Source organism: Misgurnus anguillicaudatus, chromosome 10 (genome assembly GCF_027580225.2).
Source record: "Misgurnus anguillicaudatus chromosome 10, ASM2758022v2, whole genome shotgun sequence".
In the NCBI taxonomy this organism is placed as follows: domain Eukaryota; kingdom Metazoa; phylum Chordata; class Actinopteri; order Cypriniformes; family Cobitidae; genus Misgurnus; species Misgurnus anguillicaudatus.
The window spans coordinates 17561317-17783454 of record NC_073346.2 but is presented as its reverse complement, the minus strand read 5'-3'; the positions used below and the strand labels follow the sequence as shown (position 1 = coordinate 17783454).

General features: G+C 38.8%; 8 protein-coding genes across 15 annotated transcripts; 2 read left to right on the top strand and 6 right to left on the bottom strand.

Annotated features, from left to right (window-relative positions):
* Positions 1-13013: 13013 nt before the first annotated feature.
* Positions 13014-128117, bottom strand: grin2db (glutamate receptor, ionotropic, N-methyl D-aspartate 2D, b). Of its 3 annotated transcripts, none has more exons than XM_073872006.1 (15): positions 127874-128117; positions 66983-67319; positions 66643-66849; positions 65031-65297; positions 62728-63056; positions 58496-58610; positions 46097-46302; positions 42478-42646; positions 37729-37882; positions 35359-35484; positions 33199-33428; positions 31901-32061; positions 29402-29589; positions 20411-20652; positions 13014-20190 (listed from the first exon to the last, which is right to left on the bottom strand). In XM_073872006.1, exons 2-15 carry the CDS (start codon positions 67271-67273, stop codon positions 17014-17016), a joined length of 5862 nt encoding a protein of 1953 aa, XP_073728107.1. In that variant the 5' UTR covers positions 67274-67319; positions 127874-128117; the 3' UTR covers positions 13014-17013. The 3 variants fall into 3 exon arrangements, with proteins under 3 accessions (XP_073728107.1, XP_055065747.2, XP_055065746.2); XM_055209772.2 differs by lacking the exon at positions 127874-128117 and adding an exon at positions 97004-97828; XM_055209771.2 differs by lacking the exon at positions 127874-128117 and adding an exon at positions 69055-69104.
* On the top strand, positions 104697-121899 carry pitpnc1b (phosphatidylinositol transfer protein cytoplasmic 1b). The gene is made up of 10 exons (XM_073872005.1): positions 104697-105277; positions 107031-107179; positions 111059-111147; positions 111320-111327; positions 111454-111525; positions 114919-115011; positions 117450-117605; positions 117887-117950; positions 118094-118180; positions 118845-121899. The coding sequence occupies exons 1-10, from the start codon at positions 105230-105232 to the stop codon at positions 118997-118999; spliced, it is 921 nt and encodes a 306-aa protein (XP_073728106.1). The 5' UTR covers positions 104697-105229; the 3' UTR covers positions 119000-121899.
* Positions 128118-134414: 6297 nt separating the features above from the next.
* On the top strand, positions 134415-136268 carry LOC141367376 (uncharacterized). The gene is made up of 2 exons (XM_073872716.1): positions 134415-136123; positions 136225-136268. The coding sequence occupies exons 1-2, from the start codon at positions 135118-135120 to the stop codon at positions 136266-136268; spliced, it is 1050 nt and encodes a 349-aa protein (XP_073728817.1). The 5' UTR covers positions 134415-135117.
* An 836-nt stretch (positions 136269-137104) lies between these two features.
* LOC129447853 (myocardin) lies at positions 137105-156459 on the bottom strand. 3 transcript variants are annotated; one of them, XM_073872002.1, is made up of 15 exons: positions 156128-156459; positions 154018-154173; positions 146972-147028; positions 146659-146714; positions 146089-146155; positions 145522-145647; positions 143656-143834; positions 143182-143322; positions 142756-143060; positions 141757-141895; positions 141229-141660; positions 140770-140886; positions 140484-140621; positions 140151-140205; positions 137105-139059 (listed from the first exon to the last, which is right to left on the bottom strand). In XM_073872002.1, exons 2-15 carry the CDS (start codon positions 154070-154072, stop codon positions 138635-138637), a joined length of 2292 nt encoding a protein of 763 aa, XP_073728103.1. In that variant the 5' UTR covers positions 154073-154173; positions 156128-156459; the 3' UTR covers positions 137105-138634. The 3 variants fall into 3 exon arrangements, with proteins under 3 accessions (XP_073728103.1, XP_073728102.1, XP_073728101.1); XM_073872001.1 differs by having other exon boundaries at positions 140770-140880; positions 141223-141660; positions 143182-143325; positions 156128-156458; XM_073872000.1 differs by having other exon boundaries at positions 143182-143325; positions 156128-156458.
* A 6636-nt stretch (positions 156460-163095) lies between these two features.
* LOC129447848 (uncharacterized) lies at positions 163096-198745 on the bottom strand. Its single transcript, XM_073872715.1, has 5 exons — positions 198377-198745; positions 194463-197320; positions 191967-194342; positions 178974-179070; positions 163096-165992 (listed from the first exon to the last, which is right to left on the bottom strand). Exons 2-5 carry the CDS (start codon positions 196468-196470, stop codon positions 163190-163192), a joined length of 7284 nt encoding a protein of 2427 aa, XP_073728816.1. The 5' UTR covers positions 196471-197320; positions 198377-198745; the 3' UTR covers positions 163096-163189.
* ntd5 (ntl-dependent gene 5) lies at positions 168401-177553 on the bottom strand. 3 transcript variants are annotated; one of them, XM_055211798.2, is made up of 8 exons: positions 177397-177553; positions 174635-174781; positions 174240-174431; positions 171026-171167; positions 170852-170928; positions 169546-169725; positions 169189-169386; positions 168401-169080 (listed from the first exon to the last, which is right to left on the bottom strand). In XM_055211798.2, exons 1-8 carry the CDS (start codon positions 177464-177466, stop codon positions 168998-169000), a joined length of 1089 nt encoding a protein of 362 aa, XP_055067773.2. In that variant the 5' UTR covers positions 177467-177553; the 3' UTR covers positions 168401-168997. The 3 variants fall into 3 exon arrangements, with proteins under 3 accessions (XP_055067773.2, XP_073728104.1, XP_055067774.2); XM_073872003.1 differs by having other exon boundaries at positions 171026-171164; XM_055211799.2 differs by having other exon boundaries at positions 174635-174778; positions 177397-177516.
* dbpb (D site albumin promoter binding protein b) lies at positions 179169-188804 on the bottom strand. Of its 2 annotated transcripts, XM_073872004.1 has the most exons (5): positions 187731-188786; positions 187331-187572; positions 184984-185436; positions 182913-183153; positions 179169-181130 (listed from the first exon to the last, which is right to left on the bottom strand). In XM_073872004.1, the coding sequence occupies exons 2-5, from the start codon at positions 187521-187523 to the stop codon at positions 180908-180910; spliced, it is 1110 nt and encodes a 369-aa protein (XP_073728105.1). In that variant the 5' UTR covers positions 187524-187572; positions 187731-188786; the 3' UTR covers positions 179169-180907. The 2 variants fall into 2 exon arrangements, with proteins under 2 accessions (XP_073728105.1, XP_055066463.2); XM_055210488.2 differs by lacking the exon at positions 179169-181130 and having other exon boundaries at positions 182747-183153; positions 187331-187575; positions 187731-188804.
* Positions 198746-199922: 1177 nt separating the features above from the next.
* Positions 199923-221652, bottom strand: shisa7a (shisa family member 7a). Its single transcript, XM_055209767.2, has 6 exons — positions 220964-221652; positions 211325-213318; positions 210660-210811; positions 208184-208249; positions 207899-208087; positions 199923-204359 (listed from the first exon to the last, which is right to left on the bottom strand). Exons 2-6 carry the CDS (start codon positions 212053-212055, stop codon positions 203446-203448), a joined length of 2052 nt encoding a protein of 683 aa, XP_055065742.1. The 5' UTR covers positions 212056-213318; positions 220964-221652; the 3' UTR covers positions 199923-203445.
* Positions 221653-222138: the final 486 nt, after the last annotated feature.

The window sequence follows — 222138 nt, the reverse complement described above, 5'->3', positions numbered from 1 at the left end:
ATTTTGGTTACACTTTATTTTAAGGCATCACTGTTACATTGTAATTATATATTTAAGTACCAAGTATTAATCATCAACAACATGTACTTACTGTAGGGTTGGGGTTAGGAATAAGGTTTGGTTTAGGATTAGTTGCATGTAATTATGCATAATTAACTGTTATTACTATAATAATTACATGTAACATGTGTAACAAACAAAGACACTGTAAAATAAAGTGTTAAGATATTTTTTATGAAATTCGAGAGCCTTCTAAGCCGCTAGACGGCTTCAAGACCCAGAAAGTCAGTACAGACATGGTTAAAATAGTTTGTGTGACTACAGTGGTTCTGGTTTTTCATTTCAGTCTCTACGCGTATTAACGAAAGCAGCACATGTAGACAAGGCATCTATAGTACTTTGCACCAGCTTTGTTGTTTTAGCAAAGTTTTAATGTTCATCCATATCCATTTCTCACTCTTTATCCAGATACAAACTGAAAATACAGGAAATACTGTATGTACACAAAATTAAAAACAAAACAGTAGTAAATGTCTTCTTCAGGCATCAGTCAGTATTTAGTGCGACCTCTCTTGGCACGAAACACATCTTGAGCTTTTTAGAGGAGACCGAAGTCCTGAAGTCACTCGACAAGAACCAGAAATCAGGATTTAACCTCATCCAGGTCCAAGAGACCCTGCAGCTACCCCCTACCGCTCACGTGGAAGGTTAGAACTGGGGTGAAAGTAAGTAACGTAGAACGAAAGTAACAAATCGATTTTCTCAGAGCCGTGATAACATTTGCATTCCAAAATATGACAGCATCTTAAGCACGCAACACTTGACAGAGCTGACAAATATCGCGATATTTCGTCACCGTTTTGCACGTGTAGGTCCTGAAAAGTGTTTTCAACCATGATAAGTAAATTCCTACACTGTCAAAAGTAAAGGTACAAAGCTGTCACTGGGACAGTACCCTTTAAAAAGGTCCTAATATGTACCATTTAGGTACAAGTATGAATCTTTGAACTGCCATTATGTCCATTCAAGTACTAATATGCACTCTTTGGGTACAAAGGTGTATCTTTTTGAAAGGGTACTGTCCCAACTTTTTTACCTTTATTTCTGAGAGCGTAAAGCGGTCATTTTTTCATAATGTGTTGTTTTTCTGGTTTCATGTGTTAAAGTACTGATCAATCTACAGGTTATTTAGTGCTCTAACACATCCTGAATTTGATTTCTATGAGTTTTTCTAAATAAAATTAAATCAGGCTTAAATGTCAGGAGTTCCAGTCACTTGTTACTTTTGTACCGCTGCCAATACTGTTGCAATTATGTTGCTAATAATGTTGAAAATGTATATTATTCTAATATTTAATTTTATAGTGTTCATACTGTTGATTTTTTTTTAATCTCAACAATTTAAGTTTGCACTGTCGGTTGCTTTTGAAACATTTGATGAAACCGAAATTTTAAATGTAGTTTCATTATTTTTTGCAAAGATAAACAACAAAATATGTTCGCAGTTCTATTAACAATGTCATTGTAATGTATATTTTCTATAAACAAGTGTAACACAAAAATCTATCTTGATCTGTTGTGTTACTTTTGACGCTCATCCCAGCTGACAGGGTCAAAAGTAACAATGCGCTACTTATGTTCAAAGTGAAACTATACTGAAGTGGTTTTACATTTGTTCAAAATTCCAACTGGTATTGATTAAGCACACTTGTGAGTTATTGACCACAGCAAAAATATATCTCTGTCTAAAACATTAACTTTTAAAATTACGTTTTTCTAAAAAATTGTACTTTCGCCCCTGCTCTCCCCTACCCTAAATACTTGACACTTCAGCTTATACTTTTATACTGTTCTTAATACTACATACACATTTCCTATATTTTCTGTTTGTATTCTAATGAAAAGACTGATAAATAATTATATATGATCACCATTGCAAAAACAACAAATCTAATAGTTGCAAGGTGAAAACACATTAGGCTACTGCAGTGGTTCCCAAACTTTTTCAGCGTGCGGCCCCCCTTGTGTACAGTGCATTTTTTAAGCTGCCCCCGAAAGAAAATTTATGACAAAAACAGTTTTAAAATGTAATATTTTAATTAAACAAAACAAAACATATAAAATTATACCTAGTAGTGCTGTGTTTTTAGGTTTAATTAGACAGAATTTATGATAAATGAATGTATTTTATAAAATGTCATAAAACTGGGGCCCCCCTGGCACCATCTCATGGCCCCCAGTTTGAAAACCACTGGGCTACTGTACTGTATGTATACATGAATGCATATGGCTGGCACACAATGCCAGTGTTAAATGCATACATGAAACAGGAAACACCTGGACTATTTTAACGATGTCTTTACTATCTTTCTGGGCCTTGAAATTTGTGAGTTGCTGTCTATGGGGGCTCAGAAAGCTTTCAGATTTTACAAAAAATATCTTTGTGTTCCAAACACGTCTAACTGGTCTTAATGACGGTTAGTAATTACTGATAAATTTTTCATTCTTGGGTAAACCAACCCTTTTGTAGCACATTGTAATCATGAAATTACCTGCTTATACCCCTGCATTTATCATCATGTAAACAAGATCATAAATAAACATGCCGTAAACATATTTTTCCCAAAATGATTCATTTTCACTGTAGGTGTAAAGTAATTTAGTGAAGGAATAGTATCACAGAGGGGTACTTGAGCCTGTTTGATGGGGCTGTGGGGGTCCATTAAACCAAAAAAGCTTGGAAACACTAAGAAAGCATCTTGGAGTGCCTAACGGTGGCAACACTCACACAGGTAGAGCTCACAGCTGCATCTGAAACCAGGTCACAGCGTATATGTGAGAGAGAAGAAGTGCACAAGATGTCCGTCTTACACTGACATTAAAAGAGGGAAGAAAACAGCCACGGTCAATTTTAGACCCAGTGCACGGGACATAACACTAACCCACTAACATCCAGAAAGCACGAGAGTCCAGGAGGTGATGTAAAGGGAGGGAAGATGAGAAGAGAAAGAGGGAGGAAACAAGAGAGGGAGTAAAAGGTTGAAGGTCTAATTATGTAAAATGTAGGTTATTAGTCTCCTGATGAGGACACTGCGAGAAAATTAATTAACAATTATAATTAGCAAGATTGTTAGAGAGCAAAACGGTGTCATTGGACAGGTATGTGCAATGCTTAGGTGTGTGCGTCGTTGTCATTGAAGATGAGGGTGTGTAGGTCAGCATGTTTTATATCTTAATTTTAGACAGAGACACATGCTGCCGCAATGATTTGAGAGCTTTCCAGTCTAACGACTGCATCATTAAATCTACGCCTATGTTTATAACTCCGGTCATGCCTTTATAGCATCATAACACAGAACATAGATGGACTTAGTGTTCAGTATAAAGTCGGGGGTCTGTGCATTTTTCTGCAGTCATCTACTGTAATACAGGCAGGAGAAATCCACACACTTAATAACACAAGGTGCAATGCGGAAGCGAGTTTCTGCGCTGTAATGAGACGCCTGTGGAAACGAAAAATAAAAGGAAAAGCTATAGTGAAAAAAAAAATGATTTGTGCACAGGCAGAATGAAAGTGCGACGGAAAAAGGGCAAAATCATTTTCTTCTCTAAACACGTAAACAGCATGTTTGTCTGTCAAGGCGACAGTATTCAGCATCATGTTACGAAAGTGGCCGTGAGACAAATCACAGACATGCATCACGTTTAGCCTTTTCACACCTGTCATTTTTTAAAAAGGAAACATTTCATCATGGCTTCGCTGGAATAAACATCTAAAAAATGATGTGTGATCATAAAGAAATGGATTTTTCACATCATTCTTTAGAGGTGCAAAGTATAGATTACAACTAGGCACATTTTCAGGGAAGATATTGTGTCTGTGATGAAACTCCCATGAATGCTGTATCTCTATGACAGTGTGGGACTCAATAGACTGCACCTATCTCCATTTTCTAATAAGAGACGTTATGATATGCGACTGTTCTAGGTAGTTGTTAGGGTGTTGTTAGCCTGCTGGGGGTTGTTAAGCCATTTTTAGTGGTTTGACAAGGTAAAACATCTTAAAAAGGTTTATAATATGCATATTTGCTTCAAAGGGACACTCCACTTCCCCGAAAATATGCTCACCTTCCAGCTCCTCTGTCAAACATTTGATTTTTACCGTTTTGAAATCCATTCAGCTGATCTCCGAGTCTGGCGCTAGCACTTTTAGCATAGCTTAGCACAATCCATTGAATCTGATTAGACCATTAGCATTGCGCTAAAAATAACCAAATTGTTTCGATATTATTCCTATTTAAAACTTGACTCTTCTGTAGTTACATCGCGCAGAAAATCAAAAGTTGTGATTTGGTTAGGAACCACACTCTCATTCTGGCGCAACAATCAATGACTTTGCTGATGTAACATGGCTACAGCAGGCGTAGACACTGCCCGAAAATAGTCCCCTGCTATTGAAAGTAACCAAGGGGACTATTTTCGGGCAGTGCGTAATATCACACGCCGGCTGCAGCCATGTTACAGCAGCAAAGTCCCTGATCACCACGCCAGCTTCAGAGTATAGTCCCAGCCATATCTGCCTATAAAATCGCAATTTTCTATCGGTCTTAGTACACGATACAACTACAGAAGATTCAGGTTTTAAATAGGAAAAATATCGACACTCTTTGGTTATTTTTTTAGCGCGATGCTAATGATCTAATCACATTCAATTGATTGTGCAAAGCTATGCTAGCGCCAGACCCGGAGATCAGCTGAATGGATTCCAAAACAGTAAAAATCAAATGTTAAACTCTAGGGGAGCCGGAAAATAAGCCCACTTCCAAAAAAAGTGGGGTGTCCCTTTAAAGCACTATTAATTTAACATTCATGTTGCAAACCTACAGAATAATTTTTTCAGTTAGCTTCACAAGTATACAAAAATTGCTAGGTCATTTTTAACCCAGCATTGGATGTAAAAGGGATGAGCCGAGCCCCTTGGGATGTATTTAACCTACAGTATGCTGGGTTGTTTTAAACCATTGTTAAATATAAACATTTCTGGGTTAATTTAACCCAACAGCTGGGCTCGACCATTTAATAAATACATTTTTGGAATGACTATTTAACCAATTTAATTCTTATTATAAACGAAGTATTACACTATAGATGCTGTTAAAGGCTTTTATTACCGGGCAAGAATGTCCATGCATATGGTCAATTAAAAAAAAAAGTATTTCATAACAATGACTGCTTTACTATACAAGCGCAAAAATGTATGTGTGTCTTCACTTCATTTAAGACCGTGGCGATTTCATTAGAGGGTCCTGCTGGAAATTACAAGAACAGTGGTCATGCTGTGAACACAGAGAGGAATATTTCACAGTGCTATCTCTGCCTGCTTTACAATGCCCCACTCCTGCTCATAAAAATGAACTATGACGATGCTGAGTGGAAATACATTACCACCATAAAGCACTCCACCACACCCGCAGCACTCTGTGAACACACCTCTCTCTTAGAGAACAAGAGAAAGAGACTGTTTTGTTGCTGATTAGTTGGTAAAAAGAAAGGCACTGCGATAAAAAGGAACAAAAGCAGTAGTCACTGACTATCTGGAGGTTTGTTAGCGACAGAGAGAAGATAGTTAAGGGTTTACGACATCCACAACTCAAACACCTTTAGAATACCTATAAAAACACCCATTACCTCTTTGGCAGTATAATAGTGTGTAATGAGTATACATGTAGATGTATACAAGATCTGTGACAAAGATGTTATCGTAGAAAGAAATCTTCTTGTAGCTCAATTGGTTGCACTGAAGTCACTGTTTATAGAAGCGTCTGCCAAATGCGTATATGTAGACATTATTGCACAGAAGTCAAACATTATCAGAAATAAACAAAGGTTGTCTTTAATTAAGCATTCTAGGCCATAACAAAACAAGACCCATTTACATTTTTATATGCCAATATTTCCATTTCGTTTTGCTGACTGTCCCCTTTTTATTTGAACTGCGGGCTCCCATTTTAGCACAATCATATGACAGTAATTTTTTCTCCGACTTCGCTGATAAAGTTTGAGGCGGTTTAAATCCAGAGAGCATTGATGACAGAGACACTTTCAATTCAGGCACAAAAGCAGTGCTAAACCTGAAGCATGGCGGCCTATTTCAGAAAGAGCACCGCATTCATTAAATGATCAGTGAGTCACTAACTCCTCCTGTGTGATTGATGACAGATATGGGAATGATGAGAGTCTCTAAATGAGTCTGAGGAACGCCAGGATGGTATTAATAACTTGCTTTTTACAGGATTTCCTTCAACCGTTTTCATCTGTACGTTTTGCATTAATGTGCAGAATAAGAAGCACATTTCGACTGTAAATTAATCTTATTTGAAGAACTGCATTTTTTCTAAAACAGATTAAAAACGTTTTTTTACACTTTTGAAGCACTTTTGAAAATGCTAACTGTACCCTGATAGCATTAAAGGCATATGATCCAATCGTCCTTGTAAATCAACGCCCAAAGCCACACCTGCTTAAAAATGCATGACCGCACACCAGAAGTGAGAAAACTATACAGTCGGTTCAGAAGGAAGTTAGGTAGTTGCTGTTTGTCTGCTATTCTTGCGCTGCACATTGTACATGAACGTGCAAATGACGCATGATGTCTGCATAAACAGGCTGCGCAGTGGTATGCAAACACACACAGACTAGCAGAGAACACATACGGTACTATCATAACATTCGTAATGAATGCAATGATTGAATGGAGACGATAAATACACACTGTAAAAAGTAAAAGGTAGGATCAACTTAAAAAATAACTTCAATTGGTAACGCCTAAAAAATGTTTTTATTTAAAGTGTTTTTCACTTAAGTTGAAACAACTTTTTTAAGGTTTTTAGGTGTTATGAGTTAAAGTATTTTTCAAGTTGATCCAACTTTTACTTTTTACAGTGTATTTATAAAAATAGGTTATATTTAGATACCTTAACATAGTGATTTAGAGATTTTCAATAGCAAAACAAAAATATTTCTGTAAAGAATCACTTTTTCCACCTTAAACTCTTTCCCCGCCAGCGCCCTTTTTTTAAGTTGCCAGCCAGCGCCAGCATTTCCATGATCCCCACAAAAGTTCAACGCCTTCCAGAAAGTGTTCTTTTTAAATTTTTTATTACAGACCCTCTGCTTTCAAAAAAAAAAACCCTTCATCATGCCTTCATTTGTTCTCCCTTTACCACCTCTCAAACATGAGCAGGTCTCCTCAGAAACACCAAATTCTGAGATATTGTGTTTTTGTGAAAGACTTCTGACAGAAGTCAGACTCAGAGCGATGATCAAAACATACACAGAGTTTTAACTGTTTGCCCTAAGGGAATACTTCCGGGTTTTATAAGTTGGGTAAGAGCGCCACCCAGATAACAGCGGAAATGCAGAAAATCGGTAGGGAAGCGCCTTCTCCTAATCGACGAGTCAACGTCAATTGCGGGGAAAGAGTTAATTACAGTCCCTGAAAAATCATAAGAGGTAATATAACATAAGGAGCAGTGGCAGCCGGTGACTTCTCGTCCGAGGGGCACAAATTCAAAATATGTGTTCGGAGCGTCGTGCGAACCATGTGCATCATGTGTCCCGTCAAAATACGTGCCCTCTGCGCACACTTTGAAAGAGATGATCACATTCACAAAATACTTGCAAGACACTAATTTAACACTAAACTCTGGTTATACATAAGATTAAACAAGTACTGTATCTGGCCAGTGTCAGCGTCTCTTTTATAATAAACCTCTCTGAAGCGTCTGCAGCAGGCTCTTATTTTGACATGACGTGTGATGCACATAAGTTTACATGACGCGGCGAACAAATATGATAAGCGCATTACATGTTGTGATGAGCTTTTCGTATCATGCGCCCTCAAAAAAGAAGTCACCGGCTGCCACTGATAAGGATATAAAACTCACATATTTAAAAAAAACTTGTATATTTTGACATATATCCCCCCCCCAATTATTTCAGATGTACAGTACTGTGCACAATTCTTAGGCCAACATTAGATTTATTGTTTTTGCTATTGTATAGTGATCATATATAATTATTTCTCAGTCTCTTTATTAGAATACAACCAGAAATACAGGAAATGTGTATATATTATTAAAAACAGTATAAAAGTATAAGCTAAACTGTGTTTTTAGGGTAAACTCCCCTTCCACTTGAGCAACTGCAGGCAACTGCAGAATCTCTTAAATCTAAAATGAAATTAAATCCTAATTTCTAATTCTAATCGAATGACATCAGGACTGCAGTCTCCTCTAAAAAGCTCAAGATGTGTTTTATGCCAAGAGAGGTCACACAAAATACTATCTGATGCCTGAAGAAGACATTTAGCACTGAACATTTTTGTACATATTTCCTGTATTTTCTGCTTGTATATTAATAAAAAAATATGGATGGACATTAAAACTTTGTTAAAACAACAAAGCTGCACAGACTTTTGTTGCTGCACAAATCAAGCAGTTAGACCCTGTTTACACCTGGTATTAAGATGCGCTTTGATCGATCGGATCACAGGTGGACAACGCTAAATGTAAACAGGAAGTAAAACGTTTTGAGCTTGTCAACTTTCAAGCACATTCAGAGGTAGTCGAAACACATTTGACCGGGTAGCTTTTGTGGTGTAGACCTGCATGTGGTCAAATGTGTTTGAGCAGCCACAAAAGACCACCTACACTCTGCCAACTGATCTAATGTCAAATGCACCAAGCACAATGTTTTTACATCTATCCTGAATTCGAGCGCAAACCCACAGTGTTCAGCACAGTCTTAAGAGTATCATTAATCAAACTAAAGTGTGTCTGCTCTCTGCCTCTTTCATTTTTGTGAGTGAAAGTTGCACAAGCTTATTTCATCAATTGTTCTGAAATATCTGAATAAAAGCCTTTACATATGCATTTACACAGCATGTTGACTAACAACACAAGCAGAGGAACTTAAACCCATCATTTCTCCTGCTAGTTTTTTAACGGCACCAGAGGGAATCGCCCATAGACCAACCCATTCGAAGTAATCAGGACAGAAGCGGTCGAAAGTGGACAAAAAAGACAGATCAAAACAACAGGTGTGAACGGACACGCATTGTCCGCTTGTGATCCGATCGACCAAATTTAATACCAGGTATAAATGTGCTCTAAGACACACACCCAAGAGCCAAACATACACAAAGCAACACCCCCAGCTTTCAATTCTGGCTCGTTGATCTTAACTGCTGGGTGAATTCATCAGGAACTCACATTTACACACTGATGAAATTCGGCCGTCCCTGTTGAGTGCACTGTCTGGACATACTAATCACTCTAGTTAGCTTAACTACTTAATTAACCACTCAGACAAAACAAGCACCAGCACGCATTACTTCTCAGTATTCAGATAAATAAATATCTGTCTTAGTGTTGCTAAAACCACGTGCAGTAACATTTAAAAGTTCACATCCATCACAGAAACACTGATCTGAATTAATTTGTAACGGGGATTCATTTGTTTAAAGGAAAACAGCATTGAGCCAGCAGCTATGTGGGCAGAGACCATAAAATGTATAACAAATTATGCTGTTTTTTCTTTTAAATTACTTTCCGGCAGACCAGTGTTTAACAACAGCACATGTGCGGCTTTGAGAGATCTGTAACAACAGACAGGCTGTAAGGATTCGAACATCAAAGTGCACCTCTACTGTATAAAGAAAGAGCTCATATACTGGCCATAAACCATCAGCTTATTAGTCTTGACATTACACTAATGAAGAGGAAAAATTCAGCATCTATCCAATCCCCCAACTCCTCCTTTCCGCTGTGTGTTTTTAAGACCAACATCTGACCAATTATGTGAATCTATTACAGCCAAATGAAAACATCCAAATTTGCTTCTGTCTAGTCTTGCTTTTCTAACTTAAAATAAAATTAGACACAAATTACATTTCAGAAACATTGCTTCTGGAAACCAGACGACACCAGCAGGGTTGTTATACGTTCCCGCAAAACCGCATTACACTTTTCTATCTAATAATGATCACATTTAAATTAAACACAGGCATCTTTTATTTACTTTACATTTTTTTAAATAGTTTAAGAAGAGAGAGAGAGAGAAGCAAGTAGCCTTCCAAAACTATGGCAAAAAATGTATAGCAATCGCCTCAGCGCCAAAGTGCAGCATTCACCCATAACAGTTTTATCAATAATAGAAGAAGTGAAGTCCGGCGAGACAAATTGATATTAATGCTCATGTCAATAACAGTGAGAGATGAGAGAAGTTGCAGCACGTGCCACCATGAATTCTGGGAAATGTGTTGCTCAACCCCGGTGCCATAATGGGCAAGAAGAAAAAGTATCAAATGAAGAAAACTTCTAACGTAATTTGCTTTGTGGATGAAAAGATGAAAAGACGCCGAGGTGCTCTCCATTTTTCTTTTCGATTTTTTATTTTTTATATTGAGAGATCAAGTCTCTGCGCTGGTGCAGCCCGCGGCACGCCGGGCTAATGATGAAAGAGAACATTGCAGCTTCTATCATGTGCAGGATGTGTGAAAGTGTGCAAATGTGTGTGTGTGTGAGGGACAGCTTCAAATCCATGCCTTCCTGCTACTAACACGTTTTTCATTCCTCTCGTCTCTCTCATACAACCGTGAGGTGATAATCTGAGCATTGATGCTATAGTGAGAGGATAAGCGACGGCAGGCTTTCTGCTGTGCTGCGGCAGAACTCTTCATACGTGTGTGTGGCTTTGGAGTGACGGCGGCTCGGTGTTGATCGATGCACAGACATGAGCACACCACAGACATCATCCACAGCTACTGAAAACACTCCCGAGATGAGGCTGTTAGCGGTTCACCACTATAAAGATAACACTAGATATGCAGTGCAGCACTCTATCGGCTATCTTCCATGTATAAACACAAGATATCTGACTAAAGGAGCAACAAACACACCAATGTACCATGGTACGTCGGTATGAGGAGAATTAAAGTCCAAGATGTCAATATTTGTTTAAGATATGCTTGTATTTCATCAATACAAATGACAGGAACGATCTGCATGTTGAATTCTGTGACACTTAATCAATCTATCAGTTAACACATTCATAACATATGCTCCACAGCAAAAGACTGATATTGATATTTGTAACACTGTCTGTGAAAGCAAAGATAAAAGTCTCATAATCTAATTATTTATGAGATAAGGCGCATCAGTTTGATTTCAATCATTGATTTTACTTTCACTTCAATCTTTGACATGACCATTACTCAGTCAATATTAAAGACATCAAAGTTATTATATATGGTGATTTTATGTAAAAAAAAAAAAAACTTAAGATGTTTTCACATTTTGTGTGTGGATTGTGTTTGTGTGTGTCACTTTTACTTTAGAGATCGTAGCTTCGGTGAGAAAAATGGGCCAGAAATATGCATTCTTGTACGGAGATGGTATCTTACATAAGGTCAGATCTGGTCTTCAAAAACATCAAAGCTCCAAACACATTGCTGAAAAGAAAAGAGAGAGAGGGGGAGGTGAACACAGAAGCCTACAAAGAAAAGCAGATGTGCGAAAAGCAAAAAGCACATAAACAAGCATTGCCATGTAGATATATGTATAAATAAGCAAGGTCCAGCCGGCGGTACATTTTTTAAAGAGGGTGTTCTTTATGAAGCAATTCTTAGCATTGACCCATTCAAACCATTTTCCAGGACATGATGTCATAACCATAAACTCTGAACGGTTGAAGGATTCAGTCTGGACTGTACAGTACAAAGCCATAACCATTCTCAACAATCCAGATCTGTCACACACATACAGTGCACACCTGCATTGGCCATAGTTACAGTGTAACACAATGTCACATTAATAAAGCCATTTTTAACAAAGTTACAAATTAAAAAATACAATTTTTTCCAAACAATAAAATAGAAATGAACTAAAATGTATATTTTGCATTTTAAACAATGAGATAGGTTTACATGGTTATGTATGTAACATTACATGGAGGACCCTGTTTAAATTAGTGTTTTGCAAGTATGACAGCAATCACTAAGTACTAAGCAAATGACCACCCATACAGCTCAAACATTATTGTTGGTCTTCGACAATAGCTTGAGAAATAAGGGTAAACTAAGGAAATAAAATGGTGGTCTACCACAGGAGCTGACCTGCTTTTACACACACACGCACACACACATCACTGATCGGAGGTGATCAAGTGAGGAGAGCTGCACTTTTATCCATCGAGCTGTCTGTCAAGTAATGCCTCACATCACGGTGCATACAGCTACCTGAAGCAACTCTGAGTTTAAGCTCCTAAGGGAGAGAGAGAGAAAGAGAGAGAGAAAGAAAGAGAGAGTTCTAGAAGACCTGCATCCAGTAGCAGTGACCAGCCCTGCAGTGTGTGTGTGTGTGTGTGTGTGCGTGCGTGCGTGCGTGTGTGTGTGTGTGTGTGTGTGTGTGTGTGTGTGTGTGTGTGTGTGTGTGTGTCCAACTACCCTGAGTGAATTATGCAGTATAACAGCCTAATAAGTGAGAGATAAGCACTGAAAAAACTAAAGATAAACACAGATCCAGGCAAAGAGCTACACTCTATGCAAAAACAGGATGCACTCCATATTCATGATTTAGTCAAAACACAGCAATACACCTTTCTATCCCATAATGCCATTGGAGCCGAGGAGCCATTAAATGTTAAAATATAAAAATGACAGTAAACTGTAAGCTACACAGCTCAATGGTACGAACGGAGATGCCTAGAGAGTTGTTCAATGTGATTAAATTGAACCTGTTTTGCAAAGGTGCTCACATGGGTCATAGGGAAATGCCAAGAGTTTGGAAATGTATTACATACTTGCATACCTACAAAAAATCATGAACAGTCAGGAAGTAAATATATCTCATTGTATTAAGTAAACACTATGAACGTACAGGCAGCCTCGGTTTAGGGGTCAAATCACTTATTTCATCTCGGCTAGCGGCAAACAAATGAACTCAAGCAAATAAACACCCACAAGTACGTAATGTAGCACATATGTCCATATAGTCACCTCTTTTTTTCATTGATTAAGTGCTATATAGCCTCTAAGTTCATTAAAGCAGTCATTATCCAAATGTGAAATGAATGACAGAGAGGCTGTACCAATGACAAATGAGGTACACACACACACATAGGTAATATAATACATCAATGCTTTGTGGTTGCATTAGTGTAGAAAATGTAACTATATTTAAGTTCAGATGCAAAAGCCACTAAACACCACCACAGTCAAATTAGATAATGATTGTAACCAAATGCGTACTATACGTTACGTTAAATCTGCATAATCCCACCCATATTCAGAAATACAGGATTTTAGGCAGAATCCATTAAAAGTCATAAAAAATGTGCACTTGGCGGGTTTTGCATCTGATCTCTTTATTTATCTGTCATGTATAGACAAACCAACATTTAAACAGGATGTGAAGCACCAGCTGACCAGCCCTTAAAACAATATATCATTTTAATTCCCAGCCAAATATTAACCAATGACAATTTTACCAACATTATTCAACTTAGCACTGTGCCTATTTCACAATGTGTGCATTATGCTATCAGATTACGTGTTACAGTCAAAACAAAGGGGAGGGTTGTAGCCTTCGATGAGTGTCTGTTTGGCAAAGGGGGAGACACTGTATCTATTGCCTATATACCTCCAACACAAGTCAGCAGTATGCAAACTATGTCAGGGGGCATTCACGGAGAGAGTGCATTCTTATTTTTTAAAAAGCAAATTTCATATCAAATGTGCTTGTAAAGGCTGAACTAATTAAAAAACACAGCATTTACCGTGCCAGACATGGATGACATCGGAAAAGATGCGCAACGGTCATTTAGCTTGTTAAAGAACAAGAATGCCTACAGTGTGAATGCCCCCTTATACCTATTGCACATAGTACAGTATTTATCATGTTGCTGATCACCATAGTAACAATACGTCATGTACAGTACAGCCCAGACTCTCACTACAGTGTCATGGTCATCAGGTACAACTCTTCAGTCATTTATCAATAACATAACTTTAATTGATCATTTTCGTCAATAATCAATTGATAGGAGCAGGAACACAGTAGCTACTGGTCTCTGTTTTTTTCTTGTTTTGTTTTTTGCTAACTGAGAGAACATACAGAGGGATAAACAGAGAGATTAAAAAATATCTAAAAAGAAAACATCAGAGGTACATTGTTTGAATTGCCAAATCTAAATGGCGCTGTGGAAACAAGAATAAGTACAGAATAGGACAAAGACCAGCACTAAGAAATGGGTGGACGGATGAAGCAATGAAGGAACATTACAACATGGTCAGAAAAAAAACATGTGTTTTAAAAATGTATTTAGGTAGTCTTATAGTAATGGTTAAAAAGATCTGTTTTAAATTAGTAGATGGATGGATGGATGGAAAGATAGATGGATGAAAACAGATATTAGACTTGTTTCTTGTTTTTCTTCACAGGCACTAATGTTTTCACAGTCATATAGGAGGAATCAAAATTCAAAAATGTCTCCAGAGTCTAGAATTGCTACAAAGCTAAAACATTTAAAACTATTTCTACCACTTCCTCCAAGTATATCAAACTTAACTTGTTAAATATATATATACTTGTATGTATATATATGTATATATTTGTTTGTACATATATATATATTATATCTATAGATAAATGATATGCCAAATGATGGCAACGAAAACCGAATACAATGTGCAATAAAATATCTAAGTCAATTCACAGTATAACATGATACATTCTCAAAAACATAGTATATAGAGATAATACTTCTTTTTGTTCTTAAGAAAAAAGCTACATGAGAAGTCCGTTCTGTACATGCAGTCACAGAATTCTGTGTTAGCGCCTTCAGACTCAGTAAGGGTCAATGACAGATCAAGTGTACTCATGGCACACTATATTAATTCAATCATTCGACATCCATCTCCCTGGCCCCCGGTCGCGCCTCTTACGCCGAGCGTGGTGGACTTTTAGCTGACGCACCCGTATTCCCGGCATTGCAAGAAACGCTGAGCGAGGGGATTTTGCGGCTGTGTGCGATTCGGTTTACACAACGCGCGATTCGATACCTGAGCTTGTTAGTTCTCGACTCATGTGACAACATGTGGGTTTTCAAAATGTGTAAAAGCCCTAAATTTCATTGCAAATGATAAAGACGATTCCCCAGGTGGTCTTGTAAAAGGAACAACGTACGAAAGGGAGACAAACATCACTTATTTCCACACGTAGTCAAATAAAGGGCGGTTGAATCAGTTAATCTGTGACAACATGTACAAGCCCTCTACACCCCCCCAGATTAAAAGTGTAATCGTCAATTCCCGTAATGTGTAACTGCATCCAAAATGCTACAAAATCTACCGCATGTCTACTTTTTGCTAAATCATTTCAAAGCTACATTCAACTACAACACGGGCAAATGAGCGGTGCCTGACGTCAAATAGGTACTTAAAAAATCTCTTTACATGATGATTGACATCAATTATCTTGCCAAAACTATATTTAGGCTGGCTGAGGCTGTCAGCTAAAAAATATTCTTACTGTGTTTGTCCTCGACTCTTCATTATCATACATTTGCACTGACGAAAGCCAGCAACTTGTGCTTTATTACATGCAACTATGCACTGGAAGTAGTCTTGACTTGATAACACACGACCAATGACAATGACAGCCATCTTTTAAACACTCAAGGGGGCAGCTGTCTGTTTGAGATCTAAAATGTACTGTAAAATTTAAAAAAGAAACAAGCAAGCATTATCCAGGCAGGGTCCACCATTCATAATCATTAAAATACAGTTTTTTAATATTATGTAGCCATCTAGTGCCAATCATAAATATTGCAACCCATCATCGTTTGATGAAAGACAAGTATTGCTTATATGCAAAGAAAGGACTGTCACACCGGGCAGTACCGTGGATCTAGTTGTGATAATTTGATAACTCTGTTATCAAAAAATAACTCTGTAAAAATTGTCATCACATCTATAATCCCGCTATTTAACATCAGACACGGCTAGTTTACCCTTTCGTTAAAATACAACCACAGTGAGAGCAATAAATAGCATAAAATAAAGGAAACCTGAAGTAAGGAAAATAATGTTACAGAAAATTGCTACATTTTTGATTTGTTTGTGTTCTTATTGTTCTTCTATTGAAGTGTGTCTCTTTAGAATTGAACGTCATCTTTGTTAAACGTCAAAGTGATACCATGGCATTAAAGTTCTGGTCGGACTGAAGCTCTGCTGAATGATGACTCTGATTGGCTGAAGCTTGCTGTAGAAATACAGGCAAAGTGACCCAGTTTAGTCTTATTTACTTTGAGGTCAAATTTCAATTTTCCAGCATGGCCTGGAAAAGAAATCCAAACCAATACTCATGGCATACATCACTGTTTCCAAGTGCCACAAAAAAAGAAAAAACATAGAAGGAGATTTTATGTGCATCAAGTTGCCATGGAGACACTTTTTCAGTCAGTGAGTTGATGCTGTTTATGTGAGCCTCTCCAAGCCTGCATTCAGATTGACTATAGATTAATTCCAAGTCATCTGTAAATAAACTGAAAAGCCAGTTTGAGCCACAGCAGAAATTGACGCCTGTAATCTCATGTTGTATGTGGATGATGCAAAAATGCCTTTTCCTTGTTCGAGGGAGTGTGTGTGTAAACATGACATCATTACTCACAGAAAATTCCAGAAATTTCCTATCCACTGTTCTCACTGGAGGAGAGGAGCATGGAGGACATCATAATACTCAGCTCAGACCGAAGATGGAGCACTGCTGGAGTATCCGTTGTGACCGAGGCAGAATTCATTGAGCCATCCCCTACTCTGACTGCTGTTTCTTTGCTGCTCTGGTCGCCATTGTGGACGTTTTCCTCGTCTTGGTGCGACGCATGTATGTGCATCACACTCCAGCTGCGCTTCACAGTAGAGCTCACACACACACGCAGCAGCGAAGCCCCGTGTCATACTTCACTCTCAAGACTGGAGAAATGGGCAGAACCACGCCGTGAGCAGAGGCTCTTGGCTTTGAGTGGCAGGTGGGGGGAATAGAATTGCCGTGGCTGGGGAACAGACCGAAGTCTCTGGTACTGAAGTTTAGCGCTGGCGGTGGCTGCCTGAGAAGAGCCTGATGCAGCCCCAGGGGAGAGCACAGGTGGAGGGGACATAGAGGCAGAGGATGGAGGTGGAGGAATGGGCATGGGTAAGGAGTTGGGAGCAGAGGGCACCTGTAATGAGGGAAGGTGGGGCTGTGGTGGGGAAGGTGATGGCTGGGATAAGTGTTCTGAGAGCTGGGCTTGTTGGGAGCTTACGTTGGACTGGCTTCCAGATTTGGATTTGTCAGGTTTAGGAGGTGGCTTGGGCCGTGAGCTTCCACTGAAGCTGTGGCAGTGAGGAAGCAGATCTTCCTGACTGTGAGAATGAGACCTGCTGCGTTTAGGGTGTATGTGGGGCCTACCATGTCCATACTGTGCACATGTACATGACTCTGTGTCCTGCATTCTTTCTCGAGACCTGTGACCTTTGCTCTTTGACCCACTGCGACTGCGCTTTTCACTCTTCATCTGTAGTTTGTCAACTGACCAGTACCGACGTGGGGGCGGGAGAGAAGTTGGAGGGGGTGGCCACTGTGACCCCAACCCCCCACTGCCTCCTCCAGACCCCCATCCAATACCTGGACCTGAACCCCAAAAATCACCTCCTACACCCCATCCCTCAGCTCGACCCAGAATGGAGTCGTCACGACTGTTGACACTTCCACCTTTTTCTCGGGCAGGATATGTCCCAAAAAACCACCCACCACCCCCTATTCCGGTAGCTCCACCCATTCCATTTCCTTCCCAATATCTTTCAAAACGGCCAAACTCCCCTGAGGAGCCTTCATCAGAAAAACTTTCATCCGCCCTTATTCTGTCTCGCTCAGACTCTGACACTGCACCTCTCCCTCCTGTCCGTCGCACTCTCTCCTCTAATCTCTCCCTCTCTCGTTCCCTTTCATTTTCTTCCTCCTCCTCATCCTCAGAATCCCACTCATGGAATGACAGGCCTTCTCTTGTGTTTACTCGTCCTCTTTCATAATGGAGGAGCAGTGGCCTTCGCTCTCCTACTCTCCCTCCTGCCTCTCTCTCTACCCCACTACTCCTTCTTCTTTTAGACGAAGAAAGAAAAGTTTGCAAAGAAGATGGAGGGGAGGGTCCAGTAGCCTCTGTGGCCCCTGTATCCCCTCCACTGACCCAGAACTTGACTGATGAAGGTAGTTTGTTGAGGTTGGGATAACGTTTACTGGATGGCCGATTTCGTGAATGGGAACTTTTGGGTCTCCTCTCTCTACCTCTTCCTCCACCACTTTCCTCCTCTCTTTCATCCCCCATTTCCTCACCTCCTTCTCTCCTCTCCCGTTCTCTCTCTCCTTCCCAAGCTGAGAGATTGCCTTTGTCAACAAATGCACCACGATACTGAGCAGAGAAAGAGGAGTACTCTCCTTCTCTATCCCCCTCCCCTTCTCCCTCTGCCTCAATATCACCCTCCTCTGGCTCTGATCGCTTGCTGGATGACAGTTTCTTCTTCTTTTTTGTTTTCATTGCCTTCTTTTTCTTCTTTTTTACCTTGCGACGTTTCCTCTCCCTTTCTCTCTCCCTTTCACGTTCTTCTCTCTTTTTTCGCTTTTTGCTTCTCTTCTTCTTTTTCTTTTTCTCTTTTTCTCTCTCTTTCCTATGTTTCTTCTCTCTTTTTCTCTCCATATCTCCTTTGGCTCCACTACTCCTTTCCCTGTCCCTCTCTTTTTCTGACCATCCTGCCCACCACTCCTGGAGCTGTGCTAGCTGGCTGCCACCCCTCTCCCTCTCTCTATCCTTTTTTTGTTCCCTATCTCCAAATGTGCCCCATGGTTTGCGTGGGGGTATAGGAGGGGGAGGACCATGTGTGAGAGATCTGGGGGAGAGAATAGATCGCTGTCGATCCCTGGTTCTGTTGTGTCCCTGTAGAAGACTGGATTCCTCTGTTAATTCATCCAAGTCCTCATCATCCTCTTCCTCAGCCTCTCTGTCTCGGGTGCTCCGAGATGAAGCTGTAGATGTGGATGATGGAGAGGTTGAGCGTGAGGATGTGGCTGATGATGTGGTTGAGGAGCTTGTGGATGATGAAGAGGATGATGTGGAGGTGTAGGGGAGTGAGGGAGAGGGGGATGGAGGAGTGTAGGATGGGGAGATTGTGACTGGCACAGGGATGGGGAGCGGAGGTGAGGGTCTCGACCTTCGAGGTCCTTCCCTACCTCCAACTCTCCGACCCAGTGGCAGGATGTTTTCATACAATGGACCACCAGGTTCTTTGGGCTTTTTTGGTCGCCGTTTCCTCCAGAAGGATGAAGGGAGAGGGGACGAGGGGTGCTGAAATGGGGGGTTAGGTGTCAGTGGGGCTGGGGCCTGGCTTTTAGGGGGCAGCCTGGGAGTCCCCAGAGGTTTTACCCCTCTACCCTGACCCCCTCCACCAGCACCCACTCCCACCTTCTTCCCCATGCCATGTTCCATGCCCTTCTCCTGGTAGTAAGCAACACCAGTGGGTGGGGGTTGTTGGTGGGCTCTGGGGACAGTCTTTGGAGTTTGAGAACCTGCCTGCTGGTCCACACATGGCCCAAGGCCCTCAGGATCAATAGGTCCATAATAGCGCTTATATCCATCTAGACCACTGCCTGTACCTCCACCACTTGCCCAGGCTGGTGCCACCTTTTGAGGTAAGGGCCCCGTTTCTGTTAGAGCACCTCTGACACCCATGGGGGCGGTGGCACCAGCCGTGTTCGGTAGTCTCCAGCGGTCCACAACGGCCAGCCTGCGATCTGGCCGGGGTAAGAAAGTAGTGCATGGCAGTGGAGCTCCTATAAGTTGAGTGTTTGAGGGACCCAATGGTGCTCCAGAATGAACGATTGTGGGAGGTGATCCAGGAAGAGGTGTTTTGTAAGACTGGGGAGGCTGAGGCTGCTGTGGTTGTTGCTGCTGCACCATTGCAATGGCTGGATTGGATACAGCTGAAGTGACCACATGTGAGGAAGAAGCAGCAACCATGGCAGTGTGATGATGTGTAGTAACTGTGACTTTGGCCCCACCTTGCACAGTTTCATCCTCAAAACTGCAGCAGCTATACATTCCCTACATGTACAAAAATAGAAGAGAATAAAATATTTGCCAACAAAAGGTATTAATGAAATAATTCACATTCTGATAATGGCAAATTAAGTTAATTGGCAATAGGCATTACTTTCGCCCTATTTTTATAAGCGTAGACCATGTTATCAGCCTTCTAATTGACCAACTCTTATCCTTGTGACTATTTGCATAATTTTCTTACTCACACCACACTATCTCTTACCCTGCTAAAGGCAAGTAGAAAGTCCAGTTTGCCGGATTGGCCCATTTTGCTCATGCAGTGCCGAAGCCTCCAGTACACCAGGTGCTCCCAGGCAAAGACCAGAAGACTGAGACCCATGGCCACTAGCAGCATATAGAACACGCCGGCCATGTTGTCTATGTCTAGTTTGGAGCTCATCACTTCAATTTTATCATTATGACAGATCCCTGAGAGCCAGAGACGCTCCAGCATCTCAATCTCATCTGAGAAGAGACAAAACAAAACAAGAGAAGAAGGGTGACTAAGACAATGCATTCAACAATACTCACTTGACCATGTATATATACATAGTGTGTACACATCATGTATGTATAAATGTAGACATAGCAAGACACTGTAATCTGTTACAGTATATATTACAATGCAGAACAATATTGCTTAACATACCAATAAAGCATTTAAAACAAAAGAGACAGCTAATGACGGTTTCAGCGGCAACAACATAAATAAACGGCTTTTGTGGAAGTATTTCAATAATAAGCAAAATAAATAACCAGTAAATTACACAAAAAAATTTTTTATTCAATTTACAAAATTTTTTAAGGTAAGTGGTCACAATCAATTTAATTAAGCTACATTGAAACAAAAGTTTTTTTGTTTTTCTTTTTTTAATGTAGCTTAAATAAATTGATTGCGACCACTTACCTTAAAAAATTGAGTAAATTGAATGAATAATTTTTTTCAGTGTACCTAGTTCAAAGTAACAGCTAAAGCCAAACCATTACACTAAGCTAACGTTAATGTGTAAAATTTTTGTATACAATGTTACAGTGGCGGTCTGTGCATTTCACACGTAGGCCTTCAGTGGTGTCCTATCTGAATTAATCCATCTCGTAATACCATCATGACGTCAAGGCAATAGAAACGCATGAACCGTTAAATTGCAAAGAACAAATAGAAATTACTGTATTTTACACCTCAAGGAATAAGTCAAATGTTAATTATTAAAAAATGAGACACTACAAAATGAGACGCAGCAAATATTATACAGAAACCTGTTTGAAAGGTATTTAAAATAAAGGCAAAGTCTTATTTTGCAAAAGAAATAGCATAAATAGTTATTGAAAAAGCTTACCAAGTGTTTTGAAGAATCAAAAGTATAACAAATTACTGTTGTTGACAGTCTATTATTCAAAGATAATGCAAACAGTTTTTTCAAAGGTTTACTATTAAAAAGTGATATTCACAAAATGTACATTTTACAAATATTATTTGCTTACTAAATAAAATGCATTAAATTCACCAAATTAGCCTACAGTGTATGGATTATTTGTAAACAAAATCCATCCTTCTTTCTTTCCTCAAGAAGAGTTTGACAGAGAGTTGTAGAGTTGTACAACAATAAGTCATTTTCTATCGTCAAAGAGGCTAATGCTGAAAGTCGAGACTGTCCAGTAGTATTTCTGACAAGTTTTAATTCGTTGTAGGACTGAGAATGTAAGTTTTGCCTTCAAAATCAGTCATGGCATACATTACAGTCAGTTCTGTTTTAAGCCGGGACAGATCAAATAGTTTTCTGTGACTGTGTTAAAGGTGCAGTGTGTAATTTTTAAAAGGATCTCTTGACAGAAATGCTAAATAATAAACAAAACGATATTATCATGGGTGTATAAAGACCTGTTAATAATGAACCATTATGTTTTTATTAGCTTAGAATGAGACGTTTTTATCTCATACACCGAGGCTCCCCTTACGTGGAAGTTGCCATTTTGTGACGCCATGTTTCTACAGAAGCCCTTAACGAACAAACTTTTTTTACTAATTTGTATTTACTAATTTGCGTTTCAAAAGCGAAGGAAGAGCAGTGGACTGAGCCATTGGTTGCAATTCACAACCTCACCACTAGATGCCGCTAAAATTTACACACTGCACCTTTCAGCCGGAGAACGCTCCCAGGAATATTTCCTGGTAAGTTTGAAACTGCTGAGGGTCAATCCAATCAAATGACACGAAAATGCTGACGTCTTGTAAGCCTTCTAGAATGCCATTTATCTTAAGCTGAAGGTGCCTGCACTGTTTGTTCTGAAGGCCTAGGCAGATTTCTTTGACCCTGGCAACACATGATGTCAGCCCCTGGCTGAAATATGATTGGATAAATGCTCATAAATATACACTGGTGGTAGCAGCGCAACCAAGAGAAAAGCTTTGAAATAAAGATTCATTTAATACACATTCATGGAAAAAATATATAACATAATAATGTAAATCAGTGATTCAGATAGTATTTAGGCCAGCAGAGAAGGCTTTGCTTACCTTGACGGCTCACCACTGCAATGTAAGCTACAGATACTTAAATGTTTGCCTGGCTGCCAAATCCACACAGCAGTGATCCATGCTCACTATCTCCCATCCTCTTTTAAAAACCAGAATTTTTTATTTTCCACGGGGTATTTGTTCCAAAAGTTAGTTTAGTCGCTAGCCAGACCGATTAACAAGCACAGACCGAAAGTTAACTTTGTGCCAGACGCGTAATCGTGGCAACGTGTGTGCATCCAATGAAACCATTTATATCCAAATGCAATTTAAAAATAAAAGTTATGCTATCTCCAAAGACTGTAAATACATTAATTTATTCCTCTATCAATTTAGAGATAGTATGCAAGAATAATTTCTGCAACTGTGAACAGAATAGCAAAGACAACAGGTAATCTGCACTTCCACTTTATGTGCTGCCATGTCAGACGTTTTATTTAAAATCTTTGACTATTAGATTGAATATATTACTGGTCAAAGGTCAAAGGAAGAGAAAGCAGGGGAATGCATTCAACATAAGAGGTCACCGTGAAAAAAACAAACTCTACTGTCAAGGTAAATAGTCAGTTTAGAAGCTGATCAAAGGTGCAGCCTTCGAAAATCTTGAGAGAGGCAGTCGTATGATAGCAAAGGCTGTTCTGCATAATGATCTTCCCATATTCACTTTTCCACACAAAGAAAATGAGAAGCAAAGGAGAGTATCTTTTTTTCAATGCTGCACTGTGTCACAGGACCTCCTCTATTAAAGAGATGAGAAGTTAGGGTGGAAAAAAGAGATGAATTTGAAAGTGGATTGAGGATGCAGGGTAACCCTGGGTTCACACCAGCCGCGTTTGAGGGGACAAAATCACGTCTACCGAGTCTAGTTTGCCCCTTGAACATTTTGAGTTTACTCGCTTCATTCGCACGTGAAAGACGCGCGTGAAATTCTAGATGGCTCATTTGCGGCGTGAGACCTCCAGACGTGCTTCAACGCGTCTTCACATTGACTTAACATTGAAATCACTCGCACTTGACGCCTCTACCGCGGCTGGTCACTACCAGAGCAAACTCCTGATTGGTCAACACGGTGAGTTTTTCCACCAAAGTTCAAATGTTTCAACTCGCGCAAATGAGGCGGAACCGCGTCTACCGCGCCGCATTAAACGCCTCATTTGCACAGTGAGACCTCCAGACGTGCTTCAATGCGTCTTCACATTAACTTAACATTGAAATCACTCGCGCTTGACGCCTCTACCGCGGCTGGTCTGACCGTGGGTTCACACCAGCTGCGTATGAGGTGTCAAAATCGCGTCTACCGCTTGAAAAGTTGAGAAATGTTCAACTTCTACCGCGAGCAACGGCACTAATGCGGCGTCGCCAGATCCACAATTCAGGTCGGCAACGCATTACGTCACCCATTGAAAGTGAATGGAAAGCTTTAACGCTTACGCCCCGTGTGAATGTACCGTAAACGCAACATTAGAAATCAAGTTAAAGATGGAACATAAAAGAGAGAAAATGGAATAAGATAGAAGCAGCAACACAGTGATAGGCAGAGGGTGGAAAAAAACAAGAGGACATAGAAGAAGACAGAATGGTGAAAGGGTGAGATCATAATCATTTAATCGTACTGGAACATGGTCAGGCCAGCAGCAAACTCAAGAGAAAAGCAGAATAACACCTTCTATCTACAGAAAGATGAGCTTGCCAGTTACTTCAGACCCTACTAGACTGAGGTATGCACTGCTGCGTTCACTGCTTTTATACCAGGTAATGGCCAATGAAGGAGCAGTAGGTTATCTTAACATGGGTTATGGCAAAACAGTGTCGTGTACACTCTTTATAAAAATAAAGGTGCTTCACAGCGATGCCATATTGACCATTTCTTTCTTACATTTTTATAATCTGAAGATGGTTGTTTAAGTTTCTTTATGAAACCATTTAACCAAAAATGGTTCTTGTATGGCTTGTGAAGCACCTTTATTTTTTAAGAATGTAATTCACTGCAGGACAATTTCACAGTTAACCTTTCAATATGCAGCATAATAAAGGCACATCATCACCTATCACACCTTAAATGGCAGTTCTGTTCTTACAAAGGCTGAATTATAGCACGTGTCTCTTACGCAATCGAAACAAACTGTCCCGCAAGCGTAACCTGCAGGCATTCATCACATTGTGGATGAGGTGCCGTGGACACGTCACATAAAACATTACACAAAAGCAGCAGAAGCGTAGACAGAGAATCGCGACACTGAATCCCATGTGGGACTTGAACAGATAACAGCAGAAGCTTGGCCGGGAACCGTGCGCTGCCTCGCTCCGACGCTGTCCATTCACCTCCTTCGCAGACTCCTGCCCGTGGCTTTGGCAAACCACTTCAGTGACCACAGCCAAACTCAGCAGGCGTGTAATACTGTGTGTGCATATATACACAGTGTGCATATATGCTTACACATAAACACACTTACACAACCTCACAATTGCATGCAAATTCACAAATAAACACCCACATGCACACCCATTAGCAAATATACATTCTCGCACATATAACACATTCAAACGCACACATACACATGCTTTCACACCTCTACTCGTCATAACAGCTTCTGTTTGGCAATGGACCGTGGGTTGGCATGGTTAAGTGGACACATTTGAACAGCTAATACTTTTGCAAGGTCTTTAAGCTCAGGCAGACAGCCAGTCAGTGACATGTGGTCAACGCTGTTTCCGTGCAGCCCCCTCTGATCCCACCCTGACCCGAACCACTATCACACTACAGCAAATGCTGCTTCTGGATCAGCCTTAAAGGTCAAAACCTTTATAAAAGATCTGAACTGCCGAGGCATCTCCGAGCTCTTTAATGAGTTGTTGAAATTGTTAGGTTAAAGGACACCTATTTGAGAAATTCAGTGCAGAAGAAAGCTGTTGGCCCTGAGATAAAATAACATAGTGCTTTTAGCAGGGAAGAAGTGCTTTTACGTGGCGCTGACCAATATAAGGTTACCTACAGTGTTTTAAAGACATGAAAAGGCTGCAGATGGGCAAGTGGCTGCCTACGGTTTATAAAGGCTCTAAAGAAACCTTAAAGTACAATTTGTAATCGCTGCAACTGGCTTGCAGTTAGTGGTTAGTACAACAAAAACGACATCAAACGATTTAGTTAGTCCATAGTGACTTCCCACACGCTCAGGATCAGAGTTAATTCCTGGGATTGAACTGGCACAGTTGAATCAATTACTTATAGTGTTATTACAGTTGCTGGATAATTGACTTATGTGGGCTCATTGAATAAACAAATACAGAACATGCATCCGAAGCCAAAAATTCACAAAAAGAGACATTGGGTATAATTTAATAATTCACTGAATTCATGGAATCCGTTTATTTCCAAAACAAAAAAATCTGTAAAATTTCCACAGGATTATAGCCCTATTCGGACGGGATTAGTTTTAAAGCGGGACCTCTGAGAAAATCGTGCTTCTCAGAGGTCCTCTATGTTTTTAAACCCATCCGAATCGGCCATGTCTGTGTTTTTCTTTGACGACCTCCGTAAGAATTCCAGAGCAATTTACCTACTGTTTTTCACCGAACTCAAGAGGTCCTCTGAGAAATTCAATCCCGTCCGGATGTAAATATTTGTGTTTGCCCGCAATATCTTTTGGCCAACGTGATCTGCCGTAAGGTCTTACTAACGCGCATATATTGTACTTCCAGAGTCCCATTCATTCAGATATGGATGTTTTTTTCATTCTGCGAAATAAAATAATTAAATCAAGACGAGCTGAAAATCAAACAATGTTAAGACTGGCCACTGTAATATCAGTATAAGGTAAACTCAACCTTATTTGGTTTAACTCCGGAATGGCATTGTTAATTAATAAAGATAATAAATTGTTATTAATCATTATTTCTTCATTTTATTGGGTTTATTATAAGCAGCCAGTTATATAAAACACATAGGCTACTTTAGTTTAGTAGGATTTGTATAAGTTATTTTGGTTTGTTAAAAGTAAATTAATAAATTGTATATTCTGTAATAATTTTACATTTAAAGCAAAATATCAAACCTTACAAACACGCGTATCCAGAGCACGTGATCTTCTGCAACAGCCAAATGCATGAAACAGACACTCCCATCTCTGGAATAGCCTGAAAATTTTAATCCCATCCGAATCGATACATAAAATCACAGACGTCGTGAGGGACATGTTGAAACTCAAACGTCGTTTGGAAAACTAATCCCGTCCGAATAGTGCTTAAGACGAAATTAGTTTGCACCATCATTAGGGTGGTCCTTATAATGGGTTAAAAAAATTTTTAAATGTTCATCTCTCACCCCCTAAATGTGTAAGGATATCACTAAAAACACATTGTGCAAAATTTTAAATTGTTCCTACAATATCTAGAGCTTGCCCAAAGCCTTTGAAAATTTTCGAAATCACATATTTTTGAAAAACTGCATCATTTAAAAACGCACAACACACATAAAACTTGCTTCTTGGAGAATAACTTTGTTCCAGTTATTTCAGTCTCTTCTTATCCGAGTAATGATATAGCGCACTTGCTTCGTGTTGCTTCAGCCAATGTCTCAGTGTATATTGTCTAATGTGCTTCATTCACACTGAAGCTTTCTTGCTTTGAAAGACATATCAAAACTAAAACAGGAGTCTTAATTGCATGGAGCATGCTCAAATAAGTCCATTACTGCCAGAAGTATATATTATTAAACAATTATAGCACAAAGTATCACATAGTACGCAAATGTGTTTAAACCTCTAAATATTAATTAATATTGAATTTTTTTATTTTATTTATTCAAACATATTGGTGGTGTGAGACCCTAAACTTTGAAAAGTGGAAAAATAAGGACCACCCTAACCATCATACTAATGTTAAAGGGATAGTTCACTCAAAAATGAAAATTTTGTCATCATTTATTCACCCTCATGTTGTTCTAATCCTGTGTGAGTCTTTTATTCTGTTGAACACAAAAGATGATATTTTGATAAATGATGGTAAGCACACAGTTGATGGTACTACTGACTTTCATAGTAGGAAAAACATATACCATGGAAGCCAATGAGTACCATAATCTATTAAAATATCGTCTTTTGTGTTCAACAGAAGAAATGAAACTCACACAGGTTTAAAACTACACGAGCACATTATAGCAGAATTTTCATTTTTTGGTAAACTACATCTGCGTTTAATGCATCTGCGTTATACTAGGATCCATGTGACCACAGTCAGAAATTAACATTTGCCTCCAATAAGCTTTCTGCAAAACCTCACATGTGGTACAAACTTATCATTAGGTTCCCAAAAGATCTTCAAATAAATCCAAGTGTGCCAGTATCAAATTGTTTTGTTAAGCCTTCACGCAGAACCTCTTACAAAAAAGCGACATCCTTGACGCATTATTTGTTACTCAAAAACACAACTGTATTATAGTGTCACTTAGTTATTTAATTTTATTAAATAAAATAGCTTAACAAATGGCATGTTTTGAGGGCACCACGTGTCTTTAGCACTTTCAGAAAATAACACACAATATCCACAGCTCACCGAACACCAACCAGATAAATAGAAAAGTCACTGTTCATTTCACATGTAAAGCTGTTCGGCTGTTAAAGCAAGCGCTGGTAGCTAATGAAAGCTGGCACCACTGTGACGACTTTCACTGTGGGAACCTGGCATATATACACATTATTTCTCTTACACACAGTCTTTCTATCTGACACTAGAAACCGGAGGATTTAAGCAGCAATCAAACAAACCATCCAGTTGAAACGAAGCACTGTGTGAGATAGATAATGTGTTCATGTGTTTGTGTATATATGTGTGGGCAGGATGGAGGGTGCATAAATGACAATTAAAGAATTTGTTTCACGCAGACACTGCAAATCCACAAAAGCTTATCCTTGACAGATATAGCCAATCCCGCAAAATACATCTCACTTGTACCTTTTTATAAATTTACACACAATAGCAAAAAAAAAGGAATTTAATAATAATGGATTGCGGTCGCTTCTGTATGTGGCTGGTTACAGTGCGCTCCGTTATTTGATCATTAGATGTGCCATGACTAATAGAAAATGTACACAAACTTGTTTTTTTTTTTTGGCGGTAGGCCAATAGCGGAAAGTTTCGTGAAAAAAACTAAGCCTACAGAATAATGATTATATTTGATATATTCAAGGCAGCAGCTGAAGTAAAACAATTACTTGACTGAATCGGTACAGCACTATTTTTAAAGCATTTAGTGTATTGTTTGGATTGTGGGTAATTATTGGACAGTGTGCAGGTTTTATGCCAGAATAAACAATTATATTTGCCCCAGAATCTCAAGGACATAAACACAAAAGCACACATAATTTCTCTCTTTTTACTGTAGCACTTTTGTCATTCCCAAGACTGAGTCTTATTTCTTTTACCCTCCTATTATCAACAAAATGCTATAATCTACTTTAAATCAGTAAACAGCCTGATAGCAGTCAGCGCACAAACAAATATCACCTGCCAGACAACAGAAATACATATTGCATCATATCACGTAAATCGGATTACGCAAAAGGGTAGTAAGCAGAATTCTTGTTAAATATGCATAAAAAAATTCTTTAATCTTTTCCACCCTAATAGCTTAAATGCGCCTACATAATGCAATTCCTTAATATTAGCCCCCTCTTTGACAGCACACAACCTTCAGACCCTCACCATCGCCCACCAGCTGCAGTAAGGCCAGGTCCAGTGGACGTTTCCAGCGGGAGTTCTTGATCAGGGCGATGCCGTAGCCTGTCGTGGCAAACACTTTCCCCGAACCGATGGTCATTACCTTACAGCCTTCATCCTTACGAGCCATGTAGTTCAACACAGCTGCATCATAGATGAGGGCATCCAGCTTGCTGCGGAAACAACAGAGAGAGAGACAGAGTCAGAGCGTGAGAGGTGTGTGTGTGTGTTTAGGGGGGATAAACTGAAAGAAAAAAAAGAGAGAATTTGCAGCGCGGCATTATATTATCACTTTCGCTAAAATTGGATAAGGATACAACGGGCTCAGGAAAGCTACGGTGTGGATTAACAACTCATGTTAAATAGTGAGAAAGTGTGGGAGGAGAAAAAAAGTGTGTAAGCACATCGTAAAGGAACTCCTGTTTGCGAAAGCACCGCGGGGTGGGGAGGTGTTAGGAAGAGAACCAAACCGAGAGACACGTTAGATAACATGTTGGAAAGAAGGTTTTTATTGTTTATGAGAACTAATGCATAGATGAAAACAATTTGTGAAACATTTTCAAGAGAATGAAAAACAAAACTGTTATTGTGCACTACAATGAGAATGGAAAAAAAACTAAATATAATTACAGGGAAAATAATTTGTAGTTTTAGTATTTTATAATCAGCGCTGGGTGCTTTGATTTAATTCATTTCCCAAGCTTGCCTTCTTGTACTCTCTCTATCTCTCTCAAACAACCTTATCCACATAATTAAACAGGAATCAAGAATCTGATAGACATGTAAAACAACTAACTTTGCTCTTTATATAATGCTTAGCAGTTAAATCTGAAATTAAAGACATAATCTTCATAATCTAATCTAAATATCATGTACTTTCTCTCTCCCTTTCTCTCTCTCTCTCAAAAACAAGCACTGCCTGATTAAACAGGAATAACATGTTTACATGATGTTTAGTAGCAAGTACATTTAAAACTGATGTCAGCAGCCATTTTTGAGATAGTTTGGCTTAATTGTCTTACAGGAAGTCTATAGAGATACGATGTACATCTTTTTTCAGTCTATGGACATTACCTACAATTCCTTGAGGAATTAAAGAAATAATATATTTTGATGTGTATTTTTGTTAATCACAGTGTCAGTATGCAACAACATTCACATTAGTATGTGAACGATCCCAAACGAGGCATAAGGGTCTTATCTAGCGAAACGATTGTCATTTTTGACAAGAAAAATAAAAAATATCCACTTTTAAACCACAATTTCTCGTCTAGATCCGGTCGTGATGTGTCAGCGTGACCCCACGCAATACGTCATGACGTCAAGAGGTCACAGAGGACGAACGTGAAACTCCGCCCCAGTGTTTACAATTATGTTGAAAGAGGATCGTTCTGACATTGTTGTATGTCAACTGATACTAATTAATGTCTTTGTGTCAGTTTATTGTTTACAATGGTCCGCAAATGTGCGTTTTATATATGTAACACTTGACCTCTCTACGTCAATACGCATTTACGTTAGGTTGCGCTGGACCGGATCTAGACGAAAAGTTGTGATTTAAAAGTGGATATTTTTTATTTTTATTGTCAAAACTGACAATCGTTTCGCTAGATAAGACACTTATGCCTCGTTTGGGATCGTTTATAGTCCTTTGAAACTCCGTTGAAAAAAAACTGTTACGTGTTGAGTTAAGTATTAAGTGTTGGGGTCTATTAAAGTCCATTAAAATGAGAAAATTCCTGCAATGTTTTCCTCAAAAAACATAATTTCTTCTCGACTGAACAAAGAAAGACATCAACACCCTGGATGACATGGTGGTAAGTAAATTATCTGGATTTTTCTTATAAGAAAATGGAATATTCCTTTAATACGTTTGTGTGGAAACGCACACAACATATTATGTTCCACCTATGTTCTGCACACAAAAGATTGCATTAAGCCATTCGGTGCACATGTGCACCGTGCCGAAAGCCCTGTACCGAACCGATCCGGTACTAATACACGTACCGTTACACCCCTATACAGCAAAGTCAATTGTGTGAAAAATACGACATTTTTTTTTACACGTGAAACATGAACACATGTTATATTACGCACTGTAAACACAATCAAAGCTTCAAAAACACAGAAAGAACGGGACCTTTAAAGGTACACACAGCTCCCACCCAAATAGGGGCATTCTGGACATGCTATAACAAATGATCTATGGGGTATTCTGAGCTGAAATTTCACAGGAACACATAAGACTTGTATTACACTTAGTAAAATTGGGCATAATATATGGCCTTTAAATGGAATCAATCAAACGTCAATCATTATTAAATTTAGGGGTCCTTAGTGATCAAATAAAGCATATGCCACTATATTTTGAAATTACATTAGTCATGCGACAAAATCTAAAGAGCCAAGGTATGCATTTTAAAGGTTAAGAAAAGAGGACATCAGTGATGAAAGTGAGAAATGAGTAATAACGTCATCACAGACCCAGACTTGAGGTGAGAGATGGCATCCTCCACACTTCTCTGGTTGTATTTGATCATGTACTGGTGCATGTCTGGATAGTTACTGCGGATGTTTTTCTCTGTGCTTCCGTTAGGGACCGTTCCGAATTTCAGAGGAGGGTACTGCTCTGTCGGGTGCTGAAACTGAGAGAGGAGGAAAAACTGACTGAAATTAATGCTGCATTTGATTCTGGATAAGTAGTAATTAGTGAGCAAACAGAGCTGGAATAATACACTGTAAGAATCAACATGATTGAAAAAGAAATATATGAAAGTGAGCGAATGTGCTTTACAAACAGGTCTAAAGCAACAGCAGCTGCCAAAACTGAATATAATACATCATAAACACTGAACAACATACAGAGCGGCAACCCTGAAATGAACATTGTGTTCCTTCTGCGTTTAACAAAAGACAACAACGGTGAAACAGATGGGATAACTATTTACATTTAAAAAAAAGATTACAAAATGAATGTGAGACACTAAGAACGAGCAAAGGAGACCTCAAGTAAAATTGCTTTAATTTTTATTGTAGCATAGTTTATATTTTTCTCTTTTGGTATATAGAAATGCTTTCATTTAACAGCACAACAGTATTTTCTCAAGCATCCTTTTAGATTACTCAAGGTCAGCACTTAACCTTATCAAGAGCATTTCCACAAAAAACACCAAATGACTTAACTGCACACAAATTCACTGTATGGTGACCTCTGCAATACCTGCTCAGACCTCTGTAATACTGCAGACTGTCTACTATGTCTTTTGGATGCCACCAGAAAATTGAGAATAAATTATACTTATTGTTCTTGTCAGCTTTAATAAGGTCTTGTATTACTGATGCTTGTCATCTAAAATAAGAGCCAAGGAGACACCAGGCTGTCACATAACTGTACTGTACATGTATACAAATCTGTATCTATTACTGCACACATTTCATTAAATTTTAAATGTCACCTATTCATTATATTTTTGTAAAATTAGTCTCATTGTCACTAATGGGACTCTGCAAGCGTCCTGCTTTACAATAAAGCCAAACAGTTAGACTAGTACAGTATGCCTTTTTCACGCTGCTCAATCCACTTAGTTACCAATTGAAACTGCTGCCAATCTGAGGTTCTTCAATATCGCTTTAGTCTCAGTGGTCGTGAAGAGTATTGATTCTGAAATCCATGATGGAATAACATCCTGAATCATGAAAGCTCTGTGCTGTATGTTCATCTACAGGCACTAACAGACACGCTCTACCTTCAGATGTGGCTGTAAATACACCTATGACCGTACCTTTTTATCACTGAGCCCAGACACAGTATCAATGTATTCCTCTTGAATCATAAAGGCAGCCAGGTTGGCAGTGTAGCTAGCCAGGAAGATGACAGCAAAGAATGCCCAGATGAGAACCATTATCTTACTGGTGGTTCCTTTGGGGTTCTCTACTGGGACAGAGTTATTAAAAACCAGAGCCCACAGAAGCCAAATTGACTTTCCTATTGTGAACTTAGAACCTCCGGCCTCTAACAGAGAAAAACAGGCGAAAGAAAGAAAGAAGATTGTTAATAGTTAGTATGCATTGCAAAAGGGTTTAATTGTTAAATGCAACATGATCTCACAAAGTTCCGTGGTATGGTCACGGAATTTTTTGCTTATATATACGCATTTCCGTGCCCGTACCACATACTTTCTTTTCCGTGTCAGTTTCACATATTGGTTACTCAATTGTTTTTCCTATTTTTAAACCATTTTCACCTGGATTTGGAGTTAGATTTGGAGTTTGGATTAGGATGTCACTTTAACTATTGGTTTACCGTACTTTCCGGACTATAAGCCGCACCGCAGTATAAGCCGCATCATTCAAAAATGCGTCATTAAGACGAAATAACATCGCAGTGGATACGTCGCGTTTATTTAGAAAGTTATTTCACAAAATCCAAGGCGAAGAACAGACATTTAATCTGTAAAGGCAAGTTATTCAACTAAACAATAGCAGACAGAACAGCAGGCTGAATAGATGTCTGTACTTTAAAGTAATATTATCAGTTATTTAAACCATAAACCATAGCATACAGAACTTACCTGGAAGTTTGAATACGCTAAATTAAACAAACAAGCCAACTAGCATGAAGTGCGCATACTCGTCATTCTACATTACAGAATCCATTGAATTACATAAATACAGAAGCAGCATACGTCGGCTGTAGATGGTAATGTTGTCTCTTGCCTCATAAATGTCAAAATGAATTCATACTGACTTACAAGGTGCACCTGACTATAAAGGGGGTCGCACACCGACCGCGCAGCTCAGCGTCGTGTCGCGTCGCATCTAGGACAACTCGGAGGTATCGTAAACCGGAAGTGCACATTAAATAGCACGAGCTTCATCAGATAGAGTCTACTTCAAAGTGCAAAAAAATTGGCAATGTTAATCATTAATGATCTGGGACAAATATGATGTTAAACTATGTGAGTGGCGCTCTGTGGTGCGACAGGGATTTGAGCAACTTCCTGAGTCGTAGCTGGGTGGCGCGGACAGGCGCCACCTGTCGGCGCCAGTGTGCGTATACTCATAGAAAGCAATGTGTTTGAGTTTTTTAGAACGGTGCGGCGTTGCGCGGCACTGAGCTACACGTCCTGTGTGCGACCCCCTTTAGACGCAGCACCAGCCAAGTTATGAAAAAAAAAACGGCTTATAGACTGAAAAATACGGTTAACTATTTTTTTCCGGATTTTTAAACAATTGTCGCCTGACCTTAGGGTTAGAGTTGGGTTTGGGTTAGGATGTCATTTTATGTTACAGAAAGTCGTTCTAACCCCAAACCCACGTGAAAATGGTAAGAAAATAGGAAAAACAATTGAGTAGCCAATACGTGAAACTGACACGGAAACGAAAGTCTGTGATACGGGCACAGAAAAATGTGGAGATCCGTGACAATTACACGGATAAATAAGCAAAATATTCTGTGACTATAACACGAAAATTCGTGAGATCAGGTTGGTTAAAGGTGTTATTGGAACCTGCATCAAATTGAACACCATAGTTACATCTTCACATAGCATTTTGTTCTTGCATTCAGTATGAATAAGAAAGTATTTTTAGAAAGAAAGAAAACTTCTCAAAAGTATAAAAAATGATTCCTTCATTCCTGAGCACATGAGTGTCTGTGCCAAAGGACAATGAAGAAGAAAACAAACAATAAAGGGAGAGCGATAGATAGCACAGTAGCAAAGTCTGCAGTCTTTTATTATACATGAGCTTCTGAGAAACTGCCTGCACCACAAAAATCAAGCCCAATAAAGAGCAGAGGTGAGCACAGCCATTACCACTCCTGAATAAACTCGCAGACAAAACAACTGTGCCCATTTATCTTCTTTAAGCAAAGCAAAAGTCTACTAAAACGTGACCTTATTAAAAGGTTACTGTACGTGGATGAGGAAGACCAGACTCACTCTTGCCGCTCTGAAGGCTGCGGTTGTACCCCACAGGACTGAAGAACTCAAAGATGAAAACGGTCACAGCCACAACAGTCAGGCACATAACAAACATCATCACCCACACAGCAGGGCTGTAGGGTTCTGAGAGAAGACACAGAGGGAAGAGTACAGAGAGATATCATAAACATTTTTGCTACTTCACTTGAGCTCATCACAGACCAGGGATAACATACACACCACGAGTACAGCAACTATTTTAGCTGGAGGGGATATGTCTGCCCACTTTTAGAAATGGGAGATATTACATTTTCTGCTTGGTCGTACAGTGAAGGAAAGTAATTTTTGTTGGCCACAAACCCGTCAACTTTAAGACAAAGCGGAAACAAATAGCAACCACTAGCTTTAGCATCAATCTTTCATATTGGTTAGCTCAAATAAACACTTGAATAACAGGAGCAAAAGTCATTTAACAGTTTCCAAATTTGTACTGTATAGTTACAGTCCCATAAATGCCTTTATTATTAAATCTGCTGTATGACGTTAGCCAGGCCAGTAGGTGGCGATGGTGCATTCGTCTACAGAGCGATAAATATGAACAATCAAGATGGTTAAAGCTTTGATCAGTTTTGCTTGTACAGACGATACAGTTGGACTATTAAGCGGCAAAATTTTGTAAACATTATCGGAGAAGTGTTCATAAACGCAGTCCAGAAAAAAAATGAAACGGCATTTACTACACAAAGACGAATTTCACAGAGAAGCTAGGCAAAATCACGTTCATAATCGTGGACAATCGCCTCCGATAATGTATGTGATTTTGCCTAGCTTCTCTGTGAAATTTGACTCTCCGTAGTAAATGCCGCTCCATCTGAAAGAAGGTGATGCCGATTTACTACTAATCACGGAGCCGGCTTTACTGATGAAATCGCAGCCAATTTTTTTGCCCAGCCCTACAAGTAGATTATCTTAGTTCAAATTATAGCTTAAGTGTATCAAATGAGCTAAAGTTAGTGTGTAAAATTAATGTATGCAATATTAACTACAGATGGCTGTCAAACCTCTCTTCACATAGCGTTGATCTATGATTGTCGTCTCACCTCGTCTTTAGGTAACCAAAACATTTGCTATTTTCGACAAGGTATTTGTTCCAGAATTTAGTTTAGTCACTAGCCAGACCATTAAATAAACAGAGATCGGAAGTTTAGTTCCATCCAGATGCGTAACCGCAACAACACGCAAATGCCCGATGAAACGTCTATATTCCCACATGCCTATACACTGAATAAACACATGCGCATGACGTCACCATTATCACATATACGCATTTACATACCCTGCGTCCGAAATCGCAAACTGTGACAGCTAGTACTGAATTAGATAACTCATGGACCGTTTAAACAGTAAATACTATATAGTATGAAAATTATGGATAGTATGAATGAATTCAGATCTTCTACATCTGTCATGTTGAGACATCACATGACATACGTCGTCATATGTCTGCTAACCGGCATCGTTGCCTGGGTTGCATATGTGTGGGGCGGGTCTATCAAAAGAAGGTCCAGATTCTGTTGGGGTAGGGGCATGTTTGTTTAGGTGATTTCAAATATCAACATTGGCTTTCAGAGATCATGGACCCTGCCTTTAAATATGTGTTTTTGCATTTAAATAGAGCCGTGTTACTGCATTCGGACATTTTTAATAAAACAATGCCTCTCCTTCTCCTTCTTTGTTGGATAACTCCTCTCCCGGAGGCTCACGGGATAGTCAAGTACCCATCAAAAGCATACTTTAGGATCTTGCCGGAAGCAGTAGATTATCCGGGTACTTTTCGCCTGCTTTTTTCGAATACTACAAACATGGACACACAACTAGCCTCACCTACTGCTTTTCACCTACCATATAGTATTAAAGTAGGCGGTTTCGGACATAGTAATAGTTCGCATTTTCAGGACTGTAAAACGATGTCTTTGTGTAAACAAACAGCCAAACTGCATACAAACGTTTCCGCTCTGGTCGAAATTGTTGTCGTGTAAATGGCCACTAATAGAGTATGAGTGTATCCATGGCAACTAGTGACTTAAAACCATGCCATACGTGCCTTATGAGATTTATAATGCATCCTCTCACTTTGCAGATCCTTCTGAAAACATATTTCTAGTAGAAAAAAAACTAACGCAAAAATCTTCCTAAAGAATGTTGACTTAGTGCTTTTCACTGAAGTGTGATAAATAGCTTGTTTTGAAAGGGAACTGTAAGTCTGATTGATGAGTTCTGAAATGATACGCACCAATACCAGAAAAGTCATACATCATAATCACATGCAGCCGAGACTGATTAAAGTCAAATGCGAAGCATTACGGCTCTGACGGGGCAAAGACTTACCGAGAAAGGCAGAGGGGGAGACGGTTCCGTTACTACGAGAGACCATGACGCTGATGCCCGTCTCCACGAAGGGCACGGAGAAGTCCACAACCTCCGACCTCTCCTCGTTGATAGTGAGGGAACCGATTGCCATGTCTGCACGCTTGTACACAACCTAGTAAACAGAATAAAGTGAATGCATTTATTTTTACTTTTTCATTTTTATCACACTGAAATCATAGGGAGATGAAGTCGTAACAGGATGGGGAAAGAAATAAGCCAGACGCGAGAGCCAAAGTTCAAACGTCACGCCAAGGCTCTAACAGAAGTGAAACTTTAAACATAACTTACTGCATTTAAGTTATTCGATTACCTACATCAGAACTTGACACTCACAGCGGAGCCATCAACCGAGATGAGTCCACAGCATGGAATCAGCATTTCGGCTGAACACAGGGACCATATGCGGCGCGTAACAGGTGGCCTATCTGCAAATTCAGAAACCCTCTTCCAGCCTCCAAATCTAATTAATATTCATTCCACATACTGGCCGCATTCCAGTATCCATAAATTGGTGGGGCAGATAGTGTACTAAGACGCCGGCACACATAGACGCTACAGGAGGCAGGTTATCCATCTCTAGACAGTATACCTCATACAGAGAGAAACATGTCGAGGAATACCAAAAAGAAGGGACAATATTAACATCTTTACTTTCCAGTTGAGCTCTTTTCTCTCTCTCCGAGTTCTGTTTTATATTCTCGAACGGTGTGAAAAGCCCATGATGCAGAGGAATAGGATTTACGGTGCCGATACAGGGTTGAGTCACCGCCTAAAATCATGCAGGTTACAAGCTTTTCCAAATCTCCTTTGACAGCTTGAATGCTGTATTGATTTGAACGAGATGCACACGTGCCTACCGTGCATATTATATATGCGTGTGCGCATCTGTGTTGGATTTGCTCAGGTAATATAATTTCCGCTCTGCATCTGTGGTGTAGTGATGGGTTTTGAGTCCTCGTGGAAAGTGACCCTGCATGGTTGTTGGTCTGCAGAGACCGTGGAAAGAACATTGATGAAGTTGTTTAGTAGCGAGCGAGCGAGCTGCAGCCCTGGTCATGCTGCAGGCCAGCACAGAGCACAGGGGAAATGTGGACCTGTCGGAGACAGAAGATCAAAGCTGCTTGCACGCGCACACGCTCGCAGCTTGAGAAAATAACCCTTAGCACTGCGCCTACAGGGGCTGTGCTGACAGCTGATTGGCTAAGCATCAAAATATGCAGTAAAGAGCCTGAAAGCAAATGAGGGAGACAGGGTGAGAGAAATTTTGAGGAAGAATGACACCCTGTTTCAAAACCTAGTGAGCTGCAACATTTATAGCCATCATAGGAGCACTCCCAATGCCATGGATATTACTAGAGGTTGCAATACTTGTGCACTGCAGATGGAAGAAAACACATGCGAATAGAAGAAGCACCAGCAAATAAGAAGTCACCTTCATCAGTTTAACAACACATGCACTGCAAATACCCACAACACCAAATACAGATGACATCGGAAATGCTTTGCAAGAGGAGCCAAACAAGCGATGAACTCGGCTGAGGCTGTTTGTTATTTCTGTGTCCGGCCCCATACTCTGTGAGATTTTAGCAACGTGATATTCTGCCAGATTCAAATCACATCACACAGAAAAATATGCAATAGATTATTGCAGACAGATTGCAGCATTATTCATATTCATACAAAAATAATTACTCAAACAGTGTTTTAGCCACATTGGGTCAGTTTCCTGGACATCCAGGACTAACACTTAGTTATGTTAGGACATTTCCACAGACATGCCTTACAAAAAACAATACTGAGACAAAACAATGGCACTGATATATGTTAAAGAGCAACTATTGTCCGATTCATGGTTTTACATTTGGTGTGTAAGTGTGTATTAGTACATGTTAACCATATGCAAAAGGTACACACCTCAAGGTAAATGATGATGTGAGATTGTTACCAATTTAAATATCTTTTCTGGGACTACAACAAACACAGGGATTGTAGGCAACAGTTTACTTCCTGGGATTGGTGATGTAGACAAGATCAACATTATTTTAATTCCTCCTGCTTCGGACTCACATCCTGTAAGTTAACTCCTGTCAGCACTGTGAGTGAATCTTTCAAACATGGTAAGGAGCGCCACATTTCCAGCTGACGTCAGAGGTATTCAGGCCAATCCCAACTTACAGATTATAGCTGGCCAATCAGGGATCGCTTTTCAAAATGAATGCGTTTGAGGAAGGCAGGATATCTTAAAGGGCTCATATTATGAGATTTTTTAAAGATGTAAAATAAATATTTGGTATCCCCAGAGTGCAACAATCGCATCTTAATGACGAAAGCGCGCCCGGGCTCGGATCAATAAAAGTACAGTGTGAGTGCGTGCATATGGGGGAGTAGGGAGGGGTGACAATCGCGCTAGGTCATGGTTTGGTTTGGTTTGGATAATGTGAGTGCGCCCTTAGTCTGGGACTAGGACAAGCCCTGTCCGGGAAACTGCCCCATTATGTGTTTATATTAAGTCACAAGCCTTTTCCATTTGGTTCTATTGACAGTATTTGCAGCATACGTGTTGTTAAGCTGATGAAAATGTTTTTACTAAGTGCATGTGTTTTCTTCCATTGCAGTGCCGTGACCTCTGTTGACACCCTAATTTTGCCCAAAATAAAAGGCAGTATTGCAGGTATCCCTTGTGGTAAGGACCCCCCATGATGCATTGCAACAAACCATGTTAAGAAATAACAAGAAAGAGGAAATGAGAAATCAGCAGTATACCCCATATTCATTCAAGACTGAACCATTGAGAATCTTTGGGAATAAATACACTGTATACCAAAATATAGCTTAGTAACACTCTAATGGGGGGAAAAACACCAAATGCGAATTCAATGATTTGCGCCAGTAGATTACATACAAAGTCAATGCATTCGCGAAAACACACACAATTCGCCCCAAACGGGTCTTCGTGCAAGGAAAAAATTAGCATGACATGAAGTTAAATCCCGCAAGAAGTCTAGATTGCAGAACGCGATGCTTTGCGTTTGATGTGCTCGCAATATAACAGTAAACTATTTTGTCATATGTCAACTTTGTCTAAGGAGCACTATTCGTGTGACCTTTTGTTTAATTCACATTGCTACAGATTTTCTGGAATTTGTGCATCCATTCACACACATCCTGTAAACGCCGCAAAGACAGGACATCAGGGTGTGCACTTAACTATATCATTCTGACAACACAAGCATCCTCACTATGACTCACCCTTGTTCCTGCCTTTTGTTCACACAGGGTGCGTCCCATGACATTCCGGGATCAACCCCAGGACATGTTTGCGTTCACACAGAAGATACTATAGCAACTCTCTGGTAATTTTCTACGATCAACAATCTGTGTGGGTTTAAGTTGCATCCCAAAGCGTTTCGAACTTAGTCACTAATTCCATAAGATTCAGTAAGGATGCAACCTTAGAAGGCAGCTTTCAGCGCACTAGGTTTCGAAACAAATCCATGGTAGAGACAAAAAGAGAGACAAAGGAGAAAAATATGAGAAGAAAAAACACTGGAGGAGACATAAAAGACATATAAGAAAACATGAGAAATATTAAGACCAGATGAGTGACGAGGGAACGAGACATTGAAAAGAGCCGTTTCCATTTCCTAGCAACTGTCTCGGACGGGCATCACTAAGGGGTGTGAACACCACAGCGGGGTCTCTTTCTCGAAACAACAACCTCCTGTCTGTCATACACACACACACACACCATCACAGCTCGTTGTTGACTGCTTTCAGGGCTCTGTCTTGGCTACGTCTGCACTTCTCCTTGTATGTGTGGGTGAACCATTAACCAAATCCCTTGCCGCTGTGTTAAAAGGATTCTGAGTCTTACAGTAGTTCTGGAGGTCAGCAGATACGGGTGGGAATTCAGTCATCAAACAAACCAACAAGTGACCTCTGTCACATTACACAATATGCTGAAATTAGGTTCAAATGCTTTACATAGAGAAAGATCACACAGCACACACACACAATATTATCCCCCCCCCAAAAAAAAACCCCGCAAAATTGCTTAGTTCCAAGACCTGGTGAGGTTCCTAAAGAGGCAACACAATAGGGCTGTTGCATCTTAATATATTGCAATTTTAGCTTTTTTAATAAAGCCGCATTTACTTTGTTGAAAATGCATTGTGACAAGCTAAGTGATAAAGTTACTTAAAATAGCACATAAACTGAGATAAATGTACATTATAAGAAAAAAAAAACGTATTTCAGGTTCTACATAAATAAGTTTGCTTATATTTGTGCGGCACACGCAGAACATTTCTAAATGAGTCTGGTATGAGGTACTATAATGTCTAGGATCATAAAAGGAAGCTACTGGGCAGCTCAGCAGGTTTTGGAAGAGAGCTCATGCTCACATTGTCTCTACACAGCAGCCTCTTCATTCACGCACTGCACCAACATCTTTTCTATCCCATAATCCTAGTGTTTGATCATCATAACTACTAATACTAAAGGGAATAGCAGTCTTGGCTTTAATCTGTAGTCCGCTCCCTACTCAGCGCTTATATTTACATATGCAAGTGCAGTCTTCTCAGGGATATCGCTGACAGTGCATCCAGGGCACTCGCTCATGAGTGGGGTGAATACAGAGAGGCACTGATGGAAGGACAACAAACATGATCTGTTTGAAGTAGCAAAAGACAAGAAAGCCTCGCTCACCTCTCCCACCATCCCATTCCAAACTCCATCAATCTTTTTCCCATGTTTCCCATTGGTCACCAAGTAGAGATCATAAGTGAAGCCCACAATTCTGGCCAGTCGCTTAAGGATGTCAATGCAAAATCCTTTGCAGCACTGCTTCATAGGCGCCACCCCTTCCTGAAGTGCACTGTCATCAGAAAGACAGAATGTAAAATTAACTTTAATAAAATTGCTTTGTGTTGACAAATTATTGAATGCAAAAGTTAAATGGGACACATTAAACGGGTTTGTTTCTTTCTAAATGGCGCATGCACTTTTTTACCTGAAACCTTTTTAAGGGGAAGGGATATTCTCATTCTACACAGCATTGAGAAAATCTATAGTGCATGATGATGAGTCATCAGTATGTACATTTTCAAAGAAGACAGTAAAGGTCTGGTTAAAATAAGCTAATAAACATGGACTAAAAGCCACAAAACTCAAATTTTGATGCTTATGTTGACAATTGCAAATAAGATTTTTTTTCCGTGATGTCAGCAGAGAAGATACAAGAGAAATAGTGTTACCAACAGAGAGTTTCAAAGGATAAATGAAAGGATACAGAGGACAGGGGAAAGGAAAGTGACAAGGTGGTCTGTGAGGAGTATGTTGTCTTTGTATAATTGAGTGATATAACCAAGAATTATATAATGAGATGAAATGCAGGCTTTCACATGAGAAGTGTGAAAGCAAGTGAGGCAGCATCCACAGAGGCATGTGAACACTCCAAGAGTTTGTGCAGATTGACAAGTAACATAATGGCTAACCATGAGCAGAATTCACCATAAGGCAAACAAAAAATGAGAGAGAGAGAGAGAGAGAGAGAGAGAGAGAGAGAGAGAGAGAGAGAGAGAGAGAGAGAGAGAGAGAGAGAGAACATGTGATCAATTGCAAAGCTAAGATAGTCAAGTCTAGCCCCTGGAACTTCAGTGAGACATCATGGAAAAGCAAGAAATATAGTGATAAAGGCAAAGATAAAAGAATATGACAGATGACTGGAGAGCAATTAGACAGTTTTTATTTCTAAGGAAATAAAGGCCATTTTTACAGCCTTTCTCATGGAAAGTTAATACAACTTGAGAAGTATGGGACTGTTTTGGATTTTACATGCGATGGCAAATAATTAACTGCATATACAAACAAACAAAAAATGGCTGGGAAAATCTTCACACAAAGATAATTTAAAGGCATTGAGCTCTATCATACACCCGGCGCAATGTGCGACGCAAGTGTCTTTTTGTAGTTTCAACCCGGCGCAATTATCATTTTCACGTTGAGCGCCACGTTGTTTAAATAGCAAATGCATTTGCACCCAATTTGGTGTGTTCAGGCGCATTGTTGTCGTGTTGCTTTTTTGAGGCAACTAAAATAGACTACGCTATTTACCCTGGTGCAATATGGTTTTTGTTATTTAAAGAGCACGTTAGTAATATGTGCCTATAAACGGGACGACAACGCGGGTTTGCTTATCACATACATGAAGGCGCAGCAGCACAAAACGCTTTTAAATATGAAAGATTAAAGGATTGAAATGTAAAAGATTACTATTGCGTCTCCTGGACATAAATGAAAACCAATTATGAGATGTTAGAAGGCATAAAGAGCTGCTTCACCTGTAGCCTGTTAAGTAAATAAATGCTTTGCTTTAAACAAATGCAACTGTTTTTAAATGTTTTTTAAATGCTACCTTACAGATTTATTGTATATGATAACTCTGTACCTGTGGATATGGTGAGATGAGAACCGTTTTTAAAGGGGTGGTCCAATGGTATTTCAAGCATTCTGACTTATTAACACAGTTATAGAGTTGTTTCCTCATGCTAAACGTAGGCAAAGTGTCAAAACTTATATATGCAAAATAGTATTTCTGTGCCGAATGCACTTCGCCAGGGTTCGCACAAGTTTTGGAACGTTTTTTTTCGATTACAGGTCCAACTGACGTTTCAGGGGTTTTCGATACGTATCACTTCTTTATATGGGCACTTCCCCCGGAAAACCCCGCCCACCTGTCAATCAGCGGGAGACGCTGGAGCTTACAAACATCTTATCACGCCACTCAGCTTTGTTTAATTTCAAAACTCAACAATGGCACAAAAGATGAAGTGCGTTTTTGGATGTAAGGAGAAGAAATCCAGCCTTATGGAAACAATGGATATAGTTTATTATCCGGGGTAGCAGCGGAGTTTTGCTTGTGTGTTTGATGCGGTGGATTTTCCCAACCGGGTCATGACGAGTTGCACGCGGTAAGTAAGACTTCTGTCTTATGTTGGAAATAGTCACGTGCATATTATATAAATGACACGAACATGTAGTGAATCATAAGTTAAAACCATGTTGTATAGTGTTGCATGACTCGTACTCGCTCCTCCCGCGGTATACAGTAACTCCTCCTTTTTTTTCGTACGTTATCGGAAAGATTCGGTAAAGCTAATCTTTCTTTTATAAATCTGATTAAACTAAAGACTCTTTTGAGATATAAAGGATGTCATACTTCTCTATAGGTACTCCAGATTAACATCAGAAATGCAGAAACAACGTGTGTTACGTGAGCTTTAAGTAATGCTTTAAAAAAAAACATGGCGCTGTCCGAGTGCTGAAATGCTTCAGCTCTCGGCACGTTTGTAAATTCTTTATCTCTTGTTTGTATTTTTAGAGAACAACCTTTTCTTGCATATCTGCAAATTATTTTATGAGATTACAATGATTATGTAGGATATCAATACATTTACAGCAATTAAAAGCCTGCTATTTGTACTTCTATGACTGAAAGAAAAAGGCTTTTAAAGGTTTTAATCCAAAAAAGTAAAAATGGAAAACAACACATTTTTTAACATTATTCTTAAACTTGGGGTCTTCCTCCTCCACTTAGTTTTTTAGTTTACAAAGTCCGTCATCTAAATATGGATTAGACATAGCGCCAGCGCAACTGGCTTTTAAAGGGGATGAGAGATAAGACTCTCATTGGTTTATTGCACGTTACTCCCAAAACACACCTATTACTCATTAAGAGAATATGAACAACAACCTTTTCGACCGTGCACACAAACTATTTTTCCCGTCATTAAATAAGCAAAAGTGGCATCAGACACGCCAATTTAGACCGTGCGGTTTAGACAATGCGCTTAGATCGTTAAAATAGAGCCCATAATGTTATTATTACATAAAAACAATCAATGGACATTACAAAAGGAAAATTAATATATGAATATTAATATATCTGACATTTTTTTTTGTAAATGAGCATTTTTTATCAGACTAAGCAGATCTGAAGCTTTGAAGATTTGATTAACATATAACACATGCAGAAAGCATTAGGTTAATAATATAATTATCTAATTTTTTACGGAGGTGGCAGCTTTTGCATCCGAGTTCCTCATATTGCTCGGTAGATCTGTGGACAGACTACAAGTGAGACTGCAGATTTGCTAAAGATGAAGGGTGACTTCAAGTTCACAATTCATGCAGAATTAACACAAACAAATAAAAAAATAATTCACTAAACCAAATTAATTTTGAAACTCCTTTGATTACCCTAATAAAACAATACATACAGTTTCTCTCCATAATAAATAGCAGTGACAGTGTGATCAGTACTAACGTGGCATTGAGAGGCCGCCGGCATGGCACTGAGTCCCTAATGCAGGTTCCAGAAGAAGGGTCTGCCAGCTCCACAATAACAAATGGGCGTTCCTCCAGGGTCACAACCCTTAGGTGCTGGGCATCATCGGGTGGCTGCAGAAATGGGCTGTAGCGAGACCATGCAGGGTATCTCAGACGTAACACCCCGTTCTCCCACCATCCTACCTAAAACCATTCAGAAAACACATGGTCGTGGGTCAGTTGATGAAATTTGCCCAATAAACTGAGATATCTTGTGCTTATAAAGACCACATCAAATAATATTTAAATATAACACAACTTTATGGGGTGGTTTCCCAGACAGGGATTAGCTTAAGCCAGGACTAGGCATCCGTTTGATTAGGAAATATAACTAGTTTTAACAAACATGCCTTACTAAAAACATCACTTGTGTGCATTTGAGGCAAAACAAACGGCACTTATGTATGTCAGTGCTAATTTTTTTTTTTAGTTTGGGCAGCTCTTACATTTATTTTAGTCTAGCACTAGTCTAATCCCTGTCCGGGAACTGCCCCTATATGAATTAAATTGTTCATAAATCAATAAACCATGTAAGTCAGATCCTTTTCAGACATTTTACACTTAAAACAACCTGTTCCAAAAAGTAATTGACGCTGGATTACAGAAAGCAATGGCTTTTCTCACTCAAAATATGCCATGAAGAGGGGAAGGATGATGAGAAATGAAAGACTAATGTTGCTCTATGAGCTCGAGGGCTCTCTAAAAACAGTCTTGTGCCCTTTTTACTCGGTAGGGAATGAGTAGATTTTTCTTTTCAGAGAAAGAAAGAGAGAGATTTTTGGCTAAGTGATAGGCCGCAGAGGGAAAGGTTACGAGCCTGAGAAAAACAGAGATGGGGCAAACGTGTCAAGCTGGGATACAGCAATATAACTGAGCACATAATCCATACACTGAAGACTAAAGGGTCGTGCACACCAGAGCTTTTACGCCCGCGGCTGGCGCATGTTTTCAATTGTTTCCAATGGAAGCTCAGCGTTTTTCAAATAAGCTAGAGGTTTTCTTCCGCGCTAAAAACCGACGCTCAGTGTTTTTTCTGCACTCTGCGCTGAGCGTCGAGAGTTGAAAGAGATTCAACTTTGGGTGAAAAGCTCCGCTCGTCAATGTCAGTTCTCACACGGCCGACCAATCACAGTGGAGGAGGGACGGGACAAGTATCACAACAACCAACCGGCTCACAGCTCAAGTATCACTACCAAAGCACTCGGCTGAAGAAAGCTGGCGCTCAGCTGAAAAAACAGCTGGCAATCGGTGTCCTCCAGGCGTTTCATACTGCAAAAAGTGATTTTCAAGAAAAACTTTTTTAGCATTTTTGTCTTGTTTTTAGCAAAAATATCTTAAAATTCTTAAATTAAGATGCTTTTTCTTGATGACCAAAACGACCCAAGAAAATAAGTTTAGTTTTTAGACCAAACATATCAAATTTAAGTGATTTTGTGCATAAAACAAGCAAAAAAAAAAAATTGCCAATGGGGTAAGCAAAAAAATCTTGAACATTTTTCTTAAACACTAAATTCCAGAAAAATTTGCTTACCCCATTGGCAGATTTTTTTTTTGCTTGTTTTATGCACAAAATCACTTAAATTTAATATGTTTGGTCTAAAAACTTGGGTCGTTTTGCTCATCAAGAAAAAGCATCTTAATTTAAGAATTTTTAGATATTTTTATTAAAAAACAAGACAAAAATACAAATAATTTTTTTTTCTTGAAAATCACTTTTTTGCAGTGCAGACGCGTTAAAAAGACCAATAGTCTGTGGGTATCAAAAAAAGGGTGATTCACACCAAATGCTTCACATATAGAATCCCTTTATTTTTTAGTATCTATTTTAAATTATATTTACATGTTTATTTAGCAGACATAAATTCAAAAGAGACAACAAGCCATGTAACAACACAAGCAATTCATCAAGAGTATCAAGTACAAGAATGCTTAATTTAACAGAAAATTCTCATTATTGAGTAATTGACTCTCGTGTAGCACAACTGATAATCTTGCCGCAGCTCTCAGATCAAACAAGGCAACTTTGGCAACGGTTTAATGTTAGATTTTACTGTATAGAAGAAGTAACATTAAATTGCATATATATACTTTAATCGCATGAATTGTTTCTCTACCTCCATAGAGCATTGGCAGTCACTGTTTAAAATAAATTTATGTTTGTGACAGAAATGTTATTTTTTCAGCAAACTTTGCAGTTTGTAAGCAGCACACTTTACTTTACCTATTACTGTGTTTCACCAATCCCCATCCTCAAACTTTGCTAGCAGCACTGAGCTGTAGGACTCTTACTGACACACGCACCAGCAGAGAGTGGCAGCTATCAGCAGCAAAGCAGCCCTCGAGAGCCATTCACAGGCCGCATATCCAGCAAAAGATGTTCAGCTCTTAGAAAATCGTTACAAAGTCTCTTTGGCAGGCAGAGAATAAATATACTTCACCTCCACTGCGTGTATGCACGTGTGTGCATGACTCTAATATATCAAGCCAGCAGCTGGCTGCAAGTAGACTTTGCATATTAGCACAGGATCAGGGCAGAGGCGTCTAATTGAAAGGAATAGAGCAGGAAATGGCAACAGTCAGCTTGTGAATTCCTGCGAGCGCCGGGCTAGTTATCCCGCTTACAAAGGCGCCGAAATCAAACGCATCCGGTGTGGATCACTGGAAATTACAAAAAACGATTCCGCAACATCCCCTCACCTGGTCCCCGTCTCATCCTCTGTTCATCAATCTGTCTGCTTAGGTCACTTTGACTGTCCATTTGTCTGCTCGTTCATCCGCCTCCTCTGCCTCTCAAACATCCACCTTTACAGTCTGTTAACCCAAAATCCATTTTCTGTGAGCAGCTTTCGTAGGCACAGAGAGGAATTGGAAGGGAACAGGAAGGGAATGTTGGCTTGGGCGAACATCTGACAGACAGCGTCACACCGAATCCGCCACGGAAAGATCTGAACAGGTGACAGTGTCTTGTATTAAGGTTGTCTGAACAGCTTTATAAAATATGCATGCCATGTCAGAAAGCCCTACAGTAGCCAGGCAAGGTACTGTAGGTGTGAGTGCATATAAGTGGGTTTTAATATTGCTTGAGGGATATAAATACTAATGATGTACAGTGTTTCGTGCCATGCCCTTATAATACTCCTTAATGTGTTGAAATGCCCTGTTGGGCTTCTTTTCTTTCTCTCTCTCTCTGATCCATTTCTTTTATCCCACAACATTTCTTACTATCTCCCACACCGCTTTTTCCATCTAAACCAAATTCGGCTCTCGCAGCCGATCTGTGTCAGCGGCAGCCAGACGTCTCGACTCTTTTCAGCTGCAGAATGTGGGCCGACAAAACGACCGAAATAGGAGCGTCGGGGCATGTGTGGAGAACCAGAGATCCCGCGGTGCACAACAAAGACCTGGAGTAGAAGAAATCTGGACCCAAGCTGAGGGGGCAGAGTCTCATGCAAACAGAGGTAGAGCTGCCCCCTGATCAAACAGCATCTCTCCTGGGAAGGGATAATACTTTCACAGGGTGAAATACAAACACGCTTCCATGACACCCCCGTCCCTGTGAACGGCGCTCTGAGAGCCAGCTAGAGGAAGCATGAAACCAGACGATTTTACCCCCGCGCAATCCTCCCAAATCCACTTGCAGGATTTTCACAGCATAAACACACATGGACACATTCTGACAGGTACAATAGAGAAATGTGCTTGGCATTTCTATTTTTTATAACGTGTCTCCCCGTGGTATATATATATATCGATTTATAAGAACCGCATGCACTAACAATGTCAAAAGTAGCAGTACTTTACGCAAAGTCTGTGGAAAAACACCAACACCGACTCAATTTGGTACCCAAGTGCTGTCAGACTGACAGGCGGCTGCTGTCGAAAGCGCGTGCAAAAGCTTGTGCTTCACGGTAATGCAACTGAACACTCGAATGACCAAATGCACTCCCTGGTCAGAATGCCTGCCTTGGGGTATTCCTGTAAACAAAAACACGGACTAAAGAAATAAATGCTAAAATGAATAAATATCTGCATTCGACCTTGAACTTGCAGTTTAGTTAAAAACTATACGCTTAGAATATTTTAGCGATGTTTAGATATCTGTGTGATTCTACATTTCATCATTTTGATTAATATTGTAATTAAAGAAATATTATAAGTAAAAGTGCATTACAGCTTTATATTGCCTGTGTTCATGTTTTATGGCCATTGTGTGTGTATACTGCTTCTATACAACAGTTAAAAAAAAATGTAAATAAGGAAAATAAAGGATTCTCCTAAAAACTCTCTACTTTGTTATGGCATGGAATGAGAATCTGTAGTTTAAAGGCGGGGTGCATGATCTCTGTAAGCCAATGTTGATATTTGAAATCACCTAAACCTATTTGAAATCAGGCTTAATGACAAAGACAGGGTGACGCGGGAGCCAGGAAGTATATTGCTATCTGAAATATTGCCAAAGACTGCATTACAGGGACGCAGGAAGTATGGCAAAGGAGACGCAGCTACTCGTTCCCTTCTCATGGAAAAACAGTTACATACGTAACCCGAGATGTTTTCAAAAACAACTATGCAAAAAAGCATTTTGGTATGAATCAACATTCGCATACAGAAGATATAAGCATTTAAAGACACAGTTTAGCACGTGTGCTTAAAAAGTCTAGAATTTTATGATATTATCCTACACTACACAGGGAATAATAAGGATTTTTTTCCAGAAAATGTCTTGCATAAAATAGATTCAAGCACTTTCAATGCACTGTATCTATGTATGTATTTTCAAAAACTTACCAGGGCCTTTTTCCCCCCAGATTCACAAACTTTCAATGATTTTAAGGACCCATGGGAACCCTGTTCTTTTGATAGACCTGCCCCACACATACACAACCCAGGCAACAATGTCATTAGTAGACATGCCCCTTATTGCTGATTGGCTACAAGTGTGTGTTTTGGTACTAAACCACAATCTCTTTTCCAAACTGTTTTTCAAAAATCATGCACCCCGCCTTTAAAAGATGTGTCAAACCTCTGCTAGGACTAACATGGCATTTTCAAATTAGTAACAGGCTAGGGTTTTTCTGAGAAGTCAGTGGAGGCTGGAGGTGTGTGACAGTGTGAGTTTGACACAGTGAGCACAACTAACCAGGTGTGATAACCAGCATTCACTGTGACAAGTCTGCTGAGGGAGTTGAAGTTTGTCTTAGTATTATTTTAAACAAGTTACTGGGACATAATGACCTGTCCTGTATCAGCACTTGGAACTACTTTCGTTCAATTATATTTGAACCAAACTATCTACTCTGTGACAATATTTAACTTTCTAAAAAGGGGTATCGAAATAGTTTTTGCTGCAGTGTATAAATCGTTATTTCAAATCATGACATTTTCACTGGTCCTGTCCTCGACTACTGAAATGTGACTCTATCCGTGAAATCCATCTCATAATCTTTGATTTCTCTTATTGATTTCACTTTAATTTTAATCTTTGACATGGCCTCACTCAGTCAATATTAAAGATATGAAGGTTATATTTTCACACAATGTAAGATGATATTATGTAGAAAACAAAAAATGGTTTTTAAAGGCAGGCTCACAAATGCTGGTATAGTGATGAATGGAAAAATGTAATCAAAAGTACTGTACCAGCTGGTTTGATCTTTATTTGTTAAATGCCTATAAATGCTTCATGTCAAGCCATCACATAAAGTGCTTTGTGCACAACTAGGCTTCTAAAAAATGAGTCATCCACATCCATTGTCTACCCCGTGTTAGACAGAATGCATTTAAGAGACCCGGAGACAAAAACACAGCAAAGACAAAGACAGCGAGCATCAAGTTTTAATAGAGCATCCTTCTTAAACAAATGGAATTTGAAAACCTCCTATATTCGGCGTGAAACCCTTTAAAATGTACATTATGGCGGCCCATTAAATATTTTATGTGATTTACAAAGACTCTGTGACTCTATGAAGTACCAAAGCATTCCGAACTCAAACAGCACATCTCGCATGAAACAGAAACACAGCTGACAGAACCGGCGCCCTGCAACCCTCAGCGTGCTCTTGCATCATCATAAGTTCGGTTTGTTGGGTTTTTTGAGATATTCAGGGGGGGGGGGATTCACCGAAGAACAAGTTGCGTTGTATATTTGCATTCACCGTCTGCACTTTTCAGCACCCGATTCACTAAAGCAATTATGCAAATCGGGTGACAGCGCAGACGTCCACCAAAATTAGTGCTGAATGTAACTTGCACACTGCAAATCCGTATCCGTATCAGACCAGTTCTGAGTGCTACTGTAGGTTGTGAACAGTGCTTTAAGTGGGCCGGAACGCCCCGGTACTCAGTACCGCCACTTCTAAAAATAGCTGTTGAGCGTACCACCACCTCTACGTGCGCCCAGAACGTGCTTTTAGCGTACCGGAACGCTCATCTGTTTAAAAATCAGAGGTTTCATTTAATCATTTGGCTGCGCTGCCGCTTTTCAGAGCGCCCTTAATGTACGCTTCCTAATTCGTTCCACCGAGAGCAGAGACTACATTACCCATACACCCTTGCGTTTATAAGTTAAAAGCGCATGCGTCCTTCAGTCAGTGTCAACGTGCTCTGGAGAGGTGTGTGTTTGTGTGTGAAACGCACAACCATAGCTGCTCGGTTAAAATGAAAATACAATGAACACGTAATATGCCCTCCTTGTTTTAGACTCTGAGTAGTAAAAGAACAAGGTCAGAATCAGAGGACTCGCTGACATCCCACCAAGCCAGAATGATAGCTGCAGGTCAGACGCAAGCCTTGTAGGTACGTGATAATCTCCGCTGTCGCGGCTTTCAGTTTGTTTCCCCTCGACGCAACTTCGGATTTCCTCAGGCGATGTGCAGAAAACATTCTTGAAATTGTAATATACATTTAGTTTAATTGCTAAACTAAAAGTAAACGAAATTTCAATGAATTTGAACGACGTGCACAGTAGTTTTACCACCCGCAAAATGGAAAACAATGGGACAAAATAAATGACTTTAGAGTTTCAAATGGACAGTATTTTGTTATTCTTGACCCCATAGACATGGTCTTGGTGTCATTTTAAAGTTTTTTTTCAAGCTTTTTCTATCTGAACCACTAGTTTTAGCATTTAACCATGCTGAAAATTTTACTCACATATCTACCTTTTGCACATTTTATTTATGTTCAAAAACTCTTTCTACAGTAGCGCTTTCTAATGGTATTTTTTCAAAATCCTTTTGCACATTTTATTCAGTAGCTATTTCTAGCTCAAGCAAATCCACAAATTTATAAAAGGATTAATTATTTTTTACAAGGTCGTCTGTTGACTGCTAAATATAAACCCCCTTCAATATAGGAGTCGAGTCAGCAAAAAAAAAAAAAAAAAATAGAGTACCGGCACCTCTTTTGGGCCACTTAAAGCACTGGTTGTGAAACATGGAGACAACCACAAATATACTGTACTGTACTTTACTAGGATTGTAGGACATCAGGTCGACCGCTGCAATCCAACAACATGAATGTGCTCTTTAAAATGCTGAAAGCGCTCTCGTCTATACCGCACGGTTTGATAAATGCTTGCCTGTAACGCTCTTCTCCACCATTTGATGAATTACTGCTGTTATAGTCACTAGAAAATGCATACAGACGTCTTTTAAATAACATTTATTTTGGATTTCTCTGGGTGGTAACAATAATTGTGGCAGATTTACATAGACAGGAGGTGTATTTGTGCCGAAAAGAAGGATAATGATTTAATTAAGTACTTATGGCGCGATGCTATTTCAGCACGCTCAACGAGTGGATTAACTGGATTGCGAGAGGTTTGCATGTTTTACTGCTTGAGTCAGTGGCGAACCGTGAGTACTTCAGCTGGGCCTTCAAAATATGCAATGACGCATGGCGCAATAAATGAAAGTCACAAATTTAATGGATAGGTTCTACTTACTACACCGCCTTAATTCTTAAAAACAGGAAAATGGAGACAAGTGAGCATGGGGGAAAAAACACCAAAATAAATTGAGAGTAGTTTGTTTTTCATAAATTTTAAAATTCAGAATATAATACTAGGCTATTCGTATTTCGTTAAATCATACAGTGAACGTGTAAAAATTCTGAGCACGCAAAGTTAAATTACAGAATAGGCATCGTTTGCCTTTAAATGCAGTTTTAAAGTTTAAAATTACTTTAATCTAACTGATAAACACAAATACAGACTCTGCTGCTCTGTAAATTTGCATTTAAGTTTTGTGTTTTGTAATTATATATTTAGCTGTAGGATAGCTTGTTAGTCTTTTTTCATTTTTTTATTGTATGTAATTCGGCGTCGCCTGCAGTCATTACTATCCTCAAGTAAAACTGTCAGGAAGTGAAAGTATAATTAAACCCATTATTTTTCTCATGTTCACGTCTGATATGCGCTGCGCAGCTGCACGCGCATCTCTCGGCTGTGCTCTTCACGAGTACCCGCTTAAGTAATTTCGTTTTTACCTCAGCCCTATCAAACTAGCCACAACGTCAATCACGTTTTCTGCCATTTACCTCAACCACTCTCACCGCAGAGATTCGGGCCATTAGACGGTCTATGATTAGGACTTCTTCTTTGGTGTTTTACGGCAGCTCGCATCCAGCTTGTTGCATGATTAGGACTTCATGAAGGCTTACAATGCTTTGTTTTTTACCCGCCCACTTGAAATCAAAGCGTGATTGGTCGATTTGCCCGTCACTCTCCACACCAAAACACATCGCTTTGCCTTCCTTGGGATTCTTGAAGTCCTAACCAATGAATGAGCCAGTTTACCGGGCCTTAATAGAGACAGACGATTCTGATTGGATATGAACCTGACAGTAAGCTTAACGTTAGAACATAGATGAGAGAAAATATATTGCATGTATTAAATTAAATTAAATATAAATTTAAATATGTAAAAACATATTTTTATTGAATACTTTATTATTTATTAGTATTATTATAAAAAATATTTTTATTAATTTTTTTAGGCCTTCTCTGAAGGCGTAGAAGGCCCTGAAGGTTCCCCACTGGCTTGAGTAGCGGCTAGGGGTGGGCGATATGACCAAAATCTATCACGATAGGATTCATTTTATATCATGATAACGATGTGTATCACGGTAGATTTTTTTTATTTAAGGCAGAAAAGAGATTTAGTCAAGAGCAGTGAGAGATTTTCTCTCAATGCTGTTTGATAAACATGAGTGACAGACGGGAGCCAAATTAGGTAACTCCCCCTTTAAAGGAATATTCCATTTTCTTAAAAAAAAAAATCCAGATAATTTACTCACCACCATGTCATCCAAAATGTTGAAACATTGCAGGATTTTTCTCATTTTAATGGACTTTAATAGAGCCCAACATTTAATACTCAACTCAACACCTAACAGTCTCCCTCAACGGAGTTTCAAAGGACTATAAACAATCCCATACGAGGCATAAGGGTCTTATCTAGCAAAACGATTGTCATTTTTGACAAGAAAAATAACAAATATACACTTTTAAAGCACAACTTCTCGTCTAGATCCGGTCCAGCGCGACCTACGGTAAATGCGTGGTGACGTAGGGAGGTCACGTGTTACATATAAAACGCACATTTGCGGACCATTGTAAACAATAAACTGACACAAAGACATTAATTAGTATCAGTTGACATACAACAACGTAGGAACGGTCCTCTTTCAACACACTTGTAAACACTGGGGCGGAGTTTCGCGTTCGTCCTCTGTGACCTCTTGACGTCATGACGTATTGCGTGGGGTCAGCTGGCGCATCACGACCAGATCTAGACTAAAAGTTGTGCTTTAAAAGTGTATATTTGTTATTTTTTGCTATATCTGTGACCTCTTGACGTCATGACGTATTGCGTGGGGTCAGCTGGCGCATCACGACCGGATCTAGACTAAAAGTTGTGCTTTAAAAGTGTATATTTGTTATTTTTTTGCTATATCGTTTTGCTAGATAAGACACTTATGCCTCGTTTGGGATTGTTTATAGTCCTTTGAAACTCCGTTGAAAAAAACTGTTATGTGTTGAGTTAAGTGTTAGGTGTTGGTGTCTTTTAAAGTCCATTAAAATGAGAAAAATCCTGCAATGTTTTCCTCAAAAAACATAATTTCTTCTCGACTGAACAAAGAAAGACATCAACATTTTGGATGACATGGTGGTGAGTAAATTATCTGGATTTTTCTTTTAAGAAAATGGAATATTCCTTTAAGACTGGATCCAATATACTGTTACACTACACATGCATTTTCTCTTTTAGCTGTTTACTTTCTCTTAAGCCCTAAATGGTCGTGTTTATGAGGATACTTGCAAAAACGCGAATTTTGACGCATATATGTATTTAAGGCCAATAAAGCGGCAAAAATGCTCACAAGCTGAATGAGCAGCGGTTGCACAACTTGTTTGTATTTTAATGGCTTAAAATAACTTGTTTTTAAACTGTGGTGCTTAAATACATTTACAAATGTTACGTTTTCGTTATGACGTGGGCGTATAACCTTGATAGAGACGATAGTCCAAAATCTCTACCAGTTGACAATTTTCTACCGGTTAATCATGTCTACCGGTTTATCGCCCCCCCTTAGTAGCGGCACAACCATTCATTTTGGATACATCACGCCATCACTTGACCAAACAGTCACAGAAGAGTTCGGATAAGAATCAAAAGCTACGTAAGATTTAAAGCAAATGAATGACAGTTGGCCAGTTTCATAACAATCTAAATGCAGAACAGTGGCAGCTGGGCTCAGCTCAGAAGCTGGCACCTAAACAAAGCCTACACAAGAACATCAGCGAAACAAATGATCAACACTCGACCTTTCGAGAAGCCCTGGGCAACACAATCCCCACGCATCCTCTTACTCTCCCGCCATGGGCCGTTAACGCGAACCTGTCCCCAGACAAAACTCGCCGTTGTTATGATTGCTATAGCTAATAAGCATTGATCTTAAGTCCTGTTGTGCTAATGAATACGCCGAGAATAATGCACGCTTGTAAATACTGATGACCAAAAGCTATGGAGATCAGCAGAAAACAAACCCTCAGAGTACGTTGAAACTTTATACTGTTATGGCTCAATGTCGGCGAACAGTGCCCAAAGGTATTAAAAACTCTCCCAAGGACATAATCTGCTGTCATTTTCTTTGTTAACAGATTGTAGAGGTGGAAAATGCAGGTGCTGCCAGAGATTACAATTTTCAGTCTCTGTGGTTGTTTTTGTGGCATCTAAATATTAATAATTCTGTTTTATGGCAAGGGTTTGAGTGGCACCTTCGAGCATCTGACGTTTTCCGCTGTTATATTTACTCAGTTGGAATTGATATCAGTCATTTTGTCTCACGACAGCAGCGCTGTGCGGGCGAAATGCAGAGCCACGTCGTCCCATGTGGCACCTACGATACGTTGATATACGAGAAGCAGAGAAATTTTAAAGCCTTTTTGTTCATTTTCTTATTTATTCATTTTCCGCTCAGGCACACACAAACAAAACTAAATGCAAAGAGGTGTTAAATTCCAGAAAGAGCGGAAATCAAATTTCCCATCTAAAAAAACCCACATAATTAATTTTTTCTGTCTTATGATACGGATAATAGTGGCTTAAACTAATAATGTAGAGAAGAACTGCTAATCTCTGTTTTCATTATAATAATATACTCCGGGTAGGTATGTATATATAATAGGGCCAATGCTAATTGTATACTACATCCCATTGAAACTCTAATTATATGTTTATATCATCAAGGCTTTAGCTGTTCTGTGCAGTACAGCAGAAGTGCACAGTCAACAGCACACCGCTTTCTCTCCTTCACAATGTGATGCATTGTTCAGAGTTAATTGTAATAGGCTTTTTCTGCTGTGAACTCTCATGGGAAATGGTTTTTGAAATGAGTATAGTGTCAAGTTGTATATCATTTTAAAACAGTGTTTAATCTACACGTTTCACCGCTGCAAACCAGAACATTATGTTTTCGACTCTCAGAGCGCAAGTACATCATTATGATAGTTTGCCAAAGCAAATCGCGCATTTTATTAAACGCTTATTAATGCACTGTCATTATTTTTAAATACAAGCCCTACAATCCTTAATATTGTTCAGCCACATGCATAATAAATAGGGTAGACACAATAAAAAGGACCACTTTACTGTCATGCTGTCTTCTTTTAAACCCATTGTGAATGTTATGCCATTTCATCCATTCCAGAGCATTAGCACTGCAGTGCTCAGCATGGCTACTGCAATGCTGCTTTTCATCCAGGACATTACCAATCCATAACAGCGGCGGTTACACGAGAACGAACGGAAATAGAATTCTGATAAGTTCTTACGTCTTCCCAGCCACTCCCGGGCGTGTAGGAGATGACATCCAGAAAGGGATTGGCCAGGTAGCCCTCATTATTAAAAGAATAGTCCCGCCCACCAAGAGTGATGTTACTGAAATACCTGCAAAGCAGAGAGAGCAAAAGAGAAGGGTGTTGATGAGATGGAAAAGACACGTCAAAGTGGAAAAAATCTCACACAGAACACTTCGCAAACACTATAATTAGGTCAGATTGCGAGACTGTGGAGAAGGTACCACTTTATTTCCCTGAGCAATGAAATCAAAGCAGACAGTTGTGCACTTAATCTAAACCAGTAAAATACCCAAATCTGAAATGTGACATACACTCTGACTGCTTCGAATTAATCTTTTTATCTTAAATCCAATATGCTTTTGGCACAATGAAAAGATTGTACAGTTCACTGGGTGAGCAAGAGAAAGAGCTGCACTGTTCTTATGAGCATTTTGACCATTTTCTTCTCAATGCTCTAACAGATGTTTGTGTAATAAAGACATGCAGTGTTTAATTTGTAAATGATGAGGTCTTATGACAACGACCGATCTGACTTTTTTGTTTGAGGGTGGTTGGAAAAAAACTGATTGTAAAAAGACAGTTCAGGTTTAGTTCTGGTGATGGTGAAGGGGTATGCAATAATGAAAGTTTCTGTTTTAATACACAGCTGCATTACTACAGTGGTGGCAAGCTTCTTACTAACTCTAAAATTCTTTGTAATATGTTTTAGCAATACTAACATTTGTGTCTCTGAATTGACTTCACGTGGACTTTTAGATTGCACAAGCATACATACAAAAACTGACCCTAAGAAAAACTGCATAGCTATGCTTTTAGGATGATGTAACTTTTGGAACATATTTTTTTTTATTATACCAGATATTTTATTATTATTTTCTTTTTATAATATACATTAATATGTTTTATACCGCGGCCCTGTTGAATGCTGTATTCTGATTGGCTTAGAAATGTTCCATGGGTGTTGCTTATTTTTCTGTAAACCGCACGCCTAACCATGTCCAATGTCTTAAACATAGGCACCAGAGCAATGTTTGTGGTAACCGTGGTATAAGAGGAATAATTGACTCCGGTTCTTAGAATTATTTGAAAATAATGCACACTCCACTTCGCGTCGTGCTGCATTACCGCCTTGGGTGTGCATTATTTTCTTATAATTCAACGGCCTGTCGTCAATTATTCCTTATATAATACTACATTTATATTCATTCTGATGCATTTAAGGTACACTCTTAGGCTACATACACACCAAACGCGGGGCATCACATTACTCACTCTAGATTACTCGCGGGAGTTAAATTCGTGTCATGTGAATTTTTCACTCGAGTTGAATATTTTCAACTTGGGTGAAGACGCGTTTGAGGTGAATAGCGCGTGTTTTCGTGGCAAATGCGCTGCCCATTTCGCGTCATTCACATCACCCCACGCGAGGACTGTTTGTAAAAACCCAGCTAGAAAGTACATTTTTTGAGTATTACTGTTTTCTATAAAAAAATATCCTAATACTCATGCAAATCGTTGAACTCGCATCTGGTGTGAACCCACAGCTATGCTACGTACACACCAAACGCGGAACATCGCGTTACTCGCTCTAAATTACTTGTGGGATTTAAATCCGTGTCATTGCTCGAGTTGAATATTTTCAACTTGGGCGAAGACGCGTTTGAGGTGAATAGCGCGTGTTTTCGTGGCAAACGCGCCACGCATATTGCATCATTCGCATCGCCCCCACGCGAGGATACGTCTGATCGCTTCTTTGCATTGACTATGTATGTAATCTACTCACCCAAATCGTTGAACTCGCGTCTGGTGTAAACCCACAGTTAAAACGAATGTGTTAAATCTACATCTAATGTGTTGTCCTTAACACATCTCTGTTATTTTTGAAACAACACATAAGTTTTGTGTTGTCCCTTTAATTTATTTAAACTCAAAATCAACATTAAATGACACATAATGTGTTAAATAGGATAACACAAAATGTGTTAAATAGGATAACACAAAATGTGTTAAATAGGATAACACAAAACAATGTGTTAAAATGAACACAACCTTTCTTAGAGTGTATGGAGATTACGTTATTCTTGAATTGTATTAAGCTTTTTGCAATGTAAAACTGACATTGTGTTTTTTGTATTTGATAACCAAAATAATGAATTTGTGAGTAATTCCTCAGAATCCTGCGTTTCTCTCCAAATATGTGACCCTATCTGTGAAATCCAGGCTAAAGTCTCAAAATCAAATTCTGAAATAACGAGCATTAAAGTTTGAGTTTCAATATTAAAGATGTCAAGATTATTTTTCCTTAGAACGTTCTTTACATTATATAAGATATTTTTTTATAGAAAACAGCAATACTCAAAAAATCGACTTTCTAGCTGGGTTTTCACAAACAGTCACAAATACTCTTGTGTCTTCTTGATCCGATTTTGAGGCATTGCCTTCACTTTTCTCTTTTTTCACTGTAGTGTCATATAGCATCTCTTATTGTGGAAATCAAAATGATGGAAAGCTTTGGAAAGAGTGGAGCTTTCTACAGTACTGTATCTGAGTCTTGCTTTTTCTCAAGGTTTCTTTATTTAAGTCACATTTTTTCGCTTTCTTTAACTTTTTTGTTCTAAAAGTGCCTTAGAACAATAATATGTAATGTACAGTAAATAACTTTTAAATAATATTATCTTATAATCTGAACTGTATTTACTGAAATACTGTAGGTGCCAGATCCATGCAAAACCATTATGTACAGTATAGACCAACATAGCGAACAACCGTTTTGGCAACAAACAGTGCCTCCTCAAAATTAGGATGAGAACATAAAATATACAGTAATATTATAAGCCAAAAAGTGTCAAGCACTGAATATGCCTTCACGTCACAGTGTTATTTACTCTGTTAACAGAACAATGCCAAACTATGTTCACAACCTCTCTGCAAACTAAATGGTTGCAAAGAAACATGAACTTGAAATTGATGGAAATAATGATCTGAGCGAGTCAGTTTTAATGAGAAGATTAAAGCTGCGCCTTTGTGCCAGCAACCTTTATAACACTTGATGTTTGATCTTCACTTCATGAAACTGTGTGAACATCAAATGGAAAAGGGGTACACGAATTTACATTGAAATGTAAAACGTAATACTTCATCAGCTGGTTGCAAGCCACGATTGCAGGTGAATCTCTTTTCTTTATCATACCTCTTCAAGCAGCTGATGTGTATTTATTGTTTTGAGTCACGAGAATGTCACATTGACATGCAGTGCCAAGTTTTTATGCCATCAAAAGCACTTGGTTTTCCCTATTACATGCTACGTGATTAGTCAATAATGCTTTCATTTATTCTGGCTGTCATTCATTTTATTAATTCATCACTGCCAGCTCATCTTTTCTCTCGTTCTAACCTCCCAGGTCACACAACAAACTATAATGTCCCTATTGTAAAGTAGCTGAAACATGCAATGTAGATAAATGTATTAAAACTGAACACGGTGTTGCTCATAAGCGATGTAAAGCACGTTGCTACTGTTTTATACTGTGGGACATGTTGAACGTCCGTCCCCCCGTCCCTGTGGTGGGAGAGTAAAGGACATCTGTGCCCCAAAGGTGCAGCACTTTCACTCTCATTATCTTGTGTGCCATTAAGGATAAACTGACTTACTATAAATGCACCAAAGCAGAAAAGTTGAAGGTTAATGCTAAATGAGATGAGCTTTAAACACAGTTCTCAGGGTGAACAGAAACAGAGAAATGTGCCTCTTTGTAGAGATGAAGATCAGGCAGTGTAATTTATCATCAGCACTGAATCAAAAAATAAGAGTCATTCCTGAAACCAACTATTCACTTCTGAGTGTAGCTATTGATAAAACAGCAATAGAAAGTGTTGACTTGGCATTATTTTATGGTTACACGGTCTTTTAATCTCATCACATTTCATTCAGAAAGCATACTCTGATCTCTGAATACAACTACCATAAAATATTACTCCTTTAACCATTTCACTGTTTTACAACATCTCACCCTACATTATTTCCCACTTAAAAATATCATACTATGTTAGATAATTGCATTGCGATTGCAGTTTATTGTCGTCTTAAATGGCCATCACAGTTTAATAATAAAAAAAATTGTGCTGCTTGGTGTTAGACATTTTTCTGTACTCTTGGCAGAACATACAAGTCTAGTCTTGTATTGATAGACTGAACCGGCTCTTACTTCATTCTGCCGCGAATCCTCTGCGTCCTGTTCCCATCCGACTGGCAGTTGGTGACAAAGTGTGGCCCTCCTGTTGCTCCGTAGTCCTTGCGCAGGGCAACGGCTCCATGAGTGAGGATGGACACGCCGCGGGCGATACGTCTGCGAGGCTCATCCCTCCAGCCCTGCGGCCTGACCGCAAATAGGCGATTGGGTAGTCCGCTAACGCCCAGTTCGGATAGAGCTGGACCCACTGCGAACCATATGTGTGAGGTGCTGGCCTGACCAGCTGCCCAGGCGGCGTGGAACACCTGTTCTGCTTCCTCCTGAGAGCAGTACAACAACCGCACCTGGAGCGGACGCGGGGCAACGAGGGCAGAGAGGACGGAGATGAAAACCAGAGAGCAGGAGCGACAGAAAAAAACAACAGAGTGCAAACAAGAACATGGAGGTCAAAAGGGAGAAAGAGACCAGGATCAGAAGAGGAAGAAGAGAGGAAATACAAGGGAAAAAGGAAGGCAGAGACTACTTGAATTATTTTAGATAAACAAGCAACAGGCAAAAATGTTACACAGAGGAGCGGGTACAGGGTAATGATGCTGGGACATGCATAAACAGGTAACCCTGAAAATTTGTGACCCTGCCTGTGAAATCAAGCCTAAAGTGATTTAACTTAAAGGAATATTCCATTTTCTTAAAAGAAAAATCCAGATAATTTACCCACCACCATGTCATCCAAAATGTTGATGTCTTTCTTTGTTCAGTCGAGAAGAAATTATGTTTTTTGAGGAAAACATTGCAGGATTTTTCTCATTTTAATGGACTTTAATAGAGCCCAACATTTAATACTTAACTCAACACTTAACAGTTTTTTTCAACGGAGTTTCAAAGGACTATAAACAATCCCAAATGAGGCATAAGGTCTTATCTAGCAAAACGATTGTCATTTTTGACAAGAAAAATAACAAATATACACTTTTAAACCACAACTTCTCGTCATGTAGATCCGGTCGTGATGCGCCAGCTGACCCCACGCAATACGTCATACGTCAATACGTCATGATGTGAGGACAAACGCGAAACTCCGCCCCAGTGTTTACAAGCGTCTTGAAAGAGGACCGTTCCTACATTGTTGTATGTTAACTGATTCTAATTAATGTCTTTGTGGCAGTTTATTGTTTACAATGGTCCGCAAATGTGCGTTTTATATATGTAACACGTGACCTCCCTACATCACTACGCATTTACGTTAGGTCGCGCTGAACCGGACCCAGACGAAAAGTTGTGGTATAAAAGTACATATTTTTTATTTTTCTTGTCAAAAATGACAATTGTTTCGCTAGATAAGACCCTTATGCATCGTTTGGGATTGTTTATAGTCCTTTGAAACTGAAAAAAGTGTTGAGTAAAGTATTAAATGTTGGGCTCTATTAAAGTCCATTAAAATTAGAAAAATCCTGCAATGTTTTCCTCAAAAAACATAATTTCTTCTCGACTGAACAAAGCAAGACATCAACATTTTGGATGACATGGTGGTGAGTAAATTATCTGGATTTTTCTTTTAAGAAAATTGACTAATCCTTTAAAAAATTCCATTTAATTTCAATCTCTGACATGGTCATACACAGATTATGAATTTTCTTTACATTATTTAGGATGACAAAAAAATGCCTTTAGCGGAGTTTTAACATGCAGGGTCACGTTTTGTACATTTTTGTTTGTGTGTACATCCCATGCTGTGCAATAGGTGTTGAAGTGGTTACGATATGTGCTCTCTATTGCATATATTTCAGTACGTTTGTACGAATGTGTACGTACAGTAATGTACCTAAAGGTGCATCTGTGCATTATTTATTCCAGTATGCAAGTTTTTGTGTGTGTATGTGTGATTGAACCGAAGACTGAATCTAATGCATACGGCATTGGGCTGCAGAGCCACAGGCTCTGTGTTATATTAACACTGACATCAGTGTACTAGGACCCACAAGGCACAATAACACCCGAAACACACACACACACAAAACAATAACAGCCTGGAGCCAGGGGGAGACAGAGGACAACCTGCAGCACACACACACACATTACACAAATATAGGTGGAGGCGAGAAAGGGAATGAGAGGGGAACGGATAAAGGACGGCGAGAGGTCATAAAGAAAAGGTGCACAAGCCACTGCAGAGCAAAATGAAAAAAAAAATAATGCTTAAGGACAGGAAATGAGGTCAGGTGCAGAGAGGAAGAGTAAGTGAATGATTAAATGAATGAGTAAGTGAATAAGTGAGGCAGAACACATTGACCTTCTCTCTCTCTCTCTCCTCTCTCTACCTGTGCTTCGTTCTCTTTAAGCAGTCGCCGCGTGCGGGCTCCTCCCGGGTCATCGGTTAAATTCAACATCACTACGCTCTTCTTCTCCCAACCGATGAAGGACCCATCGGTCAAACCTTCTACCACCGACAGGAAGTCTTGGTAGCCGTGGTGACGTGTGGACACCACCGAGAAGGCCGTCCAATCATACTCCTCCAGTACCTCAAAGATCACCTCCAGTTGGAGTGTGGTGGAGGAGCTGAACTGCAGGAAGATTGAGCCGGTCTCCTGCAGAGGAATTAACAGGGTGACTAACTACCAAAACCGAAGGCTGCAGTCGATTCGTTCCCTGCATAAGGCATCATGGGAACTGAATTTCCTCTTATGGTTACAGCACACAGACTTGTCTTCTGCAGTGCAATTAAGGCGAAAAAAAGAAATAATTTCCAACGACTCAAGACTGTTTATTGCCTGTGCAAAGCATAGGGATTAAATAGTTTGAGAAATGTAGCCAGCACAGGAACTAGAGGGAGGTACTTTGGAGAGTCACTAATCGTAACCGGAGTGTGTCGCACAAAAATGTAAATTTCATTGAATGCATGCATGTTTATGGGAGTGTGTAGTATTCAGCGCAACGTCAATGTAATTTCTCCAGACTAACTCGTTTAAAAAACAAACATTTGTGAATGCAAATGAATTTTGCCTTTTTGTTGCATTTCCACACTGTGCTAAAGAGGACGCGTTATAAATGCTGAGACATCCCATTTAAAATTGCAAAACGCACACCGAAGCACTTTAGTGAATGGGAACAAAAAACACCTGACCATACTGTATGGCCTGCAGCGGTTACGCCTGACCTCTACCCGCGCTGTTTATCCAAATGGATATGTTAGCAATGCCATCTCTTCCTACAGTTATCAGCGTACCCTGATCAACTCCCAACCGAGACGACAGCAATCCTATCTCTGTCCATTTAACGTTCCTCCTCAGGCAGTACCATTAGCAAATAATGCTTATATAGCACTGCAGCAACCTAAACATTATCTAGAAAGGGTTGGAGCTCATTAACACCAAGAGAGAAAAACGTTCCATAGTTAAAGAAACAACAATGTTTGTGTTCAAGAAAAACACTGTCAAATGATTAAGCACAGCTAACGTGGGAGAAATGCTAATCATTTGAGATTATTCAGGCAGGTCTTTTGTAAGAAACAATCATTTTTAGTGGCCCTGTTTTCTCGTGTCAATAAATATCATAGACGCTAGTTAATTAAGAAAAAAATTACACTATTTATTTTAGGAATAGACAGCTACTGTCTACTTCAGAATCAATCTGTCTGGGATTGCTCTGAAGAGAAATTGTACCTGGCACTTTGCTGACACTATAGTCTAAATCTCAGAGTACACTTTAAATAGAACAGGTTTCAATCTGTACACACTGAACCTGCATTTAAAACCATTTACTTGGATGGCAGCAGCCTTTGTTGAACGAATTTTGCTGTGACATCTTAGACAGATCCATAAGATGCTTAACCAAATTCATTTAACCCAGAAGATTTATTGCAAAGGGCCGCAGGTTGATTACTAAACGGTTTAATCTTTACACTGTATAAGCTTTGACATCAACTCTACCTACCTGTGGTACCCTGCCCAGACCCGCTCCCCCTCCCACAGCAACAATGGGGAGGCCGGTCTGGGCTGAGACGAACTCCAGCATGGGGGCCAGGGGGCCAGAGGCATGCGGAATGGGTCTCTCATCTTCATACACGAGTCCTTGAAGGGGTCTGGATGCCAGTAGGTCACATAGTTGAGAAAGCAACGTCCTCGGGCTGCTGTCATTTACCTGTTGACAATTCACATCCACTTTACTGTATATTTAGTGTATAATCCAGTTCACATTTATCAAAACAGTCATATTCAGTTGAGTTTTAATCTAATACCATCTAATACTATAGGGTCTAAAAATGTAAACTGACCTGGAGCCAGATCACGTTGGCGGATCCCCACTGGGTAACGACACTCTCGCCGAAACTGCTGTGCACACGTCCGAAGCCCGGGTATGGCACCCTGCCCGCAGCTGCCGCAGCCCCTGCTTCCCCTTGTTGGATCGTCGAGCCCGCGTGGATCACTGCGATGTTGAAATGCATCGATGCCACCGGGTCCCGTTCACGCTCTCGTGGGCGAAGCAAGAGATGAGGGGAGGAGCTGGTCGGACCCACCCATTCTACCAGGGCCAATAGCAGAGACAGCGTGGGTACTGTGACCATGGCAACAAATGAGGAGGCCAAGCGAGAGGGCACAAATAGAGAAAGCCTGAGTGCAAATAAGAAAAGGAAGAAAAATGGTCAACTGTAATTAAAAAAAAAAATGCTATAATCTCTATACATAAAAACTTAAGAGACCAAGCGAGCGAGCAAGCAAAGCTGAGAAAGTAAGAGAGCAATTAAGAAGAGGCAAGAGTGAGGAAGAAAAAGAAGTGGAATGAGAGAGCCAAAAAAACTGACAAAAAAGAAGAAAAAATAAAAGGTTTTATACAGACCACAGCCTAAAATGGAGCAACACAAAAAACAAAACTGCAGAGAGATGATTATTGATATAGAGAAAATCTTTTGTTTGCGTTTTGTACTTAAAGTAATCGCCAGCAAGAAGTGGGTGGTTTTGTTGTTACAGTAAACTGAATATATAATAACAAAAATTAAAACAACCTTGAAGGATCCAACCGTACTAGACCACAGCTAAAAATGCTTTTATTTTGCTTTACTTTTTAATTTAATAAAACATTTTTATGACAAGTTATTTGAGTCAAAAAGGTTAATTGAATTGACAATGTATTGTTATTGGTATCTGTTCCCCTTTTGCTTTAAAAGTGTCATGAAATTGATAATTATAGATTATTAATATGTTTCAATGACATAACATGCATATTTTTGTGTCCATGGGCATTAATTACTTTAAAAATTACTTAATACGTTTATGAAATGTGTCACTTTATTTTATAAAACCTAGATAGTATAAATACATGATCAGTATTTTTAATAATAAATATTAATTTATATTTTGGTATCTCAAACTTGTAAAATGGAAGGTGGCGCAACTGTCAATATAAATTAACAGTTTAAGACAACTATTAAAAATGCTGTTTGAAGTATGAAATAATTTGGTATTGTTTCATGTTTCAAACCTTTCCGATAAATCACAATTCACAGTTATCAGTAGCTGTTGTGATGCTGGGATAATTGAAATTGTTTTGTCCAACAGTTTGGATGTTTTTAAATGTCAGGGTGGTACAACCACAATCATGGGTCTTTTATTAAAGATGTTAACAAGTATAAACAATGAACATGATAATACATCATCCAGAGGACTCCAAGTGATCCTTATAGTTAAATTATTATTTTTTATTTTATTTCTCTGAAATACTGAAAAATAGCTACTTTAATGTATTGGGCTGACTGGTATACTTTTTGTCTCTGGTGGTACAACCAGATGTAAAACTATTTTATAATTGTAAATTAATATATATAATGTATGAACTTTGTATCAGAGGAAAAGTTATACCGCCATCTAAGCAGAAGCTTGTTCAATGTAAATTAGTTGCAAAAGTCAGGCAGAGCAACCAGGAAGTGAAAAGGTGCCACTGCAAATAATGTCCCAATAAAATAAAAATGTTGTATGTTAAAGTTGTTTTACATTTTCTTTTTGCGATTTTTAGGATTGTAATTTAAATGCCACTATAAATTAAATAAACAATCATCACAATACAGGGACCACATTAAAACTTATCTGGCAAATCGATACATTGTACTATATTTTTTTGGGTATGAGGCAATCAAAAATACAGTGGATAAAATGCATTGAAATGTCAAAATGCATTATTTCTGATTTAAAAACATGCATTACATCCATTAAAAAAAAACTTGTACTGTCATTGACCCATCCTGCAAATTTCATAGTGTAAAAAGTCCTCCTTTTCAATCACGAAAACATGAATGTAATCATTCTCCAGAAAAAAAGAAACAAATGAAAAATCGCTAGATAAGTGACATACATAGATAGATCAATTTTCATATGATCTGCCTGCTCCAGGTCTGCGACCTCCCCTTCTCTGCCCCAGAGAGACACAGCACATCATTATGAACTTCAGACAGAGGAGCAACTCAGATAGTACTGTCATGTCAGTGCTGACCTATGTGCCAACTGTTTTGGACTAAGCAAGAATCCAGCAAAGTGTGCATCCATAAGTTTTGAAATACATTGCGCAAGATGGAAGTGAGAAATCTGATAACACTATACACGAAGCATATGAGATAGAAACACACTGGCATTTATATTCTGTGCTCATTGTTGGTGTCAGTATGTGCATTATTTAAGAGCACCAATGGTCCAATTCACGATTTTACATTTCCTTTGGTGTGTGTGTATTAGTATATGGTTACGATATGTAAAGGTACAAACCCCAAAGTAAATGATAACGTGAGTTATCATCTCCAACATAAATCTCTTTTCTTGGACTACAACAAACACACGGATTGCAACAGTTTACTTCCTGGGATTGGTGATGTAGACAAGACCGACATTATCATAATTCCTCCCGCTTCGGACTCAGCCTGTAAATTAAGGGGTGGTTAACATTACGCGTCTAAAAACCGCACGGAAAATGCAACCGTTGGTTGGTTCTTGTCACCTGACTTGCGATGCGCTCGCGGCATTCTGAAAGGCTGAGATGTTTTTAACTCAATGCGGTGCGGACGCACCTGGAAAAAATGAGCGCATCGCACCGTGTGCGTGTCGTGACCTCCCCCTTTTCATGTATACTTTTGTGTCGTCGTCGTCCACATCGACGTGCAAACACACATGCAGACCGCTGGAAGGCAGTATCCAATAACAATAGCAGCGCGACTGTCAATGAAGAAGCAGCTTGGCAAGTTTAACCAACAAACGAAGGAGAAACATCAACTTGTTGTGTATGTTTTGAGAATACCAGCAGTGATGGAAGTAAATAAACAGCGACTAATGTTGCAGTTTGAGTTAAATTGGAAATGGAAATACGTATGACGCAGTTTTTTTACCTGACGGGAGGGGTTCTAGTGGACCAATCATATCGCTTGCGGTCTGCGTAGAACTGATGCGCTGTTAAAAATTCGATCGGATCGCTTTGGAGTTGTGGAACGCACATGTGGTTGAATGCGTTCGAACAGCCACACGCGACCGCCTTCTCTCCGCCCATTTATCTAATCTGAGGTAATAAACACAAGTTTTACATCTTTTTTGACTTCTGGTGTGAACATACCGTAAACAGTGCTAAAAAACTAAAGCGGCTGATATCCGTAGTTTCGTTTTGAAAGCGTGTGAAAGTTGCGCGATCCTATTTCATCAATTGCGCTGAAAATTCAGAGAAAGCTCTTACATACACATGTACAAAACACTGTGCAGCATGTTTACTTGCTAAACAAGCAGTGGACTCCAACATAATATTAGTTTGCGCCCATATAAACTCATATAAACCCATATAAAATAATTACTCCCGCTCAGGTTTGAATGACAGCGGAGAGACTCGCCCACCGTCTCACAGACCACCCCCTCACAGTATTCAGCAAAGAAGCGGTCGAAAGTGGACAAAAGAGACGGATTTAAATACCAGGTGTAAATGTAATGTGTCTCTCTCGTCCACTTGTGATCCGATCGATGAAAACACATCTTAATACCAAGTGTAAACAGCCCCTTGGACTTTACTCCTGTTAGCATTGCATTGTGCCAATCACAACGTACAGATTAGCTGGCCAATCAGGGACACAGAGCTTTTCAAATTTGCGCATTTCAGGAAGAGAGGGAAATCTGGAGCTACAAAAATGTACGGTATGTGGAAAATAATGTGTTTTTTTTAACAATAAACCAAGCGAACACATTGTATAATACCAAATACACAAAATAAAGTTTTTTAACAATGAAATAGGTGCTCTTTAAGGGTACAATTCTCTATTTAAAAGAGTAAAAACATTGCAATGTTTTATCACTGTGCTTGAAAGAGTGTTTGGGTGTCTGTGCCATGAATAAACACACAATGTGCTTAAATAGACCATTTGTGAAGCCATATTTGTACTAAAACTGCAGTAACAGCAGGCTAAGAGCAGGCTATCAATCATAAAAGTAGGTGGGACACTGAGCCAGGCCGAACGCTCTTAAAGGGAAAACACAAATTAAACTAAAGTTTCAGAGGATCATGGCCCTTTAAATGATAGCATGTGCTGATGCTGGCATGGACTTTACCCTTTTGTACAAAATCTGTCCCACGTTATTTTAGTATGATGTGAAAATGTTCCAAAAAGCATTGTGTGCTTAGTAAAAGCGAAAAAAAACCTGGCCTGAACCTTCAAATAAAAAAGTTAACATGCCACAAAAATGCCAGATTTGTTTTGCGACCTAGACACGACCAAAAAAATATGTGAAATATGTGAGATCATAGTATTTCTTTGTGTAACATTTTTAAATCTGACTGCTTACTGCTAAAATGTTAATGCTTAGTTCCAATGGAAAAAAGCAAGGACTTTTAGTGTAATCTTAGCACTTTAGACCTTGCTGGTCTTGCATTCTACCTCACATGAACCAACTATCTCCACACACACACACACACACACAATACAAGAAAAACATTTTCAATTAACTTATGTGCCAGCCTCCCACTGCCTTCCTCTCGGTTTCATGATATCAGGTGTTAATACAATTGCTTGAAATCGCCAGGCTCTCTGACAAAATATTCCCTCTCTCCCCCTATTTTGCTACTACTTGGGTTAGTTCTCTTTTTGCTTCATTCTGTTTGTCCTTTTGATCTACGTATTTATCTTTAAGCCTGTTGGCTTGTTGACCCTGATGAGTCCTTCAGATGAATAAGATGAAGAATTAAGAGGCCTAAGACAACAATGTAATAAAAAGGTTACGGAAGGGACAGAGAGTGACTGGAATTCTGCTTGGCTATAAGAGGGAAATATGGTCCTAATGACAAAGATGAGGAGAAAGGGGAGACGGGGTGGAGGAGAAACAGAGGGAGCGGAGAGAGAGAAAAAAGAAAGATGAAATATTGAGGTATAGAGGGAAAGAGAGAAATATTGATTACCAGGATGTGTGTACGTGTTTGGCTTGAGCAAACATGCTGGCAATTCTCCAGTTTTGACAGACAAGGGACAGTGTGTGTTTGCGTGTGACTCTTGGAAAGGTTGGCGAAGGTGGGGTGGATGTAGGGGGAAGGGGAAAGCATCAAAACACATTCCAAAATATTACAGTTTTTGAATCGCTTTAAATTAACCTGAAGTAATCATAGTCTGGCCTGTCATTTAAATCCCCACTGTGCTAATGTTTTGCAAGAGCAGTAATTTACTGCTGCATTCGCAGGTTTAATAGTACAGTAGAAGATGTGGGGAGTCCACACAGTCCAGAAATCATCAAAGAGAGCCAAAAAAACTCATCTGTACATCATCTACAAAAGCATGGACATGTGTTTGTTTTTCTTTTACGTGCAGTCCCCTCAGGCTATTTCGCAATATTCTACAGTACATTACTAAAGTACATAACTATAGCTCTGCATATAAATGTACATAAAGTATCCCTGACTGGCTTAATTAATACGCTGTGAACACTTTCTTTGTTTTACAACATGTTCAGTTTCTTCAGTCTATCACATCATCAGTATTTAAAATGAAATGATCAAAAGCTTGTGGCATAGAACAATTTAGAGGAAAAGTACACAATTACAATAACCAATAATATACACAACATTTTAAATAACAAGATGCAAAAGCCACTAAACTATCAGAAATGATATTGACCAAATGTTTTCGGCATGTAGTATACAGTACGTTCACCAAATACTTTCGCTTTAAATATACTAAATCAACAAAACAACTTTTCAGCAAAGTCCTCTAAGTGCAAGGTAGGCAAATTATATCCCATAGAAGACTCCTTGGCACGTGTAAATTTTTTACCCAGTTAAAGGTGATTTATCGAATATATTAGGAGGATATCAACCTATCTTCCAACCCATGCGACTGTTTTGGTTGTTTGTCCATTGCCCAAATACGACCAAAAAGATTTGTTTACTAAATTAGCGCCTCTACCAGCAGCAGGTGAAACTTAATATATGCGGGTATGAAATTATGGGGTATAATTTTGCTATGATGACATGCATTGGGATATCATTTTCAATTTAAACTGCCAGGATTCATTGTATTTCTAATGCATATAACACTATTCAGGCATTTAGGGCAAAAAAAAGGACATATTTATTTATTATATCGTCGATGTCCGATGAAAACCACGTATGTCCATTTTGCCGATTTTGAGATTTTTCAACGGATTGAATGTCCAGGTTCATTTCCGTATACAGTATGCTTCACATATCTAAATGGTCAATGAAAAGTTGTGAAATCATGTCATCTAATTTTCACGTATATCCATTTGGTGTCAAAGTTGTCAATCACGCCGCGTATCTTCCGCCCGGTGGAAGCATCTCGCCGGTCTCGTGAAGTTTCATTGAAGCTCAGCACTGGATAGCCGAATAAACATAGCCTGGTGAGACCTGAGCGTATTCCTCTGTCAATATGAAACGCAAAATGGCCATTCTAATTAATGATCAGAAGAACGCATATCGACCACCGTTACTGTAAAATATGAACATATGTCCATTTAAACTCAATTTTGATCAAATGTGGATTATATCATTACACTGGCAAGAATATGGTTACATGTAAAGATGCCGTACCAAGTATGACAACGCTACATTCAACTGCTTTTGAAATACAGTGTTTTTTTTCACTTCCTGAAAAGTAACCGTTTTGGACATACGTGAGTTTCATCGAGCAGCGATGATATGATATAAAACAGAACATACAAAACAGTAACAACTTTTTTTCAAAGTACTTAAAATATATAAGTGTAGGGGAGAGCGGGGTAAGTTGTCACACGGGTAAGTTGTCACACTGTTAATAACTCCAACACTAGAGGCTCTATCTCAAAAATCAAATAGCCACTTTATGTGACTTCTTCTTCTATAGTGAACTTCCTGTTCACATGTGGTCAAGTTCACTGTAATCTGAGGTTAGCACAATTTTCTTATTTTTCTGCTTAAAAAGTAAAAAAAAATCACTTTACATTTTATGCAATACAACTTTGTTAGGTGTGAATGTTTAAAATGATTATTTTGCACAAAATAGAGGAGACCGTAAAGTGTCTTTTGATACTTTAGCTAAAGTGATATGATGAGCTAAACTTGAGATTTAGACAACATTAGCACACAAGTAAGTATGGGGCAAGTTGTCTCAATGACTTTGGGGCAAGTCGTCACATCTGACAACTTGCCCCTGTACAAACAAACACATCGAACATGCTCAGAAAACATGATATAGAAAAGAATAAGCCTCAATCTAGCAAAAAGCTGTTTCAAAAGAAAGGGAAGCAGAAATCTGGACCTATGAAAAACAAGGCAGCTAAAAGAAGAAAAATCATGCAAGAGTCATCATCAGATGATGAAGAGTGCTTCTGCCTCGTCTGTGTAGAGCCATTTTCAAAGAGTCGTCCAAAGGAGACCTGGGTAAAATGTGTAAAATGCAACAATTGGGCCCATGATGCTTGCACCTCAGGCCAGGCAATTTATGTGTGTCAGAATTGTGATTCTGGAGATGAGTCCTATTAGTCATACAGGGCATCTGTTTTGTTCAGAGGTTAAACATGTTAAGTTAAGCAAGTTATCTGCAGCGTTCCATTCAGTTATCTGGTTTTATGTGAAAGCCATAGAACATTTGAACCAAAGTTCAAAGTAAAGTGGTCTTGCCACTTAATTGAAATGTGCATTATTTGAAATGAAATAATTGTTTTTCCAGATTCTCCAGGCACGGATGTTTATATTTCCAGTTTGGTTTGAGTTTAAAAATTAAAATCAATATTCACAATTAAGTAGTTGTGTTCTTATTTTTAGATAATCTAGTGTGACAACTTACCCGCCCTAGTGTGACAACTTACCCTCCGATGGGGCAAATTGTCACAAGTGCACAGTCACTATTCAACAGTCTACAACTCTGTAATGAGATAAGATATAGAGATGTTATGAATACAACATATGTGCCCAAGACTTCCTTCTTTCATTTGGTATGAGATTTATACCATTTTGATGTATGGTGCTCAGTAAATGTTAGACAGTGTGAAAAGTGTGACAACATACCCCGCTCTCCCCTACTGAAGTCAAATGATCGATTTATATGAAGAAAAGATGCAAAAGTGATCACATTCCGCTGTCATCAGATCTGATGTACGCCAGAAAAAGCGATGATACGTCATCTTTGATTGTGAAAAAGCATTGACTCTTGTGTATCTCATGACCAATTGCATCATTATGTCAGCAAAGAATGTGAAGTGCTATTGGCTATCATGACCACACTGTAAAAAATACTTTGCTGCCTTAAAATTTTTTGTTGAATCAACTTGGATTTACAAGTCATTTCAACTTACTATTATTTATCTTGACTAGAGATTAGTTGTTATAACTACAGGTGAGTGGTTTTAACTTATAAAATTAAGTTGACTTTTCTCAACTATATTTTATTAGTTGTGACAACTCATTTCTGTTGACATGACTTGTAAATCTGAGTTGATTTAACAAAAAATTTTAAGGCAGCAAAGTATTTTTTACAGTGCAATTGCGTCATGCTCTAATGTTTCAGTTTGAATGAGATCTGACTGTGTGCACCTGCGTTTAGTTACCGACTAATAACCTTTTCATCATTCACAGTGAAATTACTGAACCTAAACATGATAAAAAAATGCTCATTTACAAAAAACACGTCAGACAGTTTTGCATCTGAACTTATAGTAGCACTTTTTAGGCCTTGAACATATAGACCCCTCAATCGCCCACGTCACTGTGACGTCACTGTTCTAGCTGGAAGCAAAAAAATAAGTAGGAACTCATAGCCGGCACGCTAAAAGTTTGAGGTTTTGACTTTAAAATGTCATCTTGATGTGTTTTTGGCTGCCAGAATAAAAGGAACAGCACTTTTGGTTCAAAAATGAAGTTTTACCCGATCCCGGCAAACATTCCTTCACAGAAACCAAGAAGAAAATTGTGGTTGAATGCAATACGGTGTACAAACTAGACGGAGACGATCATAAATAATGCTTGTGTTTGCAGTGCACACTTCATATCAGGTAAAATAAGTATGCATATGTACTGGTTAGGGATGGGCGATATGGCCTAAAATCCATATTGCGTTATACATTGCAGCCTCTTGCGATAGCGATATGTATTGCGATATAATACTTTCAATAGACACGTTTCAGAACAGGTTATATAGACCCTTACAAAAGCCAAACTGCTAAAAAGTAAGTAAAAGTAAACTGTTATGGCAGATTAGTCTTGTTACCTCTCTTAGCTGGAACTTTTGCCTGACACACTCTACAGCATATATATTATTGTATATTACCATAATGCCAATTTCGCGCGTGGAGCAGCAGTTAACTTATGTAACTTATGGCTTAAATCCAAAAAATAGATGTTGCATCGGTCTTTTTCACGAGTTCCTCTGTTTCACTGACGCTTTCATCCATGTTTATTCGGCTGCAGCTCGTGGCTCTTAAGTTCGCGGGTAGATTGTGTCATCAACACGCATTATTGCGATAGTGCAATAGATTTTAAATCTCTATCGTATGCCAATTTTCTATCGTTTATATTGCATATCGTTTATATTGCCCATCCCTAGTACTGGTGTGTTGGTTTTATCTAGTACAAATCAGCAAGTTTCTGTTTTATAGATGAAAAGTCGCCAACCGCGCTATTGTTTAGCTTAAATATTAAACAAACATACAGCGATAGATGTGTGTGCCATCTTTTGAATAGTCTCTTAAAATAATCCACATTGCTAAGCATAGTTATCCCAGCGATAGGTTACATTTGACAATAAGAATAAGCCTTGACAAAATTCCCCAAACCACCCGAAAATTATTCATATGCTGTCTAGGAAATATCCAAAACCTGGTTAAAATCGCAAGAGTTAATTTACAAAAAAAGCTGTCACGGTCCTGCAGAATCAGTTACTGTACATATTCTGACAGTTCCTAACCTTTTTGTATTAATAAATCTCTCGTAAAATGTGCTAGCTTACGCTTGTCAACATTGCCTCCATGGCTCTTTTTGCCTCCAGCTAAGCCCCGCCCACCCGAAGACGTTGCAATGTTTACAAACTTTTAAGGGGTTTATGAACTGACTAAATAGATAAAGAAACATAAGATATAAGATACACAATAAATGTTGCAGTGCAGTGGTCTTCAATACTTCTCCACCATGTGATATTATGTATTATGTAATATAATATATTTTTAATACCTAAATTTAAAAAGCTATGGTTGAAATAAATGTTTATCTATCATTTCCACATAAACATTGCATGAAGTAATTTGTAAAATCAAAATGTAACCTACAACATGACTGAGCATCAACTACGCTGCTAAGCAAAAGTATGCAAATACATAAATTCATACGAAAACAATACACATATCATAATATAACACAAGTGGTTTATACAGTGTCTTTCTATCCAGAATTCGTAATTCAAAAATTATCTTTAGTTTTTCTGATTTTACTTTTTATGTGTTTAAGTAAAATTATTATTTTTGTTTCATTCTGTGAACTACTGAACATTTCACACACATTCCAAATAAAAATATTGTTTTGATGAAAACTGGACAAGCTGGTAAAAAATAACAAAAAAAATCGCTACCTGTATGTTTTCAGACCTTAAATAATCCAAGCACAAAAAGCTCATATTCATTTTTAAACAACACAGTACTATTGTTTTACCTGCATTTAGATAAAAAGAGGAGTGCAGAACGATTAAATGATTAAAGGCAAAACTGCAGTGGTCTCTTATTTTTTTCCAGAGCTGCTAAAACCCCCCGTTGGTATCACAATAACAGTGTTTTACTGCATAAAACCCTCTTTATACCAAGCCTGAGTTTTTCCATTAATTTTTTACACAGTTTAGTTCCTGACACTCAAGCACTGCACCAGAAAGCCTCCACATCCAGCCATAAACATCCAGCCAACAGCCCACCCTCCTTAAAAATCAAACACAAAAAAATGCAGAGCAGAACACATAACACAAGATGGAATGTATCACAAAGACACAAGCTGGACCTGGGGACATATGCATTGGCAGCTCGTGATCATTATGGCCGAGCCCATGGCTGCATTCCTCGTTCACTGCATTGGCTGTGAGCGCACTCCGCCTTTAATGCCCCACTGTAAACACTGCTCGTAAAATGCTATGCATGCACCGCGATGACCACTGCTATTCATCGCTATTGAAAGCACTTTAGCTGACAAACGACCACGTCGTCCATCAACCATCCAGACCCAGGCAAACCCACTTTACACTAACAAAGCCTACACTACACTACAGTATACACCATAGGCCTGTTAAACTCATTCAACAGAGACACTGCAGCAATGCCACAGAGCAGTGAGTATAATCTAGTCCAGCTCTAAGGCTCTGTTTACACCTGGTATTAAGATGCGTTTTGGTCGATTGGATCACAAGTGGACGAGAGAGACACATTAAGACCTGGTGCTTTAATCCATCTCTTTTGTCCACTTTTAAACACTTCTGTCCTGATTACTTTAAGGGGATGGTCTATGGGCGAGTCATTGAAACATGAGCATGATAAATAATGGTTTTAAGTTGGCGCAAACTAATATTAAGTCAAAGTTACACTGCTTCTGTTGTTAAAGATGTTGCACAATGTTTTGTACATGCATATGTAAGGGCTTTCTCCGATATTTTAGAGCAATTGATGAGATTTCAGAGCAATTGATGAAATAAGCTCGGACAACACACACTCACAAAATGGAACAAAAATAAAAGGCAGCTAGGAGCACACTGTGGGTTCGCACTAAAAGTCAGGACAGGTGTAAAAACATTGTGCTCATTGCATTTGACATTAGATCAGTAGGCAGAGAATAGACAGTGTTTTGTGACTGCTTGAACACATTCGAGCACATGTGCATCTACATCACAAACGCAATCCATTCAAATCCAGTCGAATGCGTTTTCGACTACCTCTGACAAGCTGCATAACAATAAAGCATTTTAAGCCCGGTATCAGGGCTCCAGACTAACTAGGAGCACAGTGGCCCCCAACTGAAAATTTTAGGGGCGCAACCAGAAAATTTAGGGGCACACACTGTAAATCAATATGCTTACCAAATATTCACATTTCTACTAATTTTCACTGTATTACTTATAAATACTTTAATGATAGATGCAGAAAGTAGTGTGCTGTTTCAAATTCAGTGTCACATCACAAAAAAGTGGTCAAATTAACTGGTCTCTAGGGATGTAACGATTCAATCACGATTCAATCGCGGTCCTCATTAAAAATGCCTGTCTGAAATCGATTCTGAATCGCAAGGCTGCGATTCTTTGTTTTATGCACAGCTTGTGCCTGTATTACGGCATTTGGTCAGTAGGAAGTCCTTATCAATCTAAAATCATTATGAGTCAGAGTCGTTTATAACGTGCATTTAAAAAAGCAATACTCGTTAAACAAAATCATTCAAAATATTCATTATTATCATGAAAATACCTGAAACAATTTGAAGAACAGCGTATAAATATTCATGTGTAGACATTTCCTTGAATAGCGTTTGTAATGCTACTTCTTGTGTGGCACAAAGGCAGTTTCTACACGGGAGCGCCCTCTGGCGTTCGGATGTGCCGGGATTCCACCGTAATTCATTCAAATTCATTCATTGAGAAAACGCGCATTTGCACGATTAATCGTTACACCCCTACTGGTCTCACATGTGCGACTGAATGTAAAATTCAGTGGCACACTCAAAAACTTTGGTGGCAAAATGCTACCATTTGGTGGCAGTCTGGAGCCCTGGGGATTTTAAATAGTCCTTTAGGATTGTTGCTTGCCACACTGTGCGATCAAGATCGTAGTTAAGTCCATGAAACATGGTATGATCTCAGTTTCCATCAATGTCAGACTGTACGAGTTTAAAGACTTTTTAAAATCGGATGCACGCAAACAAACACGTACGTAGTTTTACGTCATCGATCGACGAAAAAACGAAGGAGATGAGTACTTGACATTTGTATTTCCAGCGCAATTTCTCTCCAGACCCCCAGATTCCTTTAGAAACCATTGAAAACATGCGCCGGCCGCGGGCGTAAAAGCTTTGGTGTGCACGCCCCCTAACTCCTCAAGTTTCTCCTCCTGCTGTACAGTCTACCTGGCTCTTTTTGACATTTGTCTGTGTTGATTTGTTGTTGTCGCACTTATTGCGTCATCAGGTTCTATGCTTCTATTGGTTTTTGGTCTGCCGGTTGTCGTAGGGAGATGTCACACAGCAGGATTGTATCGGACACTGATCATTTTGATCGCAACGGTCATTAATTGGCTGTCTGTGAACATGTTAACCTAGCGATCAAAGACGGCAGATTTTAGCCTAGAATTCCAGGAGTCTTTCAGGATTTCAAAATTTGTCTCAAAGAGCTAAATCGTGGCTGAAATCTCACAGTGTGCACCTGGCTTTACACCTGGTTTAATGCCAAAACACATCTTAATACCAGGTGTAAACAGCCCCTTAGATTTGTACTTCAAAAGTGCTGATCAGAGCAATTTCACCCACAAGACAAAAGCTGTCTTATCTTCAACCTGATTTTCACCTTCAATCGCAGTGGATGAAAAAAACACATCAGTGTTAAATGATGGCAGGCTTCTGGGGCTCACAAATTTGAGAAAATCAAGTAAATGGTTTTAATTCTTTGGGCGACATGTAATGTAAATGATAAAAAGCACCAAATATGTTACGTATATAACAAATATCTCCACCAGTATGTATGGTATAGTTTTAACATATTTATACACGAATGAAAGGGTCTGTAAATGTTGTAGCGTAGCAGTTAAAGACAAGCATGCATAGGGTTGCAGAATTGAACCCCACAAGGAGCAATCCATAAAGTATAACTGCTTTTGGGCAAGACACTTAATCCTTGGTTGCTCCAAAGGGACTGTCCCTGTAATAAGTGTACTCTTTGGATAAAAGTGTCAGCTATGTGAAAAAGTAGCAGATAGTCTCTCAACATATTATTTTCAAAGCACAGCATTTTCAGGCCCTGACGGAGGTCAATGAGGAAGAGAGGTAAATGGCTTCTTTCTCAAAGCTTCACGTTTTTCCAATAACCAAACACAGAGCCCATTTGGCTTGATTCCACGTGTTTTCAATTCTTTCCTTTTCAGACAACACAATCCAGATGAAGCGGAGACATTGAGTGCATTCAAACAAATGTATAACAGTGCACTGAGCAGTCCATTAGTTCTGCTGCAGGACCAGTTGTGAATTACATGACTTCAGTTTTATCTGTTCTATAGATGGTTTCAGCAGTAACAACATAAACAACAAGCTTTCGTGGAACATGCGTAACTTTCAGTAAACAAGTAGATTACCTAAGTTCATATTTCCCACGGTTCGGGACGCACATGCACCACGGTGCACCGTTTGAGTCGACCACGAATTTCTAATATAGTATGGTTAAAAAATAACGCATAAAACTAATGTATGGTTCTGAAAAAGCTCTGCGTCTGTTTAGGTGAGAGTACCTGTCCAATTAACTCGAAGTATGCAAATAAGTTGCCAACCTCACAGTTCCTCCTCACGTGTTGGTGTGTCTGTGGCGCGGAGCGTTTAGCTCGGCAAGCGAAGGAGAAAAGCTGCTAATAGAGGCACCGCCAGCTTCATTTAAGTCTACTGCAGCAGCGATACTCAAGAAAACGTAGACAAAACTGTAAAATTCGCGAGTGCCGTACGCTCAAGGCAATACAGCTAATATGACGAGTCGCTTATTGCGCCGTCATCACCAGGATTTTGTTGATAGCACGCGATCGCAGGTGAGACAGAAACAGCACACATTGCCTTCTGTGTTTGAATGTTAACAAACTGATCTTCTTGCGAAAAACTTGAAGATGTGCATAGTATATAAAAAGTAACCCAGTGCTCTAAGCAATTTTATGTTTATCTTGAAGTGCACAGTAAAGTTGGTACATGTAGTATAATAATGCAGGTGCTCTTAAGTGAAAATTTTGATTTTGGCAGAGGTTAAAAATGGCTTGGGTTTTTATTTTTGTAAAGAAGCCTGTTGTGACCAAAGTGTACCGAAACGTACAGAAACCATGACCCTAAAACCGCAATACGCACTAAACTGTCATTTGAACCGTTGCACCCCTAGTGGTGATTCATAATTGGCGTCTCCCCCTGTCTTTAGGAAACCAAAATATTTGTTTTTTTTTTGACAAGGTATTTGTTCCAGAATTAATTTTAGCAACTAGTCAGACCATTAAACAAACAGAAACCGGAAGTAAAGTTCTGACCAAACCTGTAACCGGGAGAACGCATGTGAATCCAACGAAACCGTCTATAGCAGTGGTCACCAACCCTGTTCCTTGAGATCTACCCTGCTGCCTACTTTAGATCCAACAATGCTTCAGCACACCTCCCTCCAATTTTTGGGTAGCTGTGATTGGTTCAGGTGTGTTTGATTAGGGTTGGAGGTGAACTCTGCAGGAAAGTAGATCTCCAGGAACAGGGTTGGTAACCACTGGTCTATAGGCTTCATTGTGAAAGCAAAAAGCCATTTTTTTCTTTCCACAAACTGCATCTCAGTGTAACTGTGTGACATTAGTTTTGTACGATAACCTGTAACAGCATTTTTACACAAGTAAAAAAATGTATAACGAAACCACAGCTCTTTCCCTTTACAATACACGTCTGATCAAACCACAGTGTGCAGACGGTCTGACGTCATAGTTCATTTAAAGTGTTCACATACGAGTAGAAATTCTCACAGACCGCTCTGAAACTAATCAAGAGTCGCCCACATGCTGACAGAAATTATAAATGAGAGGCAGAGGACTGTTGTTTTGCACCATTTATGACAATGTGAGCAGCATAAATCTGGAAATATATGCACTTCCGTTTCTCACCCCCATCATCTCAGCTGTGCGTCCTTTCTCTCCGCTCACCCATTTTCCATTAATGCAGTGCTTGAGTTGACAGCAATCGCTAAGAATCCATATACGGTAATGCACTGTGCATTTTAAGAGATTTACATGGTAAACCTTGACCCATTGACTGGTCGACTTCCTTCCTTCCAGCCTTATATTTATTTTTTGTTTTTTTGTAAAGAACAAAATTTAACAAACTGTAATACAAAAGAACAATATAAATGAACAGTCAGTTGACAGATCTCGTAGTTAACTCAATTGAGAAACCATCTGTATGTTGATATTGGCCTAGACAAATAACTGTTCCACTTGCCTCTATTGTGGCTTAAAACTGCCACAACATTCATTGTCAGAAATAGGAGGTCCTCGTTGGCAGCCTATTTCTCATTATCTTGTAATTTACTTTACTGATGAAGGCAGGAAGCATAGATGTTTCAAACAGCAGCCACATCCGAACAAATAAACAAGAACAACAGTACAAAAAAAATCTCTCTGTGTGAATCATTTTTCTCAATTCATTCTGGATAACCTGAGAGCTGAAATGAGAAATCTGTGAGCTGCCCTTTCCACACAGCCCTCTATGCAGCATTTTTGCTCACTTTCTCTCTCGCTCACATTTTCCCACTCTCCATCTGCTTTCAGTTAGGAGGCCCCGAACTGCTTAAGAGGTTGAAGAACACGATGTTCTTCTGCAGAACGGTGGTTGATCGTACCCGATCGTGCCTCTTCCTGGCACGTGCAAATTTCCTTGGTTATGCCGAGTCGATTTTTTTCAAGGCTCCTTTATCCCTATTCACAAAACAAAGAAACACCTAAAAAAAACATCCATTCATGAAACAGCACCCTAATAACTAGCATTCACTAAAACAACCCCCATTGCCTCAATTAACATAACAGGCTTAACCTAAGACATTAATTTGCCCAATTTAGCCATGCTGAGAAAACAAGTTTCCTGTCCGCATGGAAAGAACAATTTCATAAGCAATATGAAAATGAAAAGCATTTACAAACTGATTAATCTGGCTTTTAAGAACAAACTAAAATCAAAGAACTCTCAAACAACATTTCAAATAACACCCTGCCATGTATCCATTAATAGTCACCAGCTACTGTATCCAACACGCTTCCCTTGTCTTAAATATCTGGCAGCTATTCAGAAGCTTTGCATTGATAAATAGGCTCCTGGACGCTGTTACTAGCCAGCAGCTGGCTCCGAGGACCCTCGAGTAGAGTTCAGCACCATGGCGGTCTCTACATGATGCCCTGCCTGGGGTTGGCTCAACAGGCGCATCCATTTAAGCTTCCAGGCCCCACTGAGATCTTGCATTCTTTCTTTCTGTCAAGTACAATGGAGTGTTTTAAGGATTAGAGCTGTTCTAAGGACACACTGGGGAAAACGCCTTGAGTCAACTTAGATCATAAAGCAGCTAAAATCTATGAGCTGGACTGCATCTGCCCTAAGACCTGCTGCCTTTACTCTTGATAACACCACAGATCCTCAGAAGATCCAAGCTTCTGGTGAAAACACAAAGAACCAAAGCACCTTGAGGCTGTATATAGATTTCTATAACCCGTGTCCACATTTCCCCTTTCTTGTACAGGTGGATTAAACCACAGATGGTTATTCATTCCAGCTTTGAAAGATTCTGAGCACTGAACAACGACAGCAAATGACGCGTGCAAGCCAGGCTTTGGCTGTTGAATCGAGGCTCCTCTAAAGATACGGACCGCTCAATCGGACTCTTAACGAAAATTTAATTATAGATGACCAGGAGTGGCCTCCTCCTGCTTCTATCCGCAGATAATTGACTGCCCACCATGGGCATTAGCTATTCATTGGTTGCCAAGAGTTTCATTTAGGAAAACCTGAAAAACCTTATCAAGTTGGTAAAAGGTTTAATAACAAAAAAAAACTGTTGCTTGGTGTTGTGCCACTCTACCATTTGAATATGATTGAGCTTAAAAGTGGAAATTGCCCTGGAGAGAGATACCCAACTTCTCGAGAGCCGGGGAAATAAGCAAGCCAGGAGATGCAATCCATCAGGGAGAGTGGCCTGTTCTCCCAGAGCTACGGAGCAAAGAGACCATTACCCGGCAAAACCACACACATTCAGATCCAATAATAAAACGCAACAGATGCAGAATCTACGTTTCTTTCTTTCCTGAATGAAAGATCTCCACGTTTGCTGGTTTCCTTCACAGGAAGGCGAAACTGTCAAACAAGCGAATTGTTTTACGTTTTCAACAAATTGAGAATGAACCCTTTCGAAACACTTAATGAAGCATCTGATGAGCATCATGAAATGAAAAGCGGTTACAGTTCTACATGAATCAAAGTAAATCAAGTGCCCCTATACGTTCTGTGTGATGGGGTTTGAATGGATTAGGAGCCAGTGGAGTGGCACAGGATGAGTGGGAGGTGCTGATGAGAGGAGATGAGGAGGAGAAGAGGTAGAGCCGAAACCTAGCGCTATTACAGCAGCACACCTCGCAGATTCACTGTCAAGATGCACAATGCTGCATAACAATGCTCTACAACACGCATGCATACATGTGGTTGATCCACAAACACACAGACGCTTACAATTGCACAAGATTCATTTACATATAACATCTGCGCAGGAATGACTTGCATACTTAAAACAAGGGCACACAGACAAATGACACTCTCTCATTTAGTCACACACCCATACATGCATTCACACCACATCTGGCCTGTCAACACACACCGGGTGCCAGAAAAGAAGCCGGATACACACTGTGCACATCAACACAATCTTCATGGACACTGATACACTCTCACAGCTGTCAACTTCCTCCTGTGCCCGCCTCATACACACACACACACACGCACAGTCTTGCAAGTGGACACTTGGCTTTTCCCACTAACGTGTAATTTCAGGCACAGATGCACTGGGCGAACACACACACACACACCACACACAGACCATAAAATCTGTGATAGGGAGCTCGTGTTCTCCAATAGCATATGCTTCATGACATTTAAACTCATGTGCAGCCCGGCACTCCTCGCATGGAGAGACGACACGCAAACCCAATGCGGTTAGCCACAACACAATGCACGTGGTCTCTTTCAAATCCTACTCTTTGCTACAAGAGCGTCTGCCAAGAAAATAAATGTAAATGTAATGGGAAATGCTTGAATTTTTGGCCTGGTCTGCCCTCCGCCGAAGAAACACTGTGACTTTTGTCTGACGTGGTCATTATTGAAGGTCAATGGAATTGTTGTTAACATGACAAAAAGCCTGTCGTGGACCTCCAATCTTTGACACGACCGCTGTGAAACAAACAGTTTGGGTTGTTATACGGGAGACGCATGCAACCCGCTGTGCTGCTTTATTGTGTCAATTGTGTGGTAATGTCTGTTCATCTGTATGTCACAACGTGTCACGAATCTACGTTAATGAAAACACAAGGAGGAGACATGAGGAGGAATAAAATAAATGTCATGACAACTTTGTCAAAAGGGGGGATGCCTAAAGGGAGCAGCATCTGAGGGGATATTTTTCCATGAATTAAATTCCCTCTTAATCCTCATTGCACAAAATACTCCGCTGTGTCACACCCATCACTTTACAGGTTTTTGAAGATTGTGTGTTAAGCTTTTCAGATGAGCTTATTAAACATGTAAAGTACTATGCTATTAGTATGTATATTAGAGTCAAGGTAATCTCTCTAGGTAGCTTTTGTGCAATTGCCCTTAATTATAAAGTGCAGCAGGAAGAAAGAGGTGATGAAAGAGAGAAACAAAGATAAAGGTATTTGATAAAGCAATGGAGGATACCTGTACTTTATATTGAAAGTTGTTGAGGAATACGTCACAAAGGTAATGAAGTAAAAATGTTTACCAAGTTTACATTAAAGGTGCAGTGTGTATTTTTTAGAAAGATCTCTTGTAGGCCTGGGCGAAAAATCGATTTAATGAATTAATTCGAATTTTTTGTTGTGGGTGATTTAAAAAATAAGTAATTCGATTTTTTTGTAATGGCGCATTTTTGGCTGCCTGGGGCTTCCGTAGCATTATTATAGCAACATCAACAACATCATAGCACACGTAAAACACAGCTGGGACTTTGATTCCAAGAGGGTGTTTATTTATTTATTATTCATCTCATAAATTGGGGTTACATTTGTCTTGCTTTTGAATAAATTAAAGCAAAATTTGCTTCAAGTTGTCTGCCGTTTGTACTTATTGCTTTTCTTAATAAGTGGGGGGGGGAAATCGGAAAAAATCGGAAGTCGAATTAAAAAAAATAAAATCGGAGATTTTATTTTTAGGCCAAATCGCCCAGCACTAATCTCTTGACATAAATGCAAAATATTATACAAAACTATATGATCAGGGGTGTATAAAGACCTTTCATAATGAACCGAGATGTTTTTACCTACATACACATACTGTAGGGTCCCCTTACATGGAAGTCGCCATTTTGTGCCGCCATGTTTCAACAGAAAGCCCTTAACGGACAAACTTTTTTACTAAGTTGTCTCCGACGATGACATGTTTGTCCGGTGGCGGCTGCCGTAGCTTCTGTATGCGTTTTAAAAGCGAGGGGTGAGCAGTGGACTGAGCCGTTGGTTGCAATGCCCAACCTTACCACTAGATGTTGCAAAAATGTACACACTGCACCTTTAATGCATCATTTCATGAATTCAGCCTTGCATTCTCCCATTTCTTTAAAACAGATGACAGTTGTTGCCCAATGAGACAGTTTCTCTCAAGCTCAGTACACCATGCTGCGAGTTAACCAGCAAATTACAGCTGAAATAACACATGAACGCGTTCATCTTCTCAATAAGCGAGACAACACATCTATAGATGTTTTTTAAATAAAAGCAGTCAGCATTCTTAACAGGGTCTGCACATATGATTAACCGAGTAGGTAAATATGTCTCAAAACAGGAAAGCAATGCTCCATATTTAACACTTATACATTTACATTGCATTTACACATTTGGTAGATGCTTTCATTCAAAGTGACAGTGCAACACGGAGTATATGTTTTATCACTGTGGGTTCCCTGGGGACCGGACACACGATCTCTTTGCGCTGCCAATGCAGTGTTCTGCCAATTGAGCTACAAGATCACTAGACATAAATAATTCATATTATTTAAAATGCATAAGAGCAAACACTTGTTAAAAACACCCAGTCATGCACATGTACACACTTGGCTGTAACAACAGAGCCCATATACAGATTACTGATGCATCAACATGCACACCTGCGCATCACACGCTTGATTACACATACTTTTTTCCCCATTTCTCCCTCCCTCAAACACGCACACAAAAAAATACTGGACAGTGGGTGAAGTTCTGTGTACATAAAATTGCTTTGAATAAACAACCTGCAATACAACTTACTCTACACACAAGGTTATTTGTATTCCATGCCTATATTCAGTCTGAAAGTAATTGATTTCTTAAAGCTGCAATTCATAACTTCATCACCATCTTTGCTTTAGGGCTGCAAAAACAAATTGATAAAATCACAAATAGTCAATTATGAAAATAGGTGTCATTGTATATACTGTATGTATGTTATTATCGATTAGTTGGTCTGTGACACCACACACGTTTTGGACGAGCGTCTGCTTCAAAAAGCACGACCTGGGCAGCTAAAAGCAAGGTGATTGCAAGCTGTGGTTTACAGCACATTACTTTTTTTAATAATGAATAATATTATCAAGGTCTAAAGTTAAAGATCAAAATAAGTTTATTATTCTGTGGGAAAATTTCCTCAACTCAATACTTTATATATGTTTTAATTATATCATGACATTTAAAGACGTTTTACTATTTAAAAACACAGGGCATTTTTTTAACCTCCTAAGACCCGAGCTTTGGTTTTGCTTTGTCTTTTTTTTCAGATTTCTTCCAGCTATTTGGGGGTTAGGAAGAACCAATAAATAAAATAATCAAATATTTTTATTTGAACATGAAGCAGTGTAATTGTCCACGTTTGTGTACAACAGGTTCCAGTTACACTAAGTATTATCGTGCAAACAACAAAATATTGGTAAGATGGGTTTAACTAAAACATTAAAACCATGTCTGCATGTGGACACACCAGGTTTTAGGAGGTTAAGGCTTAAGTCAAAACTAAAGATTATACTAAAGAGCACCTATTAAAAAAAATAATATTTTTTTGCTAAAAAAATAAAATTTTTTGTCTATTTAATGTAATACAATGTGGTATATGGTTAAAAAATACATTCTTTTTCACATACCATAGATTACATTTGCCCCCCTATGCCCTGCCTCCCTGAAACACATTGATTTTGTACAAAGCTCATCGTACTGAAAAGCGCAGTGCCTCCAATTGACCAGCTAACCAGTACGTTGTGATTGCCCTGAAATTTGATGCTCGTTACTATGTTTGAAAGATTAGCTCACAATGCAATGCTGACAGGAGTTAATATCGTCTTTAGTACCTTATCAATACGAGCCAAATCAGATGCAGAAAATGCAGATGGCCAAGCTGATCGATCAACTTTGCCAGCGCGGCTTGAGCAGAACGTAATAGATTGGTAAGGTAAGGATCCTAAAACATTAAAACCAAGTCTGAATTTGTGATCTTGGAACTGACAAACAACAAGCGCTACTCTGCCCTGCACTAATACACAAATACAAACCAAAGAAAAATTTAAATCGTGAATCAGATAATGGGTGCTCTTTAAAAAAATTCTATGTGTGACTTTTGCACTTCTACCCTGATTAATTTAACCAAATAATTGATCAAATAATAGCCCTACTCTGTTTAAAACATAAAACTGCAATTTACATAACAAACATTCACGCTTGTTGAGAAACAGCTAACATTTTTCTTATAAATCATTATTATGAACTTATGTTGTGGATAAGGGGTTAAGGTAAGGATACAGTTATATACTACTTTAACCAGCTTTAAAATCAGCCGTAAACATGTAACCACACTTCAGAGACCAAAACAATCACATGAATTACACAATATGCCCTACTGGCTCAAGAATGATTGGATGTCATTTGTAATCATTTACATTGATATATAGCATTGCACATTGGATGTCTTATTAGCTCATCAGTTGTACATGCTGTGCCCTGTCATCATAGAGTATGATGAGCACATACTCAGATTTACTACCCTCAATATGATTCCATCTAGTGGGAGGATAACGCACATACAATATTTGGAATTCAAACTGGTCTTTGAGTGTGTCTGCTTCACTGTGCACTCCAGCTTACGAAAATCGAAGGCATGGGGTCGCAAAGCTCTAAAAGCTCCCTCTGCACTCTATAGAAACCATACTGACTTGGAACACAAAGTCGCACCAACAACCACAATAGCCAGCCTCTGTACATTTAAGTTTATTTATTCACATGCCTCCTACCAACCGAATAATTCTTGTTTCCGGTTTTTAAATGACTGACAGTCGGTTAGTGTGTGAACCTCAGTGGTTTAGTGTGTGTGATGCCCAGATTTTATTCTGTAGCTGTTTACAAACTGTGTGATGAGTATTGTATAAAACTTTGTACAATTATGTAAAGTAATCCAGCATTTACAAGAACAAACACATATACAAATATGATATTATATGCAAAATCTCTATGCAGCAGAGATGTTAGCATGCACTCTGACAATACAATTAATAATTTCTGTGAAATCAAAAAAAAAAAAAGTTTTCCCGTTCTTCTGGGTTCCCACACCTTAGTTAACTTCAAATTCAAGGACCTTTCAAGGACTTTCCAGGTCCAATATCCTCAAATTCAAAGACTAAATGTGGCAAAAGTTTAGCACCAGATCCGACCCGTCACCCGTGATAATATCAAAATATAATCCGCACCCGCCCGGACCCGTTAATATTTGCCCGTTACCCGACCCGTACCCGCATAAATCACACACGCTAAAATCATTTCAATTAAAGTGCTTTATTTTTTATCTCGTACCTCTCTCAACATCAAAACAGTGTCATGAATAGGCTAATGAAACAGGCTAAAGTGCGCTCTGTTTTGTGCCATTTAAATAGCCTATCGGCACAAATGGAACCTGATAACTATACACAAATAGACATATTAATAAAAAAACAAGAAAAAGAACAACCTACCTACAAAACCCCTGCTGTGCTCCTAAGGCCCTGTTTATATTAGAGCATTTGCGTTTTAAAACGGCATTTTAAAATGAAAACGATCCTCGTTTATATTGGCATTTTAAAAAGAATCTTCATCCACACTATACACAACCATAAACGCATGAAACATGACCAATCACGTAACTGGGCATGTGCATAAAAGTGTAAAATAACTTATTAAAACTTATTTAAATAACGCATTTATGCAGCCTGTGCGATATTGACAAAAATTCATACCTGGGTCCGTTGCTGGCAACTACAACAGACACTATTTTTGAACCTATAAAAATGTGTTTGGGAAAGTCTTATACTGTTCTAGCTCCCCCTACAACATATTAATATGATTAATAGGTTAATTTTGATTTTTTAACTAAACAGAAAGGTCTTTATGATTTAAAAAGAAAGCATTCAAGTGAACAGTGCTAAACGAACTTGAAGCAAAAATAAATTTCAGCAAATGCAAACTTCAATCAAACATAGTAAGAGATGAATTATAGCTTTAGCCTACAGAAATGCTTATTGCATTCATTTTCAAAAGTGTGCGAGGTCCGTGCACGTCCTCCGCTAGCAAAACAGAAATAGCTAAAAGCGCAAACGGCTAAACGGGCATTAAATATTAATGATGTTGAGTTTATTGTTTTTATTAATTTATATTCACAAAACTTATCAACAAAACATCACTTAAAATTAAGAGATAAATTATCTGAAACGAAATTCATTTTAAAGTAGCAAACAAAACTTACATTAAACTGGAAAATAATGTCTGACCCATTACAATTCTCCCTTCATATTGGCCTTTGCAACGCCTATATGGCGTATAAAATTACAGTCTATCTTTCGTAAGCTAACTAAATTTAAACAAAACATAAACACATTACAACAATACTCAAACCCAACAATACTCAAACATTAATATAAAAAATACATTATCTATACATGTTAAAACAATCCGATATAGCGTTTATAATAGCTGGTTGGTAGATGTTTACTATTTTTGGCAAAATCTCCGTTGCAAACCTCCATTTACCTGAATAGAATAATTTTTACTTTGAAAATGATGCGCTGTTACGTTAACATCAGTTGTTCGTTTACATAAGACTCCGTCTACGTTCATTTACACTCAGCGCAACGTCTGAGTTTTCAAACTAAAACGAATCCGTTTATGAGGGTCGAAAACGGTGATGTAGTGTAGATGAAAGGCGTAAACGTAGCAAAAGTAACGCGTTTTAAAGGATAAACGCATTAATATAAACACAGCCTAAGTCTCGTCTCGAAATGCTTTCTAAGAGTAGCCGGAAGCTGAACGTCTTTCAACAGCAAAACTTTATGCCAGAGTCCTGCAACGCTCGCTCCAACTAGGCTACGAGAAGAATCAACAAAGATTGCGCACTGTTGTAGTGGTGGTGACGTGATGGGTCAAATGTCATATGTTCCGCGTGTAATGGTAATTAGGGCGTGCACACCAAAGCTTTTACCCCCACGGCCGTTTTTTCAAATAAGCCGGCGGTCAGCGGTTTTTCCGCGCTCGGCGCTGAGCGTAGAGAGTTGAAAGAGATTCAAGTTTGGGTGAAATGCTCCACTTGTCAATGTCAGTTCTCACATGGCCATCCAATCACAGTGGAGAAGGGGCGGGACAAGTATCACAACAACCAACCAGCTCACAGCTCAAGTATCACAGCTAAAAAGCGTTTGGCTGAAAAAACAGACGTGTTTAAAAGTTTGGTGTGCACATCCTTAGACATACAAATTTTGCACATATTTTCATTTGCACTACTACCCGCCTGAGTTAATCATCCGCCCGTGGCCCCGCCCGTGAATTTTAGGAATGTCACAATCCACCCGTTTGAGACACTTTTATGCGGGTACCCGTGGGTACCCGACCCGTTGCAGGACTCTGCATTGTGTTACCTTTAAAGATACATTGTTACAGTTCCCTTTCGAGGGAACTCGCGCTGCGTCACTGCTGTGACACTTTGGGGATGCCTCCAAGGGTAAGTGTGTCTGAATGTGCAGGGCTCCACACTACCTTTTTTCACTAGGAGCACAGTGGCCCCCAACTGAAAATTTTAGGGGCGCAACCAGAAAATTTTGGGGCACACACTGTAAATCAACATGCTAACCAAATATTCACATTTCTAATAATTTCCACTGTATTACTAATAAATACTTTAATGATAGATCCAGAAATTACAATGTGCTGTTTTTAAATTCAGTGTCACATCACAAAAAAGGTCAAATTTACTGGTCGCACATGTGCGACGATGTAAAATTCAGTGGCACACTTTCAAATTATGGTTGCAAAATGCCACCATTTGGTGGCAGTCTGGAGCCCTGATGTGTATATCAAATTCAACCAATGGTGAGCCTTAACAACAAAGATAGGGTGATGCGGGAGCCAGGAAGTATATCGCTATGAGAAATATTGCCAAAGACGGTGTTACAGGGATGCATGAAGTATGGCAAGTGAGACGCAGCGCCTCGTTCCCTTCTTAGGGAACAACAGTTACATACGTAACCCGAGACGTTTTCATTTTTCAAACACAACTAAAAGCATTTTGGTATGAATCAACATTCGCATACAGAAGATATAAGCATTTAAAGCACACAGTTTAGCACGTGTGCTTAAAAGTCTAGAATTTTATGATATTATCCTACACTACACAGGAAATAATATTGATTTTTCCCAGAAAACTTCTTGCATAATGTAGATTGAAGCACTTTCAATGACTTGTATCTATGTATGTATATTTTCAAAAACTGCCCAGGGCCTTGAATTTTTCCCCCCAGATTCACAAACTTTCAAGGATTTCAAAGGAACCCTGCGTTCTTGTTTTGAACCTTTAAAAGCATGTTATCTTTCCATTACTCCATCCCCCATTAACATAATGTCATATGCCTTATTGGACAGAAATCTGTCAATGCGATCAATCGAGCACCTTCAACACAAAAAGCCGAAAATATCTCCTCAGCCTGGTTCACTATTATCCGTGTCATTTCACTGTCCCTGAATCCCATCTTGTTTCACCCAACAGCTGCTGTACACATCTATGCAATAAAACTACAGCACCTCTCCACATCACAGGAACCAAATCACAATACCCGTCTTATCACTACAGATCTCCCAAGAGAAAAGCAAAGTGCAGTCTCACTGGCTTGATATCCAGGTAGGCCTATTGTTATTATACATCTGTCAATAATGGTTTACTGACTTGTCTTTGATTGGATATTGGAGACGACTGAATTGATGGTTGTTGTGAGCTCCCAGGATGTCACTTAATTCAAATTTAGATTCAGCTGTCAGGTGAATTGTGCACAGAAGTGAGGGAATTCTGGCAGGGATTTCCGTGGTTACTGTAAGGGACTGCAGTTGTAGTTGGACCGAGATATCCGTGGTTACGGTAACCGTGGAGATGGGTAAAAGGGAGGGTTCGGCCTTGGGGTCAAAACTCAAAAGTAAAATGCCCTCCTCACGTCCTAACACATCCAGCTATTAACACTCACGTCTCCATATCAGAAAATCCTTGTATTGCTCTTTTACAACTGGTCTTGCTCATTCTAGCCTGTGTAACAGCAAAAAGCAAAAATAGCATCCAGGTATGCGTGTTTCTGTGACCAAAACAGTGTGTGCTTGTGTACATACAGTACTGTCGGTCTAACTGTTTCTTTCACTGACCCAGAGCACCCAAGGTAGGTCTCTGGTCTAATGTAAATTAGTGTGGCCTTTATCAATAGCAGGCCAGCCTAACCGCTGGGGAACCAGAGGAAAGGGGAGCAACGTAATCTCCCTCACACACCAGCCTATGATCTTGTTAAAGACTAATTGATGTTCTGTGTTAACGAGCTTTACCTTAATTAGTCACGTTTAAGTGAACAGGGGATACTGGATGGGGAGCTGGATGCAGTTTGGGGTATCCTGGACTTATCAACACAGCATTGTTAAGAAAAAAGGAGAATTAAGGAAACAGATGCCGATGAGATGCTTCAAGAATAATAGAGGTGAGATTCAGCAGAGGAAGAGAGGGGAGAAAAGAGATGTTAAAAAGCAGGAATTGTCAAGAGCATGAAATCCCCAGGGATGAAAAGATAGAGAGGATAAAGAGCAAAGGTAAAGATAAAGAATCAATGCACTGAAAACAGACGAGAAAGAGCAAAAGGGAAATGCAAACGCTGATTCAAGCTGCTCTCATCTCTCAGCCTGCGCCCTCCAACCATGTTCACATCTCTCACATATTTAGTTTTGCCTTCTCTTCCTCTCTTCCCATTTTTTCTACCTCTCTCATTCCACTTTCTTCCCTTTCAATTTCTATAGATATCCTTCTTTGTGTCCTCTTCCTTATCCATACACCTCTATACGTATCTGCTCAATCCTCTTCCATGTACATTATTGTCTCCCACCTTCTATCATTTTATACTCTTACACTCCTCATCCTCTACAGCAAAAGCCTGGAAAGCAGCTGTACAGATCGCTGGAGTGAAGCTGTATTGACACTGAAGGCAACACATTAAAATCACTGTGCGCATTACAGTACTGCAGTGTGTGCATGTGCAGATCTTGATGCTTCAAGTGGCAGTTCAATTTGTCTCACACGTTTGTCTCCCCTATCTTTCTTTTCTATCTACAAAACAGATTCAGCTACATCACACAACCTGTGGAAATAGTTTTAGAATGGCAAATGAGCACAGTGTAAAGCGTAACAAATGATTGTGAGGTAAAATTTCACAACGTGTTGTTAGTGCACTAAAATAAATAAATAAATGGAACTAAATCGTTTTTAGTGTGTGATACAGATTAGCACTGATTTCAGGCCATGGACATTATGATTATATTCCCTCTGCAGTATTGGAGGTTTCATCATTAGAGCTTTAATAAGTTAGTCACGAGGAGGGAATAAAACTTATTATGGAATATGAAGCAGCAGGCGCATATAAATGATTTTACTTTTTTTAAACGCCAACGGTTTGATTCATATCGCAGGAGGAAAACGTTGGGCCTATCATGGGCTCACATGAAATTAACATAATGACCACTGTTCATAAATCTTACTGATTACTTACTTAACTACTAAAAAGCAAATTACCAGACTCTGAAAAATGACGGTAATAGACAGTGCGTATCCAGAATGTTAAAATCGCCATCTACGCGTTCAAGAAATAAAAAAACTCTCAGATTGAAATGAGCTTGCATGGTGCCAAAATGCCAAGAGTATTTCTCTCTTACAACGCACACTGCGAGACACTGACAACAGTGCTCAGTAAAATGGATAAATCCGCAGTTAAGATACACAACTGGAAAAACAGTCTGACAGCGCGCCACAGCGACATGATTGTTAGCTGTACCGTGAACGGAGCATTTTAAGCACATGTTAATTTTCTGTTGCTCCACGGTTGTTGTTTCGATGAAAATCACTAATTGTGCCCGCAGACTGCGCGTGTCTCCGTGTCGTTTCCAGGCTCGTGCGACAGCGCGCGCGTGCGCTACTGTGCGTCGCTGTAATCTCTCCGCGTATCTGTGCAGTGAGAGTGTAAGAAAAGTCGAAGTATGTGCCGCGTGAGTGCACGTTTCATTGAGGAACAAGTGGGCATATAAGCGCTGGCATATGTGCGCGCGTGCAGCAATGACAGAGGGGTCAAACCCCGCGCGCGCCGACCGTGTCCATCTCTCAATCGCGTGCCATCCATCTTTTCCACATAGAGCGCATCAAAGTACCCTCACCCGGAACCGCCGGTGCCCTGTGAGTGGCGTGTCCTCGCTCCACGCATTATCCCTCAATACATTCCTTGCAGAGGCACAGCAGTATTTATGAAACTGTTACTTACTGTGTTTTTCACGCGCCTGTCCCCCCTCTCTCCTTTCGGCCCTCCATTCTCTTCACATCATTCCCCTTGAGGTATCCTTTTTGCGGTTTCTCCGCGGACAATACACCTAGAAATATATATATTCTACATGTATTCAATTTTCGCGAGCTCTCCCTCTCTACCTAGCTCCCTCTTCCTCCTCTCTCTCATCTCTCTCTCTCTCTCTCTCACACACACACACGCGCGCGCTCTCTCTCTCTCTCCCTCTTTCTCCGCTCTTTTGTTAAAATTCAGTATATGCGCCTCGTCACCTAGCAACCGTCAACCGTCAACCTCCCTCTCTCGCGCGCGCCTCTCTCTCCCTCACTCTCCATCACTAGCGACACGTGTTGAATGCTAAACTTAGCGGTGTGGAATAATATTAATAACTGGGTGGCTTGAGGTCTCTGCCTCCCTCTCTCTCCGTCTCTCTCTCTTCTTCTCTCTCTGCCTCCTCCCCACACATAAGAATACACCTCATCACTCGCATATAATCATGCAATATAAATATTTACTAGAGCCTCTCGGCCCTCTGTTGCATGTCCCCCGCAGCCCCCTCCGCGTCTCGCATCCTCCTATCATCCCGTACTGCGAATCAATTGTGCCGTATCGCTGTGCGAAACGCAGAGGTGTGCGTCCGACATGCGAACGCTAGTCTAATAGGCGCGCGTGAATTCATAAAGCGCGGACACTGAACGTTTGCGCCAGCGCACGTTTATAGGCAAATAACGGTTACGCAAAAGAATTTATCCGTGAAGTAGCTGCGCAGTAGCCTTTATCAATATCGACGCTTGTTTTGAAAGAAATTTTTTTGTATTTTTATTTTTTTTAACACTAAAGTTGACTTCATCTGCACTCTCTCTCCTTTTTATACGTGAATGGTCACTTGTAAATTGATTATATTAACCAATAGCTCAATAACGCGTGATAAATACTGACGCTCGAATGATTGATGGTCAGTGTTTTTTAGAAGGTCACTCCTTTTACTGAGCGTGACGCAGCGCTATTGATGAAACACTGTTCAGTCTTGTAAAGCTTATGGTACTGCTCAGTTTCTCTGAAGAAATCTATTAACATTGGTATAATCTGTAAATGCATCAAACAATCTTGTCGTATTTTTCCAGATCTTTAGTCGAATGGCACATAAGAGTCACTGTAAAACTCTCCCTCACTGCATCCCTTGGGTATGCAATAGATATTTTCGTTCATAACTGTTCCATTATTAGTTTTTAATCAGGGCTTTTATAGAGCAGGTCATGACAATTATTTTTGGAAGACAGCAGGGGGACCCATCTTTTAGCTGTCAGGTTGCACTTACAGTACATATAATTCATCACTCTAATTCCCAGTGGCAGCCCTCAGATGTCAGCTGAACATAAACTGTCAAAGCCACTGAATGTGATTTTGAAGTGATTTCATGTTAAATAAAGTGTAATTTTGCGGAATTTATAGTCACACCCTTTGCTGTCTTTTTGTATATGTGTCCTGTTGTTTGAGATAGCTCAGAGCACAACAGATGAGTAAACATTGATAGTCACAACTAAATCCTATCAAATCAAATTGGGGTATGCATAGTAGACTACGCTCTCAGAATTCTCTTTGTCTCTTGCTCGTCTTCTCTCTTAAAGTTTCTTTCTCTCTCTGCATACTTGCAAAGTCTGATAAAAATTAAGAAAATAAGAAGAAAATCCATCAAATGAATTGAAGATGGCAGAAGTTTTCATGCATGCAATTCATGGACTTTTGCAAGAGGTGCGAGTGGGCCTTATAGGAATAATACGGAAAGTTAATACAAGCCTTGGGATAATAATACGTACACCGGCACGGCATCTGGCATTAGTGTCAGATAAAACAACTAGACGCAAGGGAGAAGCTGAGAAGAAGCTAATAGAAGAACTAAAGTGAAAGAGTGCCTGGGGGAAGATGGAGAAAGTGAGAGCCCTATTCAGTGCCACACAGACTTTTCTTTCACACTGAGAGACCTCGACGACGATTGAATTTTTTCTTGGTCCGAGCTGTAATAGAAAATAACCAAGTACTTCTGCGCAAAAGCTGTCACCGACCTTCTGGGAAGAATAGGGCTAATCCTTTACTGTACCCTTGCAGAGCGGCTCCGTTCAAATCCGCTACTTTTTATTTCTTGAATACATTTTCTTTTTCTTAAATTCTGTTGCAGGGAAACTGAATACTGTCTCTTACTGATCCTGTGTTAAACAAGGAATCGCATGGACCCAACTGTCCCAAAATTAGGCTTTCAGAAAAGGAAATACAACAGCACCTTGCAGATGAAAGAATAACAAACGTTAGTTAAGTAATGTAACGCACAACCCTACTGTATACAGCACAGTATGGTTTTTATTTCAAGAATCTTGTATTTGTGAATATCTAAAGCTTGTGAATGAATCATTCTGTTTAAAGCTTCTTGTTGTATAGGTTCACTATCGTTGTGTTCAGATGAAGTACAGTCTGATAAAAAAGCAGAAGTCTACATTCCCTGAGGTCATTTCTCTGATTACTTAAAATTCCATTTAAACAGAATTACTCTCACTGAACAGCTTCATCCACTGCTAATGATGACATGATGCTGCATCTTTCAAGATCCCTCTGTCTCTTTCACTCTCAAGAGGTATTCGACAGGGTCAGACAGAGATTCAACAAGAAGATTGGAACATCCTTCATCATCCGAAACACCAGGGGTTTGGGCTTTATCCCAGTGTGTGCTGAAACTCTCAGAAATATCAGTTAAAAGGCCCAACCAATCAGTGCTCTCAGCTTGCTAAAGATTTAGCGCCCCAGTCATGAAGTGCGCATAAACTATTCTGTTTCTTTCTTCTATTTCATTATGTTAAACTCAATTCAATGTTGGATGATGTAATAAATAACAACAGCAACTGAGACGTAAGAAATCTTTAGTAAACATATGGTGCCAAATTGCTTTACAAATGGACACGATGCAAAATAACAGTAAGCACTTTGAACAATGACCTGTATTTAAATATAAAAATACTGCATGCATTAATACAATATCGCTCGAGCAGGAGTCCGATATTACTCTATTGCTGTGATTAGGCCAATGACACGAGGCCACTGTAATTGACAATGGACCGTTGAATATTTCCGATGATTATTATTTGTTGAATTATTCGAAATGTGCAGGTGAACAAATTGGCCTTTCAGTATCCTCAAGAGAACCAGGAAAAAAGTTCTAGAATATTTTTTTCTTTTTCTTTAAAAAAAATTAAGTGTTGGGGTGGTAACAAACACATTGCAAAGAATAAAAAAACACATATTTTTAGATATGTTTTTAGTTGGCCAGAGAAGAAAGCTACTTATATTTTTAAGTTTATGGGATGTCCACTGTAGTAGTGTTCTGAATTACATCCATCTTGATTCAGTGTTTTTGTCATTTGATAAAAATGTATTTTATTTTTACATTCATTTTTGTTTTCATTTTCACCACAATGTGCAAATAAAGGTTAAGAGTTTAAAATGAGATATTTCATGTAGCATTCTGACTTCTTGGAGACAAATAGGAACATGTTGCTCTTGTTCCATCTCACAAATGTTCTGCTTTGCGTCCAGGCATTCTGCATCTAGAAACATTTTGGAATGTCCCGCATTTGACGCAAATGGATTGCATCATATTTCCTAATATATCATGAAAATCTGACTTTTTCCATGTTTAAGTGCTGTAATTTGGTCCCTAGTGCTTCTATTAACCAAGTAAATGTGAAAAATATCAACCCAGTAACTTAGTTTTGGTAAACCCTTCTCTGCAAGTATGTAAAATAGGTAATTGAAATTTGTCTGATGTTAGAAGGGGATTATACCACCCCTTAATCTGCACTATCAAACCACGCCACTGCCATTTAACACAGACATCAGCTCATTTGCATTTTAAAGGACACACCCAAAACAGCACATTTTTGCTCACCTACAAAGTGGCAATTTTAACATAAATTATTTATACGGTATTCTGAGCTAAAACTTCACATATGTACTACTCTGGGGACACCAAAGATTTATTTGACATCTTAAAAAAAGTCTTCTGAAATATCCCCTTTTGTTAACATTAGATAATTTGATTAACATTAACTAACATTAACAAAGATTAATAAATGCTGATAAACTATATTGCTCATTGTTAGTTCATGCAAGTTAATGCATTTAATAATGTTAACAAATACACCTTTAGTGTAAAGTGTACAAATTATTTTATTCAAAAACTTCTTAGCATCTGTCATAGAATAGAATAGAGCCTATTACAAGAATTAAAACAAACAAGAACAAAGTCCTGGTGTCCACTACAAAAGACATCAATTAAAAGTTGTGTTTTGTAAATGGGAAGAATTTTTGAACATTTCTGAAATACTGCTAGACTAGACTCTCATGTTGAAAAAAACAATTGATGATTATCAAGAAAACATATAATTTGCAAAAAAGTATTATTTACTTCCGTGGTTGATATAAAACGGGGAAATGCAATTGTTGTTATTTTGAAAAAGGTTTGTGTGCTCTGTACAAATATATTCACACAAATATTAGAAAGTCCAGGATGTCCTCTTGACAAGACAGTAGGATTCAAATAGGCTGAATAAATTGTGCTTGATTTAGAGGTCTGAAACGCATGTCCACTTCAGAGGATAAAATGAATTGCTGGGTCTCAGGTGTGTATAAAGGTGGCGTAAAGTCATATGGTGGCACTTTCCAACCGCGATAGCCTGATTCGTAGATTTTTAGAGGTCCGTCATTTATTCATATCATGGCCGTTTCTCAATCCGAAGGCAGCAGCCTCCGAAGGTCGCATTTGTAGGCGGCATAACTATTTACTATTGCTATTATTCTAAATTAATTGTAAATTGTTGTATGTAATGCTCAGTTAACTTAAATAAACCAGGCTTGCATATGCAACCTCCGGAGGCTGCAGCTTTCAGATTGAGAAATGGTCCATATCACGTCAGCCTGGGCTGACTGCACAGCAGGCCAGAATGACCGCCAGGCCACCAGGAAACGTCCTTGTGCTCCAGATGGCCAGTCCGCCCCTGGTACAGATCAGTGAAAGCAAACGAAATATCTTACAATAAAATAAAATATGGTTTTATCCTCACAAAATCACCCTTTACAAGGTGTTCAGTAGAAGAATAAATAAAGGATTAAGGAGCTTAAACCAGAATGAGCAGCAGCAAGTGATCGAGGTGGAGCTTACACTGTGTGCTTTTCCAGCACTTAAGGCAAATGGACTTGGCTAACGTTAGCTTGATGCTATGTAAGTCATGCCTTTTATTGTTTTCCCTGTTTGCGGTTTCAAACTCTACGTAATAGACTGCGTAAAATTTTGTGGCGCATTTGAGCTGCCTTTGCTTGGACATGATGCTCAGATAATCCGGTATATTTCGTGACTTTGTCAAGTTTGTTGCTTCACAATGCAGTTTAAAAGAGCACCCGTGCTGTGCAACTGAAGCAAAAAGCAACAGTATTTTGTGATTTGATTTGTTCATATTTGCCTGTTCAGCACAAAGTTCGCTGTAATGCTAAGTACACACCAAACGTGGGGCATCGCGTTACCTGCTGTAGATTACTCGCAGGATTTAACTTTGTGTCATGCTAATTTTTCGCTTGAGTTGAACATTTCAACTTGGGTGAAGACTCGTTTGAGGCGAATATCGCGTGTTTTCGGGGCAAACGTGGCGCCCATATGGCATCATTCACATCGCCCCGTGCGAGGACGCGTCTGATGGCGTCTTTGCATTGACTGACTATTGTTGAACTCACGTTTGGTGTGTATGCCCAATAAGTGTGAAAAAAAGGATTAATTAATCTGTTTCATGATGTTAAACATATAAAGTGATACACGGTCTCTGTTGATCTGTTCTCTTCTTCACAAATAAATAAACACATTTTCACTTGTACGGTATGGTCGTCTTGTAAGTTCATAATTAGAAATGAACACGAACAAGTGAACGAAAACAATTATTATCATTAAAACATGAAATGACGGAAAAGAATTGACTATTACGAAATCTTTACAACGCTGTGTGTGTGCGCGTGTGTGAATGATTACCTTGATTAGTTCATTACTGATAATAAACCCACATTATACTTGAATTCACAGATTCATAGTACATTTATTTCATGCTTAAACAATTTACAGTAACAGTAACATTTACAGCTTTCAACGGCCCTAATGGTATATATATATATATATATATATATATATATATATATATATATATATATATATATATATATATATATATATATATATATAAATGGTATACCATGAGGGCGTTGAATACCTTGAAAATAATGCACGCAAATAATGCAATAAATTTTACAAATCCACACTTAAACGCCTATATTTTATTTTGTGTTCAATATTAATAAATTTTGTTATATTCTTTTTAGGGCTGTCAAAAGATTAATCGCGATTAATCACATCCAAAATAAAAGTTTGTGTTTACATAACATATGTGTGTGTACTGTGTGTAAATATGATGTATATATAAATACACACACATTCATGTATATATTTATGAAATATTTGCATTTATATACTGTATATACATTTATATAATTTATATAATATAGAAATATAAATATTCTATATATAAATATTACCAATTTTTCGTAAATATATATATTATTCTGTGTGTTTTTATATATACATAATATTTACACACAGTACACACACAAATGTTATGTAAACACAAACTTTTATTTTGGATGCGATTAATCGCGATTAATTTTTTGACAGCCCTAATTCTTTTATATTCTACATTTAACTCCACCCTTTAACAGCTTGTGTCTACTGTTTTATGTGTTTCTATTTTGTTTCTTTTATACTTACCTTGTGGAACATCGGCTGTTTTTAAATATGCTTTATAAATAAACACTGAATTGTATTGTGTTCTATTGTATATGTTCTATGCAACACATACCGATACCTGCACCTAGGCAACAGATATTTAAGATGGTGGAGTTTAGTTTAGCTTAATCCAGTTATACTAGTCCCAGTAAGCCTTAGAAAAAAAAAAACAATAGACTGTACTAATCCACAGGCATTAAGACTGCGAATAGGGACTGGATTTTGTAAGGTATAATGTTTTATAGACTTCCCCCCCTTTGATGAAGACACAATATAAGACTTCCTGGGTGCAGAAAACAGAATCATTAGAGCTGTATTAACATCAGGCTAGAGGGCGTTAAAGCCTTGCAGCCATTAGCAGTGACTTTCCATTGACTTTTACTGTTTTGATACTATGTAAATGCCATTTTATAGCCCTTAACCATAAATCTAACCCTAACCTTAAACTAAAAAAATATTTAGCAGGTCTGTTACGCAGTTTCCTCATGGGGAGATTCATATTTAGTTTCCACGTGAGGTATCAATGTAAGCATTATGGGGACGGAGCACTCACCCCCCCACCAAAGTCTCACACACTTTGACTGACCACAGACTGAGCTGGTTAACACACCACAGTGCATTTTGCATTGCAAAGAAGTGCACTTCTATAATGTAGGTCAAAGTAAAGTTTTATCAATACATCGAGAGAGCAAGACAGAAATTAGAAAGTAGGACTGAGAGTTTGTGAGTGAGAGATCAAGCAGATGAGAGGAGAACTGGTATTGCGAAGAAATTAAGTCAGGTATAGGGTGGAGGGAGAGAGGGAAGGAAGGGGTGGAAGGAACGACGGAGGACGAAAAGAGTAAGATAAGCACAGTAGGAAAAGAATGCAGAACTAAGAGAAGGGGAGGGTTAAAGGAGGGGCCAAACACATGGCAAGGTTACACATGAAAACCACAGCCTGTTTTCCTCTATGACTAAAAAAGAAAGCGAGAAGTACAGAGAGGAAGCTTCAGTTTAGCCTTTGTCATACGCAATCACTTTGAAGACAAATTAAAAACAGAGCGGGAGAGCTGAATGTTGACTGAAAGAGGGACTACATTCATGCTACAAAACTGCAGAAGAAGGACTGAAAGCGAGAGAAAGGGAATATGACAGCAATAAAATAAACACGGAGGATTGCTTACAAATTGTGTTCCTGGACATACAAAAAGAAAAGGCGCTGTAAAGTTCAGGAGTGCATCGCTGCTTTACGTCAGAGTTTTATACGCTGACACCCATCTGAAAATTGGAAACAGATATTGGGAGTCTGTCTGAAAGACAAAGAAAGACGAGGATAAAAACTAATTTCAGCAACGTGAACCATGCTGATAAAGGAGTATCGGATATGCATGCCTCTTACTGTCGATGAGGTAAGTTACTAACTTTAACACGTATTAGGGTCTGCATGTTTTTGTGTAAAGCATCTCTCTGCCATTAGCGTGTATGAAAGTAAGCATACATGAATTAAGATGTTTATTCTTCACTGTTTAAACAGATGTCAATGCAACATTTAAACCATGAATGCGCACGGTCTTCAGCAGTCACATGCCTTCTCCTGTCAGATCCAAACTGACTTGTTTGATTCCAAAAGTGTGTTTGTTTAGTTTGTGTTTGTTCAGGCCGTGTCATTACAGCTGCCAAACTTGATCAAGGGTGTTTATCACCTCTGTGTATATCTGTGATTATCTGTTTTGGTGTATTGTACACTCACAGAAAAAAGTTACAAGAGAGATTGTTGGGGTGGTATCCTTTAATAAAGTACATCTTGTGCATATTTTGTACCTCAGAAGGTACATATCTGTACATATTAGCACCCTTTCAGCCCCAGTGACAGCTTTTGTACCTGTCTTTTTGACAGTGTACTATTTCTGTTTAATCAGTTTCGTTACCTAAACGGGTCTGACCAGTTATATAATGGCAGGCCAGGATTATTCAGCCCAAGGCTAGAACAAATCACAAGAGCCTTTCTAACAAACGACTTGGGATTTATGCTCAAGGGCCAAGGGCCAGGATTGTTTTGTCTGTGCATTGTTCGCCTTCTTCAAGTAAGCAACTTTTACTTGTTGAGTCCAGACAAGTCCACACAAGCATACCTGACCTAAAACCCCCCTTAGAAATCATCAGTGTCCTACATCAGCAGCAGGCTGCATACGGTTGTTCCAGGGAAATCCCCACCCTCTGTTTTGGGATTCGGTATAAAAACCTGTCAGACTCCAAGACTTGAAAAACCTCTGACGTCATGATTATCAGTAATTGCAGGCACTTTGTAATTAATTCTATTTAGGGGTCATGTGTGCTACAATACCTGTCAATTATCCGTCGTGCCCATTATACATTGTATTCACAGATGCATTTTATGCATACCTGTTTGGCCAGCCTATAATCTTACATATAAACTAACTGACGTGGCGATTTCCTTTACTCTTTTTTAATGTGAATTGTATTATTATTATTTGTAGTAGTGAAAAGCAAGCATGAAGGTTCACACCAACTTCACAATCACAGGGGCGAATGGAAATGCAAAAATGTACTGTATGAAAGAGATGCGTATGAATTGGCCACCATTTTACTAAAATGTAAAATAGCTATGCACTCCCTTGGGATTGTGTTGGCTTGGCATAGTTTCTCATGTTCATCCATTTATACGCATAGTCCCAAGCCTCTCGTAACACCCTGTGGCCGTAACCAAATAATATTAACTCAAATCAACATAACATTAGCCTATGTACACATACACTGTCAGAAAACATGGTCATGAAATAGTCCCTACTGTAGCTGTCGTTGGGGCAGTGCCCTTCAAAAAGGTCCTAATATGCTTCATTTAGGTACATGTATACATTTGGTACCAATATGTACCTCTGAACTCTTTAGGTGCAATAGTGTAATTGATAGCAGTGACAGCTAGGGACCATTTAATGACATTTTTTTTCTGACAGTGTACAGTATATTGTGTTTATTTCTTTAAGTGCACCTATCTTTAACCTTTTACTCAAACTTATCTCTGTTATTTTCTCTCCAGATTTCATTGTCTGGGCTTACAGCACCGCTGCCTTGTGTACTGGTGTGCATCTGAGAAATAAACCACCCCGCGCTGACTCACAAATCTCTTTTTCTCTTCCTCAGTATAGAATCGGTCAGCTGTATATGATCAGCAAGCACAGCAATGAACAAAGCGGTGGAGGTGAAGGCGTGGAGGTCGTCCGCAATGAGCCATGCACAGATCCCAAACACGGAGCCGGACAGATCACAGAGAAACGAATCTACCTCAACAGGTAATGAACATGCATGAACATGCATGCAAGAATGATCCAGTTTCACTAACGGTTTACGTTAACCACCCTCCGGTGATTATAGTTTACTGCAGCGAACACATTTAGGCATGCAGCACATGTCTACACTGTAAAAAAATTTCTGTAGAAATAACAGTATTACTGGGTATTATTGGCAACTAGCTGCCAGTAACTTACTGTAGATTTTACATTTATGTTATTTACTGGCAACAGTTTGTTTAAAGTTAAATGAACATGAAACATTTTCAGTCATTATCTTCTACAGTAAGTTACTGGCAACCAGCTGCATAATTTTTTACAGTGTATCTTTCATGTTTCTACTTTCCTTCCAAACTAGCGTTCCCTCCTTCCTGTAGAGCTCATGTTCCAGGAGAGTAAAAGAACCGCTGTGTTCAAACTTTGGCTTACAATCGCTGTACAGGAACAGAGATTTCCAGCCGGCAGTTTGTGTACCCCAGGGGGCAGCTTAAAGCACATTCCAGGGGTACTTGCAAAAACTTTCATTGTACTTTGTTAAACCTACTCAGATTAAAAAAATGACCTTATCTACGAAACTACTTTTCTTAGCCACTTTTGCAATTCTTTTTGAACCATCTGCTATTGTTCTATGGTATTATATGCGTCTGCCAAACAAATGCTTTCACTTCAAATCTGCTTAATCCCGGTCTCAGGCTATTCAGAATTACCAGTTTGTTGGTAGAATCTGGTAAAAAATGCTAATTTACAAGAAAATGTTCAAGACGCACTTAGAGGGTTTTGCATCTAAACTCTTCATAATATACATGCATTTTATATGGTTACTTTAAGTAAGAATAGTGACTGCCAGTTTTATGAAGAATGCAATAATATGCAAGTTTGAATTGTTTAGTATGTTATGTTATTTTTAATAAAACATAGTCTTAGCTTTTAAACTAAATGTTTCATCATTAAACATCTAAATGTTGTTTTGATGCTCTTTTATGTGACAAATCACCGTGGCACTTGCTCTTTATAGAGCACTTTCCCAGATGATCCTTCCTTTAACTGCTAGTTAAAGCAATAAAATGAAGCATGAATGAGCATCGGAGGGTATTTTAGAAGTATTATATTATACTCAGTTGTAAAAGATACAGTGCAACTGGCTAAAATTTATCATCTTATGAAATCACTCAATCCATTTTTTAACTGCAGGAAGGCTTGTCACATAATGTTACATTTACCTTGGGAAAGTTATGATTATAGCTTGTTAGGAAAGATAAATCGGTTGGACAGGATGTTGTTAAATTGTTAAATATCATCACTATGTTTTATATATACACCCTATTCTTTTCCTTTACCAGGTATTGATCTCTTAAATATTTAATGTGATTTATGTTAAATAAATCTGCTTCTGTCAAATACTGTGTCATACGCAAAATTAAATTAATGAAATTTAAATGACTATACCGTAGCCATGCGTTATAGTAGAAATAATTATATCATTATTCTACTTCGGTGGATAAAGTGTTTCTAGGTCAACGTGACTCAAAATGACGGAACAGGTCACATTTATTTTTCATTTAAAACCAAACCAACTCTTTAATGGAAATATTTGATATCTTTTCTTAAAATACATGGCCGTTGCTTTAATAGTTTTAACTATGGCTTAAGTGTCCTTTCTAGGCCAACTATATATTAACAAAGTAGGCTTGATGATGTTAAAGGGATACTTGGGTTGTATAAGGCTAAACAGGTAGGAAAACACTGCTGCTGTATATGATCATGTACACACATTCCTCCCACATACCCACACTTATTGTAATTGCCTGTTTACGATTTGTCTTTACATTCTCGTTTTACAAAGACGAAAGACCCCCCTACACCGAAACACACACACACTCATCATTAGATGCTGTACAGAATATAAATTACTGCACCTCTAGCAGTAAAACAAATTTCTCAAACCATTAATGTGTTAGCAGAGACCAAAAGGGCAGAGCATTAAGTTCCTAATGGTCAAATAAATCTTATCGCATGCGAGTTTAATTCAAATGCTGATATTGCTGCAGACGAGATCATTATATCCTGTTTACAAGAACATCATGCTGAACTGCTACATTGTAATTATGAATAATTTAACTTGTGTCATCAAAACAGCCTTGACGGTTTGTTATGTAATGACAGTTGTTTGGTGGGCAACTGTCTGCGTTTTAAAGAATGGAAAATTAAGGAGAGGGAGAAAGTGTGATACAAACGGCTGACCGTGAATGATCTACATCTTCTCTGTTCCTCCCCTCTCTTCTCATTCTCTGTCCATCCATCCATCACTTAGGTCCTCAGGCTGTAAATCTGAACGTCTGTCGGTGCTGTCTTATCTTACACTGTTGAGTTCATTATCTTTCTCTCTCTCTCTTTCTCTCTCTATCTCTCTCTCTCTTTTTCTGAGAAACTGATGGCACCAGACACCCCTGGAAGTGAGACTTGATGATGTTGTGATGGCTGTATAACCTTTCACCCTAACATACAAGCGCGCTCTATCTCACATACATACCAAGAAATAACAAGCACAGTGGTCCCATAAACTATTTAGACACACATAAAAGGATAAATGCTATACAGTATCAAATGTCACATGGCTAACATGACCGAACCAGAAAACTGGTCTCACCACATCACTTGCTGGAAACAATAACTAAGAGCTTTAGGTGAGTGTTAATGTAGTGTTAAAGCTGGTTGCGTAGTGTCAAGAAAGTTAAATTTCACTGTTGCACACCTGAACCTGCATCGATGCAATCTGTTTATACAGAATAAGGAAGTTTTTTGCACATAAACCCTATCTTGCAAATTATCAAAACGATGCACAGATTGTGTGTGGCCCTTAGTAACTGGAAAAAGCTGGATGACGTGAACCCCACTGCTTTACTCTCATTGGTAGACACTCTCGAAAGTTGTTCATCATTTACATATGCAGGCAGTTGAACTTTTCTCAACTTTGTCATGCATCTGGACACGCCCACTTCTTGTCACTCGTGTCGCCAAGCTATACTTAAAAAATCTAAATTGCCTTTGCTAGTCGCTGGCAGTGTGCACACAGCTTTATACTGTTACTAAAATCATTGCAAAAATGTCTCATAAAATTTAAGCAACTGTTGTAAAGTTGATTTTAGTAAATATATTAATTCAACTGCCCTCAGTTCTGCGACAACAACAGTGTCATAACACTTAATTCTGAATCTTTAGTTTTATCAATTTGAGCCTCACAAACATTTTCTTATGGTATGTTTTGCATATCTTTAAAATGAACGGCATTTAGTTTTTATATTTTGATATACATTTGTACTTGCAAAGACTGAGACTAAGGCTAGAGTGTCTAAATACTATCTGTATGCGCCATCTATTATGTACTGTATAAAGGAATGCAAGTACACCTTGCTGAACAGACCAGTACAACTGGTCACCGGTAACGTTTCCAATGTTGATATCTAACATGGCATGCTGGCATGTATGTCCTCATATCAGACAACCTATCTAGCTAAACCCAGAAGATTTTTGTCAACCAGATTCACCTGATAGATTATACTATCTGGTGAGTCTGTATAACTCAGTGTTCCTGTATAGCTCAGTGGTAGAGCATTGCGTTTTGCAGCACAAAAGGTCATGCGTTCCAACCCAGGGAACACAAATACTGATAAAAATGTGGATAAAATCATCTGCCAAATGCATAAATATATACTGGTAAATAAACTTTACCAGCTAAGATTCACTACTGTAGTGACCAGCATAGACGTGCTGTCCAAACCAGCACTAACCCAGACTGAATATTCAGCTGAAAGAATGTTGTTTGCATGTACATACTGTAATTCGTTCTCATGTCATGTTATTTCTCTTTATGTCTGTGTTTAGCAAATTGCCAACCTGGATGAGCAAGTTCATTCCCATGGTTTTTTACGTGACAGAAACAGCTTGGAATTTCTATCCTTACACCATAACAGGTCAGTTCAAGGACTCTATTACATTAAATACAGTGTTTGAATATTAACCTTCCTCATCACATGCCACTCATATCAATTACATCTTACTAAATGCACCACTAAGCAGCAGTAATCTAACACCCACTTTTTTGTATTCCTCTCTGTTTTTCCATCCACTGGCGTTTAACCATAGAGTACACGGTAAGTCACGCGTCAGCTCAGATTCATACAGTCTGCTGTGGGCTCACATGCCTGCTGAACATATGACATAATCAACTTGCTTTGTCCTTCCCACTTTTCTCTCTCTTTCTCGGTTCGTTCCACAAGTGTTCCTTCCTTCCAAGGCTCAACGTCAAGATTGAAACCCACTTCAAGAACGACAATGGGTGCAGCCCAAATGTGAGTGAGAGTATGATAACACACACACAAGTGCACACACACACACACACATAATGTTCTTTCAGGAGTTAATCCTCTTAAAGGAGACCATTTCATTGGCGTCACACGTAGCGTCCATGTCCTTGTAAAGGCATTTGCGATACAAAAATCATGCGACGCTTCAAAAGATTTCTATAAAAGGTTCTCACAGCAATGCCATAAGAGAACCATTTTTGTTCCCCCAAGAATGTTTTCGTCAAAGTTTCTTATCTTTTTTTTAAGTCACCATGAAGTAGCGATTGGCATATATCCAAGTGAAACGGCTTCTAAAAGGAATAAAGGTAGTGTGATTTCTTCCCTCAAAAACTGATTGAATTGATGGAAGTCGGGCCCTGTTGCTAATTGGTAATCATCGCGTCTTTACCCCTGGGCAGAAACTAGTCTCTGAAAGCCCCACCCTTGTGCTATTTCTCGTGACAGGAAGTAACAAAAAGTAATTTCGAGGAGGGCACAAACCTTTTTTATAAAGGTTTGGAGGTTTGTGTACCCACAAATAAAAATTGATATTTACCCTCAGGCCATCCGATATGTTGGTGACATTTTTTCTTTAGTCGAACAATAAAGAAGCTATTTTTACAAAAAACCCAGTGCTCTGTTATTCATATAATGCAAGTCAACTGTTTCTGCCAGTTTGAGAATTTGATATATCTAGGGGTGCACCGATAAATGCAGATATACACTAATAATATGTGGCCGATTACTATTCTAAATCGCACAGCTGATATTATTCACAGCTATTCCATGAATTATGGCTTTTGTTCAGCAAGTCCTTATCGATCTGAAATCACCGCATATTGAATTTCTGCACGAGAGCGCCCTCTGGCTTTTGGATGTAGCAGCATTTCCGTAATTCATTGAGAAGCATAGCAAGCATCATCGGCCGATATATCTATGCACCCCTAGATATTTCCAATTCCAAAGTAATTCCCACGACTTCCTGGTGGCATATTGACGTCCTGTGAAGCAATTGAAGAAATTGAAAGTTTTCTTACAACATTATTAGTGTTAATGGTGAGCCTCTGCTAAACATAATTGCAACCAGCCACTTAGTAAGGCTACGTTTACACGAAAACGATCTGAAAAGAAAACGCAAAAGTGGCATTACGTTATAACTTTTTATTCCGCGTTCATACAAGCATTTTGAGGGGGAAATCTGCGTGCATATGGTGATGCAAAAGTGTGTGTTATTCGATGTAGTATGCACTCCAGGCGGCTAGATGGCAATGAGAAGCACTGACACACAACACCACCAAGTCCGTGCGCCTGCATACAACCCTCTTCCTTGTTCTCCCAAGTCTTATCCAAAGCCGTCTGGTTTGCCTCAGACGAATTGGCGCATCAACAATTTGATAGAGGTAATTAATGCGCCTTCTCTGATCAGAAACATTACGTGTTAATATTTTGTACAACTGCTGGAAATACTTGTATATTTATCAGAGCTGCTATGGCAACTTGTAGGTCCGACGTCTGGAAATAATTATGTTTGTTGTTATTTTCCTGAACTGGCGCATGCCTGTGACATAAACGCGTATGCGACAAGAGCCACCGTGAGCAGACCTTTGCCTTTTTACTCCGTTAGACGGGAATGTGAGGGTAGATCGTTTTTAAGATTTCCACTCACTTTTTTGCGTTTTTAAGCCCCAAAAACATTGTCACCATGTAAACAAAAGGCTCATCTAATAAAATATTTTTACGTTTTCACCCTCGAGCATTCTCGTGTAGTCTGATTTCATGGTGACTTTACCTTTTTTACCCGAAGAAACGTAGTGACCAGCAACGTACCCGAAAAAAGTTTCTCCACTATAAAGAACTTTTTATGCAACACAAAGCTTCTGTTGATGTTAAAGGTTCTTTATAAAACCATAAAGCTCAAGAAAGAACATTGTAGGACCTTTATTACATTCACAAGTAGAAGTCAGATAATTATATGAACATATAAAGAGCTGCCTTTAATATCAGTAGGCCACCTATTCACTTTGTTCGATGGAGTTTATTTTTTGAGTGGAGAAGCTATTATTATTATTACCGGGTATTACTGGTTTGTTGTGTGTGCGTGTTTGTTTGTGTTCAGCGAATGAGAGAGACAGGCAGTTGCCCTGGAGTGCTCTCTGTTATTGGGAAATGAAAACTAAAGCTTAAACAAGAGCCAACCTGCCACAAAGCGGTGATTCAAAGATGTAATGAGTGAGTCTGTGAGAGACAGAGAGAGATGTGGGGGTGTGAGTTTTCTTATTAATACTTAAAAAAAAAATTCCAGCGACTGATCCAACTTTCACTAAGCATACATCAACAGACAAACTCTATAATACAAACACACATGCAGTTGTTTGAATAACAAGGAAATCTCACCTCACACTGCGTACTCAAAACAGGCAAATGATATTTTCTTTCACTTGACCTTACATCTAAATCTCCCACAAACAAGATATATGCAGATTAAAAATAAAGGTCAACTTATATTTTAATCTATAAGCCCTTTTCTTATTTAACCACCTAAACAAGAGTCATACTTTGACATTGTACTTTATTTGAGGACATTTTCAAATACTCACTACTAGTAGACCCTGCTTATGCACACGTGTGCAAACTTGCTTAACATAGATAACCCCAACATGAACATCAGCGTTTGTTTTGCATGCAGGCACATTCACCACAAGTTTCATAACACCAGCAAAGTCAAGCAAATGGAAACACTGGTGTATGTGTCAACATCACATACAGGGCGAACAGTAAACACTGCAGCAGCTTTCTCACGAGGGGTGAGAGTAAAAAACAAAGCAATTATTTGACCATTTAACTCGCATAACCTACTTAATGTATTGATACAAGAGTGTTTGACAGAGATTAAAACAAAAATAGCACTTGTTTTCTTTATTGCTCACTGGTTTGCATTCCAGCGGGTGCAAACTGCAGCACCTGCAATGCTGCATGATCAGAGCATTCTGCATTTTGCAATCTGGTGGGTTTCTTTTTCCACTGACCTACACCGACACAAAGTAAAGCTCCACTGGCCTGCAGTACTTTGCATAATTCAGCACTTCAGCCAGTAGAAGACTTGACTTTGCAGTCGTTGTTTCCATGTTTTTTGCATTAATTCAAAGTCTCTGCCCATGGCCTTTCGTTACGTAGTTGTGGTTCTGTAATGTGGTGGTACAGAATGCTTAACTGGTGAATATTGTATGAAATTTATAATAAAACTCCTATGAGAAACAGAGCACCAAAACAGATTCCCTTTGTCTTCAATATGAGCGCCCTCGTGCTCCACTGTTATTTTGCTATCGCACTGTGTAGCATTAGAAAACAGAGATATATTGTTGGATTGTCTGACCGTGCTGTTTGATGTCTCCTGTGCAGGTGTTTGGTGATAAGCCCACCCCAAAGGACAGTGTCTGCTTTTTAGACATTTTGAGTGATCCAATCCCTGACAAGCATTACAAGTCGTCGGAGGTACGTATACGTTCACATATGAATAAATACATGATGAAACATAACCACCATAGCTCTGTGATCTTTTGATTCTTGCACTGTGAATGCCCGCAAAGTTAATGTTTGGCACAACAGAAACACACAGCACTATATAAACACACATAAATACAGGCAGGAAAGATATAATAAAAGGCACGTTCCTCAGCTGTACGTTGCATTCATTTCTGGTTCTATTTTAATGGTAGGACAATACATCAGAATGAAGCATGTTTTTACGTTACACCCACATACTTAGTCATGCGCAGACTCTTGTCCACAGCTGTTACAAGCTAAGCAAAGAGAAAAAAAATGAGGGATTACAGTATACAGTAAAAAAGAAACAGTTGAAATACACCAAAGACAAGATCAGACTTGTTGACAAGAAGTTAAGGCAAGCTATTATTACAGACTAAAGAAATGCAGAACTTTCAACAATCACACTTTACACATAGGGCTTATTTCTATGCTGGCATACATTACTATAAGAAGTGGTTTTATTAATTAAATAGCATAAAAAATTATGCACTTTTAACTTTGAAGTGTTAAAAGTGCACCATTTAAAGAAATGTTCAAAGATATTCTTGAATTGAGGAGTTCAGATGCAAACCCCTCTAATGCTGCGTTTACACCAGCCACGGTAGAGGCGTGAAGCGCGAGTGATTTCAATGTTAAGTCAATGTGAAGACGCATTGACGCGCGTCTGGAGGTCTGGCGGCACGAATTAGGCTTTTGGCGCGGAAAGACGTGTTCTGCCTCATTTGCGTGTCTAATGCTGCTTTTTTGTGCATTTTGTGTTTGACGCGAATTTGCGGCTGACGCCCGAGTTGAAAAATTTGAACTTTGGCGGAATTTCGCGCCGCGTTAACCAATCAGGAGCCTGCTTGCTGCTGTGGTGGCAGCCCCGCCCGGAGTCACTCATTCAACCTGAAGGAATACTTGATATTTTCCGTGAGCAGTCACCTGGAGCTATGCAACACAAGTTCTTATTTCTATAGAGACAGGAATAAAAAGGACCTCGCTTGGAAGAGTGTCAGTGAGGACATCGGGCAACCTGGTAAGCTGTAATACACATTTCGCTTTTTAGTCACGTGACGTTTATCGACCCACGCCGTTTATTTTCCCCCGATAGTAAGGTTACCAAATAAAAACCGGTAACTCTCTCGATAAATGCACAATCAACATTAGTCATCTTGCAAACAGCATAGCACTTGCCCCTCCCACAAGAAGCGGATTTTGCCTCTGACGCGCGTCAAATGCTTGCTTCTCTCTAGACGCGCGAATGCATTCAAACTGTCCAAGTGGCAAACTAGGCACGGTAGACGCGATTTGACGCCTAAAACGTGGTTGGTGTAAACGCAGCATAAGGGTGTTTTCTTGTATATGAGCATTTTTATCATGCCGTTATGTTTAGGTTCAAGTAATTTTACTTTAATGGCAATGAAAAGGTTTTTAGTCAGTAAATTAAATACCTTATTTTTACAAATGTCACTTTAGTCATTTCATGGGTATTTAACTTGGAAGTGCATGCCCTTAAAAAAATCTACTTCTATGGACAAGACGTGGTAAACAAAATCACTCAATATGCAATTCTAAACATTGCAAATGATGAAAGTCAGAATGTAAAAATTAAGAAACTGAACCACACATTGGGGGGGTTGTGATCGATCCATGTGACTGCCACATTCAGGTTGTATTCAGATACAAGTACTCACAAGGGACACAAGTTTCGTTTCGGGTGCCATTGTTCATCCAATTAATCTTCTGTGCATTTAGAAACATTTACTGAAAAATCAATCTGACATTTAGCGGATTCTGCCAACAAAGCAGGATTTCTAATGGCCTGAGGCCGGGATTAAGTGGAGCTATTTCATTAACATATAATACGTACTGAGAGCGTTTATTATCATTTAATTTTTGACGGAGGTGGCGTTTAGTGGCTATTGCATGTGAGCTCCTCTTTTTTTTCTAATAATGATGTTAAAAAACCTAATGTTACTGACAACTTTTTAATTTGATCAGTATATTTAAATTATTATTAGCGTTATTTTCCACCAAACAACGTACGCAATGTTTTTCTTTCAAAGGCCACATGATAAGCTATTAGATATAATGTCACACCCACACTATGTGTACAATGCAATCATTGCATGTAACACACACACGCACATCTGGATTCTGGTTTATTATTACTTTGGGACATTCCATTGACGCAATAGTTTTTACACTGGACAAACTGTATATTCTATTCCCAAGTCTCACAAGTCAATACCATTTTGTACGATTTATAAGCTTGTTTACCTGTGACACCATGAGTTGATGTGTAAATGTACAAAAATTTGAATGTCACAGGCACGGCAAAACTTGCACAACCAAGCACCGACCATTTCCCTCAGCAGTTTTTGTATATCCACTTCCAACAGGATCTAAACAACTGGGTATCAGAGAAAACAGGTCGGGGACCCCTAGTGGATGGTTGGAGGAACAGCAGTAATCCTATCATGTGCTCCTACAAGAGAGTCACCTGTAGCTTTGAGGTCTATGGCTTCCAGGGAAGAACAGAGGAGTTCATTCACAGGGTATTACTGACAGCATCACTAGTATCACTATTGCCATGCATTACATCAGAGCTATACAATTTTAATTTGGAGGGCCATGTACAATATTCAACCACACCTGTACATTTCAATTACCCCAAAACTTTTATTTATTGATTTTGGTCTATGTTTAATTATAATTAGAGGTAAAGTCTCCAGGACAGTGACCCTCCAGAAACAGAATTGTATAGCTCTGTCCTACGTCATTTTTTTTTCAGTAAAGCACTTCCATTACATTTTGGCATGTTATGATTTCATCTTAGAACATTCGTGACATTCTGTTGGTGGGACACAGACAGGCCGTGGCATGGATTGACGAGTGGCATGGTAAATGCAATGCCCATAATTGCAATTAACCATGTGCCCTGTTATTTGTTAATACATCAAAATCCTGATCTGGGGCTTGGCGCTCACATGTCTATTTCTTTGAATATACAATGCAAATGTACAACCAATATTTGTGCATGCAGGAATGACGCTGGAAAAGGTGAGAGAGTATGAGAAGAAATCGCAGGAGGAAACCAACAGCAAACTGAAGAATGATATCACATGCACAGGTAACACATTAGGAGGAAATGCTAAGTGTATAGAAAAGAGAGTGAAAAACTTGTGAGAGAGATGCAGAGAGATAAAGAGGGACGAAACATCAGAGAGGAATAATAAAAATACAAGACTTGTATTTTGGATCTGTGTTCTTGGAAGCTTCATGAATCGACAACTAATGCCAAACCAATTGCACATGCATATTTCTGTACAGAAGGGTCTGAGACCACTAGTATGAATGCATCTGATTTGCATTTTGCAATACAGGACAATGTTTATGTGCAAAGGAGTTTGCATAATCATGTGCATACTTGGTGCAGAATCCTAAAAAATTCTCATTCATTTTGCATTCACCAGTACATTTTGAATCCCAGATTTTCAATGTTTTCACCTGATTGTGTCAGTTATTACACTGCCCTCTGTTGGCGAAAGTCTTACACTGCATCAAATTGCTCAAAAACCAACAGAGATTAGTCAGGACTGTGACGCAACTTTGTGGTTAATATGGAAGTCATGACTCATCTAACATCGCTGTTGCAGCACAGTTAGGATACTGAGTCAGAAACATCTGTGTCGATCAAAAGCTCTTTAGACACATTACATTTCTGTCTATAACATCTAATCGTTTGTAGTCATGCTGCTATCGCACAACAATTACAGCCTCGTCTCCTTTTTCAGATTCCACAAAGCGCCCAACCTTCACACGCTCCATCTCTGTTACGGATGAATCGTCACTGAAAAAGATGGGGGTGAAGACCCTAGACCTCCCAGACTCGTCATCCTGCACATCATCTCTCAAGAGTCCTATGAGATTACACTCTACTCCGGAGTAAAACCCCTCAACCTGTTTACACCCCAACAACCCCCCAAATACAGATCTGTCTGAACCCCTGCCACTTCAATTTCATGGAACCATGACAGATCATCATTTATCAAAATCCTGGACTATGGCTACAAAACAGGCATGAACGAATAAAATAACATTCCATGTTGTACACTAGAAATATGAACATTTACTCTCAAATATGTGAATATGTAATTGTTTATCGCATTCCTCATGGAGAGCATATTGTAAACGAATAGTTTTGCAGATGGAAGTGGTTTGTTACACAGACCCACATGACTGAGAGAGAGAGAGAGAACCAGCAATCTGCTCCAGTGAGACAACTAGTTGAAATTATGGGTGGGTTTTCTGGCCTTTGATCCTGCATAATAACTGGCCTTATAGTCGCACAGGACATTTGGGATCTTTATCAATAGTACTCAGGGTGATAAGACTAAAACGGATGAATTGTAAGCTTTGTTGTATAAGGGTAAACATTACACCTGGAATTGTGAAGATGCCCATTCACACTACGGACAATAATGATAACTATTAAGATTAAGCTTTAAAAACTGTTTGACACCACAACTATATAAAATAATGACGGAACATAGGGCTGCACAATTAATCGAAAAATAGGGATTACAATTACAGATCAAACGTCACGTGACCAAACCGGTACACTGGGTTGATCGCTTCCAGTTGCCAGCATGTGCTACCGTAGCTTGTTATTGTTATTCGTAGTATTAATATTCGTGTTATGCTCTAATATCTGAATATATGTGAGAAGAAAATGCCTTTGGTTAATATTGGTTATTCCCGTCTTTGGTAGCTCCTGAAGGCTAGGAGTATAATGTATAAAAACAGCACCATGTCAGCGTAGAACATACAGAACCGGAAGTGATCTACTGTAGTCCCTTTCACACATTGTCTTTACTAGTAATTTACTGTTAAATTGCAGTTAACAGGTCATGTGTGAACAGAACCTTTCCGGTAAATCAGTGCTGCCAATTTACCAGTAAGAGAGGTTGTACGATTACCAGTAATTTACCGGTAAGCGCTATGTGTGAACGAAAAATATAGGATTACCGGCATTTAGAACGGACAACGTCAGACCGCGCTGACAGCTTCAGGCCAATCATAACGTTTTTATACAGGTGACGCGTTTACCCCCGCACTGTTTACGGACATTTCCACACCCATGCTGCTTAAACGTCGAGCACACCTGAAGTTAACATCCGCATTTCTTCACAAAAGTTGTTTAAAACAGCTTACCATCTATGTGCCGAATTGCCGACGTCCTTAGCACACCCTCTGTGAAGCATAAAGTGCAAATGCAGGTTCCGTTTGACGTCGCCTAACGCAATGTTGTTTGGTCACGAGCAACTTCGCGACCGTCAGCGTTTGCCACGGATGTGAAAACAACAAAATATGGACCGTGGATATTAAGTCATAACCCGCGATTGTTTACAAACACAACACTGAGCTCGCGGCCGCGTGCCACAGGTAACTTCCGCTCTCTCTCTGAGTTTACCGTATTTTGATACTGATGTGTGAATGATGTCTTACTGGTAAAAAGACAGAACGTCGCTGTATGTGAACAGCACATTTTTGTATTTACTGGTAAATTCATTCTGGTAAATTCATGGTTACTTACCAGAATTACTGTGTGAAAGAGGCTTATGTTTAACAGGAATGCAGAAGTAAGTTGCACAAATACCCTATTACATAATCGCCAAAGGCCTCAATTACAGCTCTCCGTTGTGCTAATTTGGGCACCAAATACATTGGGATTTAAATGAATTGACGTGTCCTTTAGCTATTCGGTTTAGATTTTTTACTAACAACTCATGTAACTTTTTGTTATTTACATTATATTATTACGTTTTGGGTGTTTAGAATTTACCATGCAGCTGCTTCACAGAAAGTTATAAAACATTTCAAAACTTCAATGTAAAAATCTATTAATCAGTAATAATAATCGTAATAACAATATCAACAATGAAAAATCAATTATGATTTTTGTCCTAATCGTGCAGTCCTAGTGGAACAGATCACTTCAGAACAAATCTATATATTCCTTTTTCAAATTTTGAGTTTTTGCGCAATTGACGGATTTTTTCATTGGGCGTACTTTTAATTCGCAATTTCAATTTGTAATAACAATATCAAGGTGAATAATCATCATTTATGATTTTTGCCCTAATCGTGCAGCCCTAGTAGAACAGATCACTTCAGAACAAATCTATATATTCCTTTTTCGAATTTTGACTTTTTGCACAATTAACGGGTTTTTTCATTGGGCGTACTTTTAATTCACAATTTCAATTTGTGCAATTTGAAGGGTAATGGAAACGAAACCATTGAAAGCATCTCTTTGATTAAAGGGCTCACGCATTTAACGTATAAAAACTGTAGTTTATGATTAGCATAATGTTATTGTCCGTAGCTGCGGATGCTAATCTAGTTATTGTTACGTTATAGTCTCGGTGTGAATGGGCCTTTGTTTTGTGTTTGTCTGTAGTTATTCTATCTTTAAAGGTAAAGTGTGTAAAAAATAGCTCCGCCACAAATTCACATCATTGGTTGAGCTAACATTTGCAATATGTAAGGATATCAGCCTACAAATGGCTTACTTCATCTCTGCACATGAAAAGATTATAAAAGAGAAAGTCTTATTAAAATAAATTACACAAATTACCTTTAAACTAACTTTTTTTTGTAATGTCTTGGGCAAAGGTCTTGCCAAAAAGCATGAAGATTATCATTTTGTGAAAAAATGGAAGTTTATTATTAAGAATCATTCCAGTTAACGGTATGCTAGCAAAAAAATCATATCACATCCTCACTTATTTGAGGAGTAAAAGACTCAATAAAAAGTGACTTGGTAGACAAAAGTCTAAGAATGTTTGAAGATGTGTTTTAAGTCTTCTAAGAACTGTCTCTTTTTTGCTGTCATCAGTAACTTTCTTCTTTCTCATTACATGTAATTGCAAAGAGGCTCGCTGCTTCCTCCTGTGGCTATTGCTATATTCATCATTACTTGCTTTCGTTTTATTTTCCTCTTTTTATCTTACTGATGAAGGGATGTGGAAGACAGAGATTGAATCCACGCTTCCTGGAGTCTTCTAGTAGCACTCAAAAGACTTCAGGCTGTTCGGTTAAACCTCTGGTTCTCTCACACTTACAATTTATCTCCATCTTCACTATTCACTCTTCCTGCCCCTGCTTTACATCCTATATTTTCTGTCTCTCTCAGGAGAACATTTCTGATGTATAAATTTCATTAGAAGTAAGCATCCAAGGCAGGACCACTAGTTCAAGCAGATTTACAGATCTACAGCAGTTGCAATAAACATGTTAAGCTAAGAAAATCCTTAGCGTTAATACCCTTACAATGATAAGTGAGTAGGGGTTTGCAGTAACTGTGCAGAATGGAATACAGTGAATGACACAATGGAACAGCCTAAATGTTAGATTATATACAAACTTGATTGTATATAATTGATTCAGATAACATAAACTAACCACATGCATAAGGGCCATACACCTACTGTTTCATGCTGTAAATGCACATGACACAATCAGTTTTTTTTTCTGTCTGTCTGTGAAATCTAGGCTAAAATCTCATATTCTAATAATTATAAGATTACAAGCATCAAAGTTTAATTTCAGTCAATGACTTTGCATTGATTTTAATCTTTGATATGACCGTCACCTTACTCAGTCCGTATTGAAAATATTAAGGTTATATTTTCACTGAATTTTCATTATTTGATTAATTTTATGTAGAGAACAGTATATCACAAAAAAAGACTTTTGCTGGGTTTCAGACTGGGTCACATGATGGCCCTCCACAATTATTTGCACCCCTGTTTAAGATGTGTTAAAAGCGATCAAATTAATTCTTTCTTTTTTTGCAGAAGGATAATCTCTAACAGAGAAAAATATACCCTTTAGCACAAGTTAATAATAATTTTTAAAAAGTCCATGAATTAGGAAAAAAATATTATAAAATCACCTGTTCCACAATTATTGGCACCCCTAACAATTCCTATGAATAATAATAATAAAAAAGTTTTAAATATATTTTTATGTAGTTGCAAAGGTTGGTCAGGGTATCTAGGAAGTTATAATTAGTAATTCATGACTTCCTGTTTCTCTGGAGTATAAATATGACGTGACAAAGAGGTCTAATTCTCTTTTGTCATCATGGCAAAGACAATAGAACACACCATTCAAGTAAGGCAGATGTGTGTCGACCTTCATAAGTCAGGCAATGGCTACAAGAAAATAGCCACTCGCCTTAACTTGGCCGTATTTACAGTCAGAGGAATCATTAAGAAGTTTAAAACAACTGGAACAGTGACAAACATGGCTGGAAGAGGTCCCAAGTTTATCTTGCCACAACGCACAGTGAGGAGGATGGTTAGAGAAGTAAAAAATTTTATCAGAACCTCTATACATGCCAACAAGCTGTTTGGGAGGCATGCACGGAAAAAGCCTTTTCTCACAAATGTAAACATCTGGAGTTTGCTAAGTGGTACTGGAACTTCATCTGGGATCATGTGCTTTGGTCAGATGAGACTAAGATTGAGCTTTTTGGCAACAAACACTCTAAGTGGGTCTGGCGTAAAACAAAAGATGAGTATGCCTGAAAAGCACCTCATGCCCACCGTGAAGTATGGTGGAGGATCTGTGATGCTGTGGGCCTGTTTCTCTTCCAAAGGCCCTCAGAACCTTGTTAGGGTGCATGGCATTATGAATGCTATGAACTACAGGACATTTTAAATAAAAACCCGAGGGCCTCTGCCAGAAAGCTGAAGATGGGTCGTCATTGGGGCTTTCAGCAGGATAATGATCCAAAATATTTGGCAAAATCTACACAAAAATGGTTCAGCAGTCACAAACTCAAGGTCCTCCCATGGCCATCTCAGTCCCCAGACCTCAACCCAATCGAAAACCTGTGGGGCGAGCTAAAGAAGAGAGGACCCAGGACATTGGATGATCTAGAAAGATTGTGCAAAGAAGAATGGTCAAAGATCCCTCTCTCTGTGTTCTCCAATCTTGTAAAATGTTATAGGAGGAGATTTAGTGCTGTCGTGTTGGCAAAAGGGGGTTGTACAAAGTATTAATGTCAGGGGTGCCAATAATTGGAACGCATGATTTCAAGTTTGTTTGTTTTTCTAAACGTGTATATTCTTTGCCACCAAAGTAATGTACTTAAATCAAAGGTTGGATTTTTGTCTTTTTTTGCATTTGGGTTCTATGTTGTTCAAATAAAAAGGAGAATTTTTAGAAGTCCACGACCACATATTAAACAGGGGTGCCAATAATTGTGGAGGGCTCTGTATATAACACAATAAACTGCACTGATATACAGGCACCAATCTGCATAGTGTTACACAGCTAATGACATTACAGATTTAAACATTACAGTACATTCACACGGGGCGAAAGCGTTAACGCTTAACGGAAGGCTTGTCTGAAACGTAGCCAACAGCCAATCACAGTGGCCGCAATACATGCTCCGGTCTTCCATAAACCTAATTGGCTGGCTCAGTCTAGGTTATTTGCATAAGGCGATCTGATTGGCTGACGCACGCGTCGCCGCTTGAAAAGTTGAGAAATGTTCAACTTCTGCCGCAAGCAACGGCAGTGACGCGACGCCGACGGATCCACAATTCAGTTCAGCAACGCATGATGTCACCTATTGAAAGTGAATGGGAAGCGTTAAAGCTGATGCCCCGTGTGAATGTACCGTTAGACCTAACATCACATCAAATGTTCCGATTTCCAAATTAAAAAAAATTCTGCTGCTCTGGGGTCAGCTGTTAAGAAGACAGAAAATACTGCAAGGCCTGTGATCTGACCCGAATACATATACTTTTTGTTTCTCTCTCTCCAAACATTATTATCATAATGAAGTATAGGTGGGTTAAATGATTCTCAAGGGTAATTTATGAACAGTAATTATATTGCTGGAGCCAACCCCTACCGATACCCACAGGCACAGGCATCCCTTCATGCAAGCAAATGCAGAGGGTTACACATACACACACGCTCCCCCAAGAGGGTGGGAAACTGGGAATGTTTGGGAGGCATTCATTGTAATTCAGGCCCTAAAAATGGCAATCAGAACAACCATAAAGGACCAAAATTTAATTGGCCCACCCATCCCATTAATAACATAGCCAGAAATGCACTGCAGCACAGCATATGTTCTCTAACACAGCCAAATGGATCTTGATAGAGACGTATGATATTGATTGGTAAAGGCTGAATTGGACATTTCCATAGAATCCCATTAACTGTATACTGCACACGCAGGCTTAGGGACATGAGTCACACATAAAACCACAAACACATACACAATCAAGGGTGCACAATCAAAGACTGTTGTCATGGACACAAACAAGGGCAGGAAATGAAATACATAGTTAGATGTTGGTCATTATATGGACATTATGAGAATACACACCCACACAAAAACACACATGCGAGGGTCAACGTATGCCATTTGATAATGAGACTTCACCAACAAGCAGCCAAAAAGCCTCTCCACCCCAAACATGACAGGAATAGCAATGAGACCCTGTCCAGCAAATCTCAGCCGTTTCCACACTTCCTTTCAACAGCATTGAGCTTCTATTAAAACATCTGATAGCCAAAAGCAAACCTCGTAAATCTTATTACTTCCCTTTTCTTTCCGATCTCTTTCTTTTGTAGTTTTTTTCCCACCGTATATGTTCATTTCCTGTCATTACAAATATAGAAGATGAGTTATAAGATATAGAGTCTCAGTAAAGTCAAATTAAAAGTCTGCTTACTGATATATGTGAATAGATACATAGATGCTAGTGATATCCATAACATCTGTCCAGTATATTTAAGTAAGGGTTATTGCACACTTGATGAACATAAATAAACAACCAGGTTATGCAACCATTGCATCATCAAAGCTTTACATTCCCACTGCTGTTCAATTGACTTGAGAAGAGAAAGCGGCAGCTGAATTACAGAATTATGCACCGGTTTGCATAATGCACCTGCCTTTGAAAAGATTATTGTTTCCTGCTCCATTAACAAGAAAACATCTGGGCTAAAATCAGGAGTAAAAATAGTTTGTTTACAGTAAATATTATGGTTACAGAAAAAGCTACCAAACATCACATTTTCCCAAAATACAAAATATGAAAAGTACAGGCTTGATGAATTACATTGAGGAAACCTTCTGGCAAAATCAGAGTAATACTTTGCTGTTCATATCATCTTGAAACACCTCCCATAGGATACAAAGGGCCCTGAAGCACTTTTCTGATACAGATTCTCAGATAAGCCAGAGCCCTCATGGACATTACCGAAAAGCTGACCTTCAGTGGATGGGGAGATAGTTGACTGTGCTCATGAATATTTATTAGCCAAGAGGGGCGATCTCCCAGCGGGTCTAATGCTGCGGCTCATATCAAAAGTTTCATTACTGTAAAAGTGAGAATTACAACCAACAAATACCACTGAGAGTGCAAGGGGCGAGGAGGAAAACAGCAAAAGCGGGTTTGAGGAAAGAGAATAAGACATGAGACAAAGGAGGCAATGAAGTGGTTTGTATCAATGATGTAGTGTGATAGAGCTCTTGACCCTAATCTCACATTCACTTGTTTAATTGAGGTTGTAATTACTCTCTCTCTCACTCTCACTACTGCCATGCTGTTCAGATTGTTATCTACATAGTGAAAGAGCTTATAATCACTAACTCAAGAGGCACAGCTCCTGAGATTTAGAGAGCCCTATCCTTTTTATTTCTAACCCTCTCTGCTAAATAGTCTTTCCTACCTCTTCTCATCTGACCTACAAATTCATACTCTGACTGTGCCGCGCTTTGTTGCATTCAAATAACATCCATTACATCATTTCGGAGCTTAAGAAAGCATGACTTGACTAAACAGCACATTAAGTCCTTGTCTGCGGATCAAAACATATCAATTGAAAAGGTGCGGAGAGAATAAATTGGCTCTGTTCGAATACACAGAGCCGTGTTGAATAGAACTGACAGAAGGAGAAAAACTAAGCTGTATTGACCTTGCATGCTCGGCGGTGTTGACATATGTAAGGTAATGATGTGTTGGTTATTATGTAATCATTTTTTTTTCTGAGATCATTTGGCCACCACGATTCCACCTGCTCAAACAGGCACCCAGCGGGGACAACAGATCCACCACAATGTGTTTCTACCCAGCTAACACTCAAACACTGACTGCTCGCATGCGTGTGTCTGCTTCATATGCTGACCTCTATTCAACACAGGCAGAAAAATATGAGGAGAGGGCAGGTGCACCATGCTGGATTACAGTTGTAATGCCCACCCGTAGGCATCATTTTAACCTCACATTCCTTCTGGTTTAGTGTTATACTAATACATCAATTTCTTGCATGTTTGGTTTTAGGTCACTTGAGTTATGTTAAGGACAAAACTTTATGATGGCATATTGCAGATTCCCCTGCAAACTGTTTAGTGATCTTCACCTGTGTGTCTACTCCTTTACCCTCAAGCTGCTATCCAGTTACAGAATTACAAAGTCGAATTACAATTATTATTTTTATGCAAATAATAGGTGTACTGTAAAACATTCTGAAAGTGTCTTAATTAGACAAAAATAACTTTTACTGAAACCAAACAGTCAGCTTCCTGTTCAATTTTGACTCGGTAAATAGTTACAGTCCGTTTGAAAATGTATTATATTAATATGGAAAACTGTCATATCAATAGCCTCCTCATAACATAGCGTTATTTTGTTCATTTATTGCATATTCTATCAAATTCAAAAGAATAAATAAAAAATATTAAAATAAAACACCTTCAAAGAAATATGAATAAAGTTCATACCTGTATTTTAAAATACGCGCCACAACTGCATCCAATACTCCAGTGAACTTGCCTTTAGTAAACAACCTCTGTTGCGGCTTTTTAAGTCGACAAGTGGGCACATTTAAAAAAAATAGTTATTGTCATGAATTTACTGCACTTAACTTTATAGAAAATGATAAATAAAGTGTTTTACTGAACTATGCGAACTGTAAAATCGCGAACATGTAGCGCTCTATCAATCTTGTGCTGTGTATGACACGCGTCACACCGGAAGCAGCACTTAAGAGCACGCGACATTATATTACAAAAATGTGTACATTCTGTCAGTTATATACACGATAAACGTATATTTTTAAAAGGGAGAAGTGTAGCCACGAATAGAAAGCTTAAAAATGTTATATATTCAAAATGAATCCACGTCAGAAAAACAGCAAAATAAAATACTGTAATGTTGTGTCGTGAACTCATACTGTATAGGATTCTGTGCTAAGCTAAGCTAAATAATTTGCAGTCCCTACATGCACATTTTATCACTTGTGGTAATATTTTAAGCACATTTTATAAATTATTATTCATTTATTTATTTATTTAATTTAACATTTTATACAGTAGGTGTAAATTAATCAATTTAAATTTGGATTATTGGGATTTGCATGGACATTAGAGAAACAAATAGCCTAATGATAAAATAATATTTTAGAGTTTAAAGAGTTATTTTGTGTTCTTGCAGACTTATAAAAAACCATGATATGGTAAAAGAAATGCTTAATACAATACTTTAAAGTTACCATTCTTAAATTTAAAATAGAAAATAATAAACTGCTTTCACTTCTTTGCGTTTCTAGATTCTGACAAAGACTTTAAAAGCAAAGTTTTATATTTGTATAAAATATACAAATGAATGCAATTAAATTACTAATCACATTCAAATAAATGTAAGATTTTTTAACTATTTGTTATATTTATTTCTTACATAAAAAAAATCACAAGCATCTTTTTTACATAAAGACCAATATTACAGTATGTAATATGTCAAGGGATTATGAACAGCAAACATATTAGCAGAAAGACTGAAAACAGAGTAGGTTCTTGCAGTATGAAACATGGAGCTGAAGAAGCTATGAGGCTGACTGTCAGTGCAAAAGTGCTCTCTAAACACAGACATGTGTCTTTTAAGTTTTATCTCTTCTTTGTTCTCTAACCACCTCCAAAGTAATCTGGTCCTGGTTACACTAAATGACTGAACTCACACATTTCATATGTTTATTTGTGCGAACTGTTGTGTCACGCTTGACCACTCTCAATGCAAACCATTATACCAGATCTAAACAAGACTGTTTAAACACACAACAATGTTGAAAATGGGGATTTTGAAGGCTCTTGCTGCATTCTGTTTTCTACTACACTACAACACAGAATATAAATGAATGTAAATATATATCATTTAAATATCACCAGCTTTGATTTATTTAGTTGTTTACTGCAGCTCTAAAAATTCATTTCACATGATAAATAGCATACATAGCTAACAGAAAATGTGGGAAAAAATCCATTAAGCATACTGTAAGTTCTAAGGTATATTTGTGGGCTTTAAATTTCACACAATTCATCATAATTAAAATAAATTTATTTGAAAACCAAAGTGTATTTTTCCTCGGTTATTTAGACAAAGTGTGTACTGTTATATTTTAGTTCGCACTCTCTAAATAACAGCAAACTAATAAGTAACTACATATAAGCAACCAAGAGTATCTCATTTCTTTTCTTTTTCCCATCTTGACTGTATGTTTATCATCGAGTCAGATTAAGTCATGCTAGCTCTTTTCTCCATAAACAGCTTTTGTGCAATTGTGTTGATGACTCATCAGCCTGAGAGTTCAGCTGTATGCAATGCAATTGCTTTCAATTTTTCAGCACTGTACCAATTAGTTATTATTATTAACCCATCAATTATCTCATGTTCAGTGGCTGATTTATACAGTAAATGGACTCAATAGGACTGCTGACCATCAGAGTAGATGGATAAAAACATTGCAGACCTAAAAACAGTCTGTGGACATTTGAAAAAATTAAATGTCTAGCATTGCCAATAACCATTATTACACTTTCTCTGAAAATGGCAATAATGAAAGGTTGTTGCAATACCCACTGTAGGACTGCCAGATTCTGTGCCAGCTTCCATTTACATAATACATGCATGATGAGCTCATGAATATCTAAACATATCTATTTATCTCTTGGAATGCAGCCTGTGTATTCACAGCCTGATAACTCAGATACTTAGAGACGCTTTACCACTTTCATTCAGTTTTGAAGGATACAGTTAGATTTGCAGGATAAATTAGAAATGCTTGATAAGAAAACATTATATGTGTATAAAGAGTTTACATTTTAACGAACTGTTCAGAAATAATGGGAAAAAATTTACTCGTCTTATCCTTATGATGAATGTTAAATTCAAACCCCAAAATCTCTTTTGTGTCCCTTAACACTTAGCAACAAACAGGCCAGTTAGCTTTCCAAAACATAATCAAAATAACATTAAAACTAAATTAGATCATGCTATATTTAAAACTATCCCCCAAACAAAGTTTTCATATTACTAATATGTCTGTCCTCAGAGCATTGGGTGGATGCAAATTGAGTTGTAAAAATTATGATGGATCAAGGTAGAAGAATCTTAAGGGATACATAACCACACACCCACAGATTTATAAACCTAAAAGCTGCATACATGGACCATACATAAACATCACACGCCCAGGGACTCCACACTAGACTCTCGGCCTTCCCTAATAGGGCACAAGGGCAAACTATGGGTCTAACCCTTGAAAACCAAGTGCCTGATCATGCACTGCCGTACCAAATTTAAGCAATTAAACACCCCTTAGATTTGTTCGCCTGAGGGAAGTGAAAGTGTAGGGTCGATTGTGTGCGACCATGAAGTCTGACCTTCCTACCTATAGTGAATCCCTTGGAGAGTGAACACAGATGCAAAATGCACGCGTATACACAGGCCATCCCCACCTTTATTTGGCAGGTTTGCACACGGCACGTCCGTTTCAGAGGTTAATTAGCATGAAGCAGGAGAAAAGCTCAGCAGAACGGAAGAAAGCAGGTTATCCGTGACAGCAGAAGTCATTACGTGGAAACTCATTACATACCGTTCACGTGAGCAGAGCGTTAAATCGGTGCCTGGATTGGTGCGAGCGAGTCTCTCAGCATGAAGACGGATGAATGCTTGATTTATGTTTGATTAGGCTGCTTGTTTGATGCTTATCTTATCTCTACACCGTGTGCGTGTTCAAGAAAATCTCATAACTTATTCTCACTAAAAATTTGGAAAGTTCAGCAAAACAGATAGTAGAGAGGTACATTTAATGCATAAGAAACCTTATAATGGGTTATTCATCTTAATTTGTCTGACATACTTACAATGCCAGTAACACAGGTGCTTGTAATGTTAGTATTATTTACTAGTAGATAAATGTATAGTGTCATTAACACTTTTGCACAAATAATAAATTGTAATTTCCTATAATGACATCTGCAAATTAAAACTTATGTTAAAAATGGTAAGTGGCTGTAACCAAAAAAATAATCAGAAATTGCTTAAATTACTCTGATGAGTTGAAGTAATGTAAAAAACTTTTTAAAGCAACACCAATGAGTTTTTTTACCTTAAAATAACGTTTCCAAAAAAGTTTGTCGTTCATACACTCGGCACTTTCACAGCCCTCTATCGGCCAAATCTGCACTAAAGAATTTTCCAACCGCCGGCTCTCAGTCCTGTAGTTCGAGTGAAAACTACAAAAACTTGCTTTATAGCAGTGGAGCATCCTGCAGGCTGTGGGTGGAGCATACTCGGCAGGTACATATAAAAGAAAGACCATTACCTAGCATTCATGCCGCTTTTCAATTGTCATCATGGTGGAGCCTGCAAAGAAAAGGAAGGGTTTTATTTCGGAGGAGGCGAGGAAAAGAAAACGGGAGCACGCTTTGCTGCAGTAGGCGAAATTATTTACGACAGTGGTAATGGACAATTCCGCTTCCAACCTGTAGGGGGAGCAAAGAGCAAAAACTCTTTAGTGTTGCTTTAAAAAATGTAAACAAAGTTAAAAAAAACATTTTTTTTAAAACATTAAGTTAAAAGAAACTTGTTGAACCAATTTGTTTGTACTTAAAAATGTAAGGCAGCAAAACATTTTCACTGTAGGTGGGCAAATAATTGGTGCTCCCCTACACTCACATTGCTGGATAAGCCAGTATTGCCATAATGGCATGCTTGCTGGGACACTATTAACAATGATATGTTGGTGCCACACTGTCCAAAAAAAGTTACCAAACTGTTACTGGGGCAATACACTAAATGTTTCTAATTTTTACCTTTTAGGTAGAGATATATGTACATTTGGTACTAGTAATATGAACTATTTAGGTGCAAAGGTTTTCGCATTTATTTTTGACCATTTATTTCTGACAGTGTACAGAGTCACTGTGTTTAGACCATTGGAAAGTCATATTTGAAAATATGAAGCTCTTTTAAAGAAAGATATAAATCAATATGATCAATGATCAATAAAAAGCTGTAAATGCAAGGAAATGCAAATAAAAAAACACTACAATATTTATAAGGGAATCATTTTTCTCACCTTTGATAATCATAATCATAAGCTTAAATCAGGGTCCCTATATACTGTAAGTTGTCACCAATGTTTTCCTTTATCACAGTGTATATTAAATTTGTCATGTTGTGTTAGTTAGTTCATAGCTCATGTCAAACATTCTGAGCCTTCTAATTAACACTTTCGAGTAATTAAAGCGCAGAGAAGCTCTGTAAAGATGAATAATGCATGGTTGTGTAATCTCTATTTATTAGGATCACTGAATAGTTAATCAGTTTGCGTGAATTTATGTGATCATTCTGAAGTGTATTTAAATTCTGAACGCTGATCTCTTTGTAAGACACCACCTGTCTGTTTGATCTAGATAGTTGGTGTCAGAATCCTGCCGGATCCTGTTGGCATTTTAATCTAGTTTAGCATGGCAGGGTTCTGACAGTACATATGTTCTATGTGGGAAATGTGTGGTTGTAGTATTGGTTTATTCTGACCACGCATTTCCCGGGTCTCGTCACTTTTTCCCCGATCCCTTACTTGTAATTATTTCCAGCTGTATGTAATTTACTTTCTCCCTATTTAAGAGTCCTTGTGTTTGTTGTCCAGTGCACGTTCGTCTTGTCCCATGCCTTGTCTCATGCCCTGTCGGTTCCTGTAAGTTTTTTGATGTTCTTAGTCTTGATCTGTTTAAATCTGTTGAAGAGTTTATTGTTAGTGTTGTTAAAGTTTAGTGTTAGTTTAGTGTCGTGTTTTCCCAGTCTTGTTTTGCCCCCTCGTGGGTTTTGTTTTCCTGTTTTTTCCCCTGTTTTTATAATAAATCCCTTTGTTGTTACGTCCGCATCTGGGTTCGTGTTTTGTGTTCCTCAAATCCTGACAGAACGAACGTGCCAGAAAAGAACCCAGCGGACATGTACACCGGTACTCGCCTGGCGAGACGGGGAAAGGGTTGTCGCCCCGCATACGAGTTGGGTTACGAGTCTTATGACCCGCTCGTATGCGGACCCGTAGCCAACGTCAGGTGGAACCCGACCCGAACCGCCGAACCCCATCGACTCCCGCCCATCCGGGAGGGAAGGACCGTTGGGATGTGGGGGTTCGGCGACCCTGAACTCTCTCCTCCGGCTCCAGAGAGCCGCTCCCCACCTCTGTCCCTTCGAGGGAAGCGTGAGAGGAGGATCTCCTGGGAGTCGTCGTCCGGGGGGTCTTCCTCCGACTTAAGAGCTCCACCACACCCTCTATCTGCTCCGCGACCTCGAAGGAAGAACAGGAGGAAGGGGGAGATTATTCAGCCACCAGAACGCCCAGAGCCGCCAGAGCGCGCAGAGCCGCCGACGCAGCCACCAGAGCGCGCAGAGCCGCCGACGCAGCCGCCAGAGCGCGCAGAGCCGCCGACGCAGCCGCCAGAGCGCGCAGAGCCGCCGACGCAGCCGCCAGAGCGCGCAGAGCCGCCGACGCAGCCGCCAGAGCGCGCAGAGCCGCCGACGCAGCCGCCAGAGCGCGCAGAGCCGCCGACGCAGCCGCCAGAGCGCCCAGAGCCGTCGACGCGACCGCCAGAGCGCCCAGAGCCGTCGACGCGACCGCCAGTGCGCCCAGAGCCGTCGACTAAGCCGCCAGAGCGCACTGAGGCGTATACTCAGACGTCAGCGCAACTCCAGCCATGTGCGCAGTCAGCGCAACCCCAGCCGTGTGCGCAGTCAGCGCCACTCCAGCCTTGTGCGCAGCCAGCGCAACCCCAGCCGTGCGCGCAGCCAGCGCAACCCCAGCCGTGGGCGCAGTCAGCGCAACCCCAGCCGTGGGCGCAGCCAGCGCCACCCCAGCCAGATTTTGCCATTTTTGGCCATGAACATCCCGGGACTCTCCCGAAGTCCACCCAGACTCTAACCCCACTCTCCCACCCTAGACCACCCCCTATGAACTTTTGTGTTCCCCCACCCCCCCTCCCTTGTTTATTATTTTTATTGTCCCATCCCAATCCAGTCATTGTTATGTCTTGTTTGCCCCTAATGTTATTTGTTATGTTTTCTTGGTTCATGTCGTGTATGCAGTCCGTCTTGTCCCATGTTTAGTGTTCCCCTTCGAAGGCGTCTAGTAGCCGCCTTTTGGAGGGGGGCGTACTGTCAGAATCCTGCCGGATCCTGTTGGCATTTTAATCTAGTTTAGCATGGCAGGGTTCTGACAGTACATATGTTCTATGTGGGAAATGTGTGGTTGTAGTATTGGTTTATTCTGACCACGCATTTCCCGGGTCTCGTCACTTTTTCCCCGATCCCTTACTTGTAATTATTTCCAGCTGTATGTAATTTACTTTCTCCCTATTTAAGAGTCCTTGTGTTTGTTGTCCGGTGCACGTTCGTCTTGTTTCATGCCCTGTTTCATGCCTTGTCGGTTCCTGTAAGTTTTTGATGTTCTTTGTCTTGATCTGTTTAAATCTGTTAAAGAGTTTATTGTTAGTGTTGTTAAAGTTTAGTGTTAGTTTAGTGTCGTGTTTTCCCAGTCTTGTTTTGCCCCCTCGTGGGTTTTGTTTTCCTGTTTTTTCCCCTGTTTTATAATAAATCCCTTTTTGTATACGTCCGCATTTGGGTTCGTGTTTTGTGTTCCCCATATCCTGACAGAACGAACGTGCCAGAAAAGAACCCAGCGGACATGTACACCGGTACTCGCCTGGCGAGACGGGGAAAGGGTTGTCGCCCCGCATACGAGTTGGGTTACGAGTCTTATGACCCGCTCGTATGCGGACCCGTAGCCACCGTCAGGTGGAACCCGACCCGAACCGCCGAACCCCATCGACTCCCGCCCATCCGGGAGGGAAGGACCGTTGGGATGTGGGGGTTCGGCGACCCTGAACTCTCTCCTCCGGCTCCAGAGAGCCGCTCCCCACCTCTGTCCCTTCGAGGGAAGCGTGAGAGGAGGATCTCCTGGGAGTCGTCGTCCGGGGGGTCTTCCTCCGACTTAAGAGCTCCATCACACCCTCTATCTGCTCCGCGACCTCGAAGGAAGAACAGGAGGAAGGGGGAGATTATTCAGCCACCAGAACGCCCAGAGCCGCCAGAGCGCGCAGAGCCGCCGACGCAGCCACCAGAGCGCGCAGAGCCGCCGACGCAGCCGCCAGAGCGCGCAGAGCCGCCGACGCAGCCGCCAGAGCGCGCAGAGCCGCCGACGCAGCCGCCAGAGCGCGCAGAGCCGCCGACGCAGCCGCCAGAGCGCGCAGAGCCGCCGACGCAGCCGCCAGAGCGCGCAGAGCCGCCGACGCAGCCGCCAGAGCGCCCAGAGCCGTCGACGCGACCGCCAGAGCGCCCAGAGCCGTCGACCAAGCCGCCAGAGCGCACTGAGGCGTATACTCAGACGTCAGCGCAACTCCAGCCATGTGCGCAGTCAGCGCAACCCCAGCCGTGTGCGCAGTCAGCGCCACTCCAGCCTTGTGCGCAGCCAGCGCAACCTCAGCCTTGTGCGCAGCCAGCGCAACCCCAGCCGTGGGCGCAGTCAGCGCAACCCCAGCCGTGGGCGCAGCCAGCGCCACCCCAGCCAGATTTTGCCATTTTTGGCCATGAACATCCCGGGACTCTCCCGAAGTCCACCCAGACTCTAACCCCACTCTCCCACCCTAGACCACCCCCTATGAACTTTTGTGTTCCCCCACCCCCCCTCCCTTGTTTATTATTTTTATTGTCCCATCCCAATCCAGTCATTGTTATGTCTTGTTTGCCCCTAATGTTATTTGTTATGTTTTCTTGGTTCATGTCGTGTATGCAGTCCGTCTTGTCCCATGTTTAGTGTTCCCCTTCGAAGGCGTCTAGTAGCCGCCTTTTGGAGGGGGGGCGTACTGTCAGAATCCTGCCGGATCCTGTTGGCATTTTAATCTAGTTTAGCATGGCAGGGTTCTGACAGTACATATGTTCTATGTGGGAAATGTGTGGTTGTAGTATTGGTTTATTCTGACCACGCATTTCCCGGGTCTCGTCACTTTTTCCCCGATCCCTTACTTGTAATTATTTCCAGCTGTATGTAATTTACTTTCTCCCTATTTAAGAGTCCTTGTGTTTGTTGTCCGGTGCACGTTCGTCTTGTTTCATGCCCTGTTTCATGCCTTGTCGGTTCCTGTAAGTTTTTGATGTTCTTTGTCTTGATCTGTTTAAATCTGTTAAAGAGTTTATTGTTAGTGTTGTTAAAGTTTAGTGTTAGTTTAGTGTCGTGTTTTCCCAGTCTTGTTTTGCCCCCTCGTGGGTTTTGTTTTCCTGTTTTTTCCCCTGTTTTATAATAAATCCCTTTTTGTATACGTCCGCATTTGGGTTCGTGTTTTGTGTTCCCCATATCCTGACAGTTGGAGCCTGATTGTTTTCCTAAGTACCAACTATTTACAAATATAGATTTTATTGGAAATTAAATAACAGAATTTTAAAGGAATGTCATTTTTCAGCTCATGCTCCTGGTTACTGCAGAGAATAGACTTCTAAATAAACTGGGTATTAAAGAGACTTTCTTGTCGGGCTTTATTCAACGTAAGGTGGCCTATAAGAGACATTTCGAGTAAGTTAAAAGCTTACCACCTCGACATCTTTTTTATTTCATGATGAATTTAAATACTTTCACAGTTGCATTGTAAAAACTAAAAAAAGACAATGAAAACCATAGATGGGAAAATCAATTAAGACTTTAATTTTAAAATTTTACGTTTACAATACAGTTTAAATGTAGATCGTTGACACAATTACAATAAATTATTAATTAAATACTGTATATCATTGAATATATTAAATGGTTTGCCTTTTGATTGGTTGGTCATTTATTAAACTTAAGCACAACATGTGGCTTTAAAGCAACAGTTGTGTGTGTTTTTGGGTTACAGGAACAAAACCTTGTACGGACTTAAGTCCAGCTGCACAAATGCTGCGATTCTCCAACACTTGTCTGCATACTAAACTCGGAACAATATCTTTGATTATCAAACATATTGCCCTATTCATACATTAACATATAAGACTGAGACAGAATATAAAGCTCACATTTTCATAACTTTCTGGACATTTGTTGAATCACTGTGACCTTTCTTGGAAGCATATTACACTGAGTAATGTACTTTGTTGTCAAGAGTAGTACATAAAGACAATGGGCAGACGAAAGGTCAAACAGCAAAGGTCAAACTCTGTAAACAGCAATGGTATGTTGCATGGGTCCCATGAAAAAAAAACTTTAAGCAGTAAAGATTGAAGGATCACTCCTTGTACACATCATTTGGATAGATACGTCTGGTCAAAATTGTTTACATTTTCTAACATAATTACATTTGCCGCTGACCTTAGACCAGCACTGTTTTACACTACATTGGTTCCTATAGGTAGTAAGGGTTATTCGGCCCTCAGATGTTTTAGAGGGTTTATTACTGAGTCGAAGCTTTTTAGTTACCCTCATCAGCACCATGACACAGTACTTCAGACAAGCTGAATATCACTTGATATTAAAATTGTGTAACATTGCGAGAAATGGACAAAAAAAATGTACACCAGTATAAACAGAAACAAGTGCATTTGGGTGCTTTAGGCACCTGATTTATGGTGCATTGAAATTATCTATACAGAATATGCTGGCAAATATGCCAACACGAACACACACACAGTTAAAGCAGCCAGCAGAAGCATAGTCACACACACAGGGAGCGCATACACTTCCCTGCACGAACACACAACGATTGTTTTGAAGTTCCCGGTGCTCCACACAGTTACCATATGCCGACACTTTGTCTGGCAATACGGCAAGAGGCAAACCAACGGGAAAACCTGATTTTTTTGCATAATATATTTATTTTTATATTTATTTTATCTTTTTTTAAAAACAATACAAGTTGTAGTGAGGGTGTGGTGTATGTGCACATGCTCAAAGATTCGCAGATCTTTCTGAACAAGGTACCAAACCATCTCTCTCTATATATTTCCATTTTTCCCTCATCTCTTTCTCTCGACGTTGCGTGGAGAAGAGCTTCGCAGTCAACACTAGTCAGGTCTGTTTGGTCACATCAGTTGACAGAGATGGATGGATGCAAAAATGGAAGAAGGAACGAGAGGGTGAGGGGTCCCCTCTCCTGGGTACGTAATCTGAAAGGTGGTTAATTTCCAATCATGCATCCAATTAGACACACGCACATACAGACACACACTTAGCCCTTTCCTCACCACTGCTCCACCATCAAGTCGAGGACTCTGTTGACGTTCAGATCTGAGTCAAGCCCGAAGTCGCTCTCAAGAAATGGGGCGGCAGGAGGTGTGAGAGGGTGTAGGCCAGAAGTCAAAGACTCCAGCCAATCGGCAGGGTCAAAAGCAGGAACCTCTGACCTTCTTTTCCTGGACAGTGAGTTGGATGGTGGTGTGGTGCATATTGGAGGAGGAGGGAGAGGAGCTGGGGTTGAACCAACGGGTGATGCGTTGTTAGGTGAAGGAGGAAGCTCCAGAAGAAGCGAGGAGCACAGCGGAGAGGACAGAAAGTTGTCGTCTTTCTGGCGCTTGGTGGACTGTGACTGGTCAAGGTGTGGGGTGGGGGAGGAGCCCGACAGGACTGTAGTGGCTGATTGGAGATCTGTGATGAGAGAAGTGTTATCTGAAAGAGAAGAAGATGAAATTTGGCTTTGAAATGTATATGTAACCTATATGATCAGCATATCATAGGGCATACACACCAAACGCGAGTTCAACGATTTGCGCGAGTAGACTACAAGTCAATGCAAAGACGCGATCAGATGCGTCCTCGCGCAGGGCGATGCAAATGCACTATTCATCTCAAACGTATCTTTGCCCACGTTGAAAATATTCATCTCGAGCGAAAAATTTGCATGAAAGAAGTTAAAGGAATAGTCTACTCATTTTCAATATTAAAATATGTTATTACCTTAACTAAGAATTGATAGTTGATATCAATTGATACATCATGAAGTTGATACATCCCTCTATCATCTCTGTGCGTGCACGTAAGCGCTGGAGCGTGCTGCAACGCTTCGATAGCATTTAGCTTAGCCCCATTCATTCAATTGTACCATTAAGAGATAAAGTTAGAAGTGACCAAACACATCAACGTTTTTCCTATTTAAGACGAGTAGTTATACGAGCAAGTTTGGTGGTACAAAATAAAACGTAGTGCTTTTCTAAGCGGATTTAAAAGAGGAACTATATTTTATGGCGTAATAGCACTTTTGGGAGTACTTCGACTCGGCGCAGTAACACACTCCCTCACCCATTATGAGAGTAAGAAGGGGAGCGGACTTTTCAGGCGAGTCGAAGTACTCCCAAAAGTGCTATTACGCCATAAAATATAGTTCCTCTTTTAAATCCGCTTAGAAAAGCGCTACGTTTTATTTTGTACCACCAAACTTGCTCGTATAACTACTCGTCTTAAATAGGAAAAACGTTGATGTATTTTGTCACTTCTAACTTTATCTCTAAATGGTACCATTGAATGAATGGGGCTAAGCTAAATGCTATCGAAGCGTCGCAGCGCGCTCCAGCGCTTACGTGCACGCACACAGATGATAGAGGGATGTATCAACAATTCTTAGTTAAGGTAATAACATATTTTAATATTGAAAATGAGTAGACTATTCCTTTAACTCCTGTGAGTAATCTAGAGCAAGTAACGTGATGCCCCGCGTTTGGTGTGTACGTAGCATCAGTATGTTCATGTACAGACATGCTTACCTGAGCAACCAATAGTCTCCTCCAGAATGTCATCTATGGATTGAGTAGGGTCCATCTTGCATGGCAAAAGAAATGGTTGACAGAAAGTCAAACACCCAGGACAGTAATCAATACGTCAATAGTCGCGTACTAATTGTTACACATTTATGCATTTGGCAGACGCTTTTATCCAAAGTGACTTACAGTTCATTCAAGCTATACATTATTCATTGGTATGTGTGTTTTTCAGAGAATCAAACCCATGACCTTTGCATTGCTACAGTATTGCAATACCTTACCATGAACTACAAGAGCATTTAATACTTGTTAGCACACAGACATAAATGGACTCACCTGCACTCTCTGAATAGCCTCCTGTAGCTCCTCCTCTAAACTACGAACAGTCGGAGAGGCCTGTGCTGGACTAGCTGTGATTTGCATGGGCAAATCAAAATCTTGACCAATCGCATCGCAAAGCTGACAGCAGTTCACCTAATATTAGGAATAAACAAGAGGAACGCTATAAGTTCGACAGTATGCATGCTTTTTGGGTTAAACTTTCCCACAACCCATTGTGCTACAGTACTGCAGGAGTACCGGTTTGTCCCAAATTATACAGCCTTAGTAGTGTGTACTGTACCTTCCCATCACCAATGCAGTACTTAAGGAGCGATTCCTGTCCACATGTGTCTGGTTTTCCTCTGGTGCATCCAGGGTCCTGTTGCAGGAATGGATGCAGGGAACCTCCACACAGCTGGAGAAGGAATCAAACAGTAGATTAGATACTTGAGAGGCTCATGCAATTGTTATGCAGTGTATTGCATGACAGTTGGCATTAAAAACTAATTGCAGATACTCCTGCCAAGCGATTCCTATTACAGCATTTCTGCTAGCCAACATAAGTTGAGTTTTGGTTGCATGCTTTCCTTCTTCAACCACCTTCATTAAAACTAGCTAGACCACACTAAACCAGCATAAGCCACACTACATTAAGTCTAAAGGTGTTTATTCAATAGGGTATTATACCAATGTAGATTTTAACAAGGTTCCTGATCCCCATCTCAATAGTCAGGAATCTGTAAAGTAGCCTACATAGCTGAGTGTCATTTACTCCTTCTCTTGGTCTGCTTCTCATCCTCTCCCTCATTTCTAGCTCCACATTAAGCTCCTCTACATCCTGGCATGGCCTCCACGTTGCACCTGATGGCACTAGAGGGGACGATGTATGTAAGCTGGGACTGGAGCCAGCAGAAGATGAAGTGAGGTAACCATCTCCAGCCAAGCTTTGTTCTGCTAAACCCGAGGGATGGATGTACATCTGAGTCGGGTTAGCTGAGGTGTCCACACTGTTGGGAATAGCGTTGAGGCTGGCAGGGTGAGAGGGTTCTAGTGTGACCCCAAGCTGACAAACTGGCGCAGGAGTTAATTGGGGGTGGGGCATCTGGAAAGGGCGGAGTCTTTCCAGAAGCGCAGGTTTGGTGCCAGACACTGGAAGTCCACGTTTGCGCAACTGTTGACGGAGCACTGACACCTGAGGACAACGCAAAACTAAATGTATTACATTTTCTATACAAAGCTTGTTTGTATCATTAATAAAGACTTATTTGATCAGTTATAAGGTTCTTACAGTTAGGTCGTCAAGGTTTGACGGGAGTAACTCTGCCTGGTGGATGGGACTTGTATTAGGGGTGGAGGGGTTTGTTGATGGTGTTCCAGGCTGAGGAGAGCTTTGAGGTGTGGTTCCAGAAAGCTTCACTTGGTTCTCACTATTTTTTGACGGTGTAAAATAGATTTGTATAAATATTTCCAGATCAGACTATGTGTGAGACATTTTTCATCACTCGCGGATATCCGAAAACGGGTAAAGAGGCGGGACCTGGGTGAAGCTGAGGTGGCTGGTTGCTGAAACCACGCCCTTTTAGCTCGACTCTAGTGACAGCAGTGGCAGCTAAACCGTCACTCAAGTGGCCACGCCCTTAATTATGCAAAACTTTAAGGCTTAATATAATTTAAACAAATGAGTTGCAAAAAAATTCACCTCCCACAGTTGTCATGAAGGGCAAAATTAGCTATACAGACCAAAAACAATTTTTGTCCCAGGCTGTAAACATTATTTTCTAAAGATGGGCATTTTAACATGGGAGTCTATGGGAATTGACTCCCTTTTGGAGCCAGCCTCTAGCGGCCAGTCAATGAACTGCGGTTTAAGTCACTTTCGTTTTGGCTTCATATGAGAGATCGGAAGGTTGTCCCTCGAGGTAAACACAACAACCCAACAATGAAAAAAATCCACCTACTCCTACTACTTAATTCCCATTAAACCAGATCAGTCTCATTAGACATGCTGTTTTGATTCTCTTGTTAATGTGAGGTCACACTGATAAAGCCCCGCCCACAGCCACTGGCTGACTGGTTAATTTTACCCAAAAGCTTTTCTAAATGTGTTTGTTAGCACTGTTGCGGCTAAAGATACAATTGTCCCAGACTGTATTGACAGGAATCAGATCTATTTTAACCAAAAGCAGTAGCTCATTTGCATTTAAAAGTACACACATGAAATATAATATGCAGACAGTATTTACTGTATCGCTTTCACAATGTTATTTTTTTCTTATGGGTCCTTTACCTGTTTGTCACAGTAAGTTGTTGTTGGTGGTTAAGGATTTGTAGTTGTAATAAGACCTGCTGTTGCTGCAGGAGGTGGGAATGAGAAGCATCTGTGGGCAGAGTTTGACTGTTGTTACTCTTTTGTGAAGTGTTCCCAGCTCCGCCCCCAGTCCCACCCCTTTGATCTGGGGGAATGTACTGATGGTATTTCAGCTTTCTCATTTTGGGTTTTGAATCACGAGGCTTTCGTGGGCGTGGTGGGCGGGATGAGGTTAAGGACCCACCCAGAATGGAATGAGATGGTGGAGCTGGAGGTTGTGCTGTCTTGGAGGTATACAAAGAGAAAATGTAAGAAATACAACTTGGAGTGGATGAGAGAAATAGGCTGAGATGGAGTTTGGAGTAAAAAAAATGATTATTTTTTAATCTCTGTGTGATTGTGTACCTTTGGCAGCAGTGGTGGAGTCTGAGAGGGCATGTACATCCCTTTGGGTTTCCCGGTTGTTGATATAGAGTTTGACCCTGTTACAGACATGGTCATTGGCTGGCTGATGCACTCGGTTGCCGGGAGCAACGCCAACCTGCACTGCTTTAAAAATATGGGTTGACAGTGGTGAAACTGTGGTCAATATAGTTTTCCGTAAAACTAAATAATTACATTCTATCTGATTTGAGTTGATGTCTGTTTTCAAACATGTTTCCCCAACATTTTCAGTCTGGTCGAGGTGCCCAGTTCAACTAGTTAAAAATGGCTTAGTGGTCAATGCATTTAAACATTGGTATAGGAGATAGTACTTTACCTTCAAAAGAATTATACAGCTTTAATTAAAAAAAGAGGATATATGGAACTGCTATGTACTATGTTACTGACCATAGTCCGATACTAATACTGTAATTTTGCCTCTTCTAACATTTTTACCTGTACATTGTTTGGGCTGATGGGCGTAGCAACAGGTGACATATCACTCAGTGACTGGTCACCTGCTAGCTCAGGTGATGATGAGAAGCCAGGTGATTGGTGCATCCCGAGTTGCTCGGGAGATGCAGAGGATGAAGAGCAGTTGTCATCTTCAAAGACGTCTGATGGCAGTGAAGGAGCTGAGGAAAAGGGAAGACAACTGTGTGAACAATCTGCAAACATTCTGGGTATAATATACAGTACTTTGCAAAAGTCTTAGGCCACCACCACCAGACTTGTTTTTTTAGAAGTTTTAATGTCCATCCATATTTATTTTTCAATCTATTTTATTTATTTGTTTATAATTTTAATATAAGAAATATGTACAAAAAATTAAAATAATTTTTTTAGGACTAAATGTCTTCTTTAGGCATCGTCGGTGTCTAGTGTGACCTCTCTTGCCACTAAACACATCTTGAGAGTTTTTGAGCAGAATAAAGTAAAAAGACTAGTTTCTTTAAAATTAGGATTTAATTTAATTTAGGTTTAAGAGATCCTGCAGTTTCCTGCTATTGCTCAAGTGGAAGGAAAGTTTACCCTAAAAACTTGACACAACAGTTTACATTTTTATACAGTTTTTAATACTACATACACATTTCCTTTATTTTCTGGATGTATTCTAATAAAGAGACTGAGAAATAATAATATATGATCACTATAACATTGCAAAAGCAACAAATCTAATTGTGGCATTGTGGCCAAAAAAAAATTGTCATTTTTTCAATATAGCATAATGTAAGTATTTTACACTGTCTGTAATGGATACCTTAAAGGGATTAATATTATGTAATATTACTTTATGTAAAAAAAAATCCAACACCCTTCTAAATATGTCTAAGTATCAGACAGATGTATAAATAGCTGTCTATTTAAATAGTTTATTAAAGACATTTAAACAGCTTATTAAAGAATACTTTACATTTAGCAATGTATTTATTGATACAATATTATAATGTGAATGTAATTAGGTCAAATTCTTTATTGTCATGTACATAAATAAAAACAGGTTAAAGTGATTCTTTGTGCTTCCACCAAATTCTGTTGAATCCACTCAGATTTACAAGTCATTTCAACTTACTATCAATTATCTTGACTAGAGATGAGTTGTTATAACTTATAAAATAGCCTATAGTTGAAAAAAGTGATTACAACTCATCTTTTGTCAAGATAGTAAGTTGAAATTACTTGTAAATCTGAGTTGATTCAACCAAAAAATTAAGGCAGTAGAGTATAGAATATAGAAATAAATATAGCAAACAGGTGTCATTTACAGATGAAAATAAGAAAAACACTAAATTTACAGTATGTGCATCTCCATGTTTGTACATAGATATAGTGAGCAGATATGGTAGTGCACATATTTCATAAATGTGCAAATATTTTATGCAAAATCTACGTTGAACACTTTAAGTTGAATAAGGGAGTTGATACAACGGTAAGTCATAGGATTAGATGGTTCCTATAAATCATTTACTCATCCTCTTGAGTTTCTTTCTTCTATTAAACACAAAATAACATATTTTGATAAATGATGGTAAACATACAGTTGACGGTATCCACTGACTTTCATAGCATTTGTTTTTCCCACTATAAAAGTCAATGGATACCGTCAGCTATGTGGTTACCATCATTTATAAAAATATCTTCTTTTGTGTTCAACAGAAGTATAAACTAATACAGGTTTGGGGTGAGTAAATGTTTTTTTTGGGGGGTTAACTATCCCTTCAAGTCGGCCTGTGTGTTTTAGTTATGGAATGTTTTGTCTATGTATAATAAGGAGGACTAAGGTTATGTTGGGCATCTTTTAAGTTATTTTAAGTAACTCACTGTTCTCTAGAGGCAAAATATGCCTCTGCAGGAGTTCAAGTGGTCCAGGCCGTCTCTGGATTTTTTCACTCAGGTCCTCAGCCAGTCGAGCCTTCTTCTGCTTGTGAGCACCACCATAACCCCTGTCTGTGTGAGAAAGAGACATAAAAAGAGACATAGAGAGAGAGAGAATTAAATGAATAGTGAAAGAAAACGGTGTGGAGTGTGAATGGAAAATCAATTGTTCTGTTTTATAACAAGAGAGCAGAAATGAGGAATAGTTTTAAGATAGACATTAAAGCCAGTATGGACATTTTTCTCACAAAAGAATTTATTGTTAGGTAATCGAATTCAGACATTTGGAGGCCTTCAGATAATATGTGCAGTAGTGAAGGTCCTTTAGCTGAATGACTTGCAAACTATAAAAGAGTGTCTGATGTATGGGGAGCAATGGATGCATGAACGGCTAATGGAAAGCCATTCATTTCAGCTTTAAGGTTACGGCTTTGTTTAATACAGGTATTGGGATAGTCTTTGATAACTGAAGGTCAGGAAATATGAGCTCAATGGCTGTGATTGATGTATCACCTGGTACAGATTGAGCTGTCATGCCACTAGGGGGTGACTTCTGAGCGGTGCCATCATCTGTCTTATGCTGTATTAGGAAAATCAGGGAAATCAGTACCATCCACCATGTCAACAAATACTTTCAACTCATATGAAACTAACACTATGCTTTTGTATACTGACGGTCCCAATAAACCTCTGAGATTCCACCACAGAGTTTTTCATCCTGACAGTAATTATCCTGAACCAGCTGCTGTTTACTGTCTTACTACAAACATAATGAACTGTGCTAACAGTGTTTCACGGCTAATACTAATAGTTTGCAACAGTAACTAGACATGTAATTGCAAACATTACATTATGCTAAAGAGGTTAAAGAGCAACCTGTGTCAATTATCAAACAATGTTTCCATTTTGTTCATTATCTACACCAGCACCATCTTTTACATCAATCTGTTTTTTAAACAACACATTTTCATATAAAATGTTACAGAGAAAATATTGTTACTGGAGTGAAGCAATTGTTTCAAATGAAGTTTAGCTTATTTTCATTTAAAACTTTCATCTACACAGAGGTAATTACTATCTCACCGTTCCATTGTTGACGTTCTTCTCCCCAACTTTATCAGGGACAGAAGTCTTTGTGCCTACAGAGGGAAGAGAGAGAGAGAGAGAGAGAGAGAGAGAGAGAGAGAGAGAGAGAGAGAGAGAGAGAGAGAGAGAAAATGGACCAAAATATAAATGCATAGTGGCAGCTGTAATAAAATGGTAATTCAGAAATAAAATGATATAAGAGAGCAGTCCAAATATTTTAAAAGTGTGACTGAAAAAAGCCCCATAGGGGAGAATTTTCATGAAAACTTCCTATGGCCAAGCGCAATGATCTGAATTCATAAATACTTACCAGACTCTGCATTGAGTTCATTTTGCTGTCTGCGATTCTGAATTCTCAACTGCAGAACTGAAAAAATTAATACAGTATAATAAATATACCAACATTTGAGGAGTTCAAATGCAAAACCCTCTAAGCGTCTGACATGTTTTCTTGTAAATGAAATGTTTAGTTCACTTTAATGGCAATTAAAAGTTAATTACACTGAAAAAAATATTTATTGACTTTAATTAATTTTTTTAAGGTAAGTGGTTGCATTTAATTTATTTAAAGGCGGAGTCCATGATGTTTGAAAGCCAATGTTGATATTTGAAATCACCTAAACAAACACGCCCCCACCCCAATAGAATCCGGACCCTCCGTTGATAGACCCGCCCCACACAAACGCAAACCGGCACTTGATTTGATTTGATTGGCTATAAGTGTGTTTTGGTAGTCGGCCCGTCTCCTTTTCCAACGCGTTTTTCAAACATCGTGGACTCCGCCTTTAAGCTACATTTAAACAAAAAAGATTAGTAAAGTAAAATAAAATATAAAACTTTTGTTTAAATGTAGCTTAAATAAATTGTTTGCAGCCACTTTCCTTAAAAAAATTGATTAAATTCAATGAATAATTTTTTTTTCAGTGTAGGCAGTAATTAATATGACTTATTTTTACAAAATTACACTTTAGTCATTTGATTGCTATTTAAAAAATTCAGCTGCTTTTTTGGCAAAAACCGTCACTCCAAAAAAAATAAGCACATCGTTAGACATCACATAGTAAACAGTTGCAAAATCATCAAAGATGCAACTAAAAATTATGAAAGTCAGAATGTAAAAATGAAGAAACTGAACCACACATTAGGGGGCGATGTGATCCATGTCATTGCCACATTGGGGTTGTACCCAGGTCCAAGTACTTACAAGGGACACAAGTTTGAATGTGACCCACGGTCGCTTCGCGCACTGCTATTAATCAAATGAAGAGTTTGGTTACAAAACCCGATAAACGCCATTTAAAAAAAAATTAGTTACGGCAAAATCAGTATTGCATCTGGTCAGTTTTAAAAAGTAAATTCTTCATTTTATGCGAAATTTGATATCCGCTATGTTATTCTGTCATTTTTCTCCCTTTTTTCCAAACTGTGACAAACACCAGACTTCATTCTCTGTAGAATGCAATAAATCCACTCAACAAATCACAGCGCACCATTCCACGCGTTGTAAACAATAATGGCAGCGCTTTGAATACATTTCCTCATCTAATTTGTACTTTGTGATCAACAAACAAACAAACAAACAAAAACAAAATAACACTTTGATGGCATTAATACACCCGTGTTGGTTTTCTGTGGCGGGAAAGAAGCGTAAACCATCAAAATCTAATAATTTACATCAGAGGCACTCGGGCGACGGCAAAATGCCGGCAGTTGCTTGTTCTCCTGACAGCATCAAGCTTCTGTCATGCTAACACATTGACTCCAGGGGATCTTATAAAAATTTTCCATTATTTTACGCCAAGTCAACGAATATCAATCAGGACCAAACATTTAACATCTGATTGCTGTCAAAAAAGTTCAGCGACGACGTCCCAAGGATGACAGCAGCAATGACAGTGTTCTTAATATGACAAAGTAAGTGTTTTGATTAATGCCATTAATGTTAATTTTTTTAATCAGTGTATACCACTGTTCAACTAAATGAATATAACATGGCAAAGATGAATGCACATTTGAAAGTTAAATGTAAGGGAATGTCATTTTGGACATTCTGTGATCTAATGTGATGTTGTTCTTCATGTTCTTGTTCATGATGACATTTTCTTTTCTCGTTGTTGTTGTTGTTGTAATTAATTTATAGCATCAACAAGATGACCTGTTGAATTCATTTTTGGAGCGATGACTGATGTATTTTTGGTCCAATGCCTGTATGGTATTATTATTAGTATTGACCAAGTTCAGAGGCTGTCATATGTAGATCTTACTTTGTTACTTAAAAATAACTTTTATATTGATTCAATAGATTTATAGCATTTTGGGGAAAAAAATCTGTTTTTATAAAAAAATCTTTTGAAGGAGTTACACCGCACTCACAATCACCAAGGTGCCAGACAAACAAGACTGAAAATCTCAAGAAATAAATTAATAAACTGTCTGCACACTTGAATGCTGATTCAAGTGTGCAGACAGTTTATTTACTTATAAAAAACCTTTGAAAATCAAATTATGGATTCAATTTTTTTTATGTTATTATAACCTAAAGATGCTATGTGAAAGTTTGTAACAGAAAATAGGGGTTTTCATCTTGTCATTTTCTTCGTATAGAAAACACATTTTTACCCAAATTAGTCAAAATGGATTTACTGCGTTTTGGAACCTAACTCTTTAAATTTATCTTCCTTGCACAATGTGGCGAAGGAATTTGACGAACATATAATGCTGAGAGCATTCGGTTAATATCATTCTCATTTTTGACACTTTTGCATCTGAGCTCCTGATTTATACTGCTCATTTTAAATACACTTTGCATTTGAGAAAACTCTCTCTCTCACACTGAAGAATATAACGTGTCTTGTGTGGATCGAATAGCTTTTATGACTGCAAGTCTATTATATTACAAGTAAATCGAACCAATCTGTGCCTTCAATGATCATAAATTAGAACCATAAACAAACACTTGATTTACAGCGATGTCAGAAGTGGGAGGAGTCAGGTGGCTATGGTGGCTTTCCCATAATGCACCTCTGTGCTGAGTTTTGAGATCTTAGAGTGGACGTGAGAGGAAGGGGTAACTATTTATCCATCTGAATGTCTATTTCGGTCTCCCTACCCATCCCCCTTTCCAGCTGTCTCTCTCTCTCTCTCTCTCTCTCTCTCTCTCTCTCTCTGTCTGTCTCTCACTCTCTCTCCCTCCTTTGCTGTCATTTGCACTAAGTAAATTCTTCCTCTTTTGACTTTACCCCAGAAGAAAATGACATGCTGAGTGGCACCAAGCCAAATCAAATTGGAATACTGAAATTAAAAATTAAATGAATGCCATGCCGGGGCATCTCAAAGTAATGATGATTGGTGTGCATTGCCCCATAATAATGTCATAGATGCAAGGGCATAGATTCAGTTTGAACATTGGAGGAGGTTGAAGTGTAATCGTACATATGTTTCCATTAATCATAGTATAAATGCAATTTTGGTTATTGAGGAGTTCATCACCTCTATTACTCCTAAGTCTACACCCCTGCATAGATGCATAATGGTAGTTCAAGGTTCCTGACTTTCCAGTCAACTGTAACTGTTGATGTTTGGAATACCAGAACATCAATCCATTATAGCATTAAACAAATATTCATAAGTCAGTATCAAAGGAGGGACTGAATGCGTTCACGGAAATAAATATTAAAACCCAGAACCAATTCTCTCATATGTGACCCTGTCTGTAAAATCTAGGCTAAAGTCTAATTATGAGGAGCATCAAAGTTTGAATTCAATCATAATTTCGAACTTTGACATGACTTTACTTAGTCAATATTACAGATAGCAAGGTTATATTTTCACAGAATGTTCTTTGCATTACCCCCCCCCCCCCCCAAAAAAAAAGACTTTATCTGGGTTTTAATTGATAAATCTTATAATTAAAATGTATCTACCATGTTGTAAGTTTGATTATTTTTTTAACATTGGTGTCTTATCTGACAATAAACAAAGATATAATGCTTAAAAATGTTTAAACAAAGAAATGCTACACTGTAAAAAAAATTATTTGCTTCTTTAAATTTTCAAGTCATTAACTTACTATTATTTATCTTGACTAGACATGAGTTGTTATAACTACAGATGAGATGAAAAAAGTCAACTTCATTTTATAAGTTGTAGCAACTCATCTCAAGATAAATAATAGTAAGTTGACATGACTTGTAAATCTGAGTTGATTCAACAAAAAAATTAAGGCAGCAAAGATTTTTACAGTAGACTCAAATGTAAAAATAACTATTAAATAATTTACCTTACAATTAGAAAAACAATAAATTTTCTGTAGAATGTAGGATCCCATGCATGTTTGTCACCATTTTAAAATTTTGCAGAGCCATTCAGCGCTATGCATTTTTGTCAACATATATATATTTTTTTATATTTCAACTTGATTTTTTAAGTTATGTCAACTTATCACAAGCCAAAACTAAAAATAGTAGTTTAAAATGACTTGCAAAACCAATTTGTTTTAACTTCATGCTGCATTTTTTTTTTACAGTGTTTCAACTTGTTTTTAAGTTATGTTAAAGCAACACTATGTAGTTTCCATGTAAAAATGACTTACAGCTCCCCCATGTGGTTAAAAAGCGCAACCGTGCCTGGTATCAGACACTCTTCTGCAGGCAGGGGAAGGGGCGGGGCTGTGTTTCCTACCCTCCACCGCCACTTTCAGAGTGTGCTTGTAGCAGCTAGGAGGCTGCTCAGGTTGCAGCAGCAGTACAATTTGTCCAGTTAAAAGTTGTTCTATCACTGAAATAATTTTAGAGACATTATTTAAAGGTAAAAAAACTACATAGTGTTGCTTTAACTATTTTCAGTTAAAAACTTAAAAAATAGTAGGTTGAATTGATTGCACGCAGCACTGCTGCATTTTTTTAAAGTGGAAAAAATGCAGCATGAAGTTTAAACAACTTGATTATGCAAGTCAATTCAACCTACTAGTTTAAGTTTTGGCTTGTGATAAATTGACATAACTTATCATGTTGAAATTAACAAACAAGTTGAAAATGTTAAACTTAATTTGTTAAGTTAAAATAACATAAAAATATATAAATAATGTTGATTTGATATAATTTTTTACTGTGCACCAGTTGTGATGAGCTTTAATTCTAAAGTCCATCTTAATTTTTTTTAAAGACGGTTAATGTGTTCCTTTTGTATTTTTCCTCTATTCTATGCAGAGATTTTCTATTGACATTTTATTTTACAGTGCCTTTATGTAATTATTATTATAAGAGTAAATTAGTTACAATTATACATTAGTCAAATTTGTTAAATAGTAATCAAATGACTAAAGTGCCATTTTGTAAAAATATGTCATTTCAATTACTAACGAATAATGTACATGTTATACATGCAACTAACCCTAATGCAAACCCTTACCCTAACCCTATTGTAAGTACAATGTTGTTAATGAATTATACTCTGTAATTAATATATTATAACACTGTAAAATTGTAATCAGATTTTGTAATGGTTAACCTGTGAACATATTCTCAGCTATAAACTCTGTAACTCTGTGATCGTTGGTATCTCTATGGCTTCTTTAAGCGTACTTCTTGTTTGCACAGAAAGAGTAGAAGGATGACCTTTTCTAGGCTGAGTCTTGGAGGTTTGAAAAAACGTCCTCTTCATAATAATTAAACCAATAGTGGGACCCCCAAACGCTTGGATATGGTTTTGTACCCTTTTCATAATTTATGCTTTTTTACATCATCTCTGACATGTTTGAAATGCTCTTTACCCTTTATTTCTACAGCCACCCTTTTAGATTCACATTCTGAATAATGATCTCTTATCTGCACAGAGGTTTTCGAATATCTTTTTGTGGTTTCACGAAGAACCTGTAATGTTCAAGGAATCTTCCCATTGCATTATGGTTCTTGTAGTGGATAAAAGATTATTGCGATTATTTGACGGTAATACAAATGGTTCTTTTAGGAATCTATCACTGAGAAAAAAACAGAACATTTTATGGCACCTTTTATATTATATTATTCACAGAATCATTTTAGATATTCCCAGTGAATGCAGTATATGGACTAAAACACTAGGGGGTAGTCTCCCGGACAGGGATTAGGCCTTAATTTAATTAGGAAATATGCACTGTAAAAAATTGCAGCTGGGTTGCCGGGTTTTTTTTACCGTAGATTTAAATTTATGTTTTTTACTGGAAACATTTTGTTCAAAGTTAAATGAACATAAAACATTTACAAGTCTTTGTCTTTACAGAGTAAAACTAAAAAAACAGCATCAAGCAAAACATTCTGGGAAACAAAATCTGAAGCAAAAAACAGAAAAAGGTTGATGATGATTTCTGGTTCCCAGAATGCTTTACACGAGACTGTTATTGTATAGTTTTATTCTGTAAAGATAAAGACTTGTTAATATTTAAAATGTATTTAACTTTGTTGATTTAGTTGATTTAACAAAAAATTTTAATGCAGCAAAGTATTTTTTACAGTGTGACATTGTGGTTGTTTTTTAATAATAGTTGTACGCATTTGTACAATTCACTGCATACAAATTCATATAAACTCAACCCATAAAATAATTCCCATGAGATCAGGCTCCAGACAGTCTCACCCTTAAAGTCCTAAACAAACAAGCTTTTAAGCCAACTCCAATTTTTTGTAATTTGCATGCAGTATCCACAATTTGTAAAGATACAAGTTTCAGAAAAATGGTTTTACTATTTGAACGTTAGCCAAATTGTTAAAAAAACGTTCATTCAGTGCAGTTTTGGCTGGAGAATCTTGCTATTATAAAGAGCGTGACTGTACATTTGTCTGAGGAGTTTGCCAGCAGGATGTTTATAGGAAACTCAAGAAGAGAAGGCGCTGCTTTTGAAGGGGTTCCAACCACAGATGGGAAGAAACAAAGACAATCTGTCCACTGTCAACATCTCCTGAACTGCCGGTCACTTTTGTACAATATGAGTGAAGTATGAGAGATTGTGAATCCTCGCAAGGACAGGTCAATAAGTAATATTTGAAAGTCCTATTGGTCAATACACCATTGGTCAATGTCCCTGGATGCAACCAATACTTGAACTGCATTGGCCACATGGGTCACTTTCTATGTAAATAAACAACGACTTGCCCAATTTGCAATCAGTTTCCAAGGAAGCATGACAAATATCAAATACAAAAGCAGCTTGCTACTGGAAATTATTATTATGAGTTAGTTTTGTGACTAGTTTTAGTTAGTTACTCCCCAACACTGCACACACAATATTTTAGAGCTCACAGATGGCGACACTGTTAAGTTTTCGATCAAAGCCAGCCTAGAACATCCGTTACATTCCAGTGATCTTTCTTCTGCACTTACCTGAGCGGAACTTATTGCGGATGAGCAGCGACCTCTCAGATGCCAGCAAGGTCATAATGGGAGAGATCTGAGGAGGAAAAATGATGGAGCTTTTGAAGATGTTGCTTCCTCCTGCAGGGCAGGTATTAGGGGTGATTTCTTGCACCCTTCCTCTCCCTTAAAAACAGAAAGGAAAAAGTCACACAGGGCATAGGAGGCATCTGACTTGTACATTCTTATTCACAATAAGGATTGAAAGAAGAAGGGAAAAGCACAAAATTGTACAAATTGTGAGTGATTGCGTATGACTGACTGAGAGAGGAGAAATCTGAAGTTAAATGCTGTTTATATCACAGCGAGACAATAAACAACATTACATCATGAATCAGAACATATTCCTTTCTTAAAGCAACACCAAAGAGTTTTTTTTCACCTAAAAATAATGTTTCCAAAAAAGTTTAAGTCGTTAATCCACTCGAAACAGGGTGAAAGGCACTTTCATATTCGCTTTGCAGCCCTCCATTGGCCAAAACCGCACTAAAGAAGTTTCCAACCGTCGGGTCGCGGTCCTGTAGTTCGAGTGAAAACTACAAAAAACTTGCTTTACGGCAGACCTACAATCCAATCAGAGCCAGCTATGCTGCAGTATTTACGACAGTGGTAATGAACAATTACGCTTCTAACCTGTAGGGGGAGCAAAGAGCAAAAACTCTTTAGTGTTGCTTTAAAAGTACAACATTGTAAAAAGTGGATGTTTCTCCTAAAGTGAAATTTTACCAATTGAAGTGTTTTTTAAGCGTAATGGGAATGTGTCATTTGTACAGTGTAATGGGAATAATGCTTGACTTGACCAGCAGAGGATCAAATGAACAGCTGGAGCGCATGCGTGTGGGTTACAGAGTTACAGAAATAATCACTTTTTACGTTCCCAAATGCCAGATTTCAATTACTGTGCATCACTCTTTACATTTACATTTAGGTATTTAACAAACACTTTTATCCAAAGCAAAAGTTAGGAAACCAGCAAAGCGAATTATCAGGGAAGCAATAATATGAGAAGTGCTGCACAAATTTACATTCGGCTCACAAAGTAAGAAACAAAAGGTTTAGAGAGAAGGAAAAGATGATACATTTTTGATTGATGCTTTTTGGTGTTGATTCACCCAAAAAAGTACATTATTTCATTGTCGATCCAAACCAGTATGACCTTTCGTTATTTCCTTTATGGAAGAATTTGGAAAAATACTATTGTTGATTCTTCATTGATGTTGATCTGATACAATGTAAGTAAATTGTGACCCTGACCACAAAACCAGTCACAAGTAGCAAAGGTATAGCAATAGCCAAAAATCATTAGGATATTAATTAAAGATCAGGATATTTGTACATTTCCTACTGTAAATATATACAAAAATTATTTATTGTTAGTAATATGTGTTTCAAAGGACTTCATTTGGACATATTTACAGGCGATTTTCTCTATATTTTGATTTTCTTGCACCCTCAGATTTTCAAAAAGTTGTATATTGGCCAAATGTTGTCCTATCCTAACAAACCATACATTAATGGGAGGCATATTTATTCAGCTTGTATATTATCATAATAACCCCTAGACTGGTTTTGTGGTCCTTGGTCAAAATTTGTGGTTGACAGTCATTCAGTGTAATCTTGTTTTAAGTATACACTCTAAAAATGCTGGGTTATCTTCAACCCATGACTGGGTCAGATAGGGATGAACCCAGTTGTTGGGTTAAATTATCCCAAAAATGTTTATATTTGACCCAACAAAGTGGTTAAAACAACTCAGCATTTTGGATTGAAACAACCGAGCAGGTTAAAATTACAATCCTACAGATTGGGTTACCCAATGCTGGGCTAAAAATGACAAAGCATTTTCAGATTGGTTTAAAGCAATATCATAAAAGTGAGTAACTGAGGAACTGATTTTTTTTCAGTTAAACTATCCCTTTATCCAGAACTGTATTTCTATAGTAAACCTAGTCAAGCAATAAATTGGTCTTCAAAACTTCTGCCATACTGTAAATCTTTATAAACAGATATGACTTCAAAGGCAACATATAAATACTCGTACATAAAAACTATACAAACTGAATGCAAAGGGAATACTCACAGATTCAGACTGAGCTTCCCCGAGAGCTGACAGAGTGGCGTTTAACAGAGATTAAAGTGGAGCGAGAGAGAGAGAAAGAGAGAGGAATTCTTGCAGTTGAGATGGAGAACGAGCGCAGAACTTGAGGCATTAAATCGCGATAACAACCGTGACAAGCTTGTTCCTTATCTTCTGCTTCGCCTGTTTGTTCATTCCCGTCCACAGGTGAATCTAGGGAGAAAAGGGCCCTGTGTTTCTTCTTCTTTTTCTCCACGCAGAATTTACCCTGCGCACCTCGTTCTCTCTATCTCTCTCTCTACCCCCACACCAGAGTTGAGCCAACAGTCTTGGGCTATCAAAAAAGCACACGACACCCTGCCCCCTTAAAATCAGCACAGCGCACACACACGCGCATCTGCTGATGGATTCATTGGGGGTAACACTGGGTGGGTAACTTGTGGTGTTTCCTGTCTCTTTTGGGGGGTGACAGGGCCATGACTGACCCCATAGGTAGCTGGATAAGCTTGCAAAAGGGTGACCTTCAATAAATATGTACAGACCTAGGCACGGTTGCATTCTACCTGTATTTACTTTTTTATTAGACTGTATGTTATCGAATATGACTTTGGGTGCTGCAAATGTTTTCTTTGCATCAAACCTTAATCTAAGTTTGAACAGAAGTGCTGTATAAATTATACATATAAAAACAGCCATGATAACACACTGATATTGCCAGCGGGTACATTAGACATGAGGTCTAAATTAAACTCTTTTTAAAAATAAACTGAGTACTGGATAGTTCTGCGCATGCGAGTATGCAGAGAGAAACATATCATTTGAAATATTGCATTATGCAATAAATTCATTTTAATTTCACAAACATGGGAATACTTGTGTGTGCGTGTATGTGTGTGTTCGAGAAACAGGGAGAGGGATGTATGTGTGTGTGTGTGTGTGTGTGTGTGTGTGTGTGTGTGTGTGTGTGTGTGTGTGTGTGTGTGTGTGTGTGTGTGTGTGTGTGTGTGTGTGTGTGTGTGTGTGTGTGTGTGTGTGTGTGTGTGTGTGTGTGTGTGCGTCATGGGGTAAGGGAGATCATTACTGCACCACCTGTTTGGTAGCTTTGACAGACAGGTTGGTGTGTGCTGCTGTATCAGCAGGTCAGGCAAACACAGCCAGTGAGTGAGTAAGCAAGTGAGAGAGAGAGGGGGGATAGATAGGGGTATACAAGATAAAGGAATAGCAAAACAGTCCAAAAGAAGTAACAGTTTAAGATATAAAACAGGAACGAGGAGATGACAGACAGGGAGTAGGATTGACCATTTTATACAGATTGAACATTGCCGTACTGTTGCACATGTGTGTCTGTGATTGTAATAATATGCACGAATAAGAGACATTTTCACAACCTTGAGACTGATAATGAATGTAAAGACCACCATGTTGAAGGTTGTGAATGACACAATTTGTCCCCATGTGTCACATTTGTGTCACTGTGTGTACTATTGGGGGAAAAGTGATGTAATCAACCTTTCTTACATCAACCCCCCTTTCGGGATTCCCTCTATTATTGGCACCTGCTACTGTCCATCTCTCCCTTGTCATCCTTCTCTGCTCACCTCAATTACATCATGTCACTGTGTGGCACAGCTTAGTTTAAAGGGATAGTTCACCCCAAAAAATGAAAATTCTGTCATCATTTACTCACTCTCATGTTGTTACAAACCTGTATACATTTTGTTGTTTTGATGAATACAAAGGAAGATATTTTGAGAAATGTTTGTAACCAAACCGTTCCTGAACCTCATTTACTTCCATAGTATTCGTTTTTCCTATAGAAGTGAATGGGGTCCACGAACGGTTTGGTTACAAACATTTGTATTTATCAAAACAACAACATTTATACAGGTTTGTAACAACGTAAGGCTGAGTAAATGATGAAAGAATTTTAATTTTTGGGTGAACTATCCCTTTAACTGAAAACAATACACCCTATATATTTTATATTATATCAAGCTTTGGATTTGAGTGATGCGAGTAATGAATGTTAAAATGAAGATGTGATTACACAGGGTGGGAACTCTAATTATGTTTAATGAAGTGCTCCGGGCAATATTTATTCATAGGTTGAAAATAGGTCAGTGTATAAATTAAGTAGGAGTGAAATAATAATTTCATTATAAATAAAACATTTTCATCCTATAAGGCCAACTTTCGGGAATGAAAAAAATATTACTTAAATTATTACTTAGCTAGTTGCAGTACCATTTCACTTGCATGATAATCTCATGTATGATAAAATCATATATACATTGGAGTGAGTTTGCCCTCTGGTGGCAAACAATGTAACAGCATAATTGCATCCTTTCCTACAATGCAAACAAATTCTGTAGAAATTACAGTATTACTAGGTATTACTGGCAACATGCTCACTGTAAAAAAAAATCCGTAGAAATTGCAGCTGGGTTGCCGGTAACTTACCGTAGATTTAAATGTATGTTATTTACTGGCAGCATTTTGTTTAAAGTTAAATGAACATTTAACCCTTTTTACTGTCACTGTTCCTCCTGAGGAACACCTGATTTTACTTCAATATTTTGGATGTAAATGTTTATCGAATCGTGACAAACTATATATCTTTGGAAAGGTCTAAGCCTCTAGAATACAGATATTTTCAGTGTTTTATAAAATAAATTATGTAGGGAGAGTAATTGATTCATTTATGAAGAGAGTGTGCCTCAAAACATTTATTTTCTGCTAAATGTCACTGTCCCACCAGCAGGATGACTACATTTACTTCAATGTTTGCATATGAATTCTTATCTAATCATGACAAACTGTATATTGTTTGAAAGCTCCAAGAGTGTAGATTTAACTCAATAGTGTGGGGTGACGCTTAAGAGGTTTTAACATTTACAGGTCTTTGTCTTTACAGAGTAAAACTAAAAATACTGCATCAGGCAAAGCATTCTGGGAAACAAAATCTGAAGCAAAAAACAGAAAACGGTTGATGATGATTTCTGGTTCCCAGAATGCTTTGCATGAGCCTGTTAATGTATAGTTTTATTCTGTTAGGATAAAGACTTGTTAATATTTCAAATTTATTTAACTTTGAACAAACTCTTGCCAGTAAATAACATAAATTTAAATCTACGGTAAATTAACGGCAACCCAGCTGCAATAACATTGTAATTTCTACGGAATTTATTTACAGTGCAGTAACTTACTACTTACTTCTCAGGGAACAACAGTTACATACGTAACCCGAGACGTTTTCATGTGTCAAAAAAATGCAAAATGCAAAAAAGCATTTTGGTATGAATCAACATTCGCATACAGAAGATATAAGCATTTAAAGCAAACAGTTTAGCACGTGTGCCTAAAAGTCTAGAAATGTTATGATATTATCCTACACTACAAAGGGAATAATATGGATTTTTTTTTTCAGAAAACTTCTTGTGTAAAATAGCACTTTCAAGGATTTCAAGGACCCTTGGGAACCCTGTCTACAGTAAGTTACTGGCAACCAGCTGCATAATTACAGCTAATTTTTTACAGTGTACATTTACATCTACAAGTCACACATATATCACAAAGTTAAGAGTGACACAATTGTCACCAGAAGTGCAAAAACACTGCCTGCTTATTTCGATCAGTGCTTAACACAAAACATAAAGTCACTAATCTATTTCAATGCTAAACTACAGCAAGCCTTTCTTTCCAAATCAATTGTGTGCCACATCCACCACATTCACAATGCTGCCTCTCCACTAATTCTGCTTCAGAAATAAATTCACATTACATGTATGCACAGAATCGACAGTAGCTGCTTGAAAACGGTTTCAGACTCGATGCCAATGACCAACCACTTTTAATCCAAGTAAAATATCGGAATGATATTTAACACGATACGACTGTGCCATTGTCGTAGTGTTTGCACTTCATTGTGCACATATCACATTAGTGGCAAGTGAAAGCAATTCATGTTACAGCAAGCATGTCATTTCACAGGGTTCTACGTTTTTTACTGTTTCAATCTCTCACTCTCTCCCACACACATACACATTCATACTCAACACTTATAGCCACCTGCTGTCAGTTTGATTGTGGTAGACTCTCTCCTTGATGTTGCCAAATGGAAGACCGACCAAAGGCACATCTGAGCTGTCACTCACACATATAGACACCCATGTCTAGCACAGCCTGTAAGGTTAAAGGAGCACAAGAACATCAATGTTTAAACAATTTAAATTTCATTTCTAAATTGACATTAAAGCAACCTTTAATAGGCTACTACTTATTTCAACACTATATGTTTAGGTTCACACAGTATACGCTATTAATTTGTAACATTACATGTCCTGATTATTACAAAGCAAGCATTAGTTATACCCTTAAATTGTATATAATACTACAAATGTATTTAGTTGGGCATCAATGGGGGTAGAATATTATTGCATAATAAAAAAATATTGTTACATTTCTTACAGTTTATAAAATAGTAAAAAAAGATTTAAAAAAATCACACTGAACTAAGTAAATGAAAATCAATGCCTGCAAGCATTTGGATTTGATTTATTTTATTCAAAATCCTGTGGAACAGTTACAGAAAGTAGACTATATATTATCTGCAGTTAAATTTTTTAAACAGTGTATTAAATATATAAGTGATCTTTGCAATTACACCATTTTAAATATATTACATTTCCACCATTAATAAATAATTCTCATTGGTGCAAGATTGTTCTTAGTTTGGTAAAACGACTCGGCAACATTAAATTGTAATGAAGAACGATACATTGTATAAATGTTTAACTTAATGGTTAACTACTGTGAAATGAGCTCGATAAATAACACTGAATCCATCTGAATATACAGTATATATAAATGCGAAGTAATTTGTAAACAACTGTGCAAATCAAACAGAGCCATTAAGCGATATTGTTAAGCAGCTGGACATACAGTAGCAGAGCCATTAGTGATAAGCAGCAGGACATACTGTAGCATTACTGTGTTGCAGTAAGCCTAAAGTAAAGTACATAGCACATTTCATAAATCATTAAAACCACCAGAAAAATATAAAGGGCGCACAACGTTTACTTAGTGTGCAAATATTCAGATTCCTAATCAGAGAATCAAGAACAGAAATTTTGGGTTAACCCAAAGTGTCAAGTGCAAGCATAAAGTGTGTGGGTTTTTGTTATTTATTATTAACATGCATTGTAAAAAGTGAAAGTTTACTTTACTTTGTAAGTTTTGTCAACTTAAATTTTTCACTTAAAGTGAGAATCTTTAAGGTGAAAAAAAATTAAATTGGTAACACTTAAAAAATGTAAACTTTTTTACTAAATGTTTTCAAATAAAGTGACTTAAAGTTACCAATTGAAGTATTTTTTCAAGTTAAAGGATTAGTCTGAGAGCCTTTTCTCCAAAGCCACTTCATGGCGTGAAAGCTGGACCAAAGTAATAGTCCACTTTCCCAAAAAAAAATCCAAATAACCTACTCATCACCATGTCACCCAAAATGTTGATGTCTTTCTTTGTTCAGTCGAGAAGAAACCACGTTTCCTGAGGAAAACATTCCAGGATCTCTCCCACCCCAATGGACCCCAACGGACCCCAACACTTAACAGTTTTAATGCAGTTTAAAATTGCAGTTCAAAATCGCAGCCTCAAAGGGCTCCAAACAATCCCAAAAGAGTCATAAGGATCCTATCTAGCGAAACGACTGCAATTTTTGACAAGAAAAATAAAAAATATGCACTTTTAAACCACAACTTCTCGTCCTCCTCCGGTCGTCTGGCGCGACCTCCTGCAATACGTCATCACGTCAAGAGGTCACGGATGACGAATGCAAAACTACGCCCCAGTGTTTACAAGTTTGGAGAGAGAGGACCGTTCCGACGTTGTTGTATGTGGAATGATACTAATTAATGTCTTTGTGTCAGGTTAATGTTTAAAATGGTCCGCAAATGTGCATTTCACATACACGTGACCTCTCCACGGCATAACAAAGTTATGTGAGGTCGCACTGGCTAGTCACACAGCGGGAGAAAGAAGAGAAGTTGTTGTTTAAAAGTGCATATTTTTTATTTTTCTTGTCAAAAATGACAATCGTCTCGCCAGACAAGACCCCCACGCCTCACTCCGGATCCTTCGGGGCCCCTTGAAACTCCGTTAAAACTGCCATTTTAAACTGTTAAGTGTTGGGGTCCATCAAAGTCCATCAAAACTAGAAAAATCCCGGAATGTTTTCCTCAAAAAACACAATTGCTTCTCGACTGAACAAAGAAAGACATCAACACCCTGGACGACATGGTGGTGAGCAAACCATCTGTTGTTGTTTTTTAAGAAAATTGACTAATCCTTTAATCCAACTTTCACACCATGTGTGTTTTTTGTTTCAATTTTGATAAATTTAGTAAACAAACGTTTAAATTGCAATATTTGATTATTAAGATAACATGAATGCTACATGAGCACCAGATAATTGTGTCACAGTGATTTTGACACAGTAAAGTGTTACCGTTCCTATGACCTGTAACAGCTGTTATTTTAAGAATGGAAGATAAAGGGGGCTTTTGTCCAGACAAAAGCATAATTTTAAGATAATAACATAAAACAGTCCCATAAAAAGAGCAAAGGATTTTCAAAGAAACAAATGTAAACATTTAAATAGCATAAATATGTCATAACCTTAATTGGGGATGAATTTATGTCATTATCATAGTATCACTATTTGAGACATATCACTATTTTAAGAAATCATAATTAAATCATAAATTACAGTTTTTATGTTTTTAAACATACTCCTTTACTTTTTTACAACTGTCACACCCTGAGGACAGACCCTGTATGTAAAAAAAAATAAGAAAATAGATGATAAAAAATGAAGCGTATTTCCACTAACCAGCTAGAGCTTATTCGAATTAAGTGGACGTTGCCAGATTTTGGAACTGAAGTGGAATGAAATATAAGTTTTTTTTTTAAAGAAATAGTTATAACAATACAGATTAAATAAAACATATTTACAGCAATGCTATTCCTGAAAATCTCATACACCTATTTGGTCTGCCCTTATACAGCTCATTCACCCCCCGTATCACTGTCAGTCTCCATTTCAGGTAGCGTTGAGATGTACCACTCTGCATTGTCCTCCGGTTCATCCTGTATACCAACAAGTGAAATCCCTGCACATTCTGCCTTTGCATTCACGTCCATTGCCTGCTGCTGCTGACCTTGGTGCTTGCGCTTCGTATGACGCCGCAGCGTGTTGCGCTCTGCGAACCGCATGTGGCATATTAAGCACTGAAAAGGTTTTTCACCCGTATGTACTCTCTGGTGCCTCATTAGCTCTCCAGACTCACGAAAACGCCTTGGGCAAAGCTGGCACACAAAGTTTCTCTGACCTGTATGTATGTGCTTGTGTCGCTCAAGATGGCTTGATCTTTTAAAAGCCTTGCCGCAAATTTGGCACACGTGGGGCTTGTTTTGGGAGTGCGTGATGGAATGTCGTTCAAGGTCCGAAAGATAGTAGAAGATCCGCGGACAGTACTGACAGTAAAGGATGCGCCGTGGACCTAATCCTTGTGAATCTTGGTTTTTTGAGTCATTTATGGGAAATTCAGGTGATGTTGAACGAAGGGGTGAGCTGGAAGAGAGTTGAAAACAGTCATTGGTGGACATGGTGTCGGTTTGGTCCACTGAGGCAGACGTAGTCTCAATAGCTGGATACTGGTCGTCACAGTTCGTCCCTGTCTCGTGGGTGATGATGTCATGGACATTGGCAGAAGAATCTTCAGAAAGAGAGGAGGAAGTAGCGACCGAGTGCGTTTTAATACTTTCACTTTTTTTCTCAGCAGACACAGCTAATCTGACAAGGGCCTCCCTAAAAGAAGTTGGCATTGTGTAGGCATCAGTGCAGGGTTGCTTGGTCGGACTTGTAGGGATCACTGTAGAAGTGCCAGTGGAAACAGTCGATGAGGTAGGGCTAAGAGGAAGATTAGAAGTGTTATTCAGTCCTGAGATGTCTGCAGCTGTGGAAGAGTCAAGGCTGAGAGGTGAGGGGCGTTCACATAATTTAGATCCCGAGTCAAGTGGACAAGCAGCTAACGGAAGTGCAACAGTTGAAGTACGGGATTGCTCTGTTGGGGACGAACTCTGAGTCGAGGACACCTGAGGAGATGACAAAACAAGGATCATGGAGGAGGTCGGAGTACTCTGAACTGGTAAAGAAAGGGTAATTAGCCCTGGGTTAGTCTTAAAGGCTGGTGAGGAAAGTGTCTGAAGCTGAGAAGGAGAAAGCAGCAGAATGGGAGTGTTTGACCCAGTAGTATTAGCCATAATCTGAATGGGAACTGACGCCAACTCAGACACGGCAGATGACAAGGATGATTTAGCAAGAACTACAGAGTGTGCTGTAGTTGACTCAAGGTTGGGAACAACTTGTGAAGCTTCCACTGAGACATGACCAAGTTCGTTAGGTTGGGCATTTTGTCTGGATTCTGAGACATCCTCGACATTATCTTCAGCTTGGCTTGGAGCTGTTTTTTTGGATAGTTCCTCAGTATCTTCTATATTATCAATCTGTGGAACTTTCTGTCCATCAGGGGTGAGCACGTAAGGAATTCCCTGATCATCTATAAGTAGTGTATCAGGAGTCATTGGTACACTAGTAAACGTTGACATGGCTATAAGAGAATTCGGGGACAGATGTCCATCCCAATGCTGTGGGAGATATGTTTGAGCTTCACCTGATGGAATCCAACCATTTTCATAATAGTCCTCTTGCTCCACCTCCTCATGTTGGTGATCATCCTCAATTTCATCAACTTCCATAAGAAGCGAACCTTCATATTGAGAGTCCACAACCCATTCACACTGCATCTCCTTCGTTTTTTCTTTCTTTTTTGGTAGGCTTAAATCTAACACTTCGACCTCATCATTTTGTCCCATAAAATCTCCCGCACTTGCAGTTGCCATGGCCCTTCCAATATCAAATATCTCAACATCTCTATGACACAAAATTTTTGTTTTAAATTCTTTACAGTATTTTAAACTTTCTTTTTGTGCATTGTCTGCATTTACGTCCATCTCCAATGTCCCACATTTTTGACTCCCTCTTTTAAGTGTCACAACCTGTGTCTCATTCTCAGTCCATGTCTCCTGGTTTGTGTGGTTGACGCTGACAGCTGATGGTAGTAAACTTTCCTTCAAAATAGATTGTCGCTGAATTTTAATTTCTGGTAAATCATTGGTTGAGATGTCAGCAATGTTTGTAACTTTGGTTGTTACTTCACAAACGTCAGTTCCAACAGACTCAGACTCCATCTCAGGGATCAGCAGCATGTTTGCTGGTAAGCTCCTTGAGTTCTCTTCAAATGTAATGACTTCATTTTCAACACTCTTATTTTCGAGTGAAGTTGTCTGGTTTAAGTGTAAATTAAAGACGTGATTTGGTGAGGCCGGCTTGTAATCCTTTACAACTCCAGTCTGATCTTGTGGTGGAAACACATTAAGGTTGACTCTGTCTTTAGATTCAGTCCGCACTGAGAATCTCTCATCTGATAAGTCCCTCTCTTGACCCTTAGACATTTGGCAATCTTTGGTTACAGTGAGATCAGTCCACTTAATATGTGGAATGGCCTCACCTATCCTGTCCAATGCACACTGTTTGCGCATAGCAACTTCTGTACATTTAGCAGTAGAGAAGGAATCATAATATTCAGTACTCAGTTTATTATAACCTGAGAGAACAATAAAACATTGCCTGACAGAGCCACAAGATCTTGTAGAATCCATGTCAATGGTGCCATTTCCATTTTTTTTGCCACGTTTCCAAGTTCCATTCATGTTTCTGGCATGACCTCCACTTATCAAAGGCATCAATCTGAAAAAATAAATAAATAAATGAAAAATGAATGCCCTGTGAAAGAAACATTATTAAACACAGTAATTGCTTGTTCCAATTATTTTGTATCTTGAGGTACTAGTTTTAATGTATCAAGGGTGGGTTGGCAAGCATCCCTAACATTCATTAGATGAAACAATCATTAATCATAACAGATACTGCAGTTCAACAAAGCAGACAGAGGGGGCACTATATCACTGCTTTGATAAAAATCTGTCAAGGATATTATTATTATCCAATGAATATCATAACATTGACAATTTTAATTATGCAAAAACCTAATAGCATAATATTCTCGCCCACCACAACCTAAATTCAAACATATGTTGACAAAGACCTCCTTGTGTATACAGGAAATATATTATTGTCATAGGTTACATCCTATAAGAAGCACTGATGTACTAACAAACATCAGATTCTTTATACAATGTTGACCTCTTGTCTATTCAAAGTCTCCTTTTATTTAATACACTTATACCAATCCCTTCTAACATGAAAAACTGTAGTACACTGTAATATTTACTATAGTAAACTGTAGTGAAATCCCTTGATACTATAATGCTTTTAAATCTTACAATATTAAAGCATACTTTGGTATTTACTATAGTTTAAATAATGCAGAATACTATAGTATACTATAGTAATTATACTATAGTATATTAAAATTTACAATAGTTTATTATAATACATAACATTATACTACATTGTTTTTAATTTGGGAAAATACTGATTTTTTTCCTTTTTTTTATTTCTGCATGTCTACATAGCTAAAGTGTAAAATAGCCAGTGTGTTTTTTAATAAATTACTTACAATATGATTATACATTAAGAATTTGTTATTAAAAATATTTTTGTTTAATAAACACTAAAAAAACTGTTTAAACTATTTAACAATATGACATGTAAACACGTATAACTCCGTGCAATTCTTTGACAATGTAAAGTTTGACAGGATGCCAACACAAACAGTTTTTACAAATGTGACGAATAAATTTAACAGTGATTGTTTGTGTAATATTTGTAAAAGTAGGCTACAGTAAATCATGTGTATTTGGTAATAAAGTGTTTGAGCGCGTGTGATGGTAGCAGCCAGGTCCAGAGCTCTCTGTGGCTTTCATCACAAATGAAGCGTGCTCATCTGTCAGCGCGCACGGCTCAGGGTTTGACACCGATGCTTTTGTCCATATAGCCCACTCAGTCATGTAGCACTGGGGGAGAATAAGAGATCAACACGGGGACAGTCGACGCCATTACGCATCGGAGGTCCGTTTACAGCAAGAAAAAAATATGGGTATAACCAAACACCGCGCTTTGATGTTTGTGGTGTCCAGACAGCGAGTCGAACCCGTGCCATTATATGTATTAAGTCTACATCTGAGGGATATTCAAGTCCATAATGTATTTTTTTGAATTCATCTTCAATTATGCACATATTTTTGCAAATAGCAATGACTGCGCTCGAACCTGCGGCCAGCCATTTTATGCGTACCGAGGGTTCGAACCGGTGACAGCGCTCAGACGCACCGCTGCCTTGGAAACCTCATTACAAACTTTGTAAGACAAGCAACGCTCTTTCATCGCTACTTACAATAACACACATCTCTTTTCAAAAGCTTACAGCAATTCGCATATTTTGCCTGTTAATAAGTGAAATATTGAATATGAAACTGTTCTCACCCCACGAGTCAGCTCGCGCAGGCACTGACTGGCCCGACCCTGAGACACTTCCGGAAGACCAAATATGAATGAATGACTGGGCGGAGGGGTTGAGCGCGAGGGAAAGGGGAGGGGCGGGGCGGGAGTGTCGTGGTGTTGCAGTTTTCTGCGTCCGACCTGGACATAATGGTTTGAATAATTTGGATTTAGATGTTGAAACGCAACTTTAGTTCTCAATAAGTGGAAAAGTGATAGAATCGTTTAACCAGAGTATGAACCATAAGGATATAGCGTGGATCTCATTAAAACGGTACAATTTTACAAAAAATATTGTGTATATCAGAAAAATATTTTTTTTACTGATGAATAATATATATTTTTATGAATATACTGTCACAGTTCTAAAATATGCTTATTTTTTATCTTAATGCAAAAATAATATTTTTAAAATAATTTCTAACAATAACTTATTTATTTATTTATTTTGGGGGTACATATAACCTGGTCTTGTCTTTGTGAGGTTCTGAAATACAAATTTAAGACAATAACAACAGGTATCAGGAACATGACAGTCGCACATGTACACATTAAAAGATCACGCAACACAGAATAATTAAATCAGTAAAGATAACAAATATTTTCTAGTTTTGTTATTGTGAAATCTTAATATTGAAGTGAAAAAATACAATCAAAGTTTATTCATTAAAGTAATTTAAGTAAATATTGCACAGTGGAGGGCTGTATCATTTTTAATGAAACAATTAAGGTTCACAAGTATTTTCTGTTATTATACAATTCCAGTCTTTTCTTTATTCATTATGTAATCCAAACAAAGCAGTCCAGTCGACAAGCAATTGTTATCAAGTAATTAATCAGTAATTAAAATAAATCAAATAAAACAAACAAAGCGTTATATGTTGACTGCATTTTGAAATATAGTAAAAAAGCATTGTTCATGATTTCAGACTTTGCTTTGGCCAAATTAGATCAATTATATATCAGATAGCAGAAAAACACTTTGGTAACAAAGAATTAAAATATGAGATAAATATCCTGCCTATGAAAGCACTTTGTGTGACAATAAAATACAAAAAAGCAGCTAGTGGCAAATTGTACCAGAAGCTCAAACAAGTATAAGGTTATTTCCATACATCAACTACAATATAACAAACTTTATTTCATAACCACACTCTGTTTAAGGTAACAGTGTCAATGCAACATAAAACGCAAGCAGTATTAAAATCTGTAAGATACCCCATAGTTGGCGTATTACAGTAAGACAATTTATGCATTATAATTTATGCAATCTGTTGTAGTGACATTTGAGTTCACTGGAGGTCAGCAGGGTCACATGCATCAATCTCAGAAACCAGTCGATGAGGGAAGAGCTTAAACTGTAGCCATGTCGGGTCTGAAAAGGAGACAGACAGATAGAAAGTAAGCGACATAGTTGATGCAGGATTGACTCATTCATTTTTAACTTTAAAGTGCATCTATTTATGTGTGTAAGTCTTTGTACCAAGATAGCAACTTGGTGCCGTTAGCTGTCCGTCCACACAGACCTCCGTGGCAGTGAAGCTACACAGCTTTTCAGGATGTTGACAGAAAAATGTCACATTCTCTCCATGAGCAACCATACTGTCCGTCAAATCATATGGCCAGCGCTTTACCCCGTCCACTATCACCCTGCTACGATGTGCCGGGACTGGACAACGGGCTAAAAGGAGGAGAGCAATGGATTAAAGGGTGATCAGAATAACAATAGGCCTACATAAAACAGCGATAAACAGAAAAAAGAGAAATAGGAAACCATTTTTAATTTTCAGTGCAAAACTTCAACACAGCTCTGATGACAACTAGTTTCCATTTCTCTTACCCCGGCAAGCAGGCACTGCACTCCATGTGCCATTAGGTAAACAAGTGACTTGATTCGGCCCATCCAGCAAGAAGGTCTTCTTGCAAAGGTAATAGATTGTGTCACCCACCTCATACTCAGCTCTCTGGATGGCCACCAGATGGCCACGATCAACCTCCTGAGGAGGAGGACAAGACGGACCTGAAAAAAAAAACATGTGCATATATTAGACTCAGTATATTATACATTACATTACAAGTCTGTAGATTAAATTGGTTTTAGGTTTATAGCAACAAGGACTTGCAAAAACTATTGAGATTTATCGACACGCTGCCATATTTGAACTTTTCACACATTTCTGTCAGCTATATTTAACATATTAAATTAACATATTAAATATAACATATTATTATTATTTACAACTTATTTCTTTGTGCTCAGCTAAACACACACTGCAAAAAATGACTTTCTTACTTGATATTTTTGCCTTGTTTTCAGTAGAAATATCTAAAAATTCTTAAATCAAGATGTATTTTCTTAATGAGCAAAATGACCTAAGAAAATAATACTAGTTTTTAGACAAAAAATATACAATTTAAGTGAATTTGTGCTTAAAACAAGCAAAAATAACTACCAATGGGGTGAGAAAATTTTACTTGAATTAAGTGTTTAAGAAAAAAGAAATCTTATTTCACTATTTTTTTCTCACCCCATTGGCAGATAATTTTGCTTGTTTTAAGGATAATTTCACTTAAATTGTATATTATTTGTCTTAAAACTAGACTTATTTACTAAGGCCATTTTGCTCATCAAGAAAAAGCATCTTAATTTAAGAATTTTTTAGATATTTCTACTGAAAACAAGACAAAAATCCTAAGTGAGAAAGTCATTTTTTGCAGTGCAGGAAGTCATATAGATCTGGGATGGCATGAGGGAAAAAATAATTTGATTTTTTATATTTTGATGAACTATTCCTTTAAAAGCAAATGATGTTCATCCAACAGAGGGCAGTATTGCACCAGTAAATTCAAGTTTTTTCTCACACTACTACTAACTATGCTATTTCCACACACACATTACACATGGTGTCCCATCCACCTACTCACAAACCCACACAGTCTTCATTGCTCCTCTCTCAGTGCTTTGCTAGAGCATACAGATACACCCTTAACAATTGTACTTTTTCACATCTTTCACATGGCACGATACATGCGAAGACAACTGTTCTTTCTTTTAGTATAAAGTCTTTTAATAATATTCTTCATGTGCACAATCTAATACTGTACGTTCAGCACGTGCACACGCAATCACACAGGCAGTCACTCACGGCGACAGATGGGGTGAGGGTACTGCCACGTCTGGTTCTCATGACACATATTCTCACTATGCCCAACCAGCACATATCTGTATGAGAAAGAATACAAATGTACAATATAAAAGTGCTTATTTCATTTCAGCCACAGATTTTTCTTTCCAATTTCCGAATTTTCTCTGTTCATACCCAGATGCACACTTGTACTGAATGGTGGATCCCACGGCCCCACTGCCCTGCACAGAGAGCAGATCATTTTCAGGCAGAGAACAGGACGCCTCGGGCACCAGAACCGGCATTGCTGCATGTCCTCCATCCTCCTGGGAGGCTGCTGGCAAAATCAAAAGTTTGTTACATTAGGTGCATGCATACATTAGGTGCATAATAATGCATGCTAAAAGCTTAATATATTGAGTGAATTCAGTGCTGTTGGGGAATTTTATGTCTAGGTCAACTTTCAGGTTAACATTCTCTTTTAAGGGTGAACGGTAGACAGGCAGAGAGCCAACAGGATTCAATGTGGTTGTGACAGGACACTGCATTTGAATAGGCTGGGTGAGCACGGATACAGGTGCATGTGTTGGGTTGTTATGGATTCACAGGTCATGTGATTGAGCGGGTTGCCAGATGATGGATGGAAGGTGCTTGCTGCTTCATTTAAATATTAAAACCTATCTGGAACAAGCTGTCCTCACATTCTCTCTTGAGCAGACGCATACAGTTATATCAAATCTTTCCACCTTTTTGAGAGGAAGTCTGATGAATAAAGTGGAAGGTGAATATGCACATGCATAAACACTCACATCAGCTTTGAGTGCACAAATCGGGTGCATCTACTTGCCCAACTCTGGCAGTTTAATGTTCTCTGAGTGTTACTTATCTGTAAAGAGAATTACAACAGGACAGTTCCCTCAGACCCTAAACGCCCACAACTCACCACTTTGACAGCTTATTCCTAAAAATACCACTCATGTTACTCCAGGAAATGTGTGTGTGAATATGTGCTTGTGATTCAGTGGGGGTGATACTGGGAATGCAGCAGCCTGGAGCTGTGCCGATTCACGCCTCCTCTTCACGGAGCCAGAGCCTTTATTATAAACCTGTAGCGGGCTTCTCATTGGTGTATGCATGCTTGACCAAGGTTCAATTGCTCAAAGCTTTTTGTTCCATAAACTTCTCATGCAACCTAAAACACATTATGCATGCAGTGACAAATATTTCTGTTTTCCTGAAATCATAACTGGCAGAGTTCAATATCACCAGTGTGTGCGGATGATATTGCTGCTGTGAAGGCATTTCCCTTGAATTGCATAATACTGACAAACTTGTCAGTTTATTATCAAGACAAGGGCAGTCTGACCCAGCAGGAATGAAGCCCTCATCTCATAGTTTAAGATAATAAATAATAGCACAGCGTGCAATATCATTATTCAAAATATAGCTTGATGCCATCAAGATATAATGTTTTAGTTTTATGGGATTTTTGGCAAATGTAGTGGTTTCCTCTGCTAATGGATGAGGAGCTCAGATGCAAAACCTTCAAAGTATGTCTGACATGTTTTCTCGTAAATTCAGACTCTGAATTCTGCCAACAAACCAGTATTTCTGAACAGCCCGCTGCAGGGATTAAGCAGATTTGAAGCGAAAGTATTTGATGGACGTATAGTGCCAAGAGCATTTGCTTAAAATCATTATCTAATTTTTGATGGAGGTGGCTTTTAGGAGCTTTTGCATCTGAGCTCTGAAAATACTCTAACGTGAAGAGTTCCTGTAGCTCAAAATAGAGCATTGTTTTTGCAACACAAGGGTCATGGGTTTGATCCCAAGGAATACTGAAAAGAGTAGATTGAATGCACTGTATGTTGCTTTGAATAAAAGTGTCTGCCGAATGCATATTGTGACCCAATATTAAGAACTTCTGGAATAAACATATACGAAATAAAACTTATGCTCTGCAATATGATTTTTTATTTTTATTGCAGAATTGGGCATGCCTGAATTTAACAAAGTCATCTACCCAAATACTTTGCAGCAGTGGCGGCCGGTGACTTCTCTTCTGAGGGGCGCAAATTCAAAATATGTGTTTGTTGTGTTATGTGAACCATGTGCATCATGCGCATCTTGTTAAAATACGTAAAATACGTACGCTCACCTAAAGGATTATTAGGAACACCTGTTCAATGTCTCATTAATGCAATGGTGTAATGGTGTGGGAGATGTTTTCTTGGCACACTTTAGGCCCCTTAGTGCCAATTGGGCATCATTTAAATGCCACAGCCTACCTGAGCATTGTTTCTGACCATGTCCATCCCTTTGTGACCACCATGTGCCCATCCTCTGATGGCTACTTCCAGCAGGATAATCAACCCATTCTCACCCCATGTCGTCAATATTTGACGCACTTGACCATGCGTCAATATGTGACGCGGAGGGTATACCTTTCGCGTCATTTTTTGACGAACTGGGGACTTCAATACTATTACGTCCGTTGCATTCTCTTCTCCTATTTTCTTACCATTTTCGCGTCGGTTTAGGGTTAGATTTACATAATGACATCCCTACCCAAACCTAACTCTAACCCCAACGCCAGGTGACAACTGTCATACCTAACTCTAACCCCAACGCCAGGTGACAACTGTTTAATTTCGCGTAATCTAACCCTAAACCGACGCGAAAATGTTAAGAAAATAGGAAAGAGAATGCAACGGACGTAATAGTATTGAAGTCCCCAGTTCGTCAAAAAATGACGCGAAAGGTATACCCTCCGCGTCACATATTGACGCATGGTCAAGTGCGTCAAATATTGACGACATGGGGTGAGAATGTGTTGGGATAATGCACTATGTCACAAAGCTCAAATCATTTCAAATTGGTTCTTGAACATGACAATGAGTTCACTGCACTAAAATGGCCCCCACAGTCACTAGATCTCAACCCAATAGAGCATCTTTGGGATGTGCTGGAACAGGAGCTTCGTGCCCTGGATGTGCATCCCACAAATCTCCATCAACTGCAAGATGCTATCCTATCACTATGTTTTTCTAAAGTATGCTTTCAGCACCTTGTTGAATCAATGCCACATAGAATTAAGGCAGTTCTGAAGGCGAAAGGGGGTCAAACACAGTATTAGTATGGTGTTCCTAATAATCCTTTAGTTGAGTGTATTTTGACATGATGAGCCACACAAATGATGGGCTGAATACATGTTGTGACGAGCTTTGCATCATGCGCCCTCGAAAAAGAAGTCACTGGCCGAGTAAATCATAGATTTTTCTTTAAAAAATGCAGATTTTAAGGGGTTAAAAAATGAGCATTATGTAAAACTTTATGAAAAGATAATGAACTGATATATTTTTATTACTGAATGTAATGTTGAAAGTACATGTTAAAATATGCTTCCTACCTATACAAACAGGCTCATCTCCACTCCACTGCCGGTCACCTTGGCAACGGCGAATTGTTACATCCAACCCATTAGGCATGGTGTACCCAGTCTTACAACGGATCTCAAGCAGAGCAGAGAAAGAGGGTGAAGGGGAAAGGAGAGCTACGTCCAAATGTTTGCCAGGTGGAAGAGGCCACGGACAAGTCCGACCTATTCACAAAAAAGAGCATTACCTTTAATATCTATGATGGGGATGAACAGCCAAAGTTGTTTGGTTTGCTGGTTTTAAAATGGTTTTAAGCTCTTGTCAGCTAGTCAGAACCAACTAAGACCACCAAAGTTCATTGGGATTTTATAGTCTATATGTCTATGTTTGCGGTTATCACATGCATTATAGAGTTACTAGATTTGACCTGGAGCAACACAGCTGAGTCCACACTGCCCATCACAGAGACACTGGCGCTTGTTTCCACACTCCTTGTCCTGCTGACACTTTTTTGGGCATGCTCGTCTTCTTTCATTGCCGAGGGTTCTCTCCGGACACTGTTCTGTTGCCTCTACTAACACATATATAAGCACACACAGAAATATAAAAAATGTATACACCGATATTCACACTCTAATATAACACTGAAGATCAACAGACTGTTTTATATCCACTTTTATGAGTAAATGCTCTTAAAAGGTTCTAGGTTCCACAGAGCAGTGGTTCTCAAACTGGGTGCAGTGACCCCCTGGTTGGCCGCGAGATTGTGCCCCAGTTTTATGACAATTTATAAAATACATTATTTTATCATAAATTCTGTGTAAATAAACCTCAGAGAAATATAAGGCCACTAATCAACAACATTACATTGTATCATTTAATATGCTTTGATTGTTTAAAATTTTAAGTTTTAAAAAGATTTATGTCATAAATTTATGTCATAAACAAAGGGATGCCCCATACACAAGGGGGCCGTACACCGAAAAAGTTTGAGATCCACTGTCATAGAGAACCTTTAAAGGGGTCATAGCCGAGGGGCAACCTTCCGATCTCTCTGATGAAGCCAATACGGAAGTGATTTAAACTGCAATTCATCAACTGGCCGCTAGAGGCAGGCTCCAAAAGGGAGTCAATTCCCATAGACCTCCATGTTATGATGCCCAACTTTAGAGCAAAAAATAATACGTTTACAGCCTGGTACAAAAAGTGTTTTTGGTCTGTATAGCTAATTTTGCCCTTCATGACAACTGTGAGGGGGGTGAATTTTTTTGTAACTCATCCATTTAAAGGATATTAAGCCTTAAAGTTCTGCATAATTAAGGGTGTGGCCACTTGAGTGACGGTTGGACAGCCACCGCTGTCACTGGAGTTGACCTAGACAGGAGTGGTTTCAACAATCAGTCACCTCAGCTTCACCCACGTCTCACCTCTTTACCCATTTTCGGATATCCACGAGTGATGCGCGGTGACAAGCGGCCAAGATGGCGATGGCAGACACCGCCTATTTTAAGCTTCAAAAACGATCTTTAGTAACCTATGGGTAACGTCACGGACACTACGTCCATCTTTTTTTACAGTCTATGGTCATAGCGTAAAAATCTGACTTTTTCCATGTTTAAGTGCCATAATTGGGTCCAGTGCTTCTGTCAACCTACAAAACGTGAAAAGATCAACCCAGTAACAGTTTTGGTACCATTCTCTGCAAGTATGTGTAAAAATAGGTAATTCAGATTTCGTCTGTTTTGTGACCTAGGTAGCAAGTCTAATTATAATAATACCACCCCTTAATCTGAACTATCCAGCCACGACACTACCATTTAGTGCAGAAAGACAAAAATAATTGACAGCATAATTGAGTTTCATTTTCAACAAACCACCATCATTGCGATCAGTGTTTGCATTTCATCAGCTCATTTGCATTTTAAAGGACGCACCCCAAAACAGCAAATTTTTGCTCGCACCTACAAAGTGGCAATTTTAACATGCTATAATAAATTATCTGTGGGGTATTTTTAGCTTAAACTTAACATGTGCACTCTGGGGACACCAAAGACTTATTTTCCATCTTAAAAAAATTTCACAATATGACCCCTTTAACATCCTACTGCACAAAGCTACTTTGTAGGAGAAATAGGTATTACATACAAACAAGATGAAATTATTATTTTATGATTTTTTGAAAGGTTCTTGGGGGAACCAACGTGGTTCTTTATATAACAGCATTGCTGTAAGAGCCCTTTTTGCATCTTTTTTAAGAGCGTACAGGTGGGCTGAAACACATGCAGGCGAGCGCACACACTGAAACTGTACTGTTGTCTTTCTAACCATTGAATCCTTGCCATGAAATAGTGGGCTGTTAAATGTTTGGCTGTCTGCCCAAGACACTATTCTCTGAGCTGAACCAGGTGTACTGTATAACACAATACATCTCTATAAACCTGACAGTGATTGATGGAGCCCACCCAAAAACAGGATGTTAAAATTCAAATGTTACAACCTCAATAAAACATAATGAAACATCACATCATAATAAAAATCTTAAGAGTGTAATGAAAGTTTACAGTAATCATTTTATGATACAAACAATCAGAGACGATTGGTACATGAGGCACAACTCAATTTTGAAGAGTAATATGCAAAAGACTCAAAAAAGATAAAATTTCAGCGACTTTTGATTATGAAAAGATTTTGACATGAAACAGAATATGATACGCAATGTGTGTGTGTGTTTGTGTATTCCATATTTCATGGAAATACAGATGTACTCTAGGAAACTGTCAGGGTAATAAGGGCGGAGATGGTGGTAGAAACATGTTCCCATATCCATCATGCTAAAATAACAAAATCACACATACAGCCTGTCAGAAAAAAAATGCTAGCCTACCCTTTAAAAAGGTCCTAATATGTAACTTTTAGGTACAGATATGTATAGATTTTATACTTTTATATTAGCAATATGCACTCTTTTGTACCAATATGTACATCTGAGGTACTAATATTAACTCTTTAGGTGCAAAGGTGCAGCCCCAGTGACAGCTAGGGACCATTTTTCTGACAGTACCCATACAAAATCAGATCTTAACACACGTAAATTCATTGGTTATTACCAAATCAATAAAAAATATTCAATTTTGATTTCAAGAGCTCCCCCAATCCTCACACACACATAAACAGTCACACAGCACTCACCTGATGCTGTTGTCAGGCTGCTGAGGGCCCACACACACAAAAAAAGAGAGAAGAGCAGAGATGACTCCATCTCTCCCTGACAATCACTGCGGAGGTTATGAAAGAGGTAGCAGGACAAGAGTGGGGAATATAAAGATGGGGGAGAGTCTAGAGGAGGGGGTACTGTGATGGTGAGGGAGGAGTAGAGCCACGGTACACGCGAGAACACACACACACACACACACACACACATCTGGATCATATCGAGTGTTTTGAATGTTGGGTAAACCTTTCACCCAATTCCAATGATGCCAAATGAGTGCAAACATTCACCCCCCCCATTAAATGAAGGGCCACTTGAGGTTGGACACGCTCTTGTCCACATACACATGCACTTTGCCAAGTCAAATACTGGATCAGTGTCGGTTGGTCAGCCAGATATGTGGTCATCACAAAATAACTATCTGGTCTAGGAAGAGCACAGGTCCTCTTGAAGCTACCTGTATTTGGTGCAAGTAAACACACATCACTTTGACAAATAAACGTGATGGTGCTCCATCAGAGTGGCCAGCTAAACCAACAAAAGATCAACAAATTCAAGCTAGATCCTCTTATTTACATGCACATCTCACCCTTTTGATGAATGTCACACTCGGAGAGAAACACACACATGTCGATCTCACTTTCTCACTTAAGAATAAATGCAAACATTTATATTCCTGTCATGTGACACATTGTTTAGGTCAGGAAGTTACATTTGCATTTTAAAAAACATTACACTAAGACTAAAAATGTATTATCACATGTTTTTTTTTTTTTTGAGGATAGTAAGGGTCACACAGCTAACCTTATCAAGATATCCATCACATACTAAGGCCTACATGTCTGATGAAACCGTCGCTGTCACTAAAATGTCCTAATATGTACCATTTAGGTACAGATATGTCTCTTTGAGGTACAAATACACCCTTTGGGTACAACGGTTTACTCTTTAAAAGTGTATAGTCCCAGTGACAGCTTTTGTTTTCTGAGAGTCTGCTCTACCATTTAATTTATGAATTTAAAGGAATATGACCAGATTTTGGGAATTTAGCTTATTCACCGTATCTTCCAGAGTATGATAAGTCCATACATACTTTTCTCATCTCCGTGTGTGCTGTAACTCTGTCTGACGCAGCTAGCTTAGCTTAGCACAAAGTCCGGAAGTGAATGGCTCCAGCCAGCAAACTGCTCCCAACAAGCGACAAAACAACACGAACACTTTCCTATTTATGTGTTGTGATTTGTATAGTCACACCGTGTACAAATAACAAGGTCATATGAGACAGCCATGTTTTATGTTGAGTGATTTGCTCGCAGCACCCGAGAAACCCCCTGGTGAGGAGCAGAGAGTTCGGTCAGAGTTGTGTAAATCACTCCGCCCAAGTAGCAGTGCTTCACCTTCTGAGAATATAGTCCCCAGTATGAATACTGTTAAAAGATAGTTGTGTCTCATATGACCTTGTTATTTGTACACAATGTGACTATTCAACTCAAAACACATAAATAGGAAAATGTTTGCTTTATTTTGTCACTTATTGGGAGGTGGAGCCACTCACTTCCAGTCGTTGTGCCAAGCCAAGCCAGCGGAGGCCGCGTCAGACAGAGCCACAGCACGCATGGAGATGAGAAAGGCATATAAGGACCCATCTAACTCTGGGGGACACGGTGAACAAGCTAAATTCCCAAAAATGTGGGCGTGTTCCTTTAAGGAAGAGATATATCCACATGCACGTCATAGAAAATAATCAACCTTTGTGTTTAGTAAGGAAGGACAAATGTTTATTTGCGGTCTTGGAGAAAAGACTACATTCCCCTGCATTACTTTGGCTATAGGTGCAGTGCTGGTACACTTGATGCATTAGGGCATTTGTACATCAAAAGGAGTCACAACACAAAATGTTTATAGTCATCCACATGTGGAAGTGCATAAGGTAAGGACATTACCCACAACCCATCTGCAAAAATATATTGTCTTCAATGAAAAAACAGATGGCAGATTAGTGAGTAAAAAGTCATTCGCCCAAACACCTGCATGCACAAAAAGATCCAAATCAAGCAAATGTGTATGAAGGGTCTCCAGAAATAAAGAGAAAGTCCATTTGTGTGAAATCAGAGTTTATGATCGCCAAGGGCAAGAGTTTTTTTCAAGTGTTCCTCAGATATACAAATCGACCTGGCTGTCATGGCAAGATTTCTTCTACAGCTGATCACAAACAGGAAGTGACAAAATCTCTACAAGAGACGTGTGTATTGAAAGTAAACGATATCAAGGAAAAACGACAACAGAAATAATTCAATCGTAGTATTAACAGCAACAGCAATAATTCATTATAATAATAATAATAATTCAGAATATGTAAAGTACTTTAATGTTTGTTAAAGAAACAATCAGACATGACTGGAGAAATAATGACCCACAAAACAAAGGATTTACGAAAAATCTGGTCATAAAAAACCTAAATTGTTCCAATACCACCGAGTCTGCTCATTGGCTTAAATGTGTTTGCATATACAGGTGCAAACCAGCAAAAGCAGCGATATACTATTCTGCATAACAACCCTTTAAACTGGAAATTCCTATATTGTTCATTTAATACAACAAATCAGTCTTTACGATTAGATGAGAGCTCATATTTTTAACCCATAGAGGTCCACATGGTGTTTTTGCACAGCAAGAACAGCCTCCGCAAGATCACTTAAGATGTCACGCTGGTCATTATGAATTCAGATGGCTCCTGGATGTTCGCTATTTGTTTATAACTGTGAATTAGATTTTTGAACAAAAGATGACTATGAGTCCTATTGAGTTCACCTTCAAAAGAAATAACGCAAGAGAATGGCAATAAAATGTGTGGCAAGTCTTGACAAGGAAATGTCAGCAGTAAGAAAATGTTCAGATGCACCTGTCAGTATTGTCCATGATTGTTCTCCATCGCTTCTGCCAAGTCATTACGCACAGGATTATCACAATGTAAGTGCTTGAATAAATCTATATTAACAACATTTCTGTACAAATGTATATTTTCTTATTATTTTACAATGTAATCTTTCTTATTCAACTGTAAATGTTTTGTCAATGTCTTTCAAATATCACATAAAATTTATTTTATATTACAGTGAAACCTTAACCAGTTCCCTCTATTACTCTGTCTCTGCTTAAAAGCTCTCCCAAAGATATAGAAAATATACAAAAATGATTTTCAAAATTTTCCTTTCTCCATCATATAAAAATATACAATTCTTTCCATAATTAAAATCTTGCCATTGTACCTTACTGACAAAAACAATCAGAGAGGTGACATGCGCTCTCGTTCCAGTTTAAAACCTTAAAAAGATCTTGTGCCATCTTCATACATCATTCCACATTTGATGTACTGTTTCTGCAGTCTTTGGCAGGACTGATATAGGAACATTAGTAGCATTCTTTATCTATTATCTCACATCCCACAGATCGTTTTCTCCTCCCTTCCTTTTTCTCCGCCCTTCCTTCTTACTGATCCAAGTGGTGGCTCTCGTATTTGTTTAGGATGTTTCGGCACCGGCCGAGCTCTTTGCGCATGTCGGCTACTTCCTGTCTAAGTGCAGCGTTCTCACGCTCGAGGAAGGCAGCGCGCACCGAAATCTGGTTTTCCTTCAGTCGACGAGCATCGCGAGAACGCTTGGCGGCCTCGTTGTTCTTGCAACGTCGACTCCAGTATTTCTCATCCTTCAGGAAACAGAAAGCAAAATACAGATATTAGAAATAGGATATTAGAAATAATTTATTCACAGTCACAGGTAGATGAGGCAGTGGTAAAGACCCGACACAAAGCAGAAATAAAAACGTACAAGTTAGATGATGTTGTTAATGTGGGTACTTTAATAAGCCACAACTATACGAGTGTGGAAGTTTGGCTAAATTTTACACGCACGTCTGGGATTTGCGTATTTCTGCACGAGTTCATCTGTATAGATGCTGTCGTTTTCACAGCTGTGAGTGACATTCCAGTGAGAAATGTCTTTGAACCAGCAGAAGGCCTGAAGTTTGTTTAGGACTACACACAAAGTGCTGCTGTGGTTTTGTGGCTCAAGTGCTAGACACAGGGCTGTGGTTCACACCACTTTGTCACTAGTAGTAAGAAACAGTAAGATCTCACAAGAAGACCATGATCAAATTTTGTCTTATAAACACAACAGATAAATGACTGCCAGCTCCTATAATCCCATTACAACGTTAAACAAGCTACTTTTTAGAAAAAATATTACATCATAAAGGAATGTTTCTTCCTGTTCAAGTATTCAAATTATTTGCTCCCCGAGGATATGTCACATCTTCACACTGTGATTCAATTCGACTGCTGTGCCCTTTATAACAATTCAATCAGATATCCGTCAATTTTAGTTTCCAAGACGTTTGCCTCAATATTTAGATATGATCACACAAGCTACCACCCATTCCCCAATGAAATCAAATGTAAGAATGTCTTACATGCTTTATAAAACACTTTCAGTTGCATCATAGTTATAATAACACTATGCCTGTAATAACCTCCAGGTCATACAGTATGTGTGCTACTTTTTTTATGCAAATATCCCAAAAATACTACAGTGTTCCCACACATTAGTTAACTTCAAATTTATGGACCTTTGAAGGACTTTCCAGGTCCAAAGCCCTCAAATTCAAGGACTAAATGTGGGGACACATTTCAAGTAAGAGAAGGTTACATCGTGTTACCTTTTAAGATACATTGTAACAGTTCGCTTTCGAGGTAACTCGCACTGCGTCACTTTTGTGACACTCTGGGGACACTTCCAGGGGTAAGTGCATCTAAACGTGTATATCAAATTCAACCAATGGTGAGGCTTAACGACAAAGACAGGGTGACGCGGGAGCCAGGAAGTATATCGCTATCTGAAATATTGCCAAAGATGGCGTTACAGGGACGCAGGACGTATGGCAAGGGAGACGCAGCGTCTCGTTCCCTTCTCAGGGAACAACATTTACATACGTAACCCAAGACGTTTTCTATGCAAACACAACTATGCAAAAAAGCATTTTGCTTTGAATCAACATTCGCATACAGAAGATATATTTTGTTCAAATTTAAAGCGAACAGTTTAGCCCGTGTGCTTAAAAGTCTAGAATTTTTATGATATTATCCTACACTACACAGGGAATAATATGGATTTTTTCCATAAAACTTCTTGCATGAAATAGATTCAAGCACTTTCAATGACCTGTATCTATGCATGTATATTTTCAAAAACCCAGATTCACAAACTTTCAAGGATTTCAAGGACCCGTGGGAACACTGAAACTAATAATTATTTAAAAAAAATACACAGTAGTAAATAAGCATTATGGTTAAAATACTGCACAATAACTGCAAAAAATATTATCCAAACACTTGATGTAATGAATGGGATATGGAAAACGCCATTTCACCAGAAACTCCATTATGAGTCGGAAAAACGAGGTAATGAAATAAAACAACTTTTGTTCCTCATCCTTCAGGTCTTCAGGGACAAGCATCTTGCGAGCTTTTTTAATCATGGGCTGAGGTTTGAGCTCATCCTCACTGAAACAAGGCATGCGAGGGTCAAACGCCTTCTGCCCGGGGACACTCGACAGCGCGACATCCGCAGGGTCGGTGTCAAAGGGCAAATCGTTGACATCAGTGATGGGAGAAGTACAGAGAGGTGGACAGCTGCTGGAGGAAGGTGAAGGTGTTTGCTCCAAACTACCTGGTGGAGTACCTTAATACATAAACAAAAAGCAGACAGCTCGGTTAAATTTAAATAATCTATGTTCGCTTTGAAAATGATGTCATTTCTTTAAATAGTACCCAAAATGGCCACAGGAGGACGGTATGAGTTGGCAGACCACAAATCAATTCTTGTTTTCCATTGACCAATATTTTCCCCCTAGCTCTGTACTTTAAAAGCTTACTTTTAAACTGTATTACAAGGACATTGGTGGATTTATATTATTTCACCTCTTAAAGCACAAAAAGAAAATTTTGTGGCTATTAAAGCTATAAAAACTGTGTTTAATACATTATTAATTTAATATCCATGACCTTGTCGTTATTAGCGGCATGCTCAGCCGAGCCGCAAGTTAAAAGAATCATACAAAGCAAAGAATATAGATGTTATATCCCACAACCTTATACATAGAGCCTGCATGGAAATAAAATAGGCTGGAGTCAAATACACCCACATACACAACTATAACCCTATACACATTAGCCCTTATAATACATCGCTCTCCAAGTCCTCCTACACACACACACACACACAAATTATCCTGCAGACCCACATCAGCCTACAATGATTCTTCATATTGACTGGCAGAGATCCAGACACACAAAAGAGACATCAAGTTAAGTCAACTAGCACAACTACACACACAGCACACACTATTAAAATGAATCCTTTTGTGACAGCACAACACAACCAGCGTTGTTGTTTAAATATCGATTCAGGGAGATAGACTTACACTGCCAATAAGAGTAACAAAACCTGATTAACATAATAAAATGCTTTTAATTTGAAATTTGTGACTATGCTGTCATGTACTCCGTAATGCTTTAAATACTTAACCAATAGCTTTTTAATCTCCGTCTTCAAAAATGTAAACAAACTAATCGGAAATACAGTACAAACTCGCACTGAGTCATTCCGTCTCAATCTTTCAATCTCTCCCTCTCTTGTATTTACTCACACACATGCACGCACACACACGCACCTCCTTTCCTCTCCTCTGCCCCTCCCCTGTCCCTGCTCTCAGTCTGCCTGCCGCGGCCTCCGCACGTGATTGAGTGTGTGCACATGGACCAAGCGTGTGAGAAGAGGAAGAGATTTAAAAACACGCGAGCACGATCTCACACTCACTTTCTCTCCCTTTCAATCTTTAGTTTGGCTCACCTGCATCTCGCACACAGTTTATTCTCCGACTGTTTACTTACCAACCTTTCAGTCTGGGTCTATATATCCAAATCTTCCCCTCTTTTGACACCATGTTCTCTCTATTTATCCACGTCTGTTCTTTATCCCTTGCAAAGATCACTATTTCTTTATGTACATTCCAAACCCGTCCCATTCAACAAAGGTACACAAAGGCACATGAACACAAAAACGAAATCCCCCTACCCACCTTTTCTACAACCCACGTCTCGCATAAAAACACAATCCGAGAGTTTTTGATACGAAATGTACATAATGTACAATCTGCGAAGCACAACTCACATCTGTTAAGGAAGAGAGCACAAACAAGCAGTCGCACACCCTGTAACACTCACTCCCAAAAACCGCCCAAACCTCTCTTTTAATACACAAAGTACTGCAAATACACAAACTATCCAGTCATACCAACACTCACACCCAAACCATTAACGCTATGAAACTACACAGTAACACACACACGCACACACACCCAAGGGACAGAAAGTCTGATACAACTTGCACACAGACAGAAACCCCAGGGATTTTTTTTGGGAAGGCGTACAATTCATTTTGTGACACTGAACCACCAAGTGTACTTTTTCTTCAGCTCAACATCCTAAAAAACCACAAATGCAAACTCACTGTGCAAGCAGTCTGCAGCTCCCAGCATGCTTTGTGACGTGTGCACGTCCAGCCCAAGCAGAGAGGGTGATGAAGAAGCAGTGGTTGATGATGGTGACGAGGAAGAGGAGCAGTGTGGAGGGGAGGTGGGGAGGCACTGGGAGCCCTGGTTAGGTATGGCAGACTGGGAGCTTTGAGACGGTATCTGCGCAGAGGTGGAGTTGGAGGTACTGTGCATGCTGCTCATGCCGTTCTCCGTCAGAAACTCCTCGAGATCCATGTACTGCAACTGGAACAGACCGCCGTCACATGGCAATGTTCGTTCCCATAGCAACGGGCCCAGGAAGGAACCGTTGTTGTTGTTCGAGAAACCCGTGCCTGCTCCGTTGCTGTCAGAAGCTAGTCCATTGCTGCAGCCATTGCGCAGAGGACAGCGGCTAAGAGTGTCTTCATCGATATCTAACCTGACTTTACCTATATAAAACACAGAGAAAAGATACTTAGCTTAATACCTTAACATGTAAGAATATCACAAAATGAGGTCATTTATCATAGGATAACATAGGAGGCTAACTCTTCCCCTGATCTTTAAGACACATGGAAAATCATAAATACCATGTACAGGATACAATCGAAATTTCGTGAAGTTCTATTTCTTTCTCTATTCTCAGTAAGGGACAAAATAACACTTTCATACAACTTTCACATCCCTTTGGGAGAACTACCTCTGCAAGTCAACACACGTGAAATCTCTTTCAATCAAGATCTCATTTTATTAACGCAACATGAATAACCTTTAATCAAAAACTAGATAAAGATCAATATGGTTTCACACTGCTTGAAACACGTTAAAGCTTTCACAATGCTATACTGCATTGACTCTGTATTGAGTGGTAAAGCAACAATGCGGGATTATGGCCGTACTAATACGGGTCTGCATATTGGTTTAAGACTATGTTGGATCTGTAGGAACAATACAAAAAACAACAGGAATTGCGTAAATGGCAGCTCTTAAACCTAATAGGTTTCCATTTAAAAACATTTAGGTGGGGTATGAGACATTGGAGGGTGGGGTGTAAAATCTTAACAAACTGCTAGTTAAGCTAAATTAGGCATTTTACAGTGCACTGGTGTGGAAGACAGAACCAGTAAAAACTGAATGAAGCGGGTAATTTCCACAAAGATGTAACTACAATGTATGTTTTGTCTTTGTTTTCTTCTAATATGCATTTATATAAATTTACTGCCACCTAAGAAACTACCAAACTCAAAAACGATTAAATACAAGTGTAACATATATAACTATAACTATGTTTAAAAGTACACTGTCGCAATGATAAGAATAGTGCCTTTAAACAGAGTTTACTAGACTAATTAGTTATGACCACTGAGTCAGTTTGTATTAATGGCGACCAATCGAGATATTAAAGGTGCAGTGTGTAATTTTTAGAAGGATCTCTTGACAGAAATGCAAAATAATATACAAAACTATATTATCAGGGGTGTATAAAGATCTTTTTATAATAAACCGTTATGTTTTTATTACCTTAGAAAGAGACGTTTTTATCTTACTTATACAGAGGGTCCCCTTACGTGGAAGTCGCCATTTTGTGCCGCCATGTTTCTACAGAAGCCCTTAATGGGCAAACTTTTTTTACTAAGTTGTCTCCGACGATAACATGTTTTTCTGGTGGCGGCTACCGTAGCTTCTCTATGTGTTTCAAAAGCGAGGGGTGAGCAGTGGACTGAGCCGTTGGTTCAAAACTGCAACCTCACCACTAGATGCTACTAAAATTTACACACTGCACCTTTAAGTGCATAACTATGGTGTGTATTATATTATAATACAAACCAGAGCTCCAATAAAATTCACAATTATGTATTCACAGGCAACAGCCGCTCTCAACCAGGGGTCCAGGGCAAAAACAAGCATTAAAATAAGCTAAATAAAATCAAAATACATTTTTTAATGTAGAATATTTTACTGGGTAGAAATTGTGAGTGAGGTATTCTTGTGTAAATATTCTTGTGGGCAATAGGGCCTCAAAGTGAAAAAAAGTTGAGATCCACTGCTGTACAGGTCTGAAAACACAATGGCTTAGCCCTAAAGTACCTGGGTGGTGAGCTAAGTGGTGCAGGTTTGTTTATCTCTTCATCTAAGTCACATGTGTTGTCCTGTCTGATAACTCTGTGAAGGAATTACACATGACCCTGCCACGTCCACCGCATTTCCAAAACAGCAAACTAACTTGCCTGGTAACTATTGAAATGGCATTTAAACTGAAGGGGCACAAACAAAACGAGATCAAACAAAAAACGTCGAAACACGGGGTTGTGACCATTATAAGGGTAGCAGGTGTGTCCTCACCCTTCATTTCACAACAGTCTTTGACGCGCTGGTCACACTTCACAGGAGGCTGCAGGAGCGACTTTATGTTTGTTGTGGGATTGTGCCCACCGCCAAGCGACCCTCCTGCCTGGCTACTGTTGCCAAATTGCGGGCTCGCTCCAGCAGTGGGTAGGTCCGGGGGAAGAAGCTGTGAAAGCTGCCTTGACATCATTCAACGTCCGCCGGACTTAACTCCTGGTAGATGCTTGGTGGGTTCAACACTGCTGAATGATTGTCAGATAAATAACATGACAATTAATAGTGCAATTAAAGGCATTACTTGTCCGACAATATATAAAATATTATAAGAGTTATTGCATTAATTCTATAGGAGGTAACATTTTAATTTTTTTCAGACATACATAAAAGTAAACATTACCTTTATATACAAATATATTTTAAAACAAATGTGCCATTCTGGATGCATCTGACTGTAGACTCGCTGTGAAGATAAAAATATACATTCCCAATATTTCCAGAAAGTCCTGAGAGATTCGTTGGAACTTCTTATACAAATGAAGTGGCGTTACATCCAAGTACACCGTGAAACAAAAGCCCCAGCAAGAGGACAAGTATCCAAAAATATCCAATGTTGCAAACAAGAACCTGAACAGTGTGTGCAAAGAAAATAACGGAGCAAAGAAACTCGCGTCGCCTGACGAATAACAAATGGAAACACGAAGAAAGTGTTGCTGAGTCAATTTCTGCTGCGTAGTGCGATTGGTTGGATGTTGTCGTTGTTTTTTCTTTTTTCCATTCAGTCGCTCAATCGCTTTTCCCCCTGTGGTCACCCCTTCTGTTCAACTGTCTCCGTGTGTTTTTGTGTGTGCGATGTCGCGCGCTTTGAGCTCGAGTCGTCCGAGCTTTTCGCTCAGCTGGAACGAACACGGGGCACTCACGTGACGTCACACCTCCACGAGCAGAAGCGCGAGTAAGCACAGAGGCGCGTCACTGTTTAATATTAATAAGGCACACCTCCTCGTGACAGGCACGCTCCTCTTGTGAGGATAATTAAAAACAAATTATTGGATATCTTCACTCCAATTTTTGCCGATGACGCCTATTGTCCCGCAACAAACAACAGCATGAACGTGTTGCCACTTACCAAGGTGGGAAGTTGACTGCTTTAAAACTATCTGAAATAATATGCATAACATAAACACGAATTTCCTTTTAAACTCGATTTAGGTTTTACGGCAAGCACTCATGATTCGCATATATATAGCAAAGAGCTGCCATTTGCATATTCGTCTAGGGGAAAATAATAAAGCGAATGAGCACACTTTTTCACTTCACTGGTAATCCGCGGGAAACGTGAGCATGTGTCCAAAGGACTCGGCTACTACACGTTGACTCTCAGAAGCAGACGCGCTTTCCAGTGCACATGGTGCTCGCACGCGGAGCCGCGGCGTATACTTTGCAGTGATTGGCTGAGCGTTTTGTAGTCTCCTCCCTTCTAGCCCAGTAACTGGCTACTGTTAAGAACAGCGCTCCGCCCACATATCCCACCCATGCTACGGCCGCGTGAGAATACAGAACTGCGTGATTCCAGGGAAGAGTGGCGCACACACACACAGAACAGATTCAGGAAAAAAGGAAATAGATTTGCTAGGATTGAACCTTATGAAGACAAGCTTACGAGAGTATTACGATTTAATCTCATATTAACATATTATTTTTGCGCCTTCAATGAATATTAAATACAGTATGTTTTAAATTAATAAATACATTCGATGTTAATAAAGACAACAGATTATAAAGAAATCTGACTTCAGAAACATTACAGTACGCCAGTATTCCATTTATGCCTTTCTTGCGCACATATTAATTTCTTCCCTCCCTCACGCGCACACTAGGACCCAGTGCACTTGTTTTCCTCCCCCTAGAAGCGTTTAAATCCATGTGACTGTTGTGCTGCTGGGGCTCTTACTTCGTACCATACAATGCCCTGCTGCGCCACCCACTGGTGTACATGAGCAAGAGCCATTCAATTTCTATGATGGAAAACTGAATAGCACCCTTTACAGTTTTCAGGCAACAACACTTAGTGGATAGAGACAAGAAACTGGTACCATTGTGATGTAAGATATATAGTCCAATACAGACAGTCCATAACACTTTGACAGGGCCCACATATTACACTAACACGTTAATACACGTGTTATTCACAAATTATTTTTGTTAAACACATTGTTATTATACAATTTCACAACAGATATTATAATGCTGCAAATAAAGACCAAATATAAAGTCTGCAGGGCACAATATTAACTAAATTTACAAAAAAAGCCCAGATTAAAAGTTTACATACCCTTGTTTCTTTATACTGTGTGATCTGTGGACTTACCTGTTGATCAAGTATTGATCTGAGCCATAAACTGTACACTGGTCTTCAGAAAAAACATGATGTTGAGATTTTTTGTGAATGCTGTGATGTTATACATTAATCTGTTATGTGAAATAGTTTGTTCAGGAGCAATACTAAATTAAAAATAAAGTGCAATTTGAATACCATTTTTTCTAAATTGGTTCTTAATTAAATTAAATTACAATTGATGATAATTCTTCCGACCAGTGGGAAATAAACACAAAACTATTAAACAAAATAAAAAATTCAGATGTTTCTAGAGGCCTAGAAATAACACAGTTTTAAACATTATAAGAAATATTAAAATGTAAGATACCTAACATATTATTTTCTCGCCAAATGGCACAAAAAAAAAACAGACAACAAGGACTAACACCTGCTATTGTACAGTAGTATTAGACAAAACAAACTAGTTATTAAAGGGATAGTTCACTTTAAAATGAAAATTCTGTCATCAATTACTCATCCTCATGTTGTTCTAAACCTGTATGAATTTCTTTTTTCTGATGAACACGAAAGAAGATATTTTGAGAAATGATTGTAAACACACAGCAGTAAGTGACCATAGACTTCCATAGTAGGAATAAAAAAATATGATGGAACTTAATGGGTACCGTCAACTGTGGGCTCATCATTTATCAAAATATTTTCTTAGTCATTTATCACAATACTTCCAAAATATTTTTTTTCCCTACTATGGAAGTCAATGGTCACTTACTGCTGTGTGTTTACTATCATTTCTCAAAATATCTTTATTTGTGTTCATCAGAAAAAAAAATTCATACAGGTTAAGAACAACATAAGGATGAGTAAATGATGACAGAATTTTAAAGTGAAGTATCCCTTTAACAAAACAATAAAACACAGCGTTAGAAATGGACTAAATCGGAAATGTAAAGTAACATAAATAAATTTGTACTTAGAACTAATAAGGATATAACATTTTAAAATTTTATTAAATGCTCGGGTATCATCAACAAACAGCTTATGTGTAAATAAAGTGATAGAAACATACTTATTACTTTTCTTCTTTTCAAGAAAAAGAGGCTATAAGTAGTATGGCATCTCTACATAAAAGGTGAGAAAAGTACACGGGATACGTTCATAGTTGGCAAGTGGATAGACTGTGTCACATTAATACACTTAATCAAAACCTGATCTAAAGTGATACTCCTAAAGTCACTCTTCCTACCTGAAGTGTAGCTATTTTAAAAAGATAACGGAGGTTTCCTTAAAAAACATAATAAAATATTGACACAATTTACATTACAGTACACTTATTTCTCTCCTTTCCGCGTTTAAACCCTATAAACACTGTACTAACAATAAAATGTGTAGTTTAAATTGCTTCAATTTGATAAGGTTTTTGCCCAGGACAAATAATCAGTCGATTCATTTACAGTACATTTTTTGTCCTTAGACTAGTTACATGGAAAACTTTTTTAAGTGCTGGCATCTACTGCTAGTTTTCATTCCAAACAGTGAATACATCAAAACAGGGCAAATGATTGAACCATTGTCTTTGATATTATAGATTGTTAATCAGCATGTGTTATGATTCACTTGTTTCTTTGAATGCCTCTTTTTAAGAGCTCGAGTACATTTTCAATTGGTGTTGTAACCAATGTAACCATCAGTTCACAGTCTTATCACTCAAACTGACCTTTTAACACATGGACAACAATGTCCAACATGCAGTGATTTAAATACTTTTTTTTAAACAAAACACTCATTTTCATAACAGGACCCTTCTTTTATCCTTTCACTACTCAATGTACTTTTTACATCAACAAAATCACATCTCCACACTTGCTCTAAGTCAACAGCAACAACACAATATATATCAAAGACAAAAAGCATTTGTTGAGGAAGAGTGAGGAACAGCCTACTACTGTTAGAATAAAGCACAGTATTAGTCAAATCACTAAAACTTCATCTATTGCCAGCCAAGGGTCATTTCAAAATTATCAAGAGTTTCCTCTCAGAAGATCTGTGTGGTATGGGATAAACTGGCTAAACATTTGATTAAAAATGCCTTTGATACATTTGTGAGTTGTTGAGGGGACCAAGTTACAAGAGGAAATTCATGACTGAGGAAAAAATGAAATGCTCTTTTAACATACACAAATACTTAATGAGTACATGGGAATTCCAGTACAATTTAGAGTTTATAATGAAAATCCCAATGGTTGGTATTGGTATGTACTCTCCATCTGTACATGAAAATGTACACAAGGACTCAATGACTGTAATCCATATGCAGTGGTGAAGAGTTCCCTTTACACTCAAATCTTCTGTAGTTTGATCCCATCACTAATTTTACACAAAGAGTCCTCTCTTTTTTAAAACTTGCCAGTGTCCCCCGACACACCTTTTTGTGCCTTGTGAGGAGCATTGCATTCCAAAAACGACAGGGACAATGTTTACAAGAAAATGCTCTGTTGGCTAAATGAGAGCTTCTGTGAATGAGAGCTGAGAGGAACTTGCGAGACTGTTTTCCACAAACTGGACATCTCAAGCGATGCTGAAGGCCATTCACTCTTGGACAGTGTCTAGCTGCTATATGAACTTTAAGTGCTGCTTGTTGTGAGAAGGTAGGTACAAGGCAAAGAGGACAGGACTTTCGTTTCAGAGGAACTTTGAGAGAACGCAGACGGTTAAGTTTCAGTCCACCTGGAAGGCCTAGTTCATACACAGCAGTTCCTCCGCTTCCTCGCCTGATTCGCACTAGCACAGCCATGCGCTTTTTAATTTTACAATGTGTCCTGTCAATTGCTCTCCCTCTCCTCCTTAAAAGTTTCCTCCTGTTATTTTTCTGTCTTTCCCCAATTGGGACTCGTTCGCTCTGCGCCCTCGAAGCCGGGGTCCGTTTGTAGCCTATCTCCCCTCTCTCTTCCTGTCTTTTTTTTTTTTTCTTGCGCCTCCTCAGTTCCTCTTGGCTTTGAAAAGTAGGGTGATGTGTAGATTGAATCTCTGCTGAATGGTGCTGGGGGTTGTGGTGGTGTTGATGTGGCTCTGTTAAAGACAAGGCAAGTGGATGCACAGGTAAGTTTGTATTAAGCGTATGCCCATGACTTGTTTGGTAAATAGGCTCACCCTTTATCCCAGAGTTGTGTTGTTGCTGATGGTTACAAAGAGGGGGCAGCGAGGAACTTGGGGGCATAGAATGGGAATATGTTGGGGTGTGGGACGAAGAGGGGTGCGATACATTGGTATCAGGAACATAGAAGAGAGAGGAGTACCCAGCTTGTGATTGGGGTGGAGCCTGTTGGCTATGAAGAACTCCACCATGAGACTGATGTTCGCCATGTGTGCCACTAGGTGGCGCAAGCTGAAGCAAAGCATTCGTAGCGGCTTCGCTTTCAGATATTGAACCACTAACGCCATCTTCCCCCGTGCTCCTTTGAGCTACTGCCTGGCCAGTCCGTGTTAAGCCATGCTGAGAAAGCCTGTGTCTTGTAAGGCTGTTAGAGTATGCAAAAGCCTTTCCACAGATGTCACAAGAAAACAGCTTTTCACCACCACCCTCATGAACTGTCTGGTGATGCGCAGTCAAGTGAAAGTGATGGCGGAACGATTTCCAACATATAGCACATGTGTAGAGTCTAGGAGGGGGCTGTGTATTTGACGGCTGCGGTTTGACGTCTTGATTGTATGAATAAAATGACGAAGAGCTGCCTTGACTGCCCTGAATCAAGCTGCCACCAGAAGATGTATAGCTGTTGAGGTTTTCTCCACCTGGTGTTGTTGGCACTTCTTCCAGTTCTCCTTTCTGGTGTAGCTTGCCATGTCTTTTAAGGCTCTGGGCATAACCAAAGTCCTTTCCACACAGGACGCATTTGTAGTTCTTTTCGCCGGTATGCACTGTGTGATGCTTGCTGAGATGAAACGCCTCTCTGAAGTACTTGCCACAGACAGTACAGTGGTGAGGTTTCTCTCCAGTGTGTATTCTATCATGCCTTCGCAAGGTCTCTCTTCTTGCAAAGCCTCGACCACAGACACTGCACAAAAATGGTCTAACATCACCACCAGGCCTTCCTGGCCTGTGAGTGGACTGTCTTCTTTTAGGGGCCTCAACTGTACCAACTGCACCAGGTTCTTTTTTCTTGCGGGGCTTACGAGGGCGTTTGGGCTTTTCAACAGATGCATGCTGATCTGGTTGCTGGTTGAGTGTCACTGCACTCTGGTTAGCATTTGCTCTGTAGGACTTGTCTAGACCAGTTGATGGACCACTAGGTGAGCCAAGGGTCCCAAGACCTAGACCTCCAAGCAATCCACCAATGATATCTCTTCGATCATCCCCTCTACCTCCACTATGAGTAAGTTCGTTGTTCATACAATTTGCAGCTGCCGCAGTGATGGCAGAAATGGCACTGTTGACAGAACTAGTGACATCATCTTCAGAATCATCCAACAGAGATGAAAGAGGAAGATGTGGCTGCTGTTGATGATGATGCTGGTTTTGGGTTTGTGGGTGTGGATGCAGAGTAGAAGCTAATGGTGCCTTTCTAAGTGCAGGCCCTGTCATGCTGCCACCACCACATGAAGATGTTCCAGAGTACATATTCCCTTGAGAGCGTTGGTCCTTGTAGTCATCACTGAAACCATCGCTCCGGTAAGAACCTGCACAACAGACTAAACAGTAATAATGCTATGCACAAAAATTTTCACATCAGAGTCTATTAAAAGTTTCGACTTTGACTGGGTTTACCAAAAATATACACTTCTCTATATGTTACTCACCCGCTGCATTAGTAGCTATTCCATCTTGAGAGCCCCCAGCTTTATTGCTCTTGTTTTCAGTTATATTACTTTCATGCTTAGGTCTCGGTGTACGGCCTGATTTGCCACAGGTACCTGAAGCAGCGTGGTTTAAAAGGGAAGTACTTTCCCGAAAACAGCGACCACAAGCTGGACAACGGAATGGTTTTTCTTCGTGAATCTTTTCGTGGCGGGTGAGCGACTCACGACGATTGAAAGCACGACTGCAAGTTGTGCAGGCATAGGGCCGGGCCCCAGAATGTATAACACCATGCTGAAGGAGGTGTCCCTTTTTTTTAAAACCTTTGCCACATTCAGAACAATGGAAAGTCTTGTCAGGACTGCCACACGAAGGTGAGGGTGAGACATCTTGAGCAGAGTGAGGAATACTTGGATCAGCTGGATGCAAAACAGGGTTTACAATGTTACTTCTTGTGCCACTTGTGCCAGCTGTGGTTAATTCATGACTGCGTAAATGTCGGCGAAGACTGGAGAGATGTGTAAACTGTTTGCCACACTCACCACACTGATACAGAGCATCTTGTTCAGGCTGAGACTGAGATGCCATGGAGCCATGGTTATCTGATTTAGAGCCATTTGTCACCAAGACTGAGGCTGATGTAGAAGATGCAGAAGATGATAATGATGAGACAACAGAAGTGGAGGATGAGGAGGTTAGGTGGGATGGAGGCTCACCCATTCCAGACAAGCCGACAGCCCCACTACCATCCATGCCTGATGTATTATCCTGGTTGAGTCCCCCTGAAGTGCTACTGTTAGAGTTGGGGTTTGCAGAGCTGTTACTGCTGTTGTTATTCTCAGCCTTTCTTTGTGGTAAGTACCCAGCCATTGCTTTCTTTCTCCTGCCTCCTCCAGCACCATCCAATTTTCCCTCGTCTTTAGATAAGGAAAGATGTAAAGGAAGAGGAAGTGGCAGACCGGCTTCCTGCTGCATCAGAGATGCTAGCTGGTTGGAGGAAAGTACTGGGATTCCTTGAAAGTCGAAACTCCCTAGTGAGGAAGACTGTGAGGAAGAGTGCAGTGGGTGGTGTGGATGCGGGTGAGGATGGGACAAAGTGTGAGGTGACAGCTGCTGCTGTTGTGCTGTTGTCTGTTGTGGCTGTGATAGAGTGGTTGAGTGACCATGACTGTGTGAAGAATGAAGAGCAGGGGGCGGGGCAAGAGCTGAACTTGTTTCTACTGCAGCTTGGCCCAGACCAAGACCGAGATGGTTATGACTGCCTTGCTGAACTAAAAATTGTTCTAGACTGGAATTAGCTGGGACTCCAGAAAGAAAATACTGATTTGCGGCTAACATGCAGCTAAATTGTTGATGGAGGCTCCGTGCATCAGACTGAGATCCTGCCAACTGATGACCTAAGGTAGTTACTGCGCTACTACTAGGGGGGTTATTGGAGGTCGAAACAGAACTTGATGAAGATGGGGAGGAAGAGGATGGTCCAGGTGATGGCTGAGGTACTGACAGGCCAGGATGCAATGGGGGTGGTGGTGGTGGTGGAACAGATGACACCAGTCCTCCACTACCGCTGGCAAAATGATCAAATCGTCCTACCCCTGAGTGCAACTGCTCTTGTGCAAGGGCTGCCTCAGTTGGATGAAACGAGCGCAAAAACTGAGGATAACCACTCACGTGACCACCACTACTACTACTACCAGACATTTTGTTTGATTTTCTCAAACTTTGAGATGATGAAAGAGATTGCTGCTGCAAAGGTGGAGGAGGTGCGCTCATTTTTGCAAAAATTGATGCAGAATCTGAAAATGCACTGCCTCTAGATCCTTGTAAAGGACCTAAGCCAAGTCCAGATAAAATTGCCCCAGACGTCTCACCTTGCTGCTGTTGCTGGTGAAGCTGTACTTGCTGTTGGTGTTGAAGTTGGCGCTCTAATCCAAGACCTTTGAACTGATGGGCCTGGTGTCCACTCAGCATCTCTATGATGTCCACATTGTATTTTCCAAACTGGAACATTTCCCAGTCACTGAAACATGGGTGCACAACGGCAACACCTTCTGCTCTGTAAGCAGCAATACTATTTAAATGGTGCTTTCTAAATGACTTGTGATTGGACAAAGGAAAAGCAAAAACACTAAAAGAGAGTAACCTCACAAGGCACCTCTTCCTTTTCACCAGTATTTTTCATGCTACTGATGTTTTCTTTAAAACGAACAAATTTCCATTCTTTGGCCAGGTAGTCCAGACGTAGTATTGATGTAATAATAAGTGGACATTTTTGCACTGATTGTGGTACAAATTAGTTTTTTTTTTTTTTTTACAAAAGTCTGTTTTCACTTTGCCTTAGATCTGTATTTTACTTCTTGGCTGGAATGAGCACAACTGATTCCATTGTCTCCATCAATGGATTCCACATAATCAGATGCTTTGTTTAGTTCACTTGGATTTCATATAATCACAGTTACAGTGTATAGTTCACTTCTGGTATGAACGGTTCAGTCTGAATGTGCCATAAAAGTGCAAATGGACTGGTAGAAAAATGTGATGCTACAATTTCATTTTCACATTTTTGAAAGGCCATCTAAGTGCTTCATGTAGCTGGCATACAGTGAAAATAAATTCCACTTGCTGGGTTACATTTTTTCAGTTCATGACCATCCTAGAGTAGGATGGTTCCTCCAAATCCCATGGGCTGATTTCATTTCAATCAATATTTATTCATTCATAATCCACTTTGGGAAAAGTGTCTTACATCTCTGTTTCCTTTTAAATTAATGTATTTTCTTTATTCGCTTCTCCATAGTTGTAAATGAAATCCTCTTTCTTGTGGGCTGTCATTTTTTTCTTTTGGACACTCCTCGCCTTACTGTGGGAAGAAAAACAGTGTGTTAAATTACAAACTGTAAACAAAAACTGATACGCTTCTTTAAAAACACAACATAAACAATTACATTAACCAAGTAAACAAAATTTGATTATCAAATATAATATTAAAATAGGCAAAAACGGGTGATTAAACCATTTAACTCTTTCATTTTAATTAAAGAATATTTCTAAGAATATGTATAAGTTTTGTTAAGAAATTGGTCATCCATGTACACCTAATATCACAACGAAATAGTTCGTAACAAGACAAAAGAAAAAATTATAATGCATCTTTAATATAACAAATACATAACATTTAAAATTATTATATTACTATTATATTAATAATAATATTATTATATTACTTCAACATAATCTATCGGAAACATTTAAACAGTGATATTAGCATGCGTCATGCTCATTTGATAAAAAATAACTGTCCAGCAGTGATGCAACCAACAATAGTAATAGTGTCATGTTTTATTCACAACCGATCCTATACAAAAAGTAAGTTACTGTAAAATACGTTTTCAGACTCATTCGCCAATTAAAGCAGGAAAGCGTAAAACATATTAAAAATGTTTACACAGATATAGAAATTGTCGTGTGTTTTACATTACTTTATCTTACATTGGTACAGAAGCTGTGCAAAAAAGCTGCTGAGTGAAGTGTGAACTGTCAGGGGTTAAAGTGATTTTTTTGTATTTATTACATCTCTCGAATGCACAGCTTATCACTAAAGAAAATAAAAGCAGTCACACTCAAGTAAGTAAACGAATATGGTCTACAAATGTGCAAAATAAAACAACTGTCAGTAACGCTTTGGATAAATTATCTTCACCGCGAAATCTTTAAGCTGGGACGCCTGTTAGCATGCAAAACAGCTGGCTAATACTACATGTTAAGCAACGGGGCGCAGCGTAGCTTGCAGGCGGTACATGACGCGCGATCTAACAACTGCAAGCTGGATAATTCGGGACCCAAACTGTCGTTAATATTACCTTTGTAAATGCATCGTAATGACAAGAAAGTCGAGACAATAAAATAGGCCTTTTACCTATGCATCCATCTCTTAGCCTGGTCAAGATGAACAGGGCCTGCTATACTCTCCCACCCTGCCCCCCTCGCTCATTTACCCCAGCAGCCCTGTGTGCTGTTTTCCAATGGTTAGCGGTTTTGGCTACAGCTAGTTAGCAGACTCCGATGCAACCGTGCTGACAGCACGAGACGGAGCGTCTCTTGCACTGAAAAACAGATGCACTTATAGCACTTATATGTCCTATGCAAACTGTATCAAACCGTATTACGACTGTTATTTTTTATTTTTGTTGTTGTTTTTATTTTGATCAGATATTTGTCGGCTAAAATATTTTGTACGGTCTGTTTTTGTTTTTAGATAGGAACGAGTGACGTGTGAGCATTTACATCGGTTGTTTCCGGACGTTGGAACACTTCCGGTTTCCCTGACTTTTACGCTGTGTTTATATGTTGTCGAGGCTGTGTTTGTTAAGAGCAAGTGCATTATTCCTTACATATGTTTATGTCTTATACCAACAGTACGATTAGTCTGCTTGTGAGTATATACTGTAACTGTTAGTGTAAATACGTTTAGCATCCAAATAAAAGTCGATTGTTTTGTTATGCTAGCGAGCTAGCTAAAGCTCCCGACACATTACGAGGTAAACCCGAAATGCAATTCGATAAATGTTATACTGGAATTAAATTAAATTCGAAAGTAATATAATAAAATCGACGTTCGTTTGTTTAATTTTCTCTTAGTTTAATGTTTTGCCCCTTACGAGCTCTAATAGTAGCCATTTTATTGCACAGTGGCAGCTCAAATTCAATGGCAAGTCTTTATCAAAATGGCTGCCTTGGAATTCCTAGTTTTATTTTTAATTTGATTCCATGGAAAATTATTAAAAGATTATCAGCATGATATAATAATTCTTATTTTAAGAATACATAGATGAATGATAACATTAATGTGTATATGTTATTCAAAGGTTCTTTTGTGTCAGTCAGCATTTGAGGCAAACATTTTATTAGTTAACTTTATTCTACAAAGGTGAAATTTAAACAGCATGAAAATTTAGAAAGTATTCAGTAGGTTATATTTAAGGCAGTGGTTCCCAAACTTTTTCATTCCATAACCCACTTAAATGGATACAATCTATCTCAGGACCAACCAAAATATATTTTATAGAAATATGGAAAAAGAAATTAGTTCTATTTTACTTTTAGAAGAGAGTATTTTATATATGTCACCTTCCTAAAATAATTGCCTAAAAAGTAATTTTTTGACAAAAATGTTTTTTTTTTTTTTTGCAAAAGTGTTGTAAAAACGCCCACAACCGCATTTGAACAGATCATGCTATTCTACCCTGTAGTATAATGGCCTAAGTCAACATGGCTTAGGCTGTTTTATTTAGCTATTTTTCTGAGAAACCTGAAAAATTGACTTAGGCAAGTGTTTTAGGAAGGTGACGATATATACATTTAATTGTCTGAATTAATCAGCTTGTTAAGTCATGACATAAGGAATACTGTTTCCGGGTCCAAGCCTCCCCTCATTTCAATAGAGGATATTATTTAAACAGATGTTTATGAGCACATTTATTTATATCACACATTTAATCAAAAATTTTATAAACTCATTGTACACTGCAATCTCCAGGCTCACAGAGTCACAGACAGCAATATATTAATAATTTTGTAAAAAAAAAAACATTACACGTCTGGTCATCTCTGATTTTGTTATGGAGATAAAATTAGGATCGAGTGTTTCTGGTAATTTTGCATTATGATACAAGTGTATATTAGCTTGATTTTCTGTTATTTCCCTCAGATCAGTTAGACCCGTAAGCGTTGCATGACATCACACTTAACCAGCGGATTGTATAAATTAAATCCAAGTTTAATTGCAATCCCAAAATACCTGATATTAAAACCATTGCCATTAATAGGACAAAACTGTTTATGTGTAATTTACTACAACAACCACAAGAATTTTCGTGACCTACCTGATCCCTTTGTGCAACCCACTAGTTTGAAAACCCCTTATAAAGTATTTGAGGGCTTTTTTTAAAAACAATGTAAACATATTTAAAGATTATGCTTGATTTTAAGTGATTTATGCAAACATTAACTCTATTTTTGTAAGTAAAGATTTAAGTGAAATGCTACTTTCTTAAACTGTTATGCACAATGTCCTGCTGGTTTGTGCAAGCGATGCACTTTCCATTGTAGAGTACCAACTATGTAAAATGCTTCAGGGCTTTATTTGCACATCCAATGTTTGCTATTTTCTCCAATAATATGCCTTGTGAAGAAATTTTATAAACATATCATAATTATGGCTTGTGGATACAAAACTGAACAGACATTGCTACAGACTTTTTATATGACAAAGAAAATACTAAATTGATTCAACTGTTCGAATTGTCCCTGAAATAAACATTAAAAAAATTGAAATTTCACTTAATCAACAAAATAAGACATTCAGTTACAAACATACAACATACATCCTATGACATCATTTATAAACCCATTGTGATGTCTCTGCAACAAGTAATGACATTTGCAGGCTCAGAACAATTACAATATGACATCACACTAGGAAATTTTTAAAGGCACTCCTCATCATTAGGAATGCATGAAGAATTGGCAAACAATGAGTTGTATTTAAAGTTTGTGCTTCTATTTTCTACTCATAATTTCAAAAAAACTTCATGAGAAAGATATATAAAACATAACCACTTTAAAACACTAAAAACCACAGAGGAAATAAATCACCAGCATAATCATAAGATAACCATAACAACAAGAATAAATCACCAATAACCATAATATTACCTGTCATAGTAATGACAATAACAAACACCTAAGTATTACAGAGCTGTTAGGAAGATTGTCTTTAAGTGTTATTAATAATTCATTAAGATACACACTAGTTCCAGTGAAAAGTTAAATGAATATCACCTTCAATCCTCTTCTGATGTAATATAAACTATCACCGGGAGTCATATAATATGCAAATGATCTGAAACTTAGAATGCTTCTGAAAATTAACCAGGAGATATGAAATCTGTGGCAAAAAACAGATAAGTTTCACTATATATATGATTATGTATGTCCAAATGAATTAATGAGAGCTGGGGCTGTATTACAAAAACATCCTAACATCAAACTGATCAGATCTTAACTTAAAAACAGGACGTTTCTGTAATATGCCCCCTGAACTATTTCTCAAAGGTCAGAACCATACACTAAATTAAATCTTGTTTTTTTATAACCAATCCCACATTAAATTTTTTTTTTAATTATTACCAACTCCATATTTTTTTATTCTGCAAATAATAAGATTAATTTAAGTAATAATAAATAAGCTGTGGGTAACATTTGCAGGTACCACTAACGCATATGTTGTATAGCCCTTAATATTGATAAGCGTTATTGGTTATGAAAATGTCAGGTATGATGTGTTGTGTCCAGCTCAGTAACAGCAGATTTAAAAATACAGGTTAGCTGTTTTGGCATAACCGTATCCTCGGTTCGTTCATAAAGTCTCAGTTTTAACAGCATGTACACATGGCTTCAACATGGCGATTCAGAAAGCAGTCCAGAAGGTTTGCTTTATGCACATTTAAATGCCTACACACCTGAGCGAGATAATGTGACTGCCATGTTATGCACTTATTTTATGTCATAAAAATACATTTATGAGTGCCCTTACTGTGTTGTTTTCTCATCAGATCTACATTTAATAGCTTGAGGTTTCCTAAAAAGTAGCAAGTACCGTACCCAACTTTACAGGATCTCATCTCTATATGTCTTATTCATTTCCTTATACTTTTGGTAGTCCAGCGTCCTGTGTGACGAACCCCCTTTTCACAAATCCCAGCACTTGAACATTGTAGAAAGTAGTGGCTCAGAATCCAAACAAAGTGCCAATGATCATTAATGAGTCTTTTTTATATGAAGATAAAGATGATTGTCAGAAATATCTCTTGGTTTTTAATCTGGGCTTTCCTGCCCGACAGTGTCCTAAAATGGCTTTCATTGATAGTTCAAAGCATCCCCCAGGTATCAACTGAAGGGCGAACTTGTGTTCTTTTCTCAGGTTTTCACTCGATTTGCACATCCATGTTTAAACCACACTGCAGGTCATTTATGGTAAGGCTTGCTTTCTCTTATTGAGCAGGATCCAAATGCAATGCAAAATTCATGTCAATTCTTTACAGTTTTTCAAAATTCAGCTTCTTGCATTGTTCCATCATCGTTCATTTTGACATAAATTATAACAACTGTGCAATACGTCCTCATGGATTCGGGTTTAAAAAGAGATCCAGCATTATGCTTGCGTTCCGTTATTTGACTCTTCCCCCCTCAATGATTCTTAGTTTGTTTGCCAATATGTAAATAACTTTATAAATCAGTTTGGATGATTGTTCCTTGTTCCTCTTATGCATACGTTGCATAAGGATTAGTCCTGATGTTTCCATCATATTTATAAGATGAGAGCTGTTTGTTGAAATATGGCTCCATTAGCAGCTATATCTGTAATGTGTAATAATGTACAATATTTGAGAATAAAAACATATGACAAAAAATGTCAGTTCATCTGTCACCTCGTGTGAAATGTATATTACACTTTATCGATATTCTGCGCAGTAGGTTATAGGCAGACTTTACACAAATAAATAATCGTATATGGCAACATTTGATCATCATGATTATAGCGGCAAATTTCGTAAACATAAACAGCACAACAACTTTGAAGCTCAATCAGACCTGACTTACAACTGTTGTTACCTAATCTCATTTGATGAATTTGCCACTATATACAATATATATATATATATATATATCTGTAAAAATATGGTGCCAGTTGGCTCTTTCTGAACCTAGCTTCATGTAGTTTGTCTCACCCCCTCCTTCAAATTCAGTTTCTCTTATTCCTTTACATCTTCCTACTCCTTTTCTCTCTTTACTCGTTATTTCTTCCCTTTTCCACCCACACTATCTCCCACCATCCTTATACCATCCTCCAACTTTTCACACAGTCTATCCCTCACCCATCTTCTTCCTTCCCCTTTCATTATCGCTATAGCCTCTCTGGCTTGCTCACACAGTAACCTCATTCTTGCTGCCTGTTCTAACCCCTTGGTTTGTCGCCACTCCTCCTCCACTCCCCCCTGTACCAGGGATGAAGTGAAGTTGTTCGATGGTATTTTGCCTTTTAGCTGCAAATGCAAGCCTCCTGGCACTGTGTCCACCAAGAGTTCCTGTTCCCATGACAACCCCTGTTCCTGGCATGTCGCCCCATCCCACTCCTCCGACCCCGCCTCCTCCCAGGTGACCGGACATCGCTGCCGAATTCCGCTCTTGCTCTCGCCCCGATGTCGGGTGCGAGTTCATCTTGATCATGTGATGCCGGTCAAGTGATGGCGTGGCGCAGACGTTCTGCTGTGACTGAGCTTTCTGATGGCTCACGCGGGGCAGGGTAGGCACCATCCCGCTACCCATCCCGCTACCCCCTCCGGACGTGTAGTCGCCCATTCCCATACCCATCCCGCTTCCACCTTCGCCATATTCCAGGGCCTCGTCTAGATGATCTGGTGACATTAGCAGCCTCTCCTTGGATTTCTGCAGGGTGTTCTGGTTATTGGAGTTTTTCGATTTGTAGTACTGGTGCTGCTGGTTCTTTGAGAGCCTTGATAAGGTGTTTCCATCAGCGAGGGCAAGGAGCTGGTCTGTCGACTTAACACGGCGTGGTGGTTTTGAAAGCGTATCGTAATTCTGGTTTTGCTTTGACTCCGGTGGATCCAGAGGGTAGGGATTTGGGGTGTGGCTTGGTGCAGATTGAGGATGAGGTATTCGAGGGCGATTGGCATGGGTAGGAAGTGTGCCTCGACCCCCCAACGTGTAGTCGCCTCCCCAGGGAAGATGGTGCTGGGAAGAATGAAAGGAAGGAGGGGGATTGTTGGGCCTCCGTTTCGTTGTACAGTAACCCGAATAGTCCTCCAATCCTCCTTTTTCTGTAGGTGGAAGAAAACACTTTTTTAAAAGACCATGAAATTGAGTGAGGCACATCAAGTCAATCAACAGAAAAGAACATAAAATACAGAAAACTATAAGCTTGGTTGACATTATATATATTATTTCAATGAAATTTTACATGTCCATTTTACAAACCTAGAATTTGTCACCTTATTTGAAAGGGTCATGAATAATAATGTTGAGCTCTGCTCTGATTGGCTGTTTCTCAGAGCAGCTCATTTGAGTTTGCGTGTGTGTACCTGGTAATAGGCTTTATGCCCAGCTGCACTACTTCCTGAACTTCAGCCAGCTCCTTGTTTCCTGTCTGCCATTATTGGACAAACTGATTAATCCAGGTGTGTCTGATTATTGTTGTTGTGACTACTGAGGTCAGGCACACCTGGATTAATCAGTTTGTCCAATGAATACAAATGAATACAAATTTATTTATTTAGAAAAGGGACAGTGTACATGAATTAACATATGTAAATATACCCAAATTAGCCCTAGGGCTAGTTTTCATTGGTAGTCCCTTTGCCAGATGTTATTAGGCTCCAAGCTAAAAAAAATGGTTAAACATTACAACAATACATACAACAATAATGGCAGACAGGACACAAGGAGCCGGCTGAAGTTCAGAAAGTAGTGCAGCTGGGCATAAAGCCTATTATCATGTTGTGGGGACCAATTGTCCCCAAGCTCAAAGATAGGAATACCAGTATTTTTGTGATCTTGTGGGGACATTTTGGGGTCCCCATAAGGAAACAAGCTTATAAATCAAACAGAATGGTGTTTCTTGAAAATGTGAAGTAGCAGAAAGTTTTTTGTGATGGTTGGGGTTAGGGTTTGGGTTAGGGGAAGGGAATAGAATAGTCAGTTTGTAGGGTATAAAAACCATTACATCTATGGAATGTCCCCACAAAACATGAAAACTAGAATGTGTGTGTGCGCGCGCATGTGTGTGCGTGCGTGCGTGCGTGCGTGTTAACAGACCCAAAGTTTGAGCCTGTATCAGATGCAGAATTTGAGGAATAATCATTATTATTATTCAGAAAATGGAAATCTGAGTGGTGTTCTGAGTGGTAAGTTTGTGTTTTCTTCAGTATGGACCTGCAAAACGTAAGTCTAATGTAAATAGTAAGAATTCAGCCTAAATGCTAGCATATAGCATTAACTAGCATATAGCGCTAACTAAACAGTCACAACTTTGTTTTTAGAATTCTAACAACATTGTAATTCATTTGATGTGTAATTTAATGTTGGGGTGTACATCTCGACTGTAACGTCACAGTTTGTTGAGATTGGCCTGTTTTCCAGTGGACTTTTGCATGCACATTTACATAAGAAGGAGGAAATGACAATATGTCATCACCATGTACAGAACCCTTATTATTTATCTATACCTACATAAATAGAGTTTTACATTGTACATCACCATTAAATTGAGTTATACCACGGGTCTGTTGAATGCTGTATTCTGATTAGTTGAGAAATGTTCCGTGGGTAGCCTATGCATTATTTTTCAATAACCACACACCTAATTTTTCAAATGTCCTAAAAATAGGCACCACAACAATGTTTATGGAAACCGTGGTATAAGCGGAATAATTGACTCCGGTCCTTTGAATTATTTGAAAATAATGCACATCCGTGGTGAAACGGCACGACGCGAATTGCACATTGGGTTTGCATTGTTTCCTTATAATTCAATGGCTCGTCGTCAATTATTCCTTACTTGAATCATGTTGATTTTTTTTTACACAACATGCAGATATTTTCATTCAGGTAATTTTTGCGTCTGTCATTATTTTTATTATATTTGGTATAGGCAAAAATGTAGAAAGTAAGAAATTCATATTTTTGCAGTGAACATTCATTATAAACTGCTGTACACTGTCAGGTTAAATGGTCAAAATATGTACCCTTGATGTCACTGGGGCTGTACCCTTTCTAAAAACCTTTGTACCCAAAGCATTCATAGAAGTACCTTAGAGGTGCATACTGGTATCAAAAAGAGCTTATCACATCTCAAAATACATTTTAGTATCTTAAAGGTATACATTGATACCAAATGTATATCTGTACCTAATAATAATACATACATATTTTGACCTTTTTGCAATTGTCTAATGCTGTAAACTAAAGGACCATTTATTTCCACCAGATGTAAAGCCTTCCAAAGATAACACACATAAATGGTATATCACACAAAGCCAAACAGTATGCTGACCTTGTGAACATACTGCTGCATTAGTTGTCCATAACAACGGTAGCAACAGGGTGTTCAAGCACGACACAGTGACGCTTTTAGCTTCCTGCTTCTCATATATGTAAAGTGACTGACAAGCAGAAAGCACCATAAACATTTCGTTGGCTGAAAAAGAGCCTGACTGCTGCACATGGCCACATTAATATTTGCAATTTAGGAGTTTAAAGAAGCCTCTTATATCATTAGGCAATATGGATGTTTCCATCTGGCAAAAACCAAATATCACTTACAGCATCTTTAATTAAAAAAAAATGATGTAAACCCAACACTTTCAATCAAGGATTCTGTGTTTAATGCAAATGATGATTTTATTTATATAACAATATTATTATGTTCATTCAGTATTTTGTCCTGAGCTCTTTCATATTTTGGTGTATTAAGCCTGAGTCATTGTATCAGCCTGTATAACCTTCATCTGTGCATAATTTTCCTATGCTTCAACTGTAACTCTCACTTCCCAGGGGGGTTAGTATCTAACTGTGAGATAGGCCTTAAGGCTTTATTTGTCTATACAGATTGCAGTTGCTTTGCAATACTTTGCCCTCATTAATCTGACCTTTGCAAACATTTAGATCTCCTAAAGTGTTTCAATGAAACACTGACATTGCTTTAAATAAATAACATACAGATTTTTTATGCTGCTCTCCTAAATGACATTATATTCTCATTTTCTTTTCTTTAAAACACTAAACTTCCCAGTGTTTATATATTAGTTTTATGTAATTCCAGTGGCGGCCGGTGACTTCTTTCTTGACTTTTTTCGAGGGCACTCGATGCGAAGTTCGTCACAACATGTATGTAGCCCATTATGTGTGTGGTTTGTAATTTCAAAATGTGTGTTCTGCGCGTCGAGTGAACATATGTGCATCACGTGTCTTGTCAAAATAAGTGCCTGCCGCAGACGCATTTAAATGGTTTATGATAAAAGAGACGCTCGCGTTTGCCAGATACTCGCAAAATCTCATGCGTGCACATGAGTTTACTGTTAAGTGAGTGTCTTGTGTGTATTTTGTGAACGTGAGCGTCTCTGTTATCATAAACGGTTTTGACGCGTGTGCAGCAGGCACTTATTTTGATAAAACACGTGATGCACATGGTTTACATGACGCAATAAACACATATTTTGAAAACATGAACAACACACATGACACGCCGAACACTTACTTAGAATTTTGAATTTGAGCAGTCACAAGTGGCCACTATGTAATTCCTATAAAACAATAATATCCTTAAAATATGAACCTTCTCCATGGCTGATCAAGCACTTACCCAGACGCTTAAGAGAAGAGTATCTGTTCATCTCAGGCTTCATGGCGGCTTCATAAGAGGGGGGAAGCTGGGCCAGGTTGTGTAGGGATTGATGAAAAGAAGGTTGGGGCTTCATGGCGTTCGTATGCTTGCTTGGTTTCAAGGTGCCACCAGTGGTCATCTGCATGTTATTCATACGTGGTGCACGCTCTTCAAAGACACAAACCAACACGATGGCCATTTAGGATATTTTAAACCCTATGGTCCTACTATAATGGTTTTATTAGAATGTTACTGTTCACTTACCAATGGTCGCTGTATGTTTGGGGCTGGTGCCTGTTGTATGGATAAAATTATGTTGCAGATTTCCCACTGTGAAACAGAATAAAGGCATAATAAGTCTTTCCTGTGTTGTGACCCTCCAAACAATACACATCCTTTTATGCACACACATTTTATACAAAGTATACTATACTGTTATAGTATATATCATGCAGTATGAGCTTAAGGCGACTAATATTACTATGCTATATTTGCTATTTATTTTTAATATGTGACCCTGTCTGTGAAAGTCATTTTTGTGATTTACTGTTTCCTACATAATGTAAAGAACATTCTGTGAAATATAACCATGATATCTTTGACTGAAATTAATAGTTAAAATCTTTGAGGTACATTAAACCATAACAAGACTTTAGCCAGGTTTTCACATGCAATGTCACATATTACTTTGCTATATTTGCTATACTTATTTGATATTGACACAAGCATTGGGCTTTTTGTACTACCAGAGGGTAGACGCATGTTTTTTCCATACGATTTCTTAAATGAACCTTTCATATGCACGCTCGCAGCGATATCTTCATCAACCAATATATACAGTGAGGAAAATAAGTAGTTGAACACCCTGCTATTTTGCAAGTTCTCCCACTTCTGAAATTGTAGACATCGTAGGTGCATGTCCACTGTGAGAGACATAATCTAAAAAAATCCAGAAATCACAATGTATGATTTTTTTAAACTATTTATTTGTATGATACAGCTGCAAATAAGTATTTGAACACCTGAGAAAGTCAATGTTAATATTTGGTACAGTAGCCTTTGTTTGCAATTACAGATGTCAAACGTTTCCTGTAGTTTTTCACCAGGTTTGCACACACTGCAGGAGAGATTTTGTCCCACTCCTCCACACAGATCTTCTCTAGATCAGTCAGGTTTCTGGCCTGTCGCTGAGAGACACGGAGTTTGAGCTCCCTCCAAAGATTCTCTATTGGGTTTAGGTCTGGAGACTGGCTAGGCCACGCCAGAACCTTGATATGCTTCTTACAGTGCCACTCCTTGGTTATCCTGGCTGTGTGCCATCTTCAATGCTCTAACTGAGGGAAGGAGGTTGTTCCCCAAAATCTCGTAAAAAATGGCCCCGGTCATCCTCTCCTTAATACAGTGCAGTCGCCCTGTCCCATGTGCAGAAAAACACCCCCAAAGCATGATGCTACTACCCCCATGCTTCACAGTAGGGATGGTGTTCTTGGGATAATTCTCATCATTCTTCTTCCTCCAAACATGTTTAGTGGAATTATGACCAAAAAGTTCTATTTTGGTCTCATCTGACCACATGACTTTCTCCCATGACTCCTCTGGATCATCCAAATGGTCATTGGTAAACTTAAGATGGGCCTGGATATGTGCTGGTTTAAGCAGGGGAACCTTCCTTCCATGCATGATTTCAAACCATGACGTCTTAGTGTATTACCTATAGTAACCTTGGAAATGGTGGTCCCAGCTCTTTTCAGGTCATTGACCAGCTCCTCCCATGTAGTTCTGGGCTGATTTCTCACCTTTCTTAGGATCATTGAGACCCCACGAGGTGAGATCTTGCATGGAGCCCCAGTCCGAGGGAGATTGACAGTCATGTTTAGCTTCTTCCATTTTCTAATGATTGCTCCAACAGTGGACCTTTTTCACCAAGCTGCTTGGCAATTTCCCCATAGCCCTTTCCAGCCTTGTGGAGGTGTATTTTGTCTCTAGTGTCTTTGGACAGCTCTTTGGTCTTGGCCATGTTAGTAGTTGGATTCTTACTGATTGTATGGGGTGGACAGGTGTCTTTATGCAGCTTTAAAGGCAGACTAAAAGGTCTTTGAGTGTCAGAATTCTAGCTGATAGACAAGTGTTCAAATACTTATTTGCAGCTGTATCATACAAATAAATAGTTAAAAAATCATATATTGTGATTTCTGATTTCGTTTTTTTAGATTATGTCTCTCACAGTGAACATGCACCTACAATGAATTTCAGACCCATCCATGATTTCCATGATTTCTAATTCCTCACTGTATGTGCAATATATGAACTACAATATATATTGTATATCTACACACTGTGCTAAATGCTGCCCTACTAAGCTCTTTCTAGGTCCACAAAATCTTCAAAATGTTTACACCGTCTGTTCAATCTAATGCCATCGTATACAGCTCCATGCTAAATAATTCACAAATGCCCTTTCATCATTTGGCTATTGCCTGAATGTATGCCTGTTGTTCACAAATTTGAGGGGACTCTGTATGACACATAAAAACACAAGGCAACTGCAATCTATAATTATATCCTTATGGTAACATTAGTCCCTTTCAGAACTTCATTACATTTTAATGTCAAGTATTTGACCCATGAGTTATATATTTGACCTTTAGCAGTTGCCATTCAGCTTTTTCTATCTAAAAAAGTATATTAATTACAAATTTTATGTCACAGATTACCTGGCGTACACATGATTCTCACTTACGTCGATTATCTTTACTCTGTAGGGTAGGATAGTGGTTTTTAGGAGGGCGTCCAAGTGTCCCCTCTCCTCCTCCACTTCCCAGGGCAACACTGTTGTTTCTCTCACTCTCTTGGACTGGACTTGACTGGTGACGCAACATTTCCACAAGAGCCCTGACAAGCAATGCGGCAAAAATTAGTCAGAGAACAGGTACATCATGAGACCTCCTTTTCATGAAGATACATCCTGTAAAGGTGCTTTAAGAAATTGTTTCCTGAATGGCACACGAAACGTTCCTGTTACTTGCTACAATAGGTGTCCAAAAAAAAGGGGTCCACGACCAAATTCTTTGATTAGCCAATCAGAAGGCTATGATGTGCTTTCTACCTGTCAATCATTTTGCAAGCTCCCCAGGTAGCCCTTTTATGACAGCAGTAAGCCAGTAGTATGACTACGAATTAACAAACCCATACAAGGCCAATGTGAAGCTGTTCAGTATTATTTAATTTTGTTAGGCCTATGTGTAACATTGAGATGTTGCTGGTGGTCTATGATGATGTCCTAGCGTCTGTGCAAAACAGGTAAGGTACTAAAATGACTTACAGCATCTTTCACATATTAAAATATCAGCATTAAGTTTCAGTATAGCACTGACTACTGTAATATAATTGGTTCCCACTTCTTACCTGGGCATGTCAAGTTCTCTGATCCTAGGTTGGCGTGATGCCTTGTGGAACGCCACTTTAATGGCCACGGCCACTGCGACTGTAAATGAGATGACCCCACCGATAACATACACTGTGTTGTTGCTCTGCTCGATACGGCTGAGGTTAGGATGATCCGGCGTTGAGGGCCTGGTTGCCGGCGGGGCAGTATTGGCCCACACGGGGGAGTGGTAGTTGTGGCAGGTGTTCTGATCCAGCCTTCGGGTACGATCCGGACAACAAAATCGGTAGTGGCAGGTCCCACAGCAGAAGATGAAGTTATCCTTGGAACAATTAAAGGTGAGGTCGTACTGCCCCATCACATCGTAATAGCCCCGGCACACATCTATTTCCACCAGTTTGCGAGGAGGCGGAACTCGCGCTCCTTCCAAAGGGGGTTTCAGGGCATCGTCCGTGATGTTCCTCGGCAGGCTTTTCTGAGGCAGCGGCTTAGGGGGCATCTCAGCTGCTCCAGCCGGCTGCTTTGGCCAATGATTCATAGACTTCCCTCGCATGTTCCCACCGGTTTTAGTAAGTGGGAACAGAAAGCCCCTTCCCTGAGATCTGGGGTTGGGCGTTGTGGTAAAGGTGATAGGGCCATTTGGTGTGTTTCTAGACAGGCCCGGGACGCTCGCTGAGAAAGTGTTAAGTGGGACGGCGATTAGCAGGAAGAGAATGATGACACGCACTCGGGCTTCCAAGGTGGGCATCATCTTTACATGACTAACGCTGCTATTTCCTCTCGCTGACTCAACTTGCTGCACAATGTAGATTTCTTTTTTTATAAAAAACAGCCTGTTCAATGCTGTATGTAAAATACGTGCTCCGAAGTATAGAATCTGAGTCTATATCAAATCAGTCTAAAAAAAGTCTGTTAGGTGTGTGCAATAAACTGTGAGACAAAAAACTATTTTGCTTTCAAGGTGAGTTACAAAACATATAGTCTGTCATCACATGCAATGTTAGTTCCAGCATAAAGCTGAAGACAAAATGACAGGCCTATGTATAACAATCCAAATGGCGATAGTATTTCTAACAGGCAACAAAGAATTCAAAGAATATTCATTTGAATTAGTCTTCAAAAATATACATTTTCACATATCCGCAGACAAACAAGTAATGGCTTCTCTCGATATCATTGTTATATTACTTAATATATAGTTTAGTGTATTGATGACACACGAAGGCAATTCAACTGTAGTGTACGACTGTGTAAAGTATTTACATTAATTCCTCTGTTTTGGCACTTCTTAAAATGAAATAGTAATTTAAGAGAAAGGGGAAACTGTAAACATCTTAAAAATGTAAACTGTTCTGTTTGGGCACTCCTTACATTCAAAAATGGCACTTTATGTCTTTAGGCAAATTTCCCTGACCTGCAATGCTCCCTGATTATTAATGGATATAAACAATTTCTTTAAACTTTCAACTGCACTTGTTTACGTGTTAACAGGACCGCCCAGAGCGGTGAACTCCCTTGAGTGATTTAGGGAATTATGGTGAGGAATCATTTTGGCCTGGAAACATCTACATTAGTGAACTATAATAAATACTCATTTCTTTATTCAGCATATGAAAAATTACCAGCTGAATAATCTCATGTGCAAATTTAAAGAATAAATATACCTTTTATAATCATCCACAGGTATTATAGGTTATTAGCGAATGTTCTGATCATACAGATACACAAAAAAGCTGATGATGGCAGAAAGATGGCAAAAAGTTTGCAAGGTAAGATTGTCTTCACAACAGATATTTTCAAGGGCAGTCACTTCATGAAAACCTCCAGAGGCTTGAGATTCATGCAGCAGATTTGTTTTTAATGACAAGCCCAGTTTTCATTGAGACTGGGGGATGTTTAAAACAATTTGGTGCATCTCTTGGTAAAATGGTTTAAAATCCCATGGTGTGGACATGGCTGTTTCCTCACTTTTTTGCAGGGTTGGTCTTAAGTGTTCAGCGACAGCAAGATGAATCTATGAAAAAATTAACAACACATTAATGTTATATGCTACATGCACACATACACAATTTTTTTTTCAAAATCATAATTAGTTTGTCATTCTGCATGCACAATGTTAAAAATGTCTATAGAAATTACTGTGTTACTGGCAGCTGTTTGCCAGTAATTTACTGTAGATTTAAATGTATTTTATTTACTGGCAGCAGTTTGTTCAAAGTTAAATGAACATTAAAAAGACTTTAAATTTAAGCGAACCATTCTGGGAACCAAAATCTGAAGGATAAAACAGAAAAAGGTTGATGAGGATTTCTGGTTCCCAGAATGCTGTGCACGAGGCTGCTATTTTATAGTTTATTATGTAAAGACAAAGACTTGTTAATGTTTAATGTTCATTTAACTTTGAACAAACTCTTGCCAGTAAGATACATAATTTTAAATCTACAGTAAGTTACTGGCAAACAGCTGCATACAGTAAAAATGTTTACAGTAGGGATGGGACTGTATGAAAATTTCATATAATGAAACCAAAGTGACCAAAGTTATCACGGTTATCAATATTATCATGGTTTTGTTCAAATGAAATGGAAATGTTCAAAAAGAACTGATACACAGAAAACATTTTTAAAAAAGTATTATTTTTGAAAATCACAATTTAATATTTCATGTCCCTGAAATTTTTTCTGTGTTAAAAACATAAATAAATCTGTCTAATAAGTTTACCATGAATGAATACAATACATAATCCCTTAAATGCCTTCTTGTGCAAAAAAGTAAGTTGCATGTGTGCGCCTGCGTCAAACTGATTGGACAGGATTTACCGCGAGTTTTCAAAATCACGGTACTCAAACATGGTTGTAATGATAATTACATTTTAAATGATAATACTATCCGCCAGGACATTTTATTGTGCATTATGAAGCCGGTGACATCATTTGGAGCCAAAGTCTGCGCAGCAGTGATCCTGAGGTGGAGCCACGATATCAAGGCTCTGCCCATTTCCCCATTTGAATCAATCACAAACACACAAATCAAGCTAAAAAAATATTTGAAGTGTAATTTGATTTTTAAGTCCCATTAATTTATATACAGAGCGACAGAGGTTTGGGTTTATGGCTATACTGTAGCCAGCCACCAGGGGTAATTAAACTGGTTTGGCTTTACTTTTTATGACATGTGTGTAAATCAGCACCTGGTGTAGATTAACTTGTGTATAGATTAACCAGTTCTCGCCATACATTTAGCCAAAGATGCTGGAATGGCACTAATAAATAAATAAAATGAAGTGAATGTCCTGTTTTCTACCAAAATTCTTGCAGGAGCTTATAATAACATAAAATGTAATAGTGTAATAATAAATAAATGTATAAATGTATAATAAATATATGTAATCAAAATAAAACAAATCAGAAATGAAATTAGAGACTGAACATTTAATTTACTTTTCATTTCTGATTCTTTTTATTTTGATTATATTTGAATTTGATTATAATATATTTAAAATTTATACTTGAATTTTAACTGATTGTGGGTGTCATTTTTATAACCTTTTAGGATAGGGTAAGGGTATTATAGAGGTATTACATTATACAATTTTTGTACCATTTATCACATACAATAATTTTTTATTCAATTGTTTAGTCTTAAATTTGTGGCTATTGCAACTTTAAAGTTAAGATTACTCATGGCATAAGCTGAATTATCTGAAAATGTACCTCTACTGTTAGATGAACAATTTAGATATTCATGTATCTAAATGTAAAAATGGAAAGAAATGTTAAGGATTTGAAGATAAACACAATATTTGTACTGCAGCTCTTATTACATGCTGTACAGGTGCAAATTCGGACGTCAATCTTCTAAGAAAGCAAAGGAGAGATGATGTGATGACCGTTTGTCTAATGTGTTACTACAAGTTGCCATGAATCAGAAGCATTGAGGGAAGTGAATGGTAGCAATGATCTGAACAAATAGTGATCAGTGCCTTTCAGACAGCATAGCATGATGCATTACACAAGGAGGAGGGGGTAGAGAAAGATCCTGCTTTTCTGACTCCAGGCCTGTGTGTCAGAATGTTGGTGAGGAAGTAAAAGAGACAGTGTTGTGATCAAGTTAGTCTGACACTTCTAATATGTCTAATCAGTACCCATCTGCTTATTTATTTATTTATTTTTACAATTGTTGGGGCCTGTGAAAACCAATAAGATAACAATTAAGAGAAAGTTAGCATTAAAAAGAAAACAATTTAGATATACTGTATGTTTAAATCTGAGCACAGCATTGCAGAAGTACACACAGCCAGAGGTATGACAGAGTCGAGGTGCTTTGTGTGTATGTGTGTGTATTTGTTATGTGTGTGTATGTGGGAGTGCAGTGAGTGGGTGGAAGAGAATGGAAAGCGTTCAGTGACACCACTTACTAGCACACACTCACATATACACAGTACACACAATACACAACACCGGGAACATACAGTGCTAACAGCAAATACGGAGACGGTAAAACACATTCACACATGCAGACAGTATGCTTGCCTACATAGTAAAGATATACGGACATTATTTTGTTCTATAGTAGATTTATCATATACTCAACACACACTGCACAAATCTAAACCGTATAAATGTGTAATCTTAAAGTTCATACATTAGAGACCAATAACACACTTCTGTGACGCACCAAAATGTCAATCAAGAGGTTTCAAAATCTAGATCTGTTAGTTTCAGTTGCCTCTTAAAATACAAAAGACAAAATACCATAACCACAAAAATATTAACTAAGCAGTTATTAAAATGTAAACATGATAAAAATAAATTAGATTTTTTTATCAATTCTTATCATACTAAAAAGTTAATTTACAGTCCTCTTTAGTTTTACAAAAGCACTAGGAGTGTTTAAGAAAATCAGTGTTATTTTTGGGACAATACACAAATGTACAAACTAGACACATCTCTGTATTATTATTGGAACAACATATTTTGTGTTACTTTTAACACAACTTGTGTTGTCACTATTATTTATATTTAAATCAACACAAAATGACACATAATATGTTAAATTGCATAACACAAAAATGTGTAAAAAAAAATGAACACATCCTTATTTACTATCCCAACACTCCTGTGCATACTTAAAAGGTTTATATCTAAATTTACTAATGAACTAAGGGCAATATCACACCCAAAAGACAACGTTCTGGTAAAATAATAATTCAAGATCAATTTTAATCTGTATTTACTTCCATTTTCAATTATGATTTATAATTAAAAAGATACAATAATGGCTAAAGTGCATTTTGAAAAAAATGTGCATGGGTGCAGGACATCAAGCACCAATGCTTTACCTGACCTATGTGGAAACAAATGAAGAGTTTGGTTCCAAAACATTTTTTAATGAGTTACCACCAAAATCAGTATTGTATCAGGTCAGTATTAAAAAGTAAATTCTTAATTTTTAAGCAAAATTCGATATTCGCCGTGTTTTTCTGGCATCTTTTTATAAACGCCACACCTCCTTCTCTACAGAATGCAATAAATCCGCTCAACAAATCACAGTGCACCATTCCACACATTACAAACAACAATGGCGGCGGGTTAAATACACACGAAATCCTAGTGTTTCTCATCTACTTTGTACTTCGTGATCAACAAACAATCAAAAATGATACTTTTGATTGCATTGTGGTTTTTTTGTGGTGGGGAAAAACGTAAGCCACTCGGGCGACGGAAAAATTCTCACAGGACAGCATCAAGCTTCTGTCAACACATTGACCCCAAGGGATCTTATGAAAAACTTTTCATTATTTTACTCGAAGTCAACGAAAATCGAGCAGGAGCAAACACTGATCTATATAAATGACTGGATTGTGCATAGAACGCTTAACGTAACAGCATGAGGTGAAGCCAGCACAGAGTTCGAGCCGCCATCTTGGTATACCCAACCGACAGAGGGTGTCATTGACTTTCTATTCAAAATCATGTTTTAAATTCACCCGCTTTACAGCGTATCAGTCACGCAAGATTATTTTTAGGATATGTGTACGTAAATTAACTGTTAATTCCGGTGTTATTTGCAATGTTTATGTTTTAATCGGGCAGGAAAATGGATTTATAAAAAACTGTTAAGATGAGTGTGTCTGCTGCGTTCTGTTAATGACACGGGTATAAATAAAGTTTTTTTGACATTCAGCTACACGGTCAGCGTTATTTCTCTAAATAAGTTTAGGTAACTTGTAAGTTTAGATAACATAAAACCAGCAAATTATTGCATGCACATACGGTACAAAGCATGATTATTTATTTAGATTTCAGAATGAGCACGTTTGTCATTAATACTAAATATGCTGCGGTCTGTCTGCTGATCTGATACTGTAACGAAGATGAATGTATAAATAACTGATTAAAAACTAAAATGTACAACTTTCAGTAAATAGCTATGTACATGCTTAGGACGTTTGTGCTGTAATAATGTACAGGGTAACTTCAGATATAAAAACAGAGACTAGTAAAAGTGATGTTTTATCATTAAAATCTGTTCGCGTCCATTGATTTAATAGAATGTTTGGGTATACCAACATGGCGGCGCGGTGGCTTCACAGTTGTGATGTCATGCGCAATCCAGTCATTTATATAGATCAGTGGGACCAAAACATTTTAGCTGATCGCTGTCAAAAAAGTTCAGCGACAACGTCCCAAGGAAGACTGCAGCAATGACAGTGTTCTTAATATGACAAAGTAAGTGTTTTGATTAATGCCATTAATGTTTATTTTATTTAATCAGTCTATACCACTAGTCAACTAAATGAATATAACATGGCAAAGATGAATGCACATTAATATATTGATTCAATAGATGTATAGCATTTTGAAAAAAATTGTCATGGATTTATTTTATTTTGCAGAAAAAATAATCAGTTTTTATAATAAATCTTTGAATTTTTAATGTTATTATAACCTAAAGATGCTATGTTAAAGTTTGTTACAGAAAATAGAACTTTCATCTTGTCACTTTCTTGATATAGAAATCACGTTTTTACCGAAATGAGTCAAAATGGCTTTATTGCCTTTTGGAACCCAACTCTTCAAATGATGTTCCTGTTCCCATGTTCCTGTAGCTCAATTGTTAGTGCTTGCTATGCAAAGTTCATGAGTTTGAGTTCCAGGGAGAACAAATATAACTAAACATATACCTTAAATGCACTCAAGAGGTTACTATGGATAAAAGCATCTACCAAATCCATAAATGTGAATATGTATACAAATACAAAAGCAGTGAGAAGACCTGTATACACTGATCTTAACAGGTGTGCCGCTGTGTGATTCATGTTCAGATCTGAGCCATTTACAGTTTTAGTGGGAGCAGATCTATAAAAGTCTATACCATTAAAACAGTTACCTCTCGTTTGCATATATATATAATAAAGTGTAGGCCATTTCAACACCTTCTCGTCTATGTGAAACAGTATGCGCCTCTAAAAACTGGATTAGCCTTTCCTGAACATGGCACCCAATCAGCAAGGCACTGTGGGCGACTTCTAAGAGATGTGACACTGAAGATGTGGCGCATTCGCAAGCAGTTTCGAGAACGGCGAGAACGTGAGAATTTACAGGACGGAATTACAAACAATACATCCGTTTTAAATCTCATACTGTAAAATCGTGCCATTTTCTCTCTATTTTATTTTTGTTCGGTTGCAAAACATGTCTGTTTTGAATGTTTTCTCGACTTCTCTTTATCGCCCTCCCTTTCTTTCTCTCTCTGTGATATTCAGTGCGTGGGTTGAGGCAGCTCTCTCTCTCTCTCTCTCAGAATAGCACTGCAGTAGTTCAGACTTGTATAGAAGAAGAGAACGAGAAAGAGAATGATAGATAGGATGAATAGACCTCCTTCTCCCCTCAAAACTTCCTTTCTTCTTGAAAGAACAATAGCTTGCCCTTTTCCATCACATCCCTGTGACACAGACCATCTTGTTCTTGCCTAAATGTTGATAGTAGTAGTCCATTACATCCCATGCGTCTATACCATCTCTTCCAAAACTAAAACAATGTATATTTATTGCCTTGTCATGGATTATGAGTTGGTGTGGAACCCATTTAATCAACTTAATGTACATTGTCAGACAAAATTACCCTTAATGGGGCAGCACCCTTTGAAAAATCTTAATATGTACCATTAGATACCAATATGTATACATTTAGCAGCAATATGAACCTGTGATGTACTGTTTTGAATTTACTCTTTAGGCGCAAAGGTGTACTTTTTGAAAGGGTATCGACCCAGTGACAGCTAGGGGCCATTTAAAAAAAGGTTTTAACCTTTAACATTCACATAACATTTCTGTTGAACAAAAGTTTCTTAGTAATGTAAGATGAATGAAAAGGTTAAGAAATGGTTGTTTTATGACCAAAAGGTTCTTTGGAGAAGAACGAAAATGGGTCTTCAATGGCAAGGCTGTCAAGAACACTTTACAAACCTTTATTTTTAAAAGTCTAGGACAAAATGAAAACCCTTTTTAAGGTACAGTCCTCAAAAATGGTGTTTGTATGGTGGAAAAATTAACTGTTTTTGATGCCTCTTGTAAGCAAATATCTTTTTGTGAGCAAGACTATTGAAAGCAAATAGCTTTATTCAATTGGGCTTTAAATTAAATGTACTCGAAAATTATGTAATGGATGCCACCAATACAAATAAAATAACAAGGCTAACTCAATAACGCATATTTCCAATGCATGTACAATTAAATAAAAGATTATCATGGGAGAGGTTATTAGATCAGTATAAGGACCTGCACGTCTGGCACATTGACTTGACTAAGGGTTCACCTCATTACTTAACACCATTTGGCAAAATGCCTTCAGCTGCATTGAAGCTGCACTGGCACTTCTGTTTGAACTCTTAAGATTTTGGTAAAATAATAATAAGAGTTTTTTCTATTAAATTATAATTTTTTTACATCTTTAAGTTATGATTTTTTAAAAATCAATACTGTAAGCTAATATTTTTTCTAAACAATATCCCACAATTATGTCTTAAAATTGGTGCCTATGTGTGGGCCTGAAAATGTCATCATGGATAATAAGGTACAAATAGATCCTGTCAATGTATGAGTCAGTGTTCTTACCATAATAAGGCAACAAACGATCACCACACATCATACCTATAGAGACAGTGTCTCTGAGAGACTGAAGTCCTCGGTTCAACCCACTGAGCAAATCAGACTTCTGTTGGTCTAGACACAATACTGCACAACAACAACAGGTTTTGTTGTATTTTTGATAACTTGTTCATGTTAAAGTGAGACTATGACTTTCGCATATCGATTTGTCTCGAGCTGTAATGCGCACGAGGGTGAGTAGGTGGACATGACAAGCTGCGCGAGAGCAATGAATGGCCGTCTGCGTGGGCGTGAATGCATGTTTGCACGAAAGCTGATGTGTAACCACCTTACACTTACATATGTGTGAACATCTCTCTCCTGTTAGTGTAACGGACTGAAAACAGGAAATATGACTTCTTACGCGTTCTCACGACAGAGTATGTCGTGCGAACTGGTCTTGCTTGACATTATCTTTTTTTTTTTTTGAAGCGGAATCAGCTCGACAAGAATACAACAAAACAAATGCGCATGAACACGGCATCGTGTGCAACGAAGTCCAACTTACCTGTGCAGATGTCACGACACCGTCGGTCTCATATCGTGTTCAGCTCAGAGTGACGATGGTGGCTGAGAAATTGTTTTATTCCCACAAACTGTTGCACCACTCCTCTGGCGATCTTATTCTCGTCTCTCGGTAACAAAACAAGTAGAGCCAAATTCTTTGCAGGGTTTTCTTTCATCTACCACAGTTTCCATGTTCGTAAACATAACGCCTCAATGTTTCACATTTCCTGCGCAACGGTTTTAACTTAATTGCTTGTACAAACTACTGTGAAAGCATTCCAGGTGATACCTTTTCCGTCAAAATAGACTCTGATTTACTTTAAATAACGCATAATAAGGCAAATGCAGAAGAAAGTGCCTGTTGCCATTCTCGTGTTCAATTTCTCTGAAGCGACACGCAAGTGTTGCTCTTTAGCGTTGCCGTTCATCGACGCCGCCTGCAAAGTGTGCACGCGAGAACATTCCGACCCTGTCACGAAACAACGTTGGAATGGGGCAGGTGGTCTCACGGAGGTCCGCTACGCTGAATTGTGCGTTTATTGGTTTCGCAATACGGTGTCGAGGAAAGATTGATAACGCTGATTCCGACCGCTTCAAGTGTTTCGTTTCTCAAACTACTTCTTATCCTTTGCACGATTATGGCTGGCTAAGCAATATGGAGTATGAGGAGGGGGGCACACATACACACACACACACACACACACATACACAGACACGGAGAGGTTGCCATGCCAACGATGTCATTTTGTTTGTGACTCTAATCATCTTCATGCCTTAGCCTTAAAGAATGGTTATGAAAAAGCGACGCAGGATAATAAGCTTTTGCTATATGTGATGGCTGTAAGTGATTTGGAAAAACTGCAACGAATTTCATCCAATAATGACATAAGCCTGCATGATGGCAAAAGCATCGCAGCATTATTTGCTACACGCCTTCAGTTAAGCCTCGATCTTTACACAATACTTGAAAATATCGATTTATTTACGGATTTAAGTTATGCACACTGCCTAATCGATTGCGCCGGTTTCTATGACACAAATTGCAATCACAGTTCCTGACCTGACTACCTCATTAACAATATGAATAATTTAGGTTGTCGGACAATAAATTAAACTTTGTCTTATTAAAGAAGATCAACGAGCACCTAAGGATGCTTTTGCATTAATTTATGCACA

What these genes read in the sequence shown, in the direction of transcription:
- grin2db (XM_055209771.2), bottom strand. Translation starts at nt 69,074, where the DNA reads ATGAAAATTGATCTATCTAT. An exon ending in TTAAAGAGAACGAAGCACAG is followed by an intron (nt 63,057 to 65,030) that starts GTAGAGAGAGGA and finishes CGTCCGCTCCAG; the next exon opens with GTGCGGTTGTTGTACTGCTC. An exon ending in ACTGCAGCTGGTGGGCGATG is followed by an intron (nt 20,653 to 29,401) that starts GTGAGGGTCTGA and finishes GTCTCTTCTCAG; the next exon opens with ATGAGATTGAGATGCTGGAG.
- pitpnc1b (XM_073872005.1), top strand. Translation starts at nt 105,230, where the DNA reads ATGCTGATAAAGGAGTATCGGATATGCATGCCTCTTACTGTCGATGAG. An exon ending in CAGAGGAGTTCATTCACAGG is followed by an intron (nt 117,606 to 117,886) that starts GTATTACTGACA and finishes ATTTCATCTTAG; the next exon opens with AACATTCGTGACATTCTGTT. An exon ending in ATGGATTGACGAGTGGCATG is followed by an intron (nt 117,951 to 118,093) that starts GTAAATGCAATG and finishes TTGTGCATGCAG; the next exon opens with GAATGACGCTGGAAAAGGTG.
- LOC141367376 (XM_073872716.1), top strand. Translation starts at nt 135,118, where the DNA reads ATGTACACCGGTACTCGCCTGGCGAGACGGGGAAAGGGTTGTCGCCCC. An exon ending in TCCCCCACCCCCCCTCCCTT is followed by an intron (nt 136,124 to 136,224) that starts GTTTATTATTTT and finishes TCGTGTATGCAG; the next exon opens with TCCGTCTTGTCCCATGTTTA.
- LOC129447853 (XM_073872001.1), bottom strand. Translation starts at nt 154,072, where the DNA reads ATGACCTTGCTGGCATCTGAGAGGTCGCTGCTCATCCGCAATAAGTTC. An exon ending in CCGCAATAAGTTCCGCTCAG is followed by an intron (nt 147,029 to 154,017) that starts GTAAGTGCAGAA and finishes TAATTTTTTCAG; the next exon opens with TTCTGCAGTTGAGAATTCAG. An exon ending in GAGTAAATGACACTCAGCTA is followed by an intron (nt 140,881 to 141,222) that starts TGTAGGCTACTT and finishes CTTCTCCAGCTG; the next exon opens with TGTGGAGGTTCCCTGCATCC.
- ntd5 (XM_055211798.2), bottom strand. Translation starts at nt 177,466, where the DNA reads ATGGAGTCATCTCTGCTCTTCTCTCTTTTTTTGTGTGTGTGGGCCCTC. An exon ending in ACTCAGCTGTGTTGCTCCAG is followed by an intron (nt 174,432 to 174,634) that starts GTCAAATCTAGT and finishes TTTTGTGAATAG; the next exon opens with GTCGGACTTGTCCGTGGCCT. An exon ending in AGATGAGCCTGTTTGTATAG is followed by an intron (nt 171,168 to 174,239) that starts GTAGGAAGCATA and finishes TGATTTTGCCAG; the next exon opens with CAGCCTCCCAGGAGGATGGA.
- dbpb (XM_073872004.1), bottom strand. Translation starts at nt 187,523, where the DNA reads ATGATGTCAAGGCAGCTTTCACAGCTTCTTCCCCCGGACCTACCCACT. An exon ending in AGCTGCAGACTGCTTGCACA is followed by an intron (nt 183,154 to 184,983) that starts GTGAGTTTGCAT and finishes TTATGTATTAAG; the next exon opens with GTACTCCACCAGGTAGTTTG. An exon ending in AAGATGCTTGTCCCTGAAGA is followed by an intron (nt 181,131 to 182,912) that starts CCTGAAGGATGA and finishes TGCTTTCTGTTT; the next exon opens with CCTGAAGGATGAGAAATACT.
- LOC129447848 (XM_073872715.1), bottom strand. Translation starts at nt 196,470, where the DNA reads ATGTTCCAGTTTGGAAAATACAATGTGGACATCATAGAGATGCTGAGT. An exon ending in ACCACTGCATATGGATTACA is followed by an intron (nt 179,071 to 191,966) that starts GTCATTGAGTCC and finishes CGTGTCCCCCAG; the next exon opens with AGTTAGATGGGTCCTTATAT. An exon ending in GCTTGGCACAACGACTGGAA is followed by an intron (nt 165,993 to 178,973) that starts GTGAGTGGCTCC and finishes TTATTTTTTCAG; the next exon opens with ATTGATGCCTTTGATAAGTG.
- shisa7a (XM_055209767.2), bottom strand. Translation starts at nt 212,055, where the DNA reads ATGATGCCCACCTTGGAAGCCCGAGTGCGTGTCATCATTCTCTTCCTG. An exon ending in ACAGAGTAAAGATAATCGAC is followed by an intron (nt 208,250 to 210,659) that starts GTAAGTGAGAAT and finishes TCTGTTTCACAG; the next exon opens with TGGGAAATCTGCAACATAAT. An exon ending in CAAACATACAGCGACCATTG is followed by an intron (nt 208,088 to 208,183) that starts GTAAGTGAACAG and finishes GTGTCTTTGAAG; the next exon opens with AGCGTGCACCACGTATGAAT.